The sequence below is a fragment of the Rhineura floridana genome, chromosome 4 (assembly GCF_030035675.1).
Source record: "Rhineura floridana isolate rRhiFlo1 chromosome 4, rRhiFlo1.hap2, whole genome shotgun sequence".
Classification (NCBI taxonomy): domain Eukaryota; kingdom Metazoa; phylum Chordata; class Lepidosauria; order Squamata; family Rhineuridae; genus Rhineura; species Rhineura floridana.
Window position 1 is genome coordinate 75,302,494 of NC_084483.1, and position 288,358 is coordinate 75,590,851.

Genomic DNA, 288,358 nt, shown 5'->3' on the forward strand with positions numbered 1-288,358 from the left:
AGTAAGGGATCTAGGACTCTCTGAGCCCCTGAATAACTACACCCCTGCTGCCAGGACAAAACATACATCCCAGGAGGGTGGAAGGGGGCCTCTACAAGATGCCAGTACTTCCCACTTGGCCTATAGTTTCTGCTGGGTGCAGGGCACCCATAAGGCCATCTGTGCAGAACTAAAATAATGAAGATTAAGTAGAGAAAAGTATGTAATTTGGGGTGACCACTCCAAAATCTGCTGTGGGCCATGAAACATCATTCATCTGAGCAAAGGGGAGAGTGTCCTCAACGAGATGCCACTGCACCCTGCCTGGAATGGATTTTCTTGTGGACACGGAACGGATATGTGCATCTATGCACAACAAGCAATGTAGAACATATATAAGGAACTGCGGGTTCCCACCCCAAAACATGCTTGGGCACTACAAGTCATACATCCATGCATGCAGGAGAGCTTCTTTTGTATGTATGATACAGACAAGGGCATATATGTATTAGAAAAATAGTGAATATGTAGAAGAAAGAAAATAAGAAACTGGAGTGCCCATCCTAAAAGATGATTTGGGGCACCACATATCATACTTCCATGCATCTGGGAGAGTGTGTTCTATGAGATGCCAGCCATGCATACTTTAGAGTGATCTATGAAATTACATCTTCTTCAAGAAATCATTGTTTGTTGACCCTGCCACAAGTCCTGCTGTCACCAACATCAATGGCTTTTAAAAATAATAATTGAGCTATAACAATGTAAATAACAGGGAAGACCAATACATTTTTTTTAAAAAAATCCACATAGATCATAAGCACTGGCCGTAAGCACTGGCATAGCATAGACACTCTATCATTTTCTGGGGTGTCTGATCTGTCTTGGCCCAGAGAAGATTTTGTGATGAACACCCCCGGATATTTATTATTTGCTTTGCTTTTTATCTCTTTGGTTGTGTGTAGATGCCCTTATACATGCCCTGAATCCAACAGAAACTCTGGGCCAGGTGGAAAGCATTGACATCTTGTAGAAGATATCCTCCCCTTTCCTTGGGTGTATGATTTGTCCTGGCCCAGAGTAGATTGTGGGGTGGGCACCCTCACTTACTTATTTTGTCGGTTTTGGTTGTGCATAGATGCCTTTATCCCTGTCCTGCACCCATCAAAAGTTGTGGGCCAGGTGGGAAGCGCTGGCATCTCATAAAGAATACCCTCCCCTTTCCTGGGGTGTATGAGTTGTCCCAGCCCAGAGCAGATTTTGGGGTGGGCACCCTCCGTTACTTATTTTTTATGATTTTATGACATCATTATGCATTTATGAGCATTTCAGAAGCCTGATAATTTTGATTGAATAAATTTGTTATTCTTGACAGGTAGAGTCCCCAGATCACAGTGATATATGATACAGGGTACCCCAACATATATTCTGGGGTTCAAATACATTTTAACTTTCCTATGGAGTTGCTGTAGCTGTGAACCTTTCTTGTTTTTTAGCATTTTGAACTTTCAAGCAAATAAGGAACTGGGAACTAGGAACCAACTTCAGCATTGTGACAACATAACCAATTATCAGGGATAATGGAAACTGTAGTCCTACAACATCTGGAGGGCACCACATTGGCTATCCCTGATCAGTAAGGCCCCACAAGTACCTTCGTTGTTTGTTGCATTACATACAAGAACATAAGAAGAACCTGCTGGATCCAACCAGTGGCCCATCTAGCCTAGCATCCTGTTCTCACAGTGGCCAATCTGATGCCCTAAAGGGAAGCCCATAAGCAGGACCTGAGTACACGAGCAGCACTCCCTCACTTGTACTTCCAGCAACTAATATTCAGAAGCATACTGTCTCTGACAGTGGAAGTAGAACATAGCCATCATTGCTAGGTGCCGCTGATAGCTTTATCCTCCATGAATTTGTCTAATCCTCTTTTAAAGCCATCCAAGTTGGTGCCCATCACTGCTTCTTGCGGTAGTAAATCCCATAGTTTCACTATATGCTGGGCAAGACTACATTTTTAATTGCAGGAGAAGGGATAATGTTTATGGTGGTGGATTACTTTTGATATGTGCATTTTCTGTTTACCTTCGTTAGGTCTCTTAAATTCTGCTTCTGACAGTTCAATTGTGCATACATGTCTACCTAATGAGTTCAATGGGACTTACTTCCTGGTAAGTATGTACAGGATTAACTAGTTACCTCGAAGTTATACTGTTGACAAAAAAAATTACAAAGGCAACTAGTAAAGTACTAACATTCGCATTTTTCTTTTTTTTTATCATTAGTTTTTATTCAAATTTTCAAAGACAAAAAACAAAACAAAACAAAAATAATTTAAACAATAAAATAAAATGTTGACTTCCGATTTATCGCAGATCAGTTATAAGTCTACAATATATAACAATCCTGTCTCCTAAATTATATTATAAAATCACTTTCCTCCAGTAGTTATCTTAATTAATCATCAAGTCTCATAAACATTACTTTATTCTTCCCACAAAAAGTCAAAGAGAGGTTTCAGTTCCTTGAGAGAGATATCTTTCAATTTTTCTCCAAATAAACATGTTGATTAATCCATCTCATTCAAATCTGTTAGGTCCAATAATTTCAATAGCCATTCTTCCATTGTCAATAATCCTATTAAGTCCAATAATTTCAGTAGCCATTCTTCCATTATCAGTATCCCATAATAATCTTGTTATCATAGCCATAGTCCAAATAAACATATAGATTAATCCATCTCGTCAAACCAGTTTGATCCAATAATTTCAATAGCCATTCTTCCATTATCAATATTAATTCCATCTTCCATCTTCAATAGTCCTGTTCAGTCCAGTAATTTCAGTATCCATTCTTCCATTATCAGTATCCCATATTAATCTTGCTGTCATAGCCATAGTCATATAATAAGAGTCTGATGGGAATTTCCTTTATCACAAATATTTTCTTGCTATCAATTCTGAATATATTGCTGAAATATTGTTGTAAAGTCTTATCTCTGTTCTTCTTTTTTACAAAATGCACTGGCTCATCTCTTAAGAATTTTTCCATTGTCACATATCTGTAGTCAATTCCATAGATTTTTTCTATGTCAAGCTCCATCACATCATTCCAGTCCAAAAAATTATCCAAGACATTGATAACTTTATCTCTATTATCTTCATTAATTTCTTCAGAGACAACGTTAGATTCCAAACAGTAAACTTTATTTCTAGTATCCATAAACTCCAGATCTTTTTCCAATTTCACATTTGTTCCAATCTCCAGAGCTTGTATCTTCCCTTTAATTTTTCTTTTCTCATCTCTGATCTCATCAATCTCCTCTCTCACAAGATCCACTATTTCTTTAAACTCCTGCGTCATTTTGCTAAATTCATTTTTCATCTCCTGTCTACCCTGTCTCAGGGTTTGTTTCGTTATCTCAATCTCATCCATTATTTTCTGAAACATAATTTCTTCCATGGTCTCAGCCACTTTCCTGATTGCCATTCTTAAAACCACAAAAACAAAAATTATTTCAGTCACAATTGGGTTAATATTCCAGGCTTGATGAAGTCACAGTGTAGACAGTACAGCCTGCCTTGACTCTTATATGTTCAGGAATACAAAACAGATTTAGTTCCCAGCTTCAAAAGAGTTAGTGGTGTCGTGAACAAGCAGATTCATCAAAATGAAATAGACCAAAAAGAAAATAGTCCCAGACATATAATGCTCCAAAGTTCATAAATCAAGTTTATTTATTTTTTTCCCTCCTCGAAATAGAAATTCCTCTTCCATTTGTATCTTTAGAATGCACTTCCAGGCCAGCTTTTTGCAATAAAAACTAAGATAGGCTTTTTCAATTTCTTTCCTCCTTAATTTCGTGAATAAATGAGAAAAGTTTTAACTCACCCAGCAGTTCTTTATAGCTGATTCATTGACAAATCTCTTTTTGCTGCAACGATTTAAACCAAATGAAAAAAAAAATAGAAAGAAGGATGCTTGCTTGTTTAAGTCCGTTTTTCTTTGAAGAAAAGATAAACGTGTCACTTAATCAGTTAGAGCTTGATGGACGTCCTCCGGCATTGCTGGCTGAACCTTCTCTCATAAATTAATGAGATCCAGTCCTCCCAAACAAAAACAGGCTTTTATGGTTAATCTCTATGTTTCTCCCTGCCCGGGAGAAAATCTTCACCAGTCAAAAAGAACGTTCTGACTGATTTTTAAGCTGAAAAAGCTTCTTCTGAGACGAGAGCTCGTCTCAAAAAGCAGGCACAAGCGAAGTCACCCTTCCCGGAAGTCCAACATTCTCATTTTTCTTTGATGATAGGAGGTTGCCATATTGATCAAAATGTGTTTTAGTTGAAAGGGGTGCTGCGTTGTTTTTTGCAGCACAACACAGGCATGCCTTCAAGCACCGCAATAGAATGCGTGTTCAGTACTGCTGGCAACGTAATCTGTAAAAAGACATTACTTATCTGACATGCTCTTTGAGCATCCTGTTCTTTTGAGACATAACAGAAATGTATTGTAAAAACAGCATTTCAAGTGTAAAATTTGATTTCAAGTGAATTATGTTGGAGTATCATCATTGCTGGGGGTGGGTTGGGGGATGTGAGATTCTGTTATGCCATTCTGTTAATCTTACAGGTGAAAAAAATATATTCTACTACCCTCTGTGTGTGTGTGCTTATTTTTAATGCTGTTTTAGTCTACTTAGATGTGTAGCAGCCAAGGCCAGCACCTTGTAGGCAATTTTTTTAAAAAACAAAAACAGAACTAAAATGTAATTGTAGTGATTACTTTTGAGAAAACGTAATCAGTTACCTTCAGAGCAATTGTAATTGTAAAGGTAATTACTACTTTTTGAGCCATGTAACTGTAGCTGTAATTGATTACTTTTTAAAAGTAATCTTCCAAGCTCTGCTCCAAAAGCACCAGATAATTGAGGAATTAGATACAAAGCAAACACACTTGAAGGAAAAGACATGCAGTGTGGAAACTGAAATGATCTTGAGGTTAGAATTAAAAGTGACCTACAGAAATCTATGTCTTTCCTTCCCATGATTTTTTCTCATTCTTGGCCCAGGATTCCTGTTGAGGTATTTTGGCATGGCTTCATCCAAGCCTAACAAACAAAACAGCACTCTAAAAGATCTTTTTTTCTGTGTTTATAATTAGTATGCCTCTAATGGTACCATAATATTTTCCTGGGAAAGCACCTCATTGCTTTAAGAGACTAGACATCATGATTCTAAATTTTCAATCTACTGAAGTTGCAGTTTGCACACAAACAAAGTTCTCAAATGCAACACTTACACCCCCGTTAGGATCTTTTAACACTGAGACTTGAGAGCACTCCAAAATTTTGAATCCCAAGAGAACAAGGACAAGAAAGTTCAAAAATATTTTTATTCTATCAAAAGGAAATTATCATATTTATTAAAAATGTTAAATGAAACAATTGGCACACAACAATAGGCTACATTTAAAAGGGTTTACAACTAACCAAAGAGTTGAAATGAAGTATATGCCAGAGTAATGCAAACTATAGGAAGTCAGTGTAATTTATGCCAGCATAAATTATGCCATGGTAACGTAGTCTTATTACAAATTCAGTTCAGGAGAGACCCAAGCTGGCCCGAGCCTGGCAGAGGGAAAACAAGCCTTTAAAATAGAGTTTGAGTTACACAACTCTTTTTGCCAGTGTAACTTCTGTTGGGTTGCTAGGTCATGTGGCCAAACTGAACTGAGTTTAGAATAGGGGTAAGTCTCCCCCTGTTCCACCCCACCTCCACTACACCCCTCTACTCCCCCAGAATTTCTTTTTTTCGTGATTTACCTAGTCTCAGCTCAGCCAGCTTCAGCAGAGCTGGCTGTGTCAGGATGGAGGATTTATGCTGGTGTATCTCTGGCTGAGCTAGGATGAGGGACTCCAGCTGGCATAACCTTGGCTGAGCCTGGGCTCAGCTGGAGATCTGATCATCCTGGCAGTTCTTGGGTTTGGAATCCATCAGTTCTAAAAGCTAGCATGAAAAACTAGAAGAACAGAGTAGGAGAGTGTCAAAGAAGGAAGGAAGTTTGGATGGTGATTTTGTGGGGCTTTGGGAAACTTTTAAGGCAAGAATCAGGTGAAAGCAATTGCAAGAGGATGGACTGAAAATAAAAGTTCTGTTTCTGCAAAAGAACACTTGTAGGTGGCTATGGGTAATGAGGAAAAGGGAGGGTTAGAGCATCTGCTTTGCATGCAGAAGGTCTCAGGTTCAATCCATGTCACCACCAGATAGGACTGGGAAAGACTCCTGTCTGAAATCCTGGAGAGCTGCTGTTGTCCATTAGATAATACTGAGCTAGATGGACCACACATCTGACTCAGTATAAGATAGCTTTCTGTGGTCTGTGTTCCAAGGTTAAGGGATGAAACAACCAAGACAGAAGAAAAGAGCACTGCAGGGGGGGGGGAGAGAGCAGGTCATTCTAAGAAAGAGTGACCTGATCAGGCTTAAAAGCAGAAGGTGCAAGAAGGGGAGAGAGACTCAGGGCTTGGTCAGCTGATTGACTTGCCAGAGAGGAAGTAGGGTTAGTACCTGTCCTTATTAATCCCCAGCAAGGGATTAGATATACTGGAGTTGAGGGTACCCCTTCATCAGCAAAAAGTGATAGAGAAGGGGATAAGGAAAAGGGAGGGAAGATCCATAGGAGAGTTCCTGTGCAGGGAAACGAAGTCCCTTTGGGGTCCAAAAGATTTCTAGCTGCTAAGCAAAAGGCATAATTTTTATGCTCAAATTGGACTTAAAAATTAAAATAATAACAAAATATTCTGGGTACCATAATAATCTGGCTACTGAGATTGCAATGGCGTGACAAAAGGCTTCACATGGGTGACTCAGAGTAAACTATGCTAAAATATGTGGTGATCATGGATCTTCCTGATATAACAGAGGAAATGTAAAAATTAACATTCAGATGAAACAGTACTTCTGAGGAACTTCTAGGCAGGAGCCTTGAGGCATGATGTCTCCATTTAAAAAGTGGTTTTCTAGAGGGGTCCAGGAGGACACCAGGGATTAGATTTTGGAGAACGATCAACCTGCCAGGGGTGTGGCTTGGCTGCTTTTGGATAGTTGCAGAGAGGTTTTTCCTGTGCCTTTTATGACTGGAATGAAACCTCATGCAGCTGATGCAGCTTACCCATGTCAAAATTAATCAGCATTCACTTGATTTCATAATACAGCCTGAAGAGCACTGAAGAGGTCTGGAGAGTTTTACATTAAAGGAAAGGAGCAGATTTTTTTTTTTATGAAAATCTTTATTTAACTTTCTTTTTTAAAAACAAAAAACAAAAAAACCACTGCTGCCCTCCTTTAATAATAATAATAAAAATCCCCTGTATCAGCCAGGACACATAGATGGTTCTAACCTATTGTTGGGGGGCAGGGTATGATTAAAATCACGAATAGATGCCACTGCATAATGATACTAAGGTAGGATCAAAAGGCAACCCCTCACTCAGCAGTTCTACAAAATCCCCTCCCCCCAAAAAACAGTGGGAGGGGAAAAAGCCCCACTTTCACAGGGGGCAAATATTTTTAACGAAATGGGGAATAAGGGTTCATCACAGCACTAGTGATTTCCCAGGGGCTTTTGCAGGCAGCCATTTCTTTTCCTGTGCAATGACCCTGGAAAGGAAATGGTACTAATGTCATTTCTTTCAGGCATTTAATTCATGGCAGTACAGTGAGCCAGCAGCAGTGGCCTCTCAGCTGCTGGCTTGCCTTTGGCTTAAGGAAGGAAGGAAGACCAGCCACTGGCTGGTCCTCTACATCTCATCCCCTGTGTCCGGTACCAGGCATAGACAAAGGACACCCTCCCAGGCAGCCCTTGAAATACTGGGCTGTCCAGTATGAAAGAGGACACCTGGGCACCTACATACAGACAGTTCTTTTTTAGAGTAAACATAACAGAAATTGTTCCAGCAATGCATTCTTGAAATTAGGGTGCAAAGCAGCCCTAATTTGCAGATATATTTTTCCATTATAAGCCATTCTCACACTTTGTCACACTATCCCTTGATTGATAGTACCTAGGAGCATTTCATCATGAAACCATTTCAGATTTGGCTGCAATTAACAAAAGGCCTATTCATTCACACTGTGTGCTTGGAACATTCTTTTCCTCCAAGTAACCCAGCAAAACAGCAAGTACATTCAAGAGCATTATATAATGAGTAATGGACTTTATATATCTAAGGCTCTTTGCTTGATATCAGATTACCTGTGCCTAGTGTCAATATTATTGCCCAGTATCAGATTATCATGAACACCATATTTGTAAATATGGTCCCCTGCTACTATACCTCTTCCAACATTTTTGAAGATACATTTCTTTTTAAAATAATGCATTTTTACCAGGAACACCCTCTCAGGGACTGTACCACAATATACATTGGGGAACATGATGCAAATCTGTAATATATCTCAATGGACTGGATCTCTGATAAATGTGAAAGATTAATGTGTAAGTGAAAATAAGTAGTTATGTTTTAAATGAGAGCTTAATGAAATGTTGGTTTATGTATAACTGTTTTGAAATTCAAAACTCTTTATGTATTTGTTTCTTAATTGAAATATCTGCAAATAAAAATAAAATGTGTTCAATACAATTACACAAACATTTTGTACATGGTTCTGTTTTCTTCATTTTTGCAGCCCAGCTACTCCAGTGGCAATTAGATTGTTCTTGTATCAAATGGGTTTTTAATGGCACAGCCCTCTTTACCAAATATATATATTGTTGCACGCCTCCCCAATCTCCGAGCAGTGAGATTTCAGGGGTCCCTGCGCTCCTCCAGGATTTGGTTTCCTTTGGGAAGAAGGTCAGTGGAGACTGCGGTGTCTTTATGAAATATGGCTTATTTATTTACACACATTCCAACCTGAGCTTTGGATGGAGGGGTTCAATGCATCAGCAGTCCAATATCCAGTTTTTCCATCGGAGTTACAAGAGGCATACTATAGCCATGATCCAGAGAGCCAGCCTCTCTGCCTGCCCCCAGTCTCCAAGCATTCTCTAGACCCAACTAAAACTACAAGCCTCTCCTGGGCTCTGGGGGGGGGGGATGCTCTCCTGAAGAGTTTCAATGACAAAAGGGTCTTCCTGGCCCATTCACCGTTGCTGGGCAACTGATAGGCCCATTATCTTACCTGGCCACTCTATTTGTTTAACAAAGGAGAGACTCATCTGACCAGCAGAGTGAGTTCCTAATTCCAAGGCATAGGATTCCAAATCAGGGGCTGGAAAGGGGACTCACAGGGATCATCCATTCCAACCCCCATGCTCATAACAATATATATACATAAGCATGTTCATGCAGCTCAAGAACATCTGAGTTTTCCTAGCACAATCCAATGGCTGCAGATACTGTTGGATTAATTTAGCAAACACACCTTAGAAGATGGCTGTATATTGAATGTAGCCTTCCCATTTGGTTTTAATAACACAGAGACATTTTGACATGGAAAACAAGAAAGCTTAGTTTATTATAGGAAATACATACTTGGATACAAAAGAGTTCCTAGTTCTGACTAATTAAGTTGGAGATGCAAGGAACCATTCTTTCTCCTTTGATCTCAGCAGATGGACAGAGAGAGAAGGAAAGAGGTCTCCTCTCCCAAGGTGGGCCAAAGAAGAAGGCAGAAGCAGAAAATGAGCTCAGCGACCCTAAGAGTATCAGTCTGTATCTGAAGGGAGGCCAGCACAGAGATCAAAAGATATGTGAGACAGTTTAGGAAACTTGGAGCTTATCCTCTTTATCAGTTTTAACCCCATGCAAACCCCATCAAGCTGAGTTGCATCCAACACTTTCAACGGATACAGGGACAAAAACCACAAATTTAAAACAAATGCATCAGCAGGAAGAGAAATTGCAAAACAAATGCAACATAAAAAAAATCCAGACAAACCAACACAAAATAAAATTAGAATATTATGCATTTCACACACATTCATGAAGTATATAACCTGAGAGTCCTGTATATAAACCTGGCCACTTTTTATTCCCCAGAGAGATAGCAAGAACAAACTCATGATATAATCAGAAATCCTTCATTTCAAAGGCGTTTCCTGGGCTGCACCCTTTCTCACCAGATGCTGAGTGCAGTTGGGGGTGGGGGTGGGAACAGCTAGGAGATTCTCTGATGGAATCTGTACAACATACTACTGACTTGTATATTGGAAAATGATATGTTGGCCCTTCGAATGTGAAAAGGAGCAGTGATAGAAAGTGTTGGCATATAGAATGGATTTTGAGGATATTGCCACAAAGCCCATTCAGTTCAATAATAACAGCAATGGAAGAGATCTCTGCATCAGCAGAACAAGACAATTAACAGGTCATCCTTCTGCATATTTTATAATATTGATAGCACCACAGATTGGACAGATTTTCTTTTTCATCTTTAACTTATTTTTTAAACATGAGATAGGAGGATAATGTGCTGGACTTGTAAAAATCAAATGCTGATCAGTCACTGCATATAATGGGATAGACAAATGTTTAAAAATACTTGGGAATATCTCCGTAATCGATAGCCTTCCTGGTGCAATTCATATTGTGTCATTTCCTAGTGTAAGGAAAAAAGCAAGAGAGCATACTTAAATTATTTAATCTTCTTTCCAGTGCTCTGATTTGGCCTAATATCCTTTTCTTTCAGTTTGTAGTCTTGTGCAAAATCTTCCTTCACCTAAGATAGCAATTGATTAAAAGAACCTACAGGGCCATTGTGCAGTTTAGTCCAGGGGTTCCCAAACTTCCCCCCCCCCGGCCCCTTGAAAATCACTGAGGGTCTAGGCAGACCGTTTAATTTTTTTTTTGCACGTTGTAGCAATTGTAATGTGCTATGCTAGATGCTGCATAATCTTTAATTGTATTTTTACAGACACGCCATGGACCACCTAAATAAAGATTGGACACCACTAGTGGTCAATGGACCACAGTTTGGGAACCCTTGGTTTAGTCTCTAGGTGGCAGACTTCATTTTTCCTGTTACTATTACATTCTTAAGAGGGTCATAGAGTACTTGTATACTTTCCTGATTGGTGTGCCCTCTAAGCCTATGGCTGGCTGTATCAGGGAGACACCAGCCTTTTGAGGCTCATGGGCACATTTGGAATTTTGAGAGTGCAGTGGGCACAACCACCCTGATTGCTTCTTTGACTCATTCTTCCCCCTCCTAACAATCAGAAAGAGAGAAAGCATGCATGCATGCACACATGGGCGCGTGCACACACACACACACACACTTTGCAATTCCATGCAATCTGGATAGGTTGGCTCCAACAGAATTAAAATGGATCATCTTGAATTTTCATGATTTTATATGAAGTCTCCCCCCAAACACCAACAAATTAAAGTTTGTACTAGTGGACTATACACAGTAAAAAATAACAGATCTGGTGCTAGCCAGCACCACAACAACATTGATTCAAGGGAGAGACCTTCATGGATGTTTTTCACATAGGATGATAACAAAAGCACCAGCAAATTACAGAACACAGACTTCTGATTTGATGGTGGTTTTGAGGAGATCCCTTGTAAAAATTATGATCCATAATGTGTAGGAGAAGACATGATGGGGGGTGTAAAATTATGCATGGTGTGGAGAAAGTAGATGCAGGAAAGCTTTTCTCCCTCTCTCATGATACTAGAACTCAGGGGTGTCCAGCGAAGCTGAATGTTGGAAGATTCAGGACAGATAAAAGAAAGTACTTCTTCACACAGTTCATGGGTAAACTATAGAATTCACTCCCACAAGAGGGAATGATGGCCACCAGTTTGGATGGCTTCAAAAGAGGACTAAACACATTCATGGAGACTAAGGCTATCAATGGCTGCTAGGCATCATGATGGGTCTGTTCTACCTTCACTGTCAAAGGCAGTATGACTCCGAATGCTAGTTCCTGGGAATTACAAGTGGGGAGGATGCTGTTACACTCTAGTCCTGCTTGCAGACTTTCCAAAGGCATCTAGCTGGCCACTGTGAGAACAGGATGCCCAAGCAGATGTGCCATTGCCTGATCCAGCAGGCTCTTCTCATGTTCTTATGTTCTTAACAATCTATGCCTTGGATTCATGTTTTTGCACTATAGTACTGCTAGTTCTTTGATTGTTATGGTTTAGTCAATGGAGACAGATGTGATCTGTGATTTGATCATGGTGGCAGTGAAAAAATTATTCAGTTGGAAGAGGCTATGGTCCCAGGCTATGGTCTGAAGGCACATGAGGCCAGCACCCTGCTGAGCAGGGTCAAGTCTGGTCAGTGCCTGGATGGGAGACTGCCTGGGAACCATATGTAAGCTGCCTTGGGTTTCTATCATGAAAAGAAAGGTGGGGTATAACTGTAATAAATAAGAGTATCTGTTTTACTGGATTCAGCTTGTGTTTGTGTGTATGTGTTCTCTCTCCCTCTCCCTCTCCCTCCCTCCCACCTCTCCTCCATTCCATTTTCTTACGCCCAGGCTCCCAAATTACTCTCCTTTCCTTTTTACCCTCTATTACCTGTTAAGGTGTTGGTCTGAGCCTTGAAAAGAACATAAAGGTGAAAATGGAAGTGAGGAAGAGTGGTGTTTGTTCACTTTCCTCCAATTCTATGTACTTTTCAGGGGGGATGGTAGCTATCCTCACCATCTTCTGACAAAGGGGGCACTGAGTACAGTGGGGTGGGGAAGAGAAAGAAAGGGGCTTTGCAGGCACCAGGGAAGTCTTGAAAGGCACCATTGAACCCAAGGATGCCATGTTGGCAGTATTTTCTTATGTAGTCCTACAAAGGCAGACAGCCATGATGTAGGTAGTTTATTGGTATCTCTTTTATTACAAATGGAGACAGAAGAAGGGAAAAGACTAGAAGTAACATAATAACAGCACCCTGTGTGTTTTTAATGATGCTATATTAGCTTATATCACTGAACACCAAAGTCAGGATCATTCAGACAATGGTATTTCCAATCTCCATGTATGGATGTGAAAGTTGGATAGTGAAAAAAGCAGATAAAAATCAACTCATTTGAAATGTGGTGTTGGAGGAGAACTTTGTGCATACCATGGATCGTGAAAAAGACAAATAATTGGGTGTTAGAACAAATTAAACCAGAACTATCACTAGAAGCTAAAATGATGAAACTGAAGTTATCATACTTTGGACACATAATGAAAAGACATGATTCACCAGAAAAGACAATAATGCTGGGAATAACAGAAGGGAGTAGAAAAAGGGGAAGGCCAAACAAGCGATGGATTGATTCCATAAAGGAAGCCACAGACCTGAACTTACAAGAGCTGAACAGTTCTTGTAAGTTCAGGTCCGTGGCTTCCATTATGGAACAGGGTGGTTTATAACAAATGCTGTTAGAGTTTGCTGATTCATAGGGTCACCATAAGTCGTAAGCGACTTGAAGGCACATAACACACACATATTAGGTTAAGCGTGACAAGAGATGGATTGATTCCATAAAGGAAGCCACAGACCTGAACTTACAAGATCTGAACAGGGTGGTTTATAACAGATGCTACTGGAGGTCGCTGATTCATAGGGTCGCCATAAGTTGTAATCAACTTGAAGGCATATAACAACAACGTTGAATTGGTTTTACAGTAATGTTGTTTTACTGTTTTGCTGGGGTATATGCTGAAGGGTGGGCTAGACATTCTCAAATGAATAAATAAAAGTACAATGGGCTTAGAAGGCATTCTGATTTCTATGATGTGGTTCCATTCTCATTCCAAATCTATATCATTCTATCAGGCAGTGTGATTGTTTTGAGACTTCTGCATTCAAGACAAGGAGTCTGAACAGTGTTAGTAAAAGATACTGTATAAGGTCAATATAGTGTTAACATATTCTTTCCATTTTGCTGAGTGATGAAAAGTTCCAGGAGCAGGGCTACCTGGGTCTAGATTTTTTGGAAGGGAGATCATTTGAGGCTAGGGTTGTCAGATATCCAGCTGTTGCCCAGAGACTCCAGATTTTTAGGGTCCTCTCTGGGTCTCCAGGTGAGTCACTCCAATATCCAGACTCTTAGCTTTCATTAAAAAAAAAATAAGTTCCTACGTGGTCTGGTTCAAGAGATATACACCAAAGGTCAGCCACCACCCTGCCCACACAACTTCTGTTAAATGAGCTCATAGCTACTTGCCCTAACCCCACCCTTTCAGGTTTGTAGCCAATAAGTAAAGTTAGGGTTGTGATTGACAAGGGATTTGTTGACCTCCAGGCAAGGCTAGAACCCATTGCAAGGCCAGAAAACTGTTTTTTCCTGTTTCTCTGAAAATCTCATAAACTGAATAAGGGTATAACTTTCAGCAATAGCAAAAGTATTTTTCTCTCTTGTGTGCAGGAGAACTAAATGCCATTACAATGTGTTCTGCTAATTATGAGGAGTCAAACAACTTAACAAATTTTCCTGGGCTGTTGAAGAGGGCAGTTCATTTGTCTAATTCACTGCCTGTATTGAAAACCTCACTTTTCTGGGAGTAAAGCTTCAATGCTAATCCCACATACTGGGAGCAAACCCCATTGAATTCAATAGGACTTACTTTTGAATAAGTCCTATTGAGTTGGTTAGGATTCTGCTGTAAATTACTGGGACTTTTGAGTGAACATAGCAAAGGATTGTGTTTGTGTTGTACATCTTTATCTCACCCTCCGATCCTACTTTTAAAACAGGGCTTGCTTAGGTGTCACTGTTTTTGTTATGTAGGAAACTAATATTGATTTTAAAAAAAAGTTCTGCAATAACCAACTGGCTTTTGACAATAAACTAATATATGGGGTGTATGTATTTTACATCTCCAGTGTGTATATGCAGTTTTTCCAACATGCCAAATGGAAACCAAGGCAGCTCACATCAAGAAATAAATCCATTTAAAATCCAATAACTGTAAAAATTAATATAAAACAGTTACATAACAGCTTATAGTGCATAATTTGGGTTGGATGAGTGAAGTTCCTTGTCACTTGAGGTTGCAGTTCTGTGCACGCTTCCCTCTTTGAGTAAACCCCATTGAAATACATTGGGACATGCTTCTGAGTGAACATGCATAAGATTGCACTATAAATATATTTACAGCTTGTGTAAATAATAAACATCTTTGACAGTCATGCTTATATAAATATTCCTTCATACTATGCCTCAATAAGTATCTGATTTCATAGTTGTATGTTATTATTTCCTCTACATTTTCAGTGTGCCCTTCTTCCTTGGTGTGCTCATGGTATCCCTCTGTTGTTTTCATCCTGAGGAGCAGATTAGGCTGAGAGATGGTGAGTAGCCCATGGTCACCCAGTAAACTTTGTAGCTATTTCCATTTTTAAAAATTAATTAAAATGATTTACATGCAGGCAAAGTTTATTAAGTAGATCCACACAGTACATTTAAAGCACATTCAATTAGCATTTAAAGTACATGACTTCCCCCAAAGAATCCTGGGAAGTGTACTTTCCCCCTCCCTTCTCACCACCCTTAACAAACTACAGTTCCATGATTCTGTGGTGTGATTCATGTGCTTCGAATGTGTGTTGAATGTGCTATAAATGAATGGTATGGATCTGCCCTAGGTATGATGTGCATTCATTAGTGAATTGAAAAGAAAGTTTTAAAAATTACTTTTTTAAACAGGGGAAGGGCTGTAGCTCAGTGGTAGGGCATAGCATTGCATGCAAAGGTCCAAAATTCAATCTCTTGAAAAGACTATTGCCTGGAGTCCTGGAGAGCCAATGCTAGTCCATGTCATCAGTACTGAGCTAATTGGGACCAACTGGTCTGAGTCACTATAAAGTAGATTCCTTTGTTCCTAAAAGTAGAAAAAGACCCAAAGGCCACAGTGACTCCAAAATGTATTTATGTATTTTATTTACAACATCTATATACTACTTTATTGTAAAAAAAAAACTCAAAGAGGTTTACAGAAGGAATTAAAACAATAAAATTATTGGCAAAAACAGTCAGACAGGTATTTAAAAACATTCAAAATAATAAAGCTAACAATGAGTTAAAAACAGATTAAAAATATAATAGCTTCTACTTAGGTAGGCTTGCCTAAACAAAAATATTTTTAGCAGGTGCCAAAAAGAATACAATGAAGGTGTCTGCCTAATGTCAATAGGCAGGGAATTCCAAAGCGTAGGTGCTGCCACACTACAGGATTTGATTTCTTACAAGAGTACAACAAGTATTATGTGGAATCAGTAACATGGAAAGCACACCTTGAACTTGGCCTGGTAGCAAATCGGCAACCAGTACAGATTTCAGAGCAGAGTTATTATGTACTGATAGGGTCTCACTCATGTCAGCAATCGTGCCACAGCATTCTGTACTAACTGCAGCCCCCCGGGTCAGGTTGTGCTGCATGGAAATTTCTGTGACCTTGGCTGGCTGGCTGCCAGGATTTTTTTAGTTTTGGCTTTTGGTTAGAAATCCTGACTGGTTGTGAGATGCTGAGTTTTCAGCCTTACTCATAATAATCTTGTTGTGGTTGGTATGGTGTTGCATTTAAGAAATCATCACTGTCTTTTGTTTTTCTATTTGCATTTCATTTACCTTTAACTGCACTCCCTTACATCCATAGAAACAACAAGAGTGGTTCCATGTGTTCAACCCCCTTAACCACACTGATGATGCACCTTGTTGTTTGCATGACAGTTTGTTCTTGCCCAATAGTGGTTAAAGAAAATTCACATACTGGAAAGTATGGCTACAATTGCCAGGCTACTGCCTGTGAAAGTAGCCGAAATCATGTGTGTTTTTTCTCTGTCAATAATTACTCACTGGAACTGGGTTGGCTTTCAAAGTGAGTTTATAGCAGCCCACAGGGTAGGCAGAAAAGGGTAGAGAATCCTCTTAACTCTTACTCATTTCTCAAACCCCTTTCTGAAGTGAAGGGTCAAGTCTGTAAAGAAATTTGGAGCAGCCATGTTAAATGGTAGGGGCAGGGCACTCCAGGAAAATGGTTGCCAACCCTGCCTGGATGTGGATATCTTTGCAGAGGATCCCTAGTCAAGCTTTACCAACAGCACAATCCAAACTATATCTACTCAGAAGTAAGTCCTGTTGTGTTCTATGGGGCTTAGTCCCTTAGTAAGTATGTTTAGAATTGGAGCCTTCAGGGGTATCCATCTTTACTCCTGAGTGCTCTTTTCTAACATCTCCACAACCCTAGGCTCCTTTTCTCCTACAATGGCCTTCTGGTGACTGGTCTGGCCTGGCCTTGCCTGAGGGCACTTAAAGCAAGTAGGCTAGATTAAATGTTCCCTCAGCAGGTGTGAAGGAATGATTCATCATTTCAGCTGGACCTGGGAACACAATCTTTCAGCTAAGATTTCTATTTTAATTTCCAATTGGAGAAATGTTTGTTTGAATTGTATGCTCCATGCAACTGTGGTTGATTCTTAATGCATCATACTTAATGACATCACTAGGGAACACCCCTGTAACATCACTAGTGCCACCCTGTGACATCACTAGGGCCTGCCCCTGGAATCTCAGGGTTTGGGATGCTTCTGACCTGGCAACCCTATCGGAGGCTTAATGCTGTTTTTGTAATATTTGATTTATTTAAAAATACCTAAGCTAGCTCAGGTGGAGGCAGTCAGCGGAGGCACATTTACCAGGCACCAGACCTGCTAACTCACATCAGATCCCCAGAGAGAGGTACCTGCATATCCAGTGTGCCTTCCAGCCTCCAGTTCACAAATGCACTTTCTCTTGTCACTTCATGTGTCTTTCTTTTCCCCAAACTGCTATTTCTTTCACACAGAGGCATTAAGGCCTTCAGCTGGGGGCAGGAAAAGAGAAATCACCTTCCCCAAAGTCAAATGGATGGCTTTCACATTCTAAACTTTCTACAACAATCTTATGCATCAATAAACCATCTCCTAATAATTGGCCCCCATAAAGAGACATTCCCTGAATATTCTGGATCTTGTGCTACCGGACCAGGTTCAAAGTTCTTGTGTTGATATACAGAGTCCTGGACAGTTTGGGTCCAGGATACCTGAAGGGCCGCTTGAGCCCTTATATTCCAGCTCAATCACTGAGATCATCTGGAGGAGAGCTGTTAGTTGTCTTCTGTGTTACAGAGATCCAACTAGCTTCAATTAGAAATTGGCCATTTAATGTCACTGGTCCCATGCTGTAGAACACTCTTACAGCAGAGATTCAGCAGACATCTTCAGTTTTGTCTTTCAAGTGTCTCTTGAAGACCCTTCTATGCTGACAGGCCTTTACAGCTGTTAAATTAGCCAGTCACTTTAATGATTATTTGTATTGTTCTAAAATGTGTTTTATGTATTATTGTTGTACAGCACCCTGATATTTTATGATGTGGCAGTACAGAAATGATTTTATAAATAAATATACTGCATAAAAATTAAAGTTCATTTTCCCTAACAAAGGATATTGACAACCAGAAATCACAACAATGTGAATTTTCTTTTTCTTTTTTCTTTTATTCAGTTGCCTTGTTGAATATTTATGCAACAGTTTCCTTTTTTCTTGCCTATACTTGATTTCAAAATAAAATTCTATGTTAAAGTAGAAGAAGCAACAAGGTCAGCTGGGATGGTCTGTGTGAACTTTTTGCAAGATGTCTCCTGTTCAGTTCCTGGATCTCTAATGCTTTATTGCCCAGTTTCATTACAGTCAGCCAAAATAATTGCCACCCTTTTAATAATACAGAAAGGGATAAATTGCAGGCTACTATATTACAGTCTAAATCAATGCATTCTTTCAATATTTGTCTACCGTATGGTTGAAATACTGAATGGTTAAAAATCCTATTATGTGGAATGATCTATTCTTAAGGAGTGTCATTGTCCTGTTCTGTGGCAGAGTTCAGGCTGGATACAAGACAAGGTAGGGTTCAAGCTGTTATTCAAAGCTGTGCTTTGGGGAATACAAAGCCTGAAACTGCTCCAGCAAGGAACTAGCTGAAACTGAACCTCTTTAAAGCAGTAGAACCTGATGCAGCCTAACACTTAGCACCTCAAATGCTGCTCCCTTTAAAGGGACCCAGCCTTCTTTAGTAATCTCCTACTGCAGTAAACTAGGGGAGGTTCAGGGCTTCCGGGGTCTTCTACGGTGAAGACCTCGGAGTCAGCGAATAGCAATTCCACATTCTTGGGTTCGGGGGGGGGAGAGTTACTGGCCTCACAGGTTCTTCAGGCAGCAGTAGTTCAGAGGCTGGCCTTGTGTGCCCTTTGGGTTTGGAGTCCTTGCCTCCATCATATGATGAAGAGGAGTCCAATTCGTTGTCCCTGAAATACATCTTTAGGGCACTTCAGAGGCCAATTTTTATTTCTGTTTTTAAATCTGTGCTAAGAGTACAACTTTTACACCTATGCCAGGAAAGAATAATCAGATTCTACCTTCCAGCCCAGTTAGGGTTGCCAGGTCCATGGCCTGAGACTGATCCTGTATCTTTAGGAGAAGAGGTGGTCAGCCAAGTGCAGGTGTTCTTGCAACTCTGTAATGGGAAAAACCACAAGGTGGAATTCTCCCTCCCCCCTGCACAACTTTTAAAGATACAGAAGACCCTTGGAGTCCGGGCCCAGCAACCAAGAGGTCTTCTGTATCTTTAAAAGTTGTGGAGGGGGGAGGGAGAATTCCACCTTGTGGTTTTTCCCATTACAGTGTTGCAAGAACACCTGCACTTGGCTGACTTTCTTCTCCTAAAGACACAGGATCAGGATCAGTCCAAGAACCTGGCAACCCTAAGCCCAGTCCTGCAATTGCGTCCTGTTTCTGTATGCACAAACTATCTCAGCAAATGTAGGCTTGTGTGGCTACTTCTGCATCACCAAAAAAGAGAAAATGCTTCACCAAAACAGGTGACAAGCGGACACAGATATCCATAATATATGCATATGCTAATTTATATATATAGCTGCACATTTAATTTAGAAATAATTACTATAATTTTTTTTAAAAATGAAATGGACTGCCTTCAAGTCGATCCTGACTTATGGTGACCCTATGAATAAGATATGAATGGTAAGCAGTATTCAGAAGTGGTTTTACCATTGCCTTCCTCTGAGGCTGAAAGGCAGTGACTGGCCCAAGGTCGCCCAGTGAGCTTCATGGCTGTGTGGGGATTTGAACCCTGGTCTCCCAGGTCATAGTCCAACTCTCTAACCCAGCTTTTCCCAACCAGTGTGCCTCCAGATGTTGTTGGACCACAACTCCCATCAGCCTCAGCCAGCATTGCCAATGATCAGGAAAGATGGGAGTTGTGGTCCAACAACATCTGGAGGCACACTGGTTGGGAAAGGCTGCTCTAACCACTATACCACACTGGCTCTCCTATAATTTAAAGATAAATGTAAAACATCTCACCTTAGTGGAGAAAACTATGATGAGGTAAATGAGTGCCTACTCATTTTTGCTGTTCAGGTGCTGTTGACTGGCAGCCTCAAGCCACCTATTATTAATGAATTAATGTTTAGGTTTGTGGGCTTGCAGATAGATCATAAACACATCATGTGAATTCCATTAGTATGTTAATCATGATCTACATCTTGACATTCATTTAATAACTTCTGATATCATTAATAATTAAAAATTGTCATCAAATACATATGTAATAATTACTGATTCAATGCTTAAGAGAACTCCTTTGGGTAGTGTCATCCAAGAAGATTATTCCCAATAATTATTTCTTTGTTTTATATATTTATTAACTTTATATTCCGCCCTTCCTCCCAGAAGAAACCCAATGTGGCAAACAAAAACACTAAAAAAATTCTAAAACATATTCAAGCAAATCATCTTCAAAAACAGCTTTTTTAAAAACAGCTTTAACAACATCTTAAAAAGTAATTCCAACGCAAACACAAATTATGGAGAAGCCAATATTAATTTCAACTCTGCAAATACTAACCAAACCTAGTGATACACCGGTTATATAAAACTTCTGCTGGAATATTTTCACCATTTCCCATGTCGTGGTGCGCAAAATTCAAGTTATGAATTGTGAGTAGACCACAATTTATTCTAAAGAAAGTTTCCCTAATTAGCCATCCATTTTCTTTTTGCTTCAGGATAGGTAAGTAATTGGAAGACAATAACTTCTATCTTAGCATTTTAATAATAAATGAAGAAACTAGGATTACAGTTATAATTACATTAGCATTCCTATAAGTGATGTCTCCCCACCACAAACACCAAAATGATTAAGGACTAGATCATATCCTAAGGCTTCTCCTCTTCTCAGTTTCATTATTTACATCCTATCTGTTGGGATAATTTTGTTTCAGCCACAGATCTACCCTTTGTGTTAACCAACTAGCACATTACAATCTATCTTAAATGAAAAGCAAAGCAGACATATATATGTATATAAGAAGCAAGCAAGTAAAATTAAAATGAGGGCAAAATTCTCTCATCATTACAGTCTTTATCTGTTATATACAATGCATGTCTTAACCTCATTTATATCACTTGGCTACCTTGGAAGAGCAGTGAATTATAACATTTCAGTAAAGAGAATGTTCCCCACATAGATAGTCCTGCTAGGGGTGCCAACATTTTTGCTGACCCCAGTTCATGTGCCTTTGACAGCAGTTAATCTGCATACAATAGCATGGGATAATGCTTACCTTTGTAGTGTGAAAAGCTTCACTTGCCAATTTTTGCATACCGCAGGGACAGATCTGATCACTCAACAATTCTAATTCCAGCTCCAGATATGCAACTCCCCAAGTGCTGGGTTCAGCAGTTGATGGTTAGTTACAGAAAAAATAACCTGGCATTATATTTGCAAAGCATAAATTTATCAACTATTCCTGTACACCCTCGGATTGCCATTCAATTAGCACCTGAGCTAATTGGCCAGGAGAAAGAGGATAATTCCACCTACCTTTTCCCAAAAGTCTAAAAAAAAAAAATAGCACCCCTCTGTTCTACTATGGCGTTGCTGCAAGTATGCTGTGAATAAAAACAGTAAGTGGCATATCATGATGCATGACAGAATCAGGGTTCTATGGCTTCCAAGCTTTAGATACAAATAAAAATTATGTACATATTTTGCAGCCCTATAGACCTCACTGTTTTAATGCTTATTATTAGGTGTAACACAGACACACACAGAGACAGACAGCAGCCTAGCTTACATGAGATGCCAGATGTGTGCAAAGCAATTGAGATAAATTGTTCTCACCCACATGGTGTCATGTTTCAGTTTGACCTTAGTGTCAGGTATGTTGGTTGCTAGACATGCAAACTGGTCTGAGATCAGGGTAGAATTGAAATAATAGCTGCTGATGTCACAAAGACAATGTCATGGCTCTAGCTCGAAAGAAGGAGGGTGACCCAGCCAAGATAGAGGCTGCATTGCTACTGACTATGGAGTTAGACCGGGTTCTTGATGCAGATTCTGAGCTTGAAGCTAGCCATCAGGGGCCCAATGAACCTAAGCTGATAGGTATGAGACTGCTGAACTTGATCCCGCAGCACCAAGATCCATAAAAGCAGAGCTGAGGCCTCCTTGGGAACCTTTTCTTGAATGTGGTGAACCACACAGCCTTACCTGTCCAATGGCATAGGGATAGCACCAGGAGGGAGGCCATTGAGCAAAGGAGAAGTATACATCTTCTGACAGAGCTTGGAAAAGTTACTTTTTTGAACTACAACTCCCATCAGCCCAATCCAGTGGCCATGCTGGCTGAGGCTGATGGGAGTTGTAGTTCAAAAAAGTAACTTTTCCAAGCTGTGCATCTTCAGGCCAGAGAATTGGCATTTAAGAGTCTCTTGTGCTCCTGCAAAAGGGGCAGAGAATAGGACAGGTGGACTGGAGACAGGCGCTCAAAAGGCCTCAGTTCACCTCCAGCTCTTGTTGAAACAAGTTGTTCACTCAGAGCTATCTGTGGTGCTGAACCACTGACCTTCCTTGCTGCCTTGTGGACTCCTCATTGGGGCCAGCTCAGGTGGGCTCCCCATTCCTACCAGCTCTCAGAAAGTACCCCTCTCACCCATGCCACTTCAGGAGAAGATGAATAGACAGTCTTGCATATTATTACCAAAGACAGTTTACAGTGCTAATCAGCTAATGGGGAAGGGCATGCAATCATTTAATTACCATTATGAATTAATATCTGCTCATAGATGTAGACCATCAGCTCCTATGGCTTCATATAAATCTGTGGTGTCACAGCATTTGGAATACTGTGTTCGATTCTGGTCACTCCATTTCAAAAAGGACACTATAGAGTTGTGCAGAAAAGGACAGACAAAACCTTGCCTACAAGGTAAGCTTAAAGTACTCGAGTCTTTAAAGTACTGAGGTGGGGGAGGAAGTAGAGAGAGAAAGAGCATTGTGGAAGTTTATATAATTGCACATGGAGTGAGGAAAGAGTTTTTGTTTTGTTTGTTCTCCTTATCTCATAATACTAAAACTCGGTTTATTCCAGTGAAATTGCATTATCAGTAGCTTTGGAACAGACTAAGGAAAGTACATCTTCACACAATCTATAGTTAACTTATGGAATTTGCTACCACCAACAGTGGTCAGTACAGCTGTAAAGGCAGGGCAGTGCTGCGCACCTGGCTTCTCAACACATTGTGTTGCTGCCGCTTACCGAGAGGGAGTAGGCAAGGTGTGGGGAACAGTGAGGCAGAACCAATCTGACTCTCCTGCTGCTGCACTTGCAACACACTGAGCTCCCTGTATCTTGCTTATCTCTCTCTTAGTAACTGGCAGCAGTGCTCAGTGCTGGGAAACCAGGTGCATAATGCTGCTGACCTACCACTGCTGACTGCCACAAGATGTACTGATGGCCACTAAATGGCTTTAAAAGATGGCTTTAATAGGGAAATTCATGGAGGGTGTGTTTATCACCTCCTGTTAGCCATAATATATAAATAGAAAGTCTGAATATACCAGAAGCAGCTACCCAGATGGGGCAGAGCTGCTACTCTAGCTTCCCAACAAGTGAGTCATTGTTACTAACCAGGAGGAAGAAGGGGAGATAGCATGGAGGTTGCTGATGTCCAAATGCACTGGAAGGAGACTGGAACATATAGCTGACTACTGTGAGATACTGTGAGAACAGGATGATAGAAAGACCTTTGGTGTCATTCAGCAGGGATAGTATGAAAATAGAGTAGGGAATTTTAAACCAAAGTTTGGTCTAATTGGATTATTTTGCTCTCTCTCTCTCTCTCTCTCTCTCTGTCTGTCTGTCTGTCTGTCTGTCACACACACACACACATATCTATCTATCTATGTAGGTATGTATGTAGGTATGTACGAATGAATGTACAAATGTATGTATGTATGTATGAATGAATGAATGAATGACCTTGGCAGGTTGCTTGGGTATATAATTGCTAGCACTGGTGCCTTCTTACATTTACTGATTTTTTAAAAATTATAGACCAGTCTTCAAACAAAATGCTTCCCATAGTGGTTTGCAAATATATATGCAAACAAACCATAATATGTTTTTTTTAAAAAAAAGTTAAAAACATGTTTCAAAACAGTACAAAATATTACTAAAACCAGCATGAGCTAAAATGACTATCACCATTCACCAGTTCTGTGTCATAGATATTAAATAATTTACAGTACTGATATAGCTAGTCTGCTATTATTATTTTGTAATGGGAAAAAATCAAAAAGAAAGAAGGAATAAAAGCAAACCTAGTGAGAAAGCTCTTCTTGCAGTTCCACCAACAAGCATAGCACATGTGGTGATGACGCAGGGAAGGCCCTTTTCATCTGTGGTGTGCTATCTATGGGACTCTCTCCCCCTAAAGGCATGGATGACTCTCTCCTTATGGACTTTCAGGAGCAGTGTGAAAACACATCTCTTTAACCAAACTTTTAGGTCAGAGTGATGTTGTTTGGTTTTCTGTCCCTTAGGATTCCTGCTGCAGGATCTCAGTCCTTGGAGCTATCTAAGGAGAAAAAAATGTTTAGGCACTCATCAGGGAACTTTTAACAGTAACACATCCTCATGGTTCAACAAGACACCCTTTGGAATCTTCCACTCCTAGTATTTGGGTGGTCTGTTGATCAACTCCAGAAGCAAAGCAGGAGTGCTACTCCAAAATCCACAAATATGGTTTATACTGTTCCAGGTTTGCCATTGTTAGTATGCACCGCAAAAAAAATAGCATGTCTAGATCTGACTGTTATATTGTTTTATTCTGACTGTTTTATATTTATTGTTTATGGACATCATGCTGTTTTATTTTTCAAGCTGAGTCTGAACCCTGGGAAGTCTGAGACTTTGCGGGTGAATGGTTCTTGGATCGTAAGAGGTAAGCCAGTTGTCTGTTGTGGATAGGGTTGCACTCCCTCTGAAGGAGCAAGTATGTAGTTTAGGGGTACTCCTCAAACCATCAATGTCACCTGAGGCACAGGTGGCCTCTGTGGCTAGGAATGCCTTTTATCAGCTTTGAGTTGTACATCAACTATAGCCATTCCTAGATTAGGATAACCAGGCCACCAGCCTGTGCATGCATTGGTGGCCTTAAGACTGGATTAATACAATGTGATCTATGTGGAGCTGCCTTTGGGTCTGGTCTGGAAGCTTCAGCTAGTGCAGAATGCTGCAGCTAGACTGGTGATGGGAACAGGTTACCACCAACACAAGACATTGATGTTAAAAGACCTGCACTGGGTTCCCATCTGCTAATGGGCCAAGTTCAAGGTTCTTGTACCAGTGTATATAACCCTGAATAACTTAGGCCCAGGATACCTCAAGGACACCTTACCCTGTATGCCTCAAGTTAATCACTGAGATCATCTGGGGGACCACTATTAGTGGGCTTTCATGGACCAGAAACATGATTCATGCCAACAAGAAGTCATATCTTCAGTGTTGTGAGCCCAAATTAGTGGAACCCCCTTCCACTAGAGGTCAAACAGGCACCATCCCTGCTGAGTTTCAGATACCTGGTTAAAGCAATTTTATTTCAGGAGCCCTTTGCATTATGAATGCTTCTCTGAGGCTTTAAAAAAATCTGGTGTTCTGATTTTATATTTCTGATGTTTTAAATTTGTGAGGTTTAATTTATGTTTTAAATGTTATATATATTTTTATCATTGTAAGCAGCTTTGAGACCTAGATGGTGAAAAGCAGGATATATTTTTTTAAAATAAATAAATAAACCAATTGCCTTGCCCAAGTGGTGGTGTGGAAATTTTAAACAAAGAAACATATGTGCACATTTGTACAATGTGATCCTAATCATGTTTACTCAGAAATCAGTCCTGCTGAATTCCACAGATATTACTACTTAAGGACTTCATCCTTAGCTGATTGCAGGATGCAGAACTCATTAACATTTTCCTACAAGCTCTTCCTAACTGCAGAAAGGATCCTCTTTTCTTCCGAATGTGTCAAATGTTGTGGTTGGTGGCTATTAGTGGCTTTCAAGTGACCATGAAAAACCTGTCCAAGAGGCATTTGCATGCAAATTCAGCATTCTCTCTTTTATCCTTGGAGTGTCCCAATACTGCATATGGTTATATATATAGCCACAGTAAACCCAAGAAGAAATGTATTCAGGTATTCTTGATTAAAAGAGCTCACAACTATTTTTTTTGTTTGATAGACCATGTGACACAATTAGCAAACAGAACCCAAAAATATGTTTAAGTCTTTAAACCATTTACAGTATAATCCTAGACATATCTGTACAGAAGTAAGATCCATTGCTTTCAGTGGGACTTATTTCCAGGTTACATATGTACAGTAGTGCCCCACTTTATGGCGCTTCGCTTTACTGCACTTCGCTAATGCGGCGGTCACAATTAGATGCAATTAGACAGCGCTTGTTCTGCTTTTACAGTGGTTTTCGGCCGTCGCGCACCATTCTATCCAATAAGTTCTGCTTTTCAGCGCTTTTCGGTTTTCGGTGGGGGTCCAGAACATAACCCACCATATGAGTGGGGCCCTGCTGTATAGGGTTGCAACCTCAGGTTCAAGAATGCAGATTTGTGATCCTTAGGGAGGCTTTTAGCATTGTTCAAATTCAGCAAAAATGCATTTCAGAAAACTGTGAACCAATTGAAGAAGTTGGTGTAGCAAGGCAGCAACTTAAGGTTAGCAATGTAAGTGAAAGAACGATTGTGTTTTCCCCTTCCCCCAAAATTCTTTTTTTAAAAAAGGTAGTTAAATATTTCTAATGAGTACAAAACTAATTACAATTCTGCATTTACTTCTGACCTAATTCACACATTACCACAGTGGTGTGCTTATTGCTTGAGAATTACAGTGTGGGTGTGAGAAAAGGCTAGCGTGGCAATGGTGACGGGCACCAATGGCAGTGTCACCTGCTAGAAAAGTGGCAGCTACTACCTGAGGGGAGGTACCTCCAGGGTCAAGGTGGAGTCAGATTCTGGTATTCACAAGGCTTTCCCTGTCCCTAACAGTTGGACTCATGAATTGCATTATGTACCATATTTACATGCTATACTCCTTGACCTTTTTGAGAGCGGGCTAAGAGACTGAGCCATAATCAGGAAGTCTCAAGTTCAAATCTCACCTTTGCAATGAACTCTGTTGAGCCTCAGCTCTCCCAGAAGGGACAGGAAAGGGGGAGGCATGAGTTTCAGGCGCCTCCGCTGCCAGAAGACACAGAAGACTTGGGAGTTGTTGAGTCTGAGCGAGACCTTGGGGAGAGAAGCAAGCCTGAATTCCAGCCAATTCCCACGGATGGCACGATCTCCAAGGAGGAAAGTGTGCCGCCCCCAGTTGCTGCTGAGGACCTGTTGGGGGAAGCTCCAGCGAAAGTGCCAACTCCTCCCTTACCAAGCAGTTGCCAGGATGCCACCAGCATGATGCAGCCCCCTGACCTCGAGCCCGTTACTCAGGAGCAGGTGTCTTCTGATGAGCCGTTAGAGACACGCCCCCCGTCACCTCGCTCCCGCCACAGCGAGAAACGGACAGGGCAGAGACAGGACTTGCAAAGGAGTCAGAGATTACGATCGAAAACGTTCCCTACTTAAGCTCGCCGCTCAGAGTGGGGAGCTGCCGAGTCAACTTCCTTCATACGCCGCAGAGCATGTCTAGAGTGTAGTTAGGGATTTTAGTGAGTTAGTGCAGGTTTTTCCATGAAGCGCAATGCCTTTGATGTATCCATTACTTTAATAAAATGAGATTTAATTGCACCCGCATCTCAGCCTCATAGTTCCAGCTCTGGATGGGACAGAACTCACTAGAATGCTTTAGGCAAGTCACTGTCCCTCAGCCTCAGTCCCTCAGTCTGCAATATGCGGAGATTATATGATGGGATAAGCATGTTTGCATGCTTTAGTAGGGAAATGTCCCCTCTAGCCAGAATTTGGGGACACATCTGTACTTATTTACTGTGATGTAACTTCCTGTTGACCAGGTGTTATTTCCCCTCTTCTTCTTCTTTGTAAAGAGTTGTTGTTCTCTTATGCATAATCTCCATTCAGCCACATGAAAAAGAAGCCTCCACAGGTTTCTCTCCCAGAACATCCCAATCATGAACTAAAATCTACTTCCAGCTTCTATTTTTTTCTCTCTAAGCTAGAGCCTATGTTTCCTGATCATATGAAAAGTCATGAGTAAACGTTTTAATACTTTTTACCAAAGACTACTGTCTATGTTGCTTTTATTCAGCTAGTCTTAATGAGGGAAGGTGGGCTGGTTAATTCTCATTTTGCTTTGCTAAAGATACTCTACTAAGAGATAGAACTACTGAACTATTTCTATCTCATTTAAGCCCAACATAATTCTGATTTACCTTATGGTTGTTATAAGATTACAACTACAAAATGCATGTGAAACATTTGAAAGTGCTACACAAATGTTAAGTATTATTATTTTTTGCAATAAAATGTTTCAGTGTTAAGTTGTTCTGTTCAGAATGCCAGTCAGCCAGCTATGCCCATTTCCAAGATGCTTCATTCCATTCCATATACTCATATATCAAACTTCTCTCCAGTTTTCTGTTTACTGTGGTTTGTATCATTGCCCATTGGTGTCCATGCTCAGCAGAATGGCTTGAACTTGTGTAACAGGACCTTCCTGTCTTCCCCCTACAGCCCCCTTCCACACTCTAAATTTGCTCTAGAGGGTTTGGGGGACTATGTGCAGAATATGACAGAAAAGTGTAGGAAAACTAGCTAGATCCGTTTCAATAGGGGTTTAGGCCCGGTTTCGGCACTGAGACAGCCTTGGTCGCCCTGTATGATGACCTATGTCGGGAGAGGGATGCTCCTTGATCTCTCGGCGGCTTTTGATACCATTGACCATGGTATCCTTCTGGAGAAGCTTGGGGAGCTGGGAGTTGGGGGTACTGTTTGGCAGTGGTTCCGCTCCTACTTAGCGGGTCGTCTCCAGAGGGTTGTGCTTGGGGAACATTGCTCAACACCGTGGGCTCTGCAATGTGGAGTCCCGCAGGGTTCGGTTCTGTCTCCCATGCTTTTCAACATCTATATGAAGCCGTTGAGTGCAGTCATCAGGAGCTATGGAGTGCGTTGCCATCAGTACGCTGATGACACGCAGCTCTATTTCTCCTTTTCATCCTCTTCAGGTGAGGCTGTCAATGTGCTGAACCATTGCCTGGCTGCGATAATGGACTGGATGAGAGCTAACAAACTGAAGCTCAATCCAGACAAGACTGAGATGCTGCTGGTGAACAGCTTCCCTGATCGGATGGTGGATATACACCCTGTCCTGGATGGGGTTACACTCCCCCTAAAGGACCGGGTTCGTAATCTGGGAGTCTTTTTAGATCCTTCCCTGTCACTTGAGGCCCAAGTGGCATCGGTGGCACGGAATGCTTTCTACCAGCTTCGGCTGGTGGCCCAGCTACGTCCCTATCTGAGCAGGGAGGACCTAACATCAGTCGTACATGCTCTGGTAACCTCACAACTGGATTACTGCAATGCGCTCTACGTAGGGCTGCCTTTGAAGACAGTTCGGAAGCTACAGCTTGTCCAAAATGCGGCGGCCAGATTAATAACGGGGACCAGGCGGTCGGAACACATAACACCTGTTCTGGCTCGCTTGCACTGGCTGCCAATATGCTTCCGGGCTAGATTCAAAGTGTTGGTTCTAACCTATAAAGCCCTATACGGCGTGGGACCACAATACTTGTCGGAACGCCTCTCCCGATATGAACCTGCCCGTACACTACGCTCTGCATCAAAGGCCCTCCTCCGAGTTCCGTCTCATAGGGAGGCTCGGAGGGTGGTGACAAGATCTAGGGCCTTCTCATTGGTGGCCCCCGAATTGTGGAACAGTCTCCTCGGAGAGGTGCGTATGGCGCCGACATTGTTGTCCTTTCGGCGCCAAGTTAAGACCTTCCTCTTTGCTATGGCGTTTTAATATGTAACTTGTTTTGGTTTTAAATTTTGTTGTAATTGTTTCTGATTTCTTGTTTTTACATATGTTTATGCTGTATTTTATTATGAGATTTTGAGATGTTTTTGTATTTTTATATTTTGTTGTACACCGCCCAGAGAGCTAATGCTAGTAGGGCGGTAAAAAAATCTAATAAAATAAATAAAATAAAATAAAACAGAACTGTTGTCTAAGAAGTTTATAATCTTGGTATTATCCATGAAACCTGCTACAATGAGGACACTCATTAACTTTATAAAGGTTCATATAGCATTAGTTTGTGCATCATCCAATTACGCTCACCTCATTTCTCCGAGAAGTTCCGGGACAAAGCTTTTACCCAGGCAACTTGGGTTAAATTTCTTTTTGAAGGAGATCACTGGAGACTTTTGACATTGGTAATATCTGGCTTTATTTACAAATATACAGAATGAACACAGGTGAAAGTAGAGGCAAGAAGGCAGAGATTAAATTTTCCACTGCACCCACATCAATCTCAGCAAGCACCCCAAAATACTGTTAGCTAATAGAACCCAGACTCAGCTGTCTCTCTCTGACTCAAACTGCAATTTGGTCAGGGTCATTAAAAGGGTCTCCAGCAGTAGAACTTCTGGCTGGATCCATTAACTGTACCCTGTATGCACCTCCAATCTTACAAATCACAAGAGCCTTACCAGAACGTTGCATGGACAGTAATTATAAGGCAAAGGAAGGGAAGGCAAATATGTGAATAAATTTGGAAGAATTTGGTCTCAGGTATGTTATAACCTTTGAACACATGTAGACTGAACCAGAATCTCACTTTGGAAAACCAGAATCTCACCTTGGAAAATGTAATGGAAGAAATAACCTTTTTGCTGTTTTAACAGAATTGAATGAAATCTTCTGAAGGAATGAAGCCTATCATGTTTCAGACAAATAGGTGCAGGGTATTTTTAAGGAAATAACCTTTAAATGTTGAGGTTGTGTGTGTGTGTGTATGCACGAACCTCTGTGTATGTTTAAGGGAACTGCCTCTAACCCTTTTTTATTACTTTCATTGAGCAGAATTGGGGGAAATTTGCAGGTATGGTTGTACCTTCTGAGGAGTTAAATACAACATTTTAGAAAGACAGATGCAGAGGTTTTTGTGCAAGATGAATGCTTTAATGCTTGAGGGGAAAGGCAATCGCTTACCTCCCTGTGAGGTTGGGGAGGGGGAGAGAATTTACATGCAAAAAATTATTGAATAGGTGCTCCTATATAAATAACCTGAACAATTCAGGTTAGTAAGAGCCTGTTGGATCAGGCTAGTGACCCATCTAGTCCAGCATCCTATTCTCACAGTGGCCAACCATGGAAGGCCCTCAAGCAGGACCTGAGTGCAATAGCACTCTCCCCTCCTGCAGTTTCCAGCAAATGGTATTCAAAAGCACACTGCCGCCTACTGTGGAGGCACAGCATAGCCATCATGGCTAGTAGCTACTGATAGCCTTATCTTCCAAGTATTTAAAGCCATCCAAGTTGGTGGCCATCACTGTCTCTTGTGGGAGCAAATTCCATAGTTTAACTATGCTCTGTATGAAGAAGTGTTTTGTCCTAATTCTTCCAACATTCAGATTCATTGGATGTCCACCAGTTCTAGTGTTATGAGAAACATTTTTCTCTATCCGCTTTCTCCATGCCATGCATAATTTTATACACTTCTATCACATCACCTCTTACTCACCTTTTCTTTAAACTAAAAAGGCCCAAATGCTGCAACCTTTCCTCTTAGGGGAGTTGCTTCACACACACCCTCAATCATTTTGGTTGCTGTTTTCTGAATCTTTTCCAACTCTACAATATTCTTTTTTGAAGTGAGGGATTTGCTTCTGCTCAGTTGACACCAGTTGACAATTTTCTTCTACATTTCCTAAAAGCAATAAGATTGAAAAAAAAGAGTGTCTTGGTAAAATGATTCTCTGGTTGGAAGATAGAGCTGTCAGTCACAAAACTATACCCCCTTCTTCTCCCTTTCCGTTTCTGAAGTTTTCCTTAATGGACAGATTATAGGGAAATGTTATCAATTTTCAGAGTTATTTGTGTTTCTTTGCCCTTCCAAGCCTCTGAATTGGTCCCAAATGTATTTGGCATAAGTCCAATTTGGCTTGAACTAATTTACCTACTTTGGTTTGGATGAATCACACATCTTTCTAACGCAGCTTGCTCTGGTTCTGGATTCACCTGAACTGAATGCACCCCTCCTTCATACATCCCACACAGAGGCCATTGAAAAGCATTATATTGTTGGCTCATGTTCAGGTAACTCCTACATCCTCATTCACCTTTTTCTTTGCCAGTATTTAGCCAGTTAGTGATGGCATTTATTCCATTCTCTGTAAAGGTGAGCTGCAAAGAGGCATAGCTCCTCCCCCCCCAGTCTAATGCTGGCATGTCCGTATGTTTCTCTTGCCTCCTCCATCCCTCCTCCCATATTTGTGCATTTGACTCCTTCCTTTTGTAACATTGTAGATAAAAATGTAAGATGCAGACCTAAGACGAGCTGTAGTGTACCAGTCCTGATGTTCATCTAGCCCAGTATTTTGTTTCCAGTAGTGGCCAACCTTTCATAAATCGGACGTAAAGGCACCAGCTAAGCACACATTCATGTCCAGGCTTATGGTGTTTAGAAATACACTCCCTACTGTATTCAAAGATATTCTGTATTTATTTTGTTGTTGATAGCCCAGATCTCGTTTGTATTTAGGTCATTTAGATTTGGGGTTGTGGGTTTGGTTTTGTCTGTGCTCCAAAGCGCTCTTCAGTGCTGCTCAGTCTTGTCTCAACACTGATGTGTGTTTCCCTCGCTTTCACCTAGTCCTTAATTAGGATGATGCAGAACAACAGAACCTTAGTGGAACAGAGTTCAAGAAGTGCCACGGGGGGGTGGGGGGAGCAGATACTTTCCCCCAAAATATCATTCATACTTTGCATCATAGGCAAACTGGTGCCTCTTCTCCTCCCCCCCCCAGCTAATTTGTGCAGTGGGAATCCAGTGTAGATTCCAGCTTCCTGTGTCTGGACTACAGACATTTGATGCTCAAAGCTGCATTTGGCTGCAGGAGTGTGGCTTAGGTAACTGCTGACAATTCAGTTTATGCTGTATACCTCCTTGGCTAATGTTCATGTTTAAGCATACAAACAGGAACGGAAACATGCATTTTGATAGACTTGAAATAAATTACCTGATAGTACTAATAACTATTTATTAGTGGTAATAAATCCCTTGAGAAGTCATGTGCAGCCTTGCAAATCTCTGCATTACTGTTAAAACAAACATACCTGATCCCAGTGTAAGATTTATTCTGTTTTCATAAGGTGTCATTAATTCGTTTGTTTTGCTGGCTAGAATCAACTGTTCAGAATCTGAATCCGTTTTCCTCTTCTTCCCTCCCAGCTAGCCAAGAAAGCAAATACGCTGAGCACGTGCTGCACACCCATCGAGTGGATCTGTCTTTACGCTCGGCTGCCTACCTTGGACGTGTGTCTCAGTGTTTACCCATTCAGCAACGGCATTTATACCTTTATTCTGTAAAGGCGAAGAGGCAGAGCCAAGCAAGCCAGCAACCTCCCCAATCTCAAACTGACATTTTTGTCACACGTTTTTCTCGCCTCCCGCACCTCTCCTAGTTACACACGCGTTTCGTTATCGCCAACAAAGGCGGTGTGGCTTCTCTGTGAAGGGAAAGCACCGGACACTGGACGAATGATCATTGCAGCAAGGAAAAGCCCATATTGCAAAGTGTCACATCCACGACGAAGGATGCTTGTGCCTTGCTTTTGCATAACCCTGATTTCCCTTCCTGTATTTCCCCCCTTTTGTTTTTGCAGCTAGTACCGGAACATAGAAGGGTGCTTTGCATGCTATTTTGCCTGGGCTTGGAGAATTGGAGTGCGCGGAGGGGGTCGGGAAGGAGAGAGGGAGAGAGAGAGAGAGCGAACATGGGGAGGACAAGAGATCTCGCTGCCCTTCTACGGAACGACCTTCCCAGCTGAATGACTTGCTGTGGAGGCCAAAGGGGTGGGCTGGGGGAAAGAGGGGGCAGGGACAAATGAAGTGATGGAGGCTAACTGCCACCCATCAAATGGAGACCCCGGTGTCTGCGGGCTGCGAAGCTACATGAGCGTCAGGTTCCCCGCCCCCAAATAACCAACCCGGCGGAGCGGCTCGCTCTTCCTTGGAGAGAAGGTTACAATTTCGAGCAAGGGGAGAGGTGAAGGGGAAAGACCGCGACGCCAGTCGGCGTCTTCCAGGGCAGCGGTAGAGCAGGACGCGGTAGGGCTCCCCGTTCGCCGCGCGACCCCGCGCGCCGCCTTCTTCTCCACCACCACCATCAGCCCAGCCACCTTTCTCTCTTTCCCCCCCACCTTGCCCGCCCGCCCGTCAGGCGCGCGCGTGCGCGAGCCCAAAGCTGAGTCTTTATCTCTCTCTCGGTGTCTCCCTCTCTGCTTCTCTCTCTCTTTCTCAGAGCCTCCGCCATCCAGCACCAGCGCCGGGGATGGGCAGCGAGAGCGCGCGCAGGAGCAGCCCGGGCTCCGCCGCTCCCCCCTGCGCCCGCTCTTGCTCCTGCTGCTCTTCCTGCCCTGCTGCCCCCAGGGCGGCGCCTCGGCTGCGCTCCCGCCTTTTCCCACCAAGGACGGGTGAGTGAATGAGTGGCTCCTCCCTCAAAGCACCTGCTCTAGCCGGGGGTGGGGGTGAGGGGCGAATGTTTGCGCTCCCAGGGTATCTTGGACTAATGGCCGAGGGAGACGGGGCACTCTCTGAAGGGGAGAAGTAAGCGGCATTCCTGCCCCAAGAAAGGCACTGACAGTCTCCCCAGCGTCGCCACCCACCCCTCATGGCTGAAGGGACTGTTTGATACCTCTGAGGGAAGAGAAGAAAGTGGGGGGGGGGTTTCCTGGGACAGATATAGAAACAACAGCTGTCAAACCTTTTAATGTACAGCTCCCCAGAAATCGTGCTGCCCTCTTTTTAAAGATATTACCTTGCACGTGTCTCTCCCGCTTCCCCCCACGGTGTCGGTGGTCACCCAGGAGGAGGCATTTCCCCGCACCCCCCACTCAACCACTCTACCCATTTTGAGGCTTCGACCCAGCCCTTCAAAAGAGACCCATCTCTGAAAGATGCTGCTTTTAGAACATCTTTTTAACTTTCTGATGTTTTTTTGTTTTATTTAAGAGAGAGGTGGGTGAAGAAGAGAAGCTGGAGGTTTCCCTTCAACGGTCCCTCAATGTCCTTGCAGGCTTCTCCCCTTTCCCTCCTCCTCCTCCTCCTTCTCGTACAATGAAGTCTTTAAAAGAGATTCCTGGTTGCCCGCTAGCTTGCTGGGCTCATGCCAGTACTTATCCAGTGGAGCGCTGGGCCATTTCTCTGGAATGAGCAAAGAATATGATCTATGCAGAAGAAGAGGGCACTCTGCACACCTGGTTCACAAGTGCTGCTGTTATGTGATTTTTGCCATAGGTAAGCCATAGGATGCTCTTGGGCCGAATGAACAAAGGAGACACAATGATTAACTTTATTTGTGAAAAGTAGCCTCCCTCTTTTTAAGTTTCCTTCCATAGGTGAGAAAGGGGAGATTGCATTACTGAAATGCCTTTTCTCTCCCTTCCTTTGTTTCACTGTAGGCTGTGTAGTATTTTCAGTCTATTTTCAGTATTTCAGTAGTGCTCTCTGGCAGGGTTGTTATGACAGCAGTTTCCCTCTCTACTCCCCCCCCCCCATCATATTACTTTGCGTATAGTATCGCTGGCTACCTTAGGAACATAGGTTTTTGAGTGTTGCCAAAGTAACTCTGCAATCCTGTAATCTCTGAAATATGAGCATACATATACACCTGCCAATGTTTATTGTAATCATAGTTCTGCTGAACTGAAGAAATTGGAGCATGTGGTATTATTCTGTAATTCCTGTTTGGGTTTTTGTTCTGTGTTTTGGGTGTGCTTGTGTTTGCCAAATATGACTAAAGGATCTTTCTTCTTTTTTCTGTAGCATTTTTTAATATTGCAGAAGTATAGTTTTTGCATTATAAAATGAAAATGTTTCATATATACACACATCTATCTATCTGTCTATCTATCTGTCTATCTATCTATCTATCTATCTATCTATCTATCTATCTATCTATCTATCTATCTATCTATCTATCTATCTATCTATCTATCTATCTATCTAAAGTTTCAGTGAAATATCTATTTTAATAATGGTATCTACCTATAAGCCAAGGTTGTAGTGCTTGATTTATGATCATGTGTTTGATTTCTGAGCATCGACAAAAACTTTTAGAACTCATGGATTGCTGAACATCATCTAATAATTGGTCATAGTTCAAAGGTTGTTGGTAGTTCAAAACTATCAGATCCACGAGTTGTTATGGAGATGAGTCAGTCTGTCATTACTAGTAATGGTTACATCTTGGTGGTTTTGCTTCTCTATCACCACAGGAGGCTGTAGCTCAAACACTATTGCTCTGTTTTCTTTCTCTCTTTTTTTGGAATTATTTTTAGAAGAAAATGTAGCATTTATATATACGCCTACAATGGTACTAGGCATGCAAAAATGAAAAGGGGTTCCTTGCACCACCTTCACCTCTTTTTTTTTAAAGAAAAATTATTTCAGTGCCACAGGATTTTTTTGAGGGAGAGGTTTATAACTTAAACATAGAATTCCACCTCCCCACTGCCCATCAAGGCTTTTGCATTTGTACCACTTAAACCTAGACCTATGACAAATGTTTATTCTACATGGGATGGGAAAGGTCTACAATAAGATAAGTGGAGCAAAAAATAAAATTCAAAATGGAATGCCCTTTTATCCATTTTATGCCCTTTTATCAAAATAAGTGCTTAATATATTCACTCTTAATATAGGGAATGAAAAATAAAACATAATAATCCCTAGATACTGGCAATAAATGCAATAAAATAACTGTCTCTATAGATGAACAGAAATTTTGCAGACTTGTATTAGTATGAAATCTTAATAAAGAAAGCAATTTATTAAGAAATTGAATTTATTGGAACATTTGTTGTTTGATTGTACATATTGTTAATGGAGACATCAACTGGAGATATTATCCCCTGAACTGAACCAATATCAGGAACAGATACCATCATATATGTAGCAGTGGTTGGTTCAAAAACCTTATCGTTTGATGTAAACCTGTTGCTGCTGGTTCAAGAAAACTCTGATGTTGATGATGATGATGATGAGTTAGCGAAACCTCAGGCATTGAACCCAATCTGGAGATTGTGTGTGGCAGTTGGCTGCATGCATGCTGCTGTGCTTGAGGCTCTCTCTATGTACACCCACTGAAAATATAGTTAGCTCTATTGGGGTAAGACTAGGGTGGGAGTGGGGAAAACACTTGGATTCAGTTGTCCCACATCTTCAAGCAAATGACTGATGCTCTCAGAATTATCTATGTTAAAGGGATGTACCAGCCAACCTACTGTTAAAAGATGAACTTAGGCAGAACTAATCTTGGAAGGATCACTGATATGATGGAACAGCCTCTGGTACTGAATAGGAGTGTTTACTCCACATAACCATATTTTAGATATATATCCAGCATGGTGATCTGCACTCAGATTGGTATTGCTGAATCAGGGTGAAGGTCTAGTAACCTGTCTGCACCTGGGAGAAATCTGACACTGGATGTGAGATTTGGTACATTGTCTCCCCTTCTCACTAGAATGATCACTGCAGTGAATGGGGAGAAGGAGAATTTTGACATGATAACAGATATATTATTGGAGAAGTTTAGGACAAGACTTCAACACAGGTGTAGGAAAGACTCTTGGAGCTTATTGTCTTTTGGGAAGGATTGGGCTAGCCATTTGTATATCTGCGTAGATTATTCTTTATTTAGATATCTTAGATTTAGATTTATTAAAGCAAAGTGTCAAAGTCTACCCATATATGCTTATTTCACTTTGTCTTTGTAACATCCCTGTCAAGGTAGTACATGCCCAAGGTCAATGAGTGAGCTTCATGGCTGAGCAGATCTTTTCAGTCATCTCACTGGTTTATAAATGAGTTACTAAATTGGTTAATTGTACCCACAAGAGTGATTAAGAAGAAACACTTATGTTGAATACAAGAGATTTCCACTACTCATGAAATACCATTTTAAGTACAGGGAGTTAACATAGATAGATAGATAGATAGATAGATAGATAGATAGATAGATAGATAGATAGATAGATAGATAGATAGATAGATAGATAGATAGATAGATAGATAGATAGATAGATAGACTGTATTTAAAAATGCTAGAGAGCAGCTGATTCCAAATGCTGATTTTTTTTCTAGAAAATGTTATTGCATTCTAATATGTGATTCTGTATAAATCAGTTGGCTGGAACTGCAGTAGAGGATATTATTTTGGAAACAAATGAAATATTAAAATGGTATAATACTGGTAAAAGTAATGAATAAAACATTAAAAATTAGAAATCAGTGGCTGAAATTCTTCATGAAAACCTGGAAAAGTAAAGTCCTTCACAGTTTTCAAGGGCATGAAAAACATTAATGTGATAACCATGTCAGACAATAGTAGAGAAATTAATAATAATTGTAAACATAATATATAACATTATATAATATATAAATATATAACATTATTTAATATATAAATTAGAACTTTAAAGTGCTGAAGGCACTTCACAGGCTTTGTTTCAGCAATCCTTGCAGAAAGAATGATTGCAATAATTACAGTTCTTTTTTAAAAATTACATGAATTTTCACAGATTATACAGCTGTATTTTTCCTTTCTTTGTTATTTTTCTCTATGCCCAGAGTGGATAAAACAATGTTTTATGTAAAACAAACAGATTTTTCTACTTAAATAACAAATATTAAACATTTATATTATACTAAGTATCTTATTATATAATATATAATATGATATATGTATTTAAGAATTTTAAAATAAATTATGATTCATTTAAAACTAGATTAATAGAAACAAACATAATGCATGACATTCAACATTGCACTTAGAAAAAGACTTCTTCTTCCTCACTTCCCCCATGCAGCCCCCCCGAACACCCCAAAATCTGCTTTGAAGTGTTGGGGGTTCCTCGAGCAGATTTGGGGGGCTTATGGTGGGCTACAGGGGAGAGAAAAGGAAGGGGACGTCCTGTTGCACAAACAGTAATTCATTACACAGTTAGGTAGACATCATTGGATGTCACTCAAAGTCTGTACTTACTTATAATGTTGTGATCCTTTGCCCTCCTGGTAGCAAATGCAAAGCAAAACAATGCAATGTCAGCAGAAACAAGATAGCAACATCAACAGGCTGCCCACAGCAGGCCTGGCAACAGGCAACACTGCTAACACACACCAGGCATGATCATGCTTGCATCAATGGAAGGCACCAGTCAATGCATAGTGCCTGCCACAAAACTCCATAACATTACCTAATTCAGGCAATACCCCATCACAAATACAGAACTTACAACCAAGCAACCAGGAGACGTTACTGCACATACTCAGGACTTATCTTTATGGCACATTGAGTGGGATGCAACTGATATCTGTAGATGCAAGCCATAGAGTTTCCCACAGACAAGAACATGAATTTCTCTAGAGTTCCTCAGCAGCCTGAATAACATAACCCTCTTGCCAGGGAAAAAGCTAGGGCCATAGAGGGTGCTATTCAAATCATAGCAGGTAGCCAACTGCACACTCCTGTGGTTAGGAGGAGTTTTGCATAAAGAGTCTACTGGATACAGGCATCCCAAGGTGTGAAAACTATCACCATCTCTCAGGACATTCACAGACTTGCGTTGATCAGGTAAAAAAGAGAAATAGAGTGAAACGTCACCTGTGTATTGATGACACCTCACTCCAAATTCCAGGGAAGCCATCCATGTTTTATATCAGAGGTGGGGAACTTTTCTAGCAGGCCAGATCATTGTCTCCCCATCTGCCAATCATCTGACATCACTATGACGTTAGGTGATGCTGTGCTTTGAAGTCCTGATTATCGGGACTTCAAAGGCAGCACAGCACTGTTTGAAAGTCCTTTTGCTGTTTGTAAAAGGTATTTCACATAGTTCTGTCACTACTGTTTTAGGATCTGTAGGCTCAAACAGGAGGGCAGGGATTCCATTTGGGGCCCAGGGGCTGTCTAAAAATGCTCTTACTGTTTCCAAAGAACTCACAGACAGTCTTCCCCTTCCCCTGCTCAAACAGGAGCAGGGGTTTGTTGGTTTGTTTATTAATATTCCACCCTTCCTCCCCACAGGAGACCAAGGCGGCAGACAAATGCTAAAAACACTTTAAAACATCATAAAAAACAGACCTCAAAATACATCAAAACAAAACAACGTTAAAAACATTTTTTAAAAAAGCTTTAAAAATCTTTTTAAAATGGCATAAAAACATACTATTAAAAAAACAACACATACTAACAAGCAATTCCAACACAGACGCAGACTGGGATAGGTCTCAACTTAAAAGGCTTGTTGAAAGAAGAAAGTCTTCAAAAGGTGCCGAAAAGATAGCAGAGATGGCGCCTGCCTAATATTCACGGGGAGGGAATTCCACAGGGTAGGTGCTGCAGAGAAATCAAAGTAATTATTTTATTTATTTATTTATTTATTTATTATTCACTTTGTATCCTGCCCTTCCTCCCAGGGTGGCAAACAAAGTGCTAAAAACACTTTAAAACAGCATAAAAACAGATCTTAAAATACATTAAAACAAAACAGTGTTAAAAACATTTTAAAAAAACAACTTTAAAAAAGGGTTAAAAACATTATTAAAAAACAAGCAGTTCTAACACAGACACAGACTGGGATATGTCTCAACCTAAAAGGCTTGTTGAAAGAGGGAAGTCTTCAAAAGGCGCCGAAAAGATAGCAGGGATGGCGCCTGCCTAATATTCAAAGGGAGGGAATTCCACAGGGTAGGTGCTGCCACACTAAAGGTTTGTTTCCTATATTGTGCAGAATGAACCTGCTGATAAGATGGTATCTGCAGGAGGCCCTCACCTGCAGAGCGCACTGATCGACTGGGCATATAAGGGGTAAGACAGTCTTTCACGTATCCTGGTCCTGAGCTGTATAGGGCTTTGTACACCAAAACTAGAACCTTGAACTTGGCCCAGTAGCAAATGGGCAGCCAGTACAATTCTTTCAGCAGTGGGGTAACATGTTGGCGAAACCCTGCCCCAGTGAGCAGTCTCGCCGCCGCATTTTGCACCAGCTGCAGCTTCCGGACCAACCTCAAGGGCAGCCCCACATAGAGCGCATTACAGTAATCCAACCTGGAGATTACCAGCGTGTGGACAACAGTGGTCAGGCTATCCTGGTCCAGAAACGGCTGCAGCTGTCTCACCAGCCGAAGCTGGTAAAAGGCACTCCTAGCCACTGAGGTCACCTGGGCCTCTAGTGACAAAGATGGATCCAGGAGTACCCCCAGGTTACAGACCTGCTCTTTCAGAGGGAGTACGACCCTGTCCAAAGCAGGCAACTGACCAATTATCCGAACTCGGGAACCACCAACCCACTGCGCCTCCGTCTTGCTAGGATTCAGATTCAGTTTATTGGCCCTCATCCAGCCCACTACCGAGTCCAGGCAGCGGTCCAGGGCTTGCACAGCCTCTCCTGATTCAGATGTTATGGAGAAATAGAGCTGGGTATCATCAGCATACTACTGACACCTTGCTCCAAATCTCCTGATGACTGTTCCCAAGGGCTTCATATAGATGTTAAACAGCATGGGGGACAAGATGGTACCTTGCGGCACCCCACAGCAGAGCTGCCAGGGGGCCAAAAGACAGTCACCCAATGCTATTCTCTGAGAGTGACCCTGGAGATAGGATTGGAACCACTGTAAAACCGTGCCTCCAATACCCAGCTCACCAAGTCAGCCCAGAAGGATACCATGGTCAATGGTATCAAAAGCCACTGAGAGATCAAGTAGGAATAACAGGGTTGCACTCCCCCTGTCCTTCTCCCGATAAAGGTCATCCATCAGGGCGACCAAGGCCGATTCAGTTCCATAACCAGGCCTGAATCCAGACTGGGATGGGTCAAGATAATCTGTTTCATCCAAGAGTACTTGCAGTTGCTGCGCCACAACCCTCTCAATCACCTTCCCTAAGAAAGGGGTATTTGCAACGGGTCGGTAGTTGTCACAAACCAATGGGTCCAGGCTGGGGTTTTTCAGGAGTGGTCGCATCACCACCTCTTTCAAGGCAGCTGGAACCACTCTCTCCCGCAATGATGCATTAACCACATCCTGGATCCACTTGGTCAGACCCCCTCGGCAAGCTTTAATAAGCCAAGAAGGGCGAGGGTCGAGAGGACACGTTGCTGGCAGCAGCATCGCAAGCAATACGGAAAAGCTCCACTGGATGCCTACTTGCCATACACATTACATGCCCTTTTTACTGTCTGCCTTGGTTTTTTGCTGTTTGTGAAAAGTAGTACCCTTTGCTAATGAACCTCATCATCAAATTTGTGATCACAGAGGCAGACTTCCTAGTCTTCAGAGCATGATGTAGCCCTGTGCTTCTTATGTATTAGCTGTTTTCCCTTGCTGAGCTTAGATACTTCTGGTAGTTTGCCATGATTGTCTGCTGAATTATGTGGAATCCTCTTCTCTCTAGGGGTGTAGTCATTCAGGGTCTTGAGGAGTCTTAGACCCCTTACTTTTTTGGGAGCCAGGTCCCAGTAGGGTCCTATGCTTCCAGCATCCTATGAGCCAATCAGCATGAAAGGCGAATATGTTGGCTACTGAGAAGAGACTTATAACATGCTTCCTTGTACCTTTCTGCTGGTTGGAGCCAATCAGAGTGAAAGGAGGCAAGTCAGCCACTGAAAAGATAAAATCAAAGATTTTTCTCAGTAGCTAACACACTCCCCTATCATGCTGATGGACTCCTAGGGATTGGTGTTGTGGGAGAAAGCATTAACTAGTATCTCATTCCCAGAGCTTGGAAGATTACTTTTAAAAAGTAATAAATTACAGTTACAATTACATGGCCCAAAAGTAGTAATTACCATTACCATTGCTCTGAAAGTAACTGATTACTTTTTCTGAAAAGTAATCACTACAATTACATTTCAGTTACTTTTTTAAAAAAACGCCTACAAGGTGCTGGCCTTGGCTGCTGCACATCTAAGTAGCCTAAAACAACATTAAAAATAAACACACATATACAGAGGTAGTAGAATAATTCTTTTTATCCATAAGATAGCAATGGTGGTCTCTCCGCTGGTAAGGGAGGTGGGGAGGGAGGCAGAGGCCACTACTCAGATCTTTGTACATCAAACCAAGTGCAACCCCCTCCACTCAGCCAGCAAGCATAATCTCTGTCACTTAACCACCTCCCAGACCCCGCCCTGCCACTAACCAAGGGATACTCACCCAAGCAAACATTTTCCCTGAGATGTAAAAAAGTTAAAATACTGCAAATGCAGCACAGTATCCAGAGAGGGTGGTGGAGGCCACTTTGTGTGCCAAGTGCAAACACAGTATTCACACACACACACACACACACACACACACACACACACACACACACACACACACACACACTGTCATCTTTCACCTCCACAGTTCTTTATCTCCTGCCATTGAGACATTGAGGATAACAATGTGTATGTTACAATGGCTGTGCAGATAAAGGACTTCCAATCATCGTGGTATCCATGCCATTGGATCAAAGCCTTTTTCTGTCAAGATTGTGTTGATCGTTGTGCACCGATCTGCCCTCATAAAACAAATTCATGCACAGGAATCTTCCAACCAAACCAAAAGTCCCATGGCGACCAGCAAATGGTGACAGGGGCAGGACTGTGAAATCCGGAAGCCCCTAGTTATGGACCAACATATGGGTGGTGGATATATACTCAGTTGTCCTGGGTCAAGGACTGAGGCAGTTGAGTAGTTTGGCAGCTATATCCACAATGCAGCAGTCCTATGCAGGATCTACTCTGCTCACCCCTTATGGGGAGGGGGCTAGAAAAGGTGCCCTAAACATAGTCTGCCTCATCTCTCTCCCTGACTGGATTACCACATCCAGTGGGGTCACCACTTAACGGTTGCACAAGACTATTGAACTTTGGAACATGGAATATATGGACATTGCTGGACTATACAGATAGTGAACATCCTGAATGCAGGACTCCCATCATCATGAAGGAGTTGAGACATTTTAATATTGACATAGCAGTACTCCAAGAAACTCGAAGAGCACTAGAAGAACAACTGAAGGAAGAAAAAGGAGGTTTACCTTCTCCTGGAAAGGACTGCCTGAACAAGAATGACAAATACATGGAGGAGGCTTTGCTATTAAAAATAATCTTGTGAAGCTCTTGTCAGAAGTTCCTATTGGCATTAATGAATGACTCTCAACTCTCCTGTTAAAACTTGCCAAAAACCACCAGGCAACTATTCTAAGTGCTTATGCACCAACATTAGATGCTGATAAAGACATCAAGGAATTTTTTTATAACCAGCTGGACACCATCTTATCAGAGATACCTAAGGAGGATAAAATTATCCTCTTGGGCGATTTCAATGCAAGAGTTGGGTGTGATTTCAATTTATGGCCAGAAACCATTGGGAAAGAAGGAGTTGGCAATTGTAACCTGAATGGAATTCTACTTCTGACTATATGTGCAGAGCATAATCTTGTTATTACAAACACACTCTTTCACCAGAAAAATAAATTTAAAACATAAGGGAAGCACCCTCGGTCAAAACACTGGCATCTCCTGAATTACGTAATTGTCCATGCCAGAGATCATTGTGATGTACTTCTCACTAGGACCATGACAAGTGGTGATGACTGCTGGACAGATCACCAATTAATTCGATCCACTATGGCCATTAATATTGTTCCTCAAAATAGGCTCCAAGGAAGAAAACCAAGGCGTAAAATGAACATCCATGCCCTTCAAGCTCCTATTAAGTGAGCCTGCTTTCAAACAACTCTCAAGAAACATCTACCAACGGAAGTCCCTGAAAATGTCGAGGAACACTGCATTAAACTGAAGACATCCTTTATTGCATCATATGAACAAACTATTGGATACCAAACTAGGAAACATCAGGATTGGTTTGATGAGAATGATAGTGAGATTGAATATATCATCAAGAAAAGGAAAGCCTTCCAGATATGGCAAAAATACATTAACTGTGCTGCTAAGAAAAAAAATCTATGCCAGTGCAAAGGCTGAGGTCCAAAGAAGAACTAGAGAACTTAAGAACGCCTGGTAGATAAAGAAAGTTCAAGAAATCCAGCACTTTGCAGATGCTCACGATGCACTGGGCTTTTTTAATGCCACAAAGGCCATCTATGGACCAACAAATTACGGTACAAATCCCTTACATTCAATGGATGGTACGAAACTTCTTAAGGACAAAGAGTCTATTGCACTGCGCTGGAAAGAGCATTACCACAACCTCCTTAATCGTAACTCTATTGTGGCTGGTGAGGTCTTCTTGCAAATTCCACAACAACAAACTAGAGACGAGCTTGCAGTATCCCCTAATTTGGATGAAGTCAGTAAAGCCAGTAAAGCCCTGGGGGACTAGCCCCTCTTACACTAGAAGATCCCTTCCAGTCAAAATGGAAGCGGATGGTGTATAAGAAAATATACGCCTTAGGTTTCTCTCCGGAGACGCTTATTAAATTTGGGCTAACTAAGGCCAAACTGCTTATCTCCCAACGGATAAAGGACACTGAACTTCAAACTAACCTGTGTTTGCTGGCGGCATACCGTAATCCAGGCCTGACCCAAAGGGTATTTCTACCGGCAAATTACCTTGCAGATCTAACTATTGTAAAATATAGAAAGGCATTTACCCTAGCCGGGCACAATGTATTGCCTTCTGCTCTCCTGGAGGGAAGATACAACGGAGTCCCCCTTGGTGATCGAGTCTGCCCATGTGATAACGGGGAGGTGGAGTCAATTGGACATGTCCTCTTACATTGTTCCTTTTACAGGGACATCCACCTTGCTTTCATCACCCCAATCTTACAAGCATTCCCTCTGGTTTCGGAATCTGATTATCCCTCCTTTATGTTAGCAGATAAAATCCCATGGGTCACTAGCAATGTAGCCAGATTTTGTGAGGCAGCTATCAAGTGTAGGAAAATGGTAATGGATCATGGTTAAATATTTTATTCTAGCCACTATGTATTTTTTAAAAATATTTTTAATTGTAAATTCAGTTTTTTATACTAATCTGTATGTATTTCAAGCTTTTGTGTATGATGCAATTCTTTGTATTGGATTTAGTGATATAATGGCTGGTCTGTGACCGAAATAAAAATCATTCATTCATCAATCAACTGAAGAACAACAAAGCTAGTGGACCTGATGGGATTCCTGCTGAAGTCTTTAAAGAAGGGGGCCTGAAATTACACAACAACTTCATAAACTCATCAAAAAAATCTGTATGAGGGAGGAGATCCCGGAAGACTTTAGGGATGCCATTATTATCACCCTTTTTAAGAAGGGTGATAGAACAGATTGTGGGAACTATCAAGGTATTTTTCTTCTTGCTACCGCAGGTAAAATCTTTGCAAGGATCCTCGCAAATTGCCTCCTACCAATCTCAGAGGATGTCTCCCCGAATCTCAGAATGGTTTCCGCCCTTCCAGGTGGACAGTGGACATGATCTTCACTGCACAACATCTTCAAGAAAAATGCCAGGAGCAGCATTAACCTTTATATATGGTGTTTATTGATCTGACTAAGGCATTTGGTACTGTGAATTGAACTGCTCTCTGGACCATCCTTCTAAAAACTGGATGCCCTTATAAATTTCTGAATATTTTGCAACTCCTTCATGGCAACATGACAGCAACAATTTTGGATAACAATGGCTTTCAGAGGGATCCATTCAGAGTCGGATCAGGCATAAAACCGGGATGTGTCATTGCTCCTACCTTATTTGCTATCTTCATTGCTATGATGCTACACCTTGTTGAGGGGAAACTTTCTACTGGTGTGGAAATCATATATCAAACAGATGGAAAACTTTTTAATCTAGTAGGCTGAAATAAAAAAGTAAGGTAATGTCAACCTCTGTCATAGAACTTCAATATGCGGATGATAATGTAGTCTCCGCACATTCAGAGAAAGATCTTCGTCTTTGCAGAAGCATAAGGAAAGCTTGGGCTCTCACTTAATATTTAAAAAACCAAAGTGCTTCATCAACAAGTGCGAACTAGGCCTCCGTAGCACCATCAATCCAGCTTAATGGTGTGACGCTGGAGAATGTTGATCACTTCCCCTATCTTGGCAGCCATCTCTCTGTAAAAGCTGACATCAATGCTGAAATTCAACATCGTCTGAGCTCTGTGAGTGCCGCATTCTCCTGAATGAAGCATAGTGTTTGAGGATCAGGATATTCGCAGGGAGACCAAAATGCTTATTTACAAAGCCATTGTGCTACCGACCTTACTGTACACCTGTGAAACATGGACCATTTATAAACGCCACTCCCAGCTTCTTGAAAGATTCCACCAATGCTGCCTCCAGAAAATTCTGCAAATTACTTGGGAAGACAGACAGACTAATGTTAGCATTTTGGAAGAAGCAAAGACTACCAGTGTTGACACAATGATCCTTCAACATCAACTTCGCTCGACTGGCCATGTTGTTCGAATGCCTGATCACCGTCTTCTAAAGCAGCTACTGTATTCCCAACTTAAGGATGGAAAATGGAATATCGCTGGACAGGAAAAGAGATTTAAAGATATTCTTAAAGCAAATATAAAAAAATGTAACAAGAGCATCGAGAACTGGGAAGTCTAGGCTCATGAATGTCCCAAATGAAGGTTTGCTATTATCAAAGGTGCTGTGGACTTTGAAGAAGCATAAGTACAGGGTAAATGGGACAAACGAGCTAAGCGGAAGGCACATCAAACAAATCCTCATCGCGACCATCTTCCATCTGGAAACCTCCCACTGTGGGAGGCTGTGTGGATCCAGAATTGGCCTCCACAGTCACTTACGGACCCACTGTTAAAGATCTTATCTTGGAAGACAGTCTTACTCAGCCATGAGTGATCGCCAATGAATGAATGAATGAATCTTTATCTCCATTGCTGCTGCCTCCTTCTCCTCCTTTATCCATGTTCTTGCCCTCCGACTTCTTTTTCCGTCACTCCATTCTTCAACACCACCATCCATTTTTAAAAACAATTCTTTTCTCCACTCCACCCCGTCTCACTCTCCACCTCCTCCCTCGTTGCTTCCTACCCACCCACGGAGCATGAGGGAAGAGTGACACTGCACAGAAGCCCAGTTTGAGGCACATGATTTTCATCCACAAATCAGAGAAGCAGAAGACTTCCCCTGCTTCCCCCCCCAAATAATGCCCCAAAGTAATGCTGGAAACATTACAATTACTCCACAAAAGTAATAAAATTACTCCTAGTTCTATTACAATCAAAATGTAAAGGAATTACCCACGTATTCCTCAAAAAAGTAATGAATTTCAAGCTCTGCTCATTCCCATTCCAGCAGCAAACAGAAGGGGGAGAGGGAAGATGTGTGGTGTTGTTCCAGCCCAAAGAGAGGAGGAGGAAAAGGGAGGAAAAATATGTTCAGGAGAGAGGGAGATAGTGTGTGATGGTGTTTCAGCTTGTAATTATGCTTTTTGTATATGGCTTTTTTTGTAATGGTACTCACTAATATGGAGTCCTGGCAACTCTTTTTCGGCTGCCCATGGCAATCATTTTGTGCTGGCACTCACAGCACTTTTATCAACGTATGAGTATGGGCACTGCATTTTTTATCAAAAAAAGCACTGTGTGTATGTGTGTGTGTGCGTGTGTATGTCATGCATGGTAAGGTGAAATGCAAAAGAATGTGTGTGTGTGCAGCCAACACCAGAGGTTAGGATCAGAATTTTCCAATCTTAAGTTTCCTCCTAAAACTCATACGCTCTGCCCAAATGTAGTTACTCTGAGTCTTAGTTTGGCAGCCAAGTAGGGAAACTCAGCAAATTCCTTACCTTACAATATTTATTTTATTATTTATTTCTTTATTATTTGATTTATATCCCGCCCTTCCTCCCAGCAGGAGTGCAGAGTGGCATATAAAGCTAATGATGATGATTATGAAGAACTGCCTGAACAGGCTAAAACCTCTCTCTTTTTCTAGCATTCTAAGTATGTGTGGAAGGAAGAGAAGGTGACATGGGGAGATGGAAGAAGAGGGTAGAAAAATTCCTTCCTACCTTCTAGAAGAGGGCAAAGTTCAAAAGGTTACAAATTTCTATGCAAAATGAATGTCTAGCCTACTTAAAGATTGTGAATTTCTTCATTTAGGAAAAACAGCCTTTGTATTAACCGAGCAGCAAAAAAAGCCCCCAGAGAAAAAGAGGGGGGGGAGCCTATGCACCCAGCAATTTTTTAAAAGTTTGTGTTTTTCTTTATTCCTTTGAGCTTTCTTTTTTTTTATCATTAATTTTTATTCAAAGTTTCAAAAAACAAAACAGAACAAAACAAAACAAAACAAAAACAAATTAATAACTAATACAATAAAATAAAATGTTGACTTCCGATTTGTCGCAGATCAGTTATAGGTCTATAATATATAACAAACCTCTCTCTTAATATATTACAAAATCACTTTCCTCCAGTAGTTATCTTAATTAATCATCAAATCTCATTAACATCACTTTATTATTTCCGCAAAAAGTCAAAGAGAGGTTTCCACTCCTTGAGAAATATATCCATCGATTTTTCTCCAAATAAACATGTCAATTAATCCATCTCATCAAGTCTGCTAGGTCCAGTAATTTCAATAGCCATTCTTCCATTATCAGTGTTAATTCCATCTTCCATCTTCCATCCTTGCACCCATAATAATCTTGCTGTCATAGTCATAGTCATATAATAAGAGTCTGATGGGAATTTCCTTCCTCACAAATATTTCCTTGCCATCAATTCTGAATGTGTTACTGAAATGTTGTTGTAAAGTCATATCTCTGTTCCTCTTTTTTACGAAATGCACTAGCACATCTCTTGAGAATTTTTCCATTGTCACATATCTGTATTTAATTCTATAAATTTTCTCTATTTCAAGCTCCATCACATCATTCCAGTCCAGAAATTTTATTTAAACATTGATAGCTTTATCTCTGATATCTTCATCAATTTCTTCAGGGACAACGCTGAATTCCAAACAGTAATCTTTATCTCTAGGATCCATAAACTCCAAATCTTTTTCCAGTTCCACATTTGATATATCTATTCCAATCTCCAGAACTTGCATCTTCCCTTTAATTTTTCTTTCTTCTTCTATTGCTTGTCTAATTATATTTTTGATCTCATCAACCTCCTCTCTCATAAAATCCCCTATTTCTTTCAGCTCCTGCTTCATTTTGCCAAATTCAATTTTCATCTCTTGATTGCCATGTCTCAGTTCTTGTTTCGTTATCTCAATCTCATCCATTATTTTCTGAAACATATTTACATCCAGGGTCTCAGCCACTTTCTTGATTGTCATTCTTAAAACCAAGGAGAAAAAAAACCCTTCAATTTCCAATATAGCACTATTCCCAAGCAAAGAGCAATTTATTTCTTTTTCCAGCAACAAAGGAGTTAATATTCCAAACCTGATGACATCATAATGTAGACAGCACAAACTGCCTTATCTCTTATGTGTCCAAGAATGCAAAACAAATTTAGTTCACAGCATCCAAATAGTTAGTGGCATAAAGAACAAGCAGATTCGTCAAAATGAAGTAGACCAGAAAAAATAGTCCCAGACATATAATACTCAAAAGTTCATATAAATCAATTTTTTTCTCCTCAGATTAGATGCCCCTCATCCGTTTGTATCTTTACAATGCTCAATTCCAGGCCAGCTTTTTGCAATAAAAACAAAGATAAGCTATTTCGATTTCCTTCCGCCTTAATTCCGTGTATAGAAGAGAAAAGTTATAACTCACCCAGGGATTCTTTACTGCTGGTTCTTTTAACAAATCTCTTTTACTGCAACAATTTAAGCCAAATGATAAGGATAGACAGAAGAATGCTTGCCTGTTAAAATCTGTTTTTCTTTGAAGAAAAGAAAAACGTCTCGCTTAATCAGTTTGAGCTTGCTTGAAATTCCCTGGCTCCGTCCGGCACTGCTGGCTGGACCTTCGTTCATAGGCGATCCTAATGAATTCAAGTCCCCCAACAAACACAACGAAGCTTGTGGATGATCTCTTCGTTTCTCCCTTGCCTAGGAGAAAGTTTTTACCAGTCAAAAAAAACCTTTTGACTAGTTTTAAAACTGAAAAAGCTTCCTCTGAGACGAGAGCTCGTCTCAGAGGCAGGCACAAGTGAAGCAATCCTTCCCGGAAGTCCTCCTTTGAGATTTCTGAGTCAGTTATACAAGCCCCAGTATAAATTGCATGCAAGCCTTTATTAGTTCCTACTTCAAAAAGCCAAGACAAGTTGTAGAGAGGGAAAATTCTGTAATTACAGAAGAGACAGTGAATCCTGATGATAGCATCCCACCTACATCATCAAGCAGTTTGATAACAGCAAGAGATAAATGTGTAGACACTGAATCCAGTAATTCAAGCAATATCTCTGACAGTGAGAAAGAACACTCAAATGATGACAGTGATAGAGAAGCAGAAAGCAGTATTCAAGCCTGGCCAGATTATTCTATAATCTTAGAAGGTTGTATAATCTTAGAAGGGGGCATGGCTGTGACTATCATGAAAGGACTTCGCACTTCTGAGTTTGCCAGTATGCTACTGCTTCTCTCATGTGGCCACGGAGCAGTGGATTGAGACCTGGTGATGCAGACAGTCACATTGAGTTCTCCATTGACTTCAACCACCAAACTTTGTCTCTTGTCCTGTTGATGTGCCATGGGCCAAAGCAGTTATGGTGGCATTGCATAATGCCAGTGCGATGGGAATGCTATGGTAGTGTTAATTCAATGTGCCATGTCCTGGCATAAGGGATTTAGTAGCAGTCTTATCCTTGCACATTAGGAATAACTCATGGATACTATTTACTTAAATTATGCTTGATGATTTATTCATTTCATCCTGCAGCACCCTCATCCTAAACAAACATTTTGTTGTTGTTACATGCCTTCAAGTCATATTTCATAGGTATTATTTCAGGCTGCTATCCTGTTGTTAAATAAATGGATAGTCTTACTTTACTGAGTAAACTGAGACAATCTTGCAGCATTTATTATTATTGTTGTTGCTGCTGCTGCTGCTGCTACATATGTGAAGTAAAATGATAAGGCAGATCATGAACTGCATTCATTTAAGGGCAGGGGGAATCACAAGCAAATTTACTATATACTCTTACTCTTACTTTGCTTCTCCTTTTTTTCATCTTCATATTTTTAAAATTGATTTCGAACACACTGTTACATAACCAATTTTCACAGAGTATGAGGAAATAAAAATTCACTTCTTTGAAGAATGCATTGAGAAGTTGAATAATTCAAAACCAGGGTTGCATCACTGTAGCGCTCTAAGTTGCTACAGTGAGAATTCTCAAATAGAATGTAACAAGTTACATCTGCAACAAAACCTTGTGTTGTGTGAACTCCTGTGCAAGGTTTGCAGAAAAGCACTAGTGGTGCTTCACTTCTATTCATGCAGTTATCTTAAGTTGTATCTGAGGTCCATTTCACACATTACAGAAAACCCTTACAATAATCCATGTGGATGTCACAAAAGCATTGATACCTCCATTAAGTAAGGATCCTGTGTCTATACTGCCTGTGTGGAAGGCAGAAATTCAGCAAGTGCAGTGATGGGGAAATTATCTGTTAAATACCCCTGAGCTGAGAGTGATGAAACAATATAGGATACAACTTGAGTGCAGATGGAGACAAACTCCTGGTGGATGCAATCAAACACTGGTAAGCGCCTATGGTAAGCTGTATTCAGGGGCAGTGAATGCAGCAAAAAAAACCCCAATATTTTGCTGCCACTGTTCAATCATCAATTTACCGCCCAGAGGAGCTTTTCAGAGTTGTCCGGGGGCTATTACATGCTGGCCCCAAGGACATGATAGAACCCTCTGAGGCCCGCTGTAATGAATTTGCTAGGCACTTCCAGGATAAAATCTTAGGCATCCACCAGGACTTAGACTCCAGTGTCATAGCAGGTGAATCAAGTGAGGTATCCAGAGCACAGCCTTGTCCCGATTTCTTGGATGAGTTTCAGTTGGTACAGCCTGAAAACGTTGACAAGGTGTTTGGACAGGTTCATGCAACCACTTCTGTACTGGATCCTTGCCCTTCTTGGCTAATAAAAGCTAGGAGGGATGGAACAGCCGGCTGGGCCAGGGAAGTGATTAATGCCTCTCTGTGAGAGGGGGTGGTCCCTGGCTGCCTGAAAGAGGCAGTAGTGAGCCCACTCCTGAAGAAATCTTCCCTGGACCAGGAAAATCTTAATAACTATAGGCCGGTGGCAAATATTCCATTCCTGGGCAAGGTCCAGGAACGAGTGGTTGCAGGCCAGCTCCAGACACTCTTGGATGAGACCGATTATCTGGATCCATTTCAGTCAGGTTTCAGGCCTGGTTCTGGCATGGAACCAGCCTTGGTCACCCTGTATGATGACCTTTGTTGGGAGAAGAACAGGGGGAGTGTGACTGTTGATTCTTGATCTCTCAGCGGCTTTTGATGCCATCGACCATGGTATCCTTCTGGGATGACTGGCTGAGTTGGGAGTGCGAGGTACTGCATGGCAGTGGTTCTGCTCCTACTTGGCGGGTCAGCTCCAGAAGGTGGTGCTTGTGGAGCACTGCTCGTCCCCATGGATTCTCCAGTATGGGGTTCCACAGGGGTCAGTTCTGTCCCCCATGCTGTTCAACATCTACATGAAATCATTGGGTGCAGTCATCTGGAGTTTTGGAGTGCATTGCCACGCAGGTCTACTTCTCCTTTTCATCTGCTTCAGGTGAGGCTGTCAATGTGCTGAACGGGTGCCTTGCTGTAACAATGGCCTGGATGAGGGCTAATAAACTGAGGCTCAATGCAGACAAGACTGAGATGCTGTTAGCAGGTGGTACTTCTGACAGGATGGTGGATGTCCAACCTGTTCTGGATGGGGTTGCACTCCCCCTGAAGGAGCAGGTTCGTAGCTTAGGGGTTCTCCTAGAACCATCTCTGTCACTTGAGACTCAGGTAGCCTCAGTGGCACGGAGTGCCCTCTATCAACTTTGGTTGGTGGCCCAGCTACGCCCCCTATCTGGACAGGGATAGCCTGGCTTCAGTTGTCCATGCTCTGGTAACCTCCAAATTAGATTACTGCAATGCGCTCTACATGGGGCTGCCTTTGAAGACAGTTCAGAAACTGCAGCTTGTGCAATATGCAGCGGCCAGATTGGTAACAGGGACCAGACGGTTTGAACATAAACTGATTCTGGCCCGCTTGCATTGGCTGCCTATATGCTTCTGAGCCCGATTCAAGGTGCTGTTTTTAACCTATAAAGCCTTACACAGCTTGGGACCACAATACCTGACGAAACACCTCTTCCTACACAAACCCACCAGTACACTACGCTCAACATCAAAGGCCCTCCTCTGGGTGCCTACTCCAAGGGAAGCTGGGAGTCTGGCAAGAAGGGAAAGGGCCTTTTCAGTGGTAGCCCCCAAATTATGGAATGATCTTTCTGATGAAGTTCGCCTGGTGCCAACATTGTTATCTTTCCACACCAGATCAAGACTTTCCTTTTCTCCCAGGCATTCTAACAGCATGTGCTGAGCTCTGACTCCAGGTCTTTAACCTGGTTTATCTGTGCTTCATGGTTTTAAACTTTGTATGGTTTTTAAAATTGTATATTTGTTTTAATGTCCAATGTTTTTAATTCTTGTAAACCGTCCAGAGAGCTTTGGCTATGGAGTGGTATATAAATAAAATCAATTAATTAATTAATTCTGCCTCTACAGCTGTTAAAGTCATGGAGAATAAAATACGGCAGCCATACTGACTGATGTGGTGTTCTGAGAATAAATGCAGTAGTTATGTGTGACAGTTTTATTTTTGTGCAAGTTCATACATAAGCTTTGTAGCATAATTGAACCAACTGTATTGAATTCAGAGAAGGAACCACACACATACTTTTAAGTTGAGCACCTGCACACTATTATGCAATCATAACTAAACTATATTCAATGGAGAATTAGGAAGAATGGTTTCAGGTCAAAGGGCTTAACTTGTAAGTATGCAGGAGCCTGAGCACTTCTCATATTAGAAATAATATGGCTGCTAACTGTTTAATTGCAAGCTACATTGCAAGCTTTAGCTGGAAATCAGGGTATGAATTTAAAACATTAATAATAGTGGAAAGAATGCAAAAAATTGCAACATATATTATGGCAATGGAATGGGAAGTTACAAACAACTTTTGCAAACTGAGTTTTCTAAAGTTTAGAAAAAGATTTCCTTTGCTTTCTAGTCCACCTTTTACCAAGCATTAGGTAAAAAAAACTGTCACTCCCTCTAATACCAAACTCAGGTAGTGAGTGGCAACAAGATTGTAGCCAAAATGGGACCACTGAGAAGCAAGAGGAAGTATCAGTGAGGGAATCCCAACATTTGTGGAAGTATACAAGATTTTTGTTTAAACCCAAGGGGCAAACCAAACTCCAAAACCAAAACAGTCCACTGAAGTCTAAGCACGGTCAGCGGCAATAGAATGTTGAATGTGAGTTAGGGGGGAGTAAAATGGAGGGGTGGGAAACTGGAATGCCCAGCTTAAGCCTCTAATATCTTAAAGCAGGGGTGGGGCACCTCCAGCCCACAGGCCTAATTAAACATGCCACACCCCTTTATTTGGCCTGTGAGACCATTTCAGTCAAGTCACACCAACTTGTCCTACCCCTGACATCATATATAATGTGGTTGTGATGCAGTTTAAAACCTGTCTCAGCTGCAATGGGCTTGCAGGCACCACCAAGCAGCTGATCAGTGGTGCCTGCAAAGCACTGGACAAGAGAGTGCTTCAGAAGCCCATTTCAAAGTGCTATCTTCCCTAACACTTTGATGAGGGTTTCTGAATTCCTTGTGGGCAAAAAAAGTCTGTCAGGTCATTAGAAAGAGGTGGCTCCAATCACCTGTCAGACTTGGCCTGTGAGGGGTGGGGGAGATAACAATCTGGTCTACTGGCCAGATCCAGTTCCCCACCCGTCTTATAGTATTTTTGAGGAAGGCATGTCTGGCTGGCAGGAAATCTGGAGCATTCTTGCTATGAGTTAAAAAAAATACACTGCAACATGTAGTTACAGTATCCACTTGCATTAATCCAGTCCCCAGTCCCAAGGATTAAAGCCTCATCTCACATGGTCCTGGTTGCCAGAAGCCAGTTTGAATAAAGATGTCTTGAACTGCTTCTGGAGGATGGCCAGGCTTCTGGCAACTCACCTACTTAGATGCAGTGTGTGTTTAGGCGTTTTACTATCTCTTTCAACAAGCCTTTTAAGTAGAGACCTTATCCCAGTCTGTATTTGTGCTGGAATTTTAAGATGTTTTAAAAAGTATTTTTTAAAAAATGTTTTAAATATGTTTTGTTTTAATATTTTTTAAAAGGTGTTTTGTTTTAATATGTTTTAAAGTCCTTTGGTTTAAAGATATTTTAAATTGCTTTTATTGTTTTTGTTTGCTGCCCTGGTCTCCTTCTGGGAGAAAGTGTGGAATATTAATTTAATAAAGAAATAAAGAAATAAAAATATCCCAGGAAATATAGTTGCACCTAGGATTGCATGCAATATAAAACCTACAATAACATACAAAAACATAGCTGCAACTAGGTAGCATACAATAGCCGCAATTGAAACAAGACAAGAAGATAATTAAATAAAAACTACATTAAAAGATAGTACAATCACAAAAAGCAACAGTAACACCAACACCACCCCAAAATGCAAAAGACTCACAGCAATCAGGTAGAAAAGGGCTTCACTTGCTGGCAAATTTACCAGCATTATAATGCAGATTTTTCCTACTAAACACATTTTTCTTAATGTACACATTTTTGTAAGCAGTTTCCCCTAATATAGTGCATTTTATGTTTTTTCCACTAATATATGCCATTTTTATGTGCCCTTCCCCTAATACACAGATTTTTGTAAACATTATTGGGTTGGAGAACAGCATTGCATAATTTGGAAAAGAATGAATTGCAAAAGATATCTGCGTTTCAGTTCACATATCATTTTTGAGAGGTGTTAATTAGGGGTTTGGTATTAAATATTTGAACTAAACCACATTTCTCACACATCCCTAGATCCAACCCCCAAAAGAGTTGAGCTTTTGTAAGTGCCCAATTCAAGCTGCTGGAGCACTTCCCTTTGGTACCTTTCCCTCGCCCCCAAAGACCCAACAACTTACGTGTGCTGGTGTTGGAGACAGTAGCAGATATTCCCAGAGTTCTAGTAAAGCATTTTCTGCTGCCAGGGATGGGACTAAGACTACGCTATTGGCATATTTTCTGACAAGAAGAATGTCCACGGAAGAAATAGTATCACCCTCCCCAGGGTTTCTGAGATTAATAGCTCTAGCCCATTCCTAGCAAGAGAAGACAATCAGCCAGGATTCTAGGATCACCTCCTGCCTTCCCTATTGCCACAGGTAAATTGCTAGGCCTTTGAGAAGCAGAGGAGTAGTATTGAGCTGAGTATGATCTTGTGTGCCATGCATAGACTGATTGATACTGCTTATGAGGATTTGAATGCTCACAACATTCTTTCTAAATACAACGAATATTAGAGGAGTCTAGCTGAGTCTCCTTTGAGCACAACTTCTATAAGGTGACTACTATCACAGATTTTCTCTAGTTGACACATCAGGCCCTTCCAGCATCATGAGAAGGCACATCTCTCAGTCCCAACACCTTCGCAAGCGTGATTGGTGGGGACGCGAGATAGGGCCTTCTTGGTGACTGCCCCCAGGTTCTGGAACTCTCTTCCTAGGGGAGCACGAATGGCCCCTTCCTTGCTATCCTTCTGTCGGCAGGCAAAGACTTTTTTATTCCAACAGGCTTTTGGACTAGAAGATGTTTAAGATAGGGCCTCATAAGGTCTGTTGTATTGTTCTATGGTCCTATTCTTAAAGTTTTAAATTGTCTTAGTATTTTAAGTGTATGTTTTATGGTTTTAATGTTATGAATAGTTTAATTCTATTTTAATTGTATATTTTTGTATGTTTTTTACCTATGTGTAGTATTTATTTGTAAGCCGCCCTGAGTTCCAGTTCTGGAAAAAGGGTGGGGTAAAAATAAAGATTGATTGATTGATTGATTGATCTAAGAGGGGACATTCCCTCATCTCAAAATTAAGCTTTTATGCCCATTGCTTCCCCCCCTACAGCCCAATAAAGACAGTTTGATGGGCACAGAATTTTCTTTCCAGCTTTCTATAGCATTTCTTCCCTCAGTAGATTTTTTTTTAAAGCATGCAAGTGAAGTTTTGCCTTCATCACCTTGAATTTTAGGAGTTGAGGTGGTTCAGGGTTGGAATAACTTTTTGCTCAGGTACAAGTTTTGAACACATAGCGTGATTCTTAAAAATGCTATTAAATATTTTCAGTATTTGCACTAACAATAAAAATATAATGGTGTGATCTTCAATATTTGAATCAATATTTGAAACATCTTAAATACTTATGATGAGAGCCAGTATGGTGTAGTGGTTAAGGTGTTGGACTAGGACCTGGGAGACCAGGGTTCAAATCCCCACACATACATGAAGCTCACTGGGTGACCTTGGGCCAGTCACTGCCTCTCAGCCTCAGAGGAAGGCAATGGTAAACCACCTCTAAATACCGCTTACCATGAAAATCCTATTTGTAGGGTTGCCATAAGTCAGGATCAACTTGAAGGCCATTTCCATCCATCCAAATACTTATTAACATATTCACACACAAGTTCACAGTTTTTTTTTATTAATATATAGATGGATTGCATTAATTATTATTGAAAACTGTACAAAATCCAAAATGGGATTTTATAATTAAGGGTACAATCCAACTTAGTGGAGGCTGGCAGAAGCTGACTGGTGGAAGGAAAGATGGCAGAAGGGGCCACCACATCTTACCTCTGTTCAGAAACTGCTGGGAGGGGAGGACACTGGCTGTGCTTGCAGCGCTCAGCAGAAGGAAAAGAAAGTAATGTTTCCTTGTACTACCCCTTTCCCCAGCATATTGCCTGATGAGACTGGAGGCTACATGACTGAGCCAAATGGGCTCAGGATGTTGCTTAAGTCCCCCTACCTTCAGTTGCATCCCCAACACACTCACCCCGGAATGTCCCCTTTTCTAGCCTTCAGCTGGCTGCACTTACTCCAGTCTTGCCTAAGTCAGCTGGGCCCGTTGCTCCTGGGTGGTGGCGGAGTTCCCCATCTGAGCTGCAGTGGCATAGCAGCTGTGCCCAGGGGGGATTTTTACCAGTACAGTTCAGCTTTACTGACATCAGCTGTGCTCCACCACATCCTGTATTCCCTGGCATATATGCCAGTTGAATTGCGCCCTTAATTATTTAATAAAATGTATATACCACTTGATTGTAACAGAAATCTAAGTAGTTTACAAGTAATACTAAAGGTATCAATAAAAACATTGAAAAGAAAATTAAAATCAGCAATACATTAAAAAAAGACATTCAAATTCACCATCATTTATGTGTCTGGACAGGCTTGCCTAAACAAAAAATGTTTTATACACGAGCCAAAAAGAATACAATGATGGCGACTGCCTGATGTCATTAAGCAGGGAGTTCCAGTGTGTAGGTGCTGCCACACTAAAAGAATGATTTCTTACAAGTGTATAATGAATAATATATGGCATCTGTAACAGTTCCAGTTCATTTCAACTCATTTGAAATGTGGTGTTGGAAGAGAGCTTTGCAGATACCATGGGCTGCAAAAAGACAAATAATTGGGTGTTAGAACAAATTAAACCAGAACTGTCACTATAAGCTAAAATGATTCACTAGTAAAGACAATAATGCTGGGAAAAACAGAAGGGAGTAGAAAAAGAAGAAGACCAAACAAGAGATGGATTGATTCCATAAAGGAAGCCACAGAGCTGAACTTACAAAATCTGAACAGGGTGGTTCATGACAGATGCTATTGGAGGTCGCTGATTCATAGGGTCACCATAAGTTGTAATCGACTTGAAGGCACATAACAACAACAAAGGCCTCTTGAGTACTGCATCCAGTTCTGGACACTGCACTTTAAGAAGGATGCAGACAGCGTGGAACATGTTCAGCGACGATGATCAGGGGGTGGAAACAAAGCCCTATGAGCAGTGACTCAAAAGAACTGGGCATGTTTAGCCTTGAGAAGAGAAGACAGAAGAGAGATACAATAGCTAGGGTTGCCAGATGTCCAGTTTTTGCCCAGAGACTCCAGATTGGGGGGGGTCCTCTCCAGGTCTGCAGGTGAGTCACCTTAATCTCTGGACTGTCAGCTTTCATTTTTTTAAACATTAAGTTTCTAGGTGGTCTGGTTCACCAGATATACACCAAAATGTCAGCCGCCCCACAAAAAACCTATGTTAAATCAGCTCATAGCAGGCTGCTCTAACCGTGCCCTTTCAGGTTTGTAGCCAATAAGTGAAGTCAGGGTTATGATTTGTTGACCTCCAGGAAGTGCCTAGACCCCATTGAAATGCCATAAAATGGTTGTTTTTTCCTGTTTATCTGAAAGTCTCATAAATTAAGAATATAGCTTTTCAGTTTTTTTCATTCTTGTGTGCAGGAGTCAAACAAGTTTAAATTTTCCTGGGCTGTTGAAGATGGCAGTGTTTTGAAAACCTTCCCAATATGAAGCTTTAATCTAGTACATGCTTTTATGGCTGTAGAGCTGCAATGCTAATCCCACATATCCAGAGTAAACCCCATTGAATTCAATAGGGCTTACTTTTGAGTAGACATGGTTAGGATAGTGCTGTAAATTAGTAGGACTTTTGAATGAACATAGCAAACAACTGTACTTGTGTTGTAACTCTTTCTCTCCCCCTCCAATCCTATTTTATAAAGCAATTAGGCAGAGCTTACTTAGGTATCACAGTTTTTGTTATGTAGGAAACTAATACTGATTTTTTAAGAATGTTCTGCAATGACTGGTTTGACAATAAACTATTATATGGGGTGTACGTATTTTTACATCTGCGGTATATGTGTGTGTGTGTGTGTGTGTGTATGGAGTCTTTCCAACAACCCTGTGAGGTACGGTTGGTGATTGGAAACCAAGGCAGCTTACAATAAGAAATAAATCCCTTTAAAATCCAATAATCATAAAAACAAGTATAAACAGATGCAAAACAGCTTAAAGTGGCATGATTCTGAATTTTGGGTTGGGTGAATGAAGTTCCTTATTACTTGAGGTTGCAGTTCTCTGCATTCTTCCCTGTTTGAGTAAGCCCCATTGAATGCATTGGGACTTGCTTGTGAGTAAACAAACATAGGATTGCACTATAAATATATATGTGTAAATAATAAACATCTTTGATAGTCATGCTTATATAAATATTTCTTCATACTATGTCCCACTAAGTATTTGATTTCACACTATGGTTGTAGATTAATATTTCTTCTACATTTTAAGTGTGCCATTCTTCTTTGGGGTGGTCATTGTTTCCCTCTGTTGTTTTCATCCTGAGGGGCAGATAGGCTGAGGTAAAACAGTACACTTTATAGCTCATTTCCATTTTGAAAAATTAATTAAAAAGATTTACATGCAGGCAAAAATTATTAAGTAGATCCGCACAATAGATTTAAAGCACATCCAACTTAAATACAAGTTGTATTTAAAGGACATGACTTCCCCTAAAAAATCCTGGGAAGTGTAGTTTCCACCTCACAGTTATAGTTCTCACCACCCTTAACCAACTACAGTGCCCACGATTCTGTGGTGGGATTCATGCCCTTTAATATGTGTTGAATGTGCTTTAAATGAATGGTGTGGATCTGCCCTAGGTATGCTGTGCATTCATTAGTGAATTGAAAAAGAACTATTTTAAAATATACCTTTTTAAACAGGGGAAGGGTTGTAGCTCAGTGGTAGGGCATATGCTTTGCATGCAAGGGTCCAAAATTCAATCTCTGGAAAAGACTATTGCCTGGAATCCTGGAGAGCCAATGCTAGTCCATGTCATCAGTACTGACCTAGATGGTACCAAATGGCCTGAGTCAGTATAAAGCAAATTCCTTTGTTCCTAAAAGTGGGCTCAAAGGCCACAGTGACTCCAAAAATTATTTATATATTTTATTTGCAACATTGATATACTGCTTTATTGTAAAAAACCTCAAAGCGGTTTACAGAAGGAATTAAAACAATAAAATCATTGTCAAAAACACTTAAAGACAGGTATTTAAAAACATTCAAAATAATAAAACCAACAGTGAGTTAAAAACAGATAAAAAACACAATAGCTCCTACATGCCTGGATAGGCTTGCCTAAACAAAAATGATTTCGGCAGGTGCTGAAAAGAGTATAATGAAAGTGTATGCCTAATGTCAATAGACAGGGAGTCCCAAAGCATAGGTGTTCCCACACCAAAGTACTGAATTCTTACAAGAGGTACTACGTGGAACCCGTAACATGGAAAGCACACCTTGAACTTGACCTGGTAGTAAATTGGCAACCTTGTTGTGGTTGGTATGGTGTTGCATTTAGGAAATCATCACTGTCTTTTGTTTTTCTTCTCTATTTGTATTTCATTTACCTTTCACCTCACTCCCTTACATCCATAGAAGCAACAACAGTGGTTCCATGTGCTCAGCTCAACCCCCTTAAACCCACTGATGATGCACCTTGTTGATTACATGACAGTTTGCTTCTTGCCCAGTAGTGGTAAAAGAGAATTCACATATTTGGAAGTGTAGCTGCAATTGTTCCCAAGCTGCTGCCTGTAAAGGTAGACCAGACCATGTGTGTTTTCTCTCTGTCAATTATTGTGTTGTTGTTGTTGTTATGTGCCTTCAAGTCGACTACGACTTATGGCGACCCATTGAATCAGTGACCTCCAAGAGCATCTGTCGTGAACCACCCTGTTCAGATCTTGTAAGTTCAGGTCTGTGGCTTCCTTTATGGAATCAATCCATCTCTTGGTTGGCCTTCCTCTTTTTCTACTCCCTTCTGTTTTTCCCAGCAATATTGTCTTTTCTAGTGAATCACGTCTTCTCATTATATGTCCCAAGTATGATAATCTCAGTTTCATTATTTTAGCTTCTAACGATAGTTGTGGTTTAATTTGTTTTAATACCCAATTATTTGTCTTTTTCGCAGTCCATGGTATCCTCAAAGCTCTCCTCCAGCATCACATTTCAAATGAGTTGATTTTTCTCTTACATGTTTTTTTCACTGTCCAACTTTCACATCCATACATAGAGATCGGGAATACCATGGTGTGAATGATTGTGAGTTTGGTGTTCACTGATACATCTTTGCATTTGAGGACCTGTTCTAGTTCTCTCATAGCTGCTCTCCCCAGTCCTAGCCTTCTTCTGATTTCTTGACTATTGTCTCCATTCTGGTTAATGACTGTGCAGAGGTATTGATAATCCTTGACAAGTTCAATGTCCTCATTGTCAACTTTAAAGTTACATAAATCTTCTGTTGTCATTGCTTTAGTCTTTTTGACGTTCAGCTGTAGTCCTGCTTTTGTGCTTTCCTCTTTAACTTTCATCAGTGTTTGTTTCAAATCATTACTGGTTTCTGCTAGTAGTATGGTATCATCTGCATATCTTAAATTATTGATATTTCTCCCTCCAATTTTCACACCTCCTTCATCTTGGTTCAATCCTGCTTTCCATATGATTTGTTCTGCTTATAAATAGGGTGATAAAATATACCCGTCTCACACCCTTTCTGATGGGGAACCAATCAGTTTCTCCATATTCTGTCCTTACAGTAGCCTCTTGTGGCAGAGTAAAGGTTGTGCACAAGGACAATCAGATGCTGTGGCACCCCGATTTCTTTTAAAGCATTCCATAGTTTTTCATGATCTACACAGTCAAAGGCTTTGCTGTAATCTATAAAGCACAAGGTGATTTTCTTCTGAAATTCCTTGGTCCGTTCCATTACCCAATGTATGTTTGCGATATGATCTCTGGTGCCTCTTCCCTTTCTAAATCCAGCTTGAACATCTGGCATTTCTTGCTCCATATATGGTAAGAGCCTTTGTTGTAGAATCTTGAGCATTACTTTACTTGCATGGGATATTAAGGCAGTAGTTCGATAATTACTGCATTCCCTGGGATCTCCTTTCTTTAGAATTGGGATGTATATTGAACGCTTCCAGTCTGTGGGCCATTGTTTAGTTTTCCATATTTGTCAACAGATTTTTGTCAAAATGTCGACAGATTCAGTCTCAGTAGCTTGTAGCAACTCTGTTGGTATGCCATCTGTTCCTAGTGATTTGTTTCTGGAATTGGGTTGGCTGTCAAAGTAAGTTTATAGCAGCCCACAGAGTAGACAGAAAAGGGTAGAGAATCTTCTTACTCTTACTCATTTCTCAAACCTCTTTCTGAAGTGAAGGGTCAAATCTGTAAAGAAGTTTGGAGCAGCCATGTTGAAAGGTTGCCGGTTGTTTTCCGGGCCCGATTCAAGGTGTTGGTATTAACCTTTAAAACCCTGTACGGTTTCGGCCCAGTTTACCTGAAAGAGCGCCTCCACCGCCACCAATTATGCCGCCCGACCAGATCAGCCACACAAGGCCTTCTCTCAATCCCACCAACCAAAACAGCTAGGTTGGTGGGTACTAGGGAGAGGGCTTTTTCTGTGGTGGCCCCCACTCTCTGGAACTCCCTCCCGTTTGATCTTCGACATGCCCCTTCCCTGGATGTATTCCGCAAGGCCCTGAAGACGTGGCTATTTCAACAGGCCTTTGAGATCCTTGGGATGGGTTAATCTCCATGAATTGTCATCTATTATATACTGTAAATGTAAATGTTTTATGAAGGTATTGATGACTGTCCAATATTTTATTGTAACTAATATGACTGCTTTGATATTATTGTATTTTATTCCATTTTAATGTACGTCGCCTAGAGTGGCTATTTGCCAGATAGGCGACACACAAATTAAATATTATTTTTATTATTATTTTTATTATTATTATTATTATTATTATTATTATTATAAAGGTAGGGGCAGGGCATTCCAGCCAGGGGGTTGCCAACCCTGCTTGGATATGGAAATCTTTGCAGAGGATCCCTAGTCAAGCTTTACCAACAGCACAATCCAAACTATATCTACTCAGAAGTAAGTCCTGTTGACTTCTATGGGTCTTAGTTGCTTAGTAAGTTTGTTTAGAATTGCCACCTTCAGGGGAATCCATGTTTACTCCTGAGTGCTTCCATCTAACATCTCCACAACACTAGGCTCCTTTCTTCCTACTGTGGCCTTTTGGTGACTGGCCTGGCCTGAGGGAACTGAAACCCTTCTTGCCAGAAGCAAGTAGGCTAGATTAAATGTTCCCTACCTAGGCTTCATCTTTTAGCTAAGATTTCTATCTTAATTTCCAATCAGAGAAATGTTTGTTTGAATTGTATTCTTCAAGCAATTGTGGTTGATGGTTAATGTTTCATGCTTAGTGACATCACTTGGGCCCACCCCTGTGACACCACTCGGGCCCACTCCTGTGACATTGCTAAGACCCGCCCTGAAATCTCAGGGGTTTCAGATGCTTCTGACCTGGCAACCCTAATGGGGAGACACTTGTGCCACCAGTACCCCAGTGGAAAGCTCTAACCATATAAACGTTACCCTGGTGATGTTACACTGGCAGAAGGAGAGTGTTGGGGTAGATATGGCATTTCCCTGCAAGCCCACAGAAAAAGTGCAACTCTACACCAGCCTTAGGGCTCGTCTCCTGCCTTGCCCAAAGCAAAACAGCTGGGTGGTGGATCTGGCAGTGTTACAAATGGACCTTGAACTTCCTCATGAGCAGAGCTCACTAGAAATGCAAGTTCCCCTATTTGAGAGTGCAGCAGGATCTTTGGGTGGAGTTACCCGCACGTCACCCCCAGAGCATGTATAATTTTACCCTTAACCCAATGACACATACACAGAAAGTAAAATAAAGAGTGGTTTTATTAAGAAACAAGAAAAAATATTGCAGTTTACAATTACAGTTAACAATGAGCAGCTTTCTAACTATTATTCATTCATTCAGCAACACTGGATAGACTAAAGCAAAGAGACTAACCCTATGAACACTTTCACGTTAATCTCACCCACAGAAAGAAAAAGGAAAGCAAAGGCCCAGAAGTTGCATATACCTTTCCTGGAGAGTTGCTGCAAGACTAAGGCTGAGAGAGAGACTTTCGTATCTAGCCCAATGAGCCAAAGTTCCGCCCTTTGTAACCAGCGCTAGATTTGAAAGTTCTCACCCAAATCCTTAGCTCTGAAGCTCTGCAATTGTCCCAAAGATGCTAGGGTGCATTGATAAGAAAAGCAGCTGTTGGAGCCCTCCAGAAGAGGAACTGCTGACCCCTCTCCACCCCTCATGTTTATACCTTTTTCTAACTAAACTGACCCCAGTGTAAACCCAATGTAAATGTCCAGGGCCGGTGCCAGACATGTCAGGGCCCTTGAGCACCAGCTTGCCCTGGGTCCTGGTATGCATGTGCACATGCACACATACACACATGTGTGCGTACACCCAGGACCAGCCCCAAACACGCTGGAGCCCTTGGGCAAAAGCCTGCCCCAGGCCCGAGCACTCCCCTTCCACGATTCGTGCACGGCGAGAGCTTCAGGACTCCGCCATTCCCTTGCTTAACTTACCTTTTTCTGCAGTTGCACACACAGCGGTGCCCTTAAGGAAGATGGTGGCTGAGGTGTCCCTAAGTAGCTGAAGCCTCTGCTGCCATCTTGGTTCATGGCAGGGATGTGAGCATGCAGCACGCATGCATGCCATCAGCCAAGATGGCGGCAGAGGCTTCAGCCCCTTAGGAAAACCTCAGTCGCCATCTTTCTTAAGGGTACCGCTACGTGCACAACCACAGAATAAGGTGTTAAGCAAGGGAATGGCAGAGCCCCGAAGCTCTTGCCATGCGATCCGCGGCAGCGATCCCGCCACGAATCGCAGAAGGGGAGCAGAGCCTCACGGGCCCTCGGGCCAGTGCCCCACCTGGCCGCCCCTTGGAACCGGCCCTGTAAATATCCCCAGGAAGATGTGGACATGACAGAGAACAATGAAAGAATTTAGGATCATCGGTCAAGGAATTTGTTTTTCCAGAAACCATTCCTTGAGGAATTCCCAGATAATGACTGCAATCTCCTACCTGTGAACTCCTAATGTTCTGTCTGTTCCTAAAGGTTAAGATTATCATAACAGCTATGCATACCATTTCATAGTTTGAAAGGAGCTATCCTGTCTCCTCCTAAAGGCTTAGAAATGCATAACATTTCCTTGTTTGAAAGGAGTGCCTGTTCTTACTGGGTGACATTCCCCAAATTCCATAGGAGTCAGGAAGTCTATACCTTCAGGCTTTCAAGATATGTACTCAGAGGTCACAGAGGGGCTGTCTCCCAGGAATCTTTGCTGTTGCAAGCTTTCCAAACTCTGGTTCACTGAGGTGAATCAAAGATTAAAAATCCCCAATATTTGATTCCTCATTACAGCAGTTTCTATGCCAGTAGATGTGATTCTCCCCCCGCCTCCATTGTACATGTATGGTAGGCTTGGCTTACTAGTGTACAATCCTGCATATCTGCTCAGGAGTAAACTCCATTGTGTTCAATGAGAATTAGTCCCAGGAAAGGGTGTTTAGAATGGCAGGGTTAATATATAGCATTTAGAGAAAACTATTAACTCCATGAAAGATTTAAAGTTGTCATCACCCAATCTTAATTAAAACACATATATAGCAACATTTGCCAGTGCTAATGTTTTGATTAATCATCAATACTCTCAAGATTTTGTAACTAATCATTCAAAACATTTCTCTTTCCCATATGTTACTTTATAATAAAAAAATTATTGTTTTAATTAAAGCCCTGAGCTGATCATAAATATAGTAGAAATAGGAACTATTTTCACGTGGATTGTGATTGGGCTTAAGAAACAGCCTGGTTCTAAACATGTTTACTTAGAAATCTCATTGAAATCCACTTTGGGTAATCACAATTCTGGAACATAACAATACAGGTGGAGAAGAACCATTAGTGAAACCAGAGCTGTGCTTGATAGTTTTTGCTATGCACGCATGCGCGCGCGCGCACACATATCCCTCTTATACCAGAAATGTTCAGTTGTGAACATTTGATGCAGCTACAGCTATGAGAACTATCATTCAGAAGTTCCTCTTTGTGCCATTTCATATGGGAATAAAGAAGTGATAACTTCCACATTTGGTGAGGACTGAGACTCCAGCTGCAATACTGTTTAAGAGCCACAGCAATAGCAGCAGCAGCAGCAGAGCTTGGAAAAGTTACTTTTTTGAACTACAACTCCCATCAGCCCCAGCCAGCATGGCCACTGGATTGGGCTGATGGGAGTTGTAGTTCAAAAAAGTAACTTTTCCAAGCTCTGCAGTATATTTGTGAAATGTTCTGCTGAGCTCCTGCTTCTCCATACTGTGGCTAATATGTGCACAGGTGCTGTTAAGTTCACCTACTCTGCAAGATACTATCAAGGTAAGGAATACTGCCAAATGAACTTATTGTTAATGTTTAAACACATTGTTACATCCAATTAAGTCAGGGGTTTCCAAAGTGTGGTCCATGGACAGCAGTGGTCCATGAGTTTCGTTCAGGTGCTCTGTGGCAGCGATTCTGTGGAGTGGCATAGCAGTGTGTGTGTGAAAAGCAATGTGTGCATGTGAAGAAGAGTGGGCACAGTGGCTATGTGTGTCTGAAGAATGGCAGGTGCAGTGGCTGCGTCATCATTCTTAGAACCAGGCGGTCTGCCCAGAGAGTGAGTGGGATGGACTGGAAGTGATGGTGGGGAGAAGTCTCTGCCTTTCTCAGAGGAATAAATGTGTGGCTGTTTGCAAGTGAGGAAAAGAGGCTGACAAGGCACTTGAAGGAAGTGGAAAGTCAGGGCCGGCGAAAAGCATCCTGGGGCCCTTGGGTACCAGCCTCCCCTAGGTCCCGGCACTCTCTCTCTCTCTCTCTCTCTCTCTCTCTCTCTCTCTCTCTCACACACACACACACACACACACACACACACACACACACACACACACACCTCCTGTCTGTTGCGGCTGTGCGCGAAGGGCTGCCATTAACCAAGATGGCAGCTGAGGTTTCCCTAAGGGGCTGAAGCCTCCACCACCATCTTGGTTGATGGCACCCATGGTGCTATGTGTGCACATCCCTGCCATCAACCAAGATGGCGGCAGGGGCATCAGCATCTTAGGGAAACCTTGGCTGCCATCATGGTTAATGGTAGCCCTGCACACACAGTGCATGCAGCCACAAAAGACAGGAAAGACAGGTAGGTGGAGCCAGTGAACGGGCATGCAAGCTCCCTCCCTGCGATCCACGGCAGCTACCCTGCCACGGATCGCGGGAGAGCAGTACTCCTCCCCCACCCTATCGAGGGGCCCCTCAGGGGCCCCTGTGGCCCTCGGCCAGGGCCCAACCTGACAGCCCTTTGGCGCCCACCCTGTGGAGAGTCAATACATAGGAACAGAAGAAGCAGCAAGAAAGAGGGAAGAAGGTGAGAAAGCACATGCAACAAAAAGAGAGTGACACACAGTAGGAGTTGTCAGCTGACATATTATACTAAATATCAAATAACTTTGTGTAACACAACAGGCACATCCATTGTATTAAAATATTATATAGATTTTTAATTGTATGTTTATTGTTTCTTTTATTATAGTATCATATTAAAATATGAATTCATATAATTTTTTAAAAAATACTTAAGCTTCTTGCACAGTGCATTATAATTGCTAAACAACAGGCATAAATGTCATTAAGTGGTCTGCCAAGTCCCTCAACCATTTTCAAGTGGTGTTGGGTGGTGGGTGAGGGAATCACTTGAAAACTGGGAGCTACAGAATTAAATCACTCTCAGAGTATGCCATTTGAAATCAATTTAAGTTAGTCAGGACTAACTTGAGTTTACTGAATTCAGTGGATCTACTCTGGGTGTCACTTAGTTGGTATGACCCACAGATAGTAACAGTTATACATTTTACTGTTTTAAACACTAACACACTGTTATTCAACCTTGGGTTCCCAGATGTTGTTGGACTACAACTCCCATCATCTTGGCCATTGGCTAACCCAGCTAGGGTTCCTCCATAAGAGCAAGGAACAGGCATATCATCTGAGCTCTGCATAAATCCACATGGCAATGGTTTCCCTGAACTGATCCTGTTTAGCAGAAAGATAATTATCTCCTTAGTTTTTTTCCATGACCAAAGCAATGTGTTATAACTTCATTATTTTGTGTTTGTGCTAAACCTGAGAAATCCAGAATCCTATTTGGATGCTGGCTTTCCCACATGCCAGCCTCTCCACTCCTAGACCACAACATAAAAATGATTAGTTTTGAACATGCTTTTGTCATTTGGCCTGTGGAAGTTCTGCCTGTTTCCTTCACAAATGGAATCTATCCTATTGGCATGCAGAAGAATGACATGGAAGTTACTGAGACTGATTTTATGATCTATATCCAGTGTAAGGAAATGCTGATTGTTTTATTTAAATGCAACAACTTTGTTCTGAATCTTTAATAAATATCTCAAATTAGTATAATATCTTAAATCAGGTACCTGGAGTTGAGTAATTACAGTTTTACTTGGACAGTTTTGCCCATACTGATTAGTCTGCCTAATGCTATTTAATTGCTAGGAGGAGAGCTATCTGTCTCTCTCCCCTTTATTAAGTTATCATAGGTTTGAATTCTGTGTGGTCAGACTATGGATGGAGGTGGCACTGCTCATATGCAAATTACACCAGGGCCATTTCAGCTGTCCTTAATCCCACTGGAAATGGAAGCTCTTTTAACTGACATATGTGCTTCCCTTCAGTATATCCGTGTGGGGCATGCCTGACTTTTGACCTTTTCCTCAAACTATTCTATAAACAGCTTAGGATAGCTGTGGCTTTATTTCACATTTACTTATACAGACTTCCTTATAGCAGAAATATTAGAAATGAATGAAATTATTCAGTTTTTTAAAAAATATTGATGATTATTATTTATGGTTAGAAATATTAAAAGCATGTAATTAAAATCTCAAGGAAGGGGAATCTCCATTATTTTAAATAAATCAATAAATAAATTTCTAAGGGCTCTTTGAATAGAGATGAGTAAGCTGCAGCACACACAAAAAGCATTAAAACCAATTATAGCATTCAGTTTTCATCTCTTTCTTGAAAACAGAAATTCTTGTCTATAATAAGCAAAGGTTGACCCATAAAATGGATTCTGTATAACAAATAACACTTTAATAGTAAACAGAAAAATAATTTTAACATGATTTTATGCTAGCTAAATTGAAAAGTGCCACATTTAAATTTGGTCTTGAATATCTTTTGAGCTATTGTGATACTTGTAATTTAATTTCATCTAATCAGTAAGATAAATTCACTAATCGGCAAAAAACCTTGCGGTTTAAGAATGTACCTATAGCCCACAGATATTTCTATCAAATGTTTAAAAACAGGGAAATTGGGCAGCTATAGTGAATGCACTAGGGGAGCAGGAGACCTGACCTCCTCTCTGAGATATTGTACTGTCCTACAAATTTGTCCAAATGCAAACACAATTTGGTTTGGTCTTTCACAGTCCAATCCACTTCCTGTGTAGCTTGGAAGAATTTGGTAACATGTGCCTTTAATTTTTGTATTATCTGCAAATTTGATAAGCATTCCCTACACCTCCTCATCCAAGTCATTAATAAAAATGTTGAAGAGTACTTGGCCAAGGATCAAGCCCTGCAATACCCAGCTCATTACCTCCCCCCAGTTTGAGAAAGAACCATTGATATCACTCTTTGAGAACAATTCTGTAGCCAACTGTGGATCCATCTGATAGTTGTTCCATCCAGCCCACATTAAGCTAGCTTGCTAATCAGAATATCATGGGGCACTTTGTCAAAAACTGTACTGAAGTCAAGATACATTATGTCCACAGCATTCCCACAGTCTACCAAGGAGGTTATCTGGTCAAAAAAATGAGGTAAGATTAGTCTGGCAGGAGTTGTTCTTGATAAACCCATGTTGGCTTCTAATAATCACTGCATTGTTTTCAAAGTGCTTTCAGACTGAATGCTTCATAGGCTATTCCAGGATTTTCCCTGGGATTGATGTCAGGCTGACTGGTTTGTAGTTCCCAGATTCCTCCTTTTTGCTCTTTTTGAAGATAGGGACAACATTAGTCCTCCTCCAGTCATCTGGCTCTTCACCCATCCTCCATGATTTTGCAAAGATAATAGATAGAAGTTCTGACAGTTCTTCAGCCAGTTCCTAGGATGCAGTTCATTGGGCCCTGGAGATTTGAACTCATTCAAAGAAATGCCTAGGTAAAGCATTTTTGATATTAACTTGATCAAATATCAAAATGGTACAGAAGTAACCTTTTGTCACACCTGCTATGCTACACAGTTTCAGAGACACTTTTAATGTAGATATATTATTTTGATGCCAGGTGGAACATGCCTATAGACTGCGTAGTCTGGGAGTCATCTTAGACTCTTCCCTCACACTTGAGGCTCATGATGGCCCGGAATGCGTTCTACCAACTTCGGTTGGTAGCCCAGCTACGTCCCTATCTGAGTAAGGAGGACCTCTCATCAGTGGTACATGCTATGGTAACCTCGCGTCTGGACTACTGCAATGCGCTTTACGTAGGGTTACCTTTGAAGACGATTCGGAAGCTACAGCTAGTGCAAAATGCGGCAGCCAGACTGCTAACAAGAACTAAGCGGTCTGAGCATATAACACCTGTGCTAGCCCGTTTGCACTGGCTTCCAATATGCTTCCGGGCCAGATTCAAAGTGTTGGTACTTACCTATAAAGCCTTATACAGCGCGGGACCACGATATCTGTCGGAACGCCTCTCCCGATATGAACCGGCCCGTACACTACGGTCTACTACGAAGGCCCTCCTCCGGGTTCCGACTCATAGGGAAGCCTGGAGAGTGGTGACAAGATCTAGGGCCTTCTCAGTGGTGGCCCCCGAACTATGGAATGGTCTTCCCGAGGAGGTGCGCCTGGCACCGACACTATCATCTTTTCGGCACCAGGTTAAAACCTTTCTCTTCTCTGAGGCATTTTAATTCCTGTTAATTGTAAATTATTATATTTTGATTTTAGACTGTACAGTTTTGTGTACAGTTTTGTGTTATTTTTATTGTATTTTTAATGTTCACCGCCCAGAGAGCTGTTGCTAGTCGGGCGGTATATAAGCTTAATTAAATAAATAAATAAATAAATTTTGTTTGTTTTTGATAGGGCTATCAGGACATATTTTGTAGTACTGTGAAATAGACCCACGTTATACAACACTTTCCAGAAGGGATGCCATTCACCTGCCCTCCTAAATCAACATTTCACCATTAAATTATAAAAATGAACTCTGTATTTTGACTTTTTGCTTTGAATACAAAAGTTCTAAGGCTTGCAGGCATGTTCCAATTGTTACACTCCCTACTGTAGCACTCATTTCCACAGGCTAAAACTATCCCCAGAACTTTGCACATGAACAAAGGCTAATGTAAAAAAGGAAATCTAACCACAAAAAGCAGTGGCAATTAATGCTGAAGAATACAAATGAGTGATGGAAATTTTTGACTTGGTAGGTGGTACGTTAAAGTTGTCACTGTGTTATAATTTCCTTCTGCTTCTCTTGAGTGTTTATTGCACTCAGCAGTTATGCTTTTTCCCCTTGCTGTGCAGCTTTGTAAAATATTTATTTTTTCCTCATAATAATTAATTATACAAATAATGTTTCTTTGCCCTCTGGAATATGCTATGCCTGCTTGGTACACCAGCAAGAACTCAATATTATTATTTGCAACATGTGAGGCAAAATTGTTTAGATTTAAGGCACGTATGGTTGAAATGTTTGTTGTCAGCCAAAGGCATTCCATTGGCTCCATCCATGCATCATATGATGTCATTGTTTCCTTATTTTGGTAATAGTTGGATGCTAAAAGGATATGGTGTCCACATGAAAAGATGTGTAGTGTTTGGCATTGCTTACTGTCCTAACTGCACAGATGTTTTTCTCTTTTTTACATAGGGGCACTCATTTTCACCATGCCCTTGTGAAGCTAGGAAAACGTGTCATGGGCACAGACAAGGAAAGCATCCAGGATGTGATCTTAGCTAAGGGACTTTGTGCCCTCCAGTAAGAACCAAAATAGACAGGATGTGAGAGATCAGTCATCATGTATCTCCTACATCATCATCATCATCATCATCAACATCATCAGTGCTTTCTTTGTAAAAACTGAGGTTCCGGTACTCATATCTTGATAAATTGTAAAATGCCTCTCTCACCCCTCTCCTCTTCCTGCATCACTTCTCTTTGAATTTGTGATGAACCTTTAATTAAAAGTTGGTGCCAAACATCAAAAATACACAATAAAAATCAAAATGTTTAACATTTCATAGAGTATGTTTATTATTTATTTATGGTATAAAGAATTAAAAATTAAGACTGGTGCCAAGGACACCAGTCCAAAATGGCCAAAGGATGTGTTGCTGCTGTGGGAGTGTGACATAGCACAAAATGAGAGACAAGAGTATAGTCATTGCTGGTTGCCACTCCACCACCTCATGCTTACCATGTAAACTCAGTACTATGTCCTGCTGGTCCTGTTTGTGGCAATCACACAACATTGACTTGCTACACAGATGGATACAAAAAACACCCCAACACAATGAAGCTGTTGTTGCCTAATGGTAGCATCTGGTGCCAGAGAAAATATACAAGGTGGCCACAGCACAGTTGCTCTTGGGCAGCAAGATGCAACCATTTGACACTCTCCCTGAAAATACTGCACTGTCTGCCTGCTACTGGGCCCAGTTCAAGGTTTTGGTACTGGTATATAAAGCCCTAAAGGGCTCATGGCACAAGTACTTACGGCTGTGTGTTGAGTTCTACAGAGAGGCCCTGTTGCTGGTGCTGCTGCTGCTGAATATGGCTCATGGAATGGCAACCTTCTCCATGGCAGCACCTCATTTAAGGAACTCCTTCACTGGGGAAGTGTGTCTGTCCCCTACAATGATAGTATTTATATACTGTACCATTTAAACACATATCTGTTCACCCGAGCCTTTGAGACCGGAATGCTTACTGAAATTTCAACAGTTGGTATTATTTTGCATTTTTTATTTTAGACATGTATTTTTAGATGCTTTATTGTATAAATGTCATACCTATTTTGTTCATTGCTCTGGGCTCCCACAGGAAGAAGGACAGAATAGAAATTAAAATGATGATGATTTGATGGTTTTATGTATATTTTTGTTGAGGAATTTTGTATAATGTCTTGAAAGGCGGTCTAGAAATCTTTTAATAAATAAATATTCTTAACCTGTATTTTCCCCACAGAATTAATAGCAGCTCTGGAGGTGGAGTTTAGATCTTGAAAACAGTATAAGAAGAAAGGTTAAACACTACATCTCCAAATGCTACTTTCTCTATCCAATTAGAAGCCCAGTGCAACTGGTCTGAAGTTATGAGACTTACATGAGAAAAATCTTGTTCAGAGATCCACCACATCACATCTAGTTTTTCTCTAAGCCACTGGAAAGGGAGGGATGATTCACTGAAATATTCCATGGTTGCTAGTAAGCATTTAAGCACCCTATTTTTTTAAAAATAGCAGCACTTCTTTTCTTTTTCACATTTACTTGCTATTGCAAAGTAACAATACTTAATATTTTATATGAGAAATGGGGCCACTTTGGCAGGGCCACCCACCTGTCAATCACTTTCATAGGACATCAGGTAATTTTAACTTCAATCCACAACTGCAAAGGAAGAATTTTCCTTTGAATTCAAGTTGCAGCTGCAAGGGAAGAAAAAGGGTGACAGAAAAAGGTGCCAGATTTATAAAGCACTGAATTTTGCCTGCAAAGGAAGAGTCAGGAGCGCACTTAAGAGTGTGCTCTTGACTTTTCCTTTGCAACAGCTGCAGCTTGAACTTTCCTACACCAGATGCCCTATAGAACATCAGACACAGTAAAGGTGTGTGTGGCTCACCCAAAGTAGTTTGGTAGGCCAACCTCTGCATTCTGAGGGGCCCAATTAAGCCTGTAGGCTGGACATGTCCCACCATTTTGCACACTAACATAATTCAAAAGCAGTAAATTGCCTTATGTATTTTCTGTGCATGTAGCACACTGCTTGTTAATTTCCAGGTTCTAGAACTTGGAAGATTTTATTTACACTATATAAAACAAGATGATGATTAAACCTAAGCCTAGCAAACAGAAAACTCTCTGTATGCAGTTTCACTAAATCACAAATGAAAGCCTTGTATATACACAACTATAATAAAAGATGCAATATTAAAGTGAAATTCCAAAAATAAGTAGATTTGTTGTAAATATGCAACTGTGTCTGGCTGTAAACAGATCTTTAATTCTCATTATATCAAGTTGAATTATTGTGGTTGAAGACAGCTAAGCCACTGAATTAAAGTTAGGCTTTCATTAAAAAAAACTTTTATGGGTTTGATTCTTGGCATATGAATGAAGCAGACATATATTTTTATTTATGAAAATAGTTCTAAATTAATGTAGCATAACCTATATTTCAGCAGTGATAATTTAAAAATTAACTACAAGATTGTTTAGCAGCTCTTCCTCAGATAACCCAAAAGTAGTTCTCTCCTGGTTTTAGTCTCCTCTAGCACAATCCTGAGTCATGGAAACTGGTGTAAAGTACACTAGATCCAAATCTCTGTTTGAAGAGTAGGGCTACTTCTGGATGAACAAATTAAGCTGGCGTGTCACTGGCTGAGCTGGGATAGCATGTTATGCTGGCATAGCCCAGCTGCGACAGTAACCAGCAGGCTGAGCCAGAGATCCACCAGATCCTAACTCATCTCAACGGATCTTGGGTTTGGATTGTGATGGAGTCACAATGGGGAGTCTGTAGCTTGGATACCTTGCACCTTGTTAGCATCAGCAATCTTGGAATTACTTTTTACATTTTTAGAATTACTTTTTTAGATGTTTTTAAAGCTTTTAAAAAAGATTTTTAAAAGTTTGTTTTAATATATTTTAAAGTCTTTTTTTAAGATGTGTTTTTAGAGTTTTTGTTTGCTGCTCTGGGCTCCTCCTGAGAGGAAGGGCAGGATATAAATTTAATAAATAAATAAATCTTAGAAAAATAGGCTTGAGGGTAAAACAATACTTCACCATGTTATGGATCAAGATGAAGTCTCTGGTTCAGTGTCATGGCCTTGGTCTGGGTCCAGCACCTGAGTCATTTATGTTCCTGGTCTTTCTGACCTGGTTGACCATTGGTTGGGCTCAGGTGGAATTACACCAGTGGAGAAAATATGCCACCATAATGTTATGCCTCTGAATATATTGAGAACCCACTGGTGGCTGTATCTCCAAGATCCATAAGGGCAATGGACTTGCATGAAACCCTAAAGCTTCAGATAGCATAATTTAAGCATAAAATAGCACCCTTAAAGCATAATTTAAGCATAATATAGCACCCTTAATATGGCTTTTAATCTGAACAGTTTGAACCACTTTACTTGAGAGTATATTTATTTTAATGAAGTTCCAGTTATTTCCTAATAAAAATGTTTTAATTGGTTTATATATCCCTCAAACATATTGATTTATTATTAAATGCAGCTTTTATGCTTCTACAATGCATGGCTGCCCATTTGCTACCAGGCCAAGTTCAAGGTTCTAGTTTTGGTGTACAAAGCCCTATACAGCTCGGGACCAGGATACTGAAAGACCGTCTTACCCAGTTGATCACTGTGCTCTGCAGGTGAGGGCCTCCTGCAGATGCCATCTTATCAGGAGATTCGTTCTGCACAATATAGGAAATGGGCCTTTAGTGTGGCAGCACCTACCCTGTGGAATTCCCTCCCCGTGAATATTAGGCAGGCACCATCCCTGCTATCTTTTCGGCACCTTTTGAAGACTTTCCTCTTTCAACAAGCCTTTTAGGTTGAGACCTATCCCAGTCTGTGTCTGTGTTAGAATTGCTTAATATGTTTTTTTATAATGTTTTTAACCCTTTTTTAAAGTTGTTTCCTTTTTAAATGTTTTTAACACTGTTTTGTTTTATTGTATTTTAAGATCTGTTTTTATGCTGTTTTAAAGTGTTTTTAGCGCTTTGTTTGCCACCCTGGGCTCCTGCTGGGAGGAAGGGCGGGATACAAATTAAATAATAAATAAATAAATAAAATCCAGAAATGTTTACTCATGAACTTCACATACCTTTCATGCTTTGTAATAGGGAGATAAATTATTTAATGTGGCATTCAGGTTTCTCTATTCATGCAAGGACACTGGACAAGATATTTGAAAGCTTTAGAGGAGCATGGGAAGTTACTGGGTATGAGATAAGAAGAAAAGATTCATTTACTTGTTTGATAGAAAGAATCACAGTTATTCATAATTTGATAAATAAGCAAACTATGAGCTCTGTAACTGGGCTAAAAGTCTAGAAGTCCGAGGCCACTCAGTTAGGCTCAGTGGATGATCCTGGTGAGATACAGGATGGCATTACCTGTGATGATTTGCCAGTCCTTGGCTCCAGTATCAAACCCGTAATAAATACAAGACGTTATCGTCTTTTCATATTTATAATGCTTGACCTTTAGAAAACTGTATTTATTATGTACTCCCATGGCTCTTTATTTATGTAACATAGCAGCTTTTAACTTTCCTCCCATTTATCTAATTTTTTATTTGCCTTTCCATATCTTGATGGTAGAGAGAGTAATTGGTCGTTCTTGATTACACCCTTGGAAATCTGAGGCATATTTGCTGCCTTTCACTTCTGTTCCATTTTGCTTCTCCCATTTGTTAATAGGTAAAACCCAGGAAAAAAGTTCCCAGGAAAACAGTACTCCCCTTATGAATAGATGCCACAGACAAGCTTTTGTGTGAAGGTATTTCATTCAGTAAGAAGGGTGGTACAATGAATATGTCAGCTTAATTTTCAGTAAAAATGCCTGATTTCCTTTTGAGACACAATCACAGGAATTATGAAAGGAGAGCTCTATTCATAATCATTAGAAGTCTGGTGACATGAAGTGAAATAGTGGGAAATGGTCACACTTTGAAGGGGTAAAGCTACTTTCAATAAAACAACTGAACACTATAGAAGTTCCACCAAACAAATATATAGACACTAAATTTCATATAATAGAGCACAAAGTTTTGTCCAAAACACTGGTGGCTTAATCCATGCATCTTTAGCTATGCAATGATACCAAATGACATCACATAACTATCTTAAACTTGTAAAGCCTCTGCACAAACTCCATATAATAGAAGGAATGCACATATTTTAAAAAGGTAAAATAAATATAATGGTGTGACATTTAATATTTTGTTGATCTTCTGGCAAGGATATATCTTATTAAGGTAGTGAATAATATATATTTCAGAACCTTTTCTGATGATGTGCCAGGTTTGGGGGTTGTATTGAACTAAAATAAAAGATATTCAGAAAAAGCAGAGAAAAAATAATATAGCTACCATAGGAAAATTTTCATTTGTGCTAAGGACTCTTTAACACACTAAAGCTAAACACTTAGAAATAAATGTGTTTAGGATTGGGATTTAACTTTCCATCACACAGTAGCTCTGCACACTGTGAGTCTATACTGTGTTGAACCACATAAGGTCTGCAGATTACAGCAGAAGTCCACACCTGCCCTTTTTGTTCTCAGGTATTATACAGTCACAAGTGTGGATTTTTCACATTCCGCAATGTTAAATTGAAAATACCTTCCCATGCCATTCTGATGCTTCCCATAAGCTCATTTCAAAACAAAACCTTACAAAATTTATACAGTAGGGCCCCACTCATACGGCAGGTTAGGTTCCAGAACCCCGCCGGAAAGCAAAAACCACCGGAAAGCGGATCAGCTGTAGCACGGGGGTCTGGAACCTAACGCACTGAGTGTACCAGAGGAGAAGAAGATCAGATCTTCCCCTCCTTGGGCGCAATCAGCTGGAGTGAGCCAGTCTGACTGCCCCCCCAAGGAGGATAAGATCAGCTGTAGCACACTACAGCTGATCTTCCCCTCCTCCGGCGTGATCAGCTGGAGTGCGGGGAGCTCCAGCCCCCATCCAGCTGATCACCCTGCTGGCGCCGTATTAACAGAACGCTGAAAAGTGGGGCGCTGAAAAGCGGGGCCCTACTGTAGTCCTGAACTCAGAAATACTTGCTTAAAATGGTGATACACAAAACAGTCAGAGAGAATAGAGAGTTCAAAGTCTAAAAAGAGAGGGGAAAAACCTCAGAGCCCTTTTCGACCTTTTTCTGCCAGAGTTCTCATAATCTGTTGAAATTCATAAAAAAAATCAGCCATGTTCACAGAGGAGCTGTAATCCTGTTACTGACCTTGCCCCATACTCTGACCTTCAGCTTCTGCAGTTTAAAAGTTTTTTTAAAATAAAGCCTGGTTGATTTTTAATTAATTTAAGAAATTTTGCATTGAACTGAATGATAATGTCAGGCATGTTCAGTAAGAACCAAAAGCCAGACTCACAGCGGCTTGGCTTGCCTAATCAGGGGGCCACACCCACACCAGACTTTGATTTCACTTAAGACAGTTATGGCTTCCCCCAAAGAATCCTGGAACTGCAGTTTGTGAAGGGTGCTGAGAGGAGACTCCTATTCCCCTGACAGAGCTTCAGTGGCCAGACTGGTTTAACAGTCAGCCACTCTGATTGAAGGTCTGTGAGGGGAACAGGGTATCTCCTACCAAATCTCAGCATCCTTCACTAACTACACTTCCCAGGATTCTTTGAGAGAAGCCATGACTGTCCAAAGTGAAATAAAGGCCTGGTGTGGATGTGGCTAGGATCAGCTTTGGTTTAAATTTGGGTGGGACCCTACATGTGTCTGCTGTAGAATAAAAACATGGGGGAAACGCTGAAAAGCAATGATACTGTTCACAATGTTTTCCTTTGAGAAAGGAAAGGAGCTTCCCCTCTGCTCAGTGCCCACCCACCCAATCTCCTCCCCTCCTCCCCTCCCTGTCCCTCCCCCGGGTTAGTGTTGGATTACGACCTGGGAGACCAGGGTTCAAATCCCCACACAGCCATGAAGCTCATTGGGTGACCTTGGGCCAGTCACTGCCTCTCAGCCTCAGAGGAAGGCAATGGTAAAATCACCTCTTAATACTGTTTACCATCAAAACCCTATTCATAGGGTCGCCATAAGTCGGGATCGACTTGAAGCCAGTCCATTTCCATTTTCAAACATGATTGCACAGAAATAAATCCCATAACTCAAAAAGTATGCAAATGGTCAAACCCACCCCCTTCTCCTCCCTCCTATCCCCTCCCTCTTGCCCCTCCCCTCCCCTTCCTTTGCCCCTCTCTCCCCCTCCCCTTCCCCTTCCAATCCCCTCCCTCCCCCTTCCTCCTCCCCCCCTTCCTCCTCCCTATGATCAGTTTTACCTATCTTAAGCATGATTGCACAGGGGTAAACACCATTGAACTCTATAAGCATGCAAATGATCAAACCTACCCTCCCCTCCCCCTTCCTTTGCCCCCCTCCAATCTACTCCTTCGCCTTCCCTCTCCTCATCCTGCTCCCCCATGGTCAGTTTTAGGAGTAAATCCTACTGAACTCAATAAGCATGCAAAGGATCAGACCTGCCTTTCCCCTCGTTCCCCTCTCCTCTCCCTTCCTCCTCCCCTCCCCTCTTCCTTCTTCCTCCTCCCCTGCACACTCCAGCCCTCCCTTGCCTATCCTAAGCATGATTGCAGGGGAATAAATCCCACTGAACTCAAGCATGCAAATGATCAATCCATTCTCAGCAAACTTGCACAGGATCCCATTTCTTACCTCCCGGATTATAAAGCAGAGATATTCACTAACAGGCAAAAAAAAAACCCTGCGGTTTAAGAACGTACCTATAGCCAACAGTCTTTTTTATCTAACTTTTAAAAGCAAGGAAATTGGGCAGCTATAATGAATGCACTAGGGGAGCAGGAGACCTGTCCTCCTCTCTGAGATATTGTACTGCCCTACAAATTTGTCCAAATGCAAATACAATTTGGGTTAGTCTTTCACAGTCCAATCCACTTCCTGTGTGGCTTGGAAGAATTTGGTAACATGTGCCTCTGAGTACTCTTGCTTACTGAATACCTTCCTCCTTCAACAAGCCTTTTAAGTAGATACCTTATCTCAGTCCTACTCTGTGTTGGAATTGCTCTTTAATGCATTTTTAAAGTGTTTCTTAAAAGATGTTTTATTTTAATATGTTTTTAAAGATGCTTTGTTTTAATATATTTTAAAGTATGTTTAAAACTGATTTAGAGTGTTTTTAGTGTTTTGTCTGCTGTGCTGGGCTCCTTCTGGGAGGAAGGATGGGATATAAATTATTATTGTTATTATTGTTATTAATTATTATTATTATTAATAATGATGATGATGATAATGATGTCTCTTAACCTGATGACTGATATCATAGTAGACCTGTTCACTTAATAGATGCTTTAGGAGTACACATCTGAGAAAAAACTTTTTGTGTTGAGGTAACAAGTCAGTTGCTTTTCACAGAAGTTGGTTCTTTCTCTACTACTTTTCACTGTGTAAAGGTTAATAATGTGCAAAAGCTTATCTAATTGCTATCTATTCTATACCACATCAACATCAGATGTAGAGCCCAATTCTGCAGTCCTTTCTTACACAAGCAAATGCTCATAATCAGAGCCTTAGAATGCCAGCCTTTATGGTTGGCATTGCCTGTATTTAACACCAAGTGTGTCAACAACTGTTTCAAGTATGTCTTATCTGCATAATGCCATTCTCACTTGGGAATTAAATATCATCTTAAAAGGTCAGAGACTGAAATATTATGCTAATTTACAATGTTATCTCCAACTTTTATTTGACCGGACACTGACCTTCCACAATTGCTGACACAAACAGCAGCAAAGGTTAGATGTAATAACTCAGAAAGTTATTTCATTTGAAATAGATCTGAGTTACACAGTACTCTTCTTCAGACTCGACTTGCTCCTCTCACTCCAGGATAAATGATGTGCAATTCTATTTCACTGTGAATTTTGGGAACATTGTGATCAATCCTGTTTGCTGTGGCTGTCAGTATTGTACAGTATTGTCACACTATGCATTCATTTGGCAATATCACAGCCCAACTGAAATTTAAAATTCAGTGCTATTCACTTTTGTGATTCTGCTCCCAATGTATTCAGACCTCCAGTTGCTTTTGTTATGGCATCCCCTGCCTTGTGAAGAATCCTTGGTAGATTCCTGCTGGTAACAAAAGTAAGCCACAGTAAAATTAGTAAATCATTTTTTGGTTGAGGGTTGTGATGTCTGTCAGCTGCATTTTGATCAAATATATGAATGAACTGCCTATCATTTCTTTGGATGCAATATGTCTCAAACATATATATAGATGGCGGCGGTGGTACAGAATGTGGTGAAGCTCCTTGGCGAGCAATATTATAAGGACGCCATGGAACAGTGCCACAACTACAATACTCGCCTGTGTGCTGAGAGGAGTGTCCGGTTGCCCTTCCTGGACTCGCAGACTGGAGTGGCGCAGAGCAACTGCTACATTTGGATGTAGAAGCGACACAGGGGGCCAGGCTTGGCATCTGGCCAGCTCTATTCCTACCCGGCTCGACGCTGGCGGAAAAGACGTCGCGCTCACCCTCCTGAGGATCCAAGGCTTTCCTTCCCTTCCATTAAACCAGGAAGAGAAGCAGCAACTTACAACTTGCTTGGGAGTGATGCAGAAGGGGTAGTCAGAGGGCAGCCCCTCGTGAGGCCGGATGACGACAGAGATTATTTTCTTGAGGTTGAGAGGTCGACAAGAGTCATCACCGTCATTGCTTCCTCCTTCATCATCCTCAAAAATGGGGTCCAAACTCTGAGGAAGTTTTAACATTCTAACATCTTAACATTCTAACAGTTTAATATTGTACCTTTAATATACAACATTTTAACTTCTTAATATATTAACCAGTTTAATACTTTTTTAACAGTTTATATTTTAGTACGAAGTTTGGTATTTGTTTATATGTTTAATTATGTTTTGGTTTTTTGGTATTTCATTTCATTTTTAGTTGTTTAATAATGTTTTAATTGTATTGGATGTTTATATGTTGTGCACCGCCCAGAGAGCTTCGGCTATGGGGCGGTATAAAAATCTAATTAATAAATAATAAATAAATTAATAATATATATATCACACAACTGGGCGATAGTGAATAACATGTAACTTCCATGTTCCTTAGTTTGATTAACAAGACTGTAATTTATTTATATATTTATTATTTGATTTATATCCTGCCCTTCCTCCCAGCAGGAGCCCAGGGCATGTAGACAATGAGTTATTTCTTTATTACATATGAATAGTATTTATAATTAGGTTTTAAAATTGGAAATAATTTACCATCATTTTAATAAAGCTAAAGCTTTTAAATAGATGCTATAACATACACCTGTGTTAAAAATTGTATATTATTGTTTTAAAATATGTTCACCATACTATTTATACCTAACTTTGTTTTAAATTTTATACCCTGCTTTTCTTTACAAATTAAACTCAAATCAGCTAACAAAGAATAATAAAACACATAAAACGCAATATAATGAACACAACGTATTTTTCAAGTTACAGTATAAAACAGTTCATATAATTGAAAAAAATAGCTTCCAGAGATATAAAATGGTTAGTTATTGTCCCACCAGCACCAAACTGAAGACACCAAACATAACATTGGACGAAAGGCAACTTTATTAAGTTGCTCATTGCTTGTTGAAGAACCTGGTAACACCAGCTAAAACTGAATGCAGGCAAGCCTAAAAGGAAAACTATAACATAGAGAAATCACATTAATGGGCAAATTCACTTTGGGCCCTGACTCTGGATCAATGCTACATTTGATCCATGTTTGCACAATGTAAAACATGCATGATGTAAAACATGCCAAGTGGGTACTAGCTGAATCCAACTCCACCTGAAGATCCAAAGAGGCTGGGGGTGGGCAGTGCAACCTTAACTAGATGGCCACTAGGACTAATGTTACAGTGGACACCAACATGCTCCCCAGTCATGTGTCTCTATTCTGGCCTCTCACTCCAGGGTAAATGGACAGCACTGTAAAAGTTCATAGCATGCAACATCAAGATAGTATTTTGCCTTTGTCTTCAGCTAAGAAAAAAGCCTATTGAAATTAGCTTAAATCCTAACATTTTGCTCCATTAGAATGAGACCTCTGCTTCTGCTGTTACATCGCTATAGTTGGCAGTGGCAAAAAGTTTCAAAAGATAGAAATGGTGGGGGAAACCCCTTGTGACATACTAATATGAGCCAAAAGTGTGATGTGGCTGCAAAAAAGGCAAATGCTATTTTAGGCTGCATTAACAGAAGTATAGTTTCCAAATCATGTGAAGTGCCAGCTCCTCTCTATTTCGTACTGGTTAGGCCTCTTATCATTTGAAATGTGGTTTCGGAGGAGAGCTTTGCGCATACCATGGACTGCGAAAAAGACAAATAATTGGGTGTTAGAACAAATTAAACCAGAACTATCACTAGAAGCTAAAATGATGAAACTGAGTTTATCATACTTTGGACACATAATGAGAAGGCATGATTCACTGGAAAAGACCATAATGCTGGGGAAAAAAGAAGGGAATAGACAAAGAGGAAGACCAAACATGAGATGGACTGATTCCATAAAGGAAGCCACAGACCTGAACTTACAAGATCTGAACCGGGTGGTTCATGACAGATGCTATTGGAGGTCACTGATTCACAGGGTCGCCATAAGTCATAATTGACTTGAAGGCACATAGCAACAACAAAGGCCTCTTGAGTACTGCATCCAGTTCTGGACACCGCACTTTAAGAAGGATGCAGACAAACTGGAGCATGTTCAACGAGGATGATCAGGGGAGTGGAAACAAAGCCCTATGAGCAGCGACTCAAAAGAACTGGGCATGCTTAGCCTTCAGAAGAGAAGACAGAGGAGAGATACGATAGCTAGGGTTGCCAGGTGTCCAGTTTTTGCCTGGAGACTCCAGATTTTGAGGGTCCTCTCCGGGTCTCTGGGTGAGTCACCTTAATCTTCAGTGAGATATACACCAAAACTTCAGCTGCCCCCGCAACTTCTATTAAACCAGCTTGTAGCAGCTACTCTAACCCTGCCCTTTCAGGTTTGTAGCCAGAAAGTGAAGTCAGGGTTGTGATTTGTTGACCTCCAAGCAGTGCCTAGACCCAACTGCAGTGCCAGAAAATGGTTGTTTTTCCCGTTTATCCGAAAATCTCATAAATTGAGTAAATACATAGTTTTCAGGGTTTTTTTCTCTTGTGTGCAGGAGTCAAACAAGTTTATATTTTCCTGGGTTGTTGAAGAGGGCAGTGTTTTGAAAACCTTCTCAATATCAAGCCTTAATCCAATATTCGTCTTTCTGGGAGTAGTAGTAGTTTATTTGCGGTCAAGGACTCAAAAATTAAAACAGAATAAAAGAAATTGACATATGATACAGAACAAAAGCAAGATTCATGATACAAGCATTAGAAAGAGGCACGTATTGATTGGGCAGCAGATACGAATTTTGATACTTGTATGGTGATATCTTTGTCAGAGCCTGTGAGGAGCAGAGCAATCATATCTTCGGGGGAAAAGCTTTTAAATTTCTGGTTCAACAAGATAGGGTTAAGGAATTTAGTTCGGATTTGTGAATAAAGGGGGCAATCCAAAATGGAATGGGAAAGGGTTTCGATCTGTTCATGACTGCAAGGGCATACACGATGCTCATAAGGGGTTCGTCGGAATCTCCCTTCCATTATTGCTGAGTTTAAGGCGTTGAATCTGGCTTTTGTAAAGACTGAACGTAATTTGGGAAAAGTAAGAAAATATAAATAGGGGGCGAGTTTACCAGATGCAAAAGATAAATTTAGGGACAATGGGGAGCATGTTTTGGATGCATTAGAGATAGAGTTTTGGTAATCAATATCTATAAGCCGAGAACAGATCTGTGAGAGTGCATTGTTTTGAGATTGGGAGGCCAGATAGTCTTTGGAGAGGCCAATTTTCAGCAGTTTGGCTTCTATATTTGTGAGCCAAGAAGAGGGATAGGTGTCGTTCCAGAATGGGGCTAGAAGGCCTTGGGGAAGGTTAAATGAAATTTTTGCCCAAAAATTGAAAGTCATGATCCATGCTCGGCAGTCCAAAGAGGTCAGCCCGCATTCAAGTCTTAATGCCGCTGAGGGAACACATCGGGGCACAGCTAGAAGGCTGCGAAGGAAACTGGAAAGTGTGGTTTCAACAGATGGACCTAGGGAGTGAATCCAAATGGGGGCGCTGTATAAAAGTTGGGGAATAATCTTATATGTGAATAGTTTAATAAGGGCTGGGACAAAACGGCCGCCTTTGTGATGAAAAAAGCGGAGTAAATTCTTTGTGGAATACCTTGCTTTCGTTACTGCTGCTTGAATGTGGGTAGACCAACTCAGAGAGGCGTGGAAATTATGCCTAGGTATCTGTAGTAGGCAACTTGTGCGATTTGGTGTCCATTTGTCGACCAAACAGGGACGGATTTGCTATTGGAAAAGACTAGAATTTTAGTCTTTTCGAAATTAATGACTAGTTGGTTGTCATTGCAATAGGACATGAACGCCTTTATCATACGGGTAAGGCTGATCTTCGTAAAAGATAAGAGCACAGCGTCATCTGCATATAGTAGTAACGGGCAGGATGTAGAGGCAATTTTAGGAATATGAAAATCATTGGAGAGACACTGTACTGCCAGGTCGTTTAGATATAAATTGAAAAGGAGAGGCGCTAAAATGCAGCCTTGTCTGACCCCTGTGAATGTATGGATGGGGTTTGACAGGCCGCCGTCATTACCGCAGCAAACTCGGAGGGAAGTGTTCTGATGTAATTTGTATATCAGGAAAAGAAGTCTTTTATTGATGGTGGTATTTATTAATTTGTGCCAAAGTTTGTCCCGTGGTATGGAATCAAATGCAGCCTTTAAATCAATAAAGGCAGCACGGAGACCAGGACTGTTATGTTTGTTATATTTTTCAGCAAGATGTTGCAAGATTATACAATGATTCAAAGTGGAGCAACCTTTCCGGAATCCTGCTTGCTCTAAGCCCAGAATGTTTTGGTCATCAAGCCATGACTGAAGTTTTGTTTTCAGATGTGAGGTGTATAGCTTTCCAATAATGGAAAGCGGACTAATCGGGCGGTAATTGGAGGGGTCTTGCCTGTCTCCTTTTTTGTAGATGGGTATAATGGTAGCTTCTTGCCAGAGCTTGGAAAAGTTACTTTTTTGAACTACAGCTCCCATCAGGCTAATCCAGTGGCCATGTTGCCTAGGGCTGATGGGAGTTGTAGTTCAAAAAAGTAACTTTTCCAAGCTCTGCTTCTTGCCACGATATTGGAAAATGACCCGATTTATTAAAGTTGGTAAAAAGCTTTGCTAGTAGGGGGGCCCACCAATCCCGGTTATCTTGCAGAAGTTCAGCAGGGATGTTATCTGGGCCTGGTGCTTTACCCTTCTTAAGGTCCGCAATCAAATCCCTTATTTCGGCTTGATTGACAGGCAGCCAATCCGGAAGAAGGGAAAGTTCAAAGGACAAAGAATTTATTGGATTGGTTGGGTGTTTAATCCGATACAAAGAGGTGAAATAACTTTCCCATGTCTGAGGAGAAATAGCGTGCACGGCTATGGGGTGGGATCTAAAGGCCTTCGTAATAATAGACCAAAATCTCTCCGAGTTATTCTGTCTTTTTTTTTTATCATTAATTTTTATTCAAAGTTTCAAAAAACAAAACAGAACAAAAAAAACAAATTAATAACTAATACAATAAAATGAAATGTTGATTTCCTTTTTTTTCCAATTAATTTTTATTCAAATTTTCAAAACCAAAACAATACAAAAAGAAAAAACACAAATCAATAACTAATACAATAAAAATATATATATATAAAAATATTGACTTCTGATTTGTCGTAGTTCAGCTATAAATCTATAATATATAACAAGCCTGTCTCTTAATAGATTATAAAATCACCTTCCTCCAGCGGTTATCTTAATTGGTTTCAAATCTCATTAACGTCATATCATTTTATTCTTCCACAAAAAGTCAAAGAGAAGTTTCCAATCCTTGAGATATATGTCCATCAATTTTTTTCTAGATAAACATGTCTATTAATCCAACTCATCAAGTCTACTAAGTCCAGTAATTTCAAATCGCTCTTCTTCCATTATCCGTATTGATTCCATCTTCCATCTTCCATCTTTATGCACCCAATAATCTTGCTGTCATAGTCATATAATAAGAGTCTGATAGGAATTTCCTTTATCACAGATATTTTCTTGCCATCAATTCTGAACGTATCACTGAAGTATTGTTGCAAAGCCGCATCTCTGTTCCTCTTTTTTACATGATACACTAGCACATCTCTTGAAGATTTTTCCATTGACACAAAACAGGGATTAATTCTGTTAACTTTCTCCATTTCAAGTTCCATCAAATCCTTCCAGTCCAGGAATTTTTTTGAACCGATAATATCTTTATCTCCAATCTCTTCAATTCCTTCAGGGACAGCGCTGCGTTCCAAACTGTAATATTTGTCTCCAGGATCCATCACAACCAGGAAATCCAAATCTTTTTCCATGTCCATATTTAATCCAATCTCCATAGTTTGAACCTTGCCTTTAATTTCTCTTTCATCCTTTTTTGGTTTTCCAGATCTATCTTTATTCTCCTTTCCCATAGAATCCTGAATTTCTTTCAGCTCCTGTCTCATTTCGTCAAATTCAATTCTCAATGCTTGACTATTATTTCTCAGTTCTTGTTTTATTGACTTAATCCCATTCATTATTTTCTGGAACATGTCTAAAGATAAAGTCCCTTCTTGTACATCCATGATCTTCTTAATTGTCATTCTTAAAGCCAAAGGAACAAAACTCCTTCAATTTTCAATGTCCCAAGCAAAGAGCAGTTTATTTCTTTATCCAGTTACAAAGGAGTTAATCTTTCAAACCAACTGGCGTCACACTCTAGACAGCCCTTATCTCTTATATGCCCAGAAGTGCAAAAACAGCTTTAGTTCACAGAGTCCGAATAACTAGTAGCAGAAAGAATGAGCAGATTCATCAAAAAAAAAGTAGATCAGAAAAAATAGTCCCAGACATATATTACACAAAAGTCTTATAAATCAAAAAGATTTTTCTTTTCTCTTCCAATCAGAAACCCCTCATCCGTTGTAATCTTTATAATGCTATTTTCCATGTCAGCTTTTTGCAATAAAAAAAGATAGGCTATTTTTATTTTCTTCCCCCTTAGTTCCGTGAGTAAAAGAGAAGGAAAGTTTTGACTCACCCAGGTTTTCTTAATTGCTGGTCCTTTGACAAATCTCTTTAGCTGTATAGATAAGAAAGTAATAAGCGTAGACAGGAGAATGCTTGCCTGTTAGTCCGTTTCTTTAAAGAAAAAAAAATGGGTCACTTATTCAGCTGAGCTAGCTAGAAATCCTCACTCCGAGCTGCTGGAAGACCTTCTTTCACAGGCAATTCTGACGAATTCGTCTCCAACAATCACAACAAAGCTGTGTGGGAAATCTCACGTTTCTTCCTTATCTGGAAGAAATTATCCCCAGTCAAAAAAGACCCTTCTGACTGGATTTAAAACTGAAAAAGTTTCATCCAAGACGGTAGCCCGTCTCAGAGGCTGCACAGGCGGAGGGATCCTCCCGGAAAGTCAAAATGAAATGTTGACTTCCGATTTGTCGCAGATCAGTTATAGGTCTATAATAAATAACAAACCTGTCTCTTAATATATTACAAAATCACTTTCCTCCAGTAGTTATCTTAATTAATCATCAAATCTCATTAACATCACTTTATTCTTTCCGCAAAAAGTCAAAGAGAGGCTTCCAATCCTTGAGAAATATATCCATCGATTTTTCTCCAAATAAACATGTCAATTAATCCATCTCATCAAGTCTGCTAGGTCCAGTAATTTCAATAGCCATTCTCAGTGTTAATTCCATCTTCCATCTTCCATCCTTGCACCCATAATAATCTTGCTGTCATAGTCATAGTCATATAATAAAAGTCTGATAGGAATTTCTTTCATCACAAATATTTCCTTGCCATCAATTCCGAATGTACCACTGAAATGTTGTTGTAAAGCTGCATCTCTGCTCCTCCTTTCCACAAAATGCACCAGCACATCTCCCGAGAGTTTTTCCATTGTCACACATCTGGAATTAATTCTATAAACTTTCTCCATTTCAAGTTCCATCAAATCCTTCCAATCCAGGAATTTTTTTGAACCGTTGATATCTTTATCTCTAATCTCTTCACCAATTCCTTCAAGGACAGCGCTGAATTCCAAACCGTAATATTTGTCTCCAGGATCCATCACAGCCATAAAATCCAAATCTTTTTCCAAGTCCATATTTGATATATCTATTCCAATCTCCAGGGCTTGAACCTTTCCTTTAATTTTTCTTTCATCTTCTTTTATTTGTCCAGCCATATCTTTGGTCTCATCCACCTCCCCTCTCACAGAATCCTGAATTTCCTTCAGCTCCTGTCTCATTTTGCCAAATTCACTTTTCATCTCTTGTCTGCTCTGTCTCAGCTCCTGTCTCACCAGCTTAATCTCATTCATTATTTTCTGGAACATATCTAGATAGAGAGCCCCTTCCTGTACATCCAGGGTCTCAGCCACCTTCTTGATTGTCATTCTTAACTATTCCCAAGCAAAGAACAGTTTATTTCTTTTTCCAGTCACAAAGGAGTTAATCCTCCAAGCCTGCTGACATCACCCTCTAGACAGCACAAACCGCCTTATCTCTTATGTGTCCAAAAGAGCAAAACAAATTTAGTTCACAGCATCCAAATAATTAGTGGCATAGAGAATAAGCAGATTCGTCAAAAAAAAAAGTAGACCAGAAAAAATAGTCCCAGACACATAATACTCAAATGTCATAAAATCAGATTTCCTCTTTAGATTAGATGCCCCTCATCCGTTTGTATCTTTAAAATGCTCAATTCCATGCCAGCTTTTTGCAATAAAAAACAAAGATAGGCTATTTCGATTTTCTTCCTCCTTAATTCTGTGTATATGAGAGAAAGTTATAACTCACCCAGGGGTTCTTTGTTGCTGATCCTCTAACAAATCTCTTTTACTGTAACGATAACAAAATGATAAGAATAGACAGAAGAATGCTTGCCTGTTAGAATACGTTTTTCTTTAAAGAAAAAAAAAGTCTCACTTAATCAGTTTGAGCTTGCTTGTAATCCCTGGCTCCGTCCGACGCTGCTGGCTTCCTTCTTTCATAGGCGATCCTGATGAATTCCAGTCCCCAACAAACTCAACGAAGCTTCTGTGGATAATCTCTACGTTTCTCCCTTGCCTGGGAGAAAATTCTCCCCAGTCAAAAAACTCTTCTGACTGGTTTTAAAACTGAAAAAGTCGAGGGGATAAAAGAGAGCGTAACGCTGAAGATAGAGAGTCGTAAACAGTGAGGATCTCATCGGAGGAATTTGAATTCATCAACAGGGAGCGAGTAGCTACAGTACTCGGGGCGGACAAATATTTTCCTATGTTTGTAGCTAATGAAAGTGTCCAGATGGGTCTTTTACGGTAGGAAGTAAAATTTTCGATGAGATTATATTTGTGGGCCAGGTGAATCTCTCTAGGGATAATGCATATAACATTCAGGGGAAGATGATCACTACTTAGTTTTGTTCCGATATAGAATCGATCAATCATACTTAGCAATTTTTGGGAAATTAAGACATAGTCGATTATACTGCAGCCGTAGTTGGAGGTGTATGTAAATTCGGCACAATCATCAATGTTCTTAAGGCCATTTAAAATGGTCATGTGATGGGAAGCTACGAAGCGGGCTAGATTAATTCCGCTGTAGTTAGTGACCGTGTCTTTTGAATTCCTTTCATAATGAAAGGCTGTATGGTCGCATTCTTTGCCTCTCCAAAGGGGCGAAGAGAGTAGTTCGTTATTATTAGGACCAATTCTTCCATTGAGATCTCCCATAATTAGCGTTTTTGCATTGGGATGGGAGTTCTCAAGATTGGAGATATAGTGATCAAATAATTCCCAATTATGGTCGGTGGAAGCATAATCCTTGGCGGGGGGGATATACACGTTTACAAAAATAATTGAAAGGGCGCCTATTATCAGAAGCACGGAGAGTGCAAATGGGGGAAGAGACTGTAGGGGATGTATTTTAATATTAATGGAGGATGATATTAAAGACAACAACCCTCCTTTCGCTCCACCACTCGAGGAGGGCAGGGCGGGGAGATCATAGGATGAGAAGCCATTTATGCAGGGTTTGTCAGTAGCCCAAGTCTCTTGTAGGGCGATGATATCAAATCTGGAGAGGTATGGAAACCATTTGGGGTCTGTTACCTTCGAATTCCAACCTGCAATATTCCAGGAAATGAGTTGCAAGGGATTGATTGTATTATCAGGTCAGGTGGAGTTGACTAAAGAATCGTCGTTAGGGGATAAATATGGTTGTCAATTAAGTTCATCAATTAGGTTGAGTGAACCACTAGCATCATTGAAGATTGCTCCATTCTTTATGGAGGATTTATGCTTAGTTGAGGAGGTTATTTGGACTGGGGAGGGGTTCCTTAGGTTGGTGGAGGCAGAGGGCCGCAAGGGCAGCTTAAGGCTACTAGCAAGGTTAATAGTGTCCCGGCTGTAAAAGCTTATAAAAACACTTGATTGACTTGGGAGTTTCACCTAAGACCTGATAAAGTGCTCGGAAAGTTTATATAAAACTATAGAGACGCTGAGTATGTGTAAACGTCTTTTTTGACGTGGGTAAGATCAGACGAAAAAGCAATGCGACTTACCCAGAAGCAGCCGGAAGCCCCCTCCTCTTTCTGGGAGTAAAGTGCAATGCTAATCCCTCATACCCAGAGTAAACCCCATTTAATTCAATACTTTTGAGTAGACATGGTTAGGGTTGTGCTGTAAATTAGTAGGACTTTTGAGTGAACAAGCAAAAAATTGTTTGTGTTGTAAATCTTTCCTTCTCCAATCCTGCTTTTCAAGCAGGGCTTACTTAGGTATCACAATTCTTATTGTGTAGGAAACTAATACTGATTATTTAAGAATGTTCTGCAATGACTGGTTTGACAATAAACTATTATATGGGGTGTATGTATTTTTACATCTGCAGTGTGTGTGTGTGTGTGTGTGTGTGTGTATGGAGTCTTTCCAACAACCCTGTAAGGTAGGGTTGGTGATTGGAAACCAAGGCAGCCCACAATAAGAAATAAATCCTTTTAAAATCCAATAACCATAAAAACAAGTATAAACAGTTGCAAAACAGCTTAAAGTGGCATGATTCTTAATTTTGAGTTGGGTGAATGAAGTTCCTTATCACTTGATGTTGCAGTTCTCTGCATGCTTCCCTGTTTGGGTAAGCCCCATTTAACACATTGGGACTTGCTTCTGAGTAAGCAAACAGGATTGCACTATAAATATCTTTGACAGTCATGCTTATATAAATATTTCTTCATACTGTGTCCCAATAAGTTTTTGATTTCACACTATGGTTGTAGATTATTATTTCCTCTACATTTTAAGTATGCTCTTCTTCCTTGGGTGGTCATGGTTCTCCTCCATTGTTTTCACCCTGAGGGGCAGATTAGGCTGAGATGGTGAGTAGCCATCCAATTTGCATTTAAAGCACATAACTTCCCCTAAAGAATCCTGGGAAGTGTAGTTTCTCCCTCACAGTTATAGTTCCTATCACCCTTAACAAATGACAGTTCCCATGATTCTGTGGTGGGATTCATATGCTTCAACCCTTGAGGTTGGTCCGGAAGCTGCAGCTGGTGCAAAATGCAGCAGTGAGACTGCTCACTGGGGCAGAGTATCATCAAACTGTCACCCCGCTGCTGAAAAAATTGCAATGGCTGCCCATTTGCTACCGAGCCAAGTTCAAGGTTCTAGTTTTGGTGTACAAAGCCCTATACAGCTCAGGACCAGGATACCTGAAATACCGCCTTACCCCCTAAAATACCCAGTCGATCACTGCGCTCTGCAGGTGAGGGCCTCCTGCAGATACCATCTTATCAGGAGGTTCATTCTGCACAATATAGGAAACGAACCTTTAGTGTGGCAGCACTACCCTGTGGGATTCCCTCCCTTTGAATATTAGGCAGGCACCATCCCTGCTATCTTTTCGGCGCCTTTTGAAGACTTTCCTCTTTCAACAAGCCATTTAGGTTGAGACCTATCCCAGTCTGTGTCTGTGTTAGAATTGCTTAATATGTTTTTTATAATGTTTTAACCCTTTTTAAAGTTGTTTTCTTTTTAAATGTTTTTAACACTGTTTTGTTTTATTGTATTTTAAGATCTGTTTTTATGCTGTTTTAAAGTGTTTTTAGCTCTTTGTTTGCCACCCTGGGCTCCTGCTGGGAGGAAGGGCGGGATACAAATTAAAGCAATCAATCAATCAATCAATGTGTGTTGAATGTGCTTAAATGAATGGTGTGGATTTGCCCTAGTTTGATGTGCATGCACCAGTGAATTTAAAAGAACAATTTTAAAAGATATTTTTTTAAACAGTGAAGGGTTGTAGCTCAGTGGTAGGGCATATGCTTCGCATGCAAAGGTCCAAAATTCAATTTCTGGAAAAGACTATTGTCTGGAATCCTGGAGAGCCAATGCTAGTCCATGTCATCAGAACTGAACTAGATGGTACCAAATGGCCTTAGTCAGTATAAGGCAGATTCCTTTGTTCCTAAAAGTGGGAAGAAACTCAAGGGCCACAGTTACTCCAACATTTATTTATGTTTTTTATTTACATTTATATACTGCTTTATTGTAAAGAATCTCAAAGCAGTTTACAGAAGGAATTAAAACAATAATATTATTGGCAAAAACAGTTAAAGATAGGTATTTAAAAACATACAAAATAATAAAACCAACAATGAGTTACAAACAGATAAAAGCACACAATAGCTTCTACATGCTTGGATAGGCTTGCCTAAACAAAAATGATTTTATCAGGTACTGAAAAGAGTACAATGAAGATGTCTGCCTAATGTCAATAGGCAGGGAGTCCCAAAGCATAGGTGCTGCCACACTAAAGGATTGATTTCTTATAAGAGCAGAACAAATACTATGTGGCACCTGTAACATGGAAAGCACACCTTGAACTTGTCCTGGTAGCAAATTGGCAACCAGTGTGGATTTCAGAGCAGAGGTATTGTGTTCTGATAGGGTCTCACTCATGTCAGTAATTCTGCCGCAGCATTCTGCATTAACTGCAGTCCTTGGGTCAGTATGCTGCATGGGGATTTCTGTTACCTTGGCTGATTGGCTGCCAGGATTTTTTTAGTTTTGGTTTTTGGTTAGGAATCCTGACTGGTTGTGGGATGCTGAGTTTTCTGCCTTACTCATAGGAACCTTGTTGTGGTTGGTATGGTATTGCATTTAGGAAACCCACTGATGATGCACCTTGTTGATTACATGACAGTTTGCTTCTTGCCCAATAATGGTAAAAGAGAATTCACATATTTGGTAGTGTGGCTGCAACTGTTGTTCCCAAGCTGCTGCCTGTAAAGGTAGACCAAACCATGTGAGTTTTCTCTCTGTCAGTTATTACTCACTGGAATTGGGTTGGCTGTCAAAGTGACTTTATAGCAGCCCACCGGATGGACAGAAAAGAGCAGAGAATCTTCTTACTCTTACTCATTTCTCAGACCTCTTTCTAAAGTGAAGGGTCAAATCTGTAAAGACGTTTGGAGCAGCCATGTTAAAAGGTAGGGGCAGGGCATTCCAGCCAGGGGGTTGCCAACCCTACTTGGATATGGATATCTTTGCAGAGGATCCGTAGTCAAGCTTTACCAACAGCACAATCGAAACCAGCACCTTGTGTTGGGTCAGCGGGACAGACTGGGGATTCTGTTGGTGTACCGCCCACCCCACTGCCCAACAAGACTCCCTACCTGAGTTGATGGAGGTGGTCTCGGGTGTACTGTTGAGATCCCCCAGATTGTTGGTTCTGGGGATGTCAACATCCATGCCGAGGCCACTTTATCCGGGGCGGCTCAGGATTTCATGGTTTCCATGACAACCATGGGACTGTCCCAACATGCTATTGGCCCAACACATGTAGCAGGGCATACTCTAGACTTGGTTTTTGAAACTGGGCATGGAGATGGTGATCTGAATGTGGAGGGCCTTACATCAATCCCTCTGTCATGGACAGATCACTGTTTGCTGAAGTTTAGACTTAAAGTGGCTTTTCCCCTCTGCAAGGGTGGGGGACCTATTAAGCTGGTCCGCTCCCAGAGACTAATGGATCCGGATGGTTTCCAAAGGGCTCTGGGGAGTTTTTCAGCTGATAGGGCTGGCGCTCCTGTGGAAACCCTGGTTGAACTGTGGAATACAGAAATGACCCGGGCGGTTGACATGATTGCTCCTGAGCACCCTCTCCTGTGTAGAGCTCGTACGGCTCCATGGTATACCCCAGAGCTGAGAGCGATGAAACAATATAGGAGAAGGCTTGAGTGTAGATGGAGACAAACTCCTGGTGGATGCAGTTACACACTGGTAAGTGTCTATGGTGAGCTGTATTTAGGGGCAGTGAGGGCAGTAAAAAACCAATATTTTGCTGCCACTATCAGATTATCAATCTGCCGCCCAGCGGAGCTCTTCAGAATTGTCCGGGGGCTATTACACGCTGGTCCCAAGGGCATGGTAGAACAATCTGAGACCTGCTATAATGAATTTGCTAGACACTTCCAGGATGAATCAAGCGGGGTATCCACAGCACAGCCTTGTCCTGATTTCTTGGATGAGTTTCAGTTGGTACAGCCTGAGGACATTGAGAAGGTGCTTGGACAGGTTCATGCAACCACTTCTATGCTGGATCCTTGCCCTTCTTGGCTAATAAAAGCTAGCAGGGATGAAACAGCCAGCTGGGCCAGGGAAGTGATTAATGCCTCTCTAGAGAGGGGGTGGTTCCTGGCTGTCTGAAAGAGGCTGTAGTGAAACCACTCCTGAAGAGACCCTCCCTGGACCCAGAAAATTTTAATAACTATAGGCCAGTAGCAAATGTTCCATTCCTGGGCAAGGTCCTTGAACAGGTGGTGGCAGGCCAGCTCCAGACACTCTTGGATGAGACTGATTATCTGGATCCATTTCAGTTGGGTTTCAGGCCTGGTTTTGGAACGGAAACAGCCTTAGTCACCCTGTATGATGACCTCTGTCGGGAGACAGGGGGAGTGTGACTCTATTGATTCTCCTTGATCTCTCAGTGGCTTTCGATAACATCGACCATGGTATCCTTCTGGGAAAATTGGCTGAGTTGGGAGTAGGAGGAACTGCATGGTGGTGGTTCCACTCCTACTTGGCGGGTTGGCTCCAGAAGGTGGTGCTTGGGGAACATTACTGTCCAGTATGGGGTTACACAGGGGTCAGTTCTGTCCCCCATGCTGTTCAACATCTACATGAAATCGTTGGGTGTGGTCATCCGGAGCTTTGGAGTGCATTGCCATCACTATGCTGATGACATGCAGCTCTATTTCTCTTTTTCATCTTCTTCAGGTGAGGCTCTCAGTGTGCTGAACCAGTGCCTGGCTGTGACAATGGACTGAATGAGGGCTAATTAACTGAGGCTTAATCCAGACAAGACTGAGATGCTGCTAGTGGGTGGTTCTTCTGACTGGATGGTGGATGTCCAACCTGTCCTGGATGGGGTTGCACTCCCCCTGAAGGAGCAGGTTCATAGCTTGGGGGTTGTCCTAGAACCATCTCTGTCACTTGAGGCTCAGGTAGCCTCGGTGGCACGGAGTGCCTTCCACCAACTCAGTTGGTGGCCCAGCTATGCCCCTATCTGGACAGGGATAACCTGGCTTCAGTTGTCCATGCTCTGGTAACCTCCAAGCTAGATTACTGCAATGCGCTCTATGTGGGGCTGCCTTTGAAGACGGTTCAGAAGCTGCAGCTTGTGCAAAATGCAGCGGACAGATTGGTAACAGGGACCAGATGGTTCGAACGCATAAAACAGATTCTGGCCCGCTTGCATTGGCTGCCTGTATATTTCCGAGCTCAATTCAAGGTACTGGTTTTAACCTTTAAAGCCTTACACAGCTTAGGACCACAATACCTGATGGACCGCCTCTCCCAACATGAACCCACCCGTACACTATGCTCAACATCTAAGGCCCTCCTCCGGGTGCCTACTCAGAGGGAAGCTCAGAGGATGGTCACAAGGGAGAGGGCCTTCTCAGTGGCGGCCCCCAAATTATGGAATGTTCTGCTTGACTAGGTGCATCTGGCGCCAACACTGTTATCTTTCTGGCTCCAGGTCAAGACTTTCCTCTTCTCCCAGGCATTTTATCAAGTGTTTTTAAATTGTTTTTAATTTTTTTAAAATCGTGTTTTTAAATTGTTTTTTGCATTTTAAAATTTGTATATTTGTGTTTATTGATTTTAATTGTTTTAAACTACCCAGAGAGCTTCAGCAATGGGGCGGTATATAAATGTAATAAATAAATAAATATGTACTAAAAAGAAGTCCTGTTGCCTTGTATGGGGCATAGTCCCTTAGTAAGTATGTTTAGAATTGCAGCCTTTGGGGCATCTATCTTCACTCCTGAGTGCTTCCATCTAAGGTCTCCACAACACTAGGCTCCTTTCTTCCTACAATGGTCTTCTGGTGACTGGCCTGGCCTGAGGGCACTTAAACCCTTCTTGCCAGAAACAAGTAAAGGTAAAGGTGTCCCCGCACTTATTGTGCGAGTCGTTTCCAACTCTTAGGGTGACGTCTTGCGACATTTCCTAGGCAGACCATATATATGGGGTGGGATTGCCAGTTCCTTCCCCGGTCTTTCTTTACCCTCCCCCCCCCAGCATATGCCGGGTACTCCTTTTACCGACCACAGATGGATGGAAGGCTGAGTGGACCTCGACCCTTTTTACCGGAGATTCGACTTCCTCCTTCCGTTGGAATTGAACTCCAGCTGTGATCAGACCTTTGGCTGCATTACCGCTGCTTACCACTCTGCTCCATGGAGAATCTTGCACCATGCAGGACCTTAGAGAAGCAAGTAGGCTAGATTAAATGTTCTCCTACCCAGGCTCCATCTTTTAGCTAAGATTTCTATCTTAATTTCCAATCAGAGAAATGTTTTTGTTTGAACTGTATGTTCCAAGCAAGCACGGTTGATGGTTAATGTATCATGTGACATCACTAGGGCCCACCCCTGAAATCTCAGGATTTGGGATGCTTCTGACCTGGCAACCCTAAATAGCACTCTTCAAGTTCTTGAAAGGATGTCACACTGAGGAGGGCCGGGATATCTTCTTGAGCATCCCAGAGTTCAAGACACAGAATAACAGGCTCAAGTTACAGGAAGCCAGATTTCAACTGAACATCTGCAAGAACTTCCTAAGTGTTAGAGTGGTATGACAATGGAGCCAATTATCTAGGGAGGTGGAGGGCTCTCCAACGCTGGAGGCATTCAAGAGGCAGCTGGACTGACACCTGTCGGGTATGCTTTAATTTGGATTCCTACATTGAGCAAAGGGTTGGACTCACTGGCCTTATAGCCCCTTTCCAACTCTGCTATTCTATGATTCTAAGGAAAAAATAAAAAGACCCAGAGTAGATCACTAGTGTGCCACCTGAGGCCCTGACATCAGCACAAGGCTGTTGGATATGCACACTGTTAAGAGACCTGCTTTGGATGTTCAAAAGAAATGTCAGGAAGTGTAAGTAACTTAGCATTTTCTCTCCACATTTCTGGTCTTGTCCAAGGGCATTGCTGTGCTTCCCTCCCCCAACACACACACACACACACACACACACACACACACACTCACCAGAAGGAGTATAATGTGTCCCCTTGTTAAAATAAAAGCTATGTTTAAACCAATAAGAATTACTCCCAAATAAATGTATGATAGACAGTATGATAGTATTGTTTAGGAAGAATTTTGGAATGGAAATAATAGAAAATATAGGTCATAGAGATCGGGGATGAACTGTTGTCTATGGTCATGCTGAAGGTTGGGAGACTATTAATTTAACAATGGTAGAAAGATCACCATCATCATGTGTTTGTTTTTTCCTATGACTGCTCCTGATAAAATAAATTTTGGTGATAGCCTTGCACTTCAACAGTGATGAGTGCTGGAGGACCTATGTTTGCTTTATCTTCAGCTTCCTAATATGCAAATTAAATTGTGAAATACTCATCAGTAATTTACAGGATTAAATATTAAAAAATCTAAAATGGATACTGCAGTCCACTCACACAACTCTCTTTGCAACGATACACACCAATTAAGATGGGATCCTTTGTCCCTCATATCTGTGGATGACAGAAGAGGTTTGATTCAATGCCACCTGAACCATTAGAACTGAAAACCCTGAAAAATGTTGTTCTCTCATCAGTACAAGTTGACTTAATAAAGGTAGAACTTTTTTCTCACACATTTCTATAGGACTGAATACCTGTCATGCCTCTCCTTTGTCTCTCAAGAATGTACTGATTCATTTAGGTTCTGCCATGTGACATGATTGTTTGCTGTGCTTCAAAGTTTTTTGTACATAGGTACGAACTAGCAGTGTCCAAAAGAACCTCACTGCCTTTCCCAACCTAGACCTACATTTTTTAAAATATATCAGGCAGATGGAATTTTGACAATACCATGGACTGTAGCCAGCATTCCATCTGCATTATGATATGAACAGAAATGACTTTCCTACCTCCTCCTCCACCTGACAGCCCCTAAGTCCCCTGAAAATGCTCCTTCATGGGCTGGGGGACCATGGTGAGTGGGACAGACTATGGCATCGGGGGATAAGGGGGACAGAGAAGATGGCAGAAAATTCAGCAGAAGCATCTCTGAATGCAGCAGAAGACACCTCTGCCCAATTTTCTGCCATCTTTCCCTTCCCCCTTAGCCCCTTGCACCACACCCTTGCTTATTCAGTAAGGTCTCCTTAATGTAAAAATTCTAGCACAGCAATGGTAACCTTGTGGCGGTCTGCTACCTTTGTTGCGCATTCCTAAATTTATTTATGTATTATTTAATTTGTATGCCGGCCTTCCTCCCAGCAGGAGCCCAGGGCGGCAAACAAAGCGCTAAAAACACTTTAAAACATCATAAAAACAGATCTTAAAGTACTTTAAACCAAAACAGCGTTAAAAACTTTTTTTAAAAAACAACTTTAAAAAAGGGTTAAAAACATTATTAAAAAACATATTAAGCAATTCTAACACAGATGCAGATTGGGATAGGTCTCAACCTAAAAGGTATTGAGATCAATAAGCTGCAGAGTATGGTCACTGAATTTTCATAATTCACTGCCTATAGCATTAAGTGATGAATTGCATGGGTGAATGAGCCATCATAGATCAATCATTCACCACAGACAAGACTTGCATTATCAGCCGGTGTTTCCACTTAAAAGAATTACGTCTTAAGTTGATATTTGACACATTTGTCAGGGTGCTATCAAGTGTTGAGCAGTAAGCAAGTAATCTTGATTTGACTTCTTAGGCACAGGATTTGACTTCCATCTCATGAAAGGATTGTTTTAGTATATATTCCCTTTTGTAATATTAATTGTATAGCAGCACTCTGAGCAGGAAAATAAAAATGTTTTAAAAATTGCAACAAGGCATGAGCATGGGAACATATGGCACATAGCACAAGATCAAAAGCTTCTTGGTTTTATGAAGGTAAGCATAAGCGTTTTTAAAATTAATGTTGGTAAATACAATACTGAGGTCCCTTTTAGCGAAATACAAATAGACCGTCTGTTTCTTATGACATGTTGCTGAAAGCTTTGTCCTCTTCATAGATTTTACCAACAAAGAATTAATTTGAATACTTTCAGAGCAGGCTGCTCAGGGGTACAATTGTGACAGTGTATAATTATTACTTATTAAAAGTTAAAAGAGAGAGGAGGGGAAAAGAGTAACTGTTTTAATACAATTAACACTTTTATTCATATTCAGCAAAACATAAATTTCAGTTTTCAGCATATGCTGAAAACGCACCTCTTTACCCTCGTCTTTGACACTCGATATGTATCTTTTCAGGACCTACCCTATTCCTATGAATGTAATGTGTTTTAATTGTTTTTAATACTGTATTTTAAATTTGTGTAACGTGCCCTGGGACCCTGCTGGTGAAGGACTGGTAATAAATAAATAAATAAATTACTATTACTACTACTATTACTACTACTACTAGTAGTAGTGGTGGTGGTGGTAGTAATAGTAGTAGTAGTGGTGGTAGTAGTAGTAGTAGTATTTGTTTCCATTGTATAATTAAATCAATGGTCTCACTGCCAAAAGAACCAGAATTCAAGAAATGTTTGAATCATGTCAATGAAAGCACAAATGACAAGATGAAAAATCATATGCATGCATGATTAGTGATTGGCAACTGATGGTCCTATCCACCCACATCTATGCCCAGTGCAATCCAACACAACACAGAAGGTACACATGAAAGGCACTCGCAAAGCAGACCCCAGCAGAATTGAATCCTCCTGCTCTGTCGGGAGGTGGGAAGTGGAGGAGACACAGCATCTCATTCCCCTACTCCTTCCCAACTGTATGATTAACTGTTGAAAAAACCCTAATTACATTAGCCCCACCCCCAAATTGATTCACAGCGGGATCCAGGCTGGGTTAGGTATTCCTCAGGTTGGCCTGGGTTGGAGGGGGATTGTGCACATCCCTAATTCTACTTCTGGACTGAACCAGCAGGTCTCTTCTGATATTTTGGTACTATCCATAACATAGGGAGATACATCTTACATTGCAAGTCATAATTCAGTTGTAAGTTGCTTTGCATACTTTGTAGGAAAGCAATTTATTAATTTTTAGAAAAATAAAATTTCTGTACTTCAAGTAGGTTTCTGACAATGCCTGCTAGTCAAACTCTGTCACTTTATCATAGCAACACATTTTATACCTATATTTAGATCAATCCTAACATCCCATCAATGTTTTATTTCTTGTGTGTGTATATATGTGTGTGTGGGTGTGTAAGATTTGGGGGCGCAATCTAACCCATATTTCCACTGGTCTCGGAGGTTGGATGCAGTGGATCCCTGGCTGAGCTGGCACACTCCCGGTGCTGCCGGGCTCTGCCAGCAGAAGCCCCCTGCCACAGCTAAGTCATGGCACTGCCACAACCCTGATGGCACTGCCGGGGATCCACCAGGAATAGCCAACCTGGCAAACTGAGAACTGGTGGAAGCCGGCAGAAGCCCCAAAAATAGGTATTCTGGGGGAGTGGCAGGGGAGGAACCATGAGTGGTGACTTATGCAGCATCCAAGTCCCCCTCGGAGTGCTCCCCTTCCCAGTGAGAATCCAGCTGGTTAATAAGCCAGTGCAGTGAAAAACTTACAATGGCAACTTATGGGGACCACTTACTCCCTGGTAGGCCTGTTTGTGGGAGCTGGATATTTCCATCCAGCTCCCATGTGCAGTAACTGATGGAGCTGATGCTCAACCAGGCCAGCAGCTCCCAAACACGGAATGGATGCCCAGAGCTTTCTGCAAGCTCCTCCACCACCACCCCTCCCACCGGTTTCCCATGTTTTGGATTGTGCTGTCTGCCTCACAAAAGTATTTTAAAAATTGGGTACATCTGCATGCCTTAGCTGAATTGTGGTACTTGAATAGTCTAACTATTCTGATTCTATGAAAAATATGAAAATAAAACATTTTGTTTAGAAGTCAAAACTCAGGACATCAATCACCTCAAAAGGAAGAAGAACATCACAGCAAAGGACAAGGAAAATTAGATATGGGATGAAATTCTGAGCTACAGGACTCTAGCTGGTCCTTCAGACACTGGAGAAAGCCATGGGTTAGATGGGGGAGGGGAGCCACATGTTTTGAGCCTAAGATGTTTGTCTTAGAAATTGAGGGTTGTTTTTTTTAAAAAAAACAGTTCAATTATTCCCCTAACATGAGTTTAGATAAGGCAATTGTTTCTTTCATTCTGTCCCTTTTCTTTTTCCATTCTTTTCTCTTGTGTGCGTGTGTGTGTTTAAATTAATTCCACATGACTGAAGAAAGTCATCTAAACTTTGAGACATTTCAGTAGCTTTGAGAGGTATATAGATATGTAATGTTTAAACATTCTCTTCCTTATGCCATATTTAAAATATTCCACATATTAAAACTACATATTAAAAATAGTTTTGATATGTGCAATACTTTAAATATTAATACACACCTGGAATGTGGATAATACAAATAGAGGGAAGGCAAATAAAAATCTAATGGATAGCACTTTTAAACCTCTCTCATTCCCTTGTGTTCTTTTATCCTTTTGGTCTACCACCAATATATAACGTTTTCTTCATAAGTTCTTCCTTTTTGAGTATATTTCTCCTCAATAGCTGGTTGATGATGAGATAGTTCATTCATCTAATACCCATGTCAGCCATGCTTATTTCTATAAATTCCTAGAGGTATAGCCAATATTCTTCTATGTAAATCAAATCTTGACCCATCAAAAAAGAATCTATAATGGCACATAGATAGAAACAAATGAAGAGAAAACTATGTAAATGTCCTTCCCACAAAGATAAACAGAAGCAAATTTGTAAAGAGGACAGATTCCCAGTTAATGACAGTTTATTGCCTATTAGTCCTATGGCTATAAGTCATAGGATACCTCCAAGGAATGGGGGGAGGGGGTTGGGGGGTTGATGATGTTTTAGAAAAGGTTAAATATATTCACCATGGCCAATTTCTTGCAATATACTGTGTGAATATTTTAAATGCATGCTATTCAAACACTAGTAGAAAATTGTAGTTTGTTCCAGCCTCAAGGAATAAAAAACTACTGGAAATTATAATGCATGCTATTTAAGAAATACAATGCAATTAAATATTTCTTAGTATAGATATTTTTAAAAAAATCTAAACTTTTTCCATTCTGAAACAAATCTAGCCAGCTATTCTTTGTTCCAAACGTCAGTCAGCGTTGAGTCACTCTTCTTTTGATAAGAAAATATGAAGAAAGTCACATGATTGTGATGGCAATCAATGCATTTTAATTTGAGAGGAATTATCATTTCATCCACAAACCATTGCTGCTAAATCAGATGAGCAACACCTTTATCTGTTAGTCATTCCATAGAGACAGAAGGCCCTTTTAAAACAGCACGATAATGTCCATCTTTCTGTGAAGCGGTTGGTCACTGTCTTTTCATTAAATAATATCTGATAATTGTGGAAAGAAACCATTAGGAATTGGTAATGGATATATAACGTCCATTACCAAAGTGATTTTCAAGCTTCTGAATAGGAAGCCTTATTTTCTACAACTTTCCCCATAATGCTTAAAAAAGACACTAATATAATTAGATAAGTCACGCTCTTTAGTTCCCTGCAGAGTCATTTAGATATCAGCTACGTGTTTTAAAAAATGGTTTGTTTTTCTCAAGAGTAATATGTATCATATTTAACATAAGCTGTAGTACAAGCAGATGTGTTTGTGGCGTTTCAATGTGCATTTGGCCACTTCAAAATTAATTAAACAGAATGGGAATGGAATATTGGGCAAGATTAGCCTTTGGTCTGATCCACCAGGACTCTTCTTAATGTCCTTACTTCAACAGAACATCTTTCAGTCTCTTCACAACAATACTTTAGTACATGGGCTGAGGGAGAAATATATCAAGGAGAAGTGATGCTCTTTTCTTCTTTATGTTTTGAAGCCATATGTGCCTAATCACAATTACTTGTGTCTCTTGTTGACTGGTGGTAGCCCCTGGACATTCACACCTGTTAATAGCACAAGTTTAGACTTAAACTACACAGGAACTTAATTCATCCAGACCTGGAAAAAAAATCACACTGGCTGTCTTTGGGTTATATTTGTACCCCAATGAGATTTCCAATGGAAGGATGGGTATCACTGTCCCCCAGAGACCATTTTTGTCTGTGTTGTCAGCACAAGTGTGCTTGACAATACTAAAGCACCTTGACCCAAAAAAACACTTATTCAGAGGAGGTAGATTTTTTCTGAGCAGTAAATGCTGGCCCCTTTCCCATGCACATTGAGTAGACAACACAATTTCTGGTCCTTTAAAATAAAAAACTGTGTTTTAAAGTTTTTTAAAAAGTTAAAATATTATGAAAATACTGTAATCTATGTAGAAAAAAATTTGAAAACTGAGAAATAACACTAACAGTCTTGTGGAGTATTTTTTAACCCCATTAATAAACCTGCAAAACCAATCCTGTCCTTAGAAAAAACATCCCCAAAACAACACTGTTTTTTGCCAGCCTGCATACAACGCTCCCTGCATACAACAAATTTCCATTGTGCTGTGGTCCTTGTAAAGGTACCTCCCACACCTGTTGCAGCTTTGCTTGATTTCCTATCTTATGCCCTCATGCAACCATAGCAGCATCCTTCCTTGGTGGAAGATGCTTCAGGTAGAGGTGGAGGTTGCACTTCATGACCAAGAGCACATGCTGCTTCCCAGGTGGCTGGTTTTTTATAAGGAGCATCTTGAATCCTATCTTGTTTCCTTGTATCTTTGACTCCAGTGCTATTTGATTGCGACCCAGGGGTGAAATAAGACGCAGACACAATATGATGGGTTAAACAACGGGCCACTTTATTAAACCAACTTCATATTATGATAATGAACCTGCAAAGGGGAACATAAGTGCGGGATTCAACTGGTGAGTCAGGCAAAGCCTGCTTGCAGCTATTCGGGCGACCCAAACCCCTGTCGGGCAAAGGGGTGCAATCTGTCAACCCCTTGCCCTGACCACACTCCCAATGTGCGTAGGGAGGCCAACCTGCGTCACCGCCCCCCGGTGCCCTGAAACTCCGGGTGGATGAGACCTGTTGGCCCCAAAGACGACCCGTATCCTGCCCTCGGGCCGTAAAACCTGGAGCTGCAGGCCTCCGGAACTGCCTATCACCTCCAAAGGTGCCTAAAGGTGTCACCTAGCTGCCCTTCACCTTCAACCTTTCCCACACTTCCTCGCCACAGAAAGGGGACAAACCTCTGTTTAGTCACCCTTTACCCCACATTCAGACAAGATGTCCTTCAAGCCCCTCTGCAGGTCTTCTAAAAGGATATCATTACCTACATCAGTCATATGAACGCCATCTGACCGATATAGCTCAACCTTACTGCGCCTTATCTCTGGATGGTGAATGATAAAACCACCAGAGCCCAATAGAGCAAGACGGAGCTGCCTATTTACTTTTTTGCGGGTCCTATTTATCCCCCTAGGGTCACCCATACAATTCCATTGTCTACGGGGTAAAATATTGGACCAAATCAAGTGTACCCCAGGCCAACACTGCATAATGGCCCGGAAGTCAGCAGTCGCCTGTTCAATAAGGGCTCTGCCCTTCAACATGCCAAGGTCATTCCCTCCCAGGTGAATGACCAAAAACTGTGGCGCATTCCGAACTACTGCCGTCAACAGTCGCCTGTTCAATAAGGGCTCTGCCCTTCAACATGCCAAGGTCATTTCCACCCAGGTGAATGACCAAAAACTGTGGTGCATTCCGAACTACTGCCGTCTGGAAGAGCGCTGGAAGGACCCCATCCCAGCACATCCCATGGCGGCCCAGCCATTGCACAGTAGCCCACCGGCTAAGCCCAAGCTGTGTGCCCAAACACGACTTCGCCACCCTGCGGCCTGCCCAAAAGACCATACTATGGCCTCAGAGGAGGATGTGCACTCTTTCGTCTCCCTTCCAGCAGCCTGTCAAAACAAACAATGGAAACTCATAACAGTGACAGAAACAAGTCACAAACTGGTTTTTGGAACCCCTCGAAAAGGCCGAATATAAGACCTATAGGCTGTAGAACGCCATCTGCCCAGGGACTGTAACTGGCCTTGGGAAAAACCCAAGCAGGCAGCCATAGATGCTGCGCCAATACGGAAAGAATGCGTCCCAAACGTGTGGGGATCGAGTCCCATATGCCCAAGGGCTAACCTAGTAACCGCCCAAAACTGAAATCTAGAAAGGGGGAGGCCGTCCTTGTGTACAAATAAGTATCCTGGCTGTTGTCCACGGACTGTTAAAAACTTAGCCAAAGCGGCTATAGGGCAAATTTCGTGCCGCTGTGAGGGGGAAAGAACCACCATATGTCCCCTCTTGCGCTGATCAGTCTTTGACCAGCGCAGCTGGAGGGTAGCCTGTCCCTCCCTCCAACTAAAGTCAGACAGCAAAAGGGGCACGGGAGGATAGGTTAGTCCTGGACCCTGCCAGCACCTCACTGATCCGAAAAGCTCCGAAGAACAGTGTAAGTGCGGCCGCATGAAAAAGCAGGGCCTCAAAAGACGATGAACATATACGTTCAAATTGGGACAAGAGCCCTAGCAAAAGTTCTGGGTGAATAGGGGAGCGAGGATCAGAAGTGGCGGGGTGTTCCCTTGCCCAGCCTTCCAACATCTTACGAAGTCGGAAGTCGTCAGAAAAGTCCCGCAAACCTCGGGACTTGGCCAGAAAGGATAGGCCAGAGAGCTTACCTCGAATAGTCTTAACGGCAAGGCCCTTCCTCCTGCCTTCCACGCAAAACTCTATGAGGTGTTCCACTGGGATGGGCCACTGCTGAACGTAACCCCTTTCTACCCTGAAAGCCAATAGCTCCCTACCTGCTCTCTGGTAGCTGGCCATAGTACTGGGCGCAATGGACAGGCTTATCGCTCTCTCCGACTCAAGTTGCCAATCTCCCACAGATCTGGCAGGACCACGTCCGGCTGAGCCTTGGCCCATGGCGCCAGGTGGCGAAACCTCTCCATCTGGTTTCGTGACAGAGCATCAGCAATACTGTTATCAATACCCGGTACGTGGCGCGCCAGGAACAGAATGTTAAAGTGGAGACATTGTAAAACAAATGCTGTCATAATCATTGCTGTCATAATCATATAATAAGAGTCTAATGGGAATTTCCTTCATCACAAATATTTCCTTGCAATCAATTCTGAATGTATTACTGAAATGTTGTTGTAAGGTCATGTCTCTGTTCCTCTTCTTTACGAAATACACCAGCATATCTCTTGAGAATTTTTCCATTGTCACATATCTAAAATTAATTCTGTAAATGTTCTCTATTTCAAGTTCCATCAAATTGTTCCAGTCCAGAAATTTTATCAAGACAGTAATAACTTTATCTCTGAAATCTTCACCAGTTTCTTCAGGAACAGCACTAAATTTCAAACAGTAATCTTTGTCTCTAATATCCATCACAGCCATAAAGTCCAAATCTTTTTCCAATTCCACATTTGATATATCTGTTCCAATCTCCAGAATTTGCTCCTTCCCTTTAATTTCTTTTTCATCTTCTATTGCTTGTCCAATTATCTCTTTGGTCTCATCTGCTTCTTTTCTCATATAATCCTTTATTTCTTTCAGCTCCTGTTTCACTTTGCCAAACTCAGTTGCAATCTCTTGTCTCCTCTGTCTCAGTTCTTGTTTCGTTATCTTAATCTCATCCATTATCTTCTGAAACATATCCAGAAGTGCATCCAGGTTCTCTACCACTTCTTTGATTGTCATTCTTAAAGCCGAAGAAAAAAACCTTCAAATTTCCAATATAGCCACAATTCCCAAGCAAAGAATAATTTGCTTCTTTTTCCAGCAATAAGGGAGTTAATATTCCAAACCTGTTGACATAATCGTCTTAGACAACACAGACTGCCTTATCTCTTATGTGTCCAAGAATGCAAAACAAATTTAGTTCACAGCATCGAAATAATTAGTGGCATAGAGAACAAGCAGATTCGTCACAAAAAAAAAGTAAACCGGACAAAATAGTCCCAGACATATAATTCTCAAATATTCATATAAATCAAATTTTTCTCTTCAGATTAGATGCCCCTCATCCGTTTGTATCTTTATAATGCTCAATTCCAGGTCAGCTTTTTGCTATAAAGCCAAAGATAGGCTATTAAATTTTCTTTCCTCCTCCTTAATTCCTTGTATAAAAGAGAGAAGTGTAACTCACCCAGGTATCTTGATTGCTGATTCTTAAACAAATCTCTTTTACTGTAGTATTTTAAGCCAAATGATAAGATTAGACAGAAGAAAGCTCGCCCGTTGTAGATCGTTTAAAAGAAAAACGTCTCGCTTTTTTTCAGCTCAGCTTGCTGGAAGTCCTAACTCCGTCCTCGGCTGCTAGGTATGCCTTCTTTTCCCAGGGAGTTCCTGATCAATTCCAGCCACTGACAGCCCAACGAAGTTTCTGTGGATAATCTCTTCGGTTCACCCTTGCCTGGGAGAACATTTATACCAGTCAAAGTTTGCTTTTGACTGATTTTAAACTGAAAAAAGCTTCCTCTGAGACAGAGCTCATCTCAGAGGCAGCCACAGGCGGAGCAATCCTTCCAGGAAGTCGCTTCATATACTCGTCTAAGGAAAGCCCGCCCCGGCGCCACCACCCTGCAGGCGAAGTTCAATGAACCCGCCAGCTCCTGAAGGGTGCACAGTGTTACGCTCCTGGAAGTCCGAACATGTGATAACTCTTCACGTAGCAGCTGTAATTTAGCCAGTGGGAGCCTACAGGCCTGGGCCAAGGTATCTATCTCGATCCCCAGGAATGTGATAATCTGGGCCGGACCCTCCATTTTTTCCACTGCCAGTGGGACTCCAAGATCCCTAAACAGCTCCATAAATTGATCCATAAGATCTTTGCACTCCCCCGTGTGTGCCCTTCCAGCAAATAAAAAATCATCTAAATAGTGGACAACAGAACATGATCCAGACCGCCTCCTTGCCGCCCACTCCAGGAAAGAGCTAAAAAGCTCGAATACTGCGCACGAAATAGAACAGCCCATGGGCAGTGCACGATCCACGTAATAATGATCCGCAAAAGCAAAACCCAATAGATCAAAGTCTCCTGGATGGATGGGAAGGAGGCGGAATGCAGACTTTATGTCACACTTCCCCATGAGGGCACCCACACCACACTTCCTCACCATGTTCACTGCACAGTCAAAAGAGGTGTAACGTACCGAACATAAGTGAGGTGGAATAAAATCATTAACTGACTGCCCATGCGTATAGGAGAGGTGGTGAATGAGGCGGAACTCTCCAGGCGTCTTTTTAGGCACAATGCCCAGTGGGGAAACCCTAAGAGATGGAACAGGAGGGGAAGTGAAGGGGCCCAAAACTCGGCCCGCTTCCCTTTCTTTGTTAATCTTATCCAGAGCGACCTGTTCCATGCCTAAGACCGACCTCAGGTTCCTAGATCGGAAGCCAGTCCGGAGCCCTAAATAAGGGATCCAAAAAACCCTCTAAGAGGCAACGAGCTTCTTGAGCTAACAGGTAAATACTCAATAAGTGTTGTAAAACTGATAACTTAATTGGGCTGGGGCCCTTTTCCCTGAGTTGCACCAGGGGGTCCTTGCCTACTCTGCCCCTGGAAGTCTCTATTGCCACCTCGGTAAGGTCGGTTCCTGGGGCAGGCACTGGGTGTGTGTTGGCCCCCGCAGAGTGTACACTCATGCCTGTACTGGCAAGGGTTCCTACTACAGAAGCCACGGGAGCTAAACTCCCAGCAGAGCAGGCGGGGTTGAACCCCCTGCCCCGCTGGCCCACGTGAAGGAACTTGAGTCAATTGCCTAGCCACAAGGTGGCCACTATCAGTCCTGTCTCCAGCAACCGAACGTGAATGAGACATGAACTGTAACCACAGTTCAGCCTCCTTCCTATCCCATGGCAAGGAGGTGTCATATGCCGCTCTCATACGAAACGCCTCATCGTAAGAGAGCCATGAACTCTGTGTAGGCCCTATAGATAATGTCCAGGTCCAATAATCAGGACCAAACCGCGCTGTGGCTGTTTTTGTATGATAGCTCCTATGTATGTAAGGTAGGCGGGAAGCCAATTAGCCCAAGTGCGCTCAATCTGGCACCTCTTGGGCTGCTCTACCTCCTTCTCGTCACCTTTTTCTTTGTCTCTCTTAATTGGCTCTCTGTATAACAGGGAAAACAGGTCAATGTATTCACCGTTCCAGATTTTATCTTTTGTGGCTGGGAGCAAATGAAAACCCAAAGGGGCAGAAGTCTCGCTGAAAGGGATAGCGCCCTCTTTAATATACCCCAGTGTGTCACTAGAGCCCTGAGGGACCACGGAAACATCCAAAGAAACTGTGGGCTGGGGGGAGATGGCTGTTTCAACCACAGCACCTGCTCGAGAAGATGCCCAGACATGCTCACAGGCTTCTAATGAAGAGGGGGGTAGTGACTGTGTGTCACCTGTGTGGGCCATTGGAAAAGCAGCCTGGGTGTCAGACTCAGTGTTATGTGGGAGAGGGAAAGGCAAAAACTGGCCAGGCCCCCAATATGGGTATCCCCATGGGGACCAGCCCCATCCTGGGGCCATCCCTGGTGAGCCCGCCACTGTGTACTCACCCGATTTTCCATCCGACACTGCCTCTATAGCCGACTGCTCAGTAGTAGTAGCGCACCATTCTTGTATGGGAGCCTCTCTCATAGATCCGCTGGGACCCGCCTCAAGGGCATCCAGACGAGCTAGAATTAAGTCCAACATAGGTTGGTTAGAAACTGGTGAAAGCAATCTCATATCCACGTTGGACTGACTAACCCCGGATGATGTTTGAGCTGTACTGGATGTCTTATTAGTCTGCCCCTGGTGCGTTTCACTTGGGGGGTACTTGCCGTAATGGCAGTTTGCTGGACAGGTTGAGATTGAGTTTGGCGAGAGGAGGCTCCCTCCAGAGCTACAAGACGGGCCAGGACAGCCACCCATGGTGGCTCGCCAACCCCTGCCCCAGATACCCCCTGAGGGGGAGGCCCCATATTTGTTCTAGGGGCCCTTCCTTTACCTTTAGGCCCACCTTGACCCTTTTTGGGCACCATGGTCAGAGAAAGGTGAAAGACCTCAGATTCCCACCAAAATAATTATTTCTTTATTTCTTTATATTATTATTATTATTATTATTATTATTATTATTATTATTATTATTATTATTATTATTATTATTATTATTATTATTTTATGTATTAGGTATGTGTATGTGTATGTGTAACCAGAGGCTTCCTACCGTGGGCCCACTCCTTGAAGGCTAAAGCCTCAGAATAGGTGGAGAGGGGGGTTGTATCCACCCTTTCCCTCCCAGAAGCCCTAGTGCTGAGGCCGTGAGGGAAGAGAGAGGGGGGGCGAACTGTCAAGCTGCCAAGTTGCGAAAAACCGCCAAGCGGCTGGTATTGCAGCCGCACAAAAATGCTTCCCCAGCCACTGCTGAGACTGTAAGGGAAGGGGGGGGAGCTGTCAAGCCACCAAGCTGTGGCAAGCCATCAATCAGCTGGTATTGCCGCCGTTCAAAACGCTTCCCCCGCCGACTTCGAGACTGTAAGGGAAGAGGGGGGGCGAGCTGTCAAGCTGCCAAGCCGCCAAACAGCTGGTATTGCAGCCGCTCAGAACGCCTCCCCCGCCACCGCCGAGACTGCAAGGGAAGAGGGAGGGGGCGAGCTGTCAAGCCACCAAGCCGTGGCAAGCCGCCAAGCCGTCGATGTCACCACCGATTTAAGGCCGAAGATCAGGCGGTCTAATGCTCTTCAAAATGGCACCGTCTCCTCCGTCTCCCGCTCCCTGAAATGTCGCCGCAGGCCACTCCAGGAGCGCAGGTACTCCGCTGCCACAATTATGAAGAGGGAGAGGGGGCGGACAGCGCGAGCTTAAATAAGCTCGTATGCCCCGCCCCCTCTAGAAGCACGCTGTGACTGCATCACGCCAGTCCGGTGCACTTGCCCTCTCCAGGCATGGAGGCTCCGGATTCACCCGGGCCGCAAACACGCCCCGCAACCCGGTAAGTTCCGGGTGCGAAGCGGGGTTACCTGTTCAAGACCATGGGTAGAATTCAACTAGGAATATAGGAAGCTGCCTCATACCGAGTCAGACCATTGGTCCATCTAGTACAGTATTGTCTACACTGACTAGCAGTGGCTCTCCAGGGTTTCAGGCAGGAGTCTTTCCCAGCCCTACCTAGAGATGCCAGGGAATGAACCTGGGACCTTCTGCATGCAAGACAGATGCTCAACCACTAAGCTATGGCCCTTCCCCAAGTTTTACTCAGAGTAGACCCATTGAAATGAATGGACCTAACTTATTCATGCTCATTAATTTCAATGAGTCTACTCTGAGTAAAGGTTAGTTGAATTACACCGCATGTATCTGTGAAAAAATGATGGGGTATGTTAGAAACAGACCCAAATGGTAAAATCAATGCATTTCTGAGGTATATTTGGATCCCGGTGGTTTTTTATTTCAAGAAGGAAAACAGTAGGTGGTAATTGGCTGAAATTTGGGGATGTTGTACAGGTTAAAATTTGTGACACTGTCCTAAAAGGACATCCCTGTAGGGCTACCTATGTGTAAATTGCACAGTGAAAAGTGCACCTGGGATCCAAATGTACCTCAGAAATCAGGATGAACACAGGAGACACTAGTGCAGAGTGGAGGGACATCTTAACAATTCCTACTATGCACGTCTGACTCTGTAGCATTGAGTCTTAGAATTGCAATGTTCATCTTCTACCTCTCCCAGTTGCTGCTGCCTTGCTACCCTACCAGCATGGTTCTGACAGAATGAGAAGACGGTGGGATGGGCTGACTTGGTGAACAGCAATTTTTCAAAAGCACCTTAAAGATTATCAAAAGTTCACATCTGATAATTCCATAAAATGTTTAGTTGTTTTGTCCCCCAATGTGTATTTGGTTGCTAGGGAGTATGGAGAAAGTTAGCAATGTTTCATTTACAGCTCTGGCTCAGAAAACAATTTTCATTTTCAGTCTTCAGGAGTGTGTCTGGTAGTCAGACATACACATCTGACAACTTGGAATTGCTCCTAGTCAGATAAATAATGACAGTATAAATAGCTAATACTCAAATTGTTGTTGTTATGTGCCTTCACGTTGATTATGCCTTATGGTGTCCCTATGAATCAGCGACCTCCAAGAGCATCTGTCATGAACCACCCTGTTCAGATCTTGTAAGTTCAGGTCTGTGGCTTCCTTTATGGAATCAATCCATCTCTTGTTTGGTCTTCCTCTTTTTCTACTCCCTTCTGTTTTTCCCAGCATTATGGTCTTTTCTAGTGAATCAGGTCTTCTCATGATGTGTCCAAAGAATGATAAACTCAGTTTCATCATTTTAGCTTCTAGTGACAGTTCTGGTTTATGACCTTTTACCTTTCACTGTAGTGTATAACATGTGTGAACACACAAACCATAGCTGAGAGTATATGATTTTCAGATACATTTATGAAAGTAAGGGGATTCAGAAATAGTCTTATTCGATTAAACTAAAACAGACTGTATCACTGAATTTGCTGAAGAAGCATTCTGATAATTGTTTGTTCTGTTGCCATCCTTACACCCATCTCAAAAAGATGCAAGTTGTTTAGATTCTTAAACCCTCAGTTTAGCATTACACTAAAATTATGTAGTGAGTAATATTTTTGACACATCATTATGATTTACTGGCCTATCTGTTGTCATTCATAAATACTGGATATTCATGGTCTCTGAACTATTAGTCCAAAAATAAATATAAATTGAGTTGAACATTAGTTTTATGCATGCAATTAAATATAATTACAACTAAAATATATCTCTCACAGCTGTTCACAAACCACTTAAACTGAAGCACAATAACACTTTAGTTGGCCCAATTTTGTTTATATCAATAGGAGCATTTTCAGAGACAAGTTGAAAAACTGCCTCTGTTATCATCAAAAGGCACATGAGTCATGGCTGTCCCTAGTCAAATTCTCTCTGGCTGTGCAGAGAGAAAAAGCTAGACTAGAATCCTTCTCCCCCATGTCAAAAGTCAACTTATGTACAGCTACTATCTTAGAGATAATATAGTCTCCTTTTTAGCGTTGCATAGGCGGGTGCTTTGAAATGAATATTCTTCCCTGAAGCTTTTGATGCAATGAAGTCCTGTGCAAGACTACCTTGTGCATCCCTGAACATTTGATTGCGAAAGTCTGCCAGTTTAAATGTGCTCTGGATTGCAGTTCAAAATGCTATGTTTATTATTAATAGAAAACCTTTTCAAAATAGGTTCCACAAAGATAGCAAATGCAGATAACATCAGCTGTGCTGAGAGCTGTTTTCACTACACTGGGATAAAACATCAAAGGCAGGTAGAGGGCAGGGGAAAGCAGCCACGTAGACGCATAAAAGTACACCTAAAATTTTGCAGGACGAATGGTTTTTTTCTCTGCTGATTACCCTTTTGTGTGTTCCATTGATGTGCTCTCTGCTTCTTCACTGTTGAGTTGAGATTTTCTTAACCCTGATGTAGGAAAATCTACATTTTGTCCTTTTGGAGGACAAAAATGGGACAAACTACCAAAAGATCACAAATTTTAAAGAAGTTATCAACATGCATTATATGAAATCACTTTTTGGAAACTTTAAATATGTATCATGCAGAGGAAGCCAAAGTCAATTGACCATCTAAATTTTTCTATGTAGTTCCAAGATATAATATATACACGCACATATGTATATTATCTGGACAGCATCCATGTAATAAGAGATGGACAAAATTGCATTGTAAATTACAGGAAGGTCTCTCTCTCTCTCTCTCTCTCTCTCACTCACTCACTCACTCACTCACTCACTCACTCACTCACTCACTCACTCACTCACTCACACACACACACACACACACACACACACACACAATAGCTTGAAGTTAGAAATGTCCAGCTCACCTTTTCTTTTAATGTGAAGGGCGCAATCCACCTGGTAGTTACGCTGGGCTGAAGGGCTCCAGGATGTGACATAGCTGTGGAAGAGGAAAGGTGTCAGTTTTGCCAGGTTCCACCAGCAGAAGTCCCCCCCAATGCAGCCAAAAGTCTGCCACCACCTGGGCATAGCTAGGGCCCAGCCAGCTCAGCCAAGACCAATGCAAGTGGAGCCAGTGAAAGGCCCCCAGAGGGTGTTCTGGGGTGTGTAGGGGGTGGGACCGAGGGAAGTGGGACTTACACTGCATCCTGAGCCCATTAGTCTCGAACTTGCAGCCCACCATCCTGGCAGCTGATATGCCAGGAAAAGGGGTGGTGGAAGGAAACATGCATTTTGTTTCCTTCTGAGGAGCCCTGCTGGCATAACCAGTGTCCCCCTCCCAGCAGCTCCTGAATGGAAGTTGAATGTGGTGGCCCCTTCCACTGGCTCCACTTCCGCTGGTTCTGGTTCTGCTAGCCTCTGACAAACTAGATTGCACCCTAAGATTTTAAACATCTACCTTCCATGTAGTCCACAAAGAGAAAGGATGAAAGAAATATGTTTTCTTATGTGCCATCCCCTTGTGACTCTTATCATGCAAGATATGCCTCTCTTCTTTAGGAGATCTATATATATTTCCTGATCCTTTGCACAATACCCAGAAATGGATGTGTCAGGGGAGGAAGTGCATATTCTCTCCCTTTCTCTATTCTCTGACATGGGCATGTGAAGTGGCTTTCAATCTAGTCAATTTACAACTATTCAAAATCCAAGAGCAACTTCTATGAAAACACTGATTAATCATGTTAGCATTAAACAGTGCTATGAAATATCTGGGAATTTCTTTGTGGGGTGTTGTTGTTGCATGGTTCTGGAACCACTCTGTGTCAAAGCTTATCTGGGTCTGAGTGAACATCACTACAGTATCACTGCCACCCATGTTTCCTGTTGCTGCTAGGAAATTCCTGTAACAGTGTCTAGTATTAAATCAAAGACACTGTTACAGGTATTTCTTAGCAGCAGCAATAAAGCTCACTCTGATAAGAGCTCACCAATACTGGGAAATGTTATCTTCAAAGACAAATGTTTCCTTAATTTGATGGAGTGACATTGCAATGCTCTATTATAAATTGTAGAAGTATTGAAATGGAAATGGACTGCCTTCAAGTCGATTCCGACTTATGGCGACCCTATGAATAGGGTTTTCATGGTAAACGGTATTCAGACGTGGTTTACCTTGCCTTCCTCTAAGACTGAGAGGCAGTGACTGGTCCATGGTCACCCAGTGAGCTTCATGGCTGTGTGGGGACTGGAACCCTGGTCTCCCAGGTCATAGTCCAACACTCTAACCACTACACTGGCTCTCTGTAGAAATATTATGTATTCCAAAGTTATGAATTTGTTTTATTATATGTATAAACTTTAGTATAACAATCTGCAACCATGGTTCTGTAGCGCTTTTTCAAGTACTGCACAATGCCACTGAATAATAAGCTTGGGTCTCCCATTAGCATTTAGAAATAAAGCTAATTTAATAAAGTTTCTCATGTTATCTTTAATTCCTTCAACAGACTATTTCTTAAAAGCCAAAATTATGGCAGCGATTAGAAAACTACACAGCTTTTTAGAGCTTCATTATAAGCGACTGTTCTATCTCTTATAAAATATGTAATTAATTTCAGTTTAATAAAATCAATATTTTGTTCCTTTTACAACAGAGGTGACTGTGGCACAGAATAACTATGTTTCAATGAAAACGGAAGTATCCTGATACTTACACAACTGGGTTTTTGTTTTGTTTGTTGCTAAATTTTATTCAAACACAATAAAAGGGGCAGAATTTGCTCCTAACTGAAGCATAACCTGGAAGCAACAATCCCATGAATACATACAGTACTTGGTTGTATTCAACCAAGTCCTATTCAAAGTAGATCCATTTAAATTAATGAACCTAAGTTAGTCATGTCTATTAACTTTAATGGGTATACTCCAAGTAGGACTAGCATTTAATACCACCCACTGTGCAGTCTTTCTGTCTGATTGTCAAAGCTGAGTATACTGCTCTTTTTTGTGCCTGGACCCAATCCTGTAGAAATTATTATGTGCTCAGGCCTAGATGCAGGGTACAGAGAGAGGGCTGGGGTTGCACTAGACCAGCCTCTCCCAACCTTTGAGTCCCCAGATGTTGCTGGAGTACAATTTCCATAATTCCTGACAATTGTCCATGCTGGCTGGGGCTAATGGAAGTTGTAGTCCAACAACATCTGGGAACTCAAATGTTGGGAAAGGCTGCACTAAACCAGTGGTCTTCAACTGGTGGGTCAGAATATAAAACGGGTTGCTACAGCACTGTCAACCATACAAATACATGGTTAAAAAATAAGAAATAGGTCTTCAAATGCATGTTTGTGTTAAAGTTGGGTCTCCAAAAAAGCTGAAGACTACCACACTAGACAGTATTCTTTCATATGCATGCATCCATCCAACAAAATAAATGCTCTCCTAAACTTACCAAAGATAGTACATGGCAAGCTTTTCTTAAGATTGAATTTCATTTCTGTAGTTTCATCTCAAGAAAAATCTGCACATATTTCTTGTACAGACTTAGTCAGATGTTTTTGGACAAGTTTGAAAGCTTCTTCTGATTGGATAGATCTCAAACTGTAAACAGGGGCCACATGGACCATGCATGTGGCAATGTTCCTTTCCACATTAGCATTATACCACTTTGGGATCTAGAGGCCATATCATCATTTTTCTGAGCCACATGATATCTCTTTATAGAGCAATATAAGAAGCCTGGTAGAAATTCTTCTTGCAGTGCTCCAGTGACACATTAATTGGTTCTGTGACATGGAGCAATGCTAGTCTGGAAGATCTCATCCATCATGAGGGCTCATATGGAATGAAATTCTATGTCCAATTACATTCCATTAGTAATATCTTAAGGCTGCCATCATTTCATATTATAGACCTCTTTGCTTTTACTTACATTCTTGCTATGTAATTAATCAGCTCCCATGCTTGATTCTTCTTAATTTATAGAGAAAGCTGTAATATTTCTCTTTAAGCTTACATTAGCTAAGCACTTGTGGTTAATACTCTAGACACACCAGTTTCTTTACTTTGCCTACTCTGTCTTAACTCTGCATCACCCCCTCATCTCTTCTCTTGCTCACTTTCAAATCCATTTTATCCTTAGCCAGGGGCAGACAGTGCAGAGTTTTTGAATTCTTGTCTCCAAGGCACTTTTCAAATTTTAACACATTTCTTCCCACACAGAGTGGTGCAAAGGGAAGGTGCATCAACCTGAGAGAAAAAGATAGTGATAGAAAAAGAGCAAAGCAATCTAAAATTAGATTTGGTATAAATATAGGCTGCAGAGGCCTGAAAAGTTTTTTTTCCTTTAAAAAGAGGAACGGGCCATAGACAACAACAACAATGGATTCAAGAAAGGACGAGGAGTGGGAAGGGACCTGAAGAGCACAAACTGAAGAAATGAATAATAGCAATCATATCTGTTGGGTAATATGTGGTTATTTACAGGAATGAAAAGCAGCAGATCATTAGGTGCTGGTGCAGATTTCCTTATTATTTTTAAGCAGTTTTGCAGACCAGACCTGTTCATCTTTAGTAAGAAGTCCCATCATGTTCAGTGGGGCTTACACCCAAGTATCTAAACAACTGCATTTTGACAATTCAAGTAAGTAAATCCAAAGTACAGGCAGGATAATTACTTTGTACTAAAGAAGCTGTTTTTAACCTCCATTTTCTATTTGCACTGTCCACAGCAAGGGCTCAATGCCAGCTGCAAACATGGTGTTTTCTATTCACACTGAGGGGAAGGATCAATCACACAGTTTCCTAATGACCATGTCCTCTAATTTAACATTTCTACTTCCTCTGGTTACTTGACAACCAAACACGCTCAGTTTGATCTATCAGTAAGTTTCATTTTTTTAAAAAAAATACAACCTGAAAGTGTGATTATTTGTATTTTCACTGGTACAATATAGCTGAAATACAAATCTTTTTTTGAGCAGTGTTATGCTTTTGCACATACAGTAAGGGGGAAAGAAAAATAAGGCACTGTTTCCAGCAACATAAAAAAAAAGGCTAGCAGAATGGGAGAGAGCAGCCAGAAGCTACTTTTCAGCCTACAGGAAATAAAATGAACAAAGGGAGAAGGAGGAGTGAATGAGTGTGGAGAAGGAAATTATTGACACACCCACCTAAAAGCATTGGGACAAAGAGTCTGCAAGCACTAAAGATACGGAGTGAATACTTTTTTCCTTCCCTTTTGGGCCAGTCACTGCCTCTCAGCCTCAAAGAAGGCAATGGTAAACCACCTCTGAATACTGCTTACCATAAAAACCCTATTCATAGGGTCGCCATAAGGCGGAATCAACTTGAAGGCAATTCATTTTATTTATTATTTATTTTGTATTATCAGAGGATTGGGTTAGTACAGATTTACAGGGGGAAAACTGCATGATAGCTTCTGTTTGCCAGTAACATCATGTGAACCATGCAAATTAAAAGGAGTAGCACCAAACACACAGTAAACCACATGTAGATGAGCCTTAAGTGTACATAAAATCTTTAATGAGACTTTAAAATTTAAAAATAGATTGCAGTTTCCCCCCCAAAGAACCCTGGGAATTATAGCTGGTTAAGGGTGCTGGAAATTGTAGATCTGTGAGGGCTAAACTATCGTTCCCAGGATTCTTTGGGGGTGTTTTAAATGTGCTTTAAATATGCTGTATATGCAGCCCACAACAGGTATTTCTACCCAGCTGAGGCTCTTTTCTTTTTAAACCCAAGCCCAGCCCAAAGAACCAAAGGTTGTGTGTGAATATGTTCAGAAAATACACAAAGAACTGCAAGAGGCAGACTGATTCACATATGCATGTGCACAGCATAATTTCTCATTACGTTATTAACTCAGTGCTTGATGACTCTCAGTTGAATATGTGAAAAGTGTATCTGAATGAACATGACTGTGGAATTTCAGAATCTGGTATTTGTTTTGTGATTGGCCTAGTTCATTCACACATGCAAGCTACCACATGCTGTTGCTATCACTGAATGTTGAATATGCAAATATGAACTTGCCATGTGGGACAAGAGATAGGAAGTTGAAACAAAGTGCTAAAGCAAAGGGGGGAAAGACATACTGCTAAAAACCTTTGGGATAAGATGAACCAAGAACAAATATTAAATTGTAGGCCACTTTAAGGTTCTATTTTATCATGTTCAGTAGCAACTATGGCACTATGTCCTTCCATCCCTCTCTCTCCCACTCACACACACACACCTTGAATGCAGCAGCAGCATGCTTTTTCACATAAGTGAATTAGAAATACAATAAACCCCGAGGAAAGGTATTTGTCAGTTGCTCAGTGTTGTCAGTTGCTTCAGCACAATTTACTTGCTTTCTTAGATGACTCAAATAACAAACTAGCAATAACAAATAACAAAATATATTGCTCAGGTAAAAGCTACATATAAATTAATTGGTAGAAGTTCATTCCCGGGACCACTGCATGTAATTCTAATCTCTCAATAGCATAGTCCAGTGGTTCCCAACCTTTATGAGTATGGGACCCACTCTGGAACCTCAAAATTTTTTATGACCCCCACATGTTAATTGTTGCTCCTCCTCCTGTTGCTACTCTGGCCATCACCACAATTTGCATACAGGCAGAGAAAAAGGGGCAGGAGAGAGAAATCTGCCTGGCAGAAAATTAAAGCCCAATAAATATATAATAAATTTAAACACATGGTTCATGCAGGCCTATATGCAAAATCAAAATAGGAGCAAACTTGGGTGCCAGGGGTGGGGGCAGCGAGTGTGAGTGGGCAGAGAGAGAAGGGAAAAAGACTTGCAAAGGAAGGGGACAGGGTTAGAGAAAGGAAAGACATGTCAAGTTGTGGGTGGGGTAGAGGTTTGGTGGTCAAAAGAAGGCAGCAGGTAAGAGGTGGCAGTGGCTGGAAGAGTGAAGAGGAGCAGCCACATGGGAGGGAGGACACTCACGACATGAGGAGAGGGAGGAGAAGGGAGAGTTGGAGTAAAGTGGGCTGGGTGTCCATTCTAGGTGCTTCCTTTTGTAGAGTGGCATGTGGTGGCAGTGAGACCTCAAAACAAATGCATATGGTCCCACTCCTCTTCTTGAACTGCCATGACATGGGTTGGTCTTTCATAGTCCAATCCACTTCCTGTGTAGCTTGGAAGAATTTGGTAAGGGGGGAGGAAGGGGGAGAGGAAGAGATTGGGTGGGTGGGCACTGGGCAGAGGGAAAGCAACTTTCCTTTCCAAAAGAAAAACATTGTTAATAGTATCATTATTTTTCAAAATTTCCCCCCACCTTTTTATTGTACAGCATGTAGAATAGTCTTCCACCCAAATTTAAACTAACGCTGTCCCTGGTCACATACACACCAGACCTTTATTCCACTTTAATACTGTCATGACTTCCCCCAAAGGATCCTGGGAAGTGTAGTTTGTGAAGGTTGCTGAGAATTGCTAGGAGACACCCTATTCCCCTAACAGAGCTACAGTCTCCAGAATTTTCTGGGAAGAGGGGCTTACTGTTAAACCACTCTGGCCACTGGAGCACTGTCGGGAAATAGGAGCCTCCTAACAATTCTCAGCATCCTTCAAAAATTACACTTCCCAAGATTCTTTGGGGGTAGCCATGACTGTTTAAAGTGGAATAAAGGTCTGGTGTGGGTGTGGCCTCCTGATTAACCAAGCCAAACAGCTGTGAGTCTGGCTTTTAGAACACAGACAGTTGGTTCTTACTGAGCTTGCCTGTGCTATCATAGACTTCAATGTTAAATTTCTTAAATTAATTAAAAATTAGTCATGCATTTTTTAAACTTCTAAACTGCAGAAGATGAAGGCTGGAGTAGCAAGGTCAATAACAGGATTACAGGTACTTTGTGAACATGGCTGATTTTTAATTAATTTCAACTATGAGACCACTGACAGAAAAAAAATCCAACAGGGGTCTCAATTCTCTCAGTGTATCATTTTGTGTATCACCATGAAAATTTAGAGGGTTGTTAAACAAATGTTTCTGAATTCAGGGCTGTAAGTTTTGTAAGAATTGGTTTTGAAATGAGCTTATGAGAAGCAGCAGAATGGCATGGGGTGTATTTTCAATTTAACATGGCAGAAAGTGAAAAGGCCATGCTGGCTATAGTGGCTGTATAATAATATACAGTAGGGCCCCGCTTTATGGCGCTTCGTTCATGCGGCAGTTTTCAATTAAGGAAAGGCCCCGCTCTTACAGTGCTTGTTCCGCTAATATGGTGGGTTTTTTCTGTCGCGCACCATTTTGATGTCATTTTTGCGCAATGCAGCCCATCATAGTCTATGGGGCCCCACTTTATGATGATTTCCGCTTTACAGTGGAGGCCTGGTCCCTAACCCACCGTATTAGCGGGGCCCTACTGTACACAGTTTGTATGAGACCAGGGGAAGAAGACTGAGTTAATTTATTGTGAAGGGTGACTTCTGGTGACTTGAAGATACAATTTAACTATCATTACTAGCAAAACCTACATGATTTCATAAAAGGTTAATTAGTTGTAATGTAGATTGCATCAGTATGAGAAGGGGAGTGGGCTATTTCTGTGCTCAAAGTCCTAGAAGCTAAGGTGGAACAGAACTCACTAAAAAAGGAACCATGTTTACTCTTCAGTTTCAAAGCATAAATGGCTGGATTGGTTTGAGGCCCATAACAGTCTACAAAGCAGACAGTGAGCAAAATCTGAAAATTCAAATGTGTAGCTGCTATAGCTGGATATGCTTCAGATGCACATCAATGCCCTTATAAAAACTGCAAATATGCACTGGTGTCCTAATACCATGGGTGCTTTCAAAGGGCGGCTGCTGCAAAAGGCACAGCATTAAGATTTGAAAAGTAGTGCTGATCATATCAGTGAACTGTTTGATCAGAATATTGTAGAGTGTTATGTACTCAGCCATGTGCAGTATAAAATATGACTTTGGCAACTGGAATTCAAGGGCTATACATCATCTACCAGGTGTGCATGGAGAATTTTCAGACTCCACCTTTAGTAGCAGCCTCCTGAGACCCCAGAAAGGCATCCCCTAACGTTGAGGAGTCTGTGGCGCAGCATTGCATGAGGCTCAAAGGGCTGCTGCAAAAAGGAAACACATGCCAACCCCTCTCTCCTTTGGAAGAGGAGACTGTGTGCTCAAAAGTATCTTCGTCTTGTTTTTAACAGAATGTTTTGCATTTTATAATGATCTCTGCTAGTAAACATAGTGTTATGGAAATAAAGTGATAGGTATAAATAGGAACAGAAAATGTAGATATCAAACATTAAAGTGTCCCTGTGTTTTTTATGATAGTTATTAAAAGGAGTGATAATCCTTGACAAGTTCACTGTCCTCATTGTCAACTTTAAAGTTACATAAATCTTCTGTTGTCATTACTTCAGTATTTTTGACGTTCAGCTGTAGTCCTGCTTTTGTGCTTTCCTCTTTAACTTTCATCAGTGTTTGTTTGAAATCATTACTGGTTTCTGCTAGTAGTATGGTATCGTCTGCATATCTTAAATTATTGATATTTCTCCTTCCAAGTTTCACACCTCCTTCATCTTGGTCCAATCCCGCTTTCCGTATGATAAATTCTGCATATAGATTAAACAAATAGGGTGATAAAAATACACCCATCTCACATCCTTTCCGAGGGGAACCAATCGATTTCTCCATATTCTATCCTTACAGTAGCCTTTTCGTGATCCACACAATCAAAGGCTTAGCTGTAATCTTTAAAGCACAGCGTGATTTTCTTCTCAAATTCCTTGGTCCGTTCTATTATCCAAAGTATGTTTGCAATATGATGTCTGGTACGTCTTCCCTTTCTAAATCCAGCTTGGACATCTGGCATATCTTGCTCCATATACGGTAAGAGCCTTTGTTGTAGAATCTTGAGCATTACTTTACTTGCATGGGATATTAAGGCAATAGTTCGATAATTACTGCATTCCCTGGGATCCCCTTTCTTTGAATTTGGGATGTATATTGAACGCCTCCAGTCTGTTGGGCATTGTTATTTTCCATACTTGACAATTTTTTGTCAAAATGTGGACAGATACAATCTCAGTAACTTGTAGCAACTCTATTGGTATGCCATCTATTCCTGGTGATTTGTTTCTTCCAAGTATTTCAAGAGCAGCTTCCACCTCGAATTCTAACATTTCTGGTTCTTCATCATACGGTTTCTCTGTGAATGAATCTGTCATCCTTGCATCTCTTTTATATAGTTTTCAGTGTATTCTTTCCATCTTCTTTTTATTTTATCTTCGTCAGTCAGTGTGTTCCCCTGTTGATTATTCAACATCCCTACTCTTGGTTTAAATTTCCCTTTCATTTCCTTAATCTTTTGGAATAGGATTCTTGTTCTACCTTTTTTATTATATTATATTTTATATTATTTCTATACAATAACTATTGTAATAGTTCTCTTTGTCCCTATGTACTAGTTGCTACATTATTGCATTTAGGGTTCTGACCATGTTCTATCTCCTCTTGCTTTTGCTTTCCTTCTCTCTTTAATCATTTTAAGAGTTTCTTCAGTCATCCATTGAGGTCTTTCCCTCCTTTTAACTAGAGGTGTCTTTTTGCATTCTTCCCTGATAATGTCTCTGACTTCAATCCATAATTTCTCTGATTCTCTAACAACTAAGTTTAAAGCCTAAAATCTCTTCCTTATTTGATTTTTATATTCTTCTGGGATGTTATTTAAATTATATTTCGGCATTACAATTGCTTTGTTGTTCTTCTTTAGCTTTACTCTGATTTTTGATATGACCAGTTCATGATCTGTACCACAGTCTGCTCTTGGTCTTGTTTTCACAGAAAGTATGGAACTTCATCTTCTGCTACCACTTATATAATCCATTTAATTCCTATATTGACCATTTGGTGATGTCCATGTGTACAGTCGTCTTTTTGGTTGCTCAAAAAATGTGTTTGCAAGAAACAAATTATTGGCTTCACACAATTCAGTAAGCCTTTCTCCTGCTTCCTTTCTATCTCCTAGGCCCCATTTCCCCACAATTCCTAGTTCTTCTCTGTTCCCTACTTTTGCATTCCAGTCCCTCATGATTATCAGTACATCTTGTTTTGGTGTGTGATCAACTTCTTCCTGTACTTCAGCGTAAAATCTCTCCAATTCCTCTTCTTCTGTGTTTGCTGTTGAAGCGTAGACTTGGTTGATGGTTATGGTAATGGGTTTCCCATTTAATCTCATTGATATCACTCGCTCAGACCTTGCATTACAGCTCCTAATTGCTTTTGTTACATCACTTCTCACTATTAAAGCAACCCCGTTTCTTCTTAACTTCTCATTTCCTGCATAAAATATTTTGTCCCATTCCCGTCCATTTTAATTCAGTCACACCAAATATTGTAATGTTGATAAGTTCCATTTCTTGCTTCACGATTTCTAACTTTCCCTGGTTCATGCTTCTCACATTCCATGTTCCTATTGTGTATGCCATATAACTCCAGACTCTCCTTTCATATCTGTGCACATGAGTCTCCGGTCTTCCATTCGGTTTTGACCCAGTTGCATCATTAGTCACAGCAGTACTTGTACTTGTCCGTTATTCTTCCCCAGTAGCTTGCTGAGTGCCATCTGACCTGGGGGTCTCATCTTCCAGCATTATCTCATATTGCATTTTGGATACTCCATTCATAGAGTTTTCATGGTAAGAGGTATTCAGAGGTGGTTTACCACTGCCTTCCTCTGAGCCTGGATGCATCTTAGTCTGGTGTCTCAGCTTTGACCATTCCACCTTGGGTGACCCTGCTAGGAGTCTAACCTCTTGCTCTAGACACCTGACAGCATTGCTCTCAGCTTCTTCGACACTCTCAAACCCCCTCACCACATTAAGGTGTGCATCCTAGAGGAGGTGGCATAATTCACACTGGCTGAAGTTAAGCCGGTGTAAAGTACACCAGATCCAAACCCTGTTCAGAGTGGGACTACCGCCAGCTGAGCCAGCCCAACCCTGGCAAAGGGAACACAAGTCTTTAAAATAGAGTTTGACCTACATCAGTGTAAGTTCAGCCAGATTTCCAAGTCATGTGACTGAGATAAATAGAGTAAGGATCCAGCAGAAGTCCCCCTCCCTTTAGTCACGCCCCCACCACTCCCCCGCAATGTCCATTTTTGGGACTTATGCCAGCTTAAATTACGTTGGTCTTGGCTGAGACCTGACTGAGGGAGTTATTCCAGCATGTCTCTGGCTAAGCCAGGATGGGCTTACTCATCCTGCTGGATCTAGGGTTAGCACTAAGCCCTTATTCAAGTCTGTGTTTTCCTGAATTGTGCTGTACTTGAAAAAATCTTTAGCTGCTGCTGTAAAGCTTCCTTGTAAAGGGAGAGTACCCTGAATGTTGGGCTGAAAATATTCTTTACTAAGGGCTCTGCCCCTGCTCACTTCACTCACCAATCCTGCCTACTGTCACCAACGCTCCCCCCTCCCCATCATGGATCACTGACGTGGTGCTATAGGTGTGTCTTCTCCCATCTTGAATTCAACTCATTTTTCTGTTGCTGAACTTCTCAAATTTCGTCCTATTAAGCCTCATCAGGTCAAGAGGTCAAGAGGAAAATGTGGCTAAATAAAAAAATTATTAAAATAAAAGATATAGAATAAGACAACATGATATAATGTGGCATGGGACAAAGGTACATTTGCTATTATTTTATTGTTTTGTTGATTGATTTTGTAAGAAAATGTAAGATTCTCATGGTTCTTCTCATTTTAAATCATAATTATATTCTGTTATTCTTAGTAATCACAAAGAAAAAAGCCTTTTCTCTGGCCAAAGTACCATGATTGTAGGTGCTGTCATAGAAAGTGGACCAAAAAAAACAGTGGGGCCTTTTGGCTTCTGGATAAGATAAGAATTTCAAACATTTTCATTTCACATTTCACTGAACAGCTGGATATTTTTAATCAATCTGTGCATTTCAGCTCTTTTCACTTTGCTGTAACACTTACTAACAAAAATACACATCTTATCTTGCCCCTAGGTTCTGGATAAGATTCAGGATTTAATTTATGAATTTTAAAGTGTCAAATATAATAAGAACAATGTGTAAATTTCCTTCATAAATGACACAAGTACATGTGTATTTTATTTTTTATGTAAGGTTTGTACTCAAAGTGCAAAACTGTGTGAGAAACTGTCCATTGGCTACTGGGCACTCTAGGAAAGATCTGGAATTCTTTTCACAAAGTCACATTCATATTCAACAGGTGAATAGTTCTATATGTGCACTTAGTGCAACACTGATAATATCCTTCCTATATTTTGGACTCCCTCCCTCCCCAGGTCTAACTTCACATATTAGTTATTCAGAACAGAATTATTTCAGAAAAGCACTATGCTAGATGGCATATACAAAGCTATCAAACTTTCAGAATGCTGCTGTCCCAAGGCATTCTGCTGCCTGAAGCAGCGACCAAGTGCCCTCCTCACCCAGCCAACACTATAAAAAGACTTTTTTGCCCCATCCAGACACCAGTTCCAGCTTTCTTCTATGTCCAACCTGCAACATCACAATGCTGTCTGAAGCAGGTCACTTCACCTTGTTGCAGGGCAGGGCCAGCTCTGTTTTTGAAGAGGAATACAATATTTGCATTATTGTTTGCCTTGTACTATTAGGAAGGGGCATGTCCAGCCACCTTGACAATGTTGTCTGGCTGGAATTGAGCCATAGAGAAATTCCATGCAAGTTTGACTCTTGGATCAGGTTGTTGCCAATTGCAAGTTGCCTCACAGCTGCAACATGTTATGATCCTTTGCATGAAACAAATATCATCACAAGGCAAGGGGAGGAGGACCACCTCATGGTGGAAAAATATTCATTTGAATCCACCTTAAGACTTAAATGTGTGTTTTATTATGATGTGCAGATTTTTAAATGTTGATAGCTTCCCCATGGATTTACATTAAAATTCAAATCTCTGTCTAAAATTCAGTAGCTTGGTAATACACTGCACAACAGTTCTATAAGCAGCTTTAAAAAATTAATTTTATGTATGATTTTGTTCTGCAAGAAGTATAAAGCAAGTACTTGCTGACCTTTAATATTTAATCTTCTGGTTGCACATCATCATCATATTTTCTTCTTAGTGCTTTTCTTTTTTTTAGCTCCAGTACAGAAGGAATTGAGAAGGAAAATGGAAATTATCCTTTTATTGAAATTCATCAAAGAAGCTTCGCTCCTCCATATTGTCATTCTAAAAAAGGACATTAAACAATATGATGAACCCGGGGACTTCCGGGAAGGGTGACTTCGCTTGTGCCTGCTTTTGGGACGGGCTCCCGCCTCAAAAGAAGCTTATTCAGATATAAATCAGTCAGAACATTTTTTTTTTGACTGATGAAATTTCTCCCGGGCAGGGAGAAACGTAGAGATCAACCTCAAAAGCCTGTTTTTGTTGGGAGGACTGGATTTCATTAATTTATGAGATAAGGTCCAGCCAACAATGCCGGACGGACTTCCTAACAAGCTCTATCTGTTTAAGCGATACGTTTATCTTTTCTTTAAAGAGAGAACGGACTAACAGGCAAGCACCCTTCTTTCTATTATTTTTTTTACTTGGTTTAAATTGTTGCAGCAAAAGGAGATTTGTCAGATTGATCGGCTTTGGACAACTTCTGGGTGAGCTATAACTCTTCTCTGTTATTCACGAAATTAACAGCTTATCTCTGTTTCTGTCGCAAAAAGCTGTCCTGGAAGTGCATTCTAAAGATATAAACAGAAGAGGGATTTCTATTCCTGATTTCTATTCCGAGGAATATTATATTGTCTGGGACTATTCTCTTTTTCGTCTATTTTATTTTGACGAATCTGCTTCTTCACGACGCCACTAACTGTTTTGATGCTGGGAACTAAATTTGTTTTGCATTCTTGAACATAGAGAGATAAGGCAGGCTGCTCTGTTTATACTGTGATGTCATCAAGCCTGGAATATTAACCCAATTGCTGCTGAAATAAGAAGTGGTTCTTCTTTATTTTTGTTTTGCTTTGTTTTCGTGGTTTTAAAAATGGCAATCAAGAAAGTGGCTGAGAATCTGGAAGTAACTATGTTTCAGAAAATAATGGATGAAATTGAGATAACGAAACAAACCCTGCGACAGGGTAGTAAGGAGCTGAAAATTGAACTGAGCAAAATGACGCAGGAGCTTAAAGAAATAGGGGATCCTGTGAAAGAGGAGAATGAGATCAGAGATGAGAAAAGAAAAAATAAAGGGAAGATACAAGCCCTGGAGATTGGAACAAATGTGGAATTGGAAAAAGATCTGGAGTTTATGGATTTTAGAAATAAAATCTACTGTTTGGAATTTAACGTTATCTCTGAAGAAATTAATGAAGATATTAGAGATAAAGTTATCAATGGCTTGGATAATCTTTTGGACTGGAATGATGTGATGGAGTTTGATATAGAGAAAATCTATGGAATTAACTGCAGCCATGTGACAATGGAAAAACTCTCAAGAGATGAGCCAGTGCATTTTGTAAAAAAGAAGAACAGAGATATGACTTTACAACAGTATTTCAGCAACTTATTCAGAATGGATGGCAAGAAAATATTTGGGATAGAGGAAATTCCCATCAGACTCTTATTATATGACTATGGCTACGACAGAAAGATTATTATGGAATACTGATAATGGAAGATTGGACACTGAAATTACTGGACTTAACAGGACTATTGGAGATGGAAGATGGAACTAATAGGGATAATGGAATAATGGCTATTGAAATTATTGAACCTAACAGATTTTGATGAGATGGATTAATTGAAATGTTTATTTGGACTATGGTTATGACACATCACATTACGTGACGTCATGATGGTTATGACAATAAGATTATTATAATTATTAATGAGATGGATTAATCGACATGTTTATTTGGAGAAAAATTGATAGATATATTTCTTAAAGAATTGAAACCTCTCTTTGACTTTTTGTGGAAAGAATAAAGTAATGTTTATGAGATTTGATGATTAATTAAGATAACTACTGGAGGAAAGTGATTTTATAATATGATTTAAGAGACAGGATTGTTATATATTGTAGACCCATCTGATTTGATCCGTGACAAATGGGAAGTCAATATTTTATTTTATTTTGTTTAATTATTTTTGTTTTGTTTTGTTTTTTGTCTTTGAATGTTTTATGATTTTGCTTTGTATGTTTTATGAAAATTTGAATAAAAATTATTGTAAAAAAACAAAAAAAACAAAAAACAATATGATGAACCCACAGAGAATATGTTTCCTCAGATTCACAATGGAAGTTTTCTGAATTACTACAGAGGAAAACAGTGTACAGTGGTAATGGACTCCTTACATGCCTGATCCGTGATGCAGCACACATAATGTTGTAGCAGAATCGGATTGATTTGTCAGTCTCTGTTTTATGAGATACAAGGCTTAGAGAAAGTGGAAAGAAATCAAGAAAATATTGAGAATGCTACTAATATCGTATTAATGAATTAGAATTGATGCACTATATTCTCAAATGGTTTTTAAAAATACAAATAACAAGGAAGGTTTTCCTTTGAGTCGTCTATGATATTGCTTATTGGCCTCATTAATTCTGCATCCATCCTAGTACTGCTGTGTACCTCATGTTCAAGTCTGGAAAATCCAGCCCTTCATTGCTTTGTAATTTATTTATTTTATTCAAAATATGTATACTTTGTCCTTCACAAAATAGCTTCAGTGTGGCTTACAACAAGGAGAAGGAAAAAATTCCATAAAATATTTAAAATAAAAAAATATAAACAGTGGTGGATAAAAGCCAGTGGTCATGGCAAGCAAAACAAGAATATTACTAAAAGCTAGAGTAGGCAATCACATATAATTAAAATCCACTCAAGGCTTCAGAGAACAAGACTCTCTGCCTGGTACCAAAAAGGTAACAAAGAGGGTGCTGGGCAAACATATAGAGAAAGAGTTTCAGTGCCATGACAGAAAAAGCCATCTCTCCAGTGGTCTCCAAAGGGAGCAGCACATGGAGACGAGCTTTGAACTGTCACATTCATGTAGGAGTAAGCAATGTGTCATTTATTTATAAACATATTTGTATACCACTATTTCATTTAAAAAAACATTGAAGTGATTTACAACAAATAAAAACTGTATAATAAAAAACACTTAAAATACAGTAAAACCAAGGTCAACTATTGCAAAGAGATATCTTCTTAATCGCCTGCATAAGCATAGTGGAACAGAAAGGTAATCAGCAGGCATTTAAAGGTTAAAACAGAAGGTCCCTGATTAATCTCTGTTGGCAGAACATTCCAGAGAACCGGGCCAATGACACTGAAGGTTCAATTTCATGTCGATGTTAAATGAGCCTTCCCAACTTGGGGGATGACCAGCACCACACAGCAGACCATCTCTGTGATCAAGTGGGGATATAAGGGTTCAGGTGGTCCCTAATATACCCTGGACTTAAGTTGTTCAGGACTTTGTAAATTAAGGACCTTGAACCTGACTCAATAGTAGATGGGCAACCAGCCAATTAGCTAACATTTAGCTAATGTCATTGGGTAGTTTGGTTTAATAAAATTTAGGATGTTGCAATGATCCACCAATTTTGAATTTCAATGTAGATAAATCTACCTGTCATGATCTCCATGGAGAGTTCCTGGAGTGATCAGGCAAAGGAGGAGGTAGACTGGGGAGGAGAACCGAGTGGGCTGCACCAGAGATGACTGAAACAGAAGTGCATTTCAGCACTTTAGGTAGTGACAGCTCTGCCCCCTTAGTTCCATAAAGAAGCTACTGTCTGACAATGAACTGGCGCCTCCTCTCAGCCCTCCCTTCTCACCCAAGCCACCGCTTGGATCTCCTCTCCAGAAGGAAGACTTGGAGGCTCATCTAGAGGTGGTGTCTGAGTAGGATCTGTATGACGTGTCACAGCTGTCACCAAGTACACACCAGTGGATGCTCACAGATAGCTTTTCAACCAGTTTGTAGGAGTACTCGCTTGTTCATGCAGTCCATTCAGAGAAACCTTCTCCCATGCAATTAGAGAGAGCCTATCCCAAGCCTACATAAAGAGATTCAAGGGATGTGTCTAATTGCTGCGACAATGTCATAGCTTGAGCAGTCATGCTTAATTATGCTTGGTAGAGACACATAGAGTGCTCTATAATATTTAAGCTGAACATTGAAATGCTCTAAGCTGAAATTCCATGTTAAACTTAATGGAGAAAAACACAACAGTGACAACCCTGGGTCACCCAGTGAACTTCAAGGCCAAGCAGGGATAATAAGAATAGAATTCATAAGAAATTCTAGAGCACTGTAGCATACCAAGTGTTTGTGAAATGAGTGATAATTCCCGTGGTATATAGATGGGAACTTGACCGCCAGTCACTACTCCAAGGCAATTGAACTGATTATCTAAACTCTGTGGCCAAATCTGGACTCTATCCACTGATTAAAGTAGATCTCGTGCATAAAAATCGGAGGTTAGATTTCCTTCAGTTTATGAAGCAACCCTCATCCCTGACAGACATACCTAAATGAACCACTGCTACTCCCTTTATGTTGGTTTCAGTTTGTCTCTGCCAGCACAGGCATATGCAAGACTAGACCATGAAAGAACCTCAGTACAAATTGATGAATTTAACTGAGGCTGTAAGGCTGATATCTGAAACATATTATCAACTTCTATACACAAATACAGAAACATATTATCAATAACTTCTATACACAAATACAGAATTGATGCACCATAACAAATACAGTGTGGTGATTTACGTACTTGCCCAGAGGATGTCTGAACTTTATTGCCATTCATTCATGCATATATTATGGTCTGTCTAGTCCAGGACACATGCTGGGTCACATCTCGACTCCAGTGCCATAAATAGGACAAAATTGTGCTTTCTTGCAGCTCAGTATGCAATTAAAGTACCTAAAATCTCTTAGATTATTCTTTGAATTCTGTTATACCACTTCCCAGAAAGTTTGGAACATTTCAGATGTTCAGTGTTTAGGTGAGATAATCTTCCCACATGACTGTATTACCTCAGTTTACACAGAAAGATTTGCTTTCATGTGAAAATCATACATCAGGATATTAAAACTTTCTGTCTCTGAAGGCTGCTTCATATGCTACCAGAATTTTAGTCCTTGCTGCTAACTTATAGGGCCATGAACTGTTTAAGACCTGCTCCTTTTGTACAATCCAGCCTGTTCATTGAGAGTATCATAGAAGGCTCTTTTAGTTATATTGTACCTGGAAGAGAGTCTTGTGATGATGGCTCAGGGTAGGGCCTTTTCCACAGTGGCTTCACGCTGTGGAATAACTTCCCCCCAGACCACCTACGGTAATTATGTTCTACTTGTTGGTTAAAACATACCTGTTTCCTATTTATATGAAAGAGGATCTATAAATGTTTTAATAAATAAAATTTCTGTAGGAATTAATGTACTACACATGGGCAAATCATGAGAAGCCTACTTGAGTATAACTTCACTCCTTATATATACTACAGGTTGCCCTTCAATTGTTGTTAGACTCCAACTCCCCCCATCCCTCACCATTGGCCATGCTGATTGGGGCTGATAGGAGTTGGAATCCAACAACATCTGGAGGGCTACAGGGTGTCCACCACTTATATATGCTGTGGAAAACCAAATTGGCCGCAGTTTCCCATTGCATGACACTGCAGGTAAGATTATCATATGCAACAATCTGCATATGTTTATAATATTAATTCTTACAATCAGAGGAAGTGAATTTTGTTTAGAAATATTGTAACATGTGACCCTTGGAAGTATTTATAACTCAGAAATCTGGCTGCAATCTAAACAAGCTTATTAGGGAGAAAATCCTGTAAAACACAGCGGCTGCATCCAGATGCAACAACTGTTTTATCATTATGGGTATGCGTCTAAATGAACCTTGGGCTTGCATATACTCCCTTCCCTCTTTGCCCACAACCACGAGAAGGACATTGGAAGCTTTCAATCCAGTTTTTGACTAGCTGCAGTTCAGCATTATGTCTGAACCCAGACAAACTACAGTTTATTGAAACAAACCAACTTCAAACCTTGGTTTATGATGTTAGCTTGCTTCAATAAACTGTAGTTAAGATTAACTACAATTTAGGGCTCCAACACAATCTAAGCAGTGGTTACTCAAAATTGGAAGCAATTTTTGCTTTAAATAACTGCCATGGAAATATGTTGATTGATCTTAGGATTTGTAGAACTGACATTACAAAACAGTTTATTCCAGATTTGCCTTGGCAGCATCCTTTCCAAGAAATGTCCTCTGATTTTAGCTAAGAAAGTCACAATGTATATCCCTAATGGGACAAAAAGAAAAAAGGCAATAGCGGTAAAACTATTACAACACCAGTTTCTAAATTACACCTTTTAGTCTTGCACAAAACACAGATTTTAAGTACCTGTCCAGTGGACTCATGAGAGATTGAACATAATTAGTCTGGTTTTGAAATTGTATTCACATTTTTTCTACTGAAGCATTTTCAGTTCAGTTTGCTAGACTGGTCTGAGAATGGTTGAAATTTATTTCATTTCATTTAACTTTATCAGCTAAGGGTTATCCATCCAAAAACCTATTTGGATGATAAAGCATTTCATTTTATTTGAAATCTGAAATAATATAGACTACTAGTCAGGTATCACCATCTTTGGAACACTGGAAATACTAGAAACTTTGCTGAGCCATCTGTAATGCTCTTTTAAATGTTTAGAAGAGTGTTTTTCAAACTTTCCTCCTTTACAAAACACTTTCGACATTACCTCATCTGCCAAACAGCCCCTAAGCCACTGCCACAGAACTACTATACATGTTCTGGGATGTATTCTCCATTCACATAGGACACAGGACACTCTTTTTGGCCTTATTGTCACCCTGGCTAAACTGAGTGTGCTCTCTACATCACAGCTGCACATTGGAGGAAAACGAATAACAGCCCTATGCTAACTTCCCTGCAGGTGAGAGGGAAAGGCAGTGGGTAGGTCAGTACAGTGCAAATCCACCAGCGGAGCAGTCTAGTGCATTTACACTGCGCCAACCTCCCTGCCACCTCACCACTCCCCTTCTCCCTCCTGGTAAGCAACAGAGACCTCCTGCTAGGAAGCTGACAAGCCCCTTCCAATAGTGGTATGCAAGTTTATCTTCCATTATATATTTATACATTTCTGAAGAACCCCAAGGTTCAAAAGACATTGGTATAGCATACAAGTATGCACAAACAGTTAGGACATGATCCTAACTACAGAAACGTTTCCTCTGCAAATGATATCTGCACACATAATGAAACAAAAGACACAATCTGGACAGTTCTGCCTGTGGTTAAGTGCCAAATTAGAAGTTCAGCAGACACAGTGTTAGGAATCCATTTCTGCTAAAGATTGCAAAACAGTAATGAGAGATGATGGACATGGAAGAACCAGTAGCTGTGGGGATGAGTGCTTAACCCATGTCCATTTCTGCTGAAACTTGGTGCTCACTGGGGAATGGTGGCAATTAACCAGAGTCTGGCAAGGCAAGGACCTGAACAGCTTCCAATGGGCCCTGTTGACTGAGCTTTTGGAATATATTGTCTCAACAAAGGCTTGAAAGCCCTTCCCTTCCACTGGCTCTGCCCCTGCCCCCCTGAGTGATGTGCAATCCTTAAAGGGCCCGTGGTTATTTCTGCAAGGCTGTGGAAGAGGAAACACTACAGGGGAGTCATCTCCAGAATTGGAGAATGACAACAGAATCACACCCTCAGGCTGTATGTGTGTGTGTTCGTAGAAGGGAGTGCTGAAGGATCTTCCCTTCCCCCTCAAGTAGGCTGATTTGTGTGACTCATCTGAATATGAGTCACACTTAGGGTGACATTGGGACATGGATGCAGGAAACATGAAAATCCTTTCAAGTGCTTCTTTTTCTTTGCAACCTTCCTGGCTGCAACTCCACCAGGTGTGTTTCCCCTCCCTGTATCTGCCACCAAACATTTTTAAATGCTTTAACTTTAGGTTGACTGTTCCCCACATTTTTACACTCAGTGGCCATGTTCATTGCGATTATTTGCAAGATTTACATTCACAAGCAAATCAAAAGCAATTGTGTGTTATACAGTCATATTTATAATTTAAATGTACTATTTGTTTTCAAGAGCAGCAATAAAGATATATCTATTACTGAGAACTAGACAATTAAATAATTTGATGTGCACATTTTCAGTCAGCTTACTTACAGGTGATAATAGTGTGTAAATAATCCTCATGCAAAAGGTTCATAGGAGCTGGAAGTAGTTTAATGTGACTTGAAGAGCTGTAGCTCATATTTTGGTTTTAAATTTATGTTTTAGTTTTGAGAGTTCCAAAGACAGGCTTTCTAAAGATCTAGGTTGGGAGCACGTGAAATTCTGAGTTTTCATTCTGTTTATGATAAAACACAAGAGTTCTTTTATATGGATTCCTCTACAATTGCTTAACTTGTTATTTCATAACTTTATTGATAATACACATTTAAGCTAAAGAGTGTGAATGAAAATACAATCTAACAACAAAAAACCAATTTAAAAGATCACTACATTAGAACAACAAAATGAGATCCCACAAAATCCTGAAAACAGCACTGCGAAAACATCATGAAGCCACCCCTACCTCTCAGTTCCCAAATGTCTGCTAGATTTTTTTTAAAAAAAGACTTTCCTTTGATTTATTGATTTATTTATATTCATTCCCTCCCTTCCCCCTGAAGGAGCCCAGGAGAGAAAACACATCCATCTTTTAAACAACATCAAAAAAGCATTCTACAAACAGATAAAGCATTCCACAAGCAGTTAAAAACATCTCAACCAGTGATCTCAGGGGTGCCAGGAAAAGTGTCTTTCAGCCATCAGATGCCTGGGTAAGCAAGAATGTTTTTAAATTCTTCAATAATGAGGGAAACGTGCCTCACAAAGGACATCATTCCACAAATGAAGAACTGCCACTGAAACGACAATACCAACTGAGCTATCTCCAGTGGCAGAACCACCTGCAAGGCCTTACCTGTAATATTCTTAAGTGGGTCCCTCGTGCATCCACTCACACAGTCACACACCTTCATGTTGACCATGCTCCACAGCAGACTCCAGGAGAACAGTAGAACAGTTGCTTTATTAAGCAGGAGATACAGGACTAGCTCTGAGGCCAGTTTGCAGAGAACTGAAGTGGCAGAAGGCTGAAATACACACACAACATAAATCCCACCAAGTCATAGGAGGGGCAATGGTTGCAGTCAATCTCTTTTGACCATTTATAGACCATATACTACAAACGACCAAGCATAGAGTCTGAAATGGCTGATACTGAGGAAGGCACTCTTTTAGGTACATGGGTCCCAAGACATTTAGGGCTTTATATACTAATGCTAACACCCTGAATTGGGCCTGGTAGCTCATTGACAACCAGTGATGCACTTTCAGTACCGGTGACACATGGTCCCATTGGGCTATTCCACTTATCAACCTCGCAGCCGCATTCTACACTTTTAAGGTTAATATTGACCCACACCCAGATTCTTACAATGCATGTCACATGACACTAGTCATTATGTATCCTACTCACTTGAAGACCATCTGAAAAACTGACTAAAGCCAGGATCTGATTAATACTGACCCATGGCCAAATTTTACAACACAGGTAATATGAAACTAGTAATTAATGCACTGGAAGCCATCTAAGATAATCTGAAAAGCTAAATAAAACCAGAAATTGTTTTCTATATAATCAGGTTGCTAAATTTGCTTCAAATATTAAATTAGAACAGTCTGTGGGGTTTTTTTTCTTAAACCCTCAGCATTCTTATTGTAACCTTCTCACTTCTCATGCATTGCTTCTGTAACTCTTAAGGGCTTAGACCCCTTGAGATAGTAGGTCAGAGTTGAGCTGGAAGGAGGAAAGGACAAGAGGACAAGCAGTTTCTTAATCAAGCACATACCACACAGAGTAGCCAGGTGATTTCTTGCTTCCTGTTAGGACTTTACATGGCTCAGAGCAGTCAGCAGGTAAACGAATGAGGTGGTGTAAAAGAGTCATTGCGCTGAAGCTTAAAACCTGTTATCCATGGTAAACACAGTCCGTTTGTGGAATATAATTTTAATTCCATCCAGAGGCATCTGCCTAAAACTTGCATACCTGCATTCAGGACCTTCTCCTTCATGGTTTTATGACTATTCCACAAAGAAGATAGTAATTTCCCAGGCAAGACCTACAACCCTTTGATTATGGTAAGTCAGCTCAACAACACAGTGCTGCAAATGGGCATGTTCTCTCGCACGCACATGCACACATACACTCTGTTTTCTCCCTCTCTTTCTTAGACCACTTCATAGCTAAGCTCGCAAAGCAGCAAACAAGAAAATTAATCTATATTAGCCAAACATTAAACTATCCAAATACAATCCATATTAAATGAGAGGTGTTTTGTAGAAATAGTGGGATTAGGTGAGCTGGAACTAAACATACTGAATACAGTCTTATCTACGAGACAGTGACAGAAGTTCCTCTGCCTGTCTTTAGATGTTTCCATTCTGTGAAGCTTATTTTAAAGATTCAGCAGATCCAAATTTCAAATGGCCCTCCTCATTCTCATGAATGTAAGTCTTGATATTATACCACGCACTGCAATAGGAATAACTTAGGTGGTTGAGTTCCTGTCAGTATAAAAGCGCAATGGGGCCATTCAGAAATAAAGTAAATTCAATGTAGTGTTCAAGCTGATGTTAGAAGGCTGTATGTACATTTAGAGCACTTCTGTTGCCAGAATTCACATATATTTTAATCATTTTTGATGATATATAGATGAACATCCTGTTTTCTTATTGAGAGAAAATTCTTTTATTTTTATTAGTTTTTTTTCTGCTTTCAACTTTTTGATTTTGCTATTCTGGAAATGTTTGCACTTTGCCCTTTTTCCTTTTGTTAGTCAATCACATTGTAGCAAACAGTAAGATTCTCAGATTCTTTTTAGTGGGTGGGGGAGAGATTTTACATGCTAACAATTTTCAACAGAAATGTTTGTAAAGACAGTTAATATTATATGTTCTAGTTTTTTTGTTTCTGCAGTACTTGTTTCATTATATTTGCTTCAACATGTTTGGGTATTTAGCTACATGCACAATTTTTGGACATGATCTATTATTATTGGGTGCAATCCAACACCATAAAATTCAATGAGAGCTATGCTGTTGACTTCAGTCAAATGTTTGATTTCCTCCACTTAATCATTACTGACTTGTGTGACTTATTCTTAGGCTGGAGCATTATTGATTTTTCTTGGTGGGACTTTTCTTCTCCTGAATGTAAATAAACACTTTCCTTTTTTGATCTCTGATTCTCACTGAATCAAACAAAGGTCTATCTAATCCAGAATCCTCTTTCCAAGAATAGTCAGCAAGATCTCCCTGGAAAATTCAGAGTTTGTTTCTGATATTCTGAATAATATTGGATATTACACTATTCATTGATAGACTGTGAGACTGATTCTCCATTAATTGAACTTATCTTTTAAAAAGCATTTATTAATTAAATTATTGCATTTCAGTATCAAAAGAATGTTAAAATGCATCAAAATAAGCACAAGTATTTTAATAAAAATCCAATTTCCTTGCCATTACAAAAATTATATGCCATTACCAGCAATTAAAAAGTCAACTTATGGTATCACTGCGTGATTTATTTATGCATTACATTTATTATTATATACTGCCCTTTCTTTAAGAAGCTCAGGGCAAAACATATGGTTCTCCCGCACGCACATTTTAGTTTCACAACCACACTGTGAGATAGGATAGGCTGAAAAGAAAGTGGTGCAAAATCACCTAGTGAGCTCCGTGGCCAACTCTTTGAAGCCAGATCTCCTTAGTTCTAGTTCTACAGTCTAAAGCAGGGGTTCCCAAATTGTAATTGGTGGACCAACAGCGGTCCACAAGCTTCATTTAGGTGATTTACGACATGACTGTGGATTTGTGGTTGAAGAAAGGAGATGTCACATCCATCACATTAAATATTCTTATTGATTTTTAATTGTATTTTATTGCTTCTTTTATTTCTTATATTTTATTGTATTACAAATTGAATTCCACAGGACTGAAATCATATTGCAATAAAATACAACACATAAGAAATAAAAGAAGCAATGAAAGAATTAAAATCACACAGCATCTAGCATAGTGCTTTACAATTGCTACAAAAGGGGGGGGAATTAAAATGGTCTGTCAAGACCCCCATCGATCTTCAAGTGGTCCAGGGGGGAAAAAAATTGGGAACCACTAGTGTAACCACTACGACACACTGTCACCCTAATCTATTTCTTCTTACAATGGCAGTATAATTTGTGTCATTTTTTTTAAGTGGAAAAGAGAAAATGCACACATAAAAAAGAACCAAATTACATGTTCTATGCACATGTGTACTAAAACCCAGATGTCTGCTGCTGCTTCTACTCAGAGCTTCTTCAAAAAGGGATTATTTTCAGCAGAGAAGTGAAGTAGGTGACAAAGGGTTCTTAATCCTTCTTTCACACAGCAAACTATGCTTCCTTCAAGGCACAGGTTTGCAGATGCATATTTGCCCTCCCAAACTTACATCACAACATGCTTGTTCTGTGTGGGAACGGGAAGGGAGTGGAGAAACTCACTTAGCTAATTAGTGCTAGGACTCCCTCATGGATTGGCTTTTTCAATTTAACAGATTCTTCTTCAATAGTGCCAAGAAATCAGACAATTAATCATAGCCTGGACTGGTTGGTTTTCACCTATCTGCTGTTGCCTTAGGCTGATTGTGTCACTTTTCCAGTTTATCTGGTCTGTTGAAGCAATGTTAAGTTAGCCTCTGTGTCTGATAAATGTAATATCCTAGAGTAAGAACTTGTGACAAAGAGAATGTAGAGTTAAATGTTTGTTCAAAAACTGTGAAACCTTTTTAAAAATAGAGATTTTAAATCAGCTGGGACTGTAGAGACTTGAGACTAACATTTCCCAACAGCTCCTGGGGAATAGCCATAGCTCAGTGACAAAGCATCTGTTTTGCATGCATAAGATTCCAGGTTGAATCCTCAGCATCCTTGGTGCTGCAATTGGGAAAGACTCAATTGGGAAAGGCAAATAGTATCACTCAGTTTAAGGCAGCTTCTTATTTCCCTATGTTGGTGGAGCTGTGTCTTTGGCCTAGGAAAGATTATTGGCTCTCTGAGAAAAGGAAGGGAACGCTAAGGCAGAAGTGACTGAGAAAGGACTATACCATGGGAGCAAGTCTGTGATTACTGTGGAAGATCCCTGTTGGTGATTTGGAAACAAAGGTAACCCTGAGATTTGCTATACAAACAGACTGTGAGGAAATCATTGCAAAATGAAGAACTCACATATCATTGAAGCTGTCTAGACCTACTTGCAAACAGAAGTCTGAACTTTTACATTTTGAAACCAGTTCTTTTCTTTTGTGCTACCCCCAAAGTGGCCACATATCATTGGGACCCACCAGAGTTAGCAAAGAGTTTGCTAACACCGAAGTGCCTTCAGCATTGGCCTCCAGTCCTGGTTACACATGCACATTACAGATTCATAGAATCATAGTAGAGTTGGAAGGGGCCTATGAGGCCATCAAGTCCCACCCCCTGTTCCATGCAGGAATCCAAATCAAACCATTCCCGACAGATGGCTGTCCAGCTGCCTCTTGAATGCCTCCAGTGTCGGAGAGCCCACTACCTCTCTAGGTAATTGGTTCCATTGTTGTATGGCTCTAACAGTTAGGACGTTTTTCCTAATGTTCAGTTGAAATCTGGCCTCTTGCAACTTGAGCCCATTATTCCGTGTCCTGCACTCTGGGACGATCGAGAAGAGATCCTGGCCCTCCTCCATTTGACAACTTTTCATGAACTTATCTCCCCTCAGTCTTCTCTTCTCCAGGCTAAACATGCCCAGTTCTTTCAGTCTCTCCTCATAGGGCTTTGTTTCCAGTCCCCTAATCATCCTTGTTGCCCTCCTCTGAACCTGTTCCAGCTTGTCTGCATCCTTCTTGAAGTGCAGAGACCAGAAATGGACTCAGTACTCAAGATGAGGCCTAACCAGTGCTGAATAGGGGGGAACCAATACATCATGTGATTTGGAAACTATACTTCTGTTAATGCAGCCTAAAATAGCATTTGCCTTTTTTGCAGCCACATCGCACTGTTGGCTCATATTCAGCTAGTGAATTCCAAGATCCTTCTCACATGTCGTATGGCTGAGCCACGTATCCCCCATCTTATAACTGTGCATTTGGTTTCTTTTTCCTGAGTGTAGAACTTTGCATTTATCCCTGTTGAATCTCATTCTGTTGTTTTAAGCCCAATGCTCCAGCCTATCAAGGTCCCTTTGAATTTTGTTTCTGTCTTCCACGGTATTAGCTATGCCCCCCAATTTTGTATCATCTGCAAATTTGATAAGCATGCTCTGTACCTCCTCATCCAAGTCGTTCATAAAAATGTTGAAGAGCACTGGGCCCAGGACCGAGCCCTGTGGTACCCCACTCGTTACTTCTGCCCAGTTGGAGAAGGAACTATTGATAAGCACTCTTTGAGTACGATTCTGGAGCCAACTGTGGATCCACCTGATAGTTGTTCCATCCAGCCCACAGGGAGTGAGGTGGGGGGCCAAGTTATTGAAAGATTGGGCGGCAGGCGCTGGAAAGGTGCTGTTGGCAGACCACGCCAGAATAGGGGAACAGGGGATAGATGCATTATACCCATCCCCTGTTCCGGGTCGGCTCAGAACCAGACGAAAACTGGGGGAAGCAAGGTTCCTACCGACCTTCGACTGTTGTTATGTAATGCCAGGTCTGTGGCTCAAAAAACTTCGCACATCCATGATATGATCTTGGATGAGCGGGCAGACCTGGCATGTATTACGGAGACTTGGTTGGACGAGGCCTCTGCTCCCATTCTTAAGGCCATGTGTCCACCAGGTTTCCGTTATGCACAGCAGCCGAGGGTGGGAAGGCGGGGAGGGGGTGTGGCAGTCATCTATCGAGAGTCCTTGGTTTTTGCCAGACTCCCTCTCCATAGGACTCAATTTGTTGATTGTATGTACTGGAGGTTGGGCCCGAAGGGCAGTTTAGGGATCCTGCTAGTGTATCGCCCACCCCGCTGCACAGCAGACTCCCTGGCCGAGGTGCTGGAGATGGTCTCGGCTGTACGGGTGTTGTCCCCAGAATTGTTAGTGCTGGGTGACTTCAACGTGCATGCCGAGGCCACTCTCACTGGAGCCCCTCGGGATTTCCTGGAAACCATGGCTTCCTGGGAACTGCACCTTAGTAATACTGGGCCCACCCATGTAGCCGGTCATGCTCTCGACCTTGTGTTTGTCCTGGGAGAGGGGAGAAGTGCTCTGAAGTTGGGAGTGGTTTATTCCACCCCTGTGTCATGGTCAGATCACTACCTGGTAAACATAGACTTCTCAATGCCGCACCCCCTCCGCAGGGGTGAAGGACCCATTAGAATGGTCCGCCCTAGGCACCTGATGGATCCGGATGGATTCCTAACTGCGCTGGGGGAATTGGAACCTGCTGAAGGTTGCCCGGTCGAAACCCTGGTGAGGGAGTGGAATGATGGGATCACCAGGGCATTAGACCGGGTGGCTCCGAAACGTCCTCTCCCCCTGAATAGAACTCAGTTAGCCATCAGCTTTCAAGGAGGCAATTGTAAAGCCCATCTTAAAGAAGCCCTCCTTGGATCCCCAAGTCTTTAATAACTTTCGCCCAGTTTCGAACCTACCATTCTTGGGCAAGGTCATTGAGCGAGTGGTGGCCAACCAGTTGTCAACACACTTGGATGAAATGGATTATTTGGATCCATACCAATCGGGTTTCAGGACTGGTCATGGAATGGAAACAGCCTTGGTCGCTCTGGTAGATGATATGAGGAGGGCATTAGATAGGGGAGAATTCACCTTTCTTGTCCTCCTCGATCTCTCAGCGGCTTTTGATACTGTCGACCACAGTATCCTTTTACATCGCCTGGAGGGATTGGGAATTGGAGGTACTGTATTGCAGTGGTTCTGTTCCTTTCTCTCCAATAGGTACCAACAGGTAGCATTGGGGGAGGAGGTTTCAGACCCTTGGCCTCTCAATTGTGGTGTGCCACAGGGTTCTATCCTCTCTCCCATGCTATTTAACATTTATATGAAGCCGCTAGGGACAATCATTAGGAGATTCGGGCTGCAGTGTCACCAATATGCAGATGACACTCAGCTCTATCTCTCGTTTAAATCTTCACCAGAGTTGGCTGTGGAGACCTTGTCCAAGTGCCTAGAATCCGTGAGTGGATGGATGGGAAGGAACAAGCTGAAGTTGAATCCCGACAAGACCGAGGTACTACTCGTGGGGGACAAGAGAAGGTTGGGAGATGTCGACCTGAAGTTCAACGGGGTGAGTCTACCCCTGAAGGACCAGGTCTGCAGCCTTGGGGTTGTACTTGATTCCAGGCTGTCCATGGAGGCTCAGATTTCGGCAGTGAGCCGGGCAGCCTGGTATCAACTACACCTCATACGAAGGCTGCAACCCTACCTTCCTGTTCATCAGCTCCCACTGGTGGTACATGCCCTGGTCACCTCTCAATTGGATTACTGTAATGCGCTCTACGTGGGGTTACCCTTGAAAACAGTCCGGAAATTACAACTTATACAAAACACGGCGGCTCGACTACTTACGAATAGTCGCCGCCGGGATCACATCACACCAGTGTTGTTCGATCTACACTGGCTTCCAGTTGTCTTCCGGGCCCAATTCAAGGTGTTGGTATTAACCTTTAAATCCCTATACGGTTCCGGCCCAGTTTATCTAAAGGAGCGCCTTCAACGCCACCAATTATGCCGCCCGACACGATCAGCCACACAGGGCCTTCTCTCAATCCCGCTGACAAAAACAGCTAGATTGGCGGGAACTAGAGAGAGGGCATTCTCAGTGGCGGCCCCCACCTTCTGGAACTCCCTTCCACAAGATCTACGGCACGCCTCTTCCCTTAATGTATTCCGTAAAGCCTTAAAGACCTGGCTCTTTCAACAGGCCTTTGGGATTTCCGGGGATGGTTAACTGCTATGATTAAAATGCCTCTTACCCTGTTTAGTATTGCTTTTGCTGCTGCATTATTGTATTATTGTGTTTTATTGTACTGTGTTTCAATTGTTTACATGTACGTCGCCTAGAGTGGCCATCAGCCAGATAGGCGACACATAAATTAAATTTATTATTATTATTATTATTATTATTATTATTATTATTATTATTATTATTATTATTATTATTTAGCTAGCTTGCTAATTAGAATATCATGGGGTACTTTGTCAAAAGCTTTGCTGAAGTCGAGAGATATTATGTCCACAGCATTCCCACAGTCTACAAGGGAAGTTACCCGATCAAAAAACGAGATAAGATCAGTTTGGCAGGATTTGTTCTTCATAAATCCATGTTGGCTCCTAGTAATCACTGCATTGTTTTCAAGGTGCTTTACAGACTGACTGCTTTATGATCTGCTCCAGAGTTTTTCCAGGGATTGATGTTAGGCTGACTGGTCTGTAGTTCCTCGGTTCCTTCTTCTTGCCCTTTTTGAAGATAGGGACAACATTAGCTCTCCTCCCGTCATCCGGCACTTCACCAGTCCTCCATGATTTCGCAAAGATAATAGACAGCGGTTCTGAGAGTTCTTTTGCCAGTTGCTTTGATACTCTAGGATGCAGTTTATTGGGCCCTGCCGATTTGAACTCATTCAAAATGATTAGGTATTCCTTGACTGTTTGTCTATCAATCTCAAGGTCCAATCCTGCCCCTTCTACTTCATGTTTCCCGGAAGGGTCATAGACCCTTTTTTGGGAGAAGACTGAGCCAAAGTAGGAATTGAGCACTTCTGCCTTTTCTTTCTCATCTGTTATCATTTTGCCATCCTCATTGAATAGCTGTGCCACCATGTCTTTTCTTTGTCTTTTACTATGGACGTACCTGATTCATAAACTTGTTACATGACCATTGCCATTTATTTGTTCACTCATGATCATGGTCCATCCCACAGACAACTTCTGGTAAAAGATAAAAGAGCTAGTAACTAGCATACAGAAATTGTTGAACATAAAGTTGTATAAAATGATAATGGTGAAGAAAAGCATTATAAGACCAAAGCACAGTTAGAAAACAAGAGGAGGAAAGTTGTCATTGCAATTGAAAACATTTTGGTATTATCATGATACCAGTTTAGTTGCTTTCGGTCTTGATTTTGATTTTCTTTTTATTTTCTCATTTCACCAAAATCATAACAGGTATCACAAATTGGTTCTTGGCCATAAAAGCTTTTCTGACTGGTCAGCAGTGGTGGGGAATCCATGGCTCTCCAGATATTGTTCAACCCCAGGTCCCATCAGCCCTAGCTAATGCATGGCCAATGATTGGCGTAATGGGAGTTCCAAGCCAATGTCATGGAATTTACGACTGAGTTCTTTTTGAGGAGATTTAATAATGAAGCCAAAGCCTGTTTTAAGGTTGTTTATTTAGCTAAGCATTTAGCCAGAGTAGAGCACAGGCCTCTACTCTCTTCCCCAAAATGGTGGTTAGTTACAGACAGTTATATACCTCTTCTTCCGTCACAATCATGGCAACAGTTACATTGCTACAATAATGCTCTACCCCCCTGTACCATCCATCCTCCCTCCATTCCTGCAATAGCAGTGCCCTTGGCATATTTTCACTACAACAGCACTTTTCTCTATTGTCTACGTGACTCCCCGTTGAGAGCAGAATGGCAGTCAGACTTGTTCAGTATTGATCTAAATCCACCTCACTCCCCCCTATGGGACTCCTTTCGAGTCCCATCTCAATTTGCATGATAGATAACACCTCCTCTTCCTCCTCCATCCGTTGCCTGTCAAATTCCAAGTACATTTGTTTCACTTCAGCCGGTGTTAACATTTGGGTGGTCTTTTGCATGGAATTATTTAAACAAAACAATACACAATTAATCAAAATATACAAGGCAAAGAGGAACAACATACCCAACAATAGTCCTAAGAGGATTGATTTTATCCAGCCTCTCAGGCCACCAAACCAATCCCCCGGACTCCATTGCCACCCAGAGGTTTTGACCTCATGCACCTTAGATGCTAATAGGCTAATATTATCGATAGATCCGGTGATATTTACAGAACCGTCAACAATGTAAGTGCAACATTCTGGGCCAATAAGGCCGCAGACTCCACCTTGCGATGTCAAAAAGTAGTCCAACGCTATGCGGTTTTGTAAAACAAACTGTCGGATCTGTTTAAGTTCAGTGTTAATCATAGTAAGGGCATCAGCAGTTTCATTCATGAAGTTCTCCAGCAGAGTACAAATTCTTAAAATATCTAAATGGTTTGCCCCTGCCCCATAATAGGGGAAAATACCTCTTAGCCAGGACTGACCTGGAGCTTTAAGATCTTTATATGCGTTCAGGATTTTATGACTTGGGGCTGCCTTCCGATAATTTCGTATCAGACCCTTAGGAAAGGTGTCCACAATTCTGATTCCAGGGGCTAAAAGTCCAATATAACAAGATCCTTTTGAGTTAATGGGTAATTTCTTCCAGGCCTTATGTCCACAGATCCACCAATAACTATGTGTTGTTCCCATTAAGGGAGGAAGGACGTGAGCACATCCATCTTATCTCACCCCTTCTTCGCCATACATAAGCATGGCTATGGTGGTTTCATCTTGAGTACAGGTTTCATTGTAATATGAGAACCACTGGTGCCCAAGAGCCACACACAATGGTTCCATTACCCTCCGCCTGTTCCTCATAACTGGCCCAGTGGAGTTACTAAGGCTCCATCTACCTTTGGCTCGGTGAAGGACCCATTTACATTGGCTGCTACCAATGAATGTTTCTCCCATGAACTTTATACAAAGTTCACCTCTCGTCCATCCAGACAAGGCTACATACTGGGTAGTATCAAGACTTTTCAGAGACTCATCACGTTTGAGCCATTCATCTGAAACAATACCAGTTGCATTCAGAGGTATTCCTATCAGTGGGATACCTTCTTTTTCATAAGTTGGGGTATGCATACAGATCCAACAAGTACTCTTGTTCATTCCTTTAGCAAGATTGACCATTAGCCTCAGGTATGTAGTTCTACTCCAATCAGGATGCCCTGTAAAAAGAAGGCTATACAATATTAAGAAAGCAAGCCTAACTCCCGCAGGAGCCATATTAGAATTATGATGATTAGAAATACCAAACAAATAGCAATAAAGCCAAACTTTTCTCTAGCAATGCAAGTCACTGGCCTCCCCACCTCGGTGTGGGAAGGTCCAAAAGAGTCCAGTGGGCTATGTGCTACTTCGATAAGCTCAAAGTCTATCTGAGGAGCTGATCTACCGAAGGGGTTGCAGCTCATTGGCTCTAAAATGGATAGATGTTATTTGTCTTGTCTTCTCAGACACTCTTCGGTTTCATAGTCCTAGCTTCTCCCAGGTAGATAAGATATCACTCACAAAGTCCTCTGGCAGCGCGGGGGCCTCTCCTCAAATGGTAGGGATGGTGATCCTTAGGAAGGGGCTTCTTTCCCTTGGTCTTTTCTCCTGGTGTCCCGTCAGGATCCTGCTGGCCTCTCTCACTCTCGTGTGGTGGCTGGGCCTTTTGACAATGGGATGCGTGTATCCAAGCTGTCCTCTCAGCGATGCGCACCGCGGTAAAGGTCGTCAGAAGTATCTGAAAAGGACCCGACCATCGAGGCTGAAGACAATCCTTTCTCCGAAATTCACGAACCAGGATCCAATCGCCAGGTTGGAATCGATGAGCAGGCACGTGTAGCGGGACAGGAGCGGCTTCCTGGACCTGGGAGGAAAGAGTTCTCAACATTTTTGCAAGATTAGTGCAGTAGACCAGGAGTTCCTCCTGGCCTTCCATCAAAGGTTGTACTTGAGTTGGTCTGGGAGCCACCCCTACTCTCATGGGGTGGCCAAAGAGAATTTCATGTGGTGTAAACCCATGTTTTCTGTTTGGTGCATTTCGCATCCCCATGAGAACTAATGGGAGTGCATCTGGCCAAGATAGGTCAGTTTCAGCACACATTTTTGCTAGTCTCATTTTCAAAGACTGGTTGCAGCGTTCAACAAAAGCAGATGATTGGGGATGGTATGGAGTGTGTAATTTATACTGGATGCCTAAGGCTTGGCAAAGCTGTTGTACTACTTTAGCTGTAAAGTGAGTACCTTGATCAGAATCCAATTGGACAGGTAAGCTAAATCGAGGAATAATATGTTTAAGCAGTGCCTTAGAGACAGCTACGGCATCTGCGTGTCGTGATGGAAATGCTTCTACCCAACCAGAAAAATGACAGATGGTGACCAATACGTATCTGTAGTTCTGGCGTTTTGGCATTTCTATGAAGTCCAATTGAACATGCTGAAATGGTCCATAGGCCCAAGGAGTGGTGCCAGTAAGAGGACGTTCTGGTTTGCCAGCATTGTGTTTTAAACATACTGAACAAGTGGATGCCACTTGGGCCAGAACAGGTGTAATCTTAGGAGCAAACCAGACAGTTGAAATTTGCAATAGCATCCCCCCTTTGCTCAGGTGAGAAGAGTGATGAGTCGCCTGAGCAAGAGGAAAAAGAAGTGCTTGTGGGGCTACAAAGCGGCCTGAGACATCCCTCCAGACAGAGTCAGGATGTAAGCGAGAGCCAAAGCGGACCCAAAGAACTTTTTCATGCTCTGGGGCAGCTTCCTGAAGCAAAGCAAGTTCTGGTAGCTCAGGAACAGATGAGGGGAGGAGAATCATCTGAGAAGGAAGGTAGGGAGAAGGAGGTGCACTAAGAGCAGCAGCCTTAGCAGCGGCATCCGCCATGCAGTTGCCACGGCTAACAGGATCAGTAGCAGTGGTATTGGCAGAGCAATGCATAATAGCAATAGAATTAGGAAGTTGAAGAGCAGACAGTAAAGCAGAAATAAGAGCTGAATGGGAAATTTGTGTGCCAGCTGAAGTCAAGAATCCTCTGTGTGACCAAATTTGACCCACGAAATGACAAGTTTTGAAAGCATAAGAAGAGTCTGTATAAATATTAGCAGAGCAACTGGATGCCAAAATGCAGGCTCTCTGTAAAGCCACAAGCTCTGCAGCTTGGGCAAACCGGAGAGAAGGTAGAGAAAAGGCTTCTAGGACTTCATGTGGAGAGCACACAGCATAGCCAATTCTTAGAACTCCTGTGTCATCTCTGAAGCAGGAGCCATCTGTAAAAAGGATAAGATCAGGGTTATCTAGAGGAATGTCACGAAGGTCAGGGCGAGGGGTAGAGAGATGTTCAACAACCTGCAAACAATCATGGGGGGGAATTGAATGAGGTTCTCCATCAGAGGGAAGGGGCAACAGAGAAGCAGGGTTGAGAGGAGGACAGCGTTCAAAGATTAGATTAGGAGGGGTTAATAAAGTAGTTTCATAAGAAGTTTGACGTTGAGAAGAAAGGAACTGAGTTTTTCGGTGAAGTAGTAGGGAATGGACAGAATGGGGAACCTGCAGGGTTAGGGGATCGCATTGGACCAGGTCATCAGATTTCCGAAGTAGAACAACTGCAGCAACAAGAGCTCGGAGACAAGGTGGGAAGCCTTTTGCCACAGGATCAAGTTCAGTACTGTAATAAGCAATAGGGCGTAATTTAGACGCAAAAGGTTGACAGAGCAAAACCCTCACGTTCATGGCAGTAGAGGGAGAAGGGTTTGTCATAGTCTGGGCGGCCCAAAGCAGGAGCTTGGGCCAATGCTTTCTTTAGGGAAGTAAAAGCCTGTTCACAGTCTGCAGTCCAGGCAAGGGGGCCGTGGAGTTCTCCTGCTGTAAGAGTAGTCAAAGGTTTAGTAAGGGTAGAGAAGTTAGGTATCCAGTGTCTACAATAATTAGCAGCTCCTAAAAATCCACGAAGTTGGCGTTTGGTCTGTGGCCTCATCAAAACAGATGAGATGCGATCCTGAGCAAGTTGATACTGGCCTTGGGAGATGCGATGTCCCAGGTAAACAACCTCAGGTTGACAGAATTGTAGTTTAGCTCGTGAAATTTTATGTCCCTTGTTTGCCAGTTGTTGAAGAAGATAAAGAGAGTCATTAAGGCAGTCCTGGTGCATTTGCGATGCTATTATCAAGTCATCCATATAATACACCAGCGTAGAGTTGGAGGGGAAGTTGAGGGTGTCTAAATCCTTTTTTAATGCTTGAGCAAAATAACATGGACTATCTCGGAACCCTTGAGGCAATCTGGACCAGCAAAGTTGAGAATTTTCCCAAGAAAAAGCAAACAGGAACCAGGAGTCAGGTTGCAGGGGTATAGAGAAGAAAGCAGAACAGAGATCTACAACTGTAAAGGTTGTGGCAGTGGCAGGAATAGAAGTTAGAATAGTTTCAGGGTTTGGGACAACAGGGTGAATAGTAATAACAAAAGAATTAATAATTCTCAAATCTTGCACAAAACGGAAGATGGGTCTTCCCTGAGCGTCAAAGCGCCCGTCCTTTCTTACAGGGAGAATTGGAGTGTTACAAGGCGAGGTTGTTGGGACCAGAATACCTTGGGATTTGAAGGATTCAATAACTTGTCGAATACCATCAATAGCTTCTGAAGAAAGGGGGTACTGCTTTACTGAAGGGAAGGGTCTTTTTTGGGGTACTGGCTCAGCAGACCAGACCATTCCCACATCATTAGCATCTGTAGCCCAAAGAGAAAGGGGTAAGGTTAAAAGAACAGACTCATCCTTATCCAACACAGTAGGATTGGATGTCTCAGCTGGTGAGGTTAGGATGGCAACTAAAGAATGTACGTTGGATGCAGGGACGTCCAAGTACACCCCATCAGGTGTGCAGTAAATAGTAGCCCTAAGTTTGCAAAGGAGATCTCGTCCCAACAAATTCGCTGGAGAGCTGGAAGACAGAAGAAAAACATGGTCAGCAAGGAGAGGTCCCAAAGCTACAGCAGTGGGAGTAGACAACTGATAAGTATCAGATTTGCCAGAAATTCCAATAGCAGAGACTGTTTCACCAGAGACAGGAAGAGTGTAATCAGCAGTACGCACAGTAGATAAAGAAGCACCTGTATCAATGAGAAAAGGAAGGGTTTTACCAGCAACAGTTAGATTCAGTTCAGTTCAGTTCAGTTCAGTTTATTACGGTCATTGACCAGATAAGTATCCATATATATATATATACATTTTATCTCCTAGAAAGGTTAAAATATTAAAACACTATATGCAACAAAAATAATAAAATTAATATACCAATTCAGAATATGTTAAAATCATCACAATGTTAATCAAAATAATTAAAACTTCGTTTGGGAACAAGCATAGACTACAGGTCTTTTCTAGACATTTATCTAGACATTTTCTCTATCTAAATCCCAAAATGTCAGTTTTGCCATGGATTTAAAGTGCGAATTATTTTAGCTTAAGCCCTTATGGCTACAATATTACCATCATTTTATTAAGGCTTTCCTGCATTTAATGGCTATGGCACAGTATTTAGCTACTCTCTCTGTTAAATCATTACAGCTATCTGCTAATAAATATTCCGTATAAAAATCATCAGTTCTACCTGGAAGGGAATTTATAATAGGCGCGATAAGTTGAGATCTAACTTCAGAATAAAAGGGACAATAAAATAGAACATGAGTGACAGTTTCAATTTCTCCATTTCCACAAGGGCATTTTCTATCATTATAAGGAACTTTCTTGTATCTACCCTCTAACAGCGCTGATGGCAAGATATTAAATCTTGCCAGCGTAAACGCCCTTCTCCATTTTGGTATGGTAAGATTGGCTAAATATGGCATAGGTGTCAAAGGTTTTAAATTATACCTATGTTTTCGCATTAACATCAAATGTTGCTGATAATCTATATCTTTAATTCTCTGCAGAATATTTATTTTAGCTTTTACATATCCCAGCTCTAAAATTATTGGTATGGAGAAACCTAACGATGTTATTTTATTTATCAGCATTTGTTTCCAGGTGGATTGATGGCTATCCTTTAATATATAAGATACCAACATCTCGGGATTAAACAATAATTTTAACCAACATATAATTCTATGGGCCCAAACATTGGATTCAATTGTTTGTAATCCTGCTTCCAATCTTAAAATAAAATTAGGTATGCAGGAAGGAACAGCCAAGATAGATCTAAGGAAACTGTTTTGTATCGCCTCCAGAGTTGTAAAATTCTGACATGTAGTGACTTGCATGCCATAGATCAATTGTGGTATTATTTTTGTCTTAAAGACTGTAATAATTGATGGTATTATTTGTCCTCCTTTATTATAAAAAAGGATAGCAGAGCTTTAAGAGTTCTTCTTGCATTCATAACTATCATCTTCCTATGCATTTGCCATGAATTTGAAGCCTGAAAAGTTATTCCCAGGTATTTAAAGGTAGTAACTTGATCTATTAAATGCCCATTTATCTGCCAGCGGTGTTTTGATCTATTTTGTTTCTTTTTAAAGATCATGACTTTTGATTTTCCATAATTTATTTCAAGTTGTTCGTTTGTACAGAATGTCGCCAGCTTTGACAATAGTCGTTTTAAGCCAATAGGTGATCTCGAGAACAAAATTATATCATCTGCATAGAGAAGTAAGTCTCTTGGTATTTCAGCCATCCTTGGAGGGTGGGAGATGACAGGTGCTAGAAAGTCAACTATCTCATTTATGTAGATATTAAAGAGAAGTGGAGCCAGGATGCAACCTTGTTTGACCCCTTTAAATGTGGCTATTGGCTTTGTAAGATGTCCTTTATTATTACATTTCACTTGAAGATAGGTGTTCTCATACATCCCTTTAATTAATAGGAGCAATCGAGGATCTATATTAGTTTTGCCAAGCTTTTCCCACAATCTAGATCTAGATATTGAGTCAAAAGCTGACTTTAGGTCAATAAAAGCGGTAAATAGCATATTTCCCTTTTTTGTTGAATATTTATCTACCAAATGTTGGAGGATAAGAGATTGATCAGTAGTGGAGCGTCCAGTCCTAAAGCCAGCTTGTTCCTGGGCTAGGATATGCTCAGTGTCAATCCAAAATTTTAATTTATTATGTAAATGGGCCGCATAAAGTTTACTAATTATGTTTAGTAGACTAATAGGCCTAAAATTGGCCGGATCAGATATTGATCCTTTTTTATATATTGGAATGATTACAGCGCCACCCCAGTCTCTAGGTATTTGCGTAGTACGGTCAATATATGTAAATAAGACCGCCAATATTGGAGCCCACCATTCTGCATTCGATTTAAAAATTTCCGCAGGAATGTTATCTGGACCTGGGGCTTTGTTTGGTTTCAACTGTGTTATTAGATCCAGAATTTCTTTCCTAGAAACGGGGTCCCATTCCGGAGGCATCAACTTAGTTCTTTTGATGTTAGATTGTTCGGGCATATTGTTCCTATATATGTTGGAAAAATAATCTTCCCAAACTTGCGCCGGGATATAGGAGTCTATATTGGTGTAAGTCTTTGGCCAATTTGTCCTTATTAAGCTCCAAAACAAGGATGAATTTTTTGATTTTGAAGCATTTATAATATGTTGCCAGAGTAATGTACATTCTGTTTTCTTTTTTTTATTTAGTAATTGTTTATATTGTTTTCTTGTTTCGCAATAGATCTGTAGTAATTCAGGGGATCTATCCTGATTATATGCTTTGAAGTTGGCTATTAAATATTTCTTTTTATCTACGCATTCCTGGTCAAACCAGGGTTTAGAGTGCTTCAGCCTATTATTATATTTGGTCTTTGTATCCGAAACAAATGTCATCTGGAGAATATTTATCAATTTATGAAAATAGTGGTATGGATTAGTCTGTTGAGTATTTAACAATATAGATTCCTTTAAAACATGGCAATCATGTGAATTTAACCTTGATATAAACTCTTTTTCCAATTTGGGTCTCCATTGTATCCTATTTGGACGAATCTCATAAACAGTGCTCGGAAAAGATTGTGGTTCAATAAAGATTTGACTTTCACCACCTGAAAGTTCAATAGTTATAGGTAAGTGATCACTTTCAGGTCGCTCCATTATCCTAAATTTCTCAACAATTTGGTACAACTCCTGTGACACTATTCCCAGATCTATTGTAGACGTTCCTCTACTGGATATGAAAGTATATTCCCCTTCTAGATCTCCCTTTGTGCGACCATTTAAAAGAATTAAATTTAAGTTTATTATCATTTGTATTAGGCAGAAGCCAGTATAGTTTACACCCCTGTCTTTTGCCTGCCTTGTTGGGATAATATTTGGGCCGTCCAAATAGGGGCACGTCATTTGATATTTTGTGAATAATATTTCATCTGATGGTCCCATTCTTGCATTAAAATCACCGGCTATTAATAATAGGGCCTCAGGATGTAATGTATTTAGTTCTATTATATAACGTTCCAACTTAGCTATATTATTCTTAGCCATTTCGTTATTTTTGCTCGGTGGTAAATACACATTGAGTAACATCAGGGTATAACAAGAGAGCTTTAAGAGTACCGCAATTGCTAATTCAGGTAATGGATCACATTTAACAATTGGCACATTAATTGTAGTAGAAATGAGAATACATAGGCCTCCTCTTGGGCGTCCGCCTCTCTTGCTAGGCATAGCTTCCAATTGATATATCGAATATCCATTTAGACGCAGTTCTTCTAATTCCCAAGTTTCTTGTATGAATATGATATCAAATTGATCTAAAAAATTCATACAAGTTGGGTCCATTATTTTATTCTTCCATCCCGCCATATTCCATGATACAATCTTCAAATTGTGTGTTTTTGAGCTTTCGTATTGTCAGTTTTTAGTTTTATTGTACAAAGGTACAGTTCGAACTTCCATCTTCCCACTTTTGATGATATGTTCATTTACAGACTTCTGTGGGGATTGTTGATCACTCTTTTTTATATTATTTAGGGTAACTTGGTCTTGATTTTCTTCTTTATGTTCTAATTTTTCAAGTGTAGATATTAGTTTTCCCAATTTAGTCCGAATTTGTAATTTTGTCTCCGTCGGCAATGTAGTAAAGGTATCTATTAGAGTTAACTCTTCCGGTAAAAATTGTTCTAATTCTTTTTGGTTTTTTTCAGCTTCATTCATACCCTCCAAAGGCATATTCGTTCCAACATCTTTTCGGGATATAGAAGGCGAGTTATCAGTATTACAAGAATGTATAATTAGTCTTTGTAAAGGGGCTCGATTTTCAAACACCCGAGTAAGATGTAAATTATATTCTGATAACAGGTCTCTTTTGGTATAGAAAAATTTCGCTCTATCTTCATCCACGAAAGTTATCATGGCTCTTGCGTTTATGTAATTGTAAAAAAGATATTTAACATCTGTAATGTCATCCATCCTAATAGCGCCAGGAGATATTTCTTTTATTATCTTTAGTAGATGTTGCTTTCTATCCTTCAGCGATTGATGTCCTTTTAATTTTGGATAATTACTTATGGCCAAAGTTTTTGGATTTAATATTAAGTCCCAAACATTAGAGGTTTGGGTTAATGCTGGAGGACTTATGTTTGTTGTAAAAATAGGTGGCAGTTCTATCATACTTGTATCCTGATTTTGCCATATAGGAGTAGAAATAGAAATAGGAATAGTCACTTCTCTTTTATCACTTGAATTATCGGTTTCTATATTTAGTAAATTTTCAATTGACATTGGTGAAACATTTTCTTGTAGTTTAGTTGTTCCTTTAGTCTGCTGTCTCTTTCTCTTTCTTTTTCTTTTTCTTTTCTTCTTTTGAGGGTCTTCTCGTAGATCTAATAATTTAAATAGTCTTTCAAATTTCATGTGACATTTTTTATGTGCTCTATTACTTTTAATATTTTTGCTCTTTTTCCCAGCCTGAGGAGGAGGTTTGCTGTTTTTTTTCTTTTCCTCCACTAGATGGTGGTGTGTTCGTTGAATAGTCTGTGTTGCTTGTGAGATTGTCTTTATATTATTATTGGAATCTTTTTTCATAATACATTCTGTTAAGGTTGTTAATAAAGAATTGGCTTCTGCAACAAATTTAGAGATATGAGTAAGTGATTGCGTCACTGTTTGGCACCAATCTTCCTTTTCTCTTAAAGAGGCAGCATTGAATGACTCATGTTTATTTAATCCTTCATCATATTTAATGATAGATTTAAACTCCCTATAGTCATCTGAGGACTCAAGCGGTGGCATTGAACTCTCTTTGCTGCACAGTGATATATTAGTCTCAGCTCTTGTCCAAGATATATCAAAGAGCCCTGTCTTCCCTTCCACCTCATCAATGTCCTGGGCTATGTTCTTGGAACTAGTCCCTCCATTTTGTGGGGACCAAGGTGGTAAATTATTTATTTCCCAGTCCAATAGCAGTGGTTCATATTGCAGGGTTTCTTGTGGTTCCAGCTTTTTTTCTGCTTTCGTTACACTAATATTTGGTTGATAAAAGTGTGTAATTTTAGTTTGCTCCCCACCGATTGTCAGTGTCCTGTCCTCATTATCCAGTGCAATTCCTAGGTCTTTACATTTTTGTCTGGTGAGGACCATGTTAATAAGTTGCTATTTGTCCTTGGCACTAATTCACAGCTTATGTTGGTAATTATAAATTCGCCAAGGTCTACCTTTAGCTGAAACTCCGTGGCTCTGCAGTTATCTCCAGGAAGATAATGATGAAAAGAAGGAGGCTTATAATATCTAAAACATTTCTTCTTTATGTGTCACTGTAGAGCTTTCAGAATAATAAAAGCATAGAAGCGTAGTTGTTTAGGAATTTAGAAGTTCAATCGCACTTACTGATTATCAAGAACAGAGCAGCTTTCACAGCGTCCTCATAGTCTTTCAGCCCCCACCATTAGCAAAGCAAACAACAGTTAGATTAATAACAGCATCAGAAGTAACAGGGGAAATTGAAAGACATTGAAGAGAATCAACACCTTGCCCTGAGCTTAGTCATTGCTGTTGAATTTCCTGAGTTTGGAATGGTCTTGCATCAATGTTTGGAAATTTTGGTGTTAGGGCGAAGGGAACACTCGTTTTTCCAGTGGCCTCTTTGATGACAGTACGCACATACATCACGTGGGAGGGGTGAAGGGGGCATTCCCTGACTTCTCCCCCTTCCCCGACCCCGCCCAGTGGAAGGTGGTCGGTTGTCTTTCTCGTTGAGTCATTTGCTCTCTGCCACGGCTGGGACGCTGATACTCAGAGAGCTGGAGAGCCAAAAGGGATTTTTTCTTTTTACTTTGATCAGCCTGCTGCTGATCGAAAATCTGGGTAGCGGCTTTAACTACAGCGGTTGCAGGCATCCCTGCCCACCCTAGCATAACAGTCTCAAGAGGATTGGAGCCCATTTACAAAAGTTCCAACTACCAAGCCATTCAAGTCTGCATTTGTCGTATTGACTCCTCCATGGCGCCTAAGGATCAGGCACAAGCGGGTGTAATAATCACCTGGATTTTCTTTCTCGCCCTGTTTACAGAGCTCTACCTGGTTCCAGTCTAATTTTGTTGGCTGTACTTCCAGGCATGCCTTAGCCAAGCGAGTACGTAAGTTGGCTAAGTGAGTTCTCTCAGCTTGGGTAGAATGCCCTGGATCTTCAGATGGCCATGCAAGCCCCGCATTGCCTTCCCCTACTCCTGTTTTTGCTATTAAAGCAGATTTTTGTTCTGGGGACAGGAGTCCAGAAAGTAATTGATTCATGTCAGCCCAAGTTGGATTATAAACACTTATAATTTGTTCTAGTTTTTCTTTAAACTCATTGGGAGCCTCTCTGAGTTTTGGGAAGGTATTAGACCAGTTCATAAGGTCTGCAACTGTCCAGGTACATGCACAAAGGTCACTTGCCCTCCCGCAGTTGAGGGGGGGTATTGACAAAATGGATATTATTATTATTATTATTATTTATTAAATTTATATACCGCCGGACTAGCAATAGCTCTCTGGGCGGTGAAACATAAAATAGCATAAAAATACAATGAATAACAAAATAATACTAAAATACAATCAACAATCCAATACAATAAACATTTTTAAAATTAAATCAGTGTAACTTAAAATGCTTCAGAGAATAGGAAGGTTTTGACCTGGCGCCGGAAGGAGAGCAGAGTCGGCGCCAAGCGTACTTCCTCAGGGAGACTGTTCCATAGTTCGGGGGCCACCACTGAGAAGGCCCTAGATCTTGTCATCACCATCCGGGCCTCCCTGTGAGTTGGAACCCGGAGGAGGGCCTTCGTAGCAGAACGTAGTGCACGGGCCGGTTCATATCGGAAGAGGCGTTCCGCAAGGTATCGTGGTCCCGCACTGTATAAGGCTTTATAGGTTAATACCAACACTTTGAATCTAGCCCGGAAACATATTGGCAACCAGTGCAAGCTGGCCAGAACAGGTGTTATATGCTCGGACCGCTTGGTCCTTGTCAGCAATCTGGCCGCCGCACTTTGCACTAGTTGTAGCTTCCGAACTGTCTTCAAAGGTAGCCCTACGTAAAGCGCATTACAGTAATCCAAACGTGAGGTTACCAGAGCATGTACCACTGATGTAAGGTCCTCTTTACTCAAATAGGGACGTAGCTGGGCTACCAACCGAAGTTGGTAAAACGCATTCCTAACCACCGAGGCTACTTGAGCCTCAAGAGAGAGGGAAGAGTCTAAAAAGACTCCCAGACTACGAACCCGGTCCTTTAGGGGGAGTGTAACCCCGTCCAGGACAGGGTATATATCCACCATCCGATCAGAGAACCCGTCCACCAACAGCATCTCAGTCTTGTCTGGATTGAGCTTCAGTTTGTTAACTCTCATCCAGTCCATTGTCGAGGCCAGGCAACGGTTCAGCAAATCGACAGCCTCACCTGAAGAAGATGAAAAGGAGAAGTAGAGCTGCGTCTCATCAGCATACTGATGACAACGCACTCCAAAACTCCTGATGACCTCTCCCAACGGCTTCATGTAGATATTAAAAAGCAGGGGGGACAAAACTGACCCCTGCGGGACCCCATATTGGAGAGCCCGCTGTGTCGAGCAATGTTCCCCAAGCACTACCTTCTGGAGACGACCCGCCAAGTAGGAGCGGAACCACTGCCAAGCAGTACCTCCAACTCCCAACTCCGCGAGCCTCTCCAGAAGGATACCATGGTCGATGGTATCAAAAGCCGCTGAGAGATCAAGGAGAATCAACAGAGTTACACTCCCTCTGTCTCTTTCCCGACATAGGTCATCGTACAGGGCGACCAAGGCTGTCTCAGTGCCAAAACCGGGCCTAAAACCCGATTGAAATGGATCTAGATAATCAGTTTCATCCAATAGCGCCTGGAGCTGGCCAGCAACCACCCGTTCCAAGACCTTGCCCGGGAATGGAACATTCGCCACTGGCCTGTAGCTGTTAAAATTGTCTGGGTCCAAGGAAGGCTTTTTCAGGAGTGGTCTCACCACTGCCTCTTTCAGACAGCCCGGGACCACTTCCTCTCGTAAAGAGGCATTTATCACTTCCTTGGCCCAGCTACCTGTTCCATTCCTACTAGTTTTTATCAGCCAGGAGGGGCAAGGATCCAGTACCGAAGTGGTTGCACGTACCAGTCCAAGCACCTTGTCCACGTCCTCGAGTTGAACCAACTGAAGCTCATCCAACAAAACAGGACAAGACTGTGCTCCGGACATCTCACTCGGATCTACTGCTATAACTTGAGAGTCTAGGTCCTGGCGGATACATGAGATCTTATTCTGGAAGTGATCGGCAAACTGATTACAGCGGGCCTCTGATGATTCCACCGTGTCCGGAGGGTTTGAATGGAGAAGCCCCCGGACAACTCGAAAGAGCTCCGCTGGGCGGCAAAGAGATGATTTAATAGTGGCAGCAAAATGATGTTTTTTAGCTGCCTTCACTGCTCCTACATAGAGCTTAGTCGAAGCACTAACCAGCGCATAATTGTATCCGTCGGGAGTTCGTCTCCATTTCCGCTCAAGCCTCCTCCTATCTTGCTTCATCGCTCTCAGCTCCGGAGTATACCATGGAGCTGTATGAGCTCTACACAGGAGAGGGTGTGCAGGAGCGATCGTGTTTACAGCCCGGGTCATCTCCGTATTCCACAGAGCGACCAGGGCTTCAGCAGGAGCGCCAGTCCTATCAGCCGGAAAATCCCCCAGAGCCCTTTGAAAACCTTCAGGATCCATTAGTCTCCGGGGGCGGACCATTTTAATAGGTCCCCCACCCTTGCAGAGGGAAGAGGTTACTGAAAGTCTAAACTTCAGCAAGCAGTGGTCTGTCCATGACAAAGGGAGTGTTGTAAAACTCCCCACATCCAGATCACTTTCCCCATGCTCAGTAGCAAAAACAAGGTCTAGAGTGTGCCCCGATACATGTGTTGGACCACTAACATATTGAGACAGCCCCATGGCTGTCATGGAAGCCATGAAGTCCTGAGCCGCGCCAGACAAAGTGGTCTCGGCATGAATGTTGAAATCCCCCAGTACTATTAGTCTGGGGGACCTCAACAATATATCCGAGACCACTTCCGCCAGCTCAGTTAGGGAAGTCATTGGGCAGCAAGGTGGGCGGTACACCAAAAGGATTCCCAGCCTGTCCCTCTGGCCCAACACAAGGTGCAAACACTCCAGGCCAGTAACTGAATGAACATGGTGCTTGGTGAGTGAGATGGAACTCTTATAGACGACAGCAACCCCACCTCCCCGACCCTCAGATCTACCATGATGCTGAACCAAGTACCCCGGTGGGCAGAGCTGAGAGAGACCAACTATGGAACAGTCTCCCTGAGGAAGTACGCCTGGCGCCGACTCTGCTCTCCTTTCGGCGCCAGGTCAAAACCTTCCTATTCTCTGAAGCATTTTAAATTACACTGATTTAATTTTAAAAATGTTTATTGTGTTGGATTGTTGCTTGTATTTTAGTATTGTTTTGTTATTTATTGTATTTTTATGCTGTTTTATGTTCACCGCCCAGAGAGCTATTGCTAGTCGGGCGGTATATAAATTTAATAAATAAAATAAATAAATAAATAAACTCCTCCCTGCTCACCCACCCAGGTCTCGGTTATACATGCCAGATCGGCTGCCTCATCCACAATCAAATCGTGGACGAGGGAGGTTTTATTATATACCGATCTGGCATTTAATAACAGCAACTGGAGATCTGAGAGTTGGCTGATAGGACTACCAACGACCTTGCGGGTGTGGGAAGGATTGGAACAAGGCACAGCCACAACATGTCTGGTCCGGCATTCCAGCCGGCTGGATTTTGGGGAAGCACCCAGGAAAATTTTCTGGATTAAAATGAATAGAGGTAGGTCCTGCATTACCTCCGTCTTTCCCCTTAATTTGACAAATTGGGCAGGCGCGCTTGTCTAGGGAAGTTGCTACAACTGTAAACGTTGAGTTTAATTCTGGTGCAAGCCCTTTTTGTAAGTCTTGCATCGACAAGTAGGAAAACTTTTCTTTGAATGTTAATTCCTCAGGAGATAATGGCCATTCTTCTCTAATAAGTTCAGGGGGGGGGCGTTTTTGGCGTTACCGGCAGCTTCTCTGTGATACGTTTGGGTGTTTCAGAGCCTTAAAAGGTATCAGCTCGTGCTAGAGGGGGTAGTCCCTGCCCCGGCAGTGAAATGGCTGCTGCCTGAGCTTGAAGCTGAGGTATTCAGCTTTTGGGACCCACATGTCCAAAATATCTTATGGTACCTCGTTGTAGGGCGGCAAAGGGGCGTTGGCTAGCAAGCTCAGGTACAGAGGCAGCAAGGGGCGTTGGCATGCATTTTTTTCTTGTTCCTTTTCTTTCTCATTTTTCCTTTTTTCCTCCAGTTGTGCTTTTAACTTTTTGTTAGAATCTTGAAGACTTGTTACTATGGATTTCTGTTTCCTGCGTTCTATCTCCTCTTTCCACGGGACCCAGAAATTCATATGCCCAGGCTTTGTTTTCCTCCAGTTTTCCCCCTAAATAGGTGAGCTTGTCCATGTCAAAAGTGCCATTTGGCGGGAATTGAAGCTCAGGCCGGTCGGAGGTGCACTCACTCCACCAGTGAGTCAGCTTCACCAGCTTTTGAGCAGTTTTTGGACCCAAACGGGTTCCATAATTTCGGCACATATACCCCAGAGGGGTTTTCTCATCAGAACAAGACACGCCTCCACCCATGTTTTTTTGTCCGGAGCTGAAACTGATCAAGAGGTGGAGAAGAGCAGTTTAGAAAAAGCCAGGCGTCCCCAGCAAGTAGAGAGAAAAAGTTGGAACAGTATCAGTTTCATTCACAGCTCATTAGGACGTCCTCCAAATCTATCCTAACACCCAAACCAGAGACTGTGGGACTGCTTACCCTTTGTCGTGAGTGTTGGTGTAACCAGGGAAAAATCCAATCCTAACACTCAAACCAGAGACTGTGGGATTGTTGTTTACCCTTTGTCGTGAGTGCGGATGTAACCAGAGAGGGAAACCTTAACGCAGGGGCTTCGATAAACTATGGGAAATTCTTACCGCCCGTCCAGGAGTCCCAGGGGTTGGAGGTGGGAGCTAAGCGGGAGGATTTGATCAAAATGAGGTCCTCTTACCTCTCAAGATGCGTGCAAACCGCCCCTCTGACCTTCTCCCCTTGGGTTGACCCAGACAGGAGATCCTCCAATCCCACCTTCGTCAGCAAGATTGTCGTGGAATTTACGACTGAGTTCTTTTTGAGGAGATTTAATAATGAAGCCAAAGCCTGTTTTAAGGTTATTTATTTAGCTAAGCACTTAGCCAGAGTTGAGCACAGGCCTCTACTCTCTTCCCCAAAATGGTGGTTAGTTACAGACAGTTATATACCTCTTCTTCCGTCACAATCATGGCAACAGTTACATTGCTCCAATAATGCTCTACCCCCCTGTACCATCCATCCTCCCTCCGTTCCTGCAATAGCAGTGTCCTTGGCATATTTTCACTACAACAGCACTTTTCTCTATTGTCTACGTGACTCCCTGTTGAGAGCAGAATGGCAGTCAGACTTGTTCAGTATTGATCTAAATCCACCTCACCAACAACACCTGCAGGGTCGCAGGTTCCCTATCACTGATGTCCAATCTCATGGCACCTTAAAGATTAATAAATGTATTATGCCATAAACTTTAATGGACAACAGTGTTATCCAGAATTGCAGATATACACACACATTGCAGTGGGCAAAGGGGTTGTAAGCAGTAAGGTCAGAAATACAGAAGTACAGAGTGATAATTACATAATTAACAGTGATTCAAAAACAGTTGTTGATAACAGAAAATCTCACATTGGTAAGCGATATGTAATTTTTTTAAAAAAAAAATTGTTTTGTTTTTGTTTTTGTGCCTAGTAATTACCACCAAAAACTGGGAGACGATGTGAGGAACCTTTTTTTTAAAAAATGTACATTTTCAGCCTTAAATGCCCAGACTCTAGTTTCCAACACTTTGGAATATTTATTTATTTATTTAGAGGATTTATATCCTGCCCTCAAGGCAGCTCTAAAAAAATAAAAATACACAGTCAATTAAAAGCAATATTGTGACCGAGAGGTTGTCTTAGCAACAATTGGGAAATGTGAAATGAGCACTACAATCTGTTAACGCAGATAGAAATCAAGATTTCAGTATTATCAGTTGTCAATAATATCTAATTAGCTTCAAGGCAAGTATTGCTGTCAACCAGACTATACTCCTGCATAAGTGTGAACACCGGAAGACAGCCAAGTTTATGCTTATGCTGAGCAGTAAATTAAAGATCAACAAGTAACTAGGAATGATGTATTCTATCTTTATTTAATATGCCAATAGAAAGAACACACACACACATATTTATCCATCCATCCCTGGGGAGGAATTGAAGTAGGGTGATCTTTGTTGGGGAGATGCCAGACAGTCATTTTGAAACAGAAAATGTTTTAGTCTTTTCTGAATTGCTGAACAGAGGCTCTGACGGGCAACAGGATGAATGAGACTGTATTCCAACACAAGTTTACTTGGGAATATGCACCAATTAACATGGTGGGGGCAGGGGCAAAAATGCAAATGCTAATACCTCAGCCTCTCCTACAGAGATGCTTGCTTTTATATTTGTATTTGTTTGGGGAGGAAGCATTTGGTGGATTCAAGCCCCTTTATTCCATCCTCCTTCACCACTTAAGACACATACCCTGAGACACAGAGGCAACTGAGATGAAGGCTGCTTCTCCTTGCTGACTCAACCAGAAAGTCTGGGTAAGGGGTGGAGCTGCATGTGTTGATGAAGTAAACGTGCAGTTTGCTAAACTGTTAGATTCTGCATATACAGCAGGCAGGCAGGCAAAAATTCTTGATTTGGCTAACAACAATGGAAGGCAGGAATAGGCTGATTTCTCACAAAATGGCCAGAAAACTGCCTCCACATTTTGCCTTGTATCCCTGGATCTACAAGGGCTAGAGACTTGTTTTTTTAAAGAAACGAAAGCTGGAAATCTGGGCTAATGGGCTAAGAAGGTACCTGGTAGCATGGCTAGAATCTAACTGGGCAATATGGCAACCCTATTCAGATACATGTATGAAATTGTTACCATAGGGCATATTACAATCATTTAACACTTGATGATGACCTTTTATTTCCATCTTTCCTTCACAGATCAAATTATGACATCATCATCCAAAGGAATTTTCCGGCCATTTCTAGTTATCTTCATTGTGCTGGGCTGCTTCATGGCATGTCTGCTTATTTATATCAAGCCAACAAACAGCTGGATCTCCGGTCCTATTGAATCAGCCAGTTCAGTTCTGAAAATGAAGAACTTCTTCTCCACCAAAAGTGATTATATCAATGAGACAACTATTTTGATATGGGTGTGGCCATTTGGCCAGACATTTGATCTGAAATTCTGTCCAACATTTAACATCCATGGGTGCCATCTGACTACTGACCGTACGCTATATAACCGGTCTCACGCTGTTCTTATTCACCACAGAGATATCAGTTGGGATCTGACTAATTTACCTCAGCAACCTAGGCCACCTTTTCAAAAATGGATCTGGATGAACTTGGAATCACCAACACACACTCCACAAAAGAGTGGGATTGAACATCTATTCAATCTGACTCTCACTTACCGTCGTGATTCAGACATTCAAGTGCCTTATGGCTTTATGGTAGTTACCACAAGTTCCTTTTTGTTTGAAATGCCGAATAAAGAGAGATTGGTGTGTTGGGTGGTGAGTAACTGGAACCCTGAGCATGCTAGGGTCAAGTATTATAATGAATTAAGTAAATACATTGAAATCCATACCTATGGGCAAGCATTTGGAGACTATGTGAGTGATAAAAATTTGATCCCAACTATCTCCACTTGTAAGTTTTACCTTTCCTTTGAGAATTCTATCCACAGAGACTATATCACAGAGAAGCTTTACAATGCTTTTCTTGCTGGATCTGTGCCAATTGTTCTGGGTCCTCCTAGAGAAAACTATGAGAATTACATCCCAGCTAATTCTTTCATACACGTGGAGGATTTTCTCTCCCCAAGGGACCTCTCAGAGTATCTTCTTATGCTTGACAAAAATGATAAATTGTACATTAGCTACTTCGACTGGAGGAAGGATTTTTCAGTTCACCTTCCTCGATTCTGGGAATCACATGCATGCCTTGCCTGTGACCATGTAAAAAGGCACCAGGAATACAGGTCTGTTGGTAATTTAGAAAAATGGTTTTGGAACTAAACATTTATCTCATATATATATACATATATATATACACACACAAAAAAAACACTACTCCAAGTGAAGATGGTGGGGAAATCCTTTCAGAGTATGGCATCACTATTTCCTGGATACAACATATTCCAGTTATCTCTTCTTAACCTGGATCATTCATCATTCCAAAAACTAGAAACAATTTTTCTGCTCTCCTTACTTTCCACAGAAAGGTATCTGGTTAAAATAGCCTAATGATGTCATTGACATTGGCCGTTTTCTGTGTTGTTGACTTGTTTGGAGAGGTGATCATCACCTTTCAAATGGTCATTTTATTTTATATAGATGTGACTTTGAAAAGGGATTAAGAGCTGGCAGCCTGCACAGATGTTTAATCATATTGTTAAAGCAATTAACACTATGGTGATTTCTTGTTATATTATAATCAACTACAAGTACAAGTAGCAAATTTTGCAGCATGACTGAGAGAAAAACTGAAAGGTAACTCATGTGGATGCTTTTTAAACACCTTGTGTGTACCTGGCACACCATGATTGCACAAATTATTCCATTCTGAGCCATTGGCCTGCTACCTTATTTATATTTTGTTGGAAACTCTGCTAAGTATATAGCTGGTTATGTGCACTGAAGAATAATTTATTTATTGTTTACCATTTCTTTTTTAATCTTCCCCCCCTTTTTTGTTTATAATGCAGCAGTCACTGGCTGATACATAGAGTAATGATGTTTACATTGGCTCTCTGTGGGGGGAAAGAGGCTAAGGAATGTAAAATAAAATTTCTAGCTGATACATACAGAGCTTGGAAAAGTTACTTTTTTGAAGTACAACTCCCATCAGCCCCAGCCAGCGCCATGGGCTGATGGGAGTTGTAGTTCAAAAAAGTAACTTTTCCAAGGTCTGCATATATTATGCTGTAAAGAAAAATCATCATGGGTTTAACAGCAATAGTTTAGGAAATGGAATATACACATTCCGATCCAGAGCCCCAGTGTGATCTTCCATGCCATTTTATATACTACTTACAAAGTACACTTCTGTTTCAAAAGTAGTTTGCTGTGAAGCATGGAAGACTACTATTGAGGAAAAATAAGCCTAAAGTCCCCTCCAGCTCCTGAAACTAGTTTCCCAATTATTTGAACTCTGGCCATTTGAACTCTGGTGTTTGTAAACAAAGAAACCTTTGAAATACTTGCATTTTCCTCCATCTACTTTAAAACGCTAGATAATTGACGAAGTGAAAATTTTCTTTCCTTGGCAAAGTGTTATAAGGGCATGCTTAGAAAAAGTGCTCAAAATTAAATGTGCTTTGTTGAAATGAAGATGCAGAAAGCAGCAAATTTGGGGGGACATATGAAACAGCTTTATATCAGGTAAGATTATTTGTCCAGATTCTGGCCCAGTGTTTTCTGTTATGACTAGCGGAGGCCCTTCATGGTCTCAGGAAGAGATTCTATCCCATCGGCTGGTACCTGATCCTTTTAACTAGAGATGTCACTAATTCAACCAGGTACCTTCTGCGTACAAAGCATGTGTTCTGCTTCTGAGCTACCCCTCTCCCGCAAGCAATAATCAAATTTGTTTTATGTCACAGGACCACTATTTCAAAAATAGGTAGATATTTTGTCTAATGCCATGAAAGGAGTAAGAGATTTATCAGTTAGGCGGCAATTCTGTACCTAGTTGCCTGGACGTAAGCCACACTGAACTCAGTAAATATGTGTAGGATTGCATTGTTAGTCTTGTGTTTCTGAGAGTTGCAGATTATACACTTCTCACATTAAACTATCATACAAAGATCTGGCCATTAGTAGGCTACTCTATGGTAGGAATATTCAGTCTTAGAAGTGATTATGAGCGGAATGCACAATTATGACAGCACTCAAACATTTATTGAGGGAAAACACTTGAAATTTGCTAGGTCAGGTTATTAAGTTATAGTTATTTTTGGTTTGAACTTAAGCCCATAGAATAGAGTTTATCAATTGTAATATTAATGCATCATCCCAAACTATGTCATTATGTTGTCACCATGGTGATATTACACACTCTTCTTGGGGCACAAATATCTTAAGGTCAGGGAGCTAAGCAATTTTTGCTATTAAGGAATAGATTTTTCAATTCCTATTTCTTTCTAAATTGAAAAACACAACTGCTTTTGATTGCTTCATATTTTAATAACAAGCACAAAAGCATGCTTATCAAGATTACAGCACAACAGAAAGCTGCAGCCTGTTTCCTAAATGAATGGTCACTGCTGACAGAACTGCTCACTTATTGGGAATGGGAAAGAAAAGGAAGCAAGCCGGGTTTTCAGCACCATCAGAGCTGTCAGTCCTCATTATCTGTTTGGGATTTGTGTATACTGTTTGTGAGCTGATGACTTATGTGGTGCTTGCTGTTCTCCACACTTCCAGAAGGGGTGAGAGCAGCAGCCAGGGTGGTAAGGCAGCATCCCAAAGTTGCCCTCCCAACATGATTGTCGCTTCAGCTTACCTGGGCTGCCCTGGGACATAGCAATGGCATGGTTAGGGTTGCATGGCCATGCCACCAGAACCAATCTGGCACGTCCACCAATGTACCTGTGTAGCCATGACCTCACTCCAACCCAGCACCATCCAGGTAAGCTACAGCGATATGGGAGTCAGGAGGCAAATCTGTGGCACTGGCCACTATTGTCAGTGAGTAGACGCCTATGTCTGATTGAGGTTGCTTTCATTGGGCAATGACAACAGGACATTTTGGTTTTGTTTTGATTGGATTTATAAATGTTCCACATTCTGTATACTGTTGGCATGAAGGATATTCTAATTGCAGAATACTATTCTTACTAATGTACATGTTGGTTATTTTAATGCATTGATATATAAAGTCCAAGACATGTGTTTCTTAATATATTTGGGAAGAAGGACCCATCCTTTTGTTTCAAATGTTTTTTGATTGGTCCAGTACTTTGTGGCTCAATCTACTCATATGCTTTTATGAATGCGTTAATTGGGGTTTTAGTTAACACTAAATAAATACAACAGAAAATAACATCTTTTTAAGCTGTGCAAGTGGGCATTTCCTCTCCCCGCACCCGTTTCACTGAAGTCCCTAGAGGACTAAGCTGTTTGCTTAAACGTATATTATTTAGAGGAAAAGACTGTAGGCATTAGAACTGGGGTCCCCAAAGTTGTGCCCTGAGACACTCCCCTTGGTGCTTGTCAAGACCCCATGTACCTCCCATTGTTCAAAGAGGTTGTTGTTGTTGTTGTTTTGCTTTTGTGAGGATTCTTGGTTGGGAGTTGCCTGATTTTAGGGGCCAGCTGCTTGTGTGTGGGGGTTTTTTTTCCAGTTTTGCAGAATCTAGGTGTTTTGCTTGTTTTTTAGAGGGAGTTCTAAGCATAACTAGTTTTCTGTGAAATGAGTATTTTGCAGGGGTGTGCATTGGCTCTGTATGTACCTCCAACTGCAAAGTGATTCAGGCAAGATTCTTACATCTCCAAGTTGGTTGTCCTATTAACAAGGCATTTTGAATCAGATCAGGGACTTTCTGAGCTTCTGAGTGGTTCTATGACCTCAGCTCTAAAAAAAATTGCTTGATCATTTGTATGTTTTCTGATAAACCAAACTGACTACAGAAATCCCAAAAGCTTGGGAGAGATGAGTGTGTGTGTGTGAATATCTTTTATTTTGATGGGCAAGGGGGGAAAACTGCCTCATAAAGGAATCCATCAGATACTGAATTCCAAAGTGAACTCATGATCCAATCAAGGCCATGGGCTGCCTAGATTAAATCGGGTGAGTCCACTTTGGAATCTGAGTTCTGTGGATTTCTTCCCCATACTGAGCTGTATACCCCAAAATCTGTGGGTGGAGAAGTTCATTCATCAGTAGAGACCTTTGCAAAACAATAGAAAGATCTCCACTGTATCCTCCGAAATCTGTGAGGAAGCAGAAGCCTACCCCCAATCATTAACCCCTGGGGAGTAACACAATCTTTGCAGGGACATGTGACATTTTTTCCACCCCATCCATGCTCTTTTTTCCTCCATTTCCCCCCCCCCATGATTTCTATTGTACCCACCTCAAAACTGCAACTATGGGCCTGTTTACATGCCCCCAAAATGTGCATCCGCTGCTTTTTGCAGATCCTTTTAATTTGGACCGTTTACTTGATGTTTTACCCAACGCGCGTGAATACTACTGCTTTTGCCTTTTACTCCGGATTAAATGGATGCAATAAAAAACAGCATTTGCTTTTAAAATCCGCACCTGCTTCTACCGTGTATTACCTTTTAAGCGCCTTTTCTGGCTGCGCAGTTTCTTCACCATTAGATCCTCCCTTTTCTCCGCCCCTTTCACTGTCTCAGGGCATCATTTTGTTTCCTGCAGTTGACAAAGCAACTTCTGGTTGCTCTTGCCTTCCTTTCTCCCATTTACTCCCGCTTCCCCCCCAATACATTTCTTCCCCCACTCCTTTAAACAAAAACACATTCCCCACCCCTTCATCGAGGGTAGCAGGGCTGGAGCTCGTAAAATTCCTTCCTCGGAGCGTGGTTTTGGCACCGTTGTTTACGTCTAGCGTGTGTGTGTGAGAGAGAGCAAGAGTGTGAGAAAGTGTGTGTGTGGAGGACCTCTTCTGCCTCATAGCATCCCTCCGCTCCCCCCCAAAGCTTGATCTCTCCCTCCCTTGGGCTGATGCATGCACCTCATCCATGGTGAGAGGAGGCTGGCAAAGGCACTGCTGGGGTAAGGGGTAAGGGGGGCTGCCTTGGCAACTCATCCCAGCATCTGCTCCACTCACGGAGAGCAATAATATTAAACAGTCAATGCTTCCTTTAGTAGCTGCTTTGTGTCTCTCTCAAGAAAATTGTTTGGGGTTTTTTTATGTTTCCCAGAATGCATGCTGAGGCTTGTCCGGAGTGCCAAAGGCATACCAATCTTGTGCAGGGACAGCCTAACAGCCACAGGTGGGAGCGACTCCCTTTCTTTCAAGTGCCTATTCCTTCATTCCTGCCTCCGCAGTTAACATGCTAATGTGCGGGCGCGGCAACAAGGAAACGCTGATAGCAGTAAACACACACGGGTGTGAATGCTACAAAGAAAAACAGCCAATTTATTAGTAGCAAGGGCGGAAGTATGTGAACTGTCAAAATCAATCGCGATGCAAAAAGCAGCATTTTTAATGTGGATCTTGGGTCCCATGTAAACAGGCCCTATCACTCTGAAATTTGGCAGACTTCACCTCTGATGGAGTGATCATGCCAGCAAATTGTACCAATTTCCTGGGAGAAAATGATAAAGTTATCGGCTTTTCTTTGTTTAAGAGATCAAAGGTTTCATGTGCCGTACATGAAAAGCCCTCTAGCCTCAGGGACAGAGGAATCTGTCCATTTCGGTTCTCTCAGTTTCTCATTTTTTCCAATCTTAAATTTGGTTCTCTACATTTCTGCTGCAATTTGCAGATTTTTTTAAATCCTCATCTGTAAGATTTTAGAGAGAATTTTTCCTACTCAACACATTTTTATATACAGTTTTGACTAATGTACACATTTTTGCAAGCAGTTTCTCTTAATGTAATGCATTTTGAATGTTATTTTTATGCACATTTTCCCCTAACATATGCACTTTTGTATATATTGTTTGGTTGGTGAACTGCATCTCAAAATTTGAATAAGTGAGTATTTTGAAAGATGGCTGTGTTTCAATTCTCATTTTGTTTTAGAAAGTGCATATTTGATATATTTAGCTTTAAATGTCAGCTGAATTGAATTTCTCACCCATCCCTAATCTACCTACAATTTGGCAGGCTTAATCCTCTCCAGAGGTGCTCCTGTGCCTGTAAATTACATCCACATTGGCCAAAAGGGGGAAAGTTTATACCCATTTTTACATTCCCCATTATAGTGAATGGGGAACGTAGAACTTAATTTTATATAGCATTGTTCAGAACCCAGTACTGAGATTGAAGTGGAGATGCACAGAGCAACTCAGAAACAGATCATATATTTTTTTTAATGCACAGTTACTGATATAAGGCAAATCCTGGGGCCCATGCACATCTCTAGAATTTTGTGGTGCCTAAGTCAGTTTGTTTGATTTCCAAATATGTCCCCAGCCCCACAAAAGGTTGGGGATTCTAGTGTTAGAATGTAGTTTAACAAAAATAATATTCAACAGCTCAAGACATGATCTGAAAATCTGATGTGCACTTTTAAAGGAGTGCTGCTTGAATATTATTTATAATGGTGCAACAGTGAAGACCTGCACAAGCCTGGCACCAGGTGTGACTGGGCCCTTGGGCACCATACTGTCCCAGGCCTGCATCATGCATCATCATGCTCCCCAACACCCCCTCCTGATGGAGGAAATGTGGGCCCTCCTAAAGGACACCTTAGGTGATGGCAGGCATTGTGTGAGGTTGCTAACGTGGCAATGGAGGAGGTAGGTGGGACAGATAGGCCTATTTAAGCCCATGCCACCTGAATGGGGGGGTGTTCCTGGGATGGTGGAGCTCCCACTCCATGATCCATGGCAGTGTCAGGGACCCTTCTGGGCTGCAGGGGCCCTTGGTCAGTGCCCAACCTGGCCACCCATTGGCCCCAGGCCTGCACCTGCACATATTTTAATAAATATTTTAAAGTTTTAAAACTGTCACAGATGCCAGAAACTCATGCAGTTGAATTAGAACGTACACAAATACTCCAAAATCTGCAAAACTAATCTGTTTTTGCACAAAACTTGTGCTTGGGGCTTCTTAGACTCACACTCCAGTATGTGATATACCAGTGAGTACAATCCAAAATGAAGTGTTTACTTTAGATTTCTCAGCAAAATTTGACTTTTGAGGGCAAACATTTGGAATTCATCTTCTATCAAGACCTACCCGGGCATTGATTATCAACAAGATTACCAATCAGATGAGAAGGAGAAAGCTGGCTCCAAATGGACCAAACCTCTCTATTACGTCTTTGCTTCTCCTCATCCATGTCTTTGGGACAGCATACCTGCAGAGGACACCCCCTCAACATGTATATATATATTTTTCCCCTCCCATGATGAGGAACCTTTATGTGATCTGGATTCCACATCACAGGAGGAGCTTACATTTGTAGACCAGGCTCCCTTCTACAGTCATGCCACCTGAATACAGGTGGCAGAGGCTGGATCATCAGACATAGCTCTGCTCTTAATTGTGTGGGGGGAATGCCCAAAGAGGGCTACAGTGTTTGTACAACTATGCACTGTGAGCATTATATCTGTGATTTCAATTTTTTTCCCTTGCATTTGTTTTATTTTCATTTATGCTCAGTCCAGAAACATATGTAAATATGTGCTTAGTATCTGGCTTCTGGGCAACAAGACAATGATTTTAAAGTGATAAATAATGTAGAAATGAACCTTTGTTTTATGAAATACAATTAACCGAAACTCTTTATTGAACAGGTTCACTGTGGATTTCCAATGAAACTCTGGTCAGTTAATCCTATGTAAACAGTGTCTCTTTTTGTCTGAATGCTGGACTTTCAAAATAATTTGCATGTTCCACAGAGCATTTAAGCAAATGGATCTGTAATGCATTACTCTTTTCCATTTTCTTTGTTTGAGTAGATGCTACCCAATATAGTAATTGTTTATCAATAGAGAAGTCTGATATACATGGCTGCCACAACTTCCTCAATAATTTCAATGACAGAAACAGATCTAGGTGTTCTTTTCTGAATGTGAAAGCTTTTTTTTCATTAGAGCTCTATCTATACACTACAGTAAGCCTAGACCTCTGCATCAGGACAGTAACTTCAAATGTTTCTGAAATATAGAATATAAGGGGGAGAAAGCAACAACAGTAGAAGGAAAAACTAACACTTTTATCCCAAATGACACTTTGTTTTTTTCTTCCCAAATATTTGTATCTGTTTCTGTATTATCACTGTTTTCAAAAGCTCTCTTGCAGGGAACTGTGAATCCCCTATATTCACCAGCATTCGCATTATGAAACTACAAGAGAAAACTGATAATATATATAACTGTGATGCATGTAATCTTAATTTTTGTTATCTAAAAGGGAAATCTACAGCTTGGATCCAAAGGTGTCTACTGTGAGCAGAATGGCATTTCTGCTTGTGTGAGGGGGATCCACAATTTATATAGACTCTTTACTCCATCTGTAGTGCCATATGCCATATTCCACAGCATTCATAACCCTCAGAGTTGGCTTTTAGGGGCACTAGAAGCTGCAGTGAGGAGGTTGGAGTGGAAAAGTCTCAATCCACGAGTGAAACAATGTTCTCAGTTCTTAGGACCAACCTTCTTTGAATGTGTGTGTGTAATCAAATATTTGGATGATGTTTGTATGTTTTTTGTAAAGCAATATGCTGCAAAACAAAATGAAGGTTATATTATCATAACTGTGTTCTTTTGTGTTGGGGAAACACATTCAAAAAAAGCATACCATGTTGAAGTAATTTAGAACCTAGGCTCTCTTATTTGAGTTGTATTGACATTGTATTGTATTCAATGGCAACTGATTCTGTCTCATACTGAAGAGCATATATTTTAATTGCTAAGCTAAATACATTCCTTTTGCTCATTCCAAATGTTAAAGTAAGTCTGAAATTGTATAATTGCCTTTAGGCCCTAGCTTTCTGGTACACAGCATAAAATCAAAACAATTGCATAAATTCAAAACAATTCAATAAAATCAAAACAAATAGCAATATTAATGGGTAAAATCCAGTGGTGTCCTTCCACTCTAAAAACACACCACTGATGGAACAGATCCCCCCTTTCCCCTGCAGTTTCTTGCATGCCCCCAAAATCTGATATGGATAGTAGGGGGACCCTGCAGAGCAGATTTAGGGGAATTCAAGGAGCTGCAAGTGGGATGAGTGGACGAGTCCCATTGTGTGAACTCACACAATGTTGGTTATCACCCTCTGTTTCTTTGCTTACAACAGCCCTGGCCTAGCAAAAACTTTGCAATCATAAGCTTTGATGTACAAGGTCACACATGTCAGAATTACTCTTGTGATAATTTCAGGTCTCTGTTGATTACTTAAATGTGTGAAACCACTACAGACCAAACACAATTATGAAGGAAACTGCCATCTAAAGCAAATCCAAAAAGTGTGTTGTTAATTTCCTGATACAACGTCTAAATTTAGTTCTTCAAATTGTGTCACATGAACTTGATGGAAGAAAAACCCAAGGTATAAATTAAAAATAATGGCTAAATCTGAACAGTTTGATCAAGAGTTAGACTGGGAAAAGATATGCTCAGCGTGGATATAGTCTTGGCTTTTTTTGGTAAGGAGAATGCAGCCATTGAATAAAACATGTCATTAGTTTTAAGGAGTGACCATCGTCTAGGAATTAAAGACAAATGATAAGGAAACTGCAAATATGATCTTATCAACCCTAGACATTTCTAAGGTTCTCATAAACTTTTGTGATGTCTAGATTCACATCTTCACAGTAATGATGCATCACATACAAATAAAATGAACAAATGTTACTAATCTGCAATATAAAAAGGAAGGCTTATAAGCATATTGATTAATATGAAGCAAAATATGAATAAAGCTCACGGGCCAAAGCATACCAGAGATGTTCCTCTCTGCCATTTCCTACACCAAGTAATTGTTCCTGGAAAATGTATTAAATTTATGCATATCATGAACAATATGTCACAGAACATGAGAAAGAATCTTTAAAAGTTCAAAAACTGTCATTAATTTGTTAAGTCTTGATAAGATATCCCAATAATCTGGTACTCCTGTATCATAGCCAGGCTAAGAATCTGGCATATCCGCCAGATTCTTATTTATTCTTCTTCTTATTGTTTTTATATTATTATTTTAAAATATTATTATTCTTATCATATTTGCTAAAAGGTTGCCGCACACTGGACTTGAAAATAGTTATTATACCAACTCTTAACCTGATCCATGTGTGAGAAGGAACTACAGTGTGCACAAACAACATGTAGGAAAGAAATTGCATCAGTACAAAAGTGAATGAGGGAGCCTCTCCGATGGATCTTTGTGTGCATTCATGGAGTTTTGTTTGGTGTAGGCTTTTATAATGTAATATTGTATAGAAATTATTATGAATAAAAATTACAGAAAATTGGATCACATTAAAAGGTGGAGGAAAGCAGTTTTGAATTTGGATGTGTGCATGGGGAAGGGGAGCGTCAAATGAATATTGTTAAATAACTTTGACTGTAGTTACAAGAGACCATCTGAGCAAAGCAATTATCACATGAGGCCTCACTGTATAGAAATAAAAGAATTACTGAACATAGACAATTACATTTCAGTGGGGAACTGAGTACAACTATCACAATTATAAAGCACTGCAGAAAACTGACATTTGGCATACTTTGGGTTAGGTCTAGTTTTCTGTTTCTTTTACTAATGTCAGGACTGAAAAGATGAAAAATGCCTCTTTTAATTAAAAAATGGATAATTCTACGTCTGAAGAGAATGCTCTTTTAATTCTAGTTATGTTTCACCGCTTCACACACACCCCAACACACACGTATACAAGGACTTTTAAATGAAGAAGGTAGATCTTTTAGTTTTGTTTTTGCTTTTGTACTTATTTCAGTATTTCATTCCTCTTGCATATATGTAAGCCAAAGGAGATGAAATACTTTTATTTATTTATTTATTTATTTATTTATTTATTAGTTGATTTAGATCCCGCCCTTCCTCCCAGCAGGAGCCCAGGGCAGCAAAGAAAAGCACTAAAACACTTTAAAACATCATAAAAACAGACTTTAAAATACATTAGAGCAAAACATCTTTAAAAACATTCAGTAATTGTTGCAGATCAATGGGTCCAGGGTGGGCTTTTTCAGGAGAGGTTGTATCACCGCCTCTTTCAGGGCAGCTGGAACCACTCCCTCCTGCAATGATGCGTTGACCATACCCTGGACCACATGCTCTCCTGACCCCTGGCCCTCCTGGCTTATTAAAATACTTTAAAGTGACATATATTACTATTCTGTGCAATATGAATAGTAATTAAGTGATTCCAAATTAAATGTTTTGTCTTACTGCATGCCCATTCAGAAGCACTTAATATGAGGGCCTAAATTAAATGTTATAAAGGTTTGGGGCTTAATTCAATATTATAAGAGACACTTGTCTTTACCCTGTCTTTCATATCTAGATTCAGTGTATGTTGTGACACATATAGTCAGATGATGTAAGCAAGGTGCTGGTGACTACATGTCCCACCACATGCTCTCTTGACTCGTCCCTCCTGGTTTATTAAATCTAGCAGAGGGGGGTTGATTGGTTGGGTTCACAGTGTGGTTAATGCTTCGTTGCATGAGGGGGAGGTCCCTGCAGCTTTGAAAGAGATGGTAGTGAGACCACTCCTAAAGAAACCAGCTCTGGACCCCTTGGACTGGAATAACTGTTGACCAGTGACAAATACCCCCTTCTTGGGGAAGGTGGTGGAGAGAGTAGTGGTGGGACAGCTGCAAGCATTCTTGGATGATGTGGATTATTTAGATCCATTCCAATGTGGGTTTGGGCCTGGCCATGGGATTGAGTAAGCCTTGGTTGTACTGATGGATGACCTTTATAGAGAGTGGGACGGGGGAGTGCAATCTTGCTCCTTCTTCTCGATGTCTTTGCAGGTTTTTGATACCATTGACCAGAGCTTGGAAAAGTTTGAACTACAACTCCCATCAGCCCCAGCCAGCATGGCCACTGGATTTGGCTGAAGGGAGCTGTAGTTCAAAAAAGTAACTTTTCCAAGCTCTGCCATTGACCATGGTATCCTCCTTAACCAGGTCCGTGGAATGGGAATTGGGGGCACCGTTCTAGGCTGGTTCCAGTCCTACCTACCAGACTGAGTCCCGAGAACTTCATTCGGTGATTGCCTTTTGGCCCCCTGGCAATTGTGTTGTGGGGTACCACATGGTATCATCTTACCCCCAATGCTCATTAATATCTATATGAAGCCACTGGGAGCAGTCATTAGGACTTCTGAGGCAAGGTGTCATCAGTATGCTGATGACACTCAGCAATACTTTTCCATAACATCCAAATCAGGAGAGGTTGTGAGGGCCCTGGAGCAGTGCCTGGATGCAGTGGTGCGATGGATGAAAATAAGCTGAGCCTGACTCTTGGCAAGACAGAGGCACTATGGGTGAATGGTTCCCATGTCTGAGAAATCAGTGCCTGTCCTGGATGGGGTTGCACTCCCCCTGAAGGAACAGGTACACAGTCTGGGGGTGCTGTTTCATGACACTCATAATGAGCTGCCTGAGGCAACCACCTCACTCTGCCTACTACAGTAGTCAGCCCTAATTAGCAGTCAACTGTGGGATGTGGGACAAGGCAGTTCACAGTGAAATGATGTCACATCACATCTGTTAACCATGACATCATGAGCAAAAGGAGGAAAGAGACTGGAAGTGGTGGCAGCTCCGTGGGTTGCATTCAACTGAATCCTACTCAGAGCAGTCCTGTTGAAATTATTGAACCTATGTTAGTTATGTCTAATAACTTCATTTGGTCTACTCTTCAGGACTAGCATTGACTTATATTTGTAACATCTAGTTAAACCCTAAGGAAACTATTCTAAAGATATTTGTTTCTAAGCTTTTTGGATTCATTTACACAGTAGGCTAATCCTGTTTCATGTGGGAGGCCTGATCCATTTTCCCTGCTCCTGTTTGAGTTTCATCCAGCTTGCTCATCCACCAGTCATAAGGTGGTATTCACTGCTAGTCCTATGTAGAGTAGACCCATTAACGTTAACAAAGATGACTAACTTAGGTTCATTAATTTCAGTGGCTCTGCTCTGAGTAGGACTCCACTGAATACAACCCATTAGATTTGCATCTGAATATTTCAGAAGATTCAGCTTTTTCCTTTCCACTTGTCCATTCAGGTTTTCATCCAAAACAATAAACCACAAAGCCATAAACCTCAACTGTAAAATGATACCTTATATTTATTTTGGTCAAAGACCTGTTCAAAGGTAGGATCTGTTGTATTATGGTTAGTTAAAACAAAGTGTGATCACAGTTGCCCAAGTTTCTAAAGCATAAAGGAAGACAGAGGGGAGGGGAAACATGCAGGCCCAAGGCTCTTGTAGTTTCATTTCCGTACCCCGAAACCAAGTTTTAAAGTTATATCTGAAGGAGGTATAATTCACTCCATTCAATGGATGTATCATCACTGAGATACTATAGTATACCATCATTTTAATAAATAATGTAGAATTACTCATTTTAAAATTGTTATTATGTTGAGGGAAAATTATATGATCTTAACATTTCCAATATATCAAATTCTATCTTCACTGTATTGCAAACCGTGCATATGTGAGTTTTAAACATTTCTCTTCTATTACACTATTGATGGAGACCCCTTTTCCCACCAATATTGTTGTTATGTTCCTTCAAGTCAACTGGCGACCCTATGAATCAGCGACCTCCAACAGCATCTGTCGTGAACCACCCTGTTCAGATCTTGTAAGTTGAGGTCTGTGGCTTCCTTTATGGAATCAGTCCATCTCTTGTTTGACCTTCCTCTTTTTCTACTCCCTTCTGTTTCTCCCAGCATTATAGCCTTTTCTAGTGAATCATGTCTTCTCATTATGTGTCCAAAGTATGATAACCTCAGTTTCATCATTTTTGCTTCTAATGATAGTTCTGGTTTAATTTGTTTTAACACTCAATTATTTGTCTTTTTTGCAGTCCATAGTATGTGCAAAGCTCTCCTCCATCACCACATTTCAAATGAGTTGATTTTTCTCTTATCGGCTTTTTTCACTGCCCAACTTTCACATCTATACATAGAGATCGGGAATAACATGGTCTGAATGATCCTGACTTTAGTGTTCAATGATACATCTTTGCATTTCAGGACCTTTTCTAGTTCTCTCACAGCTGCCCTTCCCAGTCCTAGCCTTCTTCTCATTTCTTGACTATTGTCTCCATTTTGGTTAATGACTGTGCCGAGGTATTGATAATCCTTGACAAGTTCAATGTCCCCATTGTCAACTTTAAAGTTACATAAATCTTCTGTTGTCATTACTTTAGTCTTCTTGACGTTCAGCTGTAGTCCTGCTTTTGTGCTTTCCTCTTTAACTTTCAGCAGCATTAATTTCAAATAATTTCTGGTTTCTGCTAGTAGTATGGTATTGTCTGCGTATCTTAATATTTCTCCCTCCAATTTTCACACCTCCTTCATCTTGGGTCCAATCCCGCTTTCCGTATGATATGTTCTGCGTATAGATTAAATAAAATACACCCCTGTCTCACACCCTTTCCGATTGGGAACCAAACAGTTTCTCCATATTCTGTCCTTACAGTAGCCTCTTGCCCAGAGTATAGGTTGCACAACAGGACAATCAGATGCTGTGGCACCCCCATTTCTTTTAAAGCATTCCATAGTTTTTCATGATCTACACAGTCAAAGGATTTGCTGTAATCTATAAAGCACAGGGTGATTTTCTTCTCAAATTCCTTGCTCCGTTCCATTATCGAACGTATGTTTGCGATATGATCTCTGGTGCCTCTTCCCTTTCTAAATCCAGCTTGGACGTCTGGCATTTCTCGCTCCATATATGGTAAGAGCCTTTGTTGTAGAATCTGGAACATTACTTTACTTGCATGGGATATTAAGACAATAGTTCAATAATGACTGCATTCCCTGGGATCCCCTTTCTTTGGAATTGGGATGTATATGGAACTCTTCCAGTCTGTGAGCCATTGTTTAGTTTGCCATATTTCTTGACAGATTTTTGTCAAAATTTGGACAGATTCAGTCTCAGTAGCTTGTAGCAACCCTATTGGTATGCAATCTGTTCCTGGTGATTTGTTTCTTCCAAGTATTTTAAGAGCAGCTTTCACCTCGAATTCTAACATTTCTGGTTCTTCATCATACGGCTCCTCCGTGAATGAATCTGTTATCCTGGCATCTCTTTTATAGAGTTCTTCAGTGCATTGCTTTCATCTTCCTTTTATTTCATCTCGGTCAGTGTGCTCCCCTGTTGATTATTCAACATCCCTACTCTTGGTTTAAATTTCCCTTTCATTTCTCTAATCTTTTGAATAGGGCTCTTGTTCGTCCCTTTTTGTTGTCCTCTTTTATTTCTATACAATAACTATTGTAATAGTTCTCTTTGTCCCTACATAGTAGTCGCTGTATAGTTGCATTTAGGGTATCCTTTTGCTTTACTTCTCTCTTTAACCATTTTAAGAGTTTCTTCAGTCATCCATTGAGGCCTTTCTCTCTTTTTAACTAAAGGTATTGTCTTTTTGCATTCTTCCCTGATAATGTCTCTGACTTCAATCCATAGTTCTTGTGGTTCTCTGTCAACTAAGTTTAAAGCCTCAAACCTGTTCCTTATTTGATCTTTATATTCTTCTGGGATGTTATTTACATTGTATTTTGGCATTATGATTGCTTTGTTGTTCTTCTTTAGCTTTACTTGGATTTTCGATACGACCAGTTCATGATCTGTAGCACAGTCTGCTCCTGGTCTTGTTTTCACGGAAAGTATGCAACTTCTCCATCTTCTGCTCCCAATTATATAATCAATTTGATTCCTATATTGACCATTTGGTGATGTCCATGTGTACAATCATCTTTTCGGTTGCTCAAAAAAAGTGTTCGCAAGAAACAAATTATTGGCTTCACAGAATTCAATAAGTCTTTCTCCTGCTTCATTTCTCTCTCCTAAGTCCCATTTCCCCACAATTCCTAGTTCTTCTCTGTTCCCTACTTTTGCATTCCAGTCCCCCATGATTATCAGTACATCTTGTTTTGGTGTGTGATCAATATCTTCCTGTACTTCAGCATAAAATTTCTCCAATTCCTCTTCTTCTGCATTTGCCGTTGGAGCGTAGAGTTGGATGATGGTTATGTTAATAGGTTTCCCATTTAATCTCATTGAGATCACTTGCTCAGACCTTGTGTTGTAGCGCCTAATTGCTTTTGCTGCATCACTTCTCACTATTAAAGCAATCCCATTTCTTCTTAATTTCTCATTTCCTGCATAAAATATTTTGTAATTGCCTGATTGAAAATGTCCCATTCCTCTCCATTTTAATTCACTCACACCAAGTATTGTAATGTCGAAATGTTCCATTTCTTGCTTGACAATTTCTAACTTTCCCTGGTTCATGCTTCTCGCGTTCCATGTTCCTATTGTGTGTGTCGTACAACTCCGGACTCTCCTTTCGCATCTGTGAGCATCAGCCTCTGGGCTTCCTTTCGGCTTTGACCCAGCTGCATCATTAGTCGCAGCGCTACTCGTACTTGTCCTTTGTTCTTCCCCAGTAGCTCGGAGAGTGCCTTCTGACCTGGGGGTCTCATCTTCCAGCACTATCTCGTGTTGTATTTTGGATACTCTGTTCATAGGGTTTTCATGGTAAGAGAACAGGTTCAGAGGAGGGCAACAAGCGTGATCAGGGGACTGGAAACAAAGCCCTATGAGAGACTGAAAGAACTGGGCATGTTTAGCTTGGAGAGTAGAAGACTGAGGGGAGATATGACAGCACTCTTCAAGTACATGAAAGGTTGTCACATAGAGGAGGGTCAGGATCTCATCTCGGTCGTCCCAGTGTGCAGGACACGGAATAATGGGCTCAAGTTGCAGGAAGCCAGATTTCGACTGGACATCAGAAAAAACTTCCTAACTGTTAGAGCCATACAACTATGGAATCAATTATCTAGAGAGGTAGTGGGCTCTCCGACACTGGAGGCATTCAAGAGGCAGCTGAACAGCGAGCTGTCGGGAATGCTTTGTTTTGGATTCCTGCATTGCACAGGGTGTTCGGACTTGATGGCCTTATAGGCCCCTTCCAAGTCCACTATTCTATGATTCTATGAGATATTCAGAGGTAGTTTACCATTGCCTTCCTCTGAGTTTGGACGCATCTTAGTCTGGTGTCTCAGATTTGAGCATTCTGCCTTGGGTGTCCCTGCTAGGAATCTCGCCTCTTGATCTAGACTCCTGATGGTATTGCTCTCAGCATCCTCAACACTCTCAACCCCCCTCACCACGTTAAGGTGTGCATCCTAGAGGGGGCACCAATATTGGGTTATTAAAATAGTGTTATCCATTAAGAGTTGATAAATCAGTACAATTTCCAGTCTCAAACACAACTTCTAAATATCCCAGTACTACTACTAAAGGATCCGACAGAATCTCCCCACCAACAATTCCCATTTGGTTCCAAAATGTCTGTATAAGTGGACATATGTGTTCCATAGGGTTGTATGTAACATAGTGCTAAGTAAGCAGTTCTGTGAGTGCAAGAATTTCTGCTTGTGCAATGTAGCCTCCCATCCTCTGTTTCTCCTCACGCCTTGGATTCCCTACTGAGCAGATTTGGGGAGGTTGGGCAACTGGAGGGGGGGGACAGTCCTGTTACATTAGTGGTAATCCTTACACTGATAGGACGAGTTAGTTGAATACCGGCCACATAAATGCATCATAACCATTATTATAAAAGCATATTACCAACAGGTACTAGGTACATTTGAATAAATTTCTTTTTTGGCCTTCATGGTGTCAAGTGCCATTATATAAACACTTTAAAATAATTTTATGTTAGATTAAATGCACTGTGACATTTTCATTGCTTTTCTCCATAAATACCATCAAATGTTACCCATTATATCCCTCTTCGCGTTGCATCTTGAGCAATAACAATTTTTCTTTATACTTCTAATTTCCATCTGACTGTAGATAACATGCTTTTATTTATACTTACCTTCTAAAAGATTTATCTTCTTAGATTCTGTTTCTTTCCGCAAATGCTGTTGCATTAATTTTTCTTGAACCTACTGTGTCAATCAAAAGGCTATAATAAAAAGAATCACACATTTCTTCTTTTCCTAACAAAATCTTCAAAGGAATAAATTCTATCTTCTGAGTTTTAAGCTTGTCTTTTCAATATTAGTACTTTCCCCACTACAACTTTCCACCTGTAATCCTAAATTGCCTTGAAGTGATGCAGCCTATACTAAATGTTCATGCAACCTAGGACAATGAGTTTGTGACATGACTTTACACAATATGTGTTCTTATGAAATTGATATCTTAGGGAAACAAGAATCTCCTTAAAGCCACCACAACATACATTCTTTTATTTATGTGATTTGAAATTCATTGGGAGCTTGTGTTTAATATCCCTTGTTATAACTAACTCAAAGTACCATTTATGTGCAATCATGGAGGGGTAGTCAGCATAGTGATGTGATGAAGATATACAAAGCCTTTTATTTATTGGCTGCTAATCAAATTGAAGCCAAATTTGTTTTGATAGCTGTTTAACATGTAAAATAATAATATAACTTCAGTCTTTAGCGACTAGAGGTCCAAATCAAAGCATCTTCACTCAATGAGAGGACATTTAGAAGGCCATGTACTTGTTTTGGAGGCTCAGTGATAGAATCACTTATATTAAGATGTTATTAAAACATCTCATTTTCAGGAATGCACATGCAGCTGTGCATTTAAATGGGGGGATGTATATTATACACTTTGGGCATCTGTACCAATGAACAGTGAACATTTATTATAATACATTACTAGCATTTTGTCCTACTTTCAGCAAAGCATCCCACTGCTGGAAAATTATCCGGCTGATAAAACTGACGATCCTGTCGAAACCCTGGTCACTCTGTGGAATACGGAAATGACCCGGGCAGTTGACACAATCGCCCCGGTGCGCCCTCTCCATTGCAGAGCTCAATTGGCTCCTTGGTTTACCGAGGAGCTAAGAGTGATGAAGCAAGAAAGGAGACGGCTGGAGGGTAAATGGAGATGAACTCCCGACGGCTGTAATTATGCACTTGTGAAGGCCTCCACGAAACGCTATGTGAAGGCGGTGAGGATGGCGAAGAAGCAATACTTCCCTACCTCCATTCAGTCATCTTGTAACCGCCCAGCGGAACTTTATAAGGTTGTCCGGAGACTTTTACACTCTGGTTCTCCGGACACAATATTACCATCAATGGCCCGCTGTAATGAGTTTGCGAGGCATTTTCAAGACAAGATCATAAACATCCGTCGGGACCTTGACTCCAATATTGTAACAGTTGAATCTAATGTGGTGTCCAGAACACAGTCTTGTCCTGTTTTATTGGATGAGTTTCAGTTGGTACAGCTCGAGGATGTGGACAAGGTGCTTGGACAGATACGGGCAACCACTTCCGCTCTGGACCCTTGCCCCTCGTGGCTAATAAAAGCTAGCAGAAATGGAATGGCCGGCTGGGCCAAGGAGGTGATTAATGCCTCGTTACGAGAGGGAGTGGTCCCACCTTGCCTGAAACAGGCGATAGTGAGACCGCTCCTAAAAAAGCCCTCCTTGGACCCTGATAACTTTAACAACTATAGGCCGGTAGCAAATGTTCCATTTCTGGGCAAGGTTCTAGAGCACGTGGTCGCTCGCCAACTCCAGGCTCTCTTGGATGAAACTGATTATCTGGATCCATTTCAATCCGGCTTTCGGCCGGGGTTTGGTACAGAAACAGCCTTGGTCGCCCTGTATGATGACCTCTGTCGGGAGAAAGACAGAGGGAGTGTAACTCTGTTGGTTCTCCTTCATCTCTCGGCAGCTTTTGATACCATTGACCATGGTATCCTTCTGGGGCGACTCGCGGATTTAGGAGTTGGAGGCACTGCTTGGCGGTGGCTGTGCTCCTATCTTGGGAATCGTCTCCAGAGGGTGATGCTTGGGGAACATTACTTGAATCCCTGGGTGCTCCAGTATGGGGTCCCGCAGGGCTCAGTTCTGTCCCCCATGCTTTTTAATATCTATATGAAGCCGCTGGGTGAGGTCATCAGGAGTTATGGAGTGCGTTTCCAGCAATATGCTGATGATACGCAGCTCTATTTCTCCTTTTCATCTTCTTCAGGTGAGGCTGTCAATGTACTGAACCGCTGCCTGGCCGCAATAATGGACTGGATGAGAGCGAACAAACTAAAACTCAATCCTGACAAGACTGAGATGCTGTTAGTTGGAGGGCCCTCTGCTCAGATGGTTGATGTCAGACCTGCCCTAGATGGGGTTACACTCCCCCTAAAGGAACAGGTCCGTAGTTTGGGGATCTTATTAGATCCGCTTCTGTCACTTGAGGCTCAGGTAGCCTCGGTGGCACGAAATGTGTTTTACCAGCTTCGGCTGGTAGCCCAACTACGACCCTATCTAGACAGGGAGAACCTAGCCTCAGTTATTCATGCTCTGGTAACCTCTAGATTGGATTACTGTAATGCTCTCTACGTAGGGTTACCTTTGAAAACGATTCGGAAACTTCAGCTAGTGCAGAATGCTGCAGCCAGAGTTCTTACTGGGACGAAGAAATTCGACCACATAACACCTATTCTGGCCCAACTGCACTGGCTTCCAATATGTTTCCGGGCCAGATTCAAAGTGTTGGTCCTTACCTATAAAGCCCTTAACGGCACTGGACCGCAATATCTGATGGAACGCCTCTCTCGCTATGTTCCTACCCGTTCACTCCGCTCGACGTCTAAGGCCCTTCTCCGGGTCCCAATCCATACAGAGGCCCGGAGAACAGTAACAAGATCTAGGGCCTTTTCGGTGGTGGCCCCCGAATTATGGAATGCCCTCCCAGATGAGATACGCCTGGCGCCTTCCCTGTCATCTTTCCAGCGCCAGGTAAAAACCCACCTCTTCACCCAGGCATTTTAATGTATTTTATGCTTTTAATCTTACTTATTTTATTTCTAGTTTTCTTTTACTTTGTTTATATGTTTTATATTGTTTGCGCAATACGCACTTGCTGTATTTTAAATATTGTGGTTTTATCATGTTGTACACCGCCCTGGGAGCTGCTAGCTATAGGGCGGTTTAGAAATGCAACTAAATAAATAATGGGCTAGGATCCCAGAGCTACCCATGGTTTCTGCACATGAAGACTTTTCACCTCCCTTTTCTGCCACAATTCCTGCCTTGCTGATACGCCAGCAGAGCTCTGTCAGCAGTGGGGCTTTGCAGCCATGTCAGGGGAAGTCCTGGCATGGTTTCAAATCCCCTAGCGTGGCCACACATGCAGTGCTGCGCTGGGGTGTGGCAGGGTATGGCTATTTAAGCCCTGCTCTGCTGCCCTTGGCCTCTTTCTGGCCTTATGTGGTGCCCACCCACCTTCCCTCAGGGCAGTACACGTTTTGCTGTTTGACATGTGGTACTCAGTAGGATTTTTTTACTTTGTCAACCTTGTTTGCTGACAAGTTTTTTGCCTTACCTGTACTGTTCTTCCACTTTGGCTGATTGGTTTGTTTTATTTGCCTAATTTGTTTCATTTGGATTTGGCTGATTGGTTGTCCTTGCCAAGTAGTTTAATACTGTAAATAGGTTAATTTGATCACATTGTGTGGATATGTACAGGAATTTCACAGGGTAGGGTTTGGTGAGCACCCTTAGACACCCTTTAAGGTAAAGGTGGGATGTGAGGCTTGCCTTCTGGGTTGGTGAGGCCAGTTGGCAGGATAAGATTCACCTTTGGGGCTAACTTGTAACATCCACTCAGAGTTTTGAGGCCCTGGGAGGGGGAGGAGCAAGAAGGCCTCCCTAACCACCCTATGGGATTGGGGCTGGGGAAGGGGAGTGGGTTTGGACCACCCCCTTTCCATGGCAGGGTGTTCTAGGCTGATTTTAAGAGTTCTGTCCCACACTTTATCTCTGCAGATCATTTTGCATAATCAATCATTTAATTGGCTTTATCTAAATAAATGTGGCCCTTGTTTTACCCACACTTCATCTTGCCTCGCCTCTTCATTTCCCAGCTGTGGCTGCAATTCCTCTCTCATTTACCCAAAAAAGCCTTCCCTCAAGTGCATGCACATTTGTCTCTTTTTATAGCAGCTATAATTTTTCTCACCCTGGAATAATCAGAATCAACAATCAAAAGTGCAAATGTTTAAGTAGTTCAAGTCAGTGAAATTGTACACTATGTTTCAAATGTATGCAAAGAATCTTGACTGTGATTGAACCAACATTCGTGAATACATAATGCTACTCAGAGCTTGGAAAAGTTACTTTTTTTGAACTACAACTCCCATCAGCCGCAGCCAGCATGGCCACTGGATTGGGCTGATGGGAGTTGTAGTTCAAAAAAGTAACTTTTCCAAGTTCTGTCTCTACTGCTGAAATGAGTGGGACTTAAAAGTTCTTAATTTTGGTTTGATCTTACTATTTGTGATTAATTCTGCAGTTAAAACCTCAAACTTACTTTTTGATACAAGAAGGGAAATGTTGAATTAATTTTTAATCCTAGAGAGGCAGACAAATGTAAATCACTGGAGCACATGTGTAGTCAACATCTTTAATGGACCAAAATGGTTTTGCTGGAATAAATCCATTGGAAAAGCCAGCAAGCCATAAACAGTGGGACAAGGAAAACTTTGTAGTCACTTCCACTTCCATGTGTGAAATAAACTGAATATTTTGTCCTTTGACATGGATTGCATATGGAATTGCAGGGTCATTGCAATACTACGTTATGTCAACGTGTGACCAGAAAGTCAATATGGAAATGATACATCCTTTCATGCAATTGAAATATTTCAGGGGCCAATTAATGTGTATGTAAAGGGATGTTCTCTCTAAGGTTGTACTGTGCATTTTTACCTGGGACTTATTGAACTTAGCAGGATTCACCTATTAGTAAACATGCACAGGTATGCGCTGTTAGTCTTAATGTGTAAACTTGTTTCCAGTGAATGAGCACAAAGGTTAAAAATGGGAAAATATTTGTTATATAAAACTTCTGATACCTTGTATTAATGCACTGTAATTTTGCACTACTTTGTAAAAAAAATTAAAAATCCAAAAGATGCCAAATGTACAGTATGTAAAATATTTTGCTGACTTTATGTAATTATCCTGTTTTTCTGAGTGTGTTCATGTGATATGTAATTCACTATTTTGACACAAGCAACAATAACCACATTCAGCACACCAATGAATTGTTTTAACTTTTATATTGGCTACTTTCATAAATTTTATTTATTTATTTTATTTATTTATTTCATTTTTAAACCGCCCATAGCGAATAGCTCTCTGGGCGGTGAACAAAACAAGATTACTTTTTCTACTTACTTTTGTATTTTTCCATATCTGAGAACTATCTAACCTTACCTAACATTGTTGTAAAATAACAGGTTGCTAGAGAATATCTTAAGATATAGATCAGCAATTGAAACTTTGAGCCAATATGCTTTTAAATTACACAATCACTAGGTTGCCAAATTACTTGAAATGTCTTACAAAATGAAAAAGGGTGCTATTAGTCAGTCTTGCTGTTTTTTCATTCTGATAGTGTTGAAATTTAGTAAATTTAGTATTGGTTAAATTTAATAACTGATTATCTAGTGAAAGGTAGAGCAGAGGTGAAAACCATAATGGACAGTCCAGTTTGGTGCACTCCTGACTAATCAAAATGCAACCTGTCAGGAGCAAGGACTGAACTCTCACATGGAATTGTCAAGAATTATTGAGGAAAAGGCAATTGTTACATGTAGAAGTGAAAGCACTAATCCAGTGTCATGACAATACAATACACTGGATGCTGGAAAATGAATGAGGGTGTGATTTAATCATGCCACAGAGAAGCAGCTCCTACATCACTGGGTATGGGTTTACGAAACAGGGTTTAAGGTAAAGCAAGTACTTTCTATGTTAACTACGAAATTAGGAGTTCAAAAGCTTGATTCAGTTCTCCTTTTGGGTGAACTACTCTAGTTTTACAGAAAGGGGTTGTACCCTTTTTTGCATCACCCCCTTCCCTGCAATTCGGAAGTTGAGTTTTCATTTACAAACATAATCATATTACACAGAAGTGCTTTTTTATTCCAGACACATGCATTGTGTTTATCATACCATCTATTGTACATAAATGAAAGGAAATATCCAATGGTGATCTAAATTGCAGTGGAAAATTATAGCTCACTCCTAAAATATACATTTTAAGAAGCCATGAAAAGACGGCCTTGTAAAAATGTGTATACTTTTATATTAATTACAAGTTGATGTTCCTCTTTGTGCTCCCAAGTGTAACCTCAAATAAAGCCAGGTTTCCTGTTGCTTGGATTTCCATTTTGCCACTTTAATATATGGAAGTATAATTATATGATCGCATCCCCCCCTTTATATTGTGAATTTCTGTGTGTGTCTGATGATCTGTGATTCTATTTATAATACATATTACATGTGACAGTCTGCAAGATCTCTTTTGTGGAACACCAGGGAACTCTAACTGTAACAAAGACTTCAATAGTATGTGTGGAATTTTGTTTTCCACAAGATTTCAAGCACTTCATTGATTTTTTTTTAAATCAGCACAGGAATTCTCCCCAAAAGATAAGATAAACACTGGATATGTAAATGTATCAATACATGCATAAACTTATTGTAATAGGCTTATTTAAAATAAAAAGACACAATTTAAAGTACTTTTTCCTTTGAGTTTGAGATATTGGCCTCTGATTCTGATCCAAGACTAACTGAATACATCTCTACTATTTTCAGTGGAAATGTTTTATATGTGATCGAATAATGCTATAGTTTATTTATCTATTTCATTGCAGCAGCCATTTTGATTTCTCCAAAATTCCCCTTTTAAAAAATGGTGGCTGCTTATACTGTTAGAGCTCTGATTCTCTACAAATGATTTCACCTAAAAGAAGGAGAATTCAAACAGCAAATGTCAAGGTGGGTGAAACATTTCCAAATTCCTCTTTGTCATTTGAGCAAGCCTTATAAATATCCCTACGGACATTTCAAGGACAGGACAACTATGTATCTGACAAGGACAGGCTTAGATCAAATCACCTAGCTCAGCAATGTTCAAGTTTTTTCATACTTGCCAAAATTGCGGCGAATGTGTTAACATTTAGCATATGACAAAAATTATATTTGAGGGTAAAAAAATACACAATAAAATTTTGAATTATCTATTGATAAAATTAGCAAGAAATATTAAGTAGTGCAAGGAAATCAGGCTAAAATCATATCAACTCTGCCTCCAAATTTTTGCCCAATATCTGTGACCTATATTTCAACGTCACCATTTTTCCCATAGAAAAAGCTGAAATGTAGAGTCACATTGAACTAAAAATTGAAAACAGTATTGAAATATCTGTATTTAGAACCACAAACTCATTTTGATTTAAAATACAAGTCCACATCATAATAACTGAATCACCTTTCACATGTTGAATGCTGTGAAGTAAAAATTGCATCTGTCTCGAAAATGTGCCTCTCGAAAGAAAGTAGCCGCACCAGCTCTTGAGATAGTTGAGACTTGTAGATGTCAAAGTGAAATGGATCTTGCTTGAATTCAAAAACAATTCTGTAGTTCTCAAAATTGGAAAAGTGTATAGAACACAAGGACGAATCTGTGTTTATTAAGGGCAGAGGGTGGACACTTCTTTTGAACTGGTATATGTATAAAATAATTTTATTAAAATATTTATTTTAAAAAATAGGTGGTATCAGTAAAGCACCAACTTGCCATAGGTCAATAGCTATTTCACCACATGTGGTGAGTGGCAACTGTGTTCAACACCAGAAACCTAGCTTATCTTTTTCAGGCTAATCACTTTCTCCCAAAATGGCAAGTCCCTCCACGCCACTTGAGCGGTGCTCTCCCTTATATCCCCCCCTGGATTCTATAGACAAGGAAAATTTTCACCCTGAGAGTCAGCACCTGAAGCCAACCTGTCAAGCCTGCCAAATTACTAGGTTATAGCTTGGATATGGAATGAGGTAGGCTAGAGGGAGATGAAATGAAGCTAAGGACTCAACTTGCATTTTTATTCACTAGCATTTATTCGGCCAGAGCGCATCATTTGTTTAAAAACTCTTCTTCCTAAAGGACTGTTCTGTAATAAACTAGTGTAAAAACCCAGACAGCAGTCATCAAAAGCCAGCCTCTGCTGCAAAATTATCTTATGGGCTGCATGTAAGGAGACATTCTTATGTGCCTTTTGCTTGATCCAGAAAGGCTTGCTTTTCCCATTGTGCTCTGAAAGCAATATCACTTAACAATATTACTCTTAGAAAATTTGCAAAAGCAACCTTATTCTTTGAGGAGATATTCTGTTCCCATTATGTCCTTTGTACACTGCAGCTTAGCTAGCCCTAAACAAGAGCACATTTCTCATAAGAACGTGTGATCTAGAGAGAGACATACACAAACACAGTTTCCCCTCCTGAGGTCCATACATTCCAGGAGTGGGGAACCTCAGGTCCCAAGGGCAAATGTGGCCCTCTGGAACTCTCTCTCAGGACCCTCCCAAGGGGTTGCCTTCCCAGGCCATTTCCCTCACCAGCCCTGCTTTTTATCCTCCTCGAGTGCTTTTGCCTGGCTGGGATGTATCTTTGAATGGTGATAATGTCTCTTGCTTACCTGGATAGAGAGGTGTGTGTGGCTGCACGTAGAAACATCTTACTTTTGTATACAAAGGGAACACATCTGTTGTATCCCCCATTTTGCCTCTGGCCCCACCCACCACTGGCATGTGTCTTTCAGAAGGTTCCTCACGCCTCCCCCTCCACCAACACATCTTACCCCACAATCCACAATCACCTGCATCCCATCTCTCAGTTCTCCATCCAAATTTGGGATACCCTATCTGCTTCTCCTAGCTTTTGAAAGGGCTTTGTCTAGTAGCCAAAATAGCGTAGCAGTGCCTTGCCACCTGAAGAATACATTCTGTGTAGGTCAGTAGGATACTCAATAAACCCATATTTATGTTTTTCCATTATCTGGGCCTGACTGACATTATGAACAACATAGCTTTCTCAAAATACAAGGATCTGCTTCTAACATCACCTGCTTCTAACATAATTAGCCTCTTTAATGTTACAGGGAGTCTTCGAATTGGCTGACAGAGCCATTGCTGAATAGATAGTCCTGGTGCTTCAAAAAGGGGTGAGTCAACAATGCACACCAGATCTAACAGAGCCAAATTCTGTACGTATATTTATTATATCCAACATAGTTGTAAGTCAGGGTCCTGTCAGCACAAGGATTACTGCTAGCACAATTGGACTTTCCCACTCTTCTTCCCCCATGCATGCCCTAAATCTGATGTGGAGACTCCTTCAATCCTCCAGAGCTGATTTGGGGAGGCACAGGGCACGTGCAGGAGGAGAAAAGTGTTGTGGTAGCAATATTTATTTATTTTATTTGTTGAATTTTATTTGTTGAATTTCTATACCGCCCGACTAGCATAGCTCTCTGGGCGGTGTACAACAGAAAAATATAAATATACACAATAAAATCCAATAAATCAGTGCAAGGGACATGTATATAAAAATCCACAAATCTAAAATCAATTACAACATATTTAAAACTAAAAAACTAAAAAACTAAAATGCCTGAGAAAAGAGGAAGGTTTTAACTTGGCGCCGAAAAGATAACAACATCGGTGCCAAGCACACCTAATCGGGAAGACTATTCCACAGTTTGGGGGCCACCACTGAGAAGGCCCTAGTTCTTGTTATCGTCCTCTGAGCTTCCCTATGAGTCGGAACTCGGAGGAGGGCCTTCGATGTTGAACGTAGTGTACGGGCAGGTTCATATCGGGAGAGGCGTTCCAGCAGGTATTGCGGTCCCGCACCGTATAAGGCTTTATAGGCAATAATCCTTGTCTTGCACTGATGGGATGAGTTATTTGAATTTGTTAATAGCTTCTTAGGCAATATTCCTCCTGAAGCAGTGTACAACACAAATTAACAATACATTCCACACATACATACATATTAAAAACCCTTTGATATAGCTAAATAACAGGTTTATAAAAACACCACCATCATTAAGTATCATTAAGCATTAAGGGGCAGCAAAGACAACATTTCAGAACAAAACTTCAAACAAAACTTTCAAACAAATTGAAAAAAAGCTTTCCATTGGCAGAGAAAGTGAAAAACCCATTGTAAATCCTTACACAACTACAATGGGAACTTACAAAGGAACAAGAATACAGGTTGATCCAGGATTGTACCTGGCCCTCTAGCCAAAGACCAGAACATAAGGCTTGCGTGAAAAGATCTGTCTGTTTAGGATTGCATCCAACCACATTTCACTCGAAGAAGGCTCATTGACATTAATGGACGTAAGTTTGGCTTGCCCATTAATTTCAAGTAATTTCTGAGTATGACTAATAATGGATGCAGCCCTTGGTCTGTAAGCTTCTTCCAGTGGCCTTTGTACAGACGAGAGGATTGGGACCTTGGAAAGGCATGTACAAGTCATCCTAGAGAGAATCAGGACTTTCTTTGCTAGCACAGAAACAACTTGACACTGTTGAAAAAACTTATGTAAGGTAGAAGGCCTTTTCAGCATTGGCACGCCTGTTATGGAATGCACTCCCCAGAAAGGTTTGCCTAATGCTTATGCTTGGTCTTTTTTCAGTGCCAGGTGAAGACCGTTTTAGGATTTTCTCAGGCTTTCTCATCGTAAAGCTCTTTTTTGATTTATAGATGTGTTGTCTCTTTGAGTTTTAAGATGTGAGAAATGTTTTGGTGCTACTGTGAGTTTTATTACTTTTCATCCTCTGCAGCTAGTTTTAAGCTGTATTTAGGTTTTATGACTTTAATTTTGTATGTAATGCCTAACTTTTACTGTATACCGCCCAGAGAACTTTTAAAAATAAATAAATGAGCAAATAATAAATTATGGAAGTTTCTTTAGCATATCTTATTAACATAGTAATTAAAATTCTCCAAGACATATAACAATTTCAACACTAAGACATTGTTGACTACATTGTTCTTATACTGCAGTGCTACGATATATCATATTGCACTGCTCCCAAACAGAATTACTGTAAGTTTTTAATAATTTGTGTTAATCTTTTATGAAGTTAATTGTGTTTATTGATGTGTTGCCTGAGGGTGCATCCTATTTTCTAATATATTTCCCAAAGATAACTCCCTACCTAATCCACTGTTGCCACAAAATACTATATACTATTCTCATGGTATATTAATACCAATGCATAACAGTTGCACCTGAATGAACCTCTAATTGTTAAATCCATCATTTTTCTTCTTATAAGAGACATCATTTTCCACCCAGCTGCAACATCCACTTTATATTATGATATAGAGGAGCCATTTCATACCACTCTAGTTCTGTGTATTCCTTTCACAGGTGTGATCTTACATAGCTTGTATATGTAAATTGTACTACATGGGCAGGCCCAATCACATGGGTCTTTGTCACCCAATCATAAACACCTTTCACACTGGAAAATAACTGTGTGGGAAATATGTCATTAGTCCTGGCCATGTAGTTGTAGTAGTTGCACACATACCATAGCTAAGTGTGAGCATACCACACTGCTGCAGGTGCCTACAAAGGGGTACTCAAGCTGGAATAATATTAGGTGCAGGGCAGCGGCAAGGAGCAGGATCCATGATCTTTATATCCGCCCGTGACTAACTTTGACAGGTGGACCACCTGTCAATCATCTGGGATAATGACCGTGGGTCACTGATACCTGTCAAAGTTCAAAGACGGTTGCTGTAACTGCCAATCAGCTGATCAGTAGTTCTAGCAACCTCCTTTGGAGATGCATTTTCAGTGCTAATCAGCTGATTGGGACTGGGAATACCCCTTCAAAGAGGCTCCCTGTAACCAACAGTAAACTTTACAGGATTACAAGGAGCCACTTTGAAATTTCTGAAGAGGGGAAAATACTCCTAAAAACAGAGCATTTTCCCCTCAGCAGAGAAAGCAATTTGAATACAAACTGCTTTCCTGAAAATAAAAAAAAATGCTCCATTTTTACATACAGTCTTCAAAAGTGTCTGAAAAACAATCCTTGCCTCCCTTTTTGAATTCACCTGTTCTTCCTTTTCTCTTCGCTTGTCCTTCCTCTTCAAATAGTTGACTTACAGTGGTCGATTGCCTTTGCAAGAACAAAAAGGGAAATCTTACTACTAGTAATAATCATTTATTTGATGCCACCAACATTAAGCTAGGTCTGCATACAATACAGAAATACTTAATGGTCTTACATCTGGCATTTATCCTAACCACATGGGATATAATCTATCCAAATAAAGATATTTTTCCTAATTTCTTTGAGTAAAAGCTAAGCATAAGCACGTCCAACTGAAATCAAAGGTAAGTAGTTTAACTTTAGGCAATTCATATTTACTATGTATACAGAAATAAGGGGGATTTATTTTATTTATTTATTAGATGTATATCCCTCCCTTTCTCCCAGTAGGAGCTGACAATCCTAACCACGTCTACACAGAAGTAAGTCTTGTTGATTTCAGTGGGGACTACTCCCAGGTACACCAGGTTAGGATTGCAGCCATAGGCTACATATCATGCTTAGGATCAGGGTATAAAGCTAATGACCTTGAACAGTGCAATCCTATATATGTCTGCTCAGCAGGAAGCCCTTTTGATTTAAGTGGGATTAATTTCTAGGTAAGCACATATAGGATTGCAACCTTAGTTGCCTGGAAGCAAGTTGTACTGATATTGATGGGACATAAATAAATGTACTACGATGCTATTAACATGGTAAGGGCAAGTATTAAAGGAGGAGACAGATGCTACATGTGTGCATTCTTTCCCTCAGAAATATCCTTCTGTACCTGTAGCTAATTCTGTAGATAATTTTAGTGGAAAGCCTGTTTCAGAAGGAGATGAAGGCTGGTGGGCTGCAATTATCCCCTTCCTTGTTATGAAATAGATTACCAACAAGTTCACTGCCCACTGCTCTCTCTGTTCTGACAGCATGATAGTATCTCTCTGGGGACTACCCGTTGCTGATTTATTTGTAACTTACAAAGTTGATAACAGTAAAACAGTAATGCAATTAAAACAATAGCATTCAGAGCCAAACATACACACAGAGTCAGATAAAACCATAAACTGAAGTACATTAAAAGCCTGGTGGCACAAAAAATATCTTAACTGCCTGCTAAAAGGCAACAGAAAAAGAACTGTTGTAACCAGCCTTTGGAGGGAGTTCCACAACTAGGGTGTGCTATTGAAAAGACCTTGCCATATTTCCCCACATGTGGAAAGAGTCAGTCCTACAAATACCATGGTCCCAAGCCATTTGGGGCTTCAAAAAATAATCAGCATGATATAGTCAGAAAAATCAGTACCAGAAAATATTCTCCCCAAGGTATGTTGCACCAGCTGCAGTTTCCGAACACTTTTCAAGGGCAGTGTAGAATGTACTTCAGTAATCTCATCTAGATTTGACCAAAGCTACACAAGATCTGTTTTCACCAGGAAGTGGCACAGCTGGTGTGCTTGTTGAAATTGGGCAAAGGCATTCCACACAGCTACCTGGCCATTCAGGAGCTACGCGGGATCCCAAACCACTGCCAAACAGCAAACGTGGTTCTTCAAAACAGGTTGCATTCAGGAGCCCCCCTCAAAAAACAAAATCACCTGAAGAGCAGGAGATGATGGGGACAGCAGCAACCAAAATTTGCATCAACACCCACAACAGGACAGTCATGCCAGGCCCTCCAGAACTGAAACTGGCTGCTGCAGTATCCTTTCTTCTCACTTTTAAAAATAATTTTCTACAACAAAATTATGCTTACTTTCATGTAAAAGTAGCAGCAGCAAAGTTCATTTTATTCCTGTGGTTATGATAACACTATGATCTCAGTGAGTTTAAAATGCAAACATGTACACACACAGAGTATTTCTTGTGTGTGTATGTGTATTATATACAAGGGTTGTCAAACTCTCTTTTGTTTGTTTGCTCTAACAAAGCAGGAATTTAGAGCAAGAAAGGAAGAAATGTTAATTGTGTTTTACAACTGCTATAATACTCAACCATGTACAAGAGTCCCCCTCCCATAAGAGCAGTATATCCAGGGTCGAAAATTACCTAGCTGCACCACTGATTACACTTCCAATCCTGAGTCATCATTTATTATTATTATTATTATTATTATTATTATTATTATTATTATTATTAGATTTGTTAGACGCCCATCTGGCAGAGATTAGTCTGCCACTCTGGGCAGTGTACAACAAAAACACAAATACAATCCATATAAAAACATAGACAGAAAACATTAAAAGATTAACAAGTTAAAAACCCCTAGAATTGCACTCTGACAGCCTAACCACCCTCCCATGCCTGGTTAAAGAGCCAGGTCTTCAAGGCCCGTCGAAAACACAGCAGGGAGGGGGCCTGGCAGAGGTCAGTTAGCAAGGAGTTCCAAAGTGAGGGGGCTACAACTGAGAAAGCTCTTGACCTGGTCCTCACCAATCTAGCTGCTTTTACGGGGGGAATGAGGAGTAGACCATTCATGGACGACCTTGTTAGCCAGCGCCCTTGGTGAGAGTGAAGGCGTCCCTTTAGGTAGAGTGGGCCAGCTTCAAATAGGGCCTTAAAGGTTAAAGCCAAGACCTTAAATTTGGCCTGAGCAGCCACCGGTAACCAGTACAGCTCCTTGAGGACTGGGGTAATATGCTCTCGGCGCCAGCTGCCTTTACTCAGGCAAGCCACTGCGTTCTGCACCAGCTGCAACTTACGGACCATTTTCCAGGGAAGACCCACATATAAAGCATTACAATAATCCAACCGAGACAGAACCAAGGCATGAACTACTGAAGGGAGTAGGCGGCTCAGAAGGTAAGGGCATATCCTACATATGAGGTGAAGTTGATAAAGCGCCGCCTGAGTAACAGCCGCCACCTGCGCCTCTATAGATAACTGGGAGTCAAGAACAACCCCCAAACTCTGGACCTGGTCTCTCAGGGGCAGTTGTACCCCACTGAGCACCAAATCAGTGATCCCCAACCTGTCTTTATCACCCACCAGCAGTACCTCGGTTTTATCAGGATTCAGCCTAAGCTTATCTCTGCTCATCCAGTCCCTCACTGACTCCAGACACTTAGATAACATTTCTATCGCTGCCAATGGGGAAGATTTAAATGAGAGGAAAATCTGTGTGTCATCTGCATATTGGTGGAATTGCATACCAGATCTCCTAATAATGTCTCCCAGGGGCTTAATATAAACATCGAATAACATCAGGGAGAGGATGGAGCCCTGTGGCACCCCACAAGTGAGAGGCCAGGGCTCAGAGACCTCCTCTCCCAGCACCACCCTCTGGCATCTCCCCGAGAGAAAGGAATGGAACCACCGTAAAACAGTGCCTCCAATACCTAAACTCTCTAGGTGATCTAACAAGATACCATGGTCAACAGTGTCAAAGGCCGCCGAGAGATCCAAGAGAACGAGGAGGGTAAATTCCCCTCTATCCAGTGCCCTTCTCATATCGCCCACCAGAGCCACATGTTTCTGTCCCAAGTCTGGGTCTGAAACCTGATTGAAATGGGTCAAGGTAACTCACTTCCTCTAAGTACGCTTGTAGTTGGTTCGCCATCACTCGCTCAACCAACTTACCCAGGGATGGTAAATTTGAAACTGGTTGGAAGTTGTTTAAATTCAGGGGGTCTAGGGAGGCCTGTTTCAGAATTGGGGTTATTATGAGGCCTTGGCCTGTTCTGTCAAGTCTGGAGCACCTGGCCCCACCAAACTATGGACCACCTGGAACAGTCTCCTCGGGCAGCACTCCGCAGCAGCAACAGAGGCCGCAAAAAAATCCCTTTTTGCTATTCTCATTGCCAGCCGATAGGCTGCAGCTGCTACTCTAATCCGAGTTCTGTCCCCCTCTGCGTGAGATTTCCGCCAACGGCGTTCAAGCCATCTCACCTCCCGCCGTAAGCCACGCAGCCGTGGAGTATACCAAGGTGCCGTCCTACTTCTGTCTGAAGGGAGGGAGCGTTTCGGGGCCATCCGGTCTAATGCCTTGGAGATCCCCGCATTCCATCTGGACACCAAGGTCTCAGCCGAATGGCCATATGTAGAGTTTAAAGACTCCCCCAGCTCGCATATGAATCCATCAGGGTTCATCAGCCGCCTAGGGTGAAACATCTTAGAGGGCCCTCTACCCCTCCAAGGAAGTGGTGACACCTGAAGGTCTATTCTAACAAGGTAATGGTCTGACCAGGACAGGGGGGCAATGGCCAGGCCCCCAACTTCCACATCACAGCCCACCTCTCCTGACACAAACACCAGATCAAGGGCATGCCCCGCCACTTGTGTAGGCCCTGTTTGAATGGGTTGTAACTCCCAGGCTGCCATAGTGTCCATAAAATCTCGAGCCACTCCTAAAAGGGAGGCCTCGGAATGCACATTAAAATCCCCCAAAACTGCCAAGTTTGGGGCTTGTGTGCATACATCCGAGACCACCTCCAGCACCTCGGCCAGGGAGTTATATCTAATAACCGATAGCACTTCTGTCTACTCTGGATTAAGCCTCAGCTTTTTTGCCTTCATCTAATTCATCACTGCACCCAGAAACCTTCACAGTTTTCTTGAGAGATAGAGCTGGATGTCATCACATAATTGATGGTACTCAATGCCCAAATCCCAGATGACTTCTCCTACTGGTTTCATGTAGTTGTTAAACACCATAGGAAACAAGATGAAACCGTGATGGACCCAAAGACCTATGGCTAAGTGGTCAAACAATAATGCCCAGCACCACCTTCTGAAAATGTCCAACCGGATAGGATTATAAAACTGTTCCTCTAAACCCCATCCAGCAAAATGCCCCAGAAGTGATGGTTTATGGTGTTGCAAACTACTGGAAGGTCCAGCAGTACCAACAGAGAAATTGTCCCTCCATATAAATGATTTTGATGATGACAAACAATAATTCTTATATTTCCAAAACTAGTCCTGAACTCAGATTAGAAAGGATCAAAATAATCAGTCTCATTCAAGAAAGACTAGAGTTACTACTGTGTACTGTAATGCCTTATTAGAAAATGGTAAATTAGACAGAGGTACAGCCAATAGAGTCCACTGTTTTATGCTACAAACGCATATCAAAAAATGAGGAAAAGGCAATGGTTTCATTGTAAAAAAAAAAATGACCTGAAGGAGTGAACAGGATTGATCCATTCAAAGGAAATAAGTAATGTTTTACTCTTCAAAGTTTAATCAGACTAAGCCTATGCCAAGCCATAACCCATATGTATAAGCTTCTTCATGCTCTTTCATTGAACTTTCTTAGAACTTGTAACAGAATTATTTGATCACCTTACCTCCTCAGATTGTTATCATAGCCTTCTTCCTTGCTTCAGTAACATGGGAGTGAATTTAATCTTTTTCATATAGGGAGTCTAGGAAATACCTGTAAAGAGCACATCTGTTAATCTCCACCTGATCTCCACCACAAGTCTATTCAGGGCTTGATTTTTTTTGTCCTGCTCACAAAAGACAGTCTCAATCAATATAAGTTAAAAGGAATGGGATATTCAGATCACATTCCAAAGTGCAGGCTGCAAACTATTGAAACTGATACAGGCTTACCCTAATGAAATAAAGCTGGTTTCTCCAGACTGAAGATTAAACAGTTTAGAGATAGGTACCCCCCTCTTCACTCTCCAAACTCCTTGCAACAGTCTGGCGGAGTAATAGCTGGGGGTGTGGCACACAAAGAGACCCAAGCTCACCAGTCTTGGAAAGCAGCCTTTCATTATGGGTACAGGAGCAATCTGGTATCTTCTAAAATCCTGTGTAGGCTCCATTAAGCCAGGAGTGGGGCTTCATTCCCTCAGGAAATGTTGAGAGCCACATATCTGCCATGGGCAGGGCCAAAGCCCAGAATGAGTGACACCAAAGCATACAAAGTCCCATTCACTGTTGCACCCAAACACTCTTCCTCCATTGCACTGCTTGATTTCTGTGCTGTGGGCTGCTTCCCTCTCCTCCGCTGCTCAGAGGAAAACAGTTCAGCAACAAGGCCAAAGGCAGCCTAGGAAAAGGAAGAGCCTGGGAAGAGGGGACAGGTTTGGAGGAGAGAAGTGGGACGTGGAGAACAGTCAGCAGGCCAGCCTGATGGGAAGCTCCTGTAGGCCACATCTAACCCACAGCTCACCAGTTCCCCCTTCATGTCTACCTACTCTTATTACAATTATTGAGGAGCTGGTTTTTAAGGCTGTATGGTAACAATACTGCAATGATAGCTAAGATGTTTTATATTAGTTCTGTGCTGAATTTTGAAGAAGTTTGCTTTTCAGTGTAAATGTACTCTTTTGTGGTCCTCACAGTGTTTTCAAAAGACCAGCCAGACTCTCTATGCAAGAAAACACTTCTCATGGTGAACAATAGCTCCTAATTAAGAGGTTTGTTCTCTTGGTGCTACAATTTCCATAGTGCTCCAGGATTTTTAGTGTTACCTTGGGTTATTGCTCAGTGTGAGTGTGCTTAATTTAAATATGTGTAAACAATTTCCCTCTTAGGAGATCCTGGCAGGAGAGGCTAACAGATACTGTCCTGCATTTCCAAGGTGACTAATGACACTGCATTATGATAAACATAACTCTCCACTGATATGAACTGTCTGTGAATATTTCTGTCCACTTTCAAGTTAATTATGATCACTGGTTTAAAAAGCCTGAGAATTCCTGTAAAATCCTCTTCCTCTGATAACCATCCGCTGAACACCTTGATTCTCTAAGGTTACAATCCAATACATGTCTACTCAGAAGTAAGCCCCTTTCGGTTCAATGGGTTTACTCACAGATAAGTGTGCACTGGATTGCAGCCTAAATGTTAATTCTGAAGCTCTGATGAGGATTTTCTTAATTTGAAAAGAAAGAAGAGAGCATCTGTGGAAAAACTGTATGATGTTAAATCATGGTGCTGTTTTTAAGAACATTTCTACTCCCTTCACACACATGGAGAGCAGAATGAAGAAGGGTTCCATTAGACTTCAGCACATCCTTACCCCTAAGTCATGCTGTACCCATCTGGATAAGCCACTGTTGCAGCAATACCCCTCAATACAACTGGGCCATTCACGTTAAGATGTGCTCCCTCTCCAGTCATTTATTCTTCCCCATATCCAGGCATGGTGTCACATGATTCTTCTGAGAGGGTAATTAAAATGGAAGGTGATTTTTTTGCTGCAGTGACTGAGCAGGAATGAAAGCTTGGGGTCGTGGATAGCTTGAAGATGTCGACCCAGTGTGCAGCAGCTGTGAAAATGGCAAATTCCATGCTAGAGTTCATTAGGAAAGCACCTGAAAACAAAAGTGCCAATATCATAAATCCATTATACAAATCTATGGTTCAACCACACTTGGAATACTGTGTACAGTTCTGATCACCTCACCTCAAAAATGATATTGTAGAGTTGGAAAAGGTTCAGACAAGGGCAACCAAAATGACTCCCCTATGAGGAATGGTTGCAGCATTGGGGCCTTTTAAGTTTAGAGAAAAGGCAAATAAGAGGTGACATGATAGAAGTGTATAAAATTATGCTTAGCATAGAGAATATAGAGAAATGTTTTCTTCCTCGCTCATAATACTAAAAAGAGAGTACTTCTTCACATAGTGCATAGTTAAACTATGGAATTCACTCCCACAAGAGACAGTGATGGCCACCAACTTGGATGGCTTTAAAAAAGGATTAGACAAATTCATGGAGGAAAAGGCTATCAGTAGTTACTAGCCATGATGGCTATGCTCAACATCCACAAGTGGAGGCAGTATGCTTCTAAATACCAGTTGCTGGAAACCGCAGAAGGAAACAGAGCTCTTTGCACTCAGGTCCTGCTTGCAGGTTTCCCCTGGGCATCTGTTTGGCTATTGTGATAACAGGATGCTGGAGTAGATGGGCCACTGGCCTGATCCAACAGGCTCTTATGTTCTTGTGCTATGGCCCATGGGGTCATCAACCCTTTTGCAACAGAGGGCACATTTCAAATTTGAGAGAGTTCTAGGGGCACCAACCACAAAATGGCTGCCATGGGAGCATGGCATAACACAAAATTAGAGAGTAGTCATGGTGAAGTGTTTCCCATAATCATATTTCCATACTTGACTTATTGGAACTTCTGTGTGCCGTATAGCTGTTAAAGACACAAGAACCCTGTTTTTCCCCAATGCAAACCCTAAACCAAAGCCCAGGCTGCCATCCTATACCCACTTATCTGGAAGTAAGCCCCATTAAACACAGACTTACTTCTGAGTGTACTGTAAGTTACTATATTATGAATTCTTAATGGATCCCTGGTCCTTAGTTTCTGCAAAGCAAGATTCATGGCTAAGCTTCTTTGCAAAGTTCACATTTGTCTTGTGCAGGAAGGAAGTTTGTTTACCATTCACCCACACTTATTGTGTAGTAGTATTTGTGGAAAATAACTTCAGGCTCCACCTGTTTTCAGGTGAACCCACCACAGGAAAGATGCATCCTGGTTGCTAGGGAAAAAGGAAGGGCAAGACAGAAGCAGGAAAGGTGCACTAAAAGGGATGGTGAAACAGCAGCTCTTTTGGACTCCAGGAATCCCAATTGCCTGGTGTCCAAACATTTATCAGTCACTGCTATGACTTCACTCATTGGCTAATAACACTGGCAGGACCAGCCAGGCTGGCTCATTTCACAGAAATTGCTTAGAAGATTACCTGCACATTTTGCTTCATAACTTTCTTTCTAGGAGAGCTAGAGGCTTACTTTAAAAAAAGAAAGCTCAGATCCTGAGCTACTTGCTGGGGACACCACTGAAGGCCTTTGCTGGTGCCATGGCACCCAAGGGCAATGGGCTGGCAACCCTGCTGTGGTCACTGCCAGCACTCAACAGAGGTTTCCTTCAAATTCCCTTGGCTTGTGGATTTCATTAAGCTTCCCACTATCTCCCCCCCCATAATTAGAGCAATGTTCATCTTCTCACAGGACTGCATACATACTGTTGGTAAAGGCAATGGATTGTTGGTGTTTTTAAGAGGTGGGAGAGGAACTGGACTTTCCATGTTTCAGAAAGATTTTTAGTTGTAACTGTTTTGCCTATGGGACAGCATGCCTGTGTGGTCTCAGGAGGTAACAAATGATTTGTAAAGTGTATGACATTTTTTTTATTCTGCCAGCTTTATTAAATTCATTTCTTCATAATTAATAAGTCACATTCTAATCTAACAAATATTTATAAGCAGAGCTTGGAAAAGTTACTTTTTTGAACTACATCTCCCATCAGCCTAATCCAGTGGCCATGCTGGCTGGGGCTGATGGGAGTTGTACTTTCAGGTACTCACTAAAGAGCCATTAGTAACAAGGATCTATTCTCCACAGCTCTGTATTTTCATTAAGAGATTTCATTGCTAAATTAATCAAAGAGGCTAGTCAACATTTATTTATTTATTTTATTTTATTTATTTATTTTATTTTATTTTATTTATATACCGCCCTAAGCCAAAAAGGCTCTCTGGGCATAGAGGATAAAACAAGAAAAATATATGAATAGAACAAATATAAGAAAAGCAAAAAGCAAAACAAACAAAGAATAAAAACCAAGCAACATCAGAATATAACAGTAATGAAATACTGTTTTAAAATACACTATAAAACAATTTTTTAAAATACAATTTTAAAATTTTAAAATGCCTGGGAGTATAAAAAGGTTTTCACCTGGCGCCGAAAAGATAGCAGCGTCGGCGCCAGGCGTACCTCATCGGGGAGACTATTCCACAATTCGGGGGCCACCACCGAAAAGGCCCTGGTTCTAGTCACCACCCTCCGAGCTTCTCGATGTGATGGCACTCGGAGGAGGGCCTTAGATGTCGAGCGCAGTGTACGGGTAGTTTCGTATTGGGAGAGGCGTTCCACCAGGTATTGCGGTCCCATACCGTGTAGGGCTTTATAGGTCAAAACCAGCACTTTGAATTTAGCCCGGAAACAAATAGGAAGCCAGTGCAGACGGGCCAGAACAGGTGTTATATGAGCGGACCGTCTGGTCCGCGTCAATAGTCTGGCCGCTGCATTCTGGACTAACTGTAGTTTCCGAACTATCTTCAAGGGCAGCCCAACATAGAGCGCATTGCAGTAGTCCAACCTAGAAGTTACCAGAGCATGAACAACTGAGGTGAGGTCATCACTGTCCAGATAGGGACGTAGCTGGGCTACCAATCGATGATGGTAGAAAGCGTTCCGTGCCACCGAGGCCACCTGGGCCTCGAGAGACAAGGAAGGATTGAAAAGAACTCCCAAGCTACGAACCTGTTCCTTCAAGGGGAGTGTAACCCCATCAAGAACAGGATGAACATAGTTCAGTTGCAGTTTAAATCAACAGGTCATTCACACCTTGTCATTTTACCTGGAGTCATATTGTACAAGATGGCTTAATTCTTCAGCTTTTCAGTGCATTATGCAAGAATAATTCATCTTAAGTGTGGGAAGAGTTGGCATTACTTGGGACCATCATATTGCTCTAAGAGTCGATTTCTATTCCGAGGAATATTATATTGTCTGGGACTATTCTCTTTTTGGTCTATTTTATTTTGACGAATCTGCTTCTTCACGACGCCACTAACTGTTTTGATGCTGGGAACTAAATTTATTTTGCATTCTTGAACATAGAGAGATAAGGCAGGTTGCTCTGTTTATACTGTGATGTCATCAAGCCTGGAATATTAACCCAATTGTTGCTGAAATAAGAAGTGGTTCTTCTTTATTTTTGTTTTGCTTTGTTTTCGTGGTTTTAAAAATGGCAATCAAGAAAGTGGCTGAGAATCTGGAAGTAATTATGTTTCAGAAAACATAGTAGTAGGGTAGTAAGGAGCTGAAAATTGAACTGAGCAAAATGACGCAGGAGTTTAAAGAAATAGGGGATCCTGTGAGAGAGGAGAATGAGATCAGAGATGAGAAAAGAAAAAATAAAGGGAAGATACAAGCCCTGGAGATTGGAACAAATGTGGAATTGGAAAAAGATCTGGAGTTTATGGATTTTAGAAATAAAATCTACTGTTTGGAATTTAACGTTATCTCTGAAGAAATTAATGAAGATATTAGAGATAAAGTTATCAATGGCTTGGATAATCTTCTGGACTGGAATGATGTGATGGAGCTTGATATAGAGAAAATCTATGGAATTAACTGCAGTCATGTGACAATGGAAAAACTCTTAAGAGATGAGCCAGTGCATTTTCTAAAAAAGAAGAACACAGATATGATTTTACAACAATGTTTCAGCAACTTATTCAGAATGGATGGCAAGAAAATATTTGGGATAGAGGAAATTCCCATCAGACTCTTATTATATGACTATGGCTACAACAGCAAGATTATTATGGAATACTGATAATGGAAGATTGGACACTGAAATTACTGGACTTAACAGGACTATTGAAGATGGAAGATGGAACTAATAGGGATAATGGAATAATGGCTATTGAAATTATTGGACCTAACAGATTCTGATGAGATGGATTAATCGAAATGTTTATTTGGACTATGATTATGACAATAAGATTATTATAATTATTAACGAGATGGATTAATTGACATGTTTATTTGGAGAAAAATTGATAGATATATTTCTTAAAGAATTGAAACCTCTCTTTGACTTTTTGTGGAAAGAATAAAGTAATGTTTATGAGATTTGATGATTAATTAAGATAACTACTGGAGGAAAGTGATTTTATAATATGATTTAAGAGACAGGATTGTTATATATTGTAGACCTATAACTGATTTGATATGTGACAAATGGGAAGTCAACATTTTATTTTTTTTTGTTTAATCATTTTTGTTTTGCTTTGTTTTTTGTCTTTGAATGTTTTATGATTTTGTTTTCTATGTTTTATGAAAATTCGAATAAAAATTATTGTAAAAAAAAAAAATATTGCTCTAAGAGTCAACAACTGGCAGTCCTGAACCAAATCTGGTAATTTAAGTGGTGCTATCAGCACACCCACTTGCTCAGATTACAAAGGAATGGAAGGAATGTGAATAAGAAGCATCTTAGTAGTAGGCCATTTTCAGTGATGGGCCATGCGACTACCTTGTCAAAATAACCAGTGTCAAAGCAAGTCACTGCAATACTTTGCAGAACATCTACACTGAGATGCCTATAAATTAGTGTACCGTACACAATGTATATACACCATATGGCCACTGTACAAGCAATGCTCCACTACTTGGTAAATCTCCAGAAAGTTATATGGCAGTTGTTTACATCACAACATGTGAAGGAAAACCCCTTTCTAGGGCTGGAGGCAGATGTTACAACAGACACATGGCTGTCACTGAAAATAGCAAAGCTGTGTTTGCTTTTTGCTGTGAGTTTCACTATCCCTATAAGTGGTAGCCAATGAAGTATGGAGGTAGGGTCTCACAACACTATGAAAACAAAAGATTGGCTTTATCTTACTGCAGAAGTGGGCAACCTGTGACCCTCCAGATGTTGCTGGACAACATCTCCAATCATCCCTGATCATTGGTCATGCTGGCTGGGGCAGATGGAAGTTGGAGTCCAACAACATCTGGAAGGGACTGCTAGATACTATGAGGGAGTAGCTGTTTTTAGCACCAGCCTCTCATCTGCTGCAATGCTGAGTTTCAGTTTTTCTTAACTAGTTACTGAAGTGGCAAGTTCAATTTACTCAGTCTGTTGTAAAAAAGATTTTATGTTCTGTGGTGTAGGATTAAGGAGAAAGAACTGATCAGGCCACTGATTCATTTATAATTAATGAACCAAAAAATTGCTTGCCATCTAAGTTGAGCATTACTAAGATACTAGCATTTAAAGATCTATAAAACCAACAAGCCAGTTATTTATATATGGATATCTCAGCCCAACTAACATATCTTAGAATGAAAAACAATGCCCTTGTTTTGGACACAGTGGTCACATCCATACCACACATTTAAAGCATTCTTACATCACTTTAACAGTCATGGTTTCCCCCAAAGAGTCCTGGGAACTGTACTTTGTTAAGGATGCTGGGAATTGTAGCTCTGTGAGAGGTCTCCTAACAACGCTGAGCACCCTTAACAAGCTATAGTTGCCAGGATTCTTTGGGAAAAGCCATGACTGTTACAAGAGTGCTTTAAATGTATGATGTGGATGTGACCTGAAAGCCAAAACAATCCATTCTTGGGGCCAATCTGGAAAATACATCAGCTTTGTACCAATGCTCTTATGAGTAGGTTTTTAACACAAATTGCTAACTAAGTGGGTTCCAGTCCAGATTGGGACCCTAGCATGGGAGTTGGAGGGCTTTAATCCCGTCCCCCCACTGCAATCCTGATTCAGATTAGACTTCCCATGTCAGCAATGTGTATATTTTAAAACATTCCCATTCACTTCAGTCAGAACTTTGTTCCCATACAAATTGCTGCCATAGGGCAATTTGTGTGTGAGTATGTTTTTAAAAACCTACATTTAAGAGTACAGAGTTAACATATCATCTAGTTTGACCCTTAGCCTTACGGTAAGAGCTTGGAGATTCAAGTCACACTGGTGTTAAAGGCACTAGATGTGGAAAGATTACTCCATATAATAACCCCTCTTAATTAACTTCAGCTCTCACTGTTTGCATTAAGAATCAGGCCAGGCTTTGTAGCAAAGTGCATCAACAGTTTTTGACCTAATTACAGTTCTGAGAAATCTAAAAACTTACTTACTACTTATTTTGTCACATTTTAATTGGTCCTAATATAGTTATTCTACTGTTACTTATGATTTTCCCCCAACAGACCAGCATAGTCACCTGTAATTTTGAAAAGCAAATAACATCCATGTAACATCAATGAGGAAGGGAGGGCTTAAACATCTGTCAGAAAAACGCAATATTATTTCTTTTTATCATAGATTAAATTGTCTGGCTACAATTACCTTCAAATGATTTCTGCTTATTATCTTTAAATTATAACAGTAAAAACTACTTTTGTGAGAGAAAAACAGATTCACTAGAGGAAAAACAAAGACAGAATTCTCTTTCAATATTCCAATTCCACATGGTTTACACTTATTTTTAACTGGAATGAATCAAGGCCAATTGTGGACATAAAAATCAAGTTATTTATAAAAGAGGTCAGTGAGGAAGTTTGAAGTCACATACATATATGAAAACAATGTGAAATAAGTTTAGCACTTTGGTGAAACTAGTCCAAAAAAGCACAAACCTGTGGAAAGAAATGACATTTGTGTCGCAACTGTTTTTAACACTGCATGCTGTTGGCAAGTGTTGCTAAATGTATCTATTGTAAGTAATTGTAAATGCTAAATGTGAATCATAACATAAAAAGTAGTTTTGTGAGGAATTCAAAATTAGCCCTAGTTAGCATTTAAAAGAAAAAACAGATGAGGGTGTTGCATGTGTAGGCTGACAAAATATTTTAATGAGATGGGTTGCTCTGAATGATCTCTCAGCTATCCTTCCCCATACATACTCTTTGCTTCTCACTGTAAAAAGAGACTGCTTGCATAGTGAAAACTGCTAACAGGTCTGGCTTTATTATCTTAAACAGGCTAAGTACTGATGATTTGTTGCCACAGGAGGTAATAGTTGGAGATTCCTTTTGGAAGGGAGCATATCTTTCTTTCTCCAGCTCCCTCTTCTCTACAAGAAATGATGTCATCATGTAAATAAGCGGAAGATTTTGTGACTAAGGATGCTTCCAGAATGTTGCTATTTTCAAGTAAGAGTCAATCACATCCTATCAAATTCAGGCTACACAATTAAAGCTGATTTGGAGCTCTTGTGAAACAAACCTGCTTCAGTCTTTCTGCAATAAGGAAAGTGGCAGTAAAATGCACTGGAAAGTGTGGGATAACACAATTGCTTGACACAACCTCGTCTAATCACCGCAGAAACAAATCAGGATACATTAAACAGGTCATCTAGAAGCGACCAGAGTTTCAACTAGGGCTGGCAAAGACACACTAGGACAAAGTCACTCTCTGCAAGAATTCTGTGGGACTGGTGGCCTCCTCTAGAAACTTAGAGCAGTATCTGCTAGAGCATTAGTACTATGGATCTCCACCTTTTGCTTAATGTGTAAATAAATACAAATATTACAAAATGCATAAAACCTCCTGAGACCTCTTTCCAGGGGAAACTAAATGCTGGCACCTCCTATGACCTGGTTGAATGTTGCACCCCTAAAACATCTTGCTGCTTGGAAGTGGGATGCATGCACATAACAATTTTACGTTACAGTCCTCTTGTACCGGAAGAGTTTCTGCTAGGTTATAAACAACATCAATAAAATAATTTAAGATTTTAATGAAATAGTAATAGCAGTCATATTAAGTAACACGTTGAGCTAAAATTGAATTAACCCCCCATTTCTCCTCAAAATCAAAACTTTCATAACTATTATTTATTGAAAAATAAACATTCTAATAAGAAATTCATAAGAAGAAAAAAATCATAAGAAGGTGGTGGCAGTCTAGCTTCAGGCATGCTTGGGAGAAACTGATTACTTGGATCCATTTCAGTCTGGTTTTAGGCCTGGCCATGGCACTGAAACTGCCTTGTCACCCTGGTTGATGACATCTGCCAAGAGAGAGATAGAGGGAGAGTGACTTATCTCTCAGCAGCTTCTGATACTCTTAACCATGGTAATCCTGCTGGAGCATCTCAGGGAGATGGGGATTGGGGACACTGTGTTTCAGTGGTTCCCCCTATCTCCGGAGCCACTTCCAGAAAGGAGATATGGGAAGCTACTGTTCAGCCCCATGGGAGCTGTCCATGGTGACCCTCATGGCTCCATTTTGTCTCCCATGTTATTTAACATATATATGAAGCTGCTGGGACTGTCATCTCTCTGTTCCATCTGATCAGAACAGGTGGTTGTGGTGTTAGACCAGTGTTTGGAGGTGGTGATGGGCAGGATGTGGACCAATAAATTGAAGCTGAACCCTGAAAAGACAGAGGTGTTATGTGTCCCAAGTTCTCAAGTCTGGGAAGTGGCATTGCACTCCCTTGAAAGGAGCAGGTTCACAGTTTGGGTGGTACACCTGGATCCATCACTGTCCCTAGAGGCTCAAGTGACTTCTGTGGCTAGGAGTGCCTTTTTCCAGCTCCGGCTGGTTTTCCAGCTACAACTCCTTTTGGACAGAAATGGCTTGGGCTCTGGTAACTTCCAGATTGGATTACTGCAATGTACTCTATATAGGGCTGCCCTTGAAGATGATTCGGAAACTTCAACTGGTCCGAAATGTAGCAGGCAGATCACTGGCTGGAGTTCTACTTAGATCTCATATAACACCTGTTTTAAAACAGCTGCACTGGTTGCCCATTCATTTTTGCGCCCAATTCAAGGTGCTCACATTAGAGTTGAAAGCTGTAAACTATTTAGGCCCCAAATATTTGAAAGACCACCTTCCCTACAGACCCTTTCAGATGTTAAAATCAGCAGAGTGGACCCTCTTTGTAGTTCCACTACCCTCAGAAGCATGGGTGGTGGCGCCCAAGATGGGTCATTCTCTATGGCAGCCCCTAAGTTGTGGAACTCCCTCCCCACAGATGCATCTCTTTGCCCTGGCTTTTGACACTTGAGATTGTAAATTGCTTTGAAATTGTTTTTAAGGATATATTTTAAATTGTTGTAACACAGACCTCAGGATGAAGGACTGGAAAATAACAACAACAATTCTGATGATTAATATTCTCAAAAAAAGTCTTCAATATCTGAAACTATTAGATGTTCAGAATCAGCATTCGACATCCAAAGACTTTGGAAAGCAGTCTTTATTTTACAGTATTTAACAGTTGAGGGCTCCTCCAGACAACCTATTTATAGAGCATTAGTTCCAGTTTGTCTACTGGGAGGGTATATGACAATGATCATTCATCCTGCATTCATTCTGATCTGATTGTGAGGTATTTATACAGTGCCTTGCAAAAGTACTCAGACCCCTGACCAGTGCTCTCATATTACTGAATTACAAATGGTACATTGTAATTCTGTTCTGTATAAAATTTTATTTTGAAAGACCGAAACACAAAATCAATTATTGTAAGGTGACATTCATTTTATGTTCAGAAATGCCTGTAAGAAACATAAAAAACTGAAACATGTTGCTTACATAAGTATTCAACCCCTGTGCTGTGGAAGCTCCCAGTTTACACAGATGAAAGAAACTGTCCTATCGAGGACACAGTTACCTTACCATTTGCCTCCACATGTGAACCATTAAAAGTTGCTGTCACATTGTCAGGATAAAACCCCCGCTGTTGAAGGATCATTGGTCAGGCTGTGGATCTGAAGGAAAATGAAGACTAAAGAGCATTCTGCAGAAGTGAGAGATAATGTAACACAAATGCATAGATTAGGAAATGGTACTAAATAATATCCAAGTGTTTGGATATCCCCGTGAGCAGAGTTGGATCAATAACTGGGTGCATCACACCACCCAGGCACAGCCAAGAAAACACTGTCCCTCAAAACTCAGTGCTCAAATAAGAAGGATACTTGTAAGAGATGCCACAGAGAGGCCAACAATCACTTTGAAGGAACTGCAGAGTTCAGTGGCTGGGAGTGGAGTAATGGTGCACCAGTCACCCATATCAAGAGCTCTGCATAACACTGGCCTATATGGGAGGGTGGCAAGAAATAAGCCATTACTCAAAAAGTACCATCTGAAAGCATGTCTGGAGTTTGCCAGAAAGCATGAGAGTGCCCCAGCTGCAATGTGTGAAAAGGTTTTGTGGTCAGATGAGACCGAGTTAGAGCTTTTTGGCCAAAACCCAAAGTGCTATGTGTGGCGCAAGCCTAACACTGTCCATGCCTCAAGACACACCATCTCTATAGTGAAATGTGGTGGTGGCAGCATCATGCTGTGAGGATGCTTCTCAGCAGGAACTGGGCATCTTGTTAAAACTGAAGGAAGAATGGATGGAGCAAAATACAGAGAAATTCTGCAAGAGAACTTGCTTCATTCTACTAAAAACTGAAGCTTGAGAGGAAATTCACAAGCACAAGGCAAAACAACACTGGAGTGGCTCAAGAACAAAAAGGTGAATGTCCTACAGTGGCCCAATCAAAGTCCTGGTCTCAATCCTATTGAGAATCTGTGGTGCTCTTTTAAAATTGTGGTCCACAAGCAAAGTCCAACCAACCTGAACATCCTGGAGCGAATCTGCCAAGAAGAATAGGCCAAAATCCCTCTGACACTGTGTGCAAAGCTGGTACATACCTACCTCAAAAGACTTAAAGCTGTTATTGCAGTGAAAGGTGGCTCTGCCAAATATTAATGTGTGGGTGTTGAATACTTATGCAAGCAACATGTTTCAGTTTTTTATGTTTCTTACAAACATTTACCAACATAAAACCTATGTTACCTTACAATTATTGCGTTTCAGTGTTTCAAAATAAAGTATCATACAGAACGAACTTACAATATACCATTTGTAATTCAGTAATATGAGAGCATTGCTCAGGGATCTGGTTACTTTTGCAGGGCACTGTATGTCTTCCCATTAATCATTCCTTCCTTCCACACTTTTCCTCAAAAAGTCTGTTTCTTTTTTAATGTGGATTTGTTGCTCTAGAGTGTCAGAGTGCTTTAATACACTAATTGTGCAAACCTAAATTTCCTGGTACATGCTTGAATCCCTCTCACTAAATACTGACAGCCTGGAGGTGCCCTGATTTGCAGTGGCCTGTTGAGAGGTAAAGCCTTCATATGCTTTCAGCTCTGTGTGTGTACCAGTGTGTATAGGTGTTTTACATTTCACTTATGAAATCTCTCAAGGACCCTGAAACTGGGAGGGTAGACCACTGACAGTGCTCAGCTATAATTGTCAAAATAATGCTATTTCCCATCTATATCAGGATCATTTTCATCTCTATGCTACTGATTAGGTTCAACATATTGTCTCACCCTAAACCTGACAGTTCTGATGGGTCTTTCGTCAGCCTAGCTCAACCTCTTTCCAATTCTTCCTTCCCAGGGAGTTTCAGATTCATAGGACCCATCAAGCAATTAATTATAATTACACAGGCATCCATATGGTGTCAACAACTGCAGGCCACTGAACTTTGAGTTACTGCATGACAGACACAAGTTGTTTCATCATTAGCAGCATTTTGATCTTCCATAAGGAGGTGATCCTGCCAAACTGCTAGATTTCATAAAATACGCACCAGGTTTTCTCTGATAGGTTCTCATTAGGCATAGAACCTAAGTTGGGAACTAAAGACAAGAAAAGATCTGTAAAAAGATCTTTTTGTAAAATAATAATAATAATAAATAAAAAGAGAAAACTTACTGGACACTTACAATTCCAAATCATCAGGTAACAACTGGGATAAGGAATAAATGATACAATTGCCAAGTAATTATCCCGTGGGGGGAGGTATAAATCATGGATCATGTTCATAGTGAGGGAAGGTTCTAACTCTTCCTCCTTCTATATCATTTTCCTATTTCTGTATCCTCCCCAGTTGCTATTTGCCCTTGAAGGTGCCATTGCCGCCAATGGCATCTTTTGGGGTCAAATAGCGGGACAATTTGGGGGGAAAGGAATGGCATGAGCCACAATCCCGATCTAGATTGGGAGTCCCCATGGCTTTTTAAAAAAGTTTGGATAGCTAATCATATGGCAAACGTATAATCTATTCCAGGTCTAAATAACCATTTTTGTGGTGCATCTATGGGGCCAAGATATCCATCTTGAATAACAGTTAGACTACAATGACACTTTATGACCAGCACATGGCCAATGCTGAAAGCTCCTCTTCTTCATTCCCCATAACCTTCACAATACACAACATATGGTTTGTTGTCACCATGCTACACATTTTTATTCACCACTCAACTCCATTCAGTGCATTTTGCACGGGCAGGAAATTCTCTGCCTAATGGTGTCACATAATACATTGTGCACCCCTGAATGTTCTTGGGGGAAAGAAAAGGAGGAGACCCGAAGTTACAATTCAGCCATAATGCCGAGCCACCTCCATTATTCCAACAATGGTTTGGTAGTGCAACCCACCAGTGGCCTGGATTTGCAAACATGAGCTCCTCAACCATATTGCATTATCATTCTCCTGTGTAAATTCTACCTAATAGATGCTAGATATTGAATTGGTTAATTCAGCAGGGATGTCCTTAATCTACAAAACAATAGTTCAGTTAACTCCAGTTTTCCCCACATGCATACATTTCAGAATTAATTAACGAGCTGCTTTAATTATGCAGACAAATATCTGACTGTCAGTTTTAAAGCCCAGACCTCAACACAGTGAAGATAAAGTGCTAGGATTTCAGCCAATTTAGTTCCATTGATTTCAGTGAAATTCAGCTGCCCCAACCATCACATTTAGTGCTTCATAAAATCAAACCAGTATTTCATTATTGTGCAGGATATCTAAACAACATTCATTAGTAAAATTATTTTCTGTTTCCTATATGGCAAAACCAGCATGTGAATCAAATATTGTTACGTTTTTGTGATACATTAAACATTGTATAAAAGATAAATTAATGAACTTAATATTTCTTAATATTTATTGTACTCTGGAACATCCATGTCAACAACATGCTGTAATGCTTGCCCTGTCTGCATTCTAGTTCATATCATATCATGTGTCACTTTGAAGCCTGTTGGTATGATCCACAATTTTGATTTGAATGTGATGTGATAATTTCCCTCACTTCTCCTATGCTAGTGCAGAAATTCAGTCCATGACAAGTTTACAGTCTTTGCTGTAAAACACAGATGGGGAGCCACAGGCCCATGGAGCCAAATGCAGCTCAGGACTCTTGCTAGGCCATGCCCCCTTGCTAGGCTTCACTGGAACGTTTCTGCCCTCCTGGTTGGAATGCGTAGTTGAACTGTGATAAAACCTCACGCTTTCCAGGTTGGAAGATGGAGATGTCTGTCTGTCTGACTGTCTAAACTTCTGGCTTTTGCATGGCTGGAGTTTAGCTTACTGTACAGTAATATCCATTTCCCCCAGGTAAGAGTCACATCCATTACTTTTGCCCAGCCTACACACACTGGCATGAGACTATGGAGGTTTCAAGGGAAAACATTTTAACTGGCTGCCAAATGGCAGCCAGGTCGGGCCCTGCCCGAGGGCCCCCTGAAGGACCCTTCCTTAGGGTGGGTGGATAGCACTCCCGTTCCATGATCTGCGGCAGCGTTGGCTCCCAACTCTGCTGCAGATTGCAGAGAGGGAGCTCCCAGGCACCCTCTACAACTGTGCAGGCCCGCAATACTCGCCTGCACACCCCACCTACATCTCCCATTGTGGTGAATGCTGGCCGCGCTACACGCATACCTGCTATTAACCAAGAAGATGGCCAAGGCTTCCTTAAGAGGCTGATGCCTCTGCCGCCATCTTGGTTGATGGTAGGCATGCACGCGCAGCACGGCCAGCATTTATCACAGTGGGAACGGTAGGTTAGGGTGGGTGCCGTGGGCCCGGAGCAGGCTTGTGCCCAAGGGTCCAGTCATGCCTGGCGCCAGCCCTGATATAACGGACAGACTAAGCCATTGGAAACTAATTGTGGAAAGCTACTGGATTTTTTAAAAAATGTTTGTTGGGCTGATTTTTCTGTCCAGAAACCTGAAAAGGCCTCATGCTGAGCTGAACATTTTGGGAAAATCAGAAATTAGACTTGAGTTACAGTTAAGGTAGCTAGCCAGTCAGCCTCAGCAATATATCTGTTCTAGGGCTGTTTTCATCCTTTGCCATTAAGTAATCAAGAAAAAGAAGAAGAAAATAGCAACTATGATTATAAGTATAGTGCTTTAAAAGAGTAAAGTGTAGCCATTTTTTCAGATCACTTTAAGTTATCTCTTTATTTCACCTTTTAGCAATAAGCACCCAATTCTATTCTACTCATTATAATAACTGCAGAATAAACAAACTTACTTCTTACTGCAAGCAAACAAATATGCTTCTTTGTTGCTGGCTGGGTAGACAGCACAACTGAAAATGATAATGAAAAGCAGAGCAAGGAAAATCCAAAGGGTGGAATCTAACTCCAGCCCATAATACAAAGTTCTAATATTTAACTCTCCAAGGGTCATGTTACTACAAAAGCTGGTTTTTTTTTCAGGATCACTTAAGTAATTATAGGGTGATTGTGATCATGCAAAATGCTCCCTTAGTCAGGGAAAATATTGAATAAGCAGACTTTTGGGGTCTCTTCCAGATGATGCTTTTGTTGTGCACTTGCCCTGCCATATTCACTAAATTTTTAAGATGACCCTATTCTTAAATTGCTCCTGTTTTTAAAGCAAGCTACCATTCTTTAAACAGAGGTTGTCATTGTCATGTCACAAACTAAAAAGAAAATAATTTTCCCCAAAAAAATCCTAAGGGGGGCAAAGCACAGCTAGTAGAACTGCCCCCTTCCCCCTACCCAGCTACAGGCCTGCCTAGATACACTCCATTTCAGCTGGCTACAACTGGTGGAAACACTGTCTGTGGTAGCTGTTGGCGGGCACAGCAGAGGCCTCCAGGAGTGGATGAATTTGTTAACTTCTGTCTCATCGTTTCTCATCTTTCCCGTCTTACGTTCAGTGCCCCACATTTCTGCGTCAGTTTGCTTTTTTAAAAAAAGTCCTTATGAAAATTCATCACTATTTTAGTGTACACCTCTCCTAATACACTCATTTTTGCCTTACACATTTTTGCAAGCAAATCTCTTTAATATATTGTTATTTTCACTAATTATACACCTTTTTATGCACACTTTCACCTAACAGACCCATTTCTGTACACATTATTTGGTTGGAGAAGTGCGTCAGAGGAAGTTCAGAGGCCTACAAATTTCAAAGGATAGCTGTGTTTCTGTTCACATATTGTTTTGGAAAGAGTGAATTAGGTAAGTTCTCATTAAAATTCAAACTGAACCTAATTTCTCTCCCATCCCTACCTTCATGGGAATGCAGCCCCGGAGAAGGCGAGGGACATCTCCATTGAATCCTAACCCTCTTCAGCAGTGGTTTAAGGTTTCTGGGGGCTCAGTAGACCCCCTGCTTCCTCCTCAGCCACACTCTTCCTCCCTCTTGGCCCCACCCCTTTAAAGTAAAACAAATGTTGACCAATATGGCAACCCCCCATTGTCAAAGAAAAACAATATAACATTTGAACTTTTCAAATGAGTGCCATTTCCTCATCATTGAATGGATATACCACTCCCACGCCTGAAATTAACCCTTGGGTCTCTCTACTATAATCTCATTTCACACTTCCTTTTTTGGAATACAAGCATAATAATTTTGTACGGGCAAAGTACATATAAATAATATTTGATAGTATACTGGCGTCTATGTGCTGGATCTGCTGATGGGGTTGGGGTGGGACCAGTGAGAGGCCCCTCCGAGCTTCTGGGCCCTTGGCCAGTGCTCCACTTGGCCCAATGCTGGAGCTGGAGCTGAGTGCTACTCAGGGGGGTTAGGATTTCACACATAATGTAGAAAGATTTTTGGTTGTTTTATTTTTCAAAAGCTTTTAAATTCATTTCAGTAGCATGCTTACAGCTGTAATAAGCTGACAGGGTATTTTGAATGAAAAGACAAACTGACAAAATGTTAAAGCCCCTTTGAATACAATTAAGTGCTGCTGCTGGCTGAGCTGAACTCTGAATAAGCAAGCAAAACAGGAATGGATTGCCTTGGAGTGACAGGCTCACTTTTAAAATGTCAGATCTCCTATGACAGTGCTGTCTCCTCCCAGGGCCTCCCTTCCCTTAAAAAAAAGGGGGGGAGCACAATGCCTCCACGGCTTCACAGGAAAGATTTTCATCACAATGTATACTCGTACATGATGACATGCTTTACAAGGCTTCTTTCAAAAGTTTATTTCCATGCCTAGATTTAAACATATAACATATGATGTTCAGGGAATACAGTGCAAATAGATATTAATGTTTTATCGAGCACAGGTTTCAGAAAGCAGAATTACTCATGAGTGCCAAATCTACAAGCCCATGATTCAGTTTCAGTGAATCAACTTCAATAAAACATTGGTACTATAGTTCACTCTTTCTCAGGGTAAGGTGGGGGAATGATTTTAGGAGTTTTCAAGAACTGTAAAGTATGCATTGCTGCTGCCACTATACCAGCCAAAACAGTAAGCACAGTCTAAGCCCTCTGAGACATAATCTTTAGATAATTCCAGTACTTAAATTATTTTATATATGGATTGAAGTTTGTTGATAATACATCCATTTTCCTAGCTTTAAATGTTCTCTTCCCTCTTCATCCCTAAAGCTAGAAAGGTGGTATTGTGGTGTTAATACTCTCACAGTCTTCTCTACATGGATCTTGGTAGCAGAGAAGATACCATTTGTTATTAGTATTATGATTTTAGGCTTCCCTTTAGAAAAAAAAAGTTAAAAGATCAGTTTAGTGTGATATGTTGGTGTGGTATAGCATCTGATATGTAAAATATATGTCCTAGTGTGGTTTTTCCTCCCTTTTTATGTCCAATAATGATATGTCTTTGAGACTCTCTATACCAGCCTTCTCCAACCTGGTGCCCTCCAGATGTCTTGGATGACACAGGAGTCTGCCTTGCACAAAGTTGGTCCATTAGTCTATCTAGCTCATCATTGTCTACAGTGACTGGCAGCAGCTCTCCAGGATTTCAGACAAGGGTCCTCTCCCAGTTCTACCAGTTCATCTAAGATGCTGGGGATTAAACCTGGGGCCTCTGCATGCAAAGCAGATGCTCTGCCACTGAGCTACGGCCCTTCCCCTAACAACTCCCGTCTCAGCTCCAGCCACAAATGTTTTCTGTGTGTCAGAAGGTTTTTCTGGTGTTTTAATGCAAGACACATCCAGTCACGCAATTCCCTCACCTGCAGTCTGAAGCATACAGCACAGCACATTTTACTTGCAATTAGCTAATAGCGTGTGGGGATTGTGTTAGAATGACTGTGGCAATAGAGTGGGAGTCATTTTGCTGGCTGTGAATCTGCACCCCACCAAATTCCAAGAACAGCACCTGTCATAGGTAGAGACCACATTTTTATCACAACAGTGAAATTCTTTAAAATGCTGTTTTATCAGAAATGAATGCTCACTCCCAGCCACAGAAAGTTCACAGTTGGCATTACTTTCTCTTACATTATCACAGCAGGACGCAATGAAATGAGTGTGAAATCTTGTTAGCCATCTGAAGACCATCTGTATTTTCCTAATGAACACCGCACTCCTTCTCAAAGCATGAACAATAAATTATTATGTCTAAAATGAATTGCTTAGAATTTAGACTTCACATGCACTTGAAACATTCCTTTATCTTTAGGAGTTGTCTGGTGAAAATATCCATGTGGTATTAAACATTTAGCAGCTGATACAACCAAGACCGCTTTAGAAGACTTGATTTCATGCTTACTAGCCTGGGGTGGGGGGTAATATCACCTGAACAAAACTATGGACATCCTGAGTTTATTTCCCCCAAAAATAAAGCACAAGATTTGTTCATTATTTTTTTACTGCTTACCGACATCTTTTAGAATTGGACTTTCTTAAAAGACACACGTTTGAGTCCGACTGATTTCGATGAGAAAAAGTTTAGCATCTGCATAACTTTCCCTTTGATAACAAAGAGAGTTGCAGTTGCCTGAAAGACTGACAGATTCATTGTGGTATAAACTTTCACATAAGCTCTAATCAATGACAGTTTATGCCACAATAAATATGTGATACCACAAGACTCTTTGTAGCTTTTGCTTCAAGAGATTAAAAAAAGCCTACCATTCTGGAAGTTTTCCCTTTGATCGTAAACTACAGTATGTTGAAGGGCTGGGATTCAAAGAGGTATTTTCAGCATGTTCAAATGAGATTTTTGTCTCCATCGCATTCCTTTGAGCAGCACATCACCGTACCATTATCACAAATGCCAGTATGGTGTAGTGGTTAGAGTTGGTTCTGGGAGACCAGGGTTAAAATCTTCATTCAGCTATGAAAGTCCCTGGGTAACCTAGAAACAGTGACTGCCTCTTAACCTTGAGCTCTTTGGAGGAAAGGTGGGATATAAATGTAACAAATAACTAAGGGTTGTATTCAACTAAGTCCTACTCAGAATAGACCCATTGAAAGTAATGTTGCAATGAGTTAAAATTAAAATGTTGTACTGAAATAAAATCAAACAATGCTAAGTGAAACATATGCTTGCCTCCCTTGTGAAAAGTATGGGAGTTTTCCGCTTATCTGCTTCTTTAGCAATTAAAAATGTTATTCCCAGCTTATCGGACCAAAGGTCAAGGATAGAGGAAGTTTGGGATGAGAACAGAGAAGTGGACCAGAATAGACAGATGCTGAGAAATTAAACAATGATGTATTCTTGATTAGCTATGCATTTCTGATATTATGTATGTGACACATCTATAGCCTATAAATATGATGACTGTCAGCAATTCTGGAGAGTCACTTGATGGTGGCCCTCCCTTTGCAAAGGTTCTAATAAAGGCAAGTATTTGCAGTAGCCTGGTCTCGTCTCTATTCCTTATTGGCATCTCAAGGAATTCAGAGCTCTTATCGGTCTGGCCTCCATACAGGCCTGGCTCCTTTTGTAACAGTAATGAACCTAAATTAGTTGTGTCCGTTAACTTCAATGGATCTATTTTGCATAGGATTAACATTGCATACCACCCTAAATAATGGCTTTTCCAAAGTGATGTTCCATGTGGCATGATATTGTGCTGGGGGTATGGTTTGAGAAACTTATGCAGTACTTCCTTGGCTATGAAGAACTCGTTGTATGTTTCTTTGGGTAATGCCCAAGCTTGTTATGAAGTGAATATGTAAAGCAACATGTGCATTCTACCAGGCAGGATCTTCCCCCTCTGGGATCCTTTGAGGAAGGATGCAGAGCAACAGTCAGAGCAACCAGGGCCACTGAGAGGAATTTTATCAGGGGGTACAAAGTTTCTTTTGGGCCCCTTCCCTTCTCCATTAGTCATTCTGTTTTTATCCACTACAGTTTTATGCCATGAGCTATAGCCTGTAAGGTCAAAAAGGGTATGGAAGATGAGAGAGGGGTGGAGTGGAGCGCTCTGTTAATTTTCTGCATTTAAGACCTTATGCTCTTATATTCCCTCCACAATAAATATAAATAAATATAAATAAAATAAAAGAGGATCAGAGATAAGAAAGCACATTTGATTTGAACATCGTTGTTTATGCTACAATACAGATAAGGAGAAAGAATTCACATTGAAACAAGGTAGATAAACTTACTGTTTACTTTTAAAAAAGAGCTTTCCTGGCCTTTTTTGTGAAAAATTTCAAATCACAGCATGAAAATTAATTGTTCTGGCAATGTTTGATTCAATACTTAGCCTGGCCAAATCCACAAGACGTTCCTGAGACATTGTAGACCTTAAATAATTCTTAATTAGCTTAAGTTTGCTAAATGACCTCTCTCCAGAAGCTACTGTTGCTGGAATTGTTAATAGTATTCTTAAGCTAACACAAACATTTGGAAACAGGTCACCAAGTCTGTACTCTGTTAACAAGTTCAACAGATCTAATGGCTTTAACTGTGCATTTACAATATTTGCTTTATGTACTGAGGGTAAATGTTGCATTACTTTTCCAAAATCATCACCATTAAGGTCAGCAGGTTATTGCTCTGATAAAGATAAAGCTTTTCTCTCCACATCACTTTCGGACATGGTGAGATATTTCCACAAGAAATCAAATTTTTCTGCCAACTGCTTAACAGCATTGAAGCGGACAGTTAATCCTGCTATAACATTGTCTACCAAAACGTAAAACACACACTTTCTGAAGTAGGCCTCTTCTGGAGTATCATCTGTGTCATTCATTTCTTCCAAGTTAGCATCAGGTGTGCTGCCGTCATGCGGCCTTGCCCTCTTGCGCCTAACTCCATCACATCTACGGGAGAGTTTTATTTCTATATTTAGGTTTAACGCAACCAATTTGGCTTCATTCCACATGCATTTCCAGTTCTTTCAAAGTTTTGTCAGCTCTGTGAGGAGAGTTTCTGTGTTTGCTACTTCAGCATCCAGTGTGGCATCTCTGGCTTGGATGACCTTGTTGCAAATATCTATGCCAGCTAATATTTTGTACCACACGGCTGACATTAACACACAGGCAAAAGATGTCACATATAATAAAACTCCACGGACTTCATTTCTTGTTTTGGCTGTCAAATTTAGTTCTAGGAGGTCTTCCAGTGCTAATTTGATGCCAGGCAAGTGAGCTGCAAAAGGCTTTACACATTCAACACGATCTGACCATCTTGTTTCAAACATACTATGAAGAGAACAACCAATACGGTTTTGTAGTAATTCTCACCATTTAGCACTGGAACTGAACAGGTGGTACACAGCTTGAATTGTTCCAAAAAAGGTATTGCTTCAGGTATGCATTCAGCAGCAACATTTCCACATGAGTGTGTGACAACTGCAAGGTGAAAAAATTGCTGTTGAGCATTGTTCTTGTATTTTTGCTTGTGCACCGTTGTATTTTCCAGCCATATTTGCCCCATTATCATAGCCTTGAGCTCTACAATCACTGAGAGGAACAGCATGTTCTTTCAATGTATCAGTTATCAACTGAGCAATTTCTTCCCCTCTTTTGTTGCTACAATCTGCAAACTTGAGAAATATTTCTTGAATCTCAAACTGCGTTTCTTTTAAAAGTACGTATCTCAAAAGAAATGTTGTTTGTTCAATATGGGAAGAATCTGGTATGGAATCTACTATTATTGCAAAGTACTTTGCAGATTGCCTCTCAAGCAAAATGCGTTGTTTCACAAGATTCGAGCATTCTGCAATAAATTCATTTTGTGAGTCAGGGGACAGATAATGAACTTGAAGCAGCTCACTCCTTTTCTGTGACTCCGCACTTAATCCAAATTGAAAGAGCATTTGTTGACCCCTTTTTTCATTTTCCTCTCGTTCTTTCTTGTCTTGTCTTTTCTGGGCTCCTAATTTGTGAGAATATATTTTGGAGAGATGATTTTCTCATCGTGATAGGGTTTAAAGGTTCACACTGCTTACCTTACATGAGCACTCAAACCGAATTTTTCCTTTCATACCAAAGAGGAAGGGTTAATCTAGCTTCCTAATGACCACGCCCTCTTAAGGTCAAAGTATCTCTTCCTCTTGTTACCTTGGCCACCGAGCATGCTCAGTTTCTTCCAGAGTAACTTTCATAAAAAATGAAAAAAATCCTCGTTTGATTATTTGTATTTTCAGAATCCAACAGAAATACAAATATTTGTTTGAACAATGTTATGCTATTTTGCACAAGTTAGGGGGGAAAGAAAAAAAAGCACCATTTGTAGCAGGCTTGCAGAATGGGAGCCGGCAGGAAATGACATAACAAAGGGAGGAAAAGGGAGCTCCCCTCCTTTGGCTCCCGGGCCCCCTATTTGACCCCAGGCCCAGGTAAGATGTACCCCCTGCACCCCCCTCATGAACCCTGAGAGCAACAGTAAGAGAGTCTGACGAATTCCACAAAGGGAGGCAGGTATTTCATAAGTGTCCCTGTAGACTGAGAAAATGTCATAGCTCATAGCCATTAAGAATCACACACACTTAACTTCTGAAAACCAAATCAGTATTGCTTGTGTCATTAACAATGAGGATGCAACATACTGATTGCTAATTGACTTAAAGGCATGTTACAACAATAAAACTAGAACAGTGGTCAGTCACTCGTGTCAATCATCCTTAGGAAATACCCAAAGACGCTGTGGAGAGAGCAGGGAGAAGGTAGCTATCTCTTTGAAAAATTAGGTTTACGTTGAAATCAGCAGAGCTTGGAAGTAACTCGTTATTTTTAACGAGTTACTTGTAATTCGTTACAATTTTAAATAACAAGTGGGTAATTCCATTACATTTGGCAAGTAACGGAACGACTAGTAATTTCCCTACTTTTCAGCTGCGACTTTAACGTTTCCATGTTAGGTTGGATGTTACTTGGGGGCGGGAACAAGGGGAAGTCAGCTCCTGGTTGTGATTGGTGAACACAAGACATGTGCCTCACACTGATTGGACCTCTGCGCAGACTCTCTCTTCCCTCGTGATCTGTGTTAGGAGGCACGAGGGAAGAGGTGAATAGGCAGGGCCTGCTGGCATCTGAGAGGAAAAAATGGACGCTGGAGGAAAAAGCCAGGGCAAGGACAACGGAGGACAAGGCAGCAGCAGAATGGCAAAGAGCTGTGGAGGTGAATGACGATGATTTGTGTGTGTGTGTGTGTGTCCCCGCGGCCCCTTCTGCCCCGTGGCATTTTTGCCCCCCCATGGCCCATTCTGCCCCCCCGCCTCTCCTTGCCTAGGTATGCATGGGAACAAGGGGGAGAGTTCAAAAAGGGGGGGAAGGAAGAGATGTAGGCCAGAGCTTGGAAAAGTTACTTTTTTGAACTACAACTCCCATCAGCCCTAGGCAACATGGCCACTGGATTAGGCTGATGGGAGCTGTAGTTCAAAAAAGGAACTTTTCCAAGCTCTGGCCTACTTCTCTTCTTTCCCCCCCTTTTTGAACTCTCCCCCTTGTTCCCATGCATACCTGTGTGCTGTATTTATCCAGACAGAGCACTCCTGCCTTTTAAAATGCCGGCTAGCTTTTTATTGTATATTTATTTGAACTCCGTCTTTCTTTTTATTTGTATTTTTGTCCTGTTTAATCACAAGACTGAATTGTATGTGGGACAAAAACTGTCTCAGTAATAATAATAATAATAATAATAATAATAATAATAATAATAACAACAACAACAACAACAACAATAATAATAATACATCATTAGGCGTGTAATAAATGGTTTAAGGCTGATTTTTTTGTTCTTGGCAGAGATGAGGTGAGAAGTAGGGTCTTTGCAGCTCCTCCTCTCAGTCCCCCAGCTCTCAAACTCATGTTCTGTGAGAAAGAGAGAGATTCCCAGTCCCAGAGAGAGACAACTCCTGTAAACCCCATTCTCTCCAACAGCATCCCCAGGCGGGGTACCTGTGAAGATCACCTCTTGTTGAAAAAAATCCATTTATTGCAGCTGAATATCTGGGCAATGTAAAATTAAAATGTTTAACTGATTAATCCTCTCCCTTTCAATAAACTGATCAATTACATTTCAATTGATTTGCTTATCACCAAGACTTCAAATCTATGAGAATTTCCAGAATATAATAATTAAAAGGAGTGCAAGACAATGAAGAATTCAATACAGAAGCTCTAGGGCACACAGTTAAAAAAAATCAAGGCTGATCTTTGTTATTGTTTCATGCATTCCCCGGTACTGTAACACACAAAATTACTCTAAAAACAATAAACAAGTGTCTCATATTAAAACTCATTCTTACCAATAAAAATAGGCCCCACTGATTAATCAACTCTCCTTTTAGTTAATTAATCTGCTGAAAATTAAAGCTTGTAGCGCTAGAGTTGTGTTTTTTTTTAAAAAAAATCATTTGATCTGGAAGACAAGTACCGTTCAGTTCGCATACAGTGAATTTCAGAGTTGAGATTAATCTGTTCTCATCACAGCCCAGGCTTGTGTATTTATGTGCAAGCCCTTTCTTGATGACATTGCCATGTGGTGACCAAAGCAAGGAGGAGAGAAGTCTCAGGCTGTGTGGTGCAGTCGCTGCAACACAATTGCTGCCTAGAAAAGAATGTGCAGGTGCAGGACTTCCGGGAAGGGTGACTTAGCCTGTGCCTGCTTTTGAGACGGGCTCCTGCCTCAAAAGAAGCTTATTCAGATATATCAGTCAGTTTTTTCTCTTTTTTTTGACTGATTAAACTTCTCCCGGGTAGGGAGAAACGAAGAGATTAACCTCAAAGCCTATTTTTGTTGGGACGACCAGATCTCATTAATTTATGGGACGAGGTCCAGCCGACGAAGGTGGGACGGATTTTCAACAGCAAGCTCTATCTGTTAAAGCGAACGTTCATCTTGTCTTCTAAGAGAGAACGCACTAACAGGCAAGCACCCTTCTTTCTATATTTTTCTTTTACTTGACTTAAGTTGTTGCTGTTTAAAAGAGATTTGCCAGATTGATCGGTTTTTGACATCTCACTGGGGAGCCGTAACTTCTCTCTGCTACGCACTAATTAGTAGCTTATCTCTGTTTTTGTTGCAAAAAGCTGTCCTGGATTTGCATTCTAAAGATACACACAGAAGAGGGATTTCTATTCCAGATTTTTATTTTGAAAAATATTATACTGTTTTGAGACTACTCTCTTTTTGGTCTATTTTATTTTGACGAATCTGTTTCTTGACGATTGCCATTAATTGCTTCGATCCTGGGAACTGCATTTTGTTTACTTAACTATTGGAGAGATAAGGCTGTCTGCTCTGTTTATACTGTGATGTCACCAAGTTTGGAGTATTAACCCAATTGTTGCTGAAATAAGAAGTGGTTTTCCTATATTTTTCTTTTAAAATGGCAATTAAGAAAGTGGCTGAGAATCTGGAAATAACTATGTTTCAGAGAATAATGAATGAGATTGAGATAACGAAAATTGAATTGAGTAAAATGAAGCAGGAGATTAAAGATATAAGGGTCCCTGTGAGAGAGGTGACCCTGGAAGGGGTCCCTGTGAGAGAGGAGACCCCGGAGATTGGAATAGGGGTCCCTGTGAGAGAGGAGACCCTGGAGACTGGAATAGGGGTCCCTGTGAGAGAGGAGATCCCGGAGATTGGAACAAACGTGGAACAGGAACAAGATTTGGAGTCTATGGACTTTGGAAATAAAATCTATTGTTTGGAACTCAATGTTATCTCTGAAGAAATTAATGAAGACTCTAGAGATAAAGTTATCAATGGCATGGATTATCTTCTGGACTGGAATGATGTGATGGAGCCCAATATAGAGAAAATCTATGGAATTAACTGCAGCCATGTGACAATGGAAAAACTTTTAAGAGATGACCCAGTGTATTTTGAAAAAAAGAACAGAGATATGATTTTACAGCAGTATTTCAGCAACTTATTCAGAATGGATGGCAAGAAAATATTTGGGATAGAGGTAATTCCCATCAGACTCTTATTATATGACTATGGCTTTGACAGCAAGATTATTATGGAATACTGATAATGGAAGATTGGATATTGAAATTACTGGACTTAACAAGACTACTGAAGATGGAAGATGGAAAATGGAACTAATAGAGATAATAGAACAATGGCTACTGAAATTACTGAACCTAACAGATTCTGATGTGATGGATTAATTGAAATGTTTATTTTGACTATGGTTATGACAATAAGATTATCATAATTAGTAATGAGATGGATTAATCGATATGCTTATCTGGAAAAAAAAAATTGATAGATATATTTCTTAAAGAATTGAAACCTCTCTTTGACTTTTTGTGGAAAGAATAAAGTAATGTTTATGAGATTTGATGATTAAGAAAGATAACTACTGGAGGAAAGTGATTTTATAATATGACTTAAGAGACAGGATTGCTATATATTATAGACTTATAACTGATTTGATCTTTGACAAATGGGAAGTCAATATTTTACTCTTTATTTTTTATTTTTGTTTTTTTTTTTTTTCTTCTTTTCTTTTTTTTCTTTTTGTTTAACTATTTTTGATTTTGTTTTTTGTCTTTGAATGTTTTATGATTTTGTCTTGTATGTTTTATGAAAATCTGAATAAAAATTATTGAAAAAAAAAAATAGAAAAGAATGTGCAGGTGCAAAAAGCAGAAGCTCAAGTAAGCTTCAATAAGATGAACAGTGCCAAAGCTGCACAGGCTGCAATAGGCAATGTTGAGGGGTTTCATCATTACTGCTTTTTAGGAAGTGAAGGTCAACCACTGTCAGTGCCGCCCTGGGCTCCTACTGCGAGGAAGGGCAGGATATATATAAATATAAATAAATATATATATATACAGAAAGAAAGAAAGGAGAGATGTAAAGGGGAGTATTTCTTTAGATGTTACCCTACTTTCCATTTTTGCTTTCTATTTGCTTCTAGCCCTATTCTGTCACTCTCCAGTACACATGAAGAAGGGGCAGTGAGGGCAACTCCCAAACCTGGGTGTTGCGCCTCCAAGTTAGTTACTTAGAACTAGGTATGCCTTTCCTATCTACGATGTATTTCTATAAATGAAATAGCTTTTCTTATTTTACTAAGTCTTAAGTCTCAGTGATCTCAGTGCAGGGTAAAAGCCTGCCACAAACACACACATTGGCACACACAAGCATCATAGACTGTTGACAATCTCTGCTAATATCTATACAAATGTACATAACATGCATCACCTGAACTCACATGATCTAGAGTTACCTTAGATCTTGCAAGATTTGCAAATGAGAAGCAATAGGGTTTTATAAGCCCTTGTAACATCACGACTGGATTATTGTAATTCCCTCTATGTCGGTCTTCCGGTTAGAACTCTCCAGCCGCTTAAGATGGTGCAAAGAGCAGCGGCGCGGATGCTAACAGGAGCTGGCCCTCGAATGCACACTATGCCACTCTTATATCATCTGCACTGGCTTCCTATTATGTTTCATAATCAATTTAAGCTGCTGGTCCTAACTTTTAAAGCTTTACATAACTTGGCGCCACTTTACTTATCTAATCGCCTCCGTGAATACACATCCCATCGTCCACTGAGATCTATTGTTGAATGTACTTTGACTATTCCTTCAACTTTTACCATCTGTCAATCGGGCACTAGGAATAGAGCTTTCTCAGTGGTGGCCCCTAGTATGTGGAATACCCTTCCACTGGAGATATGGCTTTCTAATTCCCTCTTAGATTTTCGTCGACATGTTAAAACCTTTTTATTTTGCCAAGCTTTTAATATGTAAACGGTACTGCTTCATTTAATGTTAATTTTTAATTGATTCTTAATGGATATGTTAACTGATTTTATGAGTTTATTTGTACTGTATGAGACTATACTGTTGTTCGCCTCTTTGAATTCTGTGAACTGGTTATAAATTGGCAAATAAATAAAAATAAATAAATAAATAAAATATTAGTTCTGATTGTCTATTGGGCTATCATAGGTTATATGTTTTTTTCATTTTCTATGGCAAAAACTCCAACTTCAGTGGAATTTATGTGATGTGTTCTAATCATTTGAATTTGGCTAATGAATGCTTTATTCTTTCATCAGAACTTTAGCAGTAGTACTAAAATATTAATAAAAAAGAAAAGGGAAAGAAAAAATACTTTACATACATCATTCAGCTGTATTGCTAATTATAGATATAGATATAAAAGACAAATGGCATTTTGTCAAAAGTATTTTTGTCTACATTTTATACCTCATCCTTGGTTTTCCAAGCTTGAAATGCTTTTATAATATGTTTCTGTTATGTCTCAAAAGAAAGGAATTTTAAAAATTGGGACAGAAGCAGTACGATTTTAATCCACAAAACTGTCGCAATAAGCCCCATGTGTGAAAGCAGCCTTAATCTCCCAAATTTTTTTGTGGACAAAGGGCCCCAAAATTACAGACATGAGAGAAGTGCCCCTGGAAAAGAAACTTGACAAATTGCAGGGCTTGTGTGCTAGACATTTTTAATTTGGATTTGGGGCTGAGAACTAAAGGGCATTTGTTTTTGAGCAGTTGCAGTAAATGAGGCGGCATGGATAGGACACCACTGCTCTCCCAGCTTCTGAATGTGGCTGTGTCAGATTGGCTCCATCTCTGCACACTGTACCATTGTCAAGGCCCCACACCTTGCCCCTCTGCCTCTTGTCAGCAGCAGCGATTCACCATGTTTGGGAGCTGGAAGAACAAGGGCATCCCACTTGTGCTGCCTCACCAGCCACTACTGATTTCCGGGTAAAATAATTTCCTCTGATTACAAGCTAGACCTGCCAGTCACAATGGAGCTCTTCCTCTATGCCTTCTTCCTGGTGTTTGCTCTCACTTCACCCATCTTCCTATCCTGGCATTGTGGCATTACAGTAAGCTTAGAGACATTACTCTCATTTTCAGCAGACACTGTCTGGATCACTAAAGCGCCACAAAACACTTCAAGGGTTCCCACTTAACTCATGCCTACTTGTACATGTCACACTTCACCTCTGACAACCCACCAAGGCACCTGCTTCACCTTGGTCTCTGATTTATCTGAATCCAATGCAGACCTCCATCCATTCAACCATTGTTATGAAGCTCTGTAAAACTAAAACACCATGTGCACTGATGGGTTAACAATGACAACAACAAAAACAACACTTTGCTAACTGCAGGAAAAGACCATAGTTCTCATATGACCCTTACTTTCAACTTAGCAACTTTCTCAACTCACTGACATTAGAACTGGAATCGTGTTCTGCATTTTAGCCATCCACCATATTTAGTCAGTTTATTGCAAATGAAGAAACAAATCATTTTGTTAATGCTAAAGTCTTAGCTAACTGATCTGTTGATTAATGTCAGCAGTGCTGTACACTGTTAGAGTACTAGCACTTAAAATGAATGATCAGCGCTCCTATTTATTTTTCATGTTTTACAGTTCATTTTAATGACCTGTTTACCATACCAATGTCTTTTTCTTTTCTTTTTTACATTTTCAAGGGAAAGATGTGCAATCTCAACTGAAAATTGAAGATACAAAATAGTGACACTAATGATAATTTCAGAAGAGTGGGGAGGAAGGGGGAAGAATAGAGTGATATGCAGTTTGAATCAAATCAGACCTTTTGACTTAAAATTGTACATGGATAACCAATAGCTGCCAGGAGCATTACTCCCAATAAAACTGCTATATACCTGATCAGTTATGTCAGTATGAGGTAATTATATCATTGAACTGTTAAACCATTGTGGAATAATTTGAGCTAATTGTTCCAGCCCAACAAGGATGATATGAATGTGGACACAGACTTCTGTGCATAGGTTATCTTTCCAGCTATGGACCATATGTGCACAAAGTGCTCTCAAGTGTGGACTCCATGCTCATCCCTGTTAATTGTCAACATCACCTAACTGACAGAGCCACCTTTGTGTTCAGTGGAAAATGTCCCATGTACAGCAGCAAGGACACAGCCCACTGAGGATCACTAAATTAAGAATAATGTTTGCCATCAAAATATAGCCTTTTTTGTTGTTGTTTTCATCAGTAATATCCTGCAAACCAGAGATGTCAAGAATGGCGGTTCTATACATCTTAGACTGAACCCTAGATATGTATATCTAGTGTTTACAGTGCATTACGTGTGATTCAGTGTTAATTAGAAATCAGATTCAGAGAACTTTATTTTCTCCCAGCAAGCAATGGATACTTACACAAGTTTGACTTTCCTGCTTAGCACTGTAACTCCTTTCATGCCTTCAGCACACAAGCTATGGCTTAGCCTGGTGTGCTTGAATAGATTTCTTCATGCACTGTTTAAAAGGGGACAATGAACAGCACAATGCAACTTATATATTCCTTTATATCAGAAATTCACACAGCGCTAGGCAAAATGTTTCAAAGAAATAAGACAGAAGATTTAGAGGAGGTACACAGCACAGTTACACAGTTATTGATTTTTGCTTTATTTTTAAGGTAAACTGTTTCTAAATGGATTTTCAAGGCATGTATAATTTTGCATGTTGCTCTGGACAAGTCCCTATACAGATCAGACAGATATTGCTAACCCTAGTTTATGGACAAGGATTATTATTATTATTATTATTATTATTAAGAAGAAGATGAAGATGAAGATGAAGAAGATGAAGAAGAAGAAGAAGAAGAAGAAGAAGAAGAAGATTTATATACCACTGTTCTCCCAGTAGGAGCCCAGGGCGGCAAACAAAAGCACTAAAAACACTTTAACACATCATAAAAATAGACTTGAAAATATATCAAAACAAAACAACCATTAAAAACATATTAAAAAAATCTTTAAAAACAATTTTTTTAAAAGCTTTAAAAATGTCTATTTTTTTTTTAAAAAAAAGGTTTAAAAACATATTAAAAAGCAATTCCAACACAGACGCAGACTGGGATAAAGTCTCTACTTAAAAGGCTTGTTGAAAAAGGAAGGTTTTCAGCAGGCGCCGAAAAGATGGCACCTGTCTAATATTTAAGGGAAGGGAATTCCAAAGGGTAGGTGCCACTACACTAAAGGCCCTTTTCCTATCTTGTGCAGAACAGACCTCCTGATAAGATGGTATCTGCAGGAGGCCCTCACCTGTAGAGCAAAGTGATCGACTGGGCATATAAGGGATGACGGTCTTTCAGGTATCCTGGTCCCAAGCTGTATAGGGCTTTGTATACCAAAACTAGAACCTTGAACTTAGCTTGGTAACTAATAGGTAGACAGTGCAATTCTTTCAGCAGCAGGGTGACATATTGGCGATACCCTGCCCCAGTGCGCAGTCTTGTCACCATATTTTGCACGAGCTGCAGCTTCCAGAACTCAAGGATAGCCCCACACAGAGCACATTACAGTAACCCAGCCTGGAGGTTACCGGTGCATGGACAACAGTGGTCAGGCTATCCCAGTCCAGAAACATCCACAGGTGTCTTATCAGCCAAACCTGGTAAAAGGCACTCCTAACCACTGAGGTCACCTGAGCCTCTAACAAAGATGGATCCAGGAGCACCCCCAGACTACAGACCTGCTCTTTCAGAGGGAGTACAACCCATCCAAAGCAGGCAACTGACCAATTATCCAAACTTGGGAGCCACTAACCCACAGCAGCTCCTTCTTGCTAGGATTCAGAATCAGTTTATTGGTCCTCATCCAGCCCACGACTGAGTCCAGGCAGCAGTCCAGGGCTTGCACGGCCTCTCAGGATTCAGATGTTACAGATAATAGAGCTGGCTATAATTGCCGTACTACTGACACCTCACCCCAAATCTCCTGATGACCGCTCCCAAGGGCTTCATATAGGTGTTAAACAGCATGGGGGACAAGATGGTACCCTGTGGCACCCCACAGTACAACTGCCAGGGAGGCAAAAGACAATTGCCCAATGCTGTTCTCTGAAAACAACCCTGGAGATAAGATCGGAACCACTGTAAAACAGTGTCTGCAATACGCATCTCAATAAGTCAGCCCAGAAGGATACCATGGTCAAATACCATGATACCATGGTATCAAAAGCCACTGAGAGATCAAGTAAGAACAACAGGGTAGCACTCTCCCGATAAAGGTCAGCCATCAGGGTGACCAGGGCCGATTCAGTCCCATAACCAGGCCTGAACCCAGACTGGAATGCGTCAAGATAATCTGTTGCATCCAAGAGCAATTGCTGCACCACAACCCTCTCAATCACCTTTCCTAAGAAGGGGGTATTTGCGACCGGGTGGTAGTTGTCACAAACCAATCGGTCCAGCGTGCACTTTTTCAGAGAATAAGAATAAGAGCTAAAACAGAATAAGAGCTAAAACTTCCTGAATGAGCTCACATGTGCTTCACTCATTCCAACAGCTATACTAGCTCAGCATCAGAAAATATGACATAATGCTGGTGTGTCAGACCAAATGAGTGGCACAAAAGTTTAGGATTGAAGTGCTAAGTTCACAAGCTATGCATTTCAGAGTAATATCACTTGAACATGTCTGCAGAAGTCTAACTTCCCATCCTCTCTCTACCCCCTCTCGTATTTATAGAGCATCTTTTAATCATAACTACTTCCAAGGCAGTTTACAATAAATTTATTTATTTTATTTTTATTTATTTATTGCACTTTTAAACCGCCCTCTAGCAACAGGCTCTCTGGGCGGTGTACAACAGGGTAAAACCACATTTAAAACCAGCGAATGTGGATACAGCATATAAGAATAAAAACACATTAAAAACAGATTAAGACAAAATTAATAAATGTTACAATTAATGAACTATAACATTAAAAGCTAAGACTAAAATTAAAATGCCTGGGCAAAGAGGTAGGTCTTTACCTGGCGCCGAAAAGATATCAAAGAAGGCGCCAGGTGTATCTCATCAGGGAGGGCATTCCATAATTCGGGGGCCACCACCGAGAAGGCCCTAGATCTCGTTATTGCTCTCCGGGCCTCCTTGTGAGTTGGAACCCGGAGAAGGGCCTTCGACATCGAGCGTAGCGAACGGGTAGGTTCATAGTGGGAGAGGCGTTCCATCAGGTATTGCGGTCCGGTGCCAATTATTATTATTGGAAATGTAGCTTCTTTTTATTAAAATATTTAAAAGATTTGTTTGCATATATCACTGTGTGATCTGTAGATAACCAGTAGCTCTTTTTACACTGAGTACCTGCATCCAAACTGTATGTAACTAAATGAGGTTAATCCATCTCATATACCCTGACTGATTATATCACATCTCTATACCTTGTTCTATGTCTCTGTGGTATCATATACATTCAGTACATTGTTCAACAGTGGAGCTTTTCTCCTACTACATCCCTGTGTATCATAAAAATAATGTGAACTCAAAAATTATATTTGAGACTAACTTCCTTCTTTTTACAATGATGAATATCAAATAATAAAGTCATTTTGATTTTGTTTGTGTTTCTTGAATCTCAGTTAATATGCTACTTCAGCCATTATTGTAAATTCCCATACTTTTATCATACCAATGGAATAGATTGTCTCTACTTTTTCACATAAAATGTCGTGTGTATGCAGCCTGAGTATGACTCACTTGGGATAAAAGCCAATGTGTTTAAAACAAAACATATAAGTATGTAGAATGGGGGGCTATGTCCTTTATTTCTAACTAGCTAATTATTTTTTCTTCTCTTTCCCTGAGAGATGTCAAGCAAGCATTAGCATAGGGCAACCAAGCTGTTCACAAGGATCAAAGATCTTTTCCCACATCCTTTAAACTCTAGGCATATTCATATGAAATTAATGTCACGGATTCTATTATGTTAAGAAATTAACTCGAGCATTGAATGCTTGTTTATCTCCTCGTCACTTCAGTTCTTCTCAGTATTATTGCTACTGCTCATCAAAGGAAAAAATAATGTTGAAAAATATGAGCTTCAGTCTGAAGTGTCTTCCTTTTTAGATATAAATTCCTTTGAAATCAATGGTGTTTATATTTGAGTGAATGTATTTAGGATTGGAGTGCTAGTAATTTAAAATTATACTAACACTTTTCATTAAAATAGGCCAGGTATCTTTCAATAATATGGTAACTGATGCTTACATTATAACATGGTCATTATTTGCCAGTCATTAGACTGATGACTATGGAAGGAAAATATTATTTCTGCATTCCTTCAAAGTAGTACTGAAGCTTATTTGGAAAATTACTGTTCAATCTGATTAGTATAATTAAACAGCAAAAGGACAATATAGAGCTTGCCATTAGTATTTAATAGTTAAACCAAAGTTGCTATGGGCTTTAAGCTACCTTCTCCACTATATCAGCACATTCCTGATAATTAGAATGTCCCTTGTGTAAAATTAATGGGGTGGAGAGAATAAACAAATGGTACTTTTTACTGGTGTTTTTCTCTGTATCATGAAGCTTTGTTCTGGTTTCTTGCCTCCTAAATCACCAAAGTAAGCAGGACCTAGCTCAGTTGTTTGTATCCAGGGACTATGACTCAGGAGGAATGGAGGCTATCCATCACACCTGGAATTCCAGATCAATCTTTAGTTAGATAGATTAGGTAGGCAGGATCCCTTCAAATGGCAATAGAGTTGGAAAGCACAATAGTATCTCTTTATTCCGGAAAGCCATGTCATAATTAGTATGATTTGCTATGCATTGAGGACTGAAGGAGGATTATTATTAAGAGTCTATAAGGATGACTGTTACTAGAACTAGGGCCTTTTCTGTGGTGGCCCCCGAATTATGGAACAGCTTACCAGAGGAAATACGCCTGGCGCCTACGGTTCTTTCTTTTAGGCGCCAGGTTAAGACCTGGCTGTACTCCCAGGCATTTTAATGTTCAATGTTTTATGTTTAATGTTTTAGTTTAATGTGTTCCTTTCTGTTACTGATTTTATTCTATATTGTATTTTAATCTCGTTTTGTACACCGCCCAGAGAGCTATTAGCTATGGGCGGTCTAGAAATGAAAATAAATAAATAAATAAATAAATAAATACTGAGCTCAGAAATCACAGCTCCTTGTTGAGTGAACCTCCCTCTCCCTTTAAAATGTGCTGTGCAACTTGCTTTCATATCCTGGCATCATATTCTATACTCTGGCTTGGATCCTATCTATCCTCTGCAAGTGAAGGACTCCTTCCATTCACAGTGGGAACTGGGATGCAATGGAGGCTCCCACTGGTGTACAGGGGCAGAGTGAAATGTTTTGCTGATTTCCCCTTCACCTGGCTGCTCCCTGCACCATCTCTCATGCTATTCCATAGGGTGCCCCAACATTTTGGAGAAGATGTTTGAGGGGCAAAGGGACTTCAGGAATAGAGCTTTCATTTGGATCTAAGCCTTTGTGTTTCCCTATTCACATTATTGGCTAACACTGGTGGGGGCAGAAAAAGCCCAACATGATGGCCCAACATGAAGACACAAAATAGATAATGCTATACATTGTGGATCATGAAAGAGAGAACTTGACACAGCATTAGCACTTGAGTTGACAACGTATGTGTATTTTTAGCATAGAGTTCTTCCATCTCAATAGAGTGGTTGTAATATAAGAAAAGGAATTATATCCTTGCACTTTTATGACTATACAAATCATATCAATCTTGTATCTAAACAGTGCCATAATTGTTTATGTTCTGATACAATTTCAATACCTCCATTAGTAAAAGCAATTTCATCAATAGAACTAAATTGCATCCATCTTGGCAGGCCTAACATGGATGTTTCAACGTTAGTTAATATCTTTAAGGTCTGCTTAAACAGCTTAAACAGCCTATACTTTTGCAATGGAAGAAGTTCTTTCAGTCAGAAGTTGGCTTCTATTTATCCTTATATGAATAAAGGTAATTTAACTGGCAATCAGAAAAGATAATTGTTTCCATAACTGTGACTGTGCCATTTTGATGAACTGCTTGTTTTCACACTGATGCCTTTCAGAACTACCCTGCAAGATCAAAAATTCATGCTCATGTTATTTTATATTGTTGTAAAATTGGGGGTAGATCAAGAAAAGGTTAGCGAGTGACAAGGATTCCTTAAAACTGCCTGGAGATGTTGAGGATTGAACGTGAGGACATCTGCAAGTAAAGCAGATGTTCTGCTACTGAGCTACAGCCCTTCCCCAGCTGTTAAAACTTGCTGGGTTTCACATAGCACCGGCTCGGCCACTGCTGGAACAGAATGCTGGACTAAATAGGCCTTTGGTTCTTATGTCAAATGCTCTACCTATGTTTAACCTATATGTTTGTAATAAATCTTACAAAATGTCAATAAACCTCCCATTACCTCCTTCCAAAGAGAACTTTAGTAAGCACTGTGCCCCTATAACGACTTACTTTTCAAATTAGTGGTATGAAAGTAACAACACTAATAAAATATAGGTAGAAAAAATACATGTTGTATATAAAAAACATAAATGCATCTTTTTAGTCCAAACCAACCTAAAGCCAGATTAGAAAATAAAGTTTAGATATCAACATTCTCAAAGGGGAAAAAATAATCTATTCCAGCATCTTTTCTGATGAAAGTTTGAGCCTAGGGACATGATTTCAGCAAGATGTGAAAGAGAAAAATGATTTTCACCAGTGGCTGGATCATAAATCAAATTCATGGCAAATCATCATAACTTGTCTGTGACCATGATTGCAGCAGTGTGAGCCATATATCATTGCAAAAAGAAATGGCAAAAGTAGAACAATTTTAATCCTCAAACAATGAACATTCACTGTTTTCTACATTTGTGGCTTCAAAAACACTGCTGCTCTCTTTTGCAGGCTAAAAACAAAATCACTTGAAAACAATCTACGTCCAGAGTTCCATAGCTTCAATACATAATAGAAGAATAAAAGACTGGACAATACTTGCAGTAGCTGCACTTCAACTTTTTATTAAAGATCACCTTCAGTTACTTCACTTGGTTCATGGCAACAATAGGTATCCCAAGCTAAAGCGTGGCTGGGGTAAATCGTGCTGCTTTCCTTCCTCTGTGCAGGCACCTGACCCTCCTTTCTCCCAAGTGAGCTCCTTCCCACTCTGACCCCTTCCTTTCATGGCAAACAATTGGCTGAAGAACCTCCTCACCGAGAGTTCTGATGGAGCAATATATCTTTCTTTTTTTAATACAGAGTTCTTGCACAAGAATATCATATTAAAAGGGGAGGGCTGAAATATATACAGAGATTCAGACGTGCAGCATGCAACAATTGGTGTAAATAGGCACACTCACATCATTTTGGCCACCAAAAGCAAACACGCTAGGTTGTGCTCAGGTGAAGAGTGGGGGTGATAGAAAGCACCTGTCAAAAAATCACCACTCATGTGAGAAGCCATTCCCCCCAAAAATGCACTAAGGAGCTCCCACACCATCAGTGACTATGGATGTATAATTGGTTATTTTTACTTATTGGATTTTTTGCAGTAGGGTGTAATTTGAGTTCCATGTGAGGAACAGGGGGATACAGGCTGTTATTTTTATGCCAATGATATCTTATGGATGGCTGAAAAATGTACATGCACAAGCAGCACACATTCCAGAATAATCCCCGCTCCGTGCCTGGAACTTACCGGGCTAAGGGGCGAGGTTTGCAGCCGCAGCCGAAGCAGGACCAGCAGCTTATCTTGCGGGAGCCTACAGCACTGGGCCATGGTATTGATCTCAATGCCCAGAAGAGTGAGGGCGGTTGATGGTTTTCTCGGTTTTCTCGGCTGCGAGGGGGACACCGAGTTTCCCTGCCAGCACTGTGAAATGGCCCATAAAGGCCTTACATACGCCAGAGTCTGCAGAGCCTGCAAACAGGAAGTCATCCAAATAATGCACCACCGATTGTCAGCCCGCCCGTCTCCTGACTGCCCACTCCAGGAAAGAGCTGAAGCGCTCAAAAACTGAACACAAAATTGAACAGCCCATAGGCAAAGCCCTATCCACATAATATTCACCCTCAAAAGCAAAGCCCAGCAGCCGAGAGGGTCATCCGCCTCTGTAGGAGGAGTGGCCGTTGTGTGGGGTGGTCCCCCCTTCCGTCAATGTCCCTGCAGGGGACTGCCACACTTGCTCACAAGCCCCTCCTAGTTGTTGCTGTGGCATACTACCCCCACTCCCCGTGGGAATCCCTGATTGCCCGTAGCCCTCTGCCCCTGCTGGCGGGGCAAAGGGCCAGTAGGGAAACCCCCATGGAGGCCAGCTCCACTGCGGCTGACCCTGCTGCTGTGCAGTAAAAGTGGACTCACCCAGTGCGCCGTCCCGCACAGTGGGAGCCGTTCCTGCTTCTGTGCTAGTTGTCCTCGCATCCGCCCCGCTGGGCCCGGCCTCAAGTGCATCCAGTCGAGCTAGGATGGCATCAATAGCAGCCTTGTTAGCCCCGCTCACTGCGCACTGCATTTTCCCGTGGGATCGCTTAGCAGGTGGCTTCTTTGCCCTCCCTGGCACAGGTTGAGCCTGAGATGCTGCGGCTGTGGCCGCAAATCTCACCCCTTAGCCCTGTAAGTCCCAGGCACAGAGCGGGGAATAGTAGCAGGAAAATTACTGTGCTCTAATCTAAAATATCTCTAGCACTCTGCTGCAGCTATAAGGTTAGTAATAAGTAATGTCTTTCAGAGACATTTGTCCTCTATTGCTGATCTTTTCCTTGAGGAGCTACTGATATGCTTTACATTAACCCCAGTGTCCCTAGAACACAATGGAAAACTGTTCTGCCCAATATTTCTTGATAAGTGAACTTACTGTTAGCCCTCTTCCAAGCATGCATGGGCTGATGCACAAAAGCTTAGGATCATGCTCTCAATGTATAATAAATTCCTTCACAGTGCCCATCTTAAAGACAACCTCATGAAAGAGAGGTCATTTTTTTTTCTATTTGAAGGATGTATGGGAGGCAAAGAGCTATTCATTTACCCACAGCTTTCCAACAAGCCCATGGCTAAACTAGGATTTGAACCAAGATTTGTAGGTCAAAATAATTTGCTCTCATCACTAGACCATCTGAAAAAGCAAAAAAATTCTATATATGGGGTAACAGTGAATAATGTGTGTTGTGCACCAGGCACATGTAGGTATGATGTTTGGGACCAAAAGAACATCAGGAGACAGATATTTAGGTTAAACATGGCCCCAGCTTTATTGATTCCAGCATATCAGAGTTTGGCATGACATTGTGCAAGGATGTAACCATCAGGCATCCCACTTGCTAGGCAACCAGGGAGGAGTTGCTAGGCTTTCAGACCCACCACAGCACTGACTGTTCTTATGGGCTCTGCGAGCCACCTGGGTGTGTGGCAGATGGCTACAACCCCCAAACTAGGGCTGAAGCCTCAGGGCACCCCCAATCCCTTATGGGGGTCCCCTCATAAGCTATAGATCCTGCCCAATGCCCTACCCCACCAAAATTAGATACAGAGTAACAGTGCCTTCTATTATAATCATGGGGAAAGTAATATACCCTGTCACTCAAACAAATATTTTACCTGTTTGAAAAAGTACATGATGTCAAACCAGTTTAATTCATTTTACCTCCACAAAAACAACGTATTTATCAAGCCTTTTTAATTTGCTACACAACAAAGCCTTTTAATTTACTACTCATCTCTACATCCTACAGTCTACTATAGCCTGGTTTTCCCCCGGCATATTAAATCTTTCATTTATTTACATATGGGAGTGGGGATGGGGGGAAAGCCAAACAATCCTTAACATATTCAATGTGTTCCTTAAATTAGGACTCAGTCTAGTGTTATTACAAATTATTGGTTTAATGAATGCCAGAATGACATTCTTCAGCACATCTCATGTTTATTTATTTCTTAAGGAGAGTAAGGCAGCATGTTCCTATTGTTAATCATCATTTTGCCCTGTCAGCCATTAGAGGTATCCTGGGATTTGAGAAGCAGCCATGCATGTACAAATACACATACACACACATATATACCAAGCACACAGAATAAGAACACATACATAGAGAATACATGCATCAAACAGTAAGACTGATTGTTTTTTAAGGAACCTGTTTCCCTTTAATTTCAAAAGGATTAAATTTCCTGGGATTAAGGACATAAATTTGCAGCTTCTTCTTGCTAAGGGAACAGGTGCAGACCTTAGGGTGGTCGTGGTATCAGATGTTCCCAGGGGTGTAGTCTGGAGTCTCGGGGGGTCTTAGACCCCTTACGTTTTTGGGAGCAGGGTACCAGCAGGGTCCCTATGTCTCTGGCATCCTATGAACCCTTCAGCATGAAAGGGGAGTGTGTTAGCCATTGAGAACAGTCTTCTAACCTGCTTCCTTGTCCTTTCCTGCTGTTTGGAGCCAATCAGAGTGAAAGGAGGTGAGTCGGCCACTGAGAAGACTCTTCTCAGTAGCTTATACTCTCTTTCATACTTATTGGCTCCTAGGGATGTCTTTTGTTGTGGGAAAAGGCATTAACAAGGATCTCATTCTCAACCCTGCAGCAAAACAAGAAGAAGGAGGAGACATGGTTGTGACTAACATGAAGGGACCCTGCACTTCTGAATTTGCCACTATGCTACTGGCTGTTCCTAAAAACATCTAAGGGTTCTACAAAGATGAAATGTGCCTTATTCAAAAAGCTTGTCCAAATGTCACTAATGATCAGATAACTAAGATTTTGCATATTTTAAAAGAATCTTTATTCAAAAGTCTGCAGTATTACTTTGTTTAGTCCCCCTGGAAAAACTGGCCACAATTTCTCTTTACGGAACTAGATAGTAGGGGAGATGTATGACTTACACAAAAACAGCAACCTTGACGCTAGTCCTTCTCCCCTGGTGTATTTATAAAAACACTACACTAGGTGTAGTGTCATTGCATAGAGTTTTTCCAGCCTGCAAGGATCAGCCAGTGAAGTGGAATGGAAGCAGCGGAATATGAAACTTAATGGCATGATTATATCATTGTAGGGAGGGAAAGGATATATGAGTTTGCTATTTTCAGCAGCAGCCACATATTTCCAAAAATGCTTTTTAATGTTTTTAAACCTTCTTTTTTTAAGAAAAAAACAGAAGTTTTTAAAGCTTTTAAAAAATGTTTTAAAAGATGTTTTGTTTTAATATGTTTTAATGGTTGTTTTGTTTTAATATAATTTAAAGTCTGATTTTATGATGTGTTACAGTGCTTTTGTTTGCCGCCCTGAGCTCCTGCTGGGAGAAAGGGCAGGATATAAATTTAAGAAAGAAAGAAAGAAAGATCTAGTTCTATTCCTGAGGTGTTCAGTATGTACCTCTTTCCTTTCCATTAATGATTCACTATGGTCATATTGTTACAAAAAAAATATTTAGCTGGAGTAAGTCCCATTGAAATTGGATTGCATTACCTCTGAGTAAACATTTTTATGATTCCACTGTCAGTCACAGAGTTATAAGACTGGAATAAACTAAAAAGCTATCAGTTTGAACCTTTTGCCCACAAAATAGAACTCAGCTGCACGCCAGTTCTTCACAGAAAAATCCTGATAACTCTCCAATGTCTCTATCAGAGACAGCAAAAGCTGGGCTGCATCAAGGTACCTGCTTCACGAAATCCAAGTGACTCAATATAACAGGCAATGTTTTAACTTACAAAACAAAAAGGGAGCAGATTAGCTGGTATATAGATGGTACAGGGGCAAACTTAATACAGAATCTGAAGTGTCCTGGTGGGTTAAGAGGTGTTCAGATATATAGTATGCTTTGCTGAGCATGCATATGGGCCCTTGCACTTATATGACAAAATTACATTGGATCCTTGTTGAACCTTAATTGTTGTTGTTATATGCCTTCAAATTGATTACGACTTATGAATCAGCGACCTCCAATAGCATCTGTTATAAACCACCCTGTTCAGATCTTGTAAGTTCAAGTTTGTGGCTTCCTTTATGGAATCAATCCATCTCTTGTCTTTGGCCTTCCTCTTTTTCTACTCCCTTCTGTTTTTCCCACCCTTGATTAGTTTTAATCTATTCTGGGGGGAAATGTAAGATTTTATCTATCTTATTCTTACTCAGTGATATTTTGCTATTCAAATACCAACATTAATTTCAATGGAATCATCCCAAAGCAATGTAGCGCTTAACATGATTAATGATGTAGCTTCTTCTGCATGAAACAGAACAAAATCTAAGTTAATAGAGCATGCTAAACACAGGCCATCTAGAATCACATAAACATTGCACACATAATAGGATAATGCTGGTGAATAAAAATTAATATAAACAAGGTATCCTGCACCAAACAAGGATGCACTTGTGTCCACAGAATTTCAACTTTTTTCTCACTCCAGTACTCATGCAAGAAACAAAACAAAACTCATTCTCTTTAATAACTGGTTGTATTTCAGATAAAGTCTTTCCCTAAGATGAAAGTACAGATAATGAAAATAATAGCTGTTTCCTTTATGTGCCATTTACCTTAGAACTAAAAGATGTGAGAAGAGTAAGGAGTGACACAAAACTTCCTCAGTTAAATTAAAGTGGCAGCTCTATAAACATTTACCTGAGAGTATATGCCATTGAACTAAATCAGACTTAATTCTACGTAAACATGTATAGGATTGCACTATATTTGTCTCTCACTGAAAATCTTGTCAGAGTATTAAAATGTTAACTAGTATGCCTGTACGTGTGTGTGCACATACACACATATACATGTGCATATATCTCTTCCTATATAATATTTTTCTAAGCATCATGCTATATGCTTCTGTGTGACATGGCGGGGCGAGTTGGTGGCGGTGATGGTGTCACTGCTTGCTTGAAGCGCCCGGTGGCAGTGTCACATGAGTTGCACAAGATGCCCGGTGGTGGTGTCAGCATGTTAGTTCTGTGGTGGTGGCAGCAGCAACATGCAAACCATTTGGCAACAGCGGCAGACAGGTGAGCAAGCGAGTCAGGCAGTGGCAGAGGTGAGCAAGGCACCCAGCAATGGCAATAGGAGGGGGAGGGGGACTCATGGGGATGAGTGAGGGTGACTTGTGGGGGGAAGGAGAGGGACTCATGGGGTGGGGGGAGGAGGACCCATGGGGGAAGAGACGGATGCCCATGGGGGGAGAGAGGCCTGTGTGGGGAAGACCATGGGGGGAGGTGGGGGACCTGCGGGGGGAGAGAGCAAGGGAGGGCTGGTGACCCATGGGGGAAGGGAGGGAGTACTGGTGACCTGTGGGTGGAGGGAGGGACCACTGGTGACCCATGGAGGGAAGGAGGGAGGGAGTGGTGGTGATCCGTGGGGAGGAAGTGATGGTGAGCCCCTTAAGGGATCCTGGCCCCAGGCAATGTGGGCCCTTGAAAAATGATAAAGGAGAAATGGATTTCTTTCCCTATGTCACACGCAGCAGGCATTAAAAGCAGGCCTGCGGGTGTGGAGAGCAGAAAAAGAGTTAAGCTCACCTTGCTACAAAATTCCTGAGCATCTTTCAGTGCCAAATGGCTAATGCATGACTGCAGATCATTAATCTGGTATTGTTTGAACAAATGTGTACAATCTCTTAATGAATATAATTTTTTTACTATGTGATCTTGGAAACGAGGCTTCTGATCTAATAGAGCAAAAGACTTCAGCTAAATGAAATCTTTATAATGGAAATCCAGGTGAAAAGGAGATAGAAATTTAAGCTTGAGATGTAGCCTTCAGCTATAATATGGTGATCTGAAATTAATCTTCTATAGCAGTGTGTAGAATTTCCAGTTATTTTAAGGTGAGCCAATCGCAGTCTTACATCATGGCTTCACCCAAGGAACATGCTGTTATGTCCTAGAGATGTTCCTTGACCAGCTTGCCTGATCAGAAACCACGATGGGAATGAAATGCATTGTATAAAATCATCAGTAATAATGACAGTAGAATAGTGGTAATATCAGCCAAGGGGACGGATTGACATCAATGAACGCAATGGGGATGGCAGGTACCTACTTGATTATGAATATCCATGAATTCATTTTAATAAAGTTATCTGGTTTGTTGGAAATATTTCAAGAGGGAAGAACTATTACAAAGAACTAAGGGGATTGGTAAAACTAATGTCACATGTGTATTCAATAAGGTATAAAGGATCTGTTCAGACTGTACTTCTTTATAGTCCCTCTTAAATTTCTGGGCAGCTGTCCTTGCATATGCTCGTACACCAAATAAAGGCCTACCTTTTTGCTTTAAGCCTGTGTCATAGATTATTTAAAGGACCCCCAGCAAAAATCCCACAGGAGAAATAGAAAAATTCTCCAACAGAAGGAGGGAGAGGGATAGTAACGGATGGGGGAGGGAGGGAGGCAGAGTGTTGGTCACCCATGTGCAGAGAGGGAGGTGGGAGTGCTAGTGACCCATGGAGGGAGGGGGAGTGCTGGCAATCCATGTGCAGGGGGAAGAGAGAGAGCACTGGTGACCCATGTAGGAGGTGCACTGGCAACAATAAGTGGGGTTGGTGAGCAAAGCAAGCAGGGGCAGAGCCCCGTGTGTGTGTGTGTGTGTGTGTGTATGTATGTGTGTGTGTGTATATATATACACACACACACATATATATATTATTTAATTCAGAAGAAAGCAAATATGAACAATGAATGTGGGAGCAGGTGTGAAATTAACTGCAGATGTTTATCTCTCTCTTTCTCACTCACACACACACACACAAACACACACACATCTATCACCAGTGGTGGCTAGTAACCATTGCAACTGGTAAAGCAGAAGACAGGGAGACCAACAGGATGTGGAGCCAGAGCCAATGACAGGCAGATCCAGCTAATTCTAGTTTTTCCCCATCCTCCTCCCTGCTGAGTTCTATAATGTCAACACTGAGACTAAGGAGGAGGAAGATGACAGCAAGGGCCATTCCTTGGACTAGATGTAAATAAGAAGGGAGGCAGATGTGGGCTGGCTAAGGGCAGATTGAGGTTGATGGGGCAATGCTCCATTTGCCCCCACTGCTAGGGTTGCCATATTCCAGTTCCACAAATCCGGGCAGGTTAATTTGCATATTACGCAAATTATTTGCATATTTATATTTGGATTGTCCAGTTGTTTTGTTTTTGTGCCTAGGAATTACCACCAAAAACTGGGGAAAGATGTGAGAAATCTTTTTTTTAAAAGCAACATTTTCAGCCTTAAATGCCTAGACTCTAGTTTCCAACGCTATGGGATATTTATTGATTGATTAAGAGGATTTATATCCTGCCCTTCTGCTGTTAAAAACAGAGCTCAGCACAGCTTACAAATATAATAAAAACAATAAAAATACACAATCAATATAAAAACATAATGAAAACACAAAATAGCAACAAACATAAAGTAAGTCAGGGCAGCAGTATGGTTAACCTTTGCTGGTCATTGACCGAAATAAACTTATTTACATTTTTTAGTATGGTTAACCATTAAATATACGATATATTTCAGAGATGTGGTGGGTGGAGAAAAACAAGAAACCAAAATGTTAGGAAAAGGAAAATACTGTTGCAGCAAGTTTTACAAGTTCCTCCAGTATTCCACGGGTGCAGGCACTCAGACATTCAAAGTATCTGTATGTTTCTTAGGTTTTATAAAAGCAGAGCTTTGCTTAACTCAAAATTTCTTCTCCCTTTGATCAACCACATCTACACAGGTTCCACCTCCATACTCAAAATGAAACTGGGCCTGGAAGTGTGCAACAACAACACCACACATACCTTGCTAATTAGATTACCAATGCCAGGATGTCTGTCTTATCGACTAGTCTCCTGCTCCCCCCCGCCCCGCCTCACCCCGCCCCACACCCGGCATCATGAAAGACCCAGTCCTGGGCTCAGAAAAAAAATAAATATCTGGTCCTCTTCAAAGTACTCATAAGCCTCTTGTTTTAATTAAAATAATAATTATAAATTCTTGCTCTTATCACTAATGGGAGTTAATTACCTTGCATATGCTGCTGTTGCTTCTATGGCTGTAACGGAGTGAGGTTAAAGATAAGTAAAATGCAAATAGGAAAAACAACAACACAAAAGGCAGTAACACTTTCCTAAATGCAATACCATACCAACCACAACAAGATTCCTATGAGTAAGGCAGAAAACTCAGCATCCCACAACCAGTCAGGATTCATAACCAAAAACCCAAACTAAAAAAATCCTAGCAGCCAATAAGCCAAGGTCACAGAAATCCCCATGCAGCACAGCCTCACCTGGGAACTGCAGTTAATGCAGAATGCTGCAGCACGATTGCTGACATGAGTGAGACCCTATCAGTACATAATAACTCTGCTCTGAAATCTGCATTGGTTGCTGATTTGCTACCAGGCCAAGTTCAAGCTGTGCTTTCCATGTTATGGGTGCCACGTAGTACAGTACTTGTTCTGCTCTTGTAAGAAATCAGTCCTGTAAAGTGGCAGCACTTACACTTTGGAACTCCTTGCCTATTGACATTAGACAGATGCCTCTTTTCAGCAGCTGCTAAAATCAGTTTTCTTGAGGCAAGCTTTTCCAGGCATGTGGAAGCTATTGTGTTTTTAAATCTGTTTTTAACTCATTGTTGGTTTATTATTTTGAATGTTTTTAAGTATCTGTCCTTAATGCTTTTGCCAATAATTTTATTGTTTTAATTCTTTCTGTAAACTGCTTTGAGATTTTTTACAATAAAGCAGTATATAAATGTTGTAAATAAAAATACATAAATAAATGTTGAAGTCACTGTGGCCCTTGAGTCTCTTCCCACTTTTAGGAACCAAGGAATCTGCCTTATACTGATTCAGGCCATTTCGTACCATGATTTCTTAAATGCAACACCATACCAACCACAACAAGATTCCTATGAGTAAGGCAGAAAACTAAGCATCTCACAACCAGTCAGGATTCCTAACCAAAAACCAAAAATATGATAAATGAAGAAATATTTATATAAGCGTGACTATCAAATATATTTATTATTTACACAAACTGTAAAGATATTTATAGTGCAATCCTAGGTTTATTTATTCAGAAGCAAGTCCCAGTGTATTTAGTGGGGCTTACTCAAACTGGGACAGAAATGCAACCTCAAGTGATAAGCAACTTCATTCACACAACCCAAAATTCTGAATCATGCCACTTTACGCTGTTTTGCAACTGTTTATACTTGTTTTTATGGTTATTGGATTTTAAATGGCTTTATTTCTTGTTGTGAGCTGCCTTGGTTTCCAACCCTACCTCACAGGGTTGTTGGAAACACTCCATACACGCACGCACACACACTGCAGATGTATAAATACATACAGCCCATATAATAGTTTATTGTCAAACCAGTTGGTCATTGCAGAAAAATCAGTATTCGTTTTTTAAAAATCAGTATTAGTTTCCTACAGAATAAAAACTGTAATACCTAAGTAAGCCCTGCCTACTTGCTTTAAAATAGGACTGGAGGGGGGGGCAGAAAAAGTTAGAACACAAACACAATTCTTTTTTACATTCACTCCAAAGTCCCATTGATTTTCAGCACATTCATAACCATGTCTACTCAAAAGTAAGTCCTATTGAATTCAATGGGATTTACTCTGGGCATATGGGATTAGCATTGCTTTTACAAAAGCAAATATTGGGAAGGTTTTCAAAACACTGCCTAGGATCTGACTCCTGCACACAAGAGGAAAAAAAACTGAAATGTATATACTTACCCAATTAATGAGATTTTCAGATAAACAGGGGGGGAAACCACCATTTTCTGGCATTGCAATGAGGTTTTCTAGAGTGACACTGCCTCAGGTCAACCAAATGCAACCCTGGCTTCACTGATTGGCTGCAATGCTGAACGGGCGGGGTTAAAGCTACGAAGTGCTATACACAGTACTGTTTAAAGAAAGATTTAACAGTCAGGGGGGCCCTGATGTTTTTATGTATATCTCGAGAGCCGGACCACCTAGAAACTTAATTTTTTTTTTAATTAAAGCTGAGAATCCAGGCCACCTAAGGGGCTAAATGGGCACTGGGTGGCATGCAAAGAATCCGGGGAAAACCCGGCTAACCGGGCAATATGGCAACCCTACCCACTGCCTATTACCCATAAAACGGTCTCTACAAAAGCATTCAATAACCTCTACAACAGGCCTACCTTCTGAGTAGAAATCAGGGTGAAATTCAATTCTGTTTCCATTTGAAGCCAAATCTACCAAATTTACACTTTCCAAAACAATATGAGAACTGAAACACAGCCATCCTTCAAAATTCACACATCCAAATTTTGCAATGCAGTTCTCCAACTAAGAATGTTTACAAAAATGCATATATTAGGGGAAAGTGTGGATACAAATGAATATATTTGCAAAAATAACATATTAAAATGCATTATATTAGGATAAATTGCTTGCATGACATTGCATTAGCTAAAACTGCATGCAAAAATGTTTGTGGTCAGAGGTATTTCCACTAAAATGCTGAAGAATTTTCATGAGCAATTTTTTTTTTTTAAAGGAAATTGCTGGAGAAATGTGGAGAACTGAATTTAAGATTGGAAAAACGAGAAACGGAGAAAACTGGAAAGAACAGATCCTTCTTTCCTTGCTTTTGACCCAGCAAGCCAAATGAAGCACACCAACAATTTACATGGCCCACAAAAAGTTTGATGTAAAAAAAACCAGGTTATTTTTTTTTTTTTAAAGTGGGGGATGATAATCAAGTCCCACAAAATATGAATTGTGAGTTGCTTGGCTTTGTAGGTCACAAATTCTACAAGCCTTCTCTACAACTAACTCCAGACACCAATGAAAAGGTTAGTTAACAGATTTACGTCTCCACCATGTATTAACCCACATTTAATTTCCTGGGTGATTATGGGAAGGTTAAAAAATAGCTATAATTATCATACAAAAAAGGGGAGATGCTTCAGTTTATTCTGTTCATGCATATTACTAAATATTTGGAGACATTTTATTTTTGTGGTATAGTATTCATTTAATACTATTAATTAATTATATACTATTAATTAATACTATTAATACTATAACGGACCTCAATATCATAGAGGAGAGAGTAGGGTTGCCAGGTCAGAACCATCCAAAAACCTGAGAAAATGGGGGTGGGCCCTAGTGACGTCAGGGGCCGGGCCCTAGTGACATCAGGGGGTGGGCCCTAGTGACATCAGGGGCTGGGCCCTAGTGACATCAGGGGGCGGGCCCTAGTGATATCATTAAACATGATACATTGTATCAACCACAGTTGCTTGGAGCATACCGTTCAAAAAAAATTCTCTGGAGATTAAAATAGAAATCTTACCTAAAATAGGGTGTTCCTAGGTCCATCTGAAGTGACAAGGTCATTCTTTCTCACAAGCTTAGGGTGATGCAAAATGGAAATAGACTGCCTTCAAGTTGATCCCAGATAGGGTCTTCATGGTAAGCAGTACTCAGACAGAGGTGGTTTACTATTGCCTTCCTCTGAGTCTGAGAGGCAGTGACTGGCCCAAGGTCACCCAGGGATCTTCATGGCTGTGTGGGGATTCGAACCCTGGTCTGCCAGGTCACAGTTCAACGCCTTTAGGGAACATTTAATCTAGCTTACTTGCTTCTGGCAAGAAGGGTTTACGTGCCCTCAGGCCAGGCCATTATTGGAAGAAAGGAGCTTAGTGTTGCAGAGATGTTAGATGGGAGCACAGATAGATGCCCCTGAAGGCAGCAACTGTAAACATGCTTATTAAGGAACTAAGCCCCATAGACCTCAATAGGACTTACTTCTGAGTAGATATGGTTGCAGCCATGTTAAGGACAAGGGAGGGCATTCTAGGCAAAACAGACAAATAATTGGGTGTCAGAACAAATTAAACTAGAACTATCACTAGAAGCTAAAATGATGAAACTGAGGTTATCATACTTTGGACACATCATGAGAAGACATGATTCACTAGAAAAGACAATAATGCTGCGAAAAACAGAAGGGAATAGAAAAAGAGGAAGGCCAAACAAGAGATGGATTGATTCCATAAAGGAAGCCACAGACCTGAACTTACAAGATGTGAACAGGGTGGTTCATGACAGATGCTCTTGGAGGTCACTGATTCATAGGGTCGCTATAAGTTATAATCGACTTGAAGGCACATAACAACAACAACAAACCTCCCTGATAGACTGTGGGAATGCTGTGGACACAATATATTTCAACTTTAGCAAAGCTTTTGACAAAATGCCACATGATATTCTGATTAGCAAGCTAGCTGAATGTGGACTGGATGGAACAGCTATTGGGTGGATCTACAGTTGGCTACACAATCATATTCAGAGTGCTAATCAATGGTTTCTTCTCAACCTGGGGGGGGGTAACTAGCAGGCTACTATAGGGCTTGGTCTTGGACCCAGTGCTCTTCAACATTTTTATTAATGACTTGGATGAGGAGGGGCAGGGAATGCTTATCAAACTTGTAGATGATGCAAAATTGGGAGGAATACCTAATTCCCTGGAAGACAGAAACAAAATTCAAAGGGATCTTAATAGGCTGGAGCATTGGGCTAAAAACAGCAGAATGAAATTTAACAGGGATAAGTGTAAAGTTCTACACCTAGGAAAAAGAAACCAAATGCAGTTATTAAGATGGGGGATACTTGGCTCAGCAATACTCTATGCAGGAAGGATCTTGGGATTGTTGTTGATCACAAACTGAATATGAGCCAACAGTGTGATGTGGCTGCAAAAAAGGCAAATGCTATTTGAAGCTGCATTAACATTTGGAGGCAATATGCCTCTGAAGGCCAGTTGCGCTTATTTATTTTATTTATCTATTAAACTGATATCCCGCCCTTCCTCCCAGAAGGGTCCTGCTTGCAGGCTTCCTATTACGGTTGGGGTGAGGAACTAGATGTTCTTATGTCCTTAAGGGAACCTGAAAACTACTGAAAGGTACCAGGAGAACAGATGGGCCCAACTCCTGCTGTGCAGCTCCCAGCATGGACAGATGAAGCAGGGTGGCCAAGGCAAACTAAGACTCCGAGCCCTGGCCTGAGGCAGGATTGGACCAGATGCAAGGATCCGCTTCATTTACCCAGGAATGTTGGATGCAGACCCATGGGTGCTCTCTAGCCCAGTGCTGTCTGCACTGGCAGCGGCTCTCAGGGCTTCAGGCAGGGGTGTCTCTCAGCCCTACCTGGAGACGCCGCTGAGGACTGAACCTGGGCCCTTCTGCATGCGCAACAGTTTCCCTAAAAATAAAGTAAGTTTCTAGTCCTTATGGTTCTGAATGAAGGGTGATTTAAACAGGGAGCTGCTTTATACTGAGTTAGGCCATTGGTCCATCTGGTTCAGCATCAGCACTGTCTACAGCGACTGGCAGCGACTGTCCATGATCTCTACCACTGAGTTACGGCCATTTTCCCTTGATTTAAAAGGGGGGGATGGGCTCTGGCCTGCAGGTCCCCCAATATCACCTGCTCCACAGGCTCTTCTCAGGCGGGAGGGTGTTCAGCACTGGGCAGTCTCTGCTTGAGGAGAATTTTGAAAGTGCACATTGGGCAGGCTGGCAGCTGACCCAAGGCATCTTCTCCTCAGGCCACTGACCCACAGACAAAGCCAGCTGGGGCCTCAGGTTGATTTGGCTGCTGGTGGTCAATGGCTCTTGACAGACAAAAAGAGGCTTCCTACTCTGCTGCGGGGGGCTTTGCACGCACACTGAGAGGTTTAACTTCCAGAGTCTTGAGTGGAGGCAACTCAATGCTGAAAAAAGACTAGAAACTTGTTAGCAGAGTTAGGTTTGGGATCAAGAGCAGACCCAGCGCTGATGTGTGTGTGTGTGTGTGTAAGAGAGAGAGAGAGAGAGAGAGACTTTCCCTGTGAAGTAGCAGACTTTTACGCTGCAGCAATAACTGAGGATTCAGACTTAGTAAAATAAGGAACAGCTTGCTTCATTGAAGGAAATACACAATAAATAGGAAAGGGATTCTAGTTCTAGTAAACTACCTGCATTGGAGGTTCATGGACCTGACAAGGCCTTTGCCCTCATGCTGCAGGTGAGAGAGACAAAGCAAAGACATCTCTTCTCTTCAAGAGACAGAGAAGAAGCAGGAAGGAGAGAGTTGGAAGGTGTGGTCGGCATTCCTAAGAGGTATCAGTTTTCAGGAAGGAAGATGAGCATATGACCAAAGGAAAGGCACAGCCTAGCAACCTGGAGGTCTCCTCTCTCTTTCCCTCCAGACGTGGAAACACCCAAATCAAGTTGCATTTCCACAATTCCAACACAAGTGATGCTTAAAATGGAAACTGTGATTTATCAGGGATAGGGATTAGGAAACAGACATTGTTCCTGGGGAACCTGGCATGGTTTTCCCTGCCTTCCGTCTGCAAGATTCTTTATTTATTTTAAGACCCACTCTGCACCCACCTGTTCCCTGGGCTGCCAGCTTTCTTTGGGTGGCAGCCAGAAATTCAAGACGTATAACTTTCATTGTCACAGAGATGAGGGGACGGGCCTGTTCACCTGCTGAAGTTCCATACACATACAAACCCAGCTGGAAAAATCACATGGCAACCTCATCCTGCTATACATTTTGCTTATTTAAACATTTGGTTTTCAACAATCCAAGGAGCAGTGGCAGACATGGAACCACCAGCTTTCCACAATCAGAAAAGGAAGAGGGGGCGGGGTGTGAGAGTGTGATGGAATTTCCTCCCCCAAGGTGTGGTGATGGCCAGAGACTGCTGAGCCCCATCTCTCGGGCCTCTCTCTCTCTCTCAGGCCTCTCTCTCTCTCTCTCAGGCCTCTCTCTCTCTCTCTCTCTCTCTCAGGCTTCTCTCTCTCTCTCTCTGGCCTCTCTCTCTCTGGCCTCTCAGGCCTCTCTCTCTCTCTCTGGCCTCTCACGCCTCTCTCTCTCTCTGGCCTCTCAGGTCTCTTTCTCTCTCAGGCCTCTCTCTCTCTCAGGCCTCTCAGGCCTCTCAGGCCTCTCTCTCTCTCTCTCTCTCTCTCAGGCCTCTCTCTCTCAGGCCTCTCTCTGCAATCAGCCGCAGTCCAACCTGCTCCTGCCACCCAGCAGCCTTCTGCTTCCAAACGAGATTCCAAACTGCTCTATCGGCCGCGATGCAAACCGCAGCCGGAAACGCCCATCGCGGCCGCTCCTCCCACCCAGCAGCCATGCGTGTCAATCACGCATGCGTGCCTGAGGGGGAGGTCCAAAAGCTGGAGATCAGCCTCTTCACACCAAATATGGCCGGAGGCCGGAGACGCCCCACTTTTGCCGGAGACTCTGGCAGAAAACCGGAGACCTGGCAACCCTAGGAGAGAGCCATTTGTGGGGGAGATTGTTTATTTGCAGTGGTAGTTTTCTTGTGGGCATAAGCAATGAATGATTAGCATGGGGAGGAGAGAGTAGATATTCAATGCAAGTGAGAATCTACACAAACAATGCTCATGGTCCATTACGTAAAAACACATCACTAATTCCTAAAACTTTAAATTTGTCAGAACAAATACAAAACAATAGATAAGATCAGAACAGCAACATAAAAAGTCTTGAAGGCATTTTACTTTTATGCTGATACTACTAGCCAAAGATGTGAAAACTCGTATGTTTCTTTGGCCCAGTGCAAGCACAGAGGGAGAAGGACTCTGGTTGCTAAGCAACCGTGATCCTTTCAGAGAGCTGAAGTAAAACAAATTGGCTGGTGCCAAATGGCCTTTCACCTGCTTCTTTACAGTAAAATTAAAGTAGAAGAGTTACATAGAAAGGAGGCAAAGGTACCAAATCTGATCACTGTCTTTATAAACCAGGCCTTGGAAACTATTTCTAATTTGGGAAAATATAATGGAGTAAACAAGGTATTCTTTCTCATCTCTGACTTCATTTTTATCTTTAACTACATATAAAGGCTCATAAGTGTGTGTGTTAGTGAAAGGAGGTGCAGCTGGGATCCTGACTGAAGGCTGTGTGTTCTCCCTCTCTCCAGGTACCTATTTAACTCGTGTCTGTTGGGGCGAGCAGCCTGAGCACAAGATTCTGGCCTATTAAGGCATTGATGGAGTGTACCAGCCTACTGATGGGGAAGAAAAGTATAGTTGCTGGATGGTTTCAGCACAATACATCATCAAATCCCAGAGCTTGGAAGATTACTTTTAAAAAGTAATAAATTACAGTTACAATTACTTGGCCCAAAAAAGTAGTAATTACCGTTACAATTACAATTGCTCTGAAAGTAACTGATTACTTTGCTTTTTCTCAAAAGTAATCACTACAATTACATTTCAGTTACTTTTTTAAAAAAACTCCTACAAGGTGCTGGCCTTGGCTGCTGCACATCTAAGAAGCCTAAAACAATATTAAAAATAAACACACACACACAGGGGGTAGTAGAATAAAAAAATTTATCCATAAGATTAACATAATGGCATAACAGAATCTCACATCCCTCCAAGCAATGAAGATACCCCGACTCTTGAAATCAAATTTTACACTTGAAATGCTTTTATAATATGTTTCTGTTATGTCTCAAAAGAACAAGATGCTCAAAGAGCATGTCAGACAAGGAATGTCTTTTTACAGTCATTACGTTGCCACCAGTACTGAACAGGCGTTCTACTGCGGCGCTTGAAGCCATGCCTGTGTTGTGCTGCAAAAAACACCGCAGCACACGTGGAAAGCCATGGAGTGATGACACTTCCCTGCTGGGAGACCTCAGGTACCTCACCAGTTCCTCCTCAGCAGTGTCCACTGCTGACTTCTTGCCCTGGGGCAGAAAGTTAAAGAAGTCATCTTCTAAGTCATCTCCTTCCTGGTCTTTATCTGAAGACTGATCACTGTCCTCATTAAGTACACCCATCTTTATTTCAGCATTCAACAAGGCTTCCATTGTGCATCTAAGAAAGAGAGAGGATATGTTAACACATATATGTTAGGAAACCATCATCTGCTCTTCATTTCCTGATGCTTGTCATGTCCCCTGGTTCAGGGTCCAGCCTGAGCCTGTGGATGATGACATGGAAGGTAGGAAGGTGACCAAGTCACCACACTCATGGGGCAGCACAGCAGACCCTTAAGGATTACCTGCAGCAACCCAAGGTTGTGATGAGGAGCCCCAGGAAGAAAAGGCCCAGCCCCTGCCTACCACCTTAAGCCCTCTGATGCCTCCCTTGAGACAACATTTCCCTTGGAGTAATCCACCCAAAGGGCTTCCCTAATGTTCTTACTTGTTGGTATGGGTGGTGGCCTGACACAATTCCAGCCAATCTAGTTTGAAGCGAGGGTGTAGGCAGGCTGCCAGAAGAAGCCTCTTGTCCTCCCAGATAGCTGCAAACTGCTTTCTTAGGGCTTCGCGCACACCTCTCAGCAGCTTAAAACAGTATGTGTACCTCTCAGGTTTGTTTTCCAGTCCTTCTAACTTGCGGTCCAGATTGCAGAGCGTTGGTAGCAAATACCACATGAACATGCCATTCTCCCGTTGCAGGATGTCTAGGGACTGGGCTAGTGCCCCCATAATCTCTGTGTATTCCTGTACCACTTCAATGTCAGCAGCTGTGATCCTGGACAAAGAGCAGCGTGCCATTATGGCATGCATTTTTAGTGGCACAGTTGACAGGAGCTCATGTAGTTGCTTCAACGCATCAAAGGTGGAATTCCACCTGGTCTTATTCGGTACCTTCAGATACACACCACATTGCGCATGGATATACTCAGCAATCTCGGCTGACTGGTTCTGCTTGGACCACAACTTGCTGCACTTTCCCATCAAGGAACGAAACTGTTTCTTTAAAGGACCAAGAAGACTACTTTTGGAGGAGTCAGAAAGCATGGCCTCTATGTCTTGTGTTGCCACAAGGTTGAGGGTGTGGCTAGCACATCTCTGGTGTGGTGGTAAAACAAAATCCTCTCTTGAGTCTGCAGCTTCTTCCTCTGCCTCAGGTCCTGTGTCCAGGATCTCACAGATAGGCACAAACTCCACCTCAGCCTCCTCCTCCTCCTGGTTATCACCATCATCGTCACTGGTGCTTGCAGCTTCCACTGGTTCTTTGGCCATGAAAACTCTGAACGCTTTCACAAAGTTGGAGCCTTTGTCTGTAGTAGTGCACATAACTTTGTTGTGGATCCTGTACTGCACATGTACATCATGCAGTGCTTTTGAAAGGACATCGTATGTATGGCACCCCTTCAGACGCTTACAAGCCAAGGCCCCGACCTCACGTTTCAGGGTAGTTGGGTTGATCCAGTGGGCTGTTACCCCAAAGTAATTCTTCTTGCCATTGGTCCAACAATCTGCAGTGGTTGCTATATATGCCACAGCACCCATTCGGTTTGCAAGAGTTTCTCTCATGTGGCATGCTCTCTTCTCAATTCTGTCTCTCAGAGTCTTGGCACATATGATGGTGAGATCTTTGGGGAGTCCAATGCGAACCAGATTAATGAATGATGGTTTGTCCACAGTCTGAAGTGGTAATGTCTCCTCTACAATGAAATCAATGATTCTCCTGTCGAGATTGCTCTGGGTGACAGGCTCCCTGCCAGATCCCCACCTCTCAAGGGTTGTCTGCTGCTGCTTCAGCATTTTGGGAGGAGGGGTGTCATGCATTGGTTCAGGAAGGCCACGTCTCCTTGCCTTTATTGCTTCTCCAATTGCTCTCAGCTTCTCAGGGTGTGCCCTCTGAGGAAGAAGAACAAAGCATGAATCCAAGAAAAAATGGAAGAGGAACTTCACAATTTAAACATAAATAGACAATGGACACTCTTTGAGGACCAGCATGACAAAGGCTTACCTCAAAATGTTTCTTCACATTGGATGAGGAGAAAACAACTGATCTCAGATTTTTGATCCTTGGAAGGCAGTAATTGCATCGTACAACAACATTTTTCCCACTCTGGCTCACAAATGTACAAGCTTTCTCAAAGCCAAACCATGGTACTTGCTGTTCTGCAGATGTGGCTGTGGGCAACTGGCACTGCTTCATGCCCTCCTCCTCCTCATGCACAGGGCCTCCTTTCTCAACCTCACTTTCTAGTTTTGCCTCCTCAGGATCACCAAGCTGTGACTCAAGTGGCCACACTAACTTACTGCTGCTCTCAGCAGCAAAACCTGCAACAGGCGTCTCTGTAATAAACAAGAGATAATGCTCCTATATGGGTGAACTTCAGCTGTGATGTGCCCCCATCTCTTCCCCATGCTGCAAGATCCCCCAGTCAGAGTGGAAGTCAGCAGGTCGATAGCACAATTAAAAGAGATCCTATTTGCATCATTTTTGCTCACTGAATAACCCTGCCTGGGCCAGTCTAACCTACTATCTCACAGGGTTGTTGTGAGAACAAAATGAGACTAGGGTTCAAATCCCCACATAGCCATGAAGCTCACTGGGTGACCTTGGGCCAGTCACTGTCTCTCAGCCTCATGAAAACCCTATTCATAGGGTCACCATAAGTTGGAATCAACTTGAAGGCGGTACATATATTTTTTATTTTGAATATGATGATTATGATAATAAATAGGCAGCATTTCAAATTAATTCTGTATGAGAAGCATTCCATGCCAAGCTTGGAAAACCATGGATGAGGTATAAAATGTAGACAAAAATACTTTTGACAAAATGCCGTTTATCTTTTATATCTATATCTATAATTAGCAATACAGCTGAATGATGTATGTAAAGTATTTTTTCTTTCCCTTTTCTTTTTTATTAATATTTTAGTACTACTGCTAAAGTTCTGATGAAAGAATAAAGCATTCATTAGCCAAATTCAAATGATTAGAACACATCACATAAATTCCACTGAAGTTGGAGTTTTTGCCATAGAAAATGAAAAAAACATATAACCTATGATAGCCCAATAGACAATCAGAACTAATATAAAACCCTATTGCTTCTCATTTGCAAATCTTGCAAGATCTAAGGTAACTCTAGATCATGTGAGTTCAGGTGATGCATGTTATATACATTTGTATAGATATTAGCAGAGATTGTCAACAGTCTATCTCTCTCTGGGACTGGGAATCTCTCTCTTTCTCACAGAACATGAGTTTGAGAGCTGGGGGACTGAGAGGAGGAGCTGCAAGGACCCTACTTCTCACCTCATCTCTGCCAAGAACAAAAAAAATCAGCCTTAAGCCATTTATTATACGCCTAATGATTTTTTATTTTTATTATTATTATTATTATTACTGAGACAGTTTTTGTCCCACATACAATTCAGTCTTGTGATTAAACAGGACAAAAATACAAATAAAAAGAAAGATGGAGTTCAAATAAATATACAATAAAAAGCTAGCCGGCATTTTAAAAGGCAGGAGTGCTCTGTCTGGATAAATACAGCACACAGGTATGCATGGGAACAAGGGGGAGAGTTCAAAAGGGGGGGGAAAGAAGAGAAGTAGGCCAGGGCTTGGAAAAGTTACTTTTTTGAACTACAGCTCCCATCAGCCTAATCCAGTGGCCATGTTGCCTAGGGCTGATGGGAGTTGTAGTTCAAAAAAGTAACTTTTCCAAGCTCTGGCCTACATCTCTTCCTTCCCCCCCTTTTTGAACTCTCCCCCTTGTTCCCATGCATACCTAGGCAAGGAGAGGCAGGGGGGGCAGAATGGGCCATGGGGGGGCAAAAATGCCACGGGGGCAGAAGGGGCCGCGGGGACACACACACACACACACAAATCATCGTCATTCACCTCCACAGCTCTTTGCCATTCTGCTGCTGCCTTGTCCTCCGTTGTCCTTGCCCTGGCTTTTTCCTCCGGCGTCCATTTTTTCCTCTCAGATGCTAGCAGGCCCTGCCTATTCACCTCTTCTCTCGTGCCTCCTAACACAGATCACGAGGGAAGAGAGAGTCTGTGCAGAGGTCCAGTCAGTGTGAGGCACATGTCTTGTGTTAACCAATCACAGCCAGGAGCTGACTTCCCCTTGTTCCCGCCCCCAAGTAACATCCAACCTAACGTGGAAACGTTAAAGTTGCAGCTGAAAAGTAGGGAAATTACTAGTCGTTCCGTTACTTGGCAAATGTAATGGAATTACCCACTCGTTATTTAAAATTGTAACTAATTACAAGTAACTTGTTAAAAATAACGAGTTACTTCCAAGCTCTGTCAAATCCCCATCCATGGACATACAACTTGTGCAACCTGCAGATCGCTTGGTGCATTATACTCAGGATGACAGTGTTAGCCCCTGTCGTTATGGGTGTTGTATGGGCGGTGGAATGTTTGTGTGTGCTCCCTGGTGAAAGGAGGGATCTCAAGGGGTGGGGAGTGTGTAGTGTTGCCCCACTTTTGGTGAGAGCACAGGTTTGGGTGGTAGCAGCAGAAGTGGGAGTGATGCTGCTATCTGTACACACACCCTTGTGTGTTTGGTGAGTGGGTTTGTCTTCCTGGTATATTTATGTTTTAATCTGTTAGTAGTGATTATGATTTGTTATGTTAGTTATTTTAGATTATAGTAATGTTTAACATTTTTTAAAAAATGTTTTGTATTGTTTTAAATGTGTAATTTGGTTTTTATGATGTTTAATGTTTAAGATGGTTTCTTTTAAATGTTTTTTATTTTTTTAAACGTGTAATTTTGTTTGACTTCTTTACAACACTGTAAACTGCTTAGAGGCTTCTTTTCAAGTATGAAGCAGTATACAAATTAAATAAATAATAATAATAAGTGCTTTCAGTTCTGCATCGCAGCTTTTGACAATGGTGAAAAAGTAAGGATTTTTAGATGATGATGGAGATAATAATTCCCTACCCAATTTAGAAGTTATGTACTGCACTTCAGAGACACTTTGGTTTATTTATTTATAACATATTTATAGCCTGCCTTTCAGCCCCTAACAGAATCCCCAGGGCAGCTCACAAGACATATTAAAAATCTTATACACTCAATAGAACAAAAGAGAAGCAAATAAAGAACTAAGCAGCCAAATAACATCAAACCACAACAAACAGAAGGTGCAGCAGAACAACTAGGGTTTAATCGTGTGCCAAAATGCCTATAAAGAATGGCCCAATCAGGCCTTTCAGGGTAGCAAATTCCATAAAATGAGTGTTACAACTGCGGGGGTCGTATACCTTGTCTCTGAAGCAGGCTGTGGAGCTGACCCTTCAACTGATAATTGTAATGGATAGATAGATTCATGTGGGAAATGGTGATCTTTCAAATAATGAAGTCCAAAATTTTTGACTTATATCTCAGAAGACCGGTTATATCTCATATCCTTTCACAGTAATAGTCAGTAAAGTGGAATAATACTTCTAAAATTCTTTTCTTTAAAAGCTTAATTAACACATTAATTAACTGATGATCTTACAATAATTCTTACAATAATCTTACAATAATTCAGATACCTGTACACTAAATCTATCTTATTATCTTATTAAGCACTTCTAATGAGCTAAATTCTTTCAGACTTGCCACATGAATGTGCCCAAAGTTTGATGGCATTCACAAAGGGACAATGCACTAGGATGTTGCTGGTTTGTAAGTTATTGATACATAATTCTATTAGAAAAGGGCTTATTAGACATTTTTGAATACAGTAATAAAGATGCCATTTTTGATAGCCCTCTGTGACCCTAAAATATATAATTACACAGCCACAGGAGTGGCGGTATACTATAACCAGCATGGATTTTTCACATTCCACCATGTTAAATTGAAAATACTCCCATGCCATTCTGATACTTCTCATAAGCTCATTTCAAAACAAAATCTTACAAAATGTGTAGTCCTGAACTCAGAAACACTTGCTAAACAACCCTCTAAGTTTTAATGGCGATACATAAAACACTCAGAGAGAATCCAGAGTTCAAAGTCTAAAACAAGAGTAAAAAAATCCAGAGCCCTGATGGACTTTTCTGTCAGTGGCCTCATAATTTGTTGAAATTAATTAAAAATCAGCCATGTTCACAGAGTATATGCAGTCCTATTACTGATCTTGCCCCATACTCTGACCTATATCTTCTGCAGTTTAAAAGTTTAAAAAATGCATGGCTGATTTTTAATTAATTTAAGAAAATTAACAATGGAGTCTATGATAAGTGCAGACATACCCATTAAGAACCAACTGCCAGTGTTCTAAAAGCCAGACTCACAGCTGCTTGGCTAATCAGGGAGCCACACCCATGCCAGACTTTTATTTCACTTTAAACTGTCATGGCTTCCCCCAAAGATTCCTGGGAAGTGTAGTTTGTGAGGGGTGCTGGGAGTTGTTAGGAGACTCTTATTCCTCTGACAGTGCTCCAGTGGCCAGAGTGATTTAACAGTCAGCCCCTTTTCCCAAAGAATTCTGTGATTGTAGCTCTGTGGTCAGTTTCACCAATCCTAAGCATGATTGAACTCAATAAACATGCAAATGTTCGATCCATTCTCAGCAACTTGCACAGGATCCCATTTCTTACATCTCAGATTAAAAAGCAGAGAAATTCACTAACAGGCAAAAAAACAAAAACTTGAGGTTTAATAATATACCTATAGCCAACAGATATTTCTATCAAACTTTAAAAAGCAGGGAAATTGGGCAGCTATAGTGAATGCACCAGGGGAGCAGGAGACCTGACCTCCTCAGATAGTTTTTTTTTTTAGAAGTTTTGAAAAACATATATTCATCAACAATCTAAACGGTACTTTACCCTATTGCCCCCCACATAGATCTTCCCTCTTCCCACCGTATGAAACAACTTTTCCATTGAAATGGACAGTTATAGAGTCTGAGGAGAACATTAACTTAGCCATATTCTTTTAAAAGGAGTTGGTACTTCACCCGTTCTTTCATCTTTTGCAGAGACTAGTATGAAGGGCCACCAGTCCTCTTCGAAAGCCTCTTTGTTTTTCCTCTTTCCTTTTGCTAATCTTAATTTGATAAGTCAATTTTTCTAATAGGGCAATTTCCCACACCTTTCAACGCCATCTGTCCAGAGTGAGACCTTCCAGAGTTTTCCAGCCCCGTGCAATCACAGTTCTGACAGCCACCAACAAGAAGCCAATCAATTTTTTGTAATGTAAATTCTGATTTCCCTCTGTAAAAAGGTTTAGTAAAGCCAGTTCTGGTGTAAAGATTATTTTTTGTCCAGTTATTCTTTGAATTTCTGTGTGTATGAGAGACCAAAACTTGGCTACTTTATCACATTCCCACCACATATGCATAAATGAGCCATGTTTCCCCCATTCACACCAGCAGGAGGGGTCCCCAGAGTTAGTGATTCGTGCTAAACTCCCATCAGCCCAATCCAGTGGCCATGCTGGCTGGGGCTGATGGGAGTTGTAATTCAAAAAAGTAACTTTTCCAAGCTCTGATCTTGAGGTATGGGATTGTTATTCACATAAAAATCCTTTAATCTAAAAATATCATTTTTAATTAACTCTTTATCATCTATTAATCTTTCTTTCTTGTAGAAATCTGGATGATTACATAGAGGAACCAAGGGGGAAAGACCTGGTAAAAACAGCTCCTTTCTGTATTTCCATACCTCCAATACCGGTGTCATTGTTGTATGTTCTAATTTTATACTTTTTTTTTACTTCTTTTTTAATATATGGTAGCCCTTTAGGATTATTATGACATAACAGATATCTTTCAATTTGGACCCAACGTCTTTCTGTTTTAAGATCTAAAAATGAAATGATATGCCTAATCTGATAGGCCTCATAGTATAAATTAGGGATTCCCCATCTTCCCTCTTGGTTCCCTTTGTACCTAAGGTTTTTGGCGGTTCTTGTTTTGTTTTTTAAGCATATATAAATTGTTCTAATTTCCTTTGCCAAAATATTATCTTACCCTTTCTTATTTGAATGGGTAAAACATAAAACAAATATGTGAATTTTGGAAGCAGCAGCATCGTTACTAGCATTATTCTGCTGGAAAGGGACAACTTCAGTTTACTCCATACTGAAATGTCTTTTTGTGTACGCTTCCATATAGGAACATAATTTATTATGTATGGGCTTTTTCCCCCAGTTTTTGGATACCTGTGCCCCTAAATATCTAAAGGAGGTTTGTACTAGCAGAACGCCCAGCTTTTGAGAAAAATATAGCTGGTGGTTTGGTGGTATATTGATACAAAGGAAATCTGGTTTTTTAAATTTTATTGTTAATCCTGTTACCTCCCCAGACATACGTAATTCTTTTTGAATATGCGGTAAGGCTTCTATATGATTTGTTACCATGAGTATGATATCATCCGCATATAAACTTATTAAATGCTCTTCCTTCTCCACCTGAACTCCATGAATTTCCCTGTTAGTTCTGACCCTGTTGGCTAAAAATTCAATCACTAAGGTAGATAATAAAGGGGATAACGGTCACCCTTGTTTAGTCCCTGCTTTAATCTGTATCTGCCTTGATTTGGTTCCATTAAATTTTATTATAGCTGTTGATTGTGTATATATGCTTTCCATAACTTTGATAAATTTAGGGCCAAATTTAAAATTCTCTAATGATTTTAATAAAAAAAAATCCAGTTTATGCTATCAAAGGCCTTATAAATGTCTAAAGGCAATAAAGCCAATGGGGAATAATTTATTTTACTCAATTTCATTATACTAAACAAACATCTCACTGGATCTGCTATGTATCTACCCGGAATAAATCCATATTGGTCTGGGTGAACTAATTTTGAGATTATCAGTTTTAGATGATTTGCCATGACCAATGCAAAGATTTTATAATCCATATTTAAAAGTGATATTGACCTATATGAGTCTGGGGAGGTTGGTGTTTTGCCTAGTTTCAATAACAAGTTTATATGTGAAGTATTCCATGTCAGGGTCATACGAGCGCCTCTTAGAATCGTATTAAATAGCCTTGTAAGATGTGGGGTCAGTGTATCTTTATATAGTTTATAGAAATTTCCTGTGAACCCATCAGGGCCAGGAGCTTTGTTTACTTTGAGAGCCGTAATGGTCACTTTAACTTCTTCTTCTGAAATCGGTTCATCAAGACTTTCTCTCTCTGAAACAGATAGTGTAGGCATGAGAGTCCCTAGCTGGTATTCCCTTAGCTGTTGTAAGTCTAAATCTTTGTTCTTATACAGGTTTTCATAGAACTTCACTAATTCCTCTCCAATTAGTTTGTCATCTGTGATTAATTGGTTCTGCTCTCTCAGATATTGTATTACCTTACAAATTAGTGGATTATTAGTGAATATTTAAAAGTGTCAAATGCTACATTGATGCTGAAATTGTGAAACATAATTGTAAAGTGGAATCTCCCAAATATTTTGAGTGAAATCCAGTGTTATAAGTAACTTAAGGCAGAATCCAACTTGCATTTATGCCAGGCTGAGGGCAGCTGGATTGGACAGATCTCCAGCAGAGCCAACTGGGTCCCAACACAGCCAGGCTATGCCAGCATAAGTCCTTCAGCCTGTAACTATGAGCTGTGGAATACAAAATATAAATATACATACTAGATAGTAAGAGCCACTGAGCTCAATGGAATTTATTTCCAAGTGCACCTGTTTACACTACATGGCTGAAATCCTCGCTACAGTTACTTGGAAATAAGCTCTATTGAATTCAGTAAGATTGAATTCTGATAAACATGCATATGATTTATCTGGCCATGTGATTTCATTAACTTAATCTGTAGCTGAGTCTTCCTTAACCCAAGCAAACAGATTCTTTATCTATATCATATCACCCCTGTGCTTTATGACTCCACTGGCTCCCAATTTGTTTCCGGGCCCAATTCAAAGTGCTGGTTCTGACCTTTAAAGCCCTAAACAGCCTGAGGACTGCTTATGCCCATATGTACCTGCCTGGGATTTAAGATTATCTGCCTTGGGTCTCCTCTGCGTGCCTGGAGTGAAAGATGTTAGACTGACAGGCACGTGGGAGAGAGCCTTTTCAGCGGAGGCCCCCAAGCTTTGGAATACCCTACCCCAAGAAGCCCGCTCTGCTCCCTCCCTGATGGTTTTCTGGAGACTTCTGAAAACAATCTTGTTCCGAAGAGCCCTTGGGAGGGACTAAAGGTAGAGCCTGACACTGACTTCATGCCTTCTATGTTAATTTTTGCCCCAGTAGTCCCTTCAGTTCCACTCCTTATATATGCATATATCTGTCTATATGTATATATATAATTTTATGTATTTTAATTGCATTTTATGTATTTTAATTTATTTTAATGTTTTTATGGTTTTTATTGTGTACAATTTTATTATGTATGTGCTCAATTTTATTGTAAGCCACCCTGAGTTCCCTATTTTAGGGTAGAAGGGCGGGATAGAAATATTTTAAATAAATAAATAAATAAAATATTGTATGGTTGACACTGTACTTAGATCTTTTCATCACATAATGACTTATTGGCATGAAACTACGTAAAACATGACTTGACCCAGCCCTTTATAGCTTCATATATGTTAGGCAAATATTTCCCTGGAGAAATAATACATTCCTCAGTAAACTAGTCTAGCTCCTTTGCTAGGCAAAGACATCCCACAATTCTTTGCCCCTAAAGATTTTTTTTTATTGAAATATGTCAAGAAATCTACATGGGGGAACATTATTTTTGAGCATCAGTCTCTTTCATGCTTCCCCTCCGTTCTTTTCACTTGGGCAAGTACTTATGGTACCTTTTTATTCATGAAAAGTTGTCAGTTTTAGTAGCAGTTAATCTCTTGTTAGATGGCTATTTCTAGTCCACTCAAATGTGACTTAGCATTCCTAGATAAATGGTTTTACCTTTACAACATGATCAGATAATATGGTGCCAGCCACATTGTTATATCATGTGTAGGCCACAGAATTGTATAGGCCACAGAAATTGGTGTTCCTTATTAACTACACCTGTCTAATAGGCTGGAAAATGCCCTCAGTTCTACATTACAGAAATTGATTTATCTGAGGGGCAGGGCTTGGACGCCTAGCAAGATGGTGGCATAGGGTGAGAGCTCCCCAGCCCAGTCTATTATTAATGCCCAAAATTAAGAAATTAACTTCTTTCTTTGGACCTTTAAACTCACCCACTTAACGGGGAATGCTCCTAGGACAGCAAGGAAAAGGAAAGCTGGACCTCACGGGGTATTTTAAACCAACGGGAACGAAGCTGATCTTGGGGCCAGCACAGGATGGATTCCTGCTTAATTAGGACGCAATTAATATGGCTGCCAAGATGGCAACGAGGGAGGTTCCCACGCTCCATTCTCTCCAATAATGCTGTATATCTGCAGACCCACAGACAAGTATACTCCCTGATAACTATTTATTTATAGACAACTGCACTCCTACATAGAAGTTGCTCTGGGAGCATTCAACCAGTTAATTCTGGAGTGTTTGTTTTCACCTGGCGAGGAGTCAGCGGCAGGAGTCCTGAGTTTTGAGTCTTGGGAGGTGTTGGGACTCCAGGCGACGCCCTCCTTACAGATGCTGTTATCAACGGGGAAGAAGGCGGACATATTTATTATCCTCTGTTGTGAAATGTGCTACTGGGGAGTATATTTTTACTGGGTCTCTTCCTGGAGTGGTCGGCCTTGACAGCTTGGAGCAATTGTTCGGCTGCTGCACTCGGAGGAGGCCTGCATCTGCTAAGTGTCGATTAAGAACAGCATTGACGGGAGAGACGGCTCTATCTGAGATTATTGCTGTTGTTGCTTGTTGATTAACTCCATCTACGAATCTTAATGAGAGTTTTGCTCCTTGCAGACTCACACCCAAGCCTCTGGCTGTACTTCAGTGAGCTTGCTGTCAAGTGCTGATTCACTTGCTGGTTTAACTGTTCAGTGACTGTGTCATAAGTTGTTTCAGTACATTCCTCATGAGCAGTGTTTTGCCAGCTATAAGAACATTTCCAAGAACAGTGATAATCCTAGTGGGGAGCTAGGTCAGAAAGATCAAGGAGTTGGACAAGGATTAGGAGTTGGGCAAGGATTAGGTTATCCTAATACATCAGTCATGGAGAGGATTTCTTCTCCAGAAACATTGCTACAGAGTCATTGTTAAACAACTACATTATCATCTTATGAGACTCTCATGAGATTTCTGTTAAGAATTCTACCTTTGTCCAATCCTAGCTCCTATTAGCAAGTGCTGTCATCCTCGGCTGTAACAACTAGAGAACTGGTGGAGGGCCTTTGGACCCTGATGAAGGCGATTGGCTGCTGCCTCTAGGGACAAGGGGCAGAGAGACACTGAAAACTGGAGAGCTCGATCCTTGATTCGCTTTTAGAGTATTTGGGGTGGTTTTAAGGGCAGATTTGGGGTGGTTTTCAGGGTGGGTGGCCTGCCTGAGTTGTGGGCTCCAGTGTTGGGGCATGTGTATATCAGGGGGGAGTGATGGAGGGGGGGAGGCCAAGGTATAATGAGGCTGGACGGCAGATGCTGGTGGGGTGCTAGTGGCAGGCCACGTCAGATAAGAGGAACTAGGGAGAGATACATAATATCTGTCCCTTGTTCCGGGCCTGCCCAATACCGGAAGATAGCCAGGGGATGCGGGACTCCATGCTCTGACCTTCGGCTGTTGCTGTGCAATGCCAGGTCTGTTCCCCAAAAAACATCTCTCATCCATGATATGATATTGGATGAGGACGCGAATCTGGCATGTATTACAGAAACCTGGCTGGATGAGGACGCAGCTCCCATCCTTGAGGCCATGTGTCCAGCTGGGTTCCTATATGCACAGCAACCGAGGGTCAGGAGATGGGGAGGGGGAGTGGCGGTCATCTATCGGGGGTTCCTGGTTCTCACCAGACCTCCTCTCCATGAGACCAAGTTTGCGGATTGCATGTACTGGAGGTTGGGCCCAAAGGGCAGCTTAGGGATTCTGCTCGTGTACTGTCCACCCCGCTGCATGACGGACTCCCTGGCTGAGGTGCTGGAGGTGGTCTCAGATGTGCGGGCGCAATCCCAAAATTTGCTGGTGCTCGGGGATTTCAACATACATGCTGGAAATGCCCTCACAGGGGCACCTCGGGATTTTATGGAAACCATGGCTTCCTGGGAGCTGCGCCTTGTTTCCATGGGGCCCACCCATGTAGCTGGTCATGCACTTGACCTTGTATTTGCCTCGGGAGAGGAGGGAAGTGATCTGAAAATGGGGGCTACATCTCTTACCCCCTTGTCATGGTCAGATCACTATCTGGTGAGAGTAGACCTTTCAATGCCACACACCCTCCATGGGGCAAAGGACCTATTAGGATGGTCTGCCCCAGGCGTTTGATGGATCCAGATGGATTCCTGAATATGCTTGGGAATTTTATGGAGCCTGCAGATGGGCACTCGGCCGAATCCCTGGTGAAGGAGGCGATCACCGGGGCATTGGACCGGGTGGCTCTGAACGCCCTCTCCCCCTGAATAGGACTCAGACGGCACCGTGATATACTCCACGGTTGCGAACTCTGAGGCGGGAGGTGAGACGGCTAGAATGCCGGTGGCGGAAATCTCGCTCTGAGGACGATCAGACACAGATTAGAACGGCTGCAGAGGCCTACCATGTGGCAATAAGGGCAGCAAAAAAGGATTTTTTTTGCTGCCTCTATTGCATCCGCAGAGTGCTGTCCCAGGAGGCTGTTCCAAGTGGTCCAAAGCCTGGTCTGTCCAGTTGCTTTGGAACCAATGGGACATTCTAAGACCTCCTTTGCACTTTGCGGATACAATCAATTGTCTAAAGAGTATGATTCTGCACACTGTGGATACAGTGAGTGAGCCAGAGTCGGCCAGTGGTTTTCCGGTGATGTGGGATTGGTTCCAGCTTCTTCCTTCTGATGAAGTGGACAAGGTGCTTTCAACCTTAAGGCCAATCACCTGCTTACTTGATCCTTGCCCATCGTGGCTCATTATGAGCTGCAAGAACATACTGGGCGAGGGGATCAAGGCGGTGGTAAATGCGTCCTTGGAAGAGGGTGTGATGCCATCAGCTCTCAAAGAGGCAGTAATAAAACCAATCTTAAAGAAGATCTCCTTGGATCCCCAAGATCTGAACAACTTTTGCCCAATCTCAAACTTACCATTCTTGGGCAAGGCAGTCGAGCGGGTGGCGGCGAAGCAGTTGCAAGCGCACTTGGAGGAAGCGGATTATCTGGATCCATTTCAGTCGGGCTTCAGACATGGACATGGGACTGAAACAGCCTTGGTGGATGATATGAGGAGAGCGTTGGATAGGGGTGAATGAACCTTCTTCGTCCTCCTGGATCTCTCAGCAGCCTTTGATACTGTTGACCACAGTATCCTTTTGGACCAATTGCAGGGGCTAGGCATAGCGGGCACTGTTTTGCAGTGGTTCCATTCCTTCCTTTCTGATAGGTACCAAAGAATAGCACTGGGGGATAAGGATTCGGACCCTTGGCCTCTCACCTGTGGGGTGCCGCAGGGCTCCATCCTCTCCCCGATTCTATTTAACATCTATATAAAGCCGCTGGGGGCTATCATCAGGAGATTTGGGCTGCAGTGTCACCAATATGCGGTTGACACTCAGCTCTGTCTCTCATTTAAATCTTCACTGAGGTTGGCTGTAGAAACCCTGTCCAAGTGCCTGGAGTCAGTGAGTGCCTGGTTGGGAAGGAATAAACTGAAACTGAACCCTGACAAAACCGAGGTACTGTTCATGGGAGACAAGGGAAGGTTAGGGGACTTGGACCTGGTGCTCAATGGGGCACAACTGCCCCTAAAAGACCAGGTCTGCAGCCTCGGGGTCATTCTTGACTCCCAACTGTTCATGGAAGCTCAGGTTTCGGCTGTGAGCCGGGCAGCACTGTATCAACTCCATCTGATACGAATGCTATGCCCCTACTTTCCCAATCATCTGCTCCCATCAATGGTACATGCCCTGGTCTCCTCTCGCCTTGACTACTGTAATGTGCTCTGCTTAGGGCTACCCTTGAAAATGGTCCGGAAGCTGCAACTGGTACAGAATGCAGCGGTGCGCCTGATTAAAGACAGCTGCCGGTGAGATCACGTAACTCTAGTGCTCAAAGAGTTGCACTGGCTACCAGTTGCTTGCCGGGCCCAATTCAAGGTGTTGGTTTTGACCATTAAATCCCTACACGGTTTTGGCCCAGCCTATCTGAAGGAGCACCTCCAGCATCATCAGCTATGCCGCCTAACAAGATCGGCCTCAAAAGACCTCTCTATCCCACCAGTCAAAACAGCTAGACTGGTGAGAACTAGAGAAAGGGCTTTTTTCAATTGTGGCCCTCACCCTATGGAACTCCCTTCCAAATGATCTCCGCCAGGCCGCCTCTACAATGAGTTCAGGCTGTGAAGACCTGGCTCTTCAGGCAGGCTTTTGGGGTGGGCTAGATTTTAACATCATTGCTTTTAGATTTTAATGTTATTGTATTGATGTGTCATTTTGTGCTATTTTGCTTATTTTGTATGTCGCCCAGAGTGACTGGTTAGGCAACCAGATGGGCGACTAAGAAATCCAATAAATAAATAAATAAATAAAATTCCAACATGGCGACAATCATGAGTAAAACCTCTATTGACGCACAAACAGAGGCAGTGGGGGGCATCCCTGAAACGATTGCAGGGACAATTAAGGATGAAATCTAAAGCACTTTCAATCACTTAAGCAAGATCTGATGATGAGCTGGATATCAATTTTAGAGGAAAAACTGGGAAGCACGACTAAAAGAATAGACATGGTGGAAAGAAATTTAACCCAGGCAGAGGAGACACTTAGAGATCAGGATATTAAACTTAAAATACTTTTAAAAAAGACCATATAATTATTAAATTTAAATTGGAAGATTTGGAAAACAGAAATAGAAGATCCTATCTTCATTTTTGGGGGGGTCAATGAAAATGTCAAACAGGGTAATGCTAAAAGTTCCTCATAAAATGGCTGACAACACTGCTGCCTGATTTCCCGCTAGAGGAGGTAGACTTCGAAACAGCACATAGAGCTCTTGGACCAATGTGCAAAGACAGACCCTGGGACATTGTAGTTTGTTTTGCCAAATATTATAAGAAAAGTAGCTGTTAGGTCCAAACTTAACACGCGAGCCATCTCTGTCTCCTCAACTCGCATTCACCCGGGAGGGGTGCGGAGATGAGTGCAATTTTAACCCACTATCAGAGATCAAGTAAGCGCAACACAATTCCTTTGCAAAGGGGAACCCAATACTTACAAGCCAAAGGCAGGTCAGTGTGGGAACCCGTTTTATTGATAGGTCAGAGAATATATAGCCTTTACCCCGAAAAGTTACAAAATTAGGGAGCAGCATCATAAACTACAACGAAACATTTCATTGTCACCATACCCTAAAAACATGTAGAGGAGGTGAAGGGGTGCAGAGGAAGAACATAAGTAGAAACATCAAAATATATTTTAGACTATGGGTCTGCGTATTTCACATGTCCTTGAGATAAGCGCTCTGCGACTATGGGAACAAAAGAGATACTGAGCAGGAGACCCCTAGCTGCAACCAGGCGCCCCTCAAGTGATGACAGATTAATATTGCTAGACTTACATGAGAAGATTGTGGGGTAGTTGGGGAGCTTTAACATTTCTATACATGTTATGATTTGCAACTATAAGTGAAGCAATCAACTTCAGTGTGATACAAGAGTAAAAGGGAATAGTGGGCAGGGAAATCTCCAGCTTAAACCGGCTTTTATTCTTTGAGCCACTGGAATGAGAAAGGGTCAGGTCACCAGGAAATATACCGACATTTTATATCGAAAGTCAATTAGAAGCCACTCTGGTGCTACTTGTAATATTGCTTGTGTCACTTTAAGCAAGACACTTTAAGCAAGACAGATAGTTTGGACCCAGATATTTTGAACAACTATAGACCGGTGGCGAATGTCCCTTTTTGGGGCAAGGTCCTGGAGCGGGTGGTCGCCGGCCAGTTCCAGGCGCTCTTGGATGAAACGGATTATCTGGATCCGTTTCAATCCGGTTTTAGGCCTGGTTTTGGCACTGAAACAGCCTTGGTCGCCCTGTATGATGACCTTTGTCGGGAGAGGGACAGGGGGAGTGTGACCCTGTTGATTCTCCTTGATCTCTCAGCGGCGTTTGATACCATCGACCATGGTATCCTTCTGGGGAGGCTCGTGGAGTTGGGAGTTGGGGGCACTGCTTGGCAGTGGCTCTGCTCCTACTTAGCGGATCGTCGCCAGAAGGTAGTGCTTGGGGAACATTGCTCGACACCCTGGACTCTCCATTGTGGAGTCCCTTAGGGGTCGGTCTTGTCCCCCATGCTCTTTAACATCTACATGCAGCCTCTGGGTGCGGTCATCAGGAGTTTTGGAGTGCGTTGCCATCAGTACGCTGATGACACGCAACTCTACTTCTCCTTTTCACCTTCTTCAGGTGAGGCTGTTGATGTGCTGAACCGTTGCCTGACCGCGATAATGGACTGGATGAGAGCTAATAAACTGAAACTTAATCAAGACAAGACTGAGACACTGTTGGTGAGCTCTTTACCTGCCCAGATGGTGGATGTTCATCCTGTTCTAGATGGGGTTACACTCCCCTTGAAGGAACAGGTTCGTAGCTTGGGGGTCCTTTTTGACCCTTCCTTGTCGCTTGAGGCTCAAGTGGCCTCGGTGGCACGGAATGCGTTTTACCATCTTCGCTTAGTAGCCCAACTACGCCCCTATCTGGACAGTGACGATCTTGCCTCAGTTGTTCACGCTCTGGTAACCTCTAGACTGGACTACTGTAATGCGCTCTACATAGGGCTGCCCTTGAAGACCGTTCGGAAACTTCAGCTAGTGCAAAATGCGGCAGCCAGGTTGTTAACGAGGACCCGCTGGTCTGCGCATATAACACCTGTCCTGGCCCGCCTGCACTGGCTGCCTATTTGTTTCTGAGCCAGATTCAAGGTGCTGGTTTTGACCTATAAAGCCTTACACAGTGTGGGACCACAATACCTTGTGGAACGCCTCTCCCGCTATGAACCTACCCGTTCACTTCGTTCAATATCCAAGGCCCTCCTCCGGGTACCAACTCATCAGGATGCCCAGAGGATTGTTATTAGATCTAGGGCCTTTTCTGTGGTGGCCCCCGAACTGTGGAACAGCCTACCTGTGGAGATACGCCTGGCACCTTCGGTACTTTCTTTTAGGCACCAGGTTAAGACCTGGCTATACTCCCAGGCATTTTAATGTTCAATGTGTTTCATTTAATATTTTTTTTCGTTTAACTTGTTGCTGATTTTATTGTAATTTTATTGTAATATTGTATTTTAATCTTGTTTTGTTCACCGCCCAGAGAGCTATTCACTATGGGCGGTTTAAAAATGAAATAAATAAATAAATAAATAAATAAATAAATAACCAAAATGTTAAATGCACCTTTTAAATTTTTAACTAACATAGCCAACATTCTAAAAATATTACAACTGGAACAACCAGAAGAGGAAACTGAATTAGAAAAAAGAAATCAAACTGGGGAGACGGAATTGGAAGAAGATAGTGACAAATTGATCAGACAAAAGAGGTAGAACAGAGGAAGGATGGAAAACAGAGGAAAAGGAATGCATCCCCTTTTTGAGAATTTTAGTCAGCAGCCAACCTCCAAGGTCTTTCAAACAGACGCAGATGAAAAGGAACGCCTAGATATTTCCCAGTATTTAATCGCAGAATGAACATTTTAAAAAATGAGCAGCTTTAATCAGAGTTAAAAGCAATAAGAGTTAAAGGTCCAGAATTGCATGTTTGAGAGGGGTTAAAAGGGTTTTTTCTTTCTTTTTCTTTTCTTTCCTATCTTTTTTTTTGGAGGGCATATAAAATGTAATTCTGATAAGAAGGGCTGGGAGGATATCTTGTCCCACGTTATCGTCCTATGAGGTAATAGGTCAAATCCCTGCAAATTAGATTATATCTTTAAATTATTTTCTTTTGTTTGTAATCTTAAAAAGTAATTGTTAAAGAAAATTTACAGTGTAACACATAGTAGTGTGCCTGGGGGGAAAGCCAGGCCCCAAGAAAGGGGCAGGGTGAAAAGGGGGGGCAAGGGAGGGATATTAAAGAAAGACGGAGTGAATTTAGAACAAATAGTTAAATCATATTAGAGATTAGTGTTTCAATATGAGAATCTCAACACTTAACATCAAAGGGATGGGTACTGTCATCAAAAGTAATAGACTAGCCAAATTAATAAGAGACTTGCACCCCAAGGTACTGATGTTACAAGAAACGTACAAGGCAAAACTAACAGATGGATTTTTAAACAGCACTCAATGGAAACATAGATTCTTGGCAAAACACATGAGCAAGGCCAGAGGGGTGGCGCTTCTTTTTTATGAAATCCTTTACTATGAACCTATGAAACAAATGCTAGACACTTAGGGCAGGTATATCTTCGCAGAAGGGCTGTTGGAAGGGCGACTAATGGTTATATTTGCAACCTGTTATTCACCCAACAAAGGACAGCTGCAATTTTTTCAAAAACAGTTGAAGCAACTACATAAATTTACAGAAGCAAACATAATCCTAGGAGAAGATGTAAACTTAAATATGCAAGGGACTGACCCCAATAAATTAACAAAAAGTCAGAAAATGTCAAGGCATACAGTGATAGGGGAAAAAACATTTTCTTTGAAACAGGTAGTGAATTTTTACACCTTGATAAATAAAATAAGGTCTAAGGGTCTAGACTGGATGCCATCATAGTCTCAGAAGAGTTGTTCCCATTGGTGCAACAGATAGAGATAGGAACAATTAGAGTTACTGACCATGCTCCAGTCACAATGGAGTTTAAGGGTAAGGTATCTGAAAAAAACATTCATCCAAGATGGAAATTGCATGCTGCACTCCTATCTTCCCTCAGTGAAGAAATAAAATTCAAGAAGGATTGGAAAACTATTTTAAAGATAATGTAGAAGAAGGAATTAGGGAAGAAAGTAGATGGGAAGCAACAATGAAACAGTGATTAGGGGCCTATATGTAAGTGAATGGGGATTTATTCAACACACACGAAAGGAATATAAAGGGAGACTAAAGAGGGAATTGCAAGATAGAACAACAAGGTATAAAGCTATAGGCTCACAAAAAATCAGACAAGAGATGAAAAAGAAAAGAACAAAGATGAATTTAGCTGAATTAGATAAAACAATGGTACACCTTTACTGCAAACAAAAATATTATGAACATCAAGGTAAAGGATCAAAACACTTAGCTAAAAGGGTTAAAGAAAGGAGGATGGGAAAATCGCATTCTCTTACTAATTACTGGAGAAACGAAACCACTCATAATGCACAAATAGGGGAGAAATTAGCTACATTCTATGAGGAACAATATGGTCAAAATAATACAGAGGAACAGAATCTAAAAGTTTACCAAGCTAGCGCTAAACTCCCAATGTTAACAGAGACAGATAGAGCAATGCTAGATGATCCAATTTTAGAAGAAGAGGTAGGGGTAGCAATAAAAGCATTAAAATTAAATAAAGCACCAGGACCAGATGGATGTACCAATGGTTTTTATAAACTTTACAGTAATATACTTTTTCAACATATGAATAGGTTATATAACACATTATTGACAGGGGCAAGAATGCTCTCAACCTGGTCCTCATCGCACACGGTGTTGCTGTTGAAGCCAGGTAAAAACCCAACTGTATCAGATTTGTACCGCCCAATATCACTATTAAACACTGACTATAAAATCTTTGCAGCAGTCCTCACAAATAGACTCAAATGGGTAATCTCTAAATTAATATACCCGGACCAATATGGCTTCATACCAGACAGATATAAAGCTGACCCAGTATGTCATTATTCAGCATAGTGAAGGAATGTAAACTTAGCGGTTCCCCACTGGCCATATTGGCATTGGACATTTATAAAGCATTTGATAGTGTGAACTGGAAGTTTTTGTTAAATTCATTTTAAAAAGTTAAATTCAGCCCTAAATTTATAACAGCATACAAGCCATCTATACTTTAACCACCACAAATATAAAATTTAATGGGATGGAATGCAGAACAATAAAATTACAAGCAGGCACAAAGCAAGGCTGCCCTTTAGTCCCCTTACTATTCACTTTGGTGATTGAATTGTTGGCTAGCAGTCTCAGGGGAAACAACAAGATAGCTGGAATTAAGGTGCCTGGAAAAGAACACCTAATCAGTTTATATGCTGATGACACGCTACTCATGCTATCAAACCCAAAAGAAGCCTTGCCACAACTTCAAAAAGAATTAGAGAATTTTGCAGAATTGTCAGGCCTAACGATAAATTTTTAAAAATCACATCTTGTGTGCTATAATATTCCACCGAAAGCACAAATTCAAATTTCTAGGAATCCCAAAGGTGCAATCACATTTTCATCATCTGGGAGTGAACATACCCAGAAATAAAAAAAAAAATCCAAATTGCCATATTGCCCGGATAGCTGGGTTTTACTTGGATTCTATGCATGCCACCCGGCGCCCGGCTAGCCCCTTACATGGCCCAGATTCTCAGCTTTAATTTTTTTAAAAAATTAAGTTTCTAGGTGGTCTGGTTCTCGAGATATACATAAAAACGTCAGCCACCCTCCACTACTGTTAAATCTTTCTTCAAACAGTACTGTACTATAGCACTTTGTAGCTTTAACCCCGCCCGTTCAGCATTGCAGCCAATCAGGGATTGTGTTTCAGTTTCATTGACCTCAGGCAGTGTCTAGAAAACAAAATGGTGGTTTCAACCCCCCCCCTGTTTATCTGAAAATCTCATAAATTGGGTAAGTATATACATTTCAGATTCTTTTCCTCTTGTGTGCAGGAGTCAGAGCTTGGGCAGTGTTTTGAAAACCTTCCCAATACTTGCTTTTTGTAAAAGCAATGCTAATCCCATATGCCCAAAGTAAATCCCATTTAATTCAATAGGACTTACTTTGAGTAGACATGGTTATGAATGTGCTGAAAATCAATGGGACTTTGGAGTGAATGTAAAAAAGAATTATGTTTGTGTTCTAACTCTTTCTGTCTCCAGTCCAATTTTAAAGCAAGTAGGCAGGGCTTACTTAGGTATTACAGTTTTTATTCTGTAGGAAACTAATACTGATTTTTTTAAAACGAATACTGATTTTTCTGCAATGACCAACTGGTTTGACAATAAACTATTATATGGGCTGTATGTATTTATACATCTGCTGTGTGTGCGTGTGCGTGTATGGAGTCTTTCCAACACCCCTGTGAGGTAGGGTTGGAAACCAATGCAGCTCACAACAAGAAATAAAACCATTTAAAATCCAATGACCATAAAACAAGTATAAACAGTTGCAAAACAGCGTAAAGTGGCATGATTCGGAATTTTGTGTTGTGTGAATGAAGTTGCTTATCACTTGAGGTTGCAGTTCTGTCCCTGTTTGAGTAAGCCCCACTGAATACGCTGGGACTTGCTTCTGAATAAATAAACTTAGGATTGCACTATAAATATCTTTACAGTTTGTGTAAATAATAAATATATTTGATAGTCATGCTTATATACATATTTCTTCATTTATCATATTTTTGGTTTTTGGTTAGGAATCCTGACTGGTTGTGAGATGCTTAGTTTTTTGCCTTACTCATAGGAATCTTGTTGTGGTTGGTATGGTATTACATTTAGGAAAGTGTTACTGCCTTCTGTGTTTTTTTTTCCTATTTGCATTTCACTTATCTTTAACCTCACTCCGTTACAGCCATAGAAGCAACAGCAGCATATGCAAGATAATTAACTCCCATTAGTGATAAGAACAAGAATTTATAATTATTATTTCAATTAAAACAAGAGGCTTCTCAATACTTTGAAGAGGACCAGATATTTATTTTCTTTCTGAGCCCAGGACTGGGTCTTTCATGATGCCCAGGGAGCAGGAGAGTAGTCAATAAGACAGACATCCTGGCATTGGTAATCTAATTAGCAAGGTATGTGTGGGGTTGTTGCACACTTCCAGGCCCAGTTTCACTTTGAGTATGGAGGTGGAACCTGTGTAGATGTGCTTGAGAAATTTTGAGTTAAGCAAAGCTCTGCTTTTATAAAACCTAAGAAACATACAGATACTTTGAATGTCTGAGTGCCTGCACCAGTGGAATACTGGAGGAACTTGTAAAACTTGCTGCAACAGTATTTAGAACTGAGCATGTGGTGTGAAAGACTCCTTTTCCTAACATTTTGGCTTGTTTTTCTCCACCCACCACATCTCTGAAATATATTGTATATGTTATGGTTAACCATGCTGCTGCCCTGACTTACTTTATGTTTGTTGCTATTTTGTGTTTTTATTATGTTTTTATATTGATTGTGTATTTTTATTGTTTTTATTATATTTGTAAGCTGTGCTGAGCTCTGTTTTTAACAGCAGGGTATAAATTCTCTTAATCAATCAATCAATACTCCATAGTGTTGGAAACTAGAGTCTAGGCATTTAAGGCTGAAAATGTTGCTTAAAAAAAAAGATTTCTCACATCTTTCCCCAGTTTTTGGTGGTAATTCCTAGGCACAAAAACAAAACAACTGGACAATCCAAATATTAATATGCAAATATTTGCATAATATGTGAATAATATGCAAATAATTTGCATAATATGCAAATTAACCTGCCCGGATTTGTGGAACTGGAATATGGCAACCCTAACTATATATCATTATGGAAGCATGTAAAGAGGGATTTGAAAAATTGGGCAAAATTGAATATGTCACTTTCCAGTACATTGCAATGATCAAAATGAAGGTAATCCCAAAGTTTACATACCTTTTTAATGTTCTTCCCACACAGATTCAGAAAAAATGATTGACAGCCAGGCAGCAGAAAAATGAACAATTTATTTTTAAATCAAAAAGACCAAGGACAGCGAAAAATCACAGATATAGAGGAGTAAAGGAGGGAGGGTGGGGAATCTCAAACTTATTTATTTACTATGATGCTTTCCAAATTCAGCACTTAATCTCTTTCATAGACCTCAATTCTGAAAAGCAATGGGTATATATAGAAAGACATTTGCTAAGACAATATGATCCTAAAAGTTTGCCATTCATCAAACAGGAAATAAGAACGAGTGCCAAAAATACAAACACAATAATGTCTCCTATATTTAGGGTATGAAGACATAGGAAAGAACTAATATTTCCTGGAATTTCTTCTCTAATCCCATTCTGTTTACCCTGAGTTTTACAAACCAGACAGAGAAATCAAGAATAAAATCCTTATAGAAAATAATCTTTTTAGATTTATGGATTATTACAAAAATGGCCAACCTCTGGCACAATACATGGAAAAATAAACTCAAGGATGTGGATATGCCATGGATAAACTGGTATCAATTTAGCACATTTATCAGGAAAAATCACATTGTAATGCAGGTAACCAGACAGCTAACAGAAGATGAGAAGTTAGAACTAAATTTACAAGAAATAGAAAAGGGCATGGTTTCAAAATTATACAGATTGCTGGTAAATAAAGACATGGCTCGTAGTTTGGCTCTAAAACAAGTAAGGGAATCAGACCTGAAATGTCAGATTGAAGAAAAAGTCTGGAATGACATGTGGACAAAATTCCCGTTCAAATCCATATCAACTTCACATAGAGAAACAGCCCTAAAAATAATACAAAAATGGTATTTAACCCCACTTTATATAGCAATGCTTTCAAAACCCAGTTCCCAAAAGTGCTGGTGAGGCTGTGAGGCACAATATTTACACATGTGGTGGGAATGTGGTAAAATAAATAGTTTTTGGTATGAAGTATGGGAAGAAATACAGAAATTAACAAAACAATGTCATTTTAGTCCAGAATTAGCTTTATTGAACATCTTTACAGGACAAAATACAGAACTGCAATAGAAAAGACTGATAGGATTCATGCTGGCAGTGGCTAGGTTGGTGATTGCCAGGTACTGGAAAAATCTGGAAGGTTTAACTCTGCAAAAATGGCAATGGAAACTATGGAAAACAGCTCTATTAGAGAAGTTAACACAGAAAATAAAAATGGCGGAGGGGAAAAAGAAATATTTGTTTGAAGCAGACTGATAGCCTTCATCTTGGCATGTACATCAGACGCAGGACTGGGACCAGTACCATTTCCATTTAGATCACTGTGGCTCTCATGAAGTTGAAGTTTCTTATGTAGGATAGTTGAAAGAGATTATATGAAAACAATTAGTAATGGAGGGAAAGGGGGGATAAAGGGGGTGAGGGGAATTATGGGGTAGTAATTATTTGTTATATGTTATGTGTTATTTGAAAAATGAAATAAAAATAATTTTAAAAAGAAACTGATTTATCTGAGAACCAATTGCCTATGTTTGGTGTCTTCCTTAGTTTCTGTGATTTGAATCCCATAAGCAATCCAGACAGATGGGATTGTATAACTCAGACATGCATCTTGAGGCATTTTCGGCATGTTCACTAAAGCAGAAATCAATTAGTATTCATTGTGAAATAAGATTTTACTTAGATCATTGTTATGACACATTGTTATGTGTTCACATTTAGCAAAGAAAGACATCTCTAGATGTTGAGAAAATCTGGGCATTGTCAACATTCTGTGTTTAAAAAATATAACTTTGTATTTTGCTTGGTCCTAACTTCAATAACTTTGCAATCTGTCCATGCTACAAGTTCACTGGAGGAAAGATTAAACTTTGAATGTGCACCTGCTGAACAAAAGGAAGTAGAACATCCTGACCAGAATAGAGTGGAGAAAAAGTCAAAATTAAATAGAGTGAAATAAAAATTAAGTTAGATGAAGCTTAATAAAAAAGAAAGAAACTGTGACCTAGGGCACAATCCAACTAGTATTTGCACTGAACTGGGGGGAGTTGGATGTGATGGACCCCTGGCTGAGCCAGCAGGCTCCCAGCACCACCAGGCTCCGCCATGAGAAAAACCCTCATCTTAGTAGAGCTGTACCTGCCAGCTCAGCCGGGGGACTGCCTGGGAAGCCCAGCCCGGGGGACAGCCAGCCAGCAGAAGCTGGTGCAAGCCCCCAAAATGTGGGTGTTCTGAGAGCATGGCAGAGATGGAGCCAAGGGGAGAGGACTTCTATTATAGCCAACTCCCCTTCGGAATGCTCCTGTGGGTCCTGAACTGGCCAAAATTTCCATCGACAAAAAGGTCAACATAGGTAAAAAAATTACAAGGGTGGTCAATTAGGAGCGCTTACTCCCTTGCAGGAATATTTGTCGGAGCCGGCTTTTACCTTCTGGTGCCCGTGTGCAGCTCCCTACTGAGCCCAGAGCTTGGAAGATTACTTTTAAAAAGTAATAAATTACAGTTACATGGCCCAAAAAAGTAGTAATTACTGTTACAATTACGATTGCTCTGAAAGTAACTGATTACTTTACTTTTACTCGAAAGTAATTGCTACAATTACATTTTAGTTACTTTTTTTAAAAAAGATTGCCTACAAGGTGCTAGCCTTGGCTGCTGCACATCTAAGTAGCCTAAAACATTAAAAATAAGCACACACAGAGAGAGAGAATAATATTTTTTATCTCTAAGATTAACAGAATGGCATAACAGAATCTTACATCCCCTCATCCCACCCCCAGCAATGATGATACCCCAACACACATATTTTTTGTATATATTTTGTATATATTTATATATATTGCCTCCAGCTCTTTTCTCCTTCCACTCCTGCCAATTTTTAAACAATTGTTTTCTCCACACCATCTTGCTCTCCACCTCCTCCCTTGTTGCCTCCTAAGCACCCATAGAGCATGAAGGAAGAACAACGCTGCACAGAAGCCCAATTTGAAGCACATGATTTTTATGCACAAATCAGAGGAGCAGAAGATTTCCCCTGCTCCCCCCCCCAAGTAATGCGCAAAAGTAATGCTGGAAACATTACAATTACTCCTCAAAAGTAATGAAGTTACTACTCATTCTATTACCAG

At 41.1% G+C, this 288,358-nt stretch overlaps 1 protein-coding gene across 1 annotated transcript; it reads left to right on the forward strand.

Moving 5' to 3' along the window:
• Nucleotides 1–34,855: 34,855 nt before the first annotated feature.
• FUT9 (fucosyltransferase 9) lies at nucleotides 34,856–170,025 on the forward strand. Its single transcript, XM_061626266.1, has 2 exons — nucleotides 34,856–34,997; nucleotides 168,941–170,025. The coding sequence occupies exons 1-2, from the start codon at nucleotides 34,856–34,858 to the stop codon at nucleotides 170,023–170,025; spliced, it is 1,227 nt and encodes a 408-aa protein (XP_061482250.1).
• Nucleotides 170,026–288,358: the final 118,333 nt, after the last annotated feature.

What these genes read in the sequence shown, in the direction of transcription:
- FUT9 (XM_061626266.1), top strand. Translation starts at nt 34,856, where the DNA reads ATGGGCAGCGAGAGCGCGCGCAGGAGCAGCCCGGGCTCCGCCGCTCCC. An exon ending in CCTTTTCCCACCAAGGACGG is followed by an intron (nt 34,998 to 168,940) that starts GTGAGTGAATGA and finishes TTTCCTTCACAG; the next exon opens with ATCAAATTATGACATCATCA.